A 288,358-nucleotide genomic window follows, 5' to 3' on the forward strand; every position below is an offset into this window, starting at 1 on the left:
TATGAGCTCCGGTAACCACTTAACAGCAAACGGGTCGTGAGCTCGTTCACCGGTTAAAGTATTTAATAAAGCGCAGGTGTGGTATTTTTTTTATGTATTGTTTTTCATTTTATGTATTTTTGTTCTAGTAACCTCGAGGGGTTGTATTAAATTCGCAGTACGGGTGATATAATCTTGTTTAACCACATTGTAATATAACTAGGTACAACGTGTATCGTCGGAATTTCAAAGTCGTAATTATATTGATACAAAAAATATACTAAAAAACTGGAACACACGAATACTCCGTGGCAGACTGGCTTCAAATACTTAACAAAAAATATTCATTTCGCCACCGAAAACGTAAAAAAACTCGACTCGTACGATAACAAAACATTAATATGCTGTCAAGCGTAACTTTTAAACAGACATCCTGAATGAGAATCAAATTGACATGACAACTAAAGACATCAAATGAATACGACATGAAGTGCAACCAATGCGTGTTAGTTTTATTTTTTTAACTTAATTTTATTTCTACCATTTTTATAACACAACCGGGCGTGTATAGTTTCACTTGCCCACTGAGTTTCTCGCCGGATCTTCTCAGTGGGTCAGCGGTAGATTCTGCGAAGCACTGCTCTTGCTAGGGCCAGTGTTAGCAACACTCCCGGTTTGAGCCCCGTGAGCTCACCTACTAGCTCGGTGAATCTAGAATAATCCCTCGAGGTTACAAGAATAGGTAGGGAAAAAAAAGTAAAATTTGGAATTCAGAAATCATTGAGCGCGTTGCATTTTCCCGGTACAGTGTTACTTGGGTCGCTCTCTGGTCAGTAGAGCTTCAGTCGATTTGTACAGCAGTTGATGCGTCAAACACAAACAAGCTATTTGTTGTATCTATTATCGCAAATATATCCGGCGTTGTCCGGGTCATGTCTTCTGCCATGATTAAATGTATCTTTTTTTTTTCCACACCCAATCGCTGGTAGCTACAGGGGATTATTCAAGCTTCACCGGGCTGGTAGGCGAACTTCCAACCCTCAGCCTCAAAGAACTTCGCTGAATCTACCGACAGATCAGAATCGCAACCCCTTGAGAAAACCCGGCAATATTTCAGTGGGTTGTGTCTGTGAGTTAAGTTGCACGTCGAATCCGTCGCATTCGATGAATTCAACAAGAATGATGATCGCTTCATGGTATGCCTAAAAGCACCGAGAATGGATCGGAAGGTTCCGACTAGACTTGTTTTTTAAGTATTTATATAGATATCGCCGGTATGATCCAATGACGGCAATTTTCGGAAAACAATACAATTAAATGGCAAGAGAACGTAAGTAAGAAATTAATTGTTAAAATTGTTTAATTTAAAAACTATTAAAAGTTTTGTAAAATAAAACACCAATCGAAACAAGTCAATAAACTTTATTATAGGATTTAATCAACCGTCACTTATAGTACTAATTCATCGCAAAGGTCAAAACATTTTGATAGAAGCATGTTTTTTTACAAAGTAATATTATTTAAGACTTGCTGTCCCGACAGACTTCGTAATGCCTCAATCGATAAATAAAAGACCTATATAAGCTTTTGTATAATATAAACTTAAAACAAAAAAAAAGAAATCCGTCCGACGGGGGACACATCAAAAGAAAAACAAAATTGTTATTTTTATTTAATTCCGAGCATTTTCATATTTATCTACTTTTTAAGCCTTCTCTGGACTTCCACAAATAATTCAAGACCAAAATTAATCAAATCGGTCCAGCCGTTCTCGAGTTTTAGCGGGACTAACGAACAGCAATTCATTTATATATATATATATTATCCGAATTATATTTCTTTAAAACTTCGGGGCATCGGTCAGAGAAGTCTGGCTTCTCCTCGTAGTTCATGTTCTCGCTTTAATAAGCTTAGAGGAGCCAATGAAGCTAAAGCTAACTACGCTTTTACTATCCCTTGATTACTTCTTATTTTCTTGTCAAAATTACTTACAATTATCCAAGCCCCAAGTGTCACGGCATGGTCCAGATCGAAACTTTAGATCGCGCGAGTAATGACGGTATGTTTACTAAACTATGACGTCACACTAGAATGTATACAGCGCTTGGCTGAGCCCCCGGCATTATTGATGTTCATGAGTCACTGTGATCACTTACCCCGTCAGGCAGGCTAACGCCTAAAGGCCAAAGAAAGCCAAACCTATTTGATTTACCTATAAGACAGTGTGGCGGGTAGTCATAATACAACGCAAGATATTTGACAGATACCTGAATCTCGCTTACGACATTTTCAAGAGAAGCTTGCTTAAACAAGTTCCGATCAGCAAAACTCGGACCGTCGGTCTACCGAGCATATCGCCCGCTCGGTGGAAGATCTTTCCCTTCATCGTTTAAACCTCCCACAACAGCTTTGTTGGAGATAAAAATTAAAATCATACTACTGGTAAACATAATTGATCCACACATTCACAATTTCAAACAGTATTTATATTTGAAGTATTATAAACAATTGTGCGATCACTTTTACAATAAGATTTCTCTAAAATAGTCTAATCTTCGAGCCCTAAAAATAAGTAACACCAAAAAAACTAAGTACTAATAGTATAAAAATTATTTTTACAAATAGATTCAGAGTTCGAGACATTAAGAAAAAAAAACGAAAATTACTAAAAAAATACTTTTGCAATTGAATAGATCCAGCCTTCAAGGATAGCAAGAAACGCTTATTACGATAATTCAGAGCGACTTCAGGACAAGCCAAGAGAACAGTGTACCTAAAACTGGATTTGGTGAAAAAATATATAAACCATAAATCAAATTAGTTACACATTGTCTCTTTGGCAATAACAGAACAATAATGTCTAAGGATTCGTAATTTATGTATGAACGAAGTCTACCAGTTTATTGTCCGAAGCACAGTTTTGACAGCTCGAATAGGGATGTGTGTGTATTGATGTTCAGACCACAGAATGGTTTTATTCAAGGTGATTATAGAAGATAAGAAAAATTATCGATTCTCATAATTAAATCGAGGGGTGAAAGGCAGTTAAACGAATTTTTTGCAATTTTACCGTAGAGCCGTGTTACCGTAGAAATTAAAAAAATTGTAAAATATATCTTAATAATTATAAAAAAATGACAATAATTATATTTTTTTATTTTTTTATTTCTTTGTTTCTATGTTTTTGTTTCTCTAATGTTTTAACTTGTTTATATTGGTGAGGACCTTTAATTGGCTTTTTGTTTCTATTATTTGTTACATTATTATACTATGTTGGCTGTTGGTTCTCCTTGTAGTAAATAAATAAATAAAAAGTTAGTTATATATTTCATATTATATGTAAACGGTATATATCTGTTTATTGTATATATATATTTTCTTTAATAATGTATTGTCTATAGCCGCAACATACCTGCTAAATTTTTAAATTTTCCAGAATTTCTGTAAATTAAACGGTTGTCTGGAAGAGATCGCTTTTAGCGATAAGACCGCCTATTGTATAAATTTATCTGCTTTTTGACTGTTTTTTAAATGTAAATATGTTTTGGTGTGCAATATAGTGTATTCTCTCTTTCTCTCTCTCTCTCTCTCGTAACAAAAATACTTCTTCAGCTATTTCAATGGAGTAAACTTAATTGAAGTTCAAATTAAAAACATCGTACTTTTTATGCTACGCACCTTTAATTACAAAGATGTCGCGTGTTAAGCAAAATGTCGCTTAAGCCAAATAGCACTTTCGCCCCTCGATATGGTATAAAAAAGAATGACTTCAATAAAATAAATGGGGAATATCATTAAATCAGTCTAAATCAATATTCCTTATTAAGGACAATTCAAAAACTAGTGGTCGGATATTGACCAATGGTACCAGACAAGAAACACCAGCTTTCAAATAAAAAATGACTCGTAAAAATAGGGATACCCAAAATAAATACACAAATATACTTCTTCTGTTTTTGAAGTCTGTTAGAAACTCGCAACATGATTTATAGGTTTTTATTTGGGCGCTCATTAAATGTAATGTGTCAGTTTCCCCGCTGATGTCTATATAGTGAGTAGTAGTACAGTACCTAAATTATATACTATAAGGTGATTTTCTTCTACGAGGCTAGAGCTAAGAAGACTTTTAAAACCTCAACTATAGCTTTAGTGTAAGCCGTTTCTCTTTATCTCCACTGTATTTTACAAAATTTCGGGAACGTTCATTTTTGAGCTCCGTGTTCAGATACTATCATATTTTTTTATTGCTTAGACACGTGGACGAGCTCACGGCTCACCCGGTGTTATATAGTTACCAGAGTCCATGGACATCAGTAAATTTCGCCACTCATCCTGTGACATGAGTTCGAAGTCCCAATTTTATAGTACCACAGCTACGCCACCCTTCAACCCGAATTGCATTACTACTTAACGGCAGAAATAGGCAGGGTGGTGGTACCTACCCGTGCGTGCTAACAAGACCTCCTACCACCAGTAAATTCACGTGAGTTCCATGTTAGAGATCGAAAAAAACATTATTACAATACATTCAACATTCGCGTTTCAACATGAGGCAATACTTACACTTAAATAATACGTATAATAATTAACCAGGGAATAGTCACACACGTCATTTCTGTTCCCAAACTAGGATTCTCTGTACTATTGGAACGGGAGACTGCCATACATACTTAGAGAATGTATCTAGTGTATACATACGAGTATATAGATATTTAACACCCGCACAAAGAGCAACAACATCTGTTCATCACACGAAGGTTTGCCCGATATGACTCACGACCTAGCAGTCATGAGTGGTAAGTACTGCCTATCTATAGGAACAACCAGGCAATAGGATGCATTAGCTTGTCCTCCTCCAATTCACTTAAAAATAACTTAAAACTACTTCCTAACTTTAAATCACTAGTCCTATATGAATACATCTGTCTTCTTTAAAATCGGTTCGACCTATTCAAACCGTAACCCTTTGAAGGCTTATGGGAACAACCAGGCAATAGGATGCATTAGCTTGTCCTCCTCCAATTCGCTTAAAAATAACTTTAAACTACTTCCTAACTTTCAATCACTAGTCCTACATTAATACATCTGTCTCCATTAAAATCGGTTCCATCTATTTAAACCGCGAAAGCCTTTGAAGGATTATGGGAACAACCAGGCAATAGGATGCAGGTAGCTTGTCCTCCTCCAATTTGCTTAAAAATAACCTTAAGCTATTTCCTAACTTTAAATCACTAGTCCTACATTAATACATCTGTCTTCTTTAAAATCGGTTCCATCTATTCAAACCGCGTAGCCCTTTGAAGGGTTCGTGTACAACTACGTCACCGCCTACATAGTGCCGTTACATGTATAAGCGGATCAGATGTACTGGGCGAACTGTAGCCAATACGTCGCGTTGAGCACTGAGAACAGTAGGGGGAAGAACACCCTTGAGAAGCGGTCGATGTTGATGGCTCGCATGCGGGCCTTAGCCGCCTCCGCCGCTTCCTACACCAGCGAGGAGTTATACAGGTTTTTGTAGGAGACAAAGTTTCGAAGCAACTCGTCAACGACCAGTTCACTGGTGGTAGGACCTCTTGTGGGTCCGCATGGGTAGGTACCACCCCCTGCCTATTTTTGCCGTGAAGCAGTAATGCGTTTCGGTTTGAAGGGTGGGGCAGCCGCTGTAACTATACTTGAGACCTTAGAACTCATATCTCAAGGTGGATGGTGGCATTTACGTTTTAGATGTCTATGGGCTCCGATTACCACTTAACACCAGGTTTGAGGTTTGAAGCTGTGAGCTCGTCCATCCATCTATGCAATAAAATAACCTACCCATGCGGAGTCACACGAGGTCCTATCTCCAGAAAGTACGTATTTCATAAGGAAAATTGGTACCCGCTTGCGGGATTCGAACACCGGTGCATCTATTAACACGAATGCACCGGGCGTGCTATCCTTTAGGGATAGGAATCAGGGAAGAGAACCTTGAACTCTGCATATTATACCAATAAGTCCTTAATTTGTGTGTATCTTTGTCATCTGCCCCTAAGGTCCGGTTCGATAGGTCAGTTAATATGCTATACGTATAATAATTTGATTTTATCTCCTACGGTGATCGGTGGTACCCTCATTGCGATGTTTCCGGTAACCACATTGGTACTAAAAATGACCCAGGGTTTGGTTGTTGGCGCTGGCATATGAGCATCATATAGTCGTGACGCCTTTCAATTGACATGAAGGACAGTTAATGGATGACCCAGCAGGCAGCCACGGATGCTGCGTTTGAAAGGCAATCCGAAGTCTGTAAGAGTTTGATCTAACAATAAAACAATTGATGCACAAACAGTCCGTACCTTGGGCTTACCAGCGCCGTCTCCCAGGACGATATTCACCAGACAGTACTCCATCAGAGCCATAAACACGAACCTGTTGGTGTTGGATAAACAAACAATTTGAAGTATATATATAGCTCACGGCAAGTGGTTACTGAAGCCCGTTGGCATCAACAACGTAAAGGACGCCACCCAACTTGAGCTATAAGCTTTTACAGCACAATGCCCCACCCTTCAAACCGAAACGCATTACTGCTTCACGGCAGATATAGGCGGGTAGTTATGTAAATCGCAATTTTTTGGGGTTTAGTTTTTATTACCTGGGTTAAATACCTACATGCTGGTGGTACTGGGTGATTCTGGTCCATTCAGACAGGTCGTTAGTCTGCATTTGAAGGCAATGATACCGGAATACTCACACAGTACAAACAGACATAAATGCATCGACCGCTTTCAGATAAGACACGGGAGGTAGTTGCGCTTGGGACTTGGCGTGTTGAGTGGACAGAGTCAGCAGCGAGGTCACTCCCAGCGTTACCCGAGCTGGAGCCGCGTCGGGTTTTATCCAGAACGAGACCCACTGTAAGGAAAATTTAAACGAATTACTCATTGAAAGACCTTTTTGAAATTAATAATGAAGGGATACGGTTCATAGGTAAGTTTGAGGTGTTCTCAACTAGGTCCTGACTGAAGACGCTGCCACACAGCTTTGTACACCATTGAAATATCAGTTGCTATGGAATAGCGGTTATCCTCCCATGAGACTGGGATGCAGTTTAAATTCATTGGGAAAAATATGTGTTTCTTTTTTTATTACTTAGATGGGTGGACGAACTCACGGCCCACCTGATTTTAAGTGGTTACCGAAGCCCATAGACATACAACGTAAATGCGCCACACACCTTGAGCTATAAGTTCTAAGGTCTCAAGTATAGTTACAACGGCAAATACAGACTTCAAACAGAAACACATTACTGCTTCACGGCATAAATAGGCAGGGTGGTGGTACCTACCGCAGACTCACAAGAGGCCCTACCACCAGTACGTTATTTCGACCATATCTACAATTTTCTAGAAAATTCCTGATGGAACGTTTGACCTATATCGATAATGTTGTTGGGACCGTTAGAACACAATAGCTGACAAATATCCGTTTTTACTTTTTGATTACATAATATATTATGGCGTTACTCATACCGGCATAACAATATTTAAAGTGACATAAAGACGAATTCTCCAAATGTTTTTGTTTTTTATTGTCAAGGGACCAAACCTCATGCAAGATTTCGTAATAGCGTAGGGGGCGCGCTGGGTATTTGGATCTGGACGGTCTGCAGAGGATCGGTCCTCGGGCCCAAGGATATTTTTAGGGTCCTACCCACCAAACGACTCCTCTTGCACTTTCTCATCCGATGTCAAATCTCCGTTATAGGTTTGATAACCTTTAGTTCAACGTCAGTAATTGTACTTATGTGTGTTTCTATTATATATTTTTTTATGAATGATGGATTACTGGTGGCCCAAAGGCTCAGCCAGGAGAGGATGGGGATTTGCTAACAGATGCCCGAGCGCCCCCGTAGGAGACTGTGTTTCTATTAACATAATAATATGTGCGAAATCCCATTTTCACACTGTGAATCTTATACCTTTAAACGAGCAATTCTTTATCGGAAACGGCTCCAACGATTTTCAGAAAATTTTGTTTTATTCGTGTTTTCTATAATCAATTTTTTCTTTAAATAACCCGTTCATATTTTTTATTATTCTGTTGGTAGGATCGAAAAATATTATTCATATTTTATCATTTTATCAATATGCAATTCGTATTTAAATATAATTTAAAAAAAACACAATTTATAAAAAAAAATGCTCGGTCATTATCTAATATCGAAGTCGTCGTGGCCTAATCGTATGAAGCGATGCACCGGTGTTCGATAGAAAAAATACGTACTCAACAAATGTTAACGATTGACTTCGACGGTGAAGGAATAACATCGTGTAATAAAAATGAAACCCGCAAAATTATAATTTGCGTAATTACTGGTGGTAGGACCTCTTGGGAGTCCACACGGGTAGGTACCACCACTCCGCCTATTTCCGCCGTGAAGCAACAATGCGTTTCGGTTCGAAGGGTGGGGTAGCCGTTGTAACTATACTGAGACCTTAGAACTTATATCTCGAGGTGGGTGGCGTATTTACGTTGTAGATGTCTATGGGTTCCAGTAACCACTTAACATCAGGTGGCCTGTGAGCTCGTCCATCCATCTAAGCAGCAAAAAACAAAAAAATAAAAAATAAAATATATATATATAGCTTAACTGCTTTTACTTTGAAGAAAACAGTGTAATATACGCGTGAGAAGCGCCTACGATACCGCTGAGCTAACTTTGAAACGTCCAAAAATTATTCTTAGCTAATTGGATTACGGCTTAATATTCAAGTATACTTTATTTTTATCATAAATCCTTCATGACCGGAATTACAGGATTATAACGATAAAAGTTTACATTGTGTAAACGATCAGATTAAAGTATAATTGAGACTCAAAACCATGTCTCAAGGTGAGTGGTTCTTATGATGGTTCAAGTTTTTACTGTTGGTAAGAATTTCTTGTGAGCGCGCTCGGGTAGGTACCACCACCCTGCCTATTTCTGCCGTGAAGCAGTAATGCGTTTTGGGTTTGAAGGGTGGAGCAGCTGTTGTAAATTTTGTTGTACGCAAAATAAGCAGTTGGAACGTTGCCCTTCGTTTGCCGCTAGGGGCGCTGTTCCAACTCCATACAAATTTGAGTTAACTTTTAGGCTATCGAGAGCGTTGAGAAGCTCGCACTAAGCACACAGCCCATTCTCCAGCGAATCCAACAGTCGCTTTTTAGGACACCTATCCAAGCAGTTGGGCGGAGAGTGCTATTGAGACCTTAGAACTCATATCTCAAGGTGGGTGGAAGCATTTACTTTGTAGATGTATATGGGCCACCACTTAACAACATGTGGGCCGTAAACTCATCCACCCATTTAAGCAATTAAAATAAAAGACAACCACAGAGCCAGTTTTACTTCCGCAACTCAATCAAAAATCATTTCTTGAATGTTCTAGAAATTCAATTGTATCTAGAGTAGGTATCTAACAGTCCCGACAATGTTCTCCCGTAATTCGTTCAGTTGTATGATGCTAAGTTCTCTAATGCTGACATATTTTGCTTGTCACTTGTAGCATTTTAAAATATTTATAAGGTGATTTAGTCCGATAATTATTATAGTCTTATAGTGTAAGTTGATGTACAAAATAATATGTGGGCATTGTGTTGCTTTTGTTTTTTTGTAACTTAAATTTCTAAATTTCTCTGTTCACTTTATACATATATGTGATTTTGATTGTGGATTGTGTGATATTTGGTTATTGTTTTAGCTAAATTTTTTTAAATATTATATGTTTGTGTTGTACTATTTGTTTCCCAAATAAATAAATTGGAAGCGCATTTAATTGCGTATTTAATTGACACGGAGAATCAAAAAGAGAAAACTAATGTATTTTTACCGCTATCTTGAACACCTTCGAGATACTCACCGACATGATAACGATGAGACAGGTCGGGATGTAAGTGTTGAAGAGGTGGTAGCCAAGTCGCCGCTTTAACTTGAAGATCACTTCCAAACAAGTGAAGTTACCTGAAATGTCAAAATGAATACCTTTGTTATTATTATTTTTATTACTTAGATGGGTGAACGAGCTCACGGCCCGCCTGGTGTTAAGTCGTTACCGGAACCCATAGATACCTACCACGTAAATGCGCCACCCACCTTGAGATATAAGTTCTAAAGTCTCAAGTATAGTTACAACGGCTGCCCCACCCTTCAAACCGAAACGCATTACTGCTTCACGGCAGAAATAGGCAGGGTGGTGGTACCCACCCGCGCGGACTCACAAGAGGTCCTACCACCAGTAAAATGGTCTTGTCTGGTTTGACTGGTCAATAAATCAACTTGTAGTTTGGGGATCAAAAGGTGACACAGTTCTTTGTCCCGGGAAAACGCAAAGTGTTTCTTTAATTTTGATTAACAAATTTAACGCGGTTAAAACCGCGCGGCATTTGTTATATAATCCTTACTTAAATTCTAAATGTGAAGTTGTTTTGTTTGTTTGTCCTTCCTTCACAATGAAAGTAAGCAACGGATTTGGCACGTTTTTTTTAGCACATTGACTTAAGCTAGCTTTTATCCAGAAAAAACATCTAATTCTATAATTATTCTAATTCTATCTAATTTACTGGTGGTAGGACCTCTTGTGAGTCCGCGCGGGTGGGTACCACCACCCTGCCTATTTCTGCCGTGAAGCAGTAATGCGTTTCGGCTTGAAGGGTGGGGCAGCCGTCGTTACTATACTTGAGACCTTAGAACTTGTATCTCAAGGTGGGTGGCGCATTTACGTTGTGGATGTCTATGGGCTTCAGTAACCACTTAACATCAGGTGGGCTGTGAGCTCGTCCACCCATCTAAGCAATAAAAAAAAAAAACCCACAGAAAACTGTATTATTACTATGTGGTATTATTACGTGGCATTTTTCGTTCACCGCGCGGATGAAGCCGCAGCAGTCATTAAAATATAATTGAGTCATCGACCTCATGTCTCAAGTTGGGTGAGGTCTGCATGATGTAATGTTCACGGGCTCTATGTTCACTGAACTCGTCGAGCAAGGTACGAAAACAATTCAACGGTGCTACGTTTCCCTTGAAGTATTTATCATAATCTATCACACACATTAAAGCAAATGAAAGGATCGCTAGATTGTAAAGTAGGACACAAATTCATCTGATCTCTTTATGAGTCGCAGATTAAACTAATCTACATCGGTTATTAATCTCTTATCTGTGCATTATACGATTTTATTAGCTAACTAGCTGTACCCGTCCGCTTCGCTGAGCATTTAAAATAAACATTTTTATTTCACACCTCACACCTCATAAAGATTCTCATCATTAACGCCCCCGCAACTGCTGTAGGGAGTCCAACACTCATATAAATATTTATATGAGTGTTGGACTATATTAGTCTATCCATTAAGTACATGTATTTTCTACATGGATACAAAGTTTCAAGTCAATCGGATGCATGGTTCAGTAGTTATAACGGAACATCCGTAAAAACCACTATACTATTATATATTAGTATAGACTATCTAGTCGCCGCGTCTTCGCCCGGTCTCTTAAGAATATTGTGAAAAGCTCCTAATTTAAAAACACTCAGATTCTAGCAAGTCAAGCCTACCCATACTTAAAACGACTTTTACAAATTACTTACAGTTTTCGTAATCACGATCGACTGATGTAGTGACGTAGTACCTCAATATATGTCTACGACTTATGAAACATACAAACCTACCTATCACGAATAGTATTTTTTTAACTGGTGGTAAGACGTCTTATGAGTTCGCACTGATAGGTACCACCACCCTGTCTATATCTGCCGCGAAGCAGTAATGCGTTTCAGTTTGAAAGGCTGTTGTACTACTGTAAAAGTTGCAACTTAGAATCCATGTTACAACATGGGCGGCGGCATTGACGTGGTTGATGTCTATGGTAATCCGATCTCCGGTATTAACTTAACACCAGCTGGGCCGTGAGCTCGTCCACCCAACTAAGCAATATTTAAAAAAATGTGCTTTTTTTCCTACCTAAACTGAGAGCTAGATCAGCGTAACCTTAACTAGTAGGTGAGCCACGGGGCTCAAACCCGACGATGTTGCTAACACGAACCCTAGCAAGAGCCGTGCTTCGCAGAATCTACCACCGGATCGGAAACGCGACCCACTGAGAAGATCCGGCGAGAAACTCTGTGGGCTGTGCCTGTGGGTTAATTTACTCGTCGAACCCTTCGTCGCGAGCGACGCGTTCGATGAGAGCGATGACCGGTGCTTGAGGTACCTAAAAGCACCGTTAGTGGATCGGGAGGATCCGAAATGACGTGTTTAGGGTGACGTCGACTGCTTTCCATTCTGTCTGCAGGATCGGGAATGTAGTTACCGGCGGCCACGATGAGAAGGTTCTCGTGTCGTACCGCTTTTCGAAGTGGCGCATCGACGCCGACTGAAGATACTTACTGATGGACTCTAGGTCCAGGTCGTCTTGGAGGTAAAAAAGTGCACATTTGGCTACTAAAATAAAATCAAAGCTGATTTACGTAAGAGTATTGTACAAAATAAAGAGCAGCTAAGGATGTTACCGGTGGAGTAGACTTGGGTGCAATCAGCGGTCCTGTTCTGCACGAGCTCCAGTTGAGGCAGCTCTATGTTCTCGTCGACCACGAGCGGCACCTCGGGGTCCCACTGGAAGACCAGGTCGTCGGTCGTGTGCGACACTGGACAGCAAACATTCGAATTATTTAAAAAAACACACAAACACTTGTACATAAAAGTTAATAAAAAAAATCGAATGAATGTGATCAGCGATTGAAATTTATGTTTTTTTTTATTGCCGTATAGGCAGACGAGCATACGGCGCACCTGATGGTGAGTGGTTACCGTCACTCATGGACGTCAGCAATACCAGGGGCAGAATCAAGCCGCTGCCTACCGCTTAATACTCTCCACAAGCCTCGTTTGAAGAAGGGCATGTCATAGCGCTCGGGAAACATCATAGCGGCTCATTTCAAAGCCGGATGGTACGTGGCAAAAAAGATCTCTGGAAACGCACTGTGGATGAAGTTACGTTTTCATATACGCATTTTATGTTTTAATATGTTTTTTTATTTCTTTTTATTGATACCAACAAGGTGATCAGGTGATGAAGGTTACCAATTCAGAACACAGGCGAATTGATAAGAAGTTACATAATAAATTTCACCTCACTTAAGCACAAACGACAATGTAATACTTATAACTATCTTGAAATTTATAATAATAATAACAAATTTTATGATCCATTAAATTAGCAAATTAGTTCTAAAAACTACAATAAACTAGATTTTTTTTTGATAAAACTTGATTCCATTTCATTAGATTAATTTTGATGAAGTTATTTAGCTGAGTTAGAATCCACACCAAATTTTTCTAATACTATATCAAAGGTCTAACATTTCTAATACTGCATCAATCAGGAAAAACATAAATTTCTTAAGTTATAATAATTATTAAATCAGCAAATATTCTCCATAAAGTCTTCTATAAAAAAACCCTTGCGAACTATACAATAAATTCAAATTATGCCGGCAGGAGGCTTGTGTGGACACAGACGGGTACAGCTAGGTATCACCTACCCATTTCGGCTGCAATGCAATCATGAGCTTCGCTTTTAAATTTGGGAAGTCGTTACAATTAAGGCTTAGGCCTCATGAAATGTGCTCCGCACTAAACACTTTGCTTTCCTCCTTTGCCTTTTCACGAGGAAAGGCCTATTATGGCCCGTCATACCGTATGACGTATACCAGCTTCGATAACCACATCTGTACATTACCCAAAAAGTAATATCTTAAAATAGATCTCTTGTGTGCTTCACCCACTTCTAATGTCTATCACTGAATAAAAAGTAACTAACTGTCTTAGAGCTCTATATCTCGATCCTCAAAGTACATTTACAAGCATTCATAAGATCACTCAGACGATTGTTTATAACGAACCTTACCCAAAAAGTACTATCTTAAAATAGATCTCTTGTCTGCTTCACCCACTTCTAATGTCTATCACTGAATCAAAAGTAACTAACTGTCTTAGAGCTCGGTCCTCAAAGTACATTTACAAGCATTCATAAGATCACTCAGACGATTGTTTATAACGAACCCTCAAAACGTTACCCGAGAATCCCCTTGGTGATAAAATCTCCCCGACTCGCAACGGTCGAGGACTCTTGGCCCACATTCCTGCCCTCAAAGGCATCAACTGTATCGCTGCGACCTTTACGTACGCTTTACTCTTGAGTATGTAACGTGCCTCTCAGGGGACTACGTATAACAACCTCTTTCAATGTTTTAAAGTAGAACGGGAAATGGAATAAATAGGATTGTCGTCGAAGAAAAATTTCGTCGTGGCTTTTGAAGATTCCGAATTCGTATGTGGTTTTCGATGTACAAATTCAAAGGTACGTGAAAGCCACTTAGAATTGTGGAGCTCAGAATGCAAAACCGATAATACACGTACTACGTTTTTCGTATGGAATTATCGCGTCGTTACGGATCCTCCCGATCCATTAACGGTGCATTTAGGTACCACAAGCACTGGTCACCGTCCTCATCGAACCCGTCGCTTGCTACGAAGGGCTCGATGGGCGAATTAACCCATAGACACAGCCCACTGAATTTTTCGCCGGATCTTCTCAGTGGATCGCGTTTCCAATGCGGTGGTAGATTCTGCGAAGCACTGCTCTTACTAGGGCCAGTGTTAGCAACACTCCGGTTTGAACCCGGTGAGCTCACCTACATGCTATGGCGAAGCTGAAATAAGGCTATCAGCATAAGTAGGAAACAAATTGAATTATGGAATTATCAAACAATATTAAAGTCAAAAGACTTGCAATTTAAATACGAACACAATCTACCAGTTAAATGATTTTGGTGGCACAGTTTGGTCTGTTTCTTAAACACACAGTGGTAAGATCAAGTGTCCTTAGTACGAGTTTTTTAACGCTCTCGATAGCGTAAAAGTTAACTCATTTTTGTATAGAGTTGGAACGTTTACCTACGTTTGCTGCTAAGGGCTCTGTTACAACAAACAAACAAACAATCAAATGTGTGCTGTATCCTCCGAGTAGTAAGAAATGTTTTCGAATTCAGTAGCGCTGTTATTGCCGCAGGCTCAGTTTAGGTCCTCCAGGCAGAAGACACCAAAAAATATCAAAACAACTTTTTTATCGATGAAAATCCTTGATCATAATTAGAAGTTGGAGTGTATGCGGTGTCGGCGCTACTCTAGTGCCACTCCGGGACACAAGGAGAGCGTAACGAGCGGCGTCGAGAACATTCTGATGACACTCGACACTGTGCATAGACACCGACATTATATCGGCGGAGATAAGAGCGAGATATTTTTGGAAAAAACTCCTTGTTTGCCGTGCTTCAGATATATTTGGAGACTAAGAGAGATGTTTCAGTGAGGAATATTACTTACGTGTCAGTCATGTGGCTATTAGATGGAAGTCACTTCTAGTCTTGGTGCAAGTACCTCTTTGTGTCAGGAGATTGGTTAATTCTTTTTTTTGAAGACCATCAACTCATAAAACATTAACAATTACCAATATTAAGATGAAATAAGATAAGTCATTGAGTTTGAACCAATTAGACATTTTTTTTGATTGCGTAAAAGGTAATGTTAAAACGGTGGCTTTTTCCCCTACCTGGTAGCCTAAGAGGCTATTCCAGACACCTACGCCTGGACGGTTAGGTGAGCTCTGTGATTTGTAGTTTTTGATTTCAACTATAAAATCATTTTAAACGATAGGAATGAGACGTTCTGGGACAGAATATTGGTACTACGATAATGTACAAGATATATTTAGAAACTTCATAAAATGCTCGCAATAAGCATTGTATGAATTAAATTGGTTACAGTGTGAATCATTTGTCGTTCGGAGTGTGTGGCGGTTTGACTATAACGTCGCTAGTATTGTTGATGCGAATTAGCGAAAGCGACCATATTATACCATGGGCTCCATGTTCAAGTGTCTTTGACGACAATAAACTCGTACAGACATCAAGAAAAATACCATAATGTCACTAGCTAAAGTTTTATTCATTAATCATTAAGATTCGATTCGACCTTTGGGTCTACTGTCGTTGTTCGAAAGCTACTCGCTAGCTTTCACCACCAACAACTTAATGCACAAGTTAGGCAAAGTCTTGGAAACTAACGACAAACAGCTAGCCTATCAGTTTCAATGAACAGACTATCGGTCGAACCGGTTTAGCGGACACATCGCCGCCAGTAGTATCACCACCCGTCTTAAAACTTCCTTTTTTTTTAAACCTATGCTAATGATAGCCTTGAGAGGTTATATCAGCTTCGCCCTAACGCGTAGTTGAGCACAAGGGGCTCAAGCCAGAGCGTTGCTAACACTGGACCTAACAAGAGCAGTGCTGTATCGGAAACGCGACTGAGAAGTTCCGGTGAGAAACTCAGTGTGTCTGTGGGTTGATTCGCTCGACGAGGACGGTGATCGGTAAAAAACTTCCTATTAAACGGAAAACGAATGAAAATGTTCGTTGATGCAAGCACTAACCATATAATAAATATATACATTAGACTTTACAAGCAGTTCTCTGTGCATATATTCCATTAAGGCAGACGAGACAACTTTTCATGGGTGCTTATGCTGCAGACACCAATACGAAGAGGCTAGCGGACTTTTCAATTCCAGTTAAAACATCAATTTGCAAAGAATTGGTGGATATGGCTTGAGAAGTCTAAAGTAGCACCTGTGGTGGGTAGCCATCATACAACGCAAGATAATTGATAGATGCCTGAATCTCGCTTACGACATTTTCAAGATAAAGCGCATATATACAAGTTCCGAACAACAACAATCGGACCGTCGGTCTACCGAGCAAATATCACCCGCTCGGTGGAAGATCTTCCCTTTGTCGTTTAAGCCACTCCCAAACACCTTCTAAGTACTTTCGGTTAAGAACCACCCTGCGTGTTTCTGCCGTGAAGCAGTAATGCGTTTTGGTTCGAAGGGTCAGATAGCCGTTGCACTTTGATAACTCAGACATTAGAACTCATATCCCTAGGTGTGTGGCGGTATTTACGTTGTATATGACTATGGGCTTCGGTAACCAGTTAGCACCAGATGGGCCGTGACCTTGTCCGCCCATTATCATTCTCCTGCCCTTCTCCCAGTCACCTGGGGTCGGCGGAACATGTTTTCTCCTTCCATAATCCTCTATCATATACCATTTTTTTTCGCTCACTCCCCTCTTACACATGTCGTCTTTCACGCAATCCATCCATTTCTTCTTAGGTCTACCTCTGCTTCTATAGCCTTCCACATTCATAGTTAACACTCTCTTACCATCCTCATTGTCATTTCGTCTCATCACATGTCCATACCATTCCAAACTTGTCCACCCATCTAAGCAATAAAAAAAACGAATTAGCTTATTACTTACGACTCTCCATCTGCAGTTTGCACTCCTGCGTATCGTGAGGGTAAATGAGGAAGTTCATAGCGCAAGACAGTCTCAACGTCAGCTTCACCATGTACAGTATGGTCTTGTCTTTGTACAGCCACACGTAGTGGTTCGGTATGGTCATCGTCTGAAACGTCACCGACTTGGCGTTCTTGAAAAACGAGTCTGGGCGCCACATGTGTTTCAGCCAGTCCACTTCTAGCAACCTAGAAGGTGGTAAATTAACATTTCATCCCGCTGCTAAGTTTTTTTTGACGCAAGCGCATTACTCATTAACGCCGTGTTGAATTGGGCGATGAAATGAATATTCCTTCAACAATTTTTATGGGTTATTTGAACTCAATTCCCAAAATGTATAATAAAATTTTCGATAAGTTGGACGCGGGTATAAATAACAAATAAGGCCTATAAGACCTTCGTTTTAAAATCAAATGTAATAAACACGATTTTTTTAATTTCCAAAAATTTTATATTAATGAGGGGTCATTACCGATATTCAGAAGTCATGTTCTCTGGCAAGCGTAGACGAAAATCTTTCCATGTCTGTGCGAAGAATATGTCCGCAGCGTAGGTCTGTTGTTAGAAATTAATACGTTTCTTCAAAATCACCTCTAACGAATAGAACTCATAGTTGTCATAATTTATTTAAGCTTAAACTGGCATAGCTCTCACGTATTTCCACTATATTCACGCTGTTATCATTGGCATTGGCCATGGACAATAGTAACCACTCTTTGTCTCTTTTCTTGCTGTGATTACAGGAATCTATAGACATATGTTGCATAACGGCTGTTCGAAATTTTTAAGCATTTGACGAGGGCCTTGCACCAGAAATAGGCAAGGCTTGAGTTTCTACGCGTCCGGGCTCACAATACGGTATACGAGAGCTTTTTTGTAGCTCTTTTCTGCTACGAAGCATTCGTGCAGTCTGATCTGAATGTTTGGGTCACCGTATGCTACAGAGACTTCCAGAGAGCTCCAATGAAACCATCAGTGGATTCCAGTGAAATCATATCATCCTATAAAGCCCAAGATTGTAAAAATATTCCTGAAATGACTTAAAAGACTAAAACATACATTAACAAACGAAAGCAGGAAAAGTTAGGTAATCCAGGCGTTTAGTAACAGAAATCGTCATAATTACTTCAGTGCGCTGCGTAGGGCACCGGTGACCTATATAACATTCAACGTCTTAAAGGAAGAAAAGTTACGTCATGAAACCCTATCTATGTCCATACTATTTTGTTAGTAATTCTTGAGCACTCATACCAATCGATTGCAAGTATTTCCAATTTAGTCATTAGTTTAATATTTCAAGTAACATCAATAACTGTATTAATCTATATATATAAAAAAATGTCCAGCAGTGGACTGCCGCAGGCTGATGATGATATATATAAAAATGAGTTGCTGTTCGTCTCACTAAAACTCGAGAACGGCTGGACCAATTTGGCTAATTTTGGTCTTGAATTATTTGTCGAAGTCCAGAGAAGGTTTGAAAGGTAAATAAATATGAAAATGCTCGGAATTAAGTAAAAATAACAGTTTTGTTTTTTCCTTTGATGTGTCCCCGTCGGACGGATTTCTTTTGTTTGTTTTAAGTTTATTTTATACAAAAGTTTAGGTCTTTTATTTATCGATTGAGGCACTACGAAGTCTGCCGGGTCAGCTAGTAAAAAATAAAAACTATTAATACCGACTTATTCGTTTAGAACGACTCACCATTGAGTTCTCGTCTATGGAGTCTAAGCCCATCACTGTGACGTGGAAGTTCACGGTGGTGGGCTGGTCGTTGATCTTAGGAGGGCGCATCTTGTCGTACAGTCGGGGGTCATCAGGAAGGAGGTCTTGGAAGGTCAGGAGTGTTGACCTATGGATAAATGAGCTTAACAATATATAGAGAAACATGATGAGAATTAAATTTTTCATCTAAGTTGAAACTAATTAAAAAAAAAAAGTTTTTGACATATAAATATTTTTAATAAGCAATGCTGCGTACGATGTTTGAGTAAGCTGATTTATAATCTCGACGAATTCATATACCTAATTGTTCAAATTATTTTTGAGGTTTTATTTCGCTATTTCGCGTGTTTTGAGAAAGTGTTTTTGCCATCATAAAGTCACACATCTAAGTGTCTTTTTTTTCTACCTATTCGCTGGTAGCCTAAGGGGCTAAACTACGCGCAGACGGATAATTGAGCTAACCAGGTCAACTTGAGAGAATTTGCTAAAACTAGCCCTGACAAGAGCACTCCTTCGGTGAGTCTACCGCTTCATCTCAATCGCGACAGAGATGAAAATGCGGTGAGAAAGTCAGTGGGTTGTGTCTGTAGAGAAGGTTGCGCCTTAAAGCATCCAGAGTGAATCTGAAGGATCCAATAAGACATGTTTTGGGCGACGGCGGTTTTGCGTTACCCTGTCGCTTGGGTCGGATATTTAATTAACAGCGGCCACGCTAAGAGGGTCGTCATGATACGCCGCGTTTTCAAAGAAACTTGCATCAGTGAGCAAAATTTTCAAATGGCTTCGAATAACACTTTAGTAGTCCGTGACCACGAAAACTGTATAGTATTAGAAACGTCGGAAATAATGTAATGACAATTATAAACTGCATCATACCTGCTAGAGTCGAGGAGGCTACATTAGACAAAATGCTAGATTCAACCGAAACAGTGGTTTTACTTATGTTTTGCGGGGAACGAAAATCGAACAAAATATGTTGAATTGAAAAATTAAGAAAATTGTGCCATTTTAACAAAAATACAGGCAGGCGCTGACCACTAGATGAGTCCACAGACGACACAATGAATTCCTAATTTTGTGTTATGTGTACATGTTACATAATATTCTTGATTTTATGAGATTTCTAACCGGCGTACAAGCATTACTGTGACATCAATAGATGTAATTACTACGATATAGTGATTAAAATTTTTCAATGAGTCTGGTTTAATGCCGGGAACGTGAGTAGATACAAAGAAAAGTTAATGTTTTGTTTTAACTAAATTTATCAAGCGCAATATTGCAACCTTCTTCGAATTCAGTTCCATAATTCCACTTCGAGGGTGAATTGAATTGAACCGTTTCCCTATTCTAAATTAAAGCCAAAAGGTATTCTATGGTACTCACTGCGCGTAACACAAGTCGGTAGCTCCCAACCAAAGTCGTAGCAAAGCCGTCGTAAGCCACAGCAGCTTTCCAGCCGCCATATTAGAAGATATTTAAAAAAAATCAACGGTTCTCAAAAACATAATCTTAAATTTATTTGTTTTTTATTATTCTCTAATTTCATAAAATTTAATGCATTATTCAAATTTATACCTATACACTTTACACAAATAATCAGATGTGAAATTTGTTTTTTTTCAAAAGTTTTCAGCAATATTCTTACTATGTAGCAACATTAACGTTTACCAAAACCGCGCGAATTTTGACAGTTGTCGGGAAAACCGCGGGACAAGTAATGACGGATACAGGAATAAAATTTTACTCATAACCGGTGTCTTTAAAATTGTGACATGCGCATTAATAATACGAAAGAAATTCGATGTTTTGTTTCTGTCGACATGTTATTAATAAAATTATTTGCTAATTGCTGTACTTGACGGCAGGAATGGTAGATTAACACCCGTTAAAATTCAATGGAGACTTGGACGTTACGTTTCAGAGTAGGTGGTCATTCCTCGACATTCGCCGGTGTTTATAGCGGGAAATACATGAGGACTCGAATTAATGATATCTGCAGTAATGAAAAACCGTATCTTTGTGTTTTGTATTTTGCTACAAAATTAACATGCAAAGGGTAAACTAAATTTAATTTTATATTTCTCTCATTTACAAGCTTATTATTTCTTCCGCTTAGTAAAGAGCTATATTCGCAGTACGTGCTCAAGGGCCGGTGAGCTGAAAGCCAATAATAGGCCAGAGCCTGAACCCGGCTGAGACCACTTGACCGATCTGACTCCGCTACGATTCTTGCGACGTGTCGCATTATTGATACTAACTTGTGCGTTAAATTGCATTCAGTATGCTTGACAATATTTTTTACAAGTAAGTATAGGGGTGCCTTTCGGTCATTGAATTAGTATACATCTAGACTAAATGCTAATATCGATCAGATAAATCAGTTCATAAAATACTTAGATATAACTATTGATATCATGCACCCCACGCTTTTTTTATACTTAGTTTGGCCATAAATCCTGTTACAATTAAAAATAAACAAAATATTACATTTGAATTTGGAATCTGTCATTTTTATATGATTGCTCATTGAGTTTTCTCATTTTGGCGCCAATACATTGTACAATATTTTGCGATATTAAAATGGAGTGGGGTGATAAAGAGAACCGAATCGCTGTGATTGCATTACACAAAGTAGGTATGGAGCCAAATGCAATTTTTAAAACTCTCCATACGCTTGGTATTAGTAAAATGTTTGTGTACCGGGCTATTAATAGGTGCAATGAGACCTCCTCTGTTTGTGACAGAAAAAGATCTGGCCGTCCACGTAGTGTTCGTACGAAAAAGGTGGTCAAAGCAGTAAGGGAAAGAATTCGAAGAAATCCTGTCCGAAAGCAAAAGATTTTATCTCGGGAGATGAAGATAGCACCTAGAACCATGTCGCGTATTTTAAAAGATGACTTAGGACTTGCAGCCTATAAGAGACGTACTGATCATTTCTTAACTGATAGTTTAAAAGAGAATAGGGTGGTAAAATCGAAACAACTACTGAAGCGGTACGCGAAGGGAGGTCATAGAAAAAAATTGTTTACGGATGAGAACATTTTTACAATTGAGCAACATTTTAACAAACAAAATGACGGTATTTATGCTCAAAGCTCTAAGGAAGCTTCCCAATTAGCCGACAGAGTGCAACGTGGGCACTATCCGACTTCAGTGATGGTTTGGTGGGATATTAGCAATGAAGGAGTGACTGAGCCATACTTTTGTGAAAAAGGTATCAAAACATCGGCACAAGTGTATCAACATACAATTCTTGAGAAGGTAGTGAAGCCCCTTAACAACACCATGTTCAATAATCAAGAATGGTCCTTCCAGCAAGACTCGACGCCAGGTCATAAAGCTCGGTCTACGCAGTCTTGGTTGGAAACGAACGTTTCGAACTTCATCAGAGCTGAAGACTGGACGTCGTCTAGTCCCGATCTTAATCCGCTGGATTATGATTTATGGTCAGTTTTAGAGAGTACGGCTTGCTCTAAGCGCCATGATAATTTGGAGTCCCTAAAACAATTCGTACGATTGGCAGTGAAAATTTTTCCCATGGAAAGAGTGCGTGCTTCTATTGATAGCTGGCCTCAACGTTTAAAGGACTGTATTGCAGCCAATGGAGACCACTTCGAATAAGCTTTTTATACTTTAAATTGTTTTATACTTATGTATTAAACTAACACACTGTAAAAGTATGTAATAAATGTTATTTGCAATAGATTTTTTTTTCCTTTGTCTCAGTATTTATGGCAAGAGTATAGTGCAGTCTCGTAGTGACGGCTTTTGGCTTGATGCCGCCCTAGGCCATGTTTATCGCGCCGCCCTTATACTTAGAATAAAATTTATTAATTTTGATCCAATATTTTTATTGTAAAGGACAATGCCCAAAAGTGGGCCAACTTCATGACAAAACTATTTGTACTTGAAAAACTATGCCTTATTTTTCATGTTGTTTAGTTTATGTATCAACATTTCCTTCACCCTGGCATTGTTTTACAAAAAAATAAATTACTTATTTGATATAATCCCAAAACTGAGTGCCATAGTTTTTAAATTCGCCAATAGACAAAGGGAAAATTAGCCCATACAGCCTTATAGTAAACTTATATGCTGACAAACGAAAGAGTTGTCTGTGACTTGAACAACAAATTAAAAAAATTGCTAATGGTTATAATTCACAGACTTTTTAGTTTATTGTTGTTCAATTCAATATTTATGTATTGTAATAATAATTATTACTTAAAACCATGAATTATTTAATATTTTTAGATATTAATGATTCCATTAGTAAAAATCTCAATGGCCTACCATTACTCTATTCTTATTATATATGATCAGAGAGTTTTGGCAGCAACCCGAGTGAAGCGTCACTTGAAGTTTTATTTTATGTTTTTTTAATAGCTTATTGTGATGTATAATATACAAATTGGGTGTTGTTTTGTGTATTAAATGTCAATAATCGTTGTTCACGATTATTGAGGCATTGGAATAAAACTGTGGCTAACATAGCAGTGACTGTTTTTTTTTTCAAGATAAAAGGTCTGCGGAAATTCACGCTCACTCAATGTGATATTCATCAAGTTGACGTCAAAACTCCCTAAAAGCAATAAAAAGAAATACACCGGATTTTTATTAACATAAAAAATATATAAAAAATATAACTATGACAGACTAGGCTGTATAGGCTATGCTCTTTGCCTGCTTGTTGGCGAATTTAAAAACAACAACAACAATATCGTTGCCGGCTTCCGGATTTCATTTCATTTTATTACTACTATGAGGATATAATAATAATAAAATGTACGTAAGGGCTTATTTCTAGCAACATTAACCACAATTAACTTATTTAATACTGTAAATAATGATGAGAGGGATTATTGATTTCGAAGAAAACAATTAACAACTACATTTTAGCTGCAGAAAAAAACAGATTTCTCTTAAACCTGGGTGAGAATATAAAAATCGTTTTCTGAATATGAAACGATATTTCTTTGTCTATCAAATTAAGTTAAAATCATCATCACCCGACAACTTTTTTTAGGGGCCCAAACGCCCATAGAAAATGGGCATTGTCCTTTAAAATAACTTTTTTTTTTTTTAAATTAATCTGAACTCGCTTTCAAATGAGACTGTCTGTCTAACGCTACGTCGTACAAGGTAGGGTGGACGGTACAAGACTGCACAAGAGGTTGTCAATGCGGTGAACCTACCAAATGAAAGACTTATTTAGGGGACCTCCCCCCTAAATAAGTGCTGTAGGATGGCCTCGAGCAAGGAGAGATGACGGGACATATTAAAACGCGTCAAGTGTGCCCCTTCCAACACTCTATCACCTTCACGACCACTGTGTCAAGAGTGACACGATTGACAAGAAAATAACAGAATTATTTTATAAACTCGACAATGGCAACAATAGCAGGCACGAATTACTGGTGGTAGGACCTCTTGTGAGTCCGCGCGGGTGGGTTCCACCACCCTGCCTATTTCTGCCGTGAAGCAGTAATGCGTTTTGGTTTGAAGGGTGGGGCAGCCGTTGTAACTATACTTGAGACCTTAGAACTTGTATCTTAAGGTGGGTGGCGCATTTACGTTGTGGATGTCTATGGGCTCCAGTAACCACTTAACACCAGGTGGGCTGTGAGCTCGTCCACCCATCTAAGCAATAAAAAAAAAGCTAATTGCCACACATAAAAATTAATAGGAAGAATACTCTTCACATAAAACAGATTCGAACGAAGTTTTACGTATGACAAATTTCTTAATTTTTTTCATTATCTCCCATCACTTATACATCTATCAAGTACTAAAACCAACGACATCGATATAAATCTAAACTAGCGAGAAGTGATACTAGTGAAAATCGGGACTAATGAATTCAACGTCTCAAATAACATTATTTAAAGGCTTTAAGGTGTGGTCTGGTGTGTAAAGTGGAGTCGGTATCTAAATTCCTACAGCTCCTATTGTTTTCTAATTAATTCCATTGTGGGATCCAAACCAAATCAACTTTACCTCGGATTACCAGAACCCCACCGTTTATTCTTTGTCGTGTGGTCGCTGCTGTGGATATCAACATCGGATTTTTTTATTATATATACTGGGTGTTCGGAGACCGCTTCCGAAAACAAAGACAGATGGGACGGAAAAAAAACTGATCCTGATTTAAAAAAAAAACATATTTATAAAACGTTTTATTAGCATTATTTACGCTCCATCATGTTAGTACAGACAAATGAAACGATAGTTTCATAAAAAATTATTACTTTACTTAAAAAACCAGCAATGAAACACAAAATAAAAAACAACTGATGCTCGGATCAACGAACGCCCGGGCGCGCGGGCGCGGCTTTTCTTTTACACGCATAAAGCGTTCCCCAAAATTTACAACTTTGTAGGTACAAAAATTCCTTTTTTGGAAGCAGTCTCCTAACAGCCAGAATATGTATTAAATGTGATACTTAACCACCGACCATAAGGTTACTTTTATTAAACAGGTAAAACTCATTTTGACTTCTGTGTGGCGTCAAGCGGCTAAATTATTTGTTGAAGAAAAGATATATCTTTTTTTATTGCTTTAGATGGGTAGACGAGAGCTCACGGCCAACTGCTGTTAAATGGATAGCAAAGCCCATACATATCAACAACGTAAATGCCGCAACCCATCTAGATACATGAGTTTTAAGTCTCAGATTTATAACACAACATTAGAGCCGCAATTTTAACTGAAACGCTCAACCAACGCAAATAATATTTTTTGCGGCTTTTATTTATATTACACCAAATTAATCCTTCATCGTGAAAGTTGTTCGTGAACATATTTTGTGAAATACGTATTTCATTAGAAAAATTGGTATTTACATGTGTTTTTTTTTTTCCCTACCTTTTCTGATGGCCTTGAGAGGCTATTTCAGCTTCGCCCTAACGTTTGTAGGTAAGCTCACGGGGCTCAAACCTGACGACGATGCTAACACGAACCCTAGCAAGAGCCGTGCTTCGCAGAATCTACAACCGGATCGGAAACGCAACCCACTGAGAAGATCCGGCGAGAAACTCAGTGGGCTGTGTCTGAGAGTTAATTTACTCGTCGAGCCCTTCGTCGCAAGCGACGGGTTCGACGAAAACGGTGACCGGTGCTTGAAGTGCCTAAAAGCACCGTTAGTGGATCGAGAGGATCCGAGATGACGTGTTTTGGGCGACGTCGACTGCTTTCCATTCTGTCCGCAGGATCGGGAATGTAGTTACCGGCGGCCACGATGAGAGGGTTCTCGTGTCGTGCTGCTTTATAGAAGTGGCGCATCGACGCCGACTGCAAATACTTACTGACGGACTCTAAGTCCAGGATCCGAACACCGGTACAGTCACATCGCCCAATACGCATGCACCAGGCGTTTTGTCCTTGTATAAGCCATAACGACTTCAAATAAAAGAAGCTGATCCAGGTTGTATAGGTATTGGACGAAGTAGCTTGAGTTGATCAGAACGAAGGCTGAAATAATTTCAGTCTTAATTTAAGGAAAAAATTTAAGAGTTGACAATAACTTATCTGATTTTTTTTATTTTCGTAGCTAGATGTCTAGTAGATAAGCTGTGCCTTGAAGTGAGCCAATATTGTATGGTGGGCTGAAAGAAAAAAGGAGAAATAGTATGCGGCTACTGAGTCTTAGATAGTAAAAGAAAATCATTCTATAAAAACATTCTGTGCTTGTCTGGGCATGAACAAAAATATTTATGTTTTGGTGGCTATGCGTCCACCAGCTGATTCACATAATATGGAGCGGTGAGTGAATCTGGCCATTGTCTTTAGTAAAAACAAAACTTTTAATTTTAATAATACAGTCGTCGTAATCATTGTTCTAGTTTCTAGTGCCTATATTGATTCTAATGTCCACTCAGAATACTGACGTTTAACATTAGAATTCTGTTGACGTTTAATTGTTTTTTGTACATAATAGTCAACCGAGAAAAAAAATTAAAATTTTCCTCGTAAAACTCGTCGTTAAACTTATATAAAATGTGTCATTATATAATATGTCCGTAATTTAACAGTAAGTATTTACTATATAATTTTACCAATCTGTTTATTTACTTTTATATTTATTTATAATCTTACAACTATTTTTACAGGCTTCACCAAATACAATAGTGTGGCAATCACAATAGCAATCAAATTTACTAATAATATTTAAAAAAACAAGTTATAATGACGTAAAACAAATACGAATATATTGACTTTCATTCACCAATGGTGAAAAAGTCAACTCGAAGGTATGCTATAACTCATGTCTTCGAAATAGTACCCTAACCCACAACAGAGTCTTATCTAAGAATAACAATATGACGGAATCTCAGCGGCCGAAAGAAAGAATTGAAATGATCACTCTACACAAGATACTATTTGTTTTTTGCTTTTTGTCTTTATCGCTAAACTATTATATATCGACAAAACCTATGCTAGAAATTGAAAACCCAACTTTTTCTCTGATTCAACCTAATGAAACGATCACTTCGAAATTTAGTGATAATTACGACCAATTGATTGATATAAAGAAATTCTCATTCAAAATCAATCCTAAACCATGTAAACGTTACCCAGAAGGTTTTCTACTTATGATAATAGTTTCCTCCAACCCCTTGAATTATGAAAACAGGCTTGTCATCAGAAAAACGTGGGGACAGACAGATGAGTCCACGAACATTGTATTTTTGGTTGGAGAGACAGATAATGTTACTGTATCACAGAAAATACAGGAAGAAAGTGTGACATATGGTGATATAGTGCAAGGTAACTTTAAAGATGCATACCATAACATGACTTATAAGCATGTTATGGGACTGAAATGGATTTCACATCATTGTATGAACTCAAAATATATTTTAAAGACTGATGATGATATAGTAGTGAATGCTGATGAGTTAAAGAGATTTTTAGTGAGAAGATTGTCTCCTTGGGGGGCTAAAGGTTTGATAATGTGTAAAGTTGCAAAACATGCCTTAGCACAGAGGAGACAGAGTTCAAAATGGATGGTTACACTTGAGGAATACCCTATGCCGTTTTATCCTGACTATTGTCCAGGTATTTGTGCTACTTAAATCTTGATAATAGAATAACATTTGAACTTCCACCAAATCTCGTATTAACTAAGTAATACTGTTTTTAAATCATTGATTCAACACATTGAATGCTATATGAAAAATCAAGTATTTTCATTCAGGCCACGGTGCTCACAGTGAGCCTTACCTTACTGAACCGTTCGGGCCATGAGGGTCACCTGTTTTCTGTTTAATGAATATTCACATCAAAAAATAATAAAATATAATCAAAAAATAATAAGATAGATAACTTGAGTCGTCTATTATCAAAGGTGGCAATCTGTGCATTTGGACAAAAAAATTTTATTGATATGTCAATACAGATTTATTTGAATATAATCGTCTCCTTCAAAGAATACGGTTCAAAACCTGCATTAAATAAAGGTTAATAGTTAACCTGTTATTTATCTAAGATGTAGTTCCGAAGAGTTTTGTGACTGCCAATGGAATACAAAGTCAATAATTCGTTTTTCTGATTTACCAATCATTGTCCAAAAGTCAGATTGCCGCCTTTGATAATAGTCGACTCACTTATCTGTTTGTGTAAAAATTATTTGATATTTAATTATCATAGTATAGTTTTATTATTTAATTTAATTCATGAAACCACATGTTCTGATATGTTTATCATATCTGGAAATGTTGCTTTTAGTTGTAGGACCTAAGGTTGTAAATGTAGTTTTTTTTGCTATTTCAGCTGCCTACACCAAAGAATCAATTTTCTATACTATACAAATGTTAATTAATATATAGGACATGAACCATTTTTAACAAGTAATTTCACTTAACCAATTCTTATAAATAATTTTCATTGCTGGTGACCACATTTACTCTACGTCTTGCTTAATTTTAACAGTTCAAGGGTGCCTCTTAACATGGCAATATAAATATTGCCACCCAACATGCATTCATATTCATAGGCTTACTTATGTTGTAAGAATCCATGCTTAAAATTATAATCCTACTTATAAATGGCCAGAATTGTATTTACCTAATCTCACAAGATGCACTAATAAAATTTATGAAATTATTTTCAGGCTGGGCAATTTTATACTCCAGAGATGTTGTACCTCGTTTATTGGAAGCAGCACAAAACACACCTTACTTCTGGATAGATGATGTGCATATAACTGGAATTTTAGCACAGAAGATTGGGGTACCGAGAACAAGTATAACTAATTATGTATTAACTGAAAAAAAAGCTGAATTGTTAGTGAAATCAGGAAGGCAGAATATAGGTCGATTCCTGTTTGGGCCACCCAATTTAAAAGTTCAAAGGATGTCTGCATTATGGCGCGCCATATCTCAATCTTGTCATATTTAGATCATCAATTTTTATTCAGTTTCCGCAAGTCATACACAATTAAAACTACTTTATCTCTCTATCGTGCGCACTGTTTAAGGACGACATCGGAAACAACATAAATATTATGTAATATATATAAAAGTATGAATGTGTGTAGGGGGTGAATGGATCTAACATCTTTCCAACCCAAAAGTCAATTTCACCTGCATGCATCAGTAGTTTTAGGGACCTCTGATGACAGTTCTGGAGACTGTCGTGGAGTTCCTTGCTAGACATCACACGAGGCTTTGACGACCGAGCTATAGCGGTATAAGCATACATCCCTCCAGGGGAAACTGATGGGAAGAGACCACAGCGTAATATAGCCAAAATGTCAAGTGCAAAGGGATAGAAACCACACCATTATATTCCTAAGGAAATCACAGGATATGATAAGCTGTAAAACGCCATATCAAACCATTAAAGTATTTTTAATTATATTTAACCATTACATTCGTAATTAACACTTGATTGCCTACTCGAGTGTGCTCATTCATTTATTCACCAGTTTTTATAACTATATTAAAATTCAATGTCATTTGTGACTTGAATCTTTAGTTTGTAAGGTATTAACAATGAAACTAGAAAAACTTATAAATTAAAAATAGTACCTAGTTTAATAAATGAAGTGTCATAGACGCTTCCGTTTTTGAGATGTTTCTGCAACAGACATGGTTATATAGTTAGAAGTGTTTAACACGACCATGACTTCCTGCTGCAATATTTCAAAATGTTTATGTGGATACATAAATGTGATTTTGGTGATGTGATTGATATAGGTAAAAGTACTTAAAGGTAATTAATCTCCTTTAATTTATTTGATTAAAATATAATTATCAGGAGACTGAACATCAGCCTTATAAATAATTTTAACAAGAATCCATATTTGTTAGACTTGTATGGTAATGTTTGGATGCTCTATCAAAATGTTGATTAGTTATATGAAATATAATTGCGATAAACAATCTGTTATGTTCAAAAAGTTTTTGAGAATGTTTTAACATTGAGTTTAGATGAATCCTCATCATTTAAGAAGTTTGTTAAAAATACGCGAGACTTTGTTTCGGTTCTAATATTTTTTTATTAATTTTGTCGATTTCAGTTATCACGATTATACTGATTTTAGAAATCACACGTTATGTTGAAGTTTAGTAGATAAATTGGAACAAATGCCTTTTAGAATGTGTGACTAGTTCGAATAGTATTATATAATTAGATAGATTATGACATTGATAAGTGAGATTGTAAATGTAAGTGCCTTGTACTAGACTAAAGTTAAAAAAAGTGGACCAGCTGATTATTTATGGTAATTCTGACATACAATAAGCCAATGAATGACCCCTAATACGGACACGCAAGTAACTTGCTCAGCAAGGTTGTACTTTTAGGATTCCACAGATAATTGCACGTGCATCTGGGACTATCATTCCGACCTCCTGAACGCGCTGTTAGCTCTCGATTTAAGGTTTTTTTTATTGCATAGATGTAGGCTCACAGCCCACCTGATGTTACGTGGTTACTGGAGCCCATAGAAATGTACAACGCAAATGCGCCACCCACCTTGAGATATAAGTTCTAAGGTCTCAGTATAGTTACAAGGTGGTGTATCACCCCAAGCAGCCAGGTTCGCTGCGTTCGAATATTTTGACAGTTTTCTTGGTTACTGACGAGTGACGACTAACTTTTTGGTTAGGTACCTATATAAAAATTACAATGCTTGATGTCATAATGTCAAGTTGCATTGAATAAACGATATGCCGCAAATTAGCTAACAGCTAGTACCTACCGGAACGAATTTATCGGAGAAGTGCAATAATGTTCATTGATCATTTGTGATATAATTATATTAATTCAATAATTGTAAATTGAATAATACTGCTCAAGCATTATATTTGGCGATTCGTTGCACGTACGTGTGGAATTTGTGGATAGCTCGTCGTTTTTATTAATAGTCTAGTCAAGTTCAAAAACGTGAAAAATAGAGATAAAGGTCCTAAAAATATGAGCGATTGCTCATTCGATTCGGAATCACCTCTAGAAAAATGTTTTTGAAGGATTTTGGTGCAGGTTAAAAATTGCAATTGTTATTAACAAAATAAGATGAAAAAAAAATGATATTTCGTTTTTTGTTAATAACTTGAAAAATATTAACATTGAAGCAATTTTGAAAAAAGCTCGTTAAAGAGGAGGAAATTTCCAATAGAAAAGTCCTAACTCCCGGAATTCTATCTCCATCTATACTAATATTATAAAGAGGAAAGATTTGTTTGTTTGTTTGTTTCGAATAGGCTCCGAAACTACTGGACCGATTTGAAAAATTCTTTTTCCATTAGAAGCCGACATTGTCCCTGATGAACATAGGCTACTTTTTTTTATTTATTTTTTATTTTATTTTATTTTTTTGGTTTCATGTGTGTTTTAATGTTTCCGAAGCGAAGCGAGGGCGGGTCGCTAGTTATTTATAATTTTAATTAGAGGGCTCCGCGCGGCTGTTACAGCATGCGCGCGCCGCCGCTAAAGAGAGTTCAGCAATAAAAATATTTTTTTTATAACATAAAATGTGATTTTAAAAATTTGAAAAAATTCTAGTATCTTCTTAACACTTGAAAGAATCGAGCCCTAAAAAAAAAAAGTTTAATCATCATTTTTCAAAAAGTTATTCAATTGTTAACTAACAAATTTTTTCCCAATCTCCATTGGCATAAACAATGGAATGAAAGGTATAAATAATTGGCCTATAAATTTTAAACTTCGTGGAGCCCTTCTGATATATGTACTTTATAAGATCCTGCGGTTAATTTTCATTAAAGTTAATTAATTTGTTAATTATGATTTTTTATAACAATTGCTGATTGCTGAACTCTCTTTAGCGGCGGCGCGCGCATGCTGTAACAGCCGCGCGGAGCCCTATTTTCAAAATTATAAATAATGGAGATAGAGTTCCGGGAGTTAGGACTTTTTTATTGGAAATTTCCTCCTCTTTAACGAGCTTTTTTCAAAATTGCTTCAATGTTAATATTTTTCAAGTTATTAACAAAAAACGAAATATCATTTTTTTTTCATCTTATTTTGTTAATAACAATTGCAATTTTTAACCTACACCAAAATCCTTCAAAAACATTTTTCTAGAGGTGATTCCGAATCGAATGAGCCATCGCTCATATTTTTAGGACCTTTATCTCTATTTTTCACGTTTTTGAACTTGTTGACTAGACTAGAAGTCATAGGTAATGAATTGAAAATTTGAAATTAGAATTCAGGCGAATTCAGTTAAGTCAGCGCCGCAGTTTTGAAAAAAAAATGAAAAGACTTTCTTGAAACTTTATAGTTTTTTATTCACAATTGTACATACACGTTATTTGTTTCACATTTTGAGCATAGCTTGTCTTATGTGTAGTTTACACAATGATTGACTCTCTTAACCATCGATATATCGATGCTCTTAACATCCGAATATAAGTAATAGCACTGAAATTTAATAGGAGTTTTCTTATTATTATTAGATTTTGTTATTTTATTAATCTAAAATTGCTTTTTTCTCTTAATAAAATAAATGAAATATTAACTGTAATTTTTTTGTAACAGAATGATGTATCTGAATGTTAAAATAAGTAAATATTGATCATACTTGAATATTATGCATGTTAAGTCTGAGTTGCTAATCTTCGCTAGCTACCAACATTGTATGTCCTAGTTTAGTTATAATATGCTTCTACCAAAAAAATGCTTAAAAAATATGGGCCATATTTACCCCACTATTTACTAAGTCAAGAATTCTTAATTCGCTGGAAATCCTATCACAGTTGTTTATGTGTTATAATAAAATAAAAACTTACGATACCAACACACTATCGGTTTTATTTATAAGCGTCATTTGTACTTCCGGGTCTGCGTTCTTTTTGCCTTTAAAACTGTCTTCGATGTCTTGAAGGGTCCTGTCTTTGGTTTCCGGTAGTAAAATATACATTATAATCAAGAAGAACGTTAAAATGGCCGAGTACACCAGGAACGCTCCCTCGACCCCCACAGAAGAATACAAATGTGGGGCCGTCTTCATGGAGATCACAAAAGACGGCGTCAAAAATGACGTTGACAAAGTAGATCCTAGACTTCGGTAAGCTAACGGGAATACTTCGCCACATATAACCCAGTTCAATGGAACGAGGCCAAGGCAAAACGAGACCGTGTAGAATATCATCAGGGACATCGGCATTAGCTCCAGCAGCCAAGTCGCCGTAAAGAGACCGGCTTTTCTCATGTAAATAAAACTAGATATAAAAGCGAGCGATAGAACCGTCGTGAGGCCACTCGTGAATAATATCGTTCTTCTTTTGCAGTATTTCAAAAGGAAGATGGCCAAGAACGCGCAGATCGTGCGGAGTAAGTCCATCACGGTCAGTTGCCACGCCACGTCTGTGGCGTTTTCTTTGTCCAAAACGGCTTGGAGGATCGTGTTGCCGTAGGCCGCGAACATGTGGGCTCCACCGAACTCGAAAACGACCAACATGCTAATCGCTATGACGGCTGGCTTATAAAACTCTTTCTTCTTGAATACTCTGAGGACGCTCTTTATCGAATTTATCGCCGTTTTGAAGATTCCATTCCTTTTTGATATCGGTTCGTTTTTTTCCGATGCAACTTCTTCCTTCTGCGCATTAACCATCGCTTCGAACTCCTCCATTTGTACGGGACCTCCGCCTCGAATCCACCTAAATGACTTCCTAGCCTCTTCGTACTTACCTTTGGAGACCAGCCAGCTTGGCGACTCCGGAGAAAAAGATATTATCGCCATGGCGATCAACGGGAACATGGAACAAACCACAGCAGTCATTTTCCACGTTAAATGCGCTCCCCAAAGATGTGACAAGAAGATCCCGAGACCTAGTGATATGGCGAATGTCCCCAAGAACGCTCCCCTGTACTTTGGGTCCGTATACTCTGCCACTAATATCGCTGCTAAAGGTGTTCTTAGCCCTAAAGCCAGACCGTGGAGTAGCCTCGCCAGAATGAATAGAGGGACAGAGTTTCCGAATACGAATATCAGCCAGCCGAGTAGAGCTGGTATAGTTGTGAGGAGATGAGCTTTTTGACGGCCATACTTCGTCATTAGAACCGGCGATATGAAGTTACCCACTATTCCCATAACGCCGACAACTGAAGCTGAAAAAAGGAATACATTTTGAAGGTTAAAAGGTTCCTAGTTCACGGTTTATGTAAAAAAAATGTTGGGTATTTTTTTCCCCTACCTATGCTGATAGCCTTGAGAGGCTATTTCAGCTTCTTGACGTGTAGGTGAGCTCACGGGGCTCAACCGGGAATGTTGCTAACACTGGCCCTAGCAAGAGCAGTGCTTCGCAGAATCTATCGCCGGATCAGAATTGCGACCCACTGAGAAGATCCGGCGAGAAACTGTGGGCTGTATCTATGGGTCTGGGTATTTTGGTTTACAGATTGCCTATTAAAAATCATAATTCTGAAGATATTCAACTCTAAGTGAAGAATCGTATACTTTATAGGGCATTTTGTGTATCTTGTGGATTTGTATACTTTATAAGCATGTTGTAGATGATCAGACTACTGTAACCCGCTTAGTATTACGTGGTTATCAAAGCCCATAAAGATCGTAATATAAGCATAGCCTTCAAACTACATGAGGTCGAAATCTCATTTTTAAAGAATAATGGCCGTTCCATACTTCAAATAGAACACAACATTGCTTCGTGGTACTACTATGCAAGCGGTACCACTCATGCGACCTCAATACGGGATACTAATAAACAAATTTCATGTTAATAGTTTGTAAGGACTTGTCTAGAACAAATGGTCGCTACTATTTAGGAATATATCCACAGGTTTTGAGGTCGTCGTGGCCTAAAGGATAAGACGTCCGGTGCATTCATGTTGAAGCGATACACCGGTGTTCGAATCCCAGGCGGGTACCAATTTTTCTAATGAAATACGTACTGAACAATTGTTCACGATTGACTTCCACGGTGAAGGAATAACATCGTGTAATAAAAATGAAACCCGCAAAATTATAATTTGCGTAATTATGTAGGACCACTTGTGATTCCGCGCGGGTAGGTACCACCACCCCGCCTATTTCTACCGTGAAGCAGTAATGCGTTTCGGTTTGAAGGTTGGGGTAGCCGTTGTAACTATACTGAGACCTTAGAACTTATATATCAAGGTGGGTGGCGCATTTACGTTGTAGATGTCTATGGGCTCCAGTAACCACTTAACACCAAGTGGGCTATGAGCTCGTCCATCCACCTAAGCAATAAAAAAAAAACATAATATCGAAAGGCTTAAGATTATGGATGGATAAAAGACATAAATCAATACTTAGATATTGTGGGGTATTGCAATTTTTAAAGTCGACTCATCATCATACTCACCAATCCATGATGTGTCGTGGTCGCTGAGTTTGAAGTCGCCTTTGCTGCTTTCGATTTGCGCAAAAAGAACAGCCGGGTAGCCGTGAGCACAGCCGTGTCCTGCTATGTTCAGTGCTGCGCCGCTCACGACGAAGGCCTGGAAGGATTCGACAGAACATTCACAATCGACATTGTATGTATAGTTCGAATCCTTTTTAGCAGTTTATTTTAGTAGTGGTCAATAATGATTCAGCGCGTTGTCGGAATTAAGATAATTAAATATCACAACTGGTTAATCGGAGCGTTTATTCGCGACTGAACTTAAAAAGTAAAAAGCAACGGAGCTTGCGGGCGCAGCCGCATGTTAAGACTACGAACAATTTTGTTTACATAACAAACTGTGTCCCTACACCTTTTTCGCGGTGATGAAGAATCATACCAGAAAACTAAGACAGGCCGATGATCAGAATCTATAGGTTGAAGTTTCTGTTGCATAATGGTTGTGCCATCTTTCAAACTAGAACCCAGGGCTACTTCACAACAAATATAAGCAGTAAAGCCCGCTTTTACTGGTGGTAGGACCTCTTGTGGGTCCGCGCGGGTAGGTACCACCACCCTGCCTATTTCTGCCGTGAAGCAGTAATGCGTTTCGGCTTGAAGGGTGGGGCAGCCGTTGTAACTATACTTGAGACCTTAGAACTTATATCTCAAAGTAGGTGTAGATTAATTTCAATTTATTCTCACTGTTCATTTCGGTGGAAGGAAAAGAAAAACATACCAACGGTGACATGGTGATGTTTTACCAGCTTAGGGTTCATAGAGAAGCAACCGTGAAAGAAGTCGTGCCGTAATCATAAACAGATGTACCCAGAATCCCATCTGTTTCTGCCACGAAGTAATCATATTTTCCAGGCTTAAAGAAGATGAGCCGTTAATCCAAGGCGATGTTCAATCTCGGTTGGCACCAGCTGTTATTATCAGGGGCCATTAAGAATATATCCATATTAGAAATGAGAACTTACCTGTTTTATAAAGGATTCCATGTTTTTGAGTCTTCATACAGGAATTAGTGACTCTGAAAAGGAAAAATATTTATTATCATCAGTTAAACATTTGTTTGGAGTTTCGAAATTATTCCCAATCTCAGCTAGTTACTTCTGATTTATCATGATACGTCATTTGTAGGTATATAATGTGCTTTCAACTTGACAAGCCTTGTAACCATCGGTCTTCACAGATTCAAGGACAACAGTGACTTTAATCTGATATTCCAAGTTTAGCTTTCATGTTGTAATGTGAAAAATATTTAAGTACACAAGTAAGTCACATTTTATAGTTTAAAACTTAGTGGGTTTTGGATCTTGCTTCCACTTATCTACTCCTATAGCCCAATGAAAGCTATAACCTACTTCTAAACCACATGAGTGCTAAGCCTTCAAGTCTGGCTTGCTCTTTCTGTTTTCATTGACGCACTTCTCGAGAGAAAATCTAGTTTTTTTTTTTTTTTTTTTATTGCTTAGATGGGTGGACGAGCTCACAGCCCACCTGATGTTAAGTGGTTACTGGAGCCCATAGACATCCACAACGTAAATGCGCCACCCACCTTGAGATACAAGTTCTAAGGTCTCAAGTATAGTAACAAGTATAGTGCTTTGAAATGACGCCTATTCAGAGTATTCCGTTCAGAAATAGGTAGCTTGCTTAGCTGGGCTCACAGCGCAGTGTTTAGACCTAAGTCTTTTCATATCAAAACTGTCTCCAAAAACATTGCCCATGACAGAAATGGGTTGATAAAGAAATAAACAACAATTAACCATAATAGCAATGGATATCGCTATTATGATTTTATATTCATGACACAGATCGCCGTTGAACAATGGAGGTTGCGAAATGAAGACATAATAATTGTACCTACTGCAGATTTACATCTTCACACTTCATGATCACTGGAGTGACTGTTTGTAAGAAGCTAAACGATAAACTGGAAACCATTTTTTTTTAAAGTTGGGTCCACCCGTTGTCATTACCGCAGGTCATGGACATCATGATGTAGGTGCAGCTATCCACCTTGAGACATGAAATCTAAGTCTCAATTGTATTGTATAATGGCTGTCCCACCTTCCAAGCCGGGTAGGGCCTGCCCCCCCCTTACGATGTAACAAAAACCTCACCTCACATGAAATTGCGTAAATTCGTATTTTTTTCTAGATCTTATTGTTACTATTCACTACAAAAAAAATACTAATTTAATACACTCATTCATACCACGCTCTTCTTAATTTCGGTAGAGCTTTCGGAACACTTATTAAATGCATAGTTATAATATTTTTTAATAAAAATCAATTTTATTGTTGTTACGTATTTTGAGAAATGAACATTTATATAAAGCAACACTAGAATCAAATTTTAATAGTACTTTCTCCGATTTTCGCGAGTTCTATAACTTATTAAATGTATAGTAATTTTTTAATGAAAATCAATTTTATTGCTGTTACGTATTTTGAGAAATGAACTATTATATAAAACAACACAAGTATCACATTTTAATAGTACTTTTTCCGATTTTCGCGAGTTCTATACTAAAAATTAACTACTTTTATGGCTTGATTTCGCGATGGATAACGAACGACGGATGACATCTTAGTCGTCTGACCTCGAAAACCGTAAAGCATTTGGAACATCGGAAATGATTAATTGAAAATAATAAATCCGAGATTAAGTTATTCGTGTAGTTTTAATCATAAATAATATAATTAAAGCCACTTTGACGGCTTTATATTGGGTCTGTTTTTATTTAATTACTTCCACGAATATAGAAAACATTATTAATATCAATAACCACTTCAAAGTAATCCGCATGTAGTTACGTTAAAAATTAAAAATATCGAAATCAAATATAATTTTCCGTTGGCGTTAGAATCCTCAACCAAACAAAATCCTTGCCTAAAGACCGTCAACTTTCCACAATTATTAGTCAGTTCGATTAGTGACACCCGCGAAATCACCAGGCACTATTACATGCAAGAAAGCAAAACGATAGGCCTTTTATCTCCTTTTATGGTTGTTGAAAACATCGACACGCTTGTGCAGCGGGGGACCACTGACAAGAGTGGGGAAGGGACAAGACACTAAAAACTTAATAGTGGTAGGGCATATTTCGAGCCCACACGAGTAGGTATCCCCGGCCAGCTTCTCAATAATGATACGTAGACGCTGCTCCCATTACTGGTTATTACCCATAATTTACTGGTGGTAGGACCTCTTGTGAGTCCGCACGGGTAGGTACCACCACCCTGCCTATTTCTGCCGTGAAGCAGTAATGCGTTTCGGTTTGAAGGGTGGGGCAGCCGTTGTAACTATACTGAAACCTTAGATCTTATGTCTGAAGGTGGGTGGCGCATTTACGTCGTAGATGTCTATGGGCTCCAGTAACCACTTAATACCAGGTGGGCTGTGAGCTCGTCCACCCATTTAAGCAATAAAAAATTAAAAACAAAATTTGAAGAGTGATACATTTGTTAAACATCACACTATTATCTTACGTCACAACATTGGTGGCGGTTGGCTTTCAAGGAAACCCTTCACTCCGGATGGAACATGAGCTCGCCCATTCACCCGGTGCAATAAAAAAGGCCTTGAAGCCTGATGTCCCATAGTTTTAAAGCTATAGCTACGAAATATGTCGTATTCTTCCGCGGCCAGTGATCTATATTGACTGTTTTACAAAAGCCATACGAAAACTAATATTAATCACAGATCCTTAGCATTTAAAAGTCCTATTGCATAATTGTTACTTTTAAATCTGCTAACTATAAAATATGCATGCGTAAATAGACACATTTTTTTGTTATTGAGACTCAGGGCCGGACTTAAACTTAATGCCGCTCCTGGGCACCAGAAAAAAATCCGCCCCAATACTGGAATTTTACCTAAACTTATAGTTAATATAATATTTTATTTTTTCAAATTTAAAATACCTAATTTATTGCGGAAACTTTCCAAAAACATAAATAAATATTTGTTTTTTTTTAACAATTATAAATTTTGATTATGTGTGTCTCATAATTATATTACAAAAAAAAAACTAGTTAAATTTCCTTAATTACAGAAAATAGAAAAATTGATTATTATTTTAAATCTCCAAGGAAATAAATTGATTAAATCATTTTGATCATTAATTTTTATCAAAAGTGCCAAAATTATAATTCACCAATAACGGATGGATTGAATTTCTTGAATTATTAATTAAAAAGAAAATTATTAATGAATTAATTATATTGAGCAATCTTGATAAGCCGCCTTGGGTACTTGCCCCGACTGCCCCTAGTGTAAATCCACCACTGTTGAGACTGTTAACAGGAAAATCTACAGGTATTTTTTGTCGCCTGTATAAGCAGTATTATATCTTTGCTAAGTGAATTAATAGTCATTGTAGATATAGATTGAATTGTATTTTATGAATTTTAGGGTTTCTTAGTCTAATAAAAGAACACTTCATTATTTAGTACATTCCGTCCGTTTATAACTGCCAATTTAGTCGCTCGCTGGGTAGAATGGAACGGATTGTTAGATGGATTAAAAAAAATCTGTAGGTTTGTTCATGATATATTTCTTTCGAACGTCGCCTATCCGATAGAAAGTTAGTATGTTTGTTAGTGTGAAAGTATTAATAACAATCCGAGCCCAGTGCTTATAGTTAAACTGCTAGTTGCGTGATTAATATTGTTTTCTGAGTTTTAACTCTCTTCAACTCCGCTACGGAACTCTTTACCGCATTTAGTCCGAGAAACACCAGACTGTTTTTTTTTTAAACTAAGTCGATTTTTATTCGCGAAGGCTGTTATTGTCTCAATAATCACAGACAGTTTTACTATAATTTATAATCTGTGAATACAGGCAAGCGAGCATAATCTGGTAAACTATTAGTTTTCTCTTCAGTCAGGAATCGAGGGTAAGAAAGAGAGTCAAATTGCAAGGATATCTTGATACAACACGAGTCAGGTGTGTAACAAAAATAACCGGTCTTTATTCTTAGCTGTTTTGTTTAAATTTTTAAGTATCACCAATATTTATAACAATATGGCTTCGAAGAAGAAGATCTGCACTACTTAATGGATTTTTCATAGATTTTCAGTGAAGTGCATCTGTTTTGATGCGAGTGATATTTATTATTGAAAATGATTTGAAATATTTCCTTTTTTGTATGTTCCGTCGCGACATGGTGTAATCGTACCCAACGATTTAACTATGCCGGTCTTTAAATACCAAATCGCGATCTCTATTAACGCCGGTGACCATTCAACGCTAGATGGGTTGAAACCTCTTTGATCGAAGTTGCGGGTAACAGCTGGTCTATCTGTAAAACTTCGAAACATGTCCCATTCAACACAATTTTTTTTCTCTTACCTATGCCGATAGCCTTGAGAGGCTATTGCAGCTTTACCCTAGCGTGTAGGTGAGCTCTCGGGGCTCAAACCGGAAGTGTTGCTAGCACTGGCCCTAGCAAGAGCCGTGCTTCGCAGAATCTACCACCGGATCGGAAACGCGACCCATTAAGAAGATCTGGCGAGAAGCTCAGTGGGCTGCGTCTATGGATTCATTTACTCGTCGAGCCCTTCGTCGCAAGCGACGGGTTCGGCGGAGACGATGACCGGTGCTTGAGGTACCTAAAAGCACCGTTAATGGATCGGAAGGATCCGTAATGACGTGTTCAACACATAATAATAATAATAAATACGCGGTTCTAGTGATAAGCTGAAAATACTACAAAAAATTCTTCCTTAAATAGCTTAATGTTCGTTAAGTTATTAGACTTTATATTATCATGTTAATAAACATCAAAGTTCTAAGGTGTCTCGAAATGGATGATTCGCGTTTTGGTATCAATGGGCTCCGATCCTTGGTTCTAAACAAAATTGTGACATCCACTTGTAATATTCATAAATAAAAAAGCAAATGCAACTTGCATGGCTTACGTTGAACCAAGTATTAAGATAATTAAGAAAATATACTTCGAAAATTAGCATTAATAAAGATTTATCTATTCATCTACACTTTGTTAATAGACTAGTTAAAGGGCAATTAAATTTATTAGTCACCTTTATTGTCTAAAGGAGACACGCAATGGAACAAACAACCTTGCATTGAAAAATGATGGTACAATAGAAATAAGACGCAGTCGTGGTCTACTGGGTTATAAGCCTAGTTATGGTTGAACCGATGGCGTTTTTTTTCCTACATACTTAATCTAGTAACCTCGAAGGGCTATTCTAGATTCACCGAACTAATGGGTGAGGTCACGGGGCTCAAACTGCTAACACTAACCCCAGCAAGAGCCGTGCTTTGCAGAATCTACCACCGGATCGGAAACGCGACCCCCTTAGAAGATCCGGCAAGAAACTTTTTTTTTTTATTGGTTAAATGGGTGGACGAGCTCACAGCCCACCTGGTGTTTAGTGGTTACCGAAGCTTATAGACACCTACGACGTAAATGCCGCCACCCACCATTGGTTATTACTAGTTGTTGGATATCTCTGCTAATGACCAGGGACGTCTTAAACTAGGATGGGGCCCTTGGGCACACAAAAATTTGAGGCCCTTTTGGAAAGTAAAAAAAGCTAATTATAATAACATTTTTTACTGAGTATGAGACCATTTATTATAGGTAATCAAATACAGTATGATATAATATGTCATTAATTATATTAGAATGCTGCTGGTTTTTGGTTACGATTTCGATAACGGCTTCTTTCGGGATTTATGTTGAGCAAAATATTCTATCATAGTCATAGTATAGCCTTTTAAATACCTTCTGATTACTGATTTGTGAAAAAATGTTTTGAGAATAAACGTGCGAGAGAAATTGTCGGTCTTTCGGGGGCCCCTGAGAATGGAGCCCTGGGCACGGGCCCCGTGTGCCCTTATGGTAAAGACGGTATTACTAATGACCCAGGAATATCATTAATTTAGACAAATCGGTACCTTTTCAAAGGTTTCGAAGCCTGCCTGATACGAGCACACGTCTGATCTTTTGGGCCACGGTCGTTTCCAAACATAAGGCCCCTATAGCAAATAACCGTCATTCGTTAATCATTAGATCAACTATTTAGAGGGTAATGAGATCTCAATTTACAGTCAATGACGACGATTAGCTGATTATAAACAGGTCGGAATGGTCAACATAGGAGTAATTAACAAATTTAATAAAGTTGAATATAACGGTAGCTTTTTTTAATTTATTTATTGCATACATGGTTGGACAAGCTCACAGGCCACCTGGTGTTAAGTGGTTACCGGAGCCCATAGACATCCACAACGTAAATGCCGGGAACAATTCTGTCACACATTATTTTAGCGAAACTTTAACCGTTTCTGCAGCGCACTCAGCGGAAGTTCTCAAAAGGTAAAAATAGCCGCGATTTTGAAACATTCTTTATTGGTGCTCCGCTTGTATTTATATGAGTGTTGGACTCCTTAATAATAATGACAATAAATAATAATGTTAATTTTAAATGCGCAGTGAAGCGGGCGAGTACGGCTAGTATATGACGCACAGGCCCGCCGCCGTCGAGCGGGGGTCAGGGAGGCGGATCTCGCCCAAGCCCTGGCCCTCTAAGTGTTACTGGTCTCCCTCACATGTCGGCCTGGGGACCGGCGAAGGGGGCCTAAGAAGACGACGTGCAAGCTGCTCTGCACGCGTTTTATGCATGAGCATCCGGGTGATGGAAGGCCGGCTATCCTCAACCCACGCTGGTTCTGACCCAGCGGGGTATTCCGTAGGATAGACCATTCTAACCGGCGCCATCTAGGCGGGCTTCGGATAGCCTGCCGACCGAGGGGGCTGGTGGTCGTGGCGCCGACGACCGCCAGTCCGGCGTCCCGACGGGGAGGGTGATGGGAGAGATGTGCTCAGCACTAAACGCTTCACTTTCCCCCCTTTGCCTTTTCATGAGTTTTGTCTCATGCGAGGTTCGGACGTTGGTTGTTGAGAGACAGGAGGTTTTAGTCGGTTCGACTCCGACATGCCCCGCCCTTCATCCCCAGTGAAGGGCGGAAGTCCGGCGATTTCCTCCTGACAAAAAAAAAAGAGTACGGCTAGTCTATATCTATATCTATACTAATATTATAAAGAGGAAAGATTTGTTTGTTTGTTTGTTTCGAATAGGCTCCGAAACTACTGGACCGATTTGAAAAATTATTTTTCCATTAGAAGCCGACATTGTCTCTGATGAACATAGGCTACTTTTTTTAATTTTTTTTTATTTTTTTTTTGGTTTCATGTGTGTTTTAATGTTTCCGAAGCGAAGCGAGGGCGGGTCGCTAGTATAAAATATACCTGTTTCCACCAGTGAAACACTGAGTATTCAAACACTAAACGATTTTAAATAACATTTAAACGTTTTATACCTACCTATTAAAATTATCACTTGTATTTAAAACAACATCAACAACAACCGATAATTGACTAAACTATTTACAATATAAGTTTCATTTTTATACCCGTGTTCGTATTTTATAAAAATATCCTTGACTTTGAAAGGAATCCAACGAACATAGACTTCTTTTGTCTCTTGTCCTTGTTAATATGAAACGATCTTTGAATATTTGTCTATTTAAAGGACTGTGAAGTACGATAAACTTTTTTATTATAGTTAATTATGAAAGTATAATATGTTTTAATTTTAATTATGGAAGTTCGAAGCATCTTGCGTGAAAATAGTCGGGTCTGATTAGGCACCTAATACTATTCTACCTATTTTTACCGCGAACCATGGGTACTAGTATGAAGTGTGGGCTTCTATTAATTACTATAAGTCTTAGCCTTAGATGGTAACATTCAAGTTTATAGGCTCCGGAAAACACTTAACACCCAATGTATACTGTTAGCGCATCTACGTAGGTATCTAGTACACCTGGCTGACACACATGTTATATACGTATGTAGAATAGGAATCGTGGCGCATAAAATAAAACTTTCACTGTTCCAAAATCTTCTGTTATAATCATCATCATCATCATCAACAGCCCACAGTCGTCCACTGCTGGACATAGGCCTCTCCCAATCTACACCACTGAGCCCGGTCTGCTGCTCTCCTCATCCACTTCTTGCCGGCCACCGTGCGGAGGTCATCGCACCATCTAGCCAGGGGGCGTCCCACGTTACGTCTTCCGCTGCGCGGTCTCCACTCGAGCACCCGTCTGCTCCAGCGATCGTCAGTCCTACGGCATATATGGCCAGCCCACTGCCACTTCAGCTTGCTGACTCTTTGAGCTATGTCGATGACTTTAGTTCTCTGTCGAATAATCTCATTCCGGATTTTATCCTTCAGAGAAACTCCGAGCATGGCTCTTTCCATGGCTCGCTGAGCGACTTTGAGCTGACGGACCAACCTTACTGTGAGTGTCCACGTTTCGGCTCCGTAAGTCATTACCGGCAGGACGCACTGGTTAAAAACTTTCGTTTTAAGGCACTGTGGTATGTGCGATGAAAAGACTCCACGCAGTTTGCCGAACGCCGCCCAGCCCAGTTGGATCCTTCTCTTGACTTGACTTTGTTATAATAATAATTAAAAATTAATTAACACTTTTATTACGCCTTGCTCATTTTTTAACAGTCTTCGCCATCTTCCTTTTCTCTTCTCTGTCTTTCTGTTTGTCATTCTCTTTTACATTTCTGTTTCCTCTCATCTACATATTAACGCTTCGTTCCACACTCTTTTCATACGTTCCGTACTTACCGATCCTACACGTATATAGATAATAAGCACCCAGCACAACACAAACAGCCAACAAAGCTGTTCATCACACGAATGTTTGCCCGATGTGGGAATCGAACCCAGGAACCTCGGCGCGACAGTCAGGGCTGCTAACTACTGCACCATCGAGCCAGTCTATCATCGATCATCGAGATATCAATCATCAAGTCTCTATTGTATGTTTCAAACTAATAATATTTACTCGTCGAACTCTGCAAAGAGTTCGACGTGCAACCTAACCTAAACATTAGCCCGCTAAGTTTCTCGCCGGATCTTCTCAGCGAGTCGCGATTCCGATCCGGTAGTAGATTCATTCGCGAAGCAACTGCCCTTGTGTTGTTAGGTCTCCTTTGAGGCGCTCGGGCAGCTGTTAGCAAATCCCACCCCTCCTGGCTGAGCCTCTGCTCGCCCACCTGTCCTGGTAAAACTGGAGAGGCCTGCGGGCCACCAGTAATACTTCATTCACAAAAAAATTATTATATAGCCTATAATCTATGGTAAATAAGGCGGGCAAATATATTCGTAGTTCATTTCACTGGCAACAAAACCTTAATTTTAGCTCATGTACAGATTGAAAAAAACGGAAGTAAGTTATTGAAGCCTTTTTTTTGTATTGTGCGCCAGCTATTAATATCAGCGTTTGCATGAACACTGAAAATGATAAAATTAAACCAAAAAATAAATTACATTATCGCACGTAGTTTGATATTCGGAAGTAATTACTATTATAATGGTGTTTTGAGGTTAGTTTACGTGATTGAAAAGTTTGAACATATTCAAACTATGCTTGTTTGCATCTAAACAATTTTAAGTTTAAATAATTATAATTCGCTTGGAGTTGATATGACAATTTTTGGTGTGATGTTGTAAGGAGTTTGTGGACTGGAAGAACCTAGGCGCAAACTAAATGATGTAATACTGGTAATAGCTGGTAATATACTGAAAAATAAAACAAATACAGCTGGAACGGGGCTTAAAATTAATTCTAAATCGACTCACCTAGAATGTAAGTTCTAAGGTAAAACACAAAAAAATACGCGAAGTGAGAACATCCTCCTTTGATAGGTCGTGAGAAATTCGACAGCATGTTTCGATTTTCGAATTTCAACTCTATTATCATACTTGTATTTATTTTTTAATTAAAAAAGAAATATCTTAAAAACATCATTCTGTAGCGGATAGCTGTATTTATTTTTTATTTCAAAAAAAGCGAATTACTTTAAAAACACTCTTTAGCGGCTTATGGAATATATTATAATGTTTTTAATCTATCTCGTTATATATGTCGGCGCAAATATGACTATTTACCTACTGATCATCAACTAATTACTCTGTGATAAGAAATTGATGTTAAACAGTTCCTTTTATTGTAATTTCAATACTTTAAAACGTGTTTGAAAAACGTGTAAACCCGCTCACGTGTTTGAAAAACGTGTAAACCCGCTCACGTGTTTGAAAAACGTGTAAACACGCTCACGTGTTTAAAACGTGTCAACACGCTCACGGGTACGAAGCCCCATAAATACGGCCGTGCTGTCTAGCACTGATTGATTCGTGTCCGAGCCGTTGTACTGTACGGATATCTCTGTAACGTTGTTATGCTTCTCGTGCAATATACGAAGTTTTCGTGAAGTTCTCGTGAAGTTTTGTTTCGGAAACCCAAACATGAGTCATTCGTCAAGAAAGTGGTGACCGCGACGTCAGCGGTGCTGACGTCACACTTTTTAAAAACATCACGGCGGTCCCTCATCCGTCATCAGAAGCGGGATCACACGCCGCCTCCGCTCAGCAACAACCTGGTGACCAGATAACCGTATCGGCGGATAATGACTACCCTCCAGCATCAGCCGATAAGCCTGTACCGTCTGCTTCACAAACCAGCATGGTCGAGCGACGGAATCAACAATCAACTGATCAATGAATACAAAAGATAAGTTTTTATTTTTGATTACTAAAATTTCACCACAAAATTCATCTGAAGACCATGATATCCTTACACAACGAACAACACCTTACACATTCTTATCCCACCTTCAATAAATCTACGAGAACCTCCGAGAAATGTACGAGAACCTCCGAGAAATCTACGAAAACCTCCGAGAACCCTACAATAAAATCGCATTAATAGTCTCAAACTTACATAGTTACAAGTAACGCAAGTATAACAGATGCGCTACTCAGAGAAACTTTTTATTCCTGCAGATCAATGGGAATCAAAGATAAACCTACGAGAATCAACGAGGCTGGTGCAGAGCGCGCACCGCCCAAGTGGGATCACATGCCGCCTCCGCTGAGCAACAACCTGGAGACCAGATAACCGTATCGGCGGAAGAAGACTACCCATCAGCATCAGCCGATGAACCTCTACCATCTACTTCACAAACCAGGATGGTCGAACAACAAAATCAACAATCGGCATAAGGATAAGTTTTTATTTTTGATTAATAAAATTACGCAACCACATGAGTACCACAGTGTACGCCACCACATGAGTACCACAGTGTACGCCACCACATGAGTACCACAGTGTACGCCACCACATGAGTACCACAGTGTACGCCCACTACATTAGTACCACAGTGTACGCCCACTACATAAGTACCACAGTGTACGTCCACTACATAAGTACGACAGTGTACATCCACTACATAGTACCACAGTGTACGTCACAATATAAAACTACACAAAATAAGTTACTTTCAAAGTAACATAAAAATGTACACAGATACCAATCTCAGAAACAGACATTCCATTGTTTCAGGTGGACTCCAAGAACTCTCTGGTGATACACCATACATGGGCGGCTGGTGCAGAGCGCGCACCGCCTGTCAGTATGGCCGTGTCGGCGCAAATATGACTATTTACCTACTGATCATCAACTAATTACTCTGTGATAAGAAATTGATGTTAAACAGTTCCTTTTATTGTAATTTCAATACTTTAAAACGTGTTTGAAAAACGTGTAAACCCGCTCACGTGTTTGAAAAACGTGTAAACCCGCTCACGTGTTTGAAAAACGTGTAAACCCGCTCACGTGTTTGAAAAACGTGTAAACCCGCTCACGTGTTTGAAAAACGTGTAAACACGCTCACGTGTTTAAAACGTGTCAACACGCTCACGGGTACGAAGCCCCATAAATACGGCCGTGCTGTCTAGCACTGATTGATTCGTGTCCGAGCCGTTGTACTGTACGGATATCTCTGTAACGTTGTTATGCTTCTCGTGCAATATACGAAGTTTTCGTGAAGTTCTCGTGAAGTTTTGTTTCGGAAACCCAAACATGAGTCATTCGTCAAGAAAGTGGTGACCGCGACGTCAGCGGTGCTGACGTCACACTTTTTAAAAACATCACGGCGCACAGTGGGTCGATACTGTGATTTTAGTGACTTAGGGACCAACTTTGTTTTTTTATAATTTTTTTTATGTAGATAGATAGAGCTCGTTAATCTCAATAATAATTGTTTTGGGCAAAAATTACAAAAACTTTATAGTTTGGTCAGAAAAATGTGTTTTGTGATTTTTTTGTATGGAGCGGGTCACATTAAATTAAATTCCTGCTAAGTACCGCGAGGTCCCGCTTTGAAACTTTATTTTCCTTATACCTTGTCTAGTCTACTATCATTTGATGCTATGAACACGTGCATAAAGTTGCAACTCTGCCAAATAAATGGATCGAAAAAATTTAATAAATACAAAGAATAAAAACCTTTATTTTTTTTTTCGTAAGTGTTTTTAAGTTAAATTTGATATGGATTAGTAAGTAAAAGCACGTAATGATACCCATAATTACATAATACCTAACAACAATACATTTAGTAGGTCTCTAATTAAGCAATCTCTCTAATTATTAGGATAGTTAACATTATTTAATGAGGATAATTAGTTAAGCAGCCATTACTGGGTAGTAGAAAATATAGTAAACATTTGTTTGTCTCTGGAAGTATAAAGTGACCATGTTTATTATATACTAACTAGTGTTCGTTTATTCGTACTACAACTAACATCTTGTGATTGTCGTTGTAATCTTGCTGTTTCCGTTATAATTGATAATTTTGTTAACAATTTAGAATTATGATTTTAAGAGAGCAACTACAGTCGCTGTCTGATAATAAAAAACTCTTTCAATTCCTACAAAATCAAATAAACGTGACCGAAGAGAAAAATGTTGAGCTCCAAAAATTCTGTACGCAATTTTGTTCAAATATAAGTGCAATATGGAAACGAAGTAGTCGCATGTTAGCACAGTTTATAAGAAAAAAATATGATTGGTTAGAATGTGCAATAAACTGGCCTGAAGGAATGATACCTGAAGCTATCAACACTGCACATGAAAGGCTCGAGATTTCTAATACTGAAGATGTTGAAAATGTACCACTCTCAAATGTACTACAGAAGCCTCGACATCTATTTTTGCACCTCGAAAACCTTTTGAAGAACTGGGATCCAGGCAAAAACGAAGACGCATTGAACAAATTTACCAATCGCTTTCGTTATCCCCGGATGAAATGAAAGCTACTACAATTGCTAGTTTGAGAAACACTAGAAATGAAGATGTAGGAGAAATTATGAACCACTTGTCAAATCACCCTGAAGATCTAGAAAAAGTTAAGGAGTATTTAATTACAAGTAAAGTGAAAAGTAGTCCATATTCTCCCGATGAGGCAATATTAGTTTCACTTAAATGAAGTGGCAGTATATAAACCTAAGAGAAGCAGCAAGTGAAAATGGGTCTGATTTATACCCTTCTTAATATAAAATTAAGCAAGAAAAGACCAAATGTTATCCAGGGAAAGACGAGGTAATTATTACTGAAGAAGGGAGCTGCTATTAAAATGCAAGCATTACTAAAATTGGCGCTATATAGGCTTTTAGATGTGATTACTTCAGATTTGGAGTCTGCAAGAGAGCTACTGCTTATAAGCAAATAGGCTTTAATAGAGCCCCAGGTCAAAGTAATTATAAACAAAAAACTGAAACAGAGTTTGATGATTCAACTATTTTCATGGTCAGTCTAGTTCCTATAAGGCTTCAGAAATTTGATGGAATAATTGTTTGGGAAAACGACCTACCCTCATCAACTTTTTATTGCCGTCCAATAATGTTTAAATTTACAAAAGAAACGCAGTCAACAGTGACAATTATAAAAGCTAGCATAACAGAAGAAATAGAAAGACTTCAGCCATCAAAAATCAAACAAGTTGAAGTTAAGCATCAATTGCACATGATGATGATAGACGGCAAAATAACCTCATATTTGTCAGAAACATTTTCTGCTGTCTGTGATATTTGCAAAGCAAAACCGTCAGTTTTTTGGAGTGACTTGCTTATCAAAGAGAAAACAATGAAGAAATATTCCAGTGTGGAATGCCATCTTTACATGCCTGGATAAGATGCATGGAGTGCTTACTTCATATCGGTAAATATAATTTTATTACTTCACAATTTTTTCATCGTATGTAGTTTCCTGTGAGAAAATTTTTTAAATGACACTTTTTTTGTTTACGTCTTATCGTTTGGACTTCAAGAAATGGAGTTGCAAGGGGCGATGACAAAGAAAAAATAACAACCAGAAAAAGTGCTATACAGCAAGCGTTTGAAAAGGAATGCGGTTTACTTATAGATGTTGTCAAGCAAGGAGTAAGAACAACCAATGATGGCAATACTGCCAGAAGATTTTTCAGGGATGCAGAAGAAACAGCCCGCATAAAGGAATACGTAAAGATTTAATAGAGGTTTCACGTGATTCTTCACTCTGTTGCATCTGGAGAGCGCGTTTCCAATTTTTCCGAATTTTTTAGATATACTGCAGTATTGTATGTTAATTTATATACCTGGTATTATATATCCCTTCCAGTATCCATAAATTGTTGGCACATGGCAGTGATATACAATAATGAAGAACTTTGGTGCCATTCGTATAGGTAAACTCTCGGAAGAGGCAGCGGAAGCTCGCAATAAAGATTTTCGGAAATATACAGAGAGTTGTTATTCAATAATGAGAAGTAGAACGTCGACTAATGAGGATATTTTACAAAATCTTCTTTTTCTGACCCAAAGATCGAAAGGTGAAACAAAATATATAATATTTAGAGATATTGCATAATTAGAGACCTACTAAATGTATTGTTGTTAGGTATTATGTAATTATGGGTATTATTACGTGCTCTTACTTACTAATCCATATCAAATTTAACCTAAAAGCACTTACGAAAAAAAATATAAAGGTTTTTATTCTATGTATTTATTAATTTTTTTCGATCCATTTATTTGGCAGAGTTGCAACTTTATGCACGTGTTCATAGCATCAAATGATAGTAGACTAGACAAGGTATAAGGAAAATAAAGTTTCAAAGCGGGACCTCGCGGTACTTAGCAGGAATTTAATTTAATGTGACCCGCTCCATACAAAAAAATCACAAAACACATTTTTCTGACCAAACTATAAAGTTTTTGTAATTTTTGCCCAAAACAATTAATATTGAGATTAACGAGCTCTATCTATGTACATAATTTTTTTTATAAAAAAACAAAGTTGGTCCCTAAGTCACTAAAATCATAGAATCGACCCACTGTGCGGCGGTCCCTCATCCGTCATATATGAGTCGTCTATTATCAAAGGTGGCAATCTGTGCATTTGGACAAAAAAATGTTATTGATATGTCAATACAGATTGATTTGAATATAATCGTCTCCTTCAAAGAATACGGTTCAAAACCTGCATTAAATAAAGATTAATACTTAACCTGTTATTTATCTAAGATGTCGTTCAGAAGAGTTTTGTGACTGCCAATGGAATACAAAGTCAATAATTCGTTTTTCTGATTTACCAATAATTGTCCAAAACTCACATTGCCGGCTTTGATAATAGTCGACTCATATATTTCATTAATACGATGTTATCGGTTTCTGAGACAAACGCACAGACCGACTTTATGGGTGCGGAACCCAATATTTTCGTAATTTGCCACGGAATTCTCAAATGCAGATCAAAAATCAATGAACTGACAAGCATTTATTGTTATTTTAGCACAGAGCTACGTGATTAATTATTATGGAACAAATAAATCAAAATAATAAAGTGTGTGATATAAGCCAATTTTTTTTTTATTGTTTAGATGGTTGGACGAGCTCACAGCCCACCTGGTGTTAAGTGGTTACTGGAGCCCATAGCCGTCTACAACGTAAATGCGCCATCCACCTTGAGATATAAGTTCTAAGTTCTCAGTATAGTTACAAAGGCTACCCCACCCTTCAAACCGAAACGCATTACTGCTTCACGGCAGAAATACGCAGGGTGGTATTTCTGCCGTGAAGGTACCTACCCGTGGGACTCACAAGAGGTCCTACCACCAGTAATTACGCAAATTATAACTTTGCGGGTTTGATTTTTATTACACGATGTAATAAAAATCATATGGATGGTAGCAGTTTTAACGAATGTATAAAAAACAATAATACTCACAAGAAAAAAAAATTAAAATTCCATAAAACGGGCGCGAAGGTCGTTGTCATTTACTACTCCAATCAACGTATAAAACATAATCAATTAATTTAATACCGTCATCATTACAAAATCACAATCTAAATTATTAATCACAGCTACAAAATATTGGTAACTTATTGGATGCTTTATTTAAATTTGGTTGCCTGTCATTTTTTTAACAATTCTCAACAAAAGCGCGCGAATATTTTTAGTGCGGGGAAAGCAGACGATCCGCTTGATTTCTCCGTAGTGTTTGCCTCGACTCAATCCATCGTCTGACTGTTACACAATCGAAAGGCTAGTGATGTTAATAACTTACTAGTTTTGCAAACGCTAAACTATTCGCATTCATTATTTTTATTCCTCTTAAGTAAAATTCATAAGCTTGTCAAAATAAATTGACACTCCTTTTTACTTTTACGTAAAACGATTATGTAATGTATGTTTTCTTTTTAAATTACATTACTCTTTATCTAATGTCGATATGCATGTAAATAGCAAGCACATCACTACGGAAAAAATGCAGAGGTGGTCCAAGTTTGTCGGTCTAGTCACGTAAACGATTGATTGTGCAAATAGCACGTAGTATTTTACACAATATACACACACATGTGACACATGCAAGAACCGTTATGACATAATGTGAGTGATGCTTTCTAAGATTCTTTAGGGTTGTCATTTCGTAGAGTCCGGTCAGGGTTGAACCGAAATTTTATATTAATAATACAGGTAATTACTTGTACCTGTCTAAGGCGTAAATTATTTCAAGTGCAAGCATCATATCATAATTTTTTTCTCCTCTTCGGCTAATGAAAGATCGGTAGTCGATTGGAAATTTAATTTGGCTCAAAGTTTTATTACTGATTGCGTGCTGTGTTCAACAACAACGGCCAATCTAAGGTTAGTGAGATGACTACGTTAGAAAATAATTACCTATAATAGGAGGACATTGAAACTACGGGCAAAGGATGAATAAGTCTGGGGTGACACAAATTTCTTTTGAATAAAAGCCGGATGCACAGTATTCTAGTAAGATTCATACCATAAACAATTACTTTGCTTTACGTTACTCGGATCCAGCCTTCAGCGCGCTGCGATTTAATACTCCATCGCCGCCGCACTGGCTACGTTGTTTAACATGAGTTACGCTGTGACTATAAAGACCTCTTTACACTCTCGCGCCTTTTACCCTCACAGAGTTGATGTTAAAGCGACCTCTATATCCCTGAACAAACACCGATGGCACCGCCTGGGCAGCATCACTAGCCATCTTTATTATTTTCCTACCTATGCTGATAGCCTTGAGAGGCTATTTCAGCTTCGGCCTAGCATGTAGGTGAGCTCACGGGCTCAAACCGGAGTGATGCTAACACTGACCCTAGCAAGAGTAGTGCTTCGCAGAATCAACCACCGGATCGGAAACGCGACCTACTGAAAGATAGCTCTATCGCTCAGTCGTCCTTGGATCTTAAATATTATGTTATTATTTTTGCCCTTTGGCGGTTGGACACAACTTAAAAAGAATATTACTTCATTAATGAGAATCGTTCGGGACATATTCCGTCAAACAAATTTAAGCGTGAATTGATTTCGTCTAGTTACCCCAAAATGCAAGCTCAAAGAGGATATACACTGCTCTAAAGCATTGTGTCTGAAACTAAAACTAAAACATGATTTCAAAGGCTTGATCAAGCTATAATTACCCTCATTTAATTTTCGTTATTCTAATGATAGAAATCATAATTCAAATGTATTATTGTATCTATATTAATGTATAATCTACAGTGGTTTTTACGGATGTTCCGTTATAACTACTGAACCATGCATCCGATTGACTTGAAACTTGGTATCCATGTAGAAAATACATGTACTTAATGGATTGGCTAATATTTATATGAGTGTTGGATTCCCTAATAATAATGACAGTAAATAATATTGTTAATTTTAAATGCCCAGCGACGCGGGCGAGTTCTCTAGTTTTTTTTTTTTTTGTTTGGATGGGTGAACTTGCTCAAAGCCCACCTGTATTATAATGTACGTCTCAAAAGGGAGGTGGAAGCAGTAAAAACTGTCAGCTTAAATCGACATTATCATATCGAAGGGTGAAGGGCTATTTGGCTTAAGCGATTTACAATTTAAAAAGTCTGACTTCATTCGCGTGGTCGTTTGTATTGATATTTTTGTAACAACAAACAAAATGATTAATAACAAAGTAGGATACCAATTAAAAACTAAGAAAACTTAAACGAAAAGTCAACCAAAGTGTGATATAGTAATAAATAAGCCTGTTAATTTTTGAATATTTTATGTTAAGTCTCAATCAAATCTTCTTTTTTTTTATTGCTTAGGCGTGTGGACGAGCTCACAGCCCACCTGGTGTTAAGTGGTTACTGGAGCCCATAGACATCTACAATGTAAATGCGCCACACACCTTGAGATATAGTTCTAAGGTCTCAGTACAGTCACAACGGCTGTCCCACCCTTCAAACCGAAACGCATTACTGCTTCACGGCAGAAATAGGCAGGGCGGTGGTACCTACCCGTGCGGACTCACAAGAGGTCCTACCACCAGTAATTACACAAATTATAATTTTGCGGGTTTGATTTTTATTGCACGATGTTATTCCTTCACCGTGGAAGTCAATCGTGAACATTTGTTAAGTACGTATTTCATTAGAAAAATTGGTACCCGCCTGCGGGATTCGAACACCGGTGCATCGCTCGATACGAATGCACCGGACGTCTTATCCTTTAGGCCACGACGACTTAAATCTAGAATTATGTAACTATAGTTACTAATATAGAAATGCGTATTACGTATTTTGTTGTTTCAATTAAACATAAAGTAAAAGTTGTTTTTAATTACATACCTTATGGGCAATTTTACGAAATTAAAATTTAAAAAAAATGCCCTTGTTCCAGCAGTGGATATAAAGTGGGACGTCAAATTCTTGAATTTTTTGTGATGTTGTGAAGGTTTTGTGATGTCTTTAATATTGTAATTTCTACTTGTTTGCACAGGGAACTCGTGTGTCTGTCCTTCTCAAAATAGAAAAGTAATCAAATATGTGATGTATTTAATTTAATTTTATTTATATATGTATTTTCATATATTCTTTAACTTTCCTAATCTTTCCCTTGCGAATCCGATCAACTTTTTTTTTATTACGTAGTTTCCCAAGCTTTGATTTTGCTCTGTGACAAATGCGCAAGCCGCGTGAGCCAAAATCAAACAGAAGAAGAAGAAAATATGTGATGCCCCAATATGAAAATAATTTTATCTACTTACACCAAATATCGCGGATCAAAATTGTTAAATCACGCACGGCAATATGTAGATAGATTTTTAAATTCAATAACAATGATATAGTTTCCTGCTTAATACAATAAAATGTAGTTGACACTTCTCGGCCGTGTCTGTAGGGTGGCAGTATGTTTTCTTTGCCTATCTACCTGCTAGTGGCCTCGAAGTGCTGTTCTGGCTTCGGCTTGGAGGACAAGCTAAAGAAGCTCTACCTGAGAGAATTTGCTAAGATCTGCTGTAGCAAGAGCTACTCTTGCTTCACTGAATCTACCACCGGATCGGAATCGCAGCCGGCGAATGGCTCAGTGGGTTTATACAATATATCGTCTTTTCGCATTAAAAGTGTACAAATTCCAAAAATATTCGAAATTGAGTTAACATGCGTAAACATTTGGTATCACCAGTATTTTTCTCATAAAATACTGTCAAAAGAGCGTAGTTTAGTTTGTTTTTTTTATTTTTTATTTACGTATGTTTTGACTACTATTAACAAAATTAATACATAATTTTATCTTACTTTAAAAGACAGATAATTTATATAACTGGTAAAAAATAAAAAATAAATGTTGCAAAGATGATTAATATAAAAAATATCACATGTTACACCTTTAAAACACTCTCCTGTAAAATTAGTAAGTTTTGAGATTATACAGTTTTAATGCGAGAAGACTATACACTAATAACAGCAGCAGCAAATACAACAATAGGTGTCAGCAAATCTCAAAATTAATTAAGCAATGCTTTCCACTCTGTCTCAAGAACAAATAACTTTTATTGTAGGTACTAGATGCGTTTACAAGTTTCGAGTTTTGATATTTCAAAAAAAAAATGCACCAAAAGATAAAACTTGAGTTATATACTAAACAAAAGGAAATCGATGGAAAATAGAGGGGAAAATGCAATTAAAACCTCTTATATCAATTAATTGTCAATATATACTTCCGAAAAAAATGCAGACAAAATGTAGGTACTTACGTTGTCTCCTTACAAATAAAAATGAGCGGGCCAAACGTACGCGCTATTACCGGAATTGCTGAACCAAAATAAAGAAAAATCAAACAACGAACAGAACGTTTCTAAAATAAGGAAATAATTACTTTATTTTAAAAACCTAGTCAAGGTTCAAGGAATCAAACGCAATAAGTGTTAATAAAATATTTTTTATCATTCTAATAAAATGGCGGATCAATCAGACAGGGTTGGTACTCGTTTTGAATCATTAGCATTTATAATTAGCCCTTAAGATTAGTTACATAATAGTAAATTATGTACAGGTTGGACACAGCAATATCTCCTTACATTAAACTACAAACTATGTACTTATGTATATGGTTGTAAATTTTTTTTTCATTATCTATTCGCTGGTAGCGTAAGAGGCTATTCCAGCTACGCCTGGACGGGTAGGTGAGCTCACGGGCTCAACCTGAGGGAGTTTGATAACACTAGCCCTAGCAAGAGTAGTGCTTCGCAGAATATACCGCCGGATCGGAAACGCGACCCACAGAGAAGATCGGGCGAGAAACTCGGTGGGCTGTATCTGTGTATTTAGTACCTATTAGTCTTTATGTTTTCAGATAGTTTTGTTTTTATATTCGCACACGGTATTACATTATTGCAAAATAATAAGAATATTAAATTATTATTTATTTATTATGTATTAATGCAGCAGTGCTACCAACCCTAAACCATAATAATTGTAATTGAAAATAAATGAAAAAAGTTAAACGCCAGTCATCAGCCATTGGCTGTATGTATTCTAATTTCATGGATTTTAAATTAAATCGTGATACTTACGTGTGTATCGTCTGATTTACATAAAAATACGGCGTTCTTTTATGTCTTAATATAAACCTATGAAAATATTTGTCTGATTCCGTTATGTTTTCAATATTTTTCCTTGATGCGAGCTAAGAGCGAGAGTGAGAAAGCAATGGAAGAATTTATTTAAAACCAAACGTTGAATTGTTTTTGAATGCGTGACGTTATGAAACGCTTCTTTCAATCATCAGTGTGCTTAGTGCGCGTTTTTTAACGTTCTAAATAGCGTAAAAGTTAACCCAATTTTGTATGCAGTTGGAACAGCGCCCCTGATGTTCAGTGGTTACTGGAGCCCATAGACATCTACAACGTAAACGCGCCACCCACCTTGAGATATAAGTTCTGAGGTCTCAGTATAGTTACAACGGCTACCCCACCCTTCGAAACGAAACGCATTACTGCTTCACGGCGGAAATAGGTGGGGCGGCGGTACCTACCCGTGCGGACTCCCAAGAGGTCCTACCAGCAGTGATTACGCAAATTATAATCTTGCGGGTTTGATTTTTATTACACGAACGATTTATTACATTTGAACCATATTTTTTATTTTTATTTTTTTATTGCCTTTGTAGGCAGACGGGCATACGGCCCACCTGATGGTGAGTGGTTACCGTCGCCCATGGACTTCAGCAATGCCAGGGGCAGAGCCAAGCCGCTGCCTACCGCTTAATACTCTCCATAAGCCTCGTTTGAAGAAGGACATGTCATAGCGCTCGGGAAACACCGTGGAGGGGAGCTCATTCCATAGCCGGATGGTACGTGGCAAAAAAGATCTCTGGAAACGCACTGTGGATGACCGCAGTGGCTCCAGGTAGTATGGATGAACTCTACTCCGGTGGCGGGCGGTGCGATGGTAAAAACGAGATGCTGGTATCATCTCGAACAATTCCTCAGAGCACTCCCCATGGAACATACGGTACAAAATACAGAGGGAACCGAAGTCCCTCCGCAGACCCAGAGGCTCCAAACGATCCGAGAGAATGGGATTATCGACAATCCGAACGGCCCTCCTCTGTATGGAGTCAAATGGAAGAAGCTGGTATTTGGGAGCCCCGGCCCAGAGATGGGAGCAGTACTCCACGCGAGGCCGGACTTGTGCTTTATAAAGCAAAAGTCTTAGCAAAAGCAAAAGTCCATATGTTAGACAGTGAGTACTCTGAGTTTTTTAAATGATAATCCATCCATTTCCTTTGTACCATTGCACCTCCCGGCGACGGAGCGGAATTCCTTCACACAATCTGGAACCGCTGCATTCATCGACAATGGATTTTCAGAAATCTTTTTGGCACCTCTGGTCAGGAATGAAATCCATGACGTTTCTTGAGTACTCTGACATGCCTTTTTAATGGTGGTAGGACCTCTTGTGAGTCCGCACGGGTAGGTACCACCACCCTGCCTATTTCTGCCGTGAAGCATTAATGAGTTTCGGTTTGAAGGGTGGGGCAGCCGTTGTAACTATACTGAGACCTTTGAACTCATATCTCAAGGCGGGTGGCGTATTTAAGTTACGTTGTAGATGTCTGTGAACTCCAGTAACCACTTAACACTAGGTGGGCTGTGAGCGCGTCCACCCAACTAAGCAATAAAAAAAGCTGGAACATGGGCAATTTTTTAGACTCAAGACTATTTTTCATTTAAGTTAACGTTATAAGTCAACGTATTGCATGTGGACTTGTTGTTGTTAATGTTGTTATTGTTGAAGTCCATGGCTAAGGTAATCTGAACTACTGAACATTACGTAGATGGGTCGCATGCTATTGCCTACGAAGACAGTCAAAAAAACTCTTTGGCGTCTATGAAGTCGTCGTGGCCTAAAGGATAAGACGTCCGATGCATTCGTGTTGAGCGATGCACCGGTATTCGAATCCCAGGCGGGTACCAATTTTTCTAATGAAATACGTACTCAACAAATGCTCACGATTGACTTCCACGGTGAAGGAATAACATCGTGTCATGAAAATGAAACCCGCAAAATTATAATTTGCGTAATTACTGGTGGTAGGACCTCTTGTGAGTCCACACGGGTAGGTACTACCGCCCTGCCTATTTCTGCCGTGAAGCAGTAATGCGTTTCGGTTTGAAGGGTAGGGCAGCCGTTATAACTATACTGAGATCTTAGAACTTATATCTCAAGGTGGGTGGCGCATTTACGTTGTAAATGTCTATGGGCTCCAGTGACCACTTAACACCAGATGGGCTGTGAGCTCGTCCACCCATATAAGCAATCCAGATGGGCTTTAAGTTACTTTGCCGATAAATAACAAAAACAAATTTAACGGTTTAATCTCGTGTTTTTTATTGCAATTAAATCATTTTCTAAGTTTCTAATAAGTACGTTAGAGTTTTCGTTGCCACGGACTAGTATTATGAAGGTGCTATCCGTCTCAAATGTCGTCTTATAACAGCTTAAACATCCGTGACCACGTAAGTAATTTTAATTATGTCTGCGACTGGCGAAAACTCAAGAAAATACTATACACAGCTATCGTCACGACCATCTAATAGATAAAACTAGAGGTCCCGCAGTAGTCGAAATTCGACTATAATTAATTGGAATTGTAAGTTTGTACACCATTAAGACTGTATTTTATACTACTATAATCACAAATTTCGCCAAGACTACACTATAATTTCTTTATTGATTTAATTTATCTTTTACTAGCGACCCGCCCTCGCTTCGCTTCGGAAACATTAAAACACACATGAAACCAAAAAAAAAATAAAAACAAAAATTAAAAACAGTAGTCTATGTTCATCAGGGACAATGTCGGCTTCTAATGGAAAAATAATTTTTCAAATCGGTCCAGTAGTTTCGGAGCCTATTCGAAACAAACAAACAAACAAATCTTTCCTCTTTATAATATTAGTATAGATGCCTTATTTAAAAAAAAAAATAGCATTGTGCACTTCTTCTCTATATTCTCTATAAGTGTGGAAAATTTCATACTCCTCCGTCCGCGCAATTTTCGTAAAAAGGGACACAAAGTTTTTGCTTCACGTATTAATTTAAAGTTAAGTGAAAGGTTTTGGTTTGTTATTTTTACGCTTTCGCTTCTCTAGTGCAGAATTACGGTTCGTTTAAAATTCGCCCATGTTTGTTTAGCCATCGACTAAACTGTTTACTGAACTTGTTTGTTATGGATCCTTTTCTTTAATGTGAAAGTGAATCTCATAGAAAAAACTGAACAAATCCTTTCTCGTTGTTCGTAAAATAACAAAGTAGTATTAATTTTAGGAAATCATACATTTGTACGATTGTTTGCGGTGAAAGGTGAATGCGTGAAGCAGTAATGCGTTTCGGTTTGAAGGGTAGCCATAGTGCTATAAAAACGGAGACTTTAGAACTCATATCTCAAGGTGAGTGGCGACATATTTACCTTGTTAATGTTTATATGTTCGAGTGATCACTTAACACTTGATGGACCGCAAGATGATCAGCCTGTGTAAGCAATAAAAAAATAATAATGCACAATCTAGACTTGATAAAATATTTTATCAACTAGGTACGTATAAAGTCATATATTTATGATTAGCTCGACTTAGAGGAAAATATAAAATTAATAATATTACTTGTTTGGTATGTTTGCGTCTATGCCCAATAGTCCAAGATCCCAGGGCCCCCAGACGTCACGTATTTTCTGACGAACGAAATGTGGCCGATTGCGTAGTGTTAGTATGTAGGTACTAAGAACGCATGCCTACCTGCTCCTTGCTTAGACGGCCAATTTTCAGGTATCAGATACTCAAGGTACATAAAATCATCACCTACTTCACGTATTTTCTGAAAGCTGATTTTTACGTATATTTTAGGCATTATCCTTAAAAATAAGTCGCCAATACTCCCAGATACTTTCCGTCGACCGAATTGCTTTGCAGACGCTTTATAGCTCCCAAAATAATGACCTAACTTCACGTAAGTTCTAAAAGCTGATTTTTATACATGTCCACCAGACAACCATTTTAAAAGCTCTTACAAAAAGACAGACCGATCCAAGGGGCCAATCATCCCCTAAATTCAATTCAATACCTCTGTGAGTAAGAGCGCGAGGGTATTATCCACGCGCATGAGAGTGAGTGAGACATATTATATTAGGATATATTGACTTCTCTGTCTCTCTGTCTCTCTATCTCTTACAGTTGACTCATATCAATTAATTATTAATATTAAAAGAAAATCAGTTATAAAATATGTGATGATTTTTATGTACCTTGAGTACCTGATACCTGAAAATTGGCCGTCTAAGCAAGGTAGCAGGTAGGCATGCGTTCTTAGTACATACTAACACTACGCAATCGGCCACATTTCGTTCGTCAGAAAATACGTGACGTCTGGGGGCCCTGGGATCTTACTCTACAATGGATTCGGTTTTTATGGCTTTTGACGGAAAGACGGAAGAAAGCCGGAAATAATAAACTCTCAAGTTTCTTCGGTCTGCATAATTTATTTAACCTGTTAAAAAAATAAAACTGATAAAACGCCTGTTTATTTTTCTTGTACTTGCTGTTGAAGTATGCTAGGCGTTTTGGAAATTAGTTTTGTACGGAGTTTATTTGTTACTAGCGACCCGCCCTCGCTTCGCTTCGGAAACATTAAAACACACATGAAACCAAAAAAATAAAAATAAAAAAAACATTAAAAAAAGTAGCATAAGTTCATCAGGGACAATGTCGGCTTCTAATGGAAAAAGAATTTTTCAAATCGGTCCAGTAGTTTCGGAGCCTATTCGAAACAAACAAACAAACAAACAAATCTTTCCTCTTTATAATATTAGTATAGATATAGATATAGAAAATCATTTAATCATTCTAACAATTGCGTGAATTTTAATTTTCTTTTTTCAATTATTTTCAAGTCAAAATCTCTATCCCATAAAATAGGCAGACCAATGTTATAGCTCAACAAAGATTATTTTTGATGTGTCGATTTCATAAAATTCTATTAAAATAACTTTTATTTTTATTTTGTAAAGTTTTTAACTGCGTGCACGTTTCTTTTGTGAATCTAATATTACTCGTTAGTCCACCTATCTTTTATTCATATATATTCGCTTGTCATTATCTACTGACCTAATAGTTGATCAGCCTGCAGAACTTAAGGAGCCTAAGTCGCTACAACTACAAATAACATCTTTGTTTTTTTTTTTTTTATTGCTTAGATGGGTGGTCGAGCTCACAGCCCACCGGATGTTAAGTGGTTACTGGAGCCCATGGACATCATGGACAACGTAAATGCGCCACCCACCTTGAGATATAAGTTCTAAGATCTCAGTACCTATAGTTACAACGGCTGCCCCACCCTTCATACCGAAACGCATTACTGCTTCACGGCAGAAATAGGCAGGACGGTGGTACCTACCCGCGCGGACTCACAAGAGGTCCTACCATCTGTAGTTACTGTTATCATAATTCACCTGCACGAAGTCAAGATGCGTAAATAATAATAATAAAAATATATATGGGTAGTTCATTTACGTTTGAGAACTTAATTAATCTCATTGTCTATTAATTCTTTAAGGCATTTCTTGTTGATTACGCTTGCTCACAAAATGCGACGTGGAAAAAAAGACCCGAATTGTCTATTCGCCACTAAAATGGCGTCGTCGAAGGAAACCTATTGCTTGTGCGGGCAGCCGTATAATGTTGGACAATTTATGATCGAATGTGATTGTTGTCGTGAATGGTTTCATGGCAGGTAATGTTGAAAATATATAAATAAAAGTGAGATTTTTTTTTTGTGTGTTAAAAAATGTGCAGTGAAGTTTGACAGCTCGTTGTTGCGGCCATCACTTTGGTGTCGAATGTTTTATTGAAATAATACATTTTTATTATTTTACGACATAAAATTGTGTCTGTTAGAATCGTCATAATAATTCTATTATGAGCACACATTCACATGGTTTTTATTTCACTAATTGTTTACACTGTTCGTCGCTATGGAAGTGAAAATGCGCCTTACCGCGGTTTATTCTTTGTGTTTATTTTTAATTTTTGATAATACGATAAGATCTTACAATCGTTTAAAACTTTCTAAATAATTTATATGTCACCGGTATAAATTAATACATAAATTTTCTGTAAGTACCAAGTCAGTTTTTCTTTTTAATTGTTAGCGCGTTTTTTGTAGCACTTCTTGCAGTCATATCTTACTCATTGTATAAGGATTGAGCAAAGTCTTAACTCAATCCATTAAAAAAACTGATGTCCGATTGAAACATAAGTAAATACTAAATATTTTTTATGAGAAATTTATAAAAACAAAACAACATTACATTGAAGAAAATTAGTAGAAAGTGCTTTTTTATTTATTTAACATACGAAACAATACTTCCAAAAATGATGTAAAGTGTAATATTAAAATTTAGGTAACGCTTCTAATGAGTCAACACAGACAAGACTGCCAAACAATTTTAAGAATTTCACTAATAACAATTGCATTGAAAGAGGTAGCATTGTCAAATTAGATTTCGACCACTACTCTTTTACCCCACAGTAGTGTCTCATGAAAATAAGCCTAGTGGTTGCAACTACATTCTGATGTCCTAAAAATACCATTTCATATTTCCATTAACTATTTTACTTAGCATTTTTATCCTTTTTAAAGTTGTACTCTAATGTTTTAAACTATGTGGTGTTACTTAAAAAAGTAGTTAAATAAACAAATAGAAAGCAACAGGATTCTTTTAATATAACTGACACAATATTCTGTAATTCTGTCAATTCAAAAACATGAACAGACTAATTATTTGAAAGATCAGATTAAGATATGACGACAATAAGCATACTATTAAATAGTCATTATTTCTTTAGTAATGCTTATGACTATTGAATACTTCAATATTCTGTGAATCTGACCATATTTTACCCATGAGGAGTATAAATACCAATTGTCCCAATAGTGGGAAAAATATGCTGACATCATTTGATACTGAATATAAAAAGGTATATATTTTCTAAGAAACTACATTATAGGTCTTTGTTTCTTTTTTTATTTATTGCTTATATGGTTTGACGGGCTACAGCCTAGCTGGTGTTAAGTGGTTACTGGACCCCATAGACATCTACAATGTAAATGCCGCCACCCACCTTGAGATATGAGTTCTAAGGTCTCAGTATAGTTACAACAGCTGCCCCACCCTTCAAAGCAAAACACATTATTGCTTCACGGCAGAAATAGGTGGGGTAGTGGTACGTACCTGTGTGGACTCACAAGAGGTCCTACCACCAGTAGAAAATGTGCTTATAAAATTTACTTATGCTGTTTTCTGTGACTTAAGCAACAAACAATATCAACATCAATCACAATTACAGTTGTCCTAGTCATTCCTTTCCAATATACACCACTTAACCTGGTCTTCTTGTGAAAGATTGTTGCTTCTATGGCATAAATGTCCACCCTGCTGCCACTTCAGCTTACGGAGTCTCAGTTATAACTTGCAAGTTCTTATTTAATTCTACCATTAATAATTAATTTCTACCTAGTTATGCAGATCCTGACCTCTTCAAGGAGTTGTAATATCATGTAGACAGTTGTAAAATTCTGCAATTACTAATTATTACATAGATTTATGTTATATTCACTCAGCTTTATGGACAAAAAGACGATACCCAAGACTAGGTTAATACTTTTGATTGTAATGAACAGTCATTACATTGAAAATGTAAGTTTTTAGTTAATAAGGTTTTATAATTGATAGCTCTTAATATGTTAGAGTCTTATTAATGGATTTAAATATCTTGTAATCTACTTTGTAATTAGTGATAACTAAAGAAATGTATTCAAAGAAATACTACTTTTTATTGTTTTTTTTTTCCTATATTACACACTGGGAGCAAAGCCAGACAACATTCCTAAACAATTTTATGCAATTTTAGTTGAGTTTTAGTATAGTATTAACACCATCTACACAAGATTGGGTGTTAGCAATAAGCAGAAGTATTTCAATCTTTCAGGTGCCTTAAAGATTAGAATTAAACACAAAGCAATTCGATCAAACAGTGCTGTACATATTTTTAATAAAACTGATATATACTATGTTATTGGGATCACACTGTGATTTACAATTTTCTAATTATTTGGACATTGCTGAAAAAACCGTAGTCTGCACTTGGATAATATTATGTATAAATAACATTATGTAATCTGCCATTGATCAAATGTAGATTGTGTTCACAAGTATTCACAGTGTTTTGTTAATTTCTAGCATAATATGCATATTTTATATGACTTTCTGTCAAAATCTGTTATAATAAAATATTATGTTCCCTTAGAGAATCAAATAAGAATAAATGTCTATCTCATTTCAGCTGTGTGGACGTCAAAATATATCAATCTGATGACATAGACAAGTACCACTGTCCAAAATGCGCCCAAACATACGGATCTTCAGTGTGTAAGTATTTGTGCCTTGTTTTTCTTTGCCGGATTTGTGTAAATTATTTCCCCAAGCCTAAGTCCATGCTGGCGTTGGTGATCTGAAGATATAAGGCCCAATTTTCAACTGTATTTTAATGTAATAATGTCCTACCATTCCTAAAGACGCGATTGTTTTAAATTTTACATGGTGGTATTTTATTTCTGAATTTTTCTAAAATTATTCTGTAGTACTATCAATTGGTATTTGTTTTTTAATGGAAAGATTCATTAATATGTGATAGTTAGTGATAACGTTTTTCTGATGAGGAAAATAACTAAAACTTGTATTTACGAAATAATTGAAATCGGCTTTAAAGGAATAAGTGTTTAAAGTTTCGGTTGGATGTATCACTCAAAATAGATTGTTCAGTTACGTGATAAGGCTCAGATTAGTTAGGCAAGAACATTGTATACACTATATTATAAAGGGTATAAGAAAACCTGCATTTGCAATAATTTCACTTTTATTAATAATAATATAACAGAAATTATCTTTGGCTCACACAAATCTGTCATTTAGAGAGACAGTTATTGCCTGAGTCGAAAATGGATTAATGTACATAACTCAGAAAACATCACTTGCTAAATCTTACCTTAATATTACGTTAGTGCATTCACATGTGCACTAGCAATATAACAATCTTAGAGCGTGAAGGGTGGGCCGTCGGTGATTTAGTGATTCAAATTCACCAGCAGATACGAAGTTTTCTAAAAAACCAAACCATAATATTTCTATGAAAAAGTTGTCCCAGGGGTGAAAGATCTCTGGGAGACTAACTTCTGAATTTAAATTGTAAAATTGAAATTTATAAGTCTATGCCATATTCAACATTTAACTTATTTAACAATTTTGTTTTACTACATGAAATAATTGTATTTCAGTAAAAATCCCAACAAACAATCACCGGGCCGACAGGTACGAGCTCGGGGCGGAATCAAGACCATCACAGGTTGGCACCCCAGCATGGGTCAGAGCGTTAGCCGCCAGGGCTCCACGACCTTCGGCTCAGGCGTTGCAGCAGATGCGGGCTGAACAATTCACAGAGGAGTTTGTTAGAGATAATGGTATGGCTTTCAAAATTAATACTTTTTTCTTTCTTGGTTGGGTAGACGACTTCACAGCCCACCTGGTGTTTAGTGGTTACTGGAACCCATAGACATCTACAACGTAAATGCGCCACCCACCTTGAGATATAAGTTCTAAGGTTTTAAGTATAGTTACAACGGCTGCCCCACCCTTCAAACCGAAACGCATTACTGCTTCACGGCAGAAATAGGCAAGGTGGTGGCACCTACCCACGTGGACTCACAAGAGGACCTACCACTAGTAATTACGCAAATTATAATATTCCGGGTTTGATTTTTATTACACGATGTTATTTCTTCACCATTGAAGTCGTGAACATTAGTATGTATTTAATTCGAAAAATTGGTACCTGCCTGGGATTCGAACACCGGTCCATCGTTCAACACGAATGCACCGGACTTCTTATCCTTTAGGCCATGACGACTTCAAAACTATCCATCTATCTTAAAGCACTTAGATGCCGAACACAGACACATTTATATTTATTCAGTGGTGTTCTTCTTCTTCAATTCTTGTGTACGATTTAATGACCAAAGCATTTGTTTTATTTCAGGTTTTACCAAACCGGTAATATTTCATTCACCGGAAGGTCTAGATATGAAGATGCCAAATCCTAGTACATTTACAGTAAGATCGGTCCTTAGGTTCTGTGGAGCACAATTAGAAGTGAGTAGTATTGTAGATTTAAATAAAAACTAGATTTTAACTGTAGCTTCCATGACTTATTTTTTTCAAGGTGGCTATGATAAACTACAAGAAGATTAAATACTAATGTGTGTTGTTAAGCTTCAATGCTGGCATAGTTATTTACAATACAATTTGGCGACTCCAACTTTATCCATTAAGTTGAGTGACAGAGTACTCATTGTGGGATTAAGGGGCTTCAGTCAAATTGATACCAGATGAACCCTCAGTTTTGTCCATGATGATTATTGACAATATAAGCAGCATGGTCGGTAATAACGTAGGTCCCCTCAAAAGCGATTTAATTGGTAAGCCAAACCACGTGAGATACAGGTGTAGACAGGTGTAGATAGACCGTAATGGCCAAGCGACAGGGTTTAATACCGAACGCGCCGAAAACATTACGCGTCCGCTGCTCCCGCGTTTTCTATCTATTACACATCAGGGGTGAGCAACCTTTTTCATTAATGGGACATATTAAATTTTTATTATTTCTGGCGGGCCACACATAGATTAGGTAACTCTTATTAATAATATACGCAACTATATTTATAATACATATTTGAATAAAAAATATAAAACTAGAAAAAAAGAGGGAAGATTTCATTTACAAATTTTAATGCAAGACAAAAGCAAACAAGACAAAAGAACAGAGAAACGAGTTAATGGGATAAAGTCGATAAAATAAATTTAATTTGACAAATGCTCATCCTTGATCTTGTTCATACATGTTATAAAGTGAGAAAGTTTGTTCATGTCGGAATCCACATGTTTGTTATTTTTTCAGGTGGAAGTCATAGACGTAAGGAAACAGTCGACGCAGAGGATGTCGTTGGCAGATTTCGTTGACTATTTCGAGACTCCGCCCGAGCACCGAGACGAGAAGGTCCTGAACGTACTGAGCCTAGAGTTTTCTGAAACAAAGTAAGGGCACATTTTAAAGCAATTTTAACTTGACCTCTTTTCTCATGATGTTACTTAAGCTCGACTGCACTGTGTCGAAATTAAGTAATATCAATTTCTTTTTGGTGCTGACATGGGTGGACGAGCTCACAGCCCACCTGGTGTTAAGTGGTTACTGGATCTACAACGTAAATGCGCCACCCACCTTGAGATATAAGTTCTAAAGTCTCAAGTATAGTTACAACGGGTGCCCCACCCTTAAAACCGAAACGCATTACTGCTTCACGGCAGAAATAGGTGGGGTGTTGGTACCTACCCGCGCGGATTCACAAGAGGTCCTACCACCAGTAATTACGCAAATTATAATTTTGCGGGTATGATTTTTATTATACGATGTTATTCCTTCACCGTGAAAGTCAATCGTGAACGTTTCTTGAGTACGTAATTCATTAGAAATATTGGTATCCACCTCGGATTCGAACACCGGTGCGTCGCTCAACATGAATGCCCCGGATGTCCTATCCCCAGGCCACGACCACTTCAAATGTAGTCTCAGTATAGTTACATATAATCTTGAAAAATAAAATTTCAGACTGTCAGGGCTGGTGAACCCGCCCCACATGATCACCCGGCTGGACTGGGCGAGCCGCGCCGTGCCGCCGCACGAGGTGCTGCGCCCCGCCGTGCAGAAGTACTGCCTGGTGTCCGCGGCCGGCTCCTACACGGACTTCCACGTGGACTTCGGCGGCACCACGGTCTGGTACCATGTGCTGCACGGACGGAAGGTTAACTACACACTTTATTTTGTAATGACACTTGAAATATCTCTCACTCTTTGTAGGCAGCGGCTTGGCTCTGCCCCTGCCATTGCTGAAGTCCATGGGCGACGGTAACCACTCACCATCAGGTGGGCCGTATGCTCGTCTGCCTACAAGGGCAATAAAAAATAAAAATAAAAACTTTGCACTCACCGCTGTTTCTTAAGTTTACATACAAGTTACACAAGTCCACGACATTTTTAATGACGGCAATAGGTCGATTTAATGAATCCGGAGAATCGTACTTTATTTTATTTTGTTGCGTATATGTGTGGACGAGCTCACAGACTAACTGGTGTTAAGTGGTTATCGGAGCCCATAGACATATACAACGTAAATGCCGCCACCCACATTGAGACACGAGTTCTAAGGTCTCAGTATAGTTACAACAGCCACCCCACCCTACAAACCGAACCGCATGACTGCTGAAACGTTCAGGTCCAATGGAAGTGCTTGTTTCAGATATTCTATTTGATACCACCGACCACCACGAACCTGGCGCTGTACCAACAGTGGTGCTCGTCGAACAATCACAACGAAAGGTTCTTCGGTGACATGGTGAGTTTTAGTACTCTCTTGACATAATATTTTATTTTTATTTTTTATTTATTGCCTTTGCAGGTAGACGAGCACACGGCTCACCCGACGATAAACGGTTACCGTCGCTCATGGATGTCAGCAAAGAACAGAGCCAAGCCGCTGCCTACCGTTTATACCATTTATATGTAGCTGGGATTTTATAGGGAAACTAGCTGTACCCGTCCGCTTCACTGGGCATTTAAAATTAACATTATTATTTCTCACCCCCACAAAGACTCTCATCATTAACGCCCCCGCAACTGGTGTAGCGAGTCCAACACCCACATAAACATTGGCCTATCCATTAAGCACATGTATTTTCTACATGGATACCAAGTTTCAAGTCAATCGGATCTACGGTTCAGTAGTTATAACGGAACATCCGTAAAAACCACTGTAGATTTATATATTAGTACAGATATACCCATTCACTTCAATATCTATTTGTACTGGGTCAGGTGGAATGGTACGGCACAGTGGAGGTGTCTGCGGGACAGACCCTGTTCATCCCGAGCGGCTGGGTGCACGCCGTGCTCACGCCCTGCGACTCCCTCGTCTTCGGCGGGAACCTGCTGCACTCCTACGCGATCGAGATGCAGCTGCAGTAAGATGATTCATAATAAATAATAATGCTCCATTCATTGGTTCTTAATGTAATTCTGATATAAGCAAATTTTTTCATGAACTTACTCTCTTTGTTTATTTGTCAAGGATTTATGAAATTGAAAAAAGAGTGGAAACTCCCACGTTGCTTCGTTATCCGCTGTTCGAGGCGATGCACTGGTACGCCGGTGCTCATCTACTCACCATGCTCAGGAGACACAACGAGGAGATTCAGGTGTGTGTAATCTCTGATCGTACAATGGTCCAATATACACACACTAGATTTTCTTTGTGCACGCAATGACGGTCGAAAAGATTTAGTGCTATTGTCGTCCGTAAAGACGGAAAGAAAAAATGATAAATTTGTCTCTGTTTTTCCTTCCTGCTACTTGTATTATTTCTACAGAAAATAGACATCTGGCATCTGTGTTTCTCTCAGTGGGTCAATCTGTGTATTCGTTTTTTATTTAATAGTTAAGTGAATCAACTCACGACCGACCACGTTAAATAGTGACTGCAGTACTGTATAACGGCTAGTCTCATTTTTTAAGTCAGAACACATTACTGCTGCACATTACAGAAATAGGCAGGTATGGTGGTGCCCGTACGAACTTTTATTCGAAGTTTATATGATTTTCAGCAAAGTATGTATAATATGGAGTCGTGTATCTTCAATCTATCTTTATATATATTATTATACTATGATATCCTCAAACTTAATACTACTATTGCATGTTGTTCCTATCACCAGGACGAAGACTTTATTATAAGCGAGAGCTGCGTCCAGAGCGCGCCGGCCCAGCTGCCGCCCCTGCTGCTGCGCGGCATCAAGATACTGGCCAACGCTTTGAAGGAATGGCACGCTCTTAAAAGTGTAAGTAAACGATATGGTTCATATTATTACTAGTAGTGGGTTAAATAAACAAGATTTCTTTGTTGTAAAAACAACATTGGATGCTAACGAGTCAGAAGCGCGTTTTTCACGCGGCCGGACTGTAGTTAAACGTAATTAGTCCGTGTCCGTGACATCACAGCGCTAATAGATCGCAAGCAATGTCGGTATTGAGGGGATTTTGATGTCCTCATATCACAAAATGAATTAGCAGTGTTCCATATACATACATGATTTCAAAGTTTCAGTTTGTATATTGTGTTTCCGGTCGAATTAAAGTAAAAAGCTCCAATCATTGTTATTATTATTAGTGAAATGCAGTTGTATGTGTACAGACGGACACCTCAAAACGTGACAACGTCCCAAAACGATTGAACTCTGGACAGCTAGTACGAGAACTGTGCAAGGAGCTGAGGACTCTGGAGAAGCGACTGTTGAGCAGCTCTAGTAAGGATAAGGTGAACGAATTATCTCTGCATGTATTAGATAGGTTATAATTAGTTAATTGAATGACAGTAACACGCATTGTCCGCTTTAGTCGGCAACCGTCCCCATTCTGTATATCTCTGTCACACAATGATCAGGAGTTTCGGTTATGAAGGTATATATACCGGTATTTTGCGGTAGGCACGGCTTGGCTCTGCCCCTAGCATTGCTGAAGTCCATGGGCGACGGTAACCACTCACCGTCAGGTGGGCCGTATGCACGGCTGCCTACAAGGGCAAAAAAAAATAATGCATCAGCATCGTATTTACACTTTCGTGACATTTTAAGTTTTTCTGGGCTTGTACAAAACACCTGATCGTTGTTTATGACTCGAGTGCCATCTAGTGGCACTGTGTAAACGTAAACTCCCCACTCTCTCATAGCGCGGTTTTTTCGAAAGTATTAAAGTTCATAAAAATTTACAAAAAAAATTGAAAAATTAGTGTTATTACTATAACTATCACAAAAGCAGACTTTATACAAAAAAAAGGTATTTTATTTTCGTTTTTGTGAATAATTAACCGGAAAAACCTAGTATAAACGTTAGGACAAAGAACGAAACATTTTTTGTAAAGTTGTGTTATAATTAGTTAATTAAACGACATTAATACGCATTGTCCGCTTTAGCCGGAAGCTGCCCCCCTTCTGTATATCTCTGTCGCATAATGAAGAGGTGTTTGGGTTATGAGGGATGGGGTAGCCACTCTATAATACAAGAGTCGAGGAAGGTGGCAGTAATGTGTTTAACCCTTTAAATGTCGTGTAGGTCACCGGTGCCCTACGTAGCGCACTGAAGTAACTTTATCGATTTCTCTTAGACTGGAAAAGATGAAACCGAAGATACTTAGAATGAATCGTATTTCTAGTAGAGCTAAAAGACTAAAACATACATTAATAAACAAAAGAAGGGAAAGTTAGGCAATCCAGGTGCTAAGTAATCGAAATTGACGTAATTACTTCAGTGCGTCGCGTAGGGCACCGGTGACCTACGTAGTAGTCAACAGGTTAAATCAAAGTACACAAACATGTCAATAGACCGTAAAAATGTTATAATACAATGATAATGAATGTCTTTTGTTGGTTATGGTATGATTTTCCCAAAGAAAAGTTTAATTATTTTTTACATTATCTAGTGTGAAAAATGTCTTCACCGTATCTTGCGTATTTTGTTGAAAAAATTCAAGGCAACGCTAAAATTCAAATAATTCTATTATTTTAGGATTTCAAAATCAAAAGTCAATCATCGCCCAACAAAACCCTAAAGAAGCACTCTAGTTCCACAAGAAAGCCCTTGAAGCTGACTTTGCCCAAACCAATAATGCATATGACTCCAAACGGCGATTTCATTGAAGAGAAAATCTATTCAGAAAAATTCTACATAGACAACAAAGATAGCGGCTACCAAGACAGGTATTTGCAGAACGTGGAGTACTCGAATGGGTTGCCAGATGTCAAATATTTAGTCGAAGGCAAAGAGATGGTGTTGCCAGAGAAATATGCATATCAGAATTATGAAGAGGTTCAGAATTACTCTGAGGCTAATGGTTACGTGGAGAGGAGCGATAAAAAAGTTTTGAAGATTAAAATGAAGTAAGTCTTTAAATCTATAAGAATCTGGTAAAACTTATACTCATGTTTTATATGTGAATATTATGTTTGGTAATTTGTTTGTCAATTATGCAACAAAGGCTTAATGAATAAATTAGTTTTTTCGCTAAGATATTTAATAATATAGGTATGACATAGGAACCTTTAAGACTTCGTCAAACAGAACGCGTACTCAGCGCTGCGTTTTAACGACGCGCTCTTTTCATATCACACAAATTGACTAGACGAGCCCAACGCTACTTGACGCAACGTAACATCCGCCAAATCATAGTGCCTTTCGATAGCTCTGTGAAAATTCAAAAGTATTAAGATGTCGAGTGATTCCGATGTGGCATTGTATAAGCATGGGTATTTTCTAACTAATTCTATCAATTTTTCGGGCATTACCCAGTATTTTAATACACATTCACTCGGGCGCTAAATGAAATTTGTAAAAAATTACAACGTCTGACGTCAAAGCATCCTAACACCGCGACAGAGCGTTGCGTACTACTAGCGCTGGCGCTCTGTTTGACAGTATATTACCATAGTAGTACAACACATCTCGGCGTCATAGCGCTCTAACGCGCGCTAAGTACGCGTTCTGTTTGACGAAGCCTTTAATCACTGTAAACACCACTCGGGCAACGTTGCATGCTCATGATACCGATGGACTGCTGGTTACGAGCTAGACAGCGACAGAAGCAATCAATTATACACTTTTACAATTATAATTTTTAGAGTTACCACCAGTGATTACGCAAATTATAATTTTGCGGGTTTGATTTTTATTACACGATATTATTCCTTCACCGTGGAAGTCAATCGTGAGCATTTGTCAAGTACGTATTTCATTAGAAAAATAACCGCCTGCATCGCTAGATACGAATGCACCGGACGTCTTATCCTTTAGGCCACGACGACTTCAATTATATTATAACATCTATTAATATTGATGCAGACGTAATTTGTGTCTGAACAGTTTTCTCTTTTTTCAGCAACTCGCCGTCGTCATCCCGAGACGAGGCTCCACCCCCCTACCCTCTTCCGGAACATTCCATTCTAAAGTCCCACCTTATCCGAGCAGAGCCGCCAGGCCTGAAGCCGATAAATCAGTGGACGATATCCAAGAAGGACATCGGGGACTACCACGAGGAGCAGATACTGTTCACCAACGAGAACGTGCAGGCCAACGTGCGCGTCGACCCGCAGGACGTCGGCTACGGCGCGGGTGAGTGGCGGGGGGTTGGGAGGGGGAGAACCTCGGTCAGTCAATGGTACCATAGTGGTGTGGTTTTTTTTTTCGTGTGGGCCTTAGGAAATCCTCATGGATACTCATTGGCCCGGGCCAATGGGCATGCCCGACTCCACTGAGAAAGTGTTATCTGTCCCTTTTTATTATGGAACAACCTTTATCCCTGTGTTAGTCATTAACCATTTTCAATTTGCATGCTTTTCATAGTAGTGTGTTAGTCCAATGTGCCTTAATGTTATATTTATGTAAGAAACCTTTGAAGATAATATTGAGGGGCGAATAGGTATTTGGTTTAAGCGGCACTTGTTTAATACGCGACATTTATCTTTGTATCATCTGTGTATCAACAATTCGGTATTTTTAATTAAACTTGATTTTATTATTATTTTTTTATTTTATTGATGCACAAAACAAATTACAATCATTACAGTACATATTAGCTAAATCTACAAGTAGTACCTAGATCTAATCTGGATTGCAATCTAAATAATATGTGCACTCAGCAAAACCATATTAATGTGTATAGCTTTGGCTATTGAAAACACAATTGAAATTACAAATATTAATAACTAGCCGTTGTTAAATAGGATATCCTTCACACATTTGAGAAATCCCCTGAGTCTAGGTTCAAAGATGTCAAGGCTACCGTGACATTTACCCAAATCATTATACTGTCTGACCATTCTTACCATAGTATGATATATTATTTTTATATTAAGTTTACCCCATTTGAATAGCTGAAGAAATTTTTTGTTATATTTTTTTTCAAATTTTAAACTTTAAATAGCTGTGATGTTGCAAAAATGTTGCATAAATTAAATAGCCTTTTAACACTCAATACGCTATGTGCCACTTTAGTTCAAGCAGTGATCGGTCAGTAATGTTCCTCTTGAATTTGTATGGTGTAATTTTTTTGTTTAACATTTGATTGGCAACAGAGGTAGATACCACTAAACAGCTCTTTGCTAATAGAAATAAATATTTTAATGTTTTTTTTTTTGTTGCTTAGATGGATGGACGAGTTCAGAGCCCACCTGGTATTAAGTGGTTACTGGAGCCCATAGACCTTTATGACGTAAATGCGCCACCCACCTTGAGATATAAGTTCTAAGGTCTTAGTATAGTTACAACAGCTGCCACCCTTCAAAACGCATTACTGCTTCACGGCAGAAATAGCCAGGGCGGTGGTACCTACCCGCGCGGACTCACAAGAGGTCCTACCACCAGTAATTACGTAAATTATAGTTTTGAGGGTTAGATTTTTATTACAAGATGTTATTCCTTCACCGTGGAAGTCAATCGTGAAAATTTTGTTAATTACGTATTTCATTAGAAAAATTGGTACTCGGTACGAATGCACCGAACGTCTTATCCTTTAGGCCACGACGCCTTCGCCTACCCGTGCGGACTCACAAGAGGTCCTAGCACCAGTAATAAGCTTTATCTCATCCCTCCATCGACATTTGTTCCAGGGATGTACTCAGCTGAGGACATGCAGCCGGAGTACCAGTACCCGGAGACGGCCAAGCCGGGCTCATTCCAGGACTACGCGTTCAGGCCGCAGCACGTGTCCTACTCTGTGCCGAACTACCAGCGTTTCGCGGACGGGCCCGCCACGCAGGTGGGGACCACGAACTGTTTATTGAAGACACGTGTGGATGAAGGGGATATGATACAATTTGATTGTTCGATTTTAAGGGTGGGGCAGCCGTTGTAACTATACTTGAGACCTTAGAACTGATATTTCAAGGTGGGCGGCGTATTTACGTGTCGTAGATGCCTATGGGCTCCAGTAACCACTTAACACCGGGTGGACTGTGTGCTCGTCCACCCATCTAAGCAATAAATAAATTTGTAGAGATAATGGGCCATAAACTTTTGTTACTTGCACGTTTTCTTCGTACATAACTCCAACACATGCAATTTCCAAAAAAATAGCCTGTGAACCCAGAGTTTTAAGGTCGAATATGGTATATAGGCACATAGCACCTTCATTCAATGTCAAAAATCAGAAATCCTAAAAATTGTACTTACCCCCTTCATCCACTCACGTCTTCAGTTGTATAGCCGCTGTCCGAGCTCACAATACGCCCTACCACCAGTAATGGTCACTTGGCGACCGCAGTGCGCTGATGTAACATACTGTTTCACATTCCCTGGTTAATTGTTTAATCATCCCCACGAACCTCACGAGTGCAGATGAGGATACCGACGCTACTATTGTATACTACACAAAGTAACTTAGGCAGCATTTTTCCCCTACCTATTCGCTGGTAGCCCAAGGGGCCATGCCCTTAATTTTTTTAAATTTTGTTAACACTAACCCTAGAAAGGGCAGCGCTTCGCTGAATTTACCATCGGATCTAAATCGGTGGCCTAAAAATACTGAAAGTGGATCCGGGGATCCGAAAAGACATGTTTCGGATGACAGCGGTTTTGCGTTGTCCCGTCGTCTCGGTAATAGAATAAAATAATGTACTACGACTTTGTAGAGCACATTATTATTTACAAAAAGTGTCGCGACAGCATATGTCTAACTATTATAGTTGTGCCGCAACAAGTTTTCTTTTATTTAAAAAAATAAAACAACGTCAAATATCGTTGTTAAAGACCCGAGCGGAGTCGGAGCGGGCCGCTGGTTTAGTATATGACTGGTATTTTTAGTATATTTTTTCCGAACACAGGATCAGAATTACAATGAAGTTACGGTGCAAGACACGCTGAACGGGTCGTACCAACAGAACCAGTTACCTTCATACGACGTGGCGATAGCGCAACAGTACGGGACCAGTAATTATGTGAGTTTCATTATTTATATCAAAATACAGGCGCTGTATAAATAAAATGCAGGCTTGTAAAATGAACACTCGCGTTTGTCCTAATCTATATCCATCTATACTAATATATAAATCTACAGTGGTTTTTACGGATGTTCCGTTATAACTACTGAACCGTGCATCCGATTGACTTGAAACTTGGTATCCGTGTAGAAAATACATGTACTTAATGGATAGCCTAATACTTCTATGAGTGTTGGACTCCCTAATAATAGTCTTGGTATCCATGTAGAAAATACATGTACTTAATAGATAGGCTAATACTTATATGAGTGTTGGACTCCCTAATAATAATCTTGGTATCCATGTAGAAAATACATGTACTTAATAGATAGGCTAATACTTATATGAGTGTTGGACTCCCTAATAATAATGACAGTAAATAAGAATGTTAATTTTAAATGCCCAGTGAAGCGGGTCAGTACGGCTAGTTTTATTATAATTTAAATACAACTTGCCATGCACGGGGCTAAAAGGCTGGAACGGAAGAGAGGGTTGCCAAGAGCAAATCTTAAAATTAGCTACTTAGTTAGGACTTAGGTGTTACCATTACAATATAACAATAAAATTCTAATGTTCGTTTTTTTATTAAATATAAGTCTATCTGATTTGTTACGCTGCAGAACTCAAGTACCGATGGGTTCTGCGTGAAGTAAGTTGTGGGGACATCCCCATATTTATTGAAGTGAAAACTTCTTTAGAATCGTTGTGATTTCAAACCGGATGCAACGGAAAAAACGACAGGTAAGAGACACAAATACAAAAATGTGTAGGATGAAGCCAGCAAAGAATGAGACAGAAATATACATACTATTTAATACAGCGCCATCTGTGAGATTTTTTAATACTAACGTGTGTATGAAAGCTCTTGTAGTGAATTTTAATTTAGGATTATACGTGAAATTAAAATATCAATTCACAGAGGGCGCTACCTTACAATTATTTACTAATGACAAAATTTTACATATACTTAAGACGTTTAGGATAATTGTATTTTAATTTTGGAAGGTTTCACTTCTACCACGTGTGAATTGCACATATGTATTTTTTTTTTCTGTCTCGAAGCAATGAGTCATTAGTTTTAATGTAAAGAATATATGTATATTTATTTAATATAAACAGGCAAACATGGAATGAATAAACAGCATTTTGTCGCCTCTATATAACTAATTTAAATTTGGAGATATGTGGTCAGGGTCGAGTTTCTATGGTTCTATCAAACACCTAGTATATGTACAGAAATAAAACTGTTTCAGTTCAATTTCGCATTTGTAACGTTCATTGTATTATTTCTGGCGTTTCGAACAATCAAGTAGTTTTAATTGTCTCTACGACTTGCGAACATCAAATAATTGATTAGCTTACCCCGATACTTTAGTTCTAAACAAAAAGGTTCACTCTACCGTCGCTAACTGTATCCAGGTGGTGGAAGAGCAGAAGGCGGCCGCGCCGGCGCCGGTGCGTCGCTCCGAGCGGCCGGTCCGGCGCCGCGTGTCCAACACGTACGACTACGAGGACTGCGACCTGTACATCGACGAGACGCCGGCCCCGCGCCGGAGGAAGCCCTCCGGCAAGAACAAGACGCACTACAAACAGAGCCCCGGTGAGAGAACTGGCCGAAACCTTGGGTCATGAATGAAAGTACGAGAGGAATAAATGTGAGAACTGGTATGATAAAGAGGCTCGGAATGAATGCGTGACCTAGCTTTAAAGCCCTTTATGGGCAGGAGTATAAACTATAATTAAAATTAAAACAAAAAAGTAAATTAAAAATCTCTGGTTTGTTGTGCTAGAAAAAGAAAAAAACCTTGGGTCATTTCAGAAGGAAATTTTTTTTAGGGGATTTTATGACCTGGTAACTAAGTCCTTTAAGTCATGTCTTATTTTAATTTACATTCGTATTTTTATAAAAAACGATAATATGAAATGAAATGAAGATGATTAATTTGAGACGTTAATCAACTGGGAACTTTTGTACTGGTGGTAGGACCTCTTGTGAGTCCGCACGGGTAGGTACCACCGCCCCGCCTATTTCTGCCGTGAAGCAGTAATGCGTTTCGGTTTGAAGGGTGGGGCAGACGTTGTAACTATACTTGAGACCTTAGAACTTATATCTCAAGGTGGGTAGTGCATTTACGCTGTAGATGTATAGACATCTAGGGGCTAGAAGCCCATATGGGCTAGAAGTCCATAGGGGCTTCAGTAACCACTTAACACCAGGTGGACAATGAGGTCGTCCAAGCATCTAAGCAAAAAAAAAAAATTTAAATTAAATGAGACGATATGGGATGAAATATATTCTCAATAAAATGGTGATCATTTACTGAGATTTTTTCAGTGCACTTTTTGGAAAATCCTGAGAAGTTACGTACAGCGGCTTTGTTTCATTTTCCCACATTTGTGCACTTTCACGGACAATAACTACAAACAAACAAACAGTTAAGAAATCACCGTTATCACACATTTAAACCTGAAGAAACACAAAAACAAATCACACAACTTCATTTCTCGTGTTCCCGCCAAAAAGTGAAGGAGAATAATAACGGCGTTCTGATTTGTTTCCAGCAGCAAGTGTCCCATCCAACAACAACTACAGGCAGGCCGCCATACCGGCGCCGGCCAACGGTATCGAGTCGCTGATACAAGCCTCGGTGCTGGCTGAAGAAGAGGAGCAACCGGTTGACGCTACGTGAGTAATGTTACATTCGTTGTTAGGTTCGATATGTTGTGCAACAGAGATATACCGTCTATAATTTATAGTCTAGACTAGAGGAAAACATAAATAAAATCATCAATCTATAGAAAAATATATTAGTAGTAAAATCCTGTCAAAAAAAAAAAACGTGTGCAATTCATACGTGGTAGAAGTGAAACCTGCAAGAATGAAAATACAATTATCCTAAGTGTCTTAAGTATATGTAAAATTTTGCCATTGGAAAATAATTTTTTATAGTATTAGGCAGCGTCCTCTGTGAATTGATATTTTAACTTCACGTATAATCCTAAATTAAAATTCACTACAAGAGGTTTCATACACACGTTAGTATTAAAAAATCTCATAGATGGCGCTGTATTAAAAAAACACTACACTGAGAACGTCTAATGTGTTCTATCTCATTCTCTCGCCGGCTGAATCCTATACATTTATGTGTTTGTGCCTCTATGGACTTATTTTTTTGTTTCATCGAGTTTGAAATCACAACGATTCTAAAGAAGTTTCACTTCAGACCTTGGCCTGTGCTAGTAATCATTACGTTGACAATCGTTTGATATGGGATCGAAGTTATACTTGTATTGGCGTTAACCGGTGCGGTTTCATAACTTGCTCTACGATTTTAGCTGCTATCCACTACTACTACTTATATATATTCTGACCGACAGGGAGGACGTGGCGGTGGCCGGCATGCTGAGTATAAGCGAACAGCGCTACACGGCTCCCCGGACCTTCGGACTGGCGGCGCACCGGGACCTCGCGCCCTCCACCTCGGCGCAGGACAGGTGCAGGACCCGACCCTACGTCGCGGGGCTCCACGTGCCCCCCGGGGACCCCTACGCAACTTTCATATATTGCTGTCATACGCATTTTGGCTAAACCAGTATTTCATCGGCTCGTTATTGTCATGTACTTGTGTCTGGAATGAGCTTTCCTCTTCGGTGTTACGTGAGCACTACAACGGCACGGACAATAACCACCCATCATTAGACGAATCGTGTTAAGAAGTTTACCTTTTAAGGGCAGTAATAAAAGAAAGTGGTGAGCAACTTGGTGCACGTGAAAGAAGGGAAACTTCTTTTGCGGTGTGTAGTATTGTGGTATTCTTCATTTTTCATCTTTAAATCAAATTTCTCTTGTAATAGGGAATGCTGTGTATAAGTGAAAACGATCTAGCTCGCTTTGTCCTTTCCTTCTCCATGGTCGAGTGGTTCGTGAAACGCTCTCTCTATTTTCTCACTCTCGCTCGTTCTAAATTTTATCTTTTCTCTTTAGCCGCAACGAATCCGTCGCGAGTTAAATTTTACTCCGACGTGCCGAAAAAGTTTCACTTCAAAATTATTTTTATTAAAATTATAGCAGTAGCAGTACACCGAGTGGCAGTAAAAGAACGCGGAAACCGGCTCCCAGCGCCGGCCATTCCGACGAGGACGTAGCCGAGGAACAGGACATCATCAAGGAGGTGCATCGAGACGAAGAGTACGGTGAGGCAGCACTGCACACTCGCCAGCCCCCCAACCCCCCTCGCGGCGGCCTTTACTCGCTAACTATGTGACGCGTCTGTCGGATCATATACACATGACGTTTCAAATGACATTATATCGACACCAGTGTGGATACTACAACATGCCTTTTTTTTCGGGCCGAGGCCTTACCTCCTACGAGGTCTTACGATCTGCAGGTGTTGGGAGCAGACCGCGCACCTAAGGAATTTTAGGGCCCACCCACTAAACGACTCCCCTGCATTCTTACACCCGACGTCTGATCTCCGTCTGGGGTCAGAATCCGGTCAGAATAGGGGACACTACAACATGCCTTGATGAGCTCTGAACTGTTCAATGTAAAATATATTAAATACATTACGGTGTTATTACAGTTAAACGGAGCTGCCTCGATACATGGGACTGTTTTTGTCTTAAATTTTTCGATAAAGAACTTGATCCACGAACTCACTTGGGGTCGAGTGGCTACCGGAGGTGGCCGACTGCATAACGAGGGGGTCGTCTTGAGACATGAGGTCCCGGTCTCAGATTGCTTGTAGAACGACTGTCCGCTTCATAGCTATTCGGTTGATTGAATGCTCTCTCCACCATAGATTAGGATCTAAAATTTTTCATCTCTATCCCAACTGTAATGACTCAAGTAGTTTTATATTAAAGCTATATCTCGACATAAAAAGCGTATCTTTAATTAGATATTATCCTTTTCCAGTATATCCATCGTTAGAAATGAGTTCGGATGAGGACGACGACTGGGCGCTGTCGCGGCGGCGGCGGACATCCAGGAAGGTCGATAAGACCAAGGGCGACAAGTAAGTTTAACCCGTTTAATATTTTTAGTAATCGTATTTTAGATAAAAATTTCATCATTTCCATTGGCATATTCAAATGAGAAGTAATTAAATGTTCCGCAATTATAAAATTTGGTGAGCCACAAAAAACAGCATTAAAATAATTTGGTCGGCATACAAAGATTTGCTTGCAATTAAAAAATCAGGTAGCAATCCTTGTTCCGCAAATAATTTTGATAACGGTCAAAAATTAGATCATAAATAGGCAGCGTACAAAAACATGAGTTTGCATAATAAAGATTTAGTCCGCCAAATAACTATTTGATCAGCAAGATTTCATGATTGTATTTCAATGTACGTTAAAAGTGCGCGGAGTAAAAGCAGGCGTGTGACACGAGAAGCCAATCGCTTATATTTATTTTCCTACCTATGCTGATAGCCTTGAGAGGCTATTTTAGCTTCGCCCTAAGATGATAGATGCGTTGACGAGATCACAGTCGACCTGCCATCTCTCGGGAATCACGACGCGTTTCGTTTAGCTACCAAAATTATGACCGTTTCCGACATATAGATAAAAAGCTGATTTATAAACTGTCTCTGGTGTTGCAGAGACGAGGCGTGGTCGCCGCGCGCCCGCCTGGGCCGGCTGGTGCCGCGGCTGCGCGGGCCCGCGCGCGCCGGCGTGCGCCGCGAGTGCGTGCGCGCCGCGCTGCACCACGCCGCCGCGCGGGACGACCTCGTGCAGGCAAGGGACTATCCATATATGTCGGCGCGTGTTTTTATAAACCATTAGTTCATGACTAATAAAGATGGGACGACAAACAACAGGTGCAAGCATTCATCGAAAACAACACGTGCAAGATAAGAGTCATAAACAACATCGTCCCACCACGATACCTTGCTATAAAAACGCTCCGTTGTTGTCTCTCGAGCTCAGAAGCGAGCGAGTCGCCGTATCAGACGGAACGCTCCTGCGTAATATACGCTCTGAGTTAACATTTCTGGTTTTATTGACTTACGAAGACCGCCCGCTTACCATGTCGCTACCCGAAAGTGGAAATACTCCAACATATATAGCTTTCGTTATTAAAGAACTTTTTTTTTTAATTTGGAAAACTAGTAACGCCATCTATTGAGTATTATTAGGAACATGCGTAGCGTGTTACACATACGTCGCTACGTCACATACTCGATCCTGTGGACCGAATGGTAAACAGTCGACGTCGCCCTAAACACGTCATTACGGATCCTCCCGGTCCATTAACGGTGCTTTTAGATACCTCAAGCACCGGTCACCGTCTACGTCGAACCCGTCGCTTGCGACGAACGGCTCGACAAGTAAATTAACTCATAGACACAGCCCACTGAGTTTCTCTCCGGATCTTCTCAGTGGGTCGCGTTTCCGATCCGGTGGTAGATTCTGCGAAGAACTGCTCTTGCTAGAGCCAGTGTTAGCAACACTCCTGGTTTGAATCCCGTGAGCTCACCTATACGCTAAGGTAACGCTGATATAGCCTCTTAAGGCCATCAGCATAGATAGGGTTTTTTTTTTTACTAAAGTCATCGTATTGTCGTTTCCCACAGAACGCGAAGCGCGCCGTGCTGGCGACCAAGAGCAGACGGCCGCCGCCGCCCGCGCACGCCGCGCCCAGCAACAAGAGTGAGTACGGAGCCGCCGCACTAGCCATTGAGACTCGACCTCATGTCTCAAGACGGCAAACGCCTTGTATACAGACGAACTTAGTGCCATAAAGGATTATAAACCTGTTGACACAGATGCATAGTAATTTTTTTTGACATATAAAATAAAGAAACAGACTTAATATTACTGGTGGTAGGACCTCTTGTGAGTCCGCACGGGTGGGTACCATCACCCCGCCTGTTTCTGCCGTGAACTAGTAATGCGTTTCGGTTTGAAGAGTGGGGCGGCCATTGTAACTAAACTGAGACCTTAGAATTGAGGTCTCAAGGTAGGTGACAGCATTTACGTTGTATATGTCTATGGGCTCCGGTAATCACTTAACATCAGGTGGGCTGTGAGTTCGTACATCAAATTTTTTTTTTTTTTTTAATTCCTTAGATTGGTGGGCCAGCAACATCGCAAGGGCAGTATTTGATATACTTATCAGGGATCATAAAGGAGTGGTCTGTCGTATTAATAATGCTTCCCTGTGTAGTTGTTCAGTATCCAATGAATAGACAAACTTCAAGTTCATATGTTTGATATACTTAGCGGGAATCATAATGTAGTGGTCTGTCATAATAATAATAAAACCCATTTCTTCCTTACAGATATAAGACTGAAAAAAGGCATGAAAACCGCCAAACAACGGTTAGGAAAAATCCTTAAAATACACAAGATGATATATTAATTATATTTTAATATTTAAACGATTTTTTTTATCAGATTACTGTTGGATTCATAGAACTAATAATGCAGTCATTACGTACGTAAAATACGTAATATTGATAACTGAAGATCTACAATGCCATTTATTAAATATTATGTAAGGTTCCAAAACGTAACAAGTCCTTAATACAGAGCAATGGAAAATGACATATAATTTCTGAAATAAATAAAAACGAGTACATAAGAGAAATGTAATATAAATTTTAGTGTAATAACGGTGCAAATTCGCGTAGATGCGAATTTGAGACTTGTTACCTTTTGGAATCGAGGTATTGTCGATTATCAGTCTCTATAGTCGCTGCGGCTACAGAGGATTCTAATTTCGAAATTGGATTATAATATTATTTAGCAAATGGAAGTATCTGTGTATCTCTGTCCCGCATTTATAAATTTTAACGTGTCAGAGCGGGATAGCAGATCCCTCAACGATCTGTGAATCAGAACGGTAATTTGATTTTTAAAAAAAATATAAAAAAAGAACATTAATGTGTGTGCGTGTTTAATTGTAAATTTTTTATAAATGTATGTATGTATGTATAGATGTTATTGCACGGACCAATGTGTGTGTTTAAAGCGATTTTTTATTTTTGAACGAACTGCGTCGGTGGAAATATTGTGGAGTTAGATCCTCTTTGGTGTCAGATAAGTAATCTGCGCAGATATTAGAGATTTAGTATTTGGTTATTGGTTTTTTAGTTGAAAAACAATTTAATTAGAAACAGTAAAAACTTATTTTGTTCTCTTCAATTACACAGCAAGAACACTGAATTACAATCGATATTATAAAGTGCTGCCACCTAGTGTCTATGTAGAGTTAAATTTTCCTTTCATATTTCGAATATGTACTTAGTTTCGTGCAGCAAAAGCTCCTTATACGCGCTTCCTTCATTCGCGTATTAAAATATGCGTTCCAATTCCTATTTTCGCGGCACGCATAGATTTCTTTATTCGCGGGTCTAATCGGTACATTACATACACACATTGACGAAAAGGATTCCAATATCCTTTGTAAATGCGCCTATCATTACTCACGGTTTTTGTATTCGCAACGTATACCCCGCGAATAAAGAGCTTTAACTGTATAATGACGTCACAGTTCACATTTTACATACAAAAATTACTAAAACTCGTATGCGGGAAAGGGACAGAGCATCCAACTTAAATGTCTTAGAATCTCTCACCCCTATTTGAATTAATTCTAAACAGAAGAGATCCTTTACAATATTTCCATCGCGCGCATTCAAAACCCGACCTTATTGCAAGCCTTATCAGTGTATAGACAAACCTTTAGATGTGTAGGTTATAAAAAGATGTATTTTGTAATATAGTCGAAACTTGTATGAAAGCAGTTAATTTTTTTTGTTTGTTTATAAAATCGATTTTGGAACATTTTGTAATGCATATTTTCTCTTGACATTGTTTTTTTTTTATAAGATTGATGATGTTGATTGTTTTTTTTTTTTTTTGTAAACTTGTAATGAATTGTTCCCGCAAGCAAAATATTGTATGATCTGATTCGTTCTATTATTATTTAGTGTTATAAGAAATCCGTTAGCGACCGGAGAGGGTTCTGCAGTATCACGTGACGTCATCAAAGACAGATCATTTTTTTTTGTAAAATTTGTTGAGCAAAGGGTTTTTATGGGGTGGTATATATATCGAGGGGTGAAAGGATATTTGATTTAGGGACATTTCCCTTAATACGCGACATTTATCTTTGTAATTCAGAGATGCTGAAGTAGGTTTTTTGTTATGATATTTTTTTCTAAATTTTATACTTTAAATGGCTTTCGTTTAAAGTTGCGAAATGTCGCTTAATAGTACATTGTACACCGCGGGAGGAAAGTTGGACATTGCCCTTGCCTTTGGCTTGGGTGGCAATTTTGCACGCGAGACAAACACGCGGGATGAGATGTCCTACTTTTTTCATGCGGTGCACATACTATTTTTTCTCCTACCAGGCCGAAAGTTCGTGGAGTACGGAGCTGGGGGCCAGGGGCGAAGCCCTGGCAGGGCGGAGCCCCCCCTTATTCATAAAAAACAATTTAACTGTTTTTTAATTTTTAAATGAGCTACTACTAATTGAATAAGAACTGTCTGATGAACTCATCTTTATTTAATACTTCACTATTAAATTTTATTGCCTTTTGTTTATTTCACTTTTACACTAAACACAATATTGAAAATTACCCGAGCACAGCAATGGCGAAGAATTTTAGGTGCGTGAGAGCAGACGTAGACATTAACGCGCATGCGCACTTGTCAGTACCCGGGGAGGAAAAATTAGGCTTTCTTCCCAGTATAGCGCGAGGAAAAGTTACACTTTCTGCGGGACGAATCGAACTTTTCGGCGTCGGTAGGAGAAAAACCAAATAGCATTTCACTACTCGTTATATGAGAGTTTAATAAACGGAAATCACTGCTCATATGTTCTACTCCTATAGATGTGAGGGAGTCCAAATAGAGTCCCTTCTTTATTTCGCGTGAAAATCGCGTTTTTGGATTACTCGTAATTAACACCACAATTGAAACAATATGAGTTTTATTGTTGCAGCGGCCTACACAGTTTTAATTTATACACTTATTATATATATTTTTTCATCTTATGCATTTTGGCTGTAAAAATCTCGTGTCACAGATTATCTTCTTTTGTCCACCACTCGTGCGTTCCGGCTTACGCAGCATAATAAAAGGTGCGTTCTTAAAGGCCACAGATGTTAATATAAGCGACTAGCTGTACCCGTCCGCTTCGCTGGGCATCCAAAATTAACATTATTATTTCTCACCCCCACAAAGATTCTCATCATTAACGCCCCCGCAACTGGTGTAGCGAGTCCAACACTCATATAAATATTAGCCTATCCATTAAGTACATGTATTTTCTACATGCATACCAAGTTTCAAGTCAATGCACAGTTCAATAGTTATAACGGAACATCGTAAAAACCACTGTAGATTTATATATTAGTATAGATAGTTACCTCAATTGCAACCCGAGAGGTGGTCGTCGCTTTTGTAACAGTTCATCTTTTTGAATCATCTTAATCATCATATTTGGCTTTGGATAAACAGGAGATCGATGGTTTTAGAGCAGCGGTCGGGGAACCGAGGTTAATTACCCCAAATGGGGTAAAACAAAATTTTTGGGGGGTAAAAATGAAACTTGTGAGTAAAAAGTATATATTGAAGTGAAACTTCTTTAGAATCGTTGTGATTTCAAACTCCATGAAACGAAATGCTATATAACGAAAAAATAATATATTTTTTTAAAATTATCATGGGCGGCTATAATATGAAAGATGCTAAAAAGAAGCGATTTCGTTTTTTTTTGTTCTTCGCCATGGGGTAAATATCAACTTACACAAAAATATTTTGGGGTAACAATTAAAGAAGTTCCCCGACCGCTGTTTTAGAGGTTTGTGCCGTCATGGGTATGAGCAACAGTTTTGGGTGTACTCTGCTGTGAAGTCGAGCTGGTGTCCTCGCGTCTCGAGGTTTGTAGTGGCGCTCGCTGATGTCCACGGGCTCGTGTAGCTGCCCCCGCCCCGCTGACCTCACCCCGTAGTGTGAAGTTAGCTCGGCGGCGTTTCACTGTCGAAAATAAAGTTTTCTTTTTGCAACGCTCATTGATCGTTGTTTTGAAAAAAAAAACAAAAGACATAATATTTTCACAAAAAGTAATTTGTTATTCGTGACCCACCTGTTGTGAGAAAATGTACGTATGAGAAAACTTGAAATCTGTTATAAAAGAAAGGTCTTTAACTAATTGCGGTGTATTTTGTTGTTGGTGTCGGGTTTTTTTGCCCTATTGTTGTCCCTGTCTCCCAAGCTTCGGGAGAAGCTTGTCCCGCTTTTTGAGATGCTGGGAGCTCAGTGTCACACAACATTGATTCTTTAGTGATAAGAAAGATGTGTGACGTTTTTTTTTTAATTGATTTGCGTGAGTGCTTGTATGCGTTACGTTCGCGCCTTTTCTTCGGAAAGATTCTAGACATTTCTAGAGAGAGAGAGAGTCTAAAGAAAACAAACTAGTGCTCGGGAATGGCAGTTGTCGTGTTACGTAATATGAATTGGTTTCGGGAATGTTCTCGGTTGACAGTCCATTAACAGTGTGGATGTTGTAGGCAGTGGAAGTCTTAAAGCAAGTCTGCTCAACCAAACACACTTCGAATGTGCCGCCCAAGGAAAAAAACAATAGAAACATACCAGTTTTTGCTTAGTGTGAGTTTTTTAACGTTCTCGATTGCGTAAAAGTTAACTCATTTTTTTTTTCTACCTACACTGAGAGCCTTGAGAGGCTATTTCAGCGTAACCTTTACTAGTAGGTGAGCTCACGGGGCTCAAACCTGACGACGTTGCTAACACGAACCCTAGCAAGAGCCGTGCTTCGCAGAATCTAGCCGACGAGAAACTCAGTGGGTTGTGTCTGTGGGTTAATCTACTCGTCGAGGCCTTCGTCGCATGCGATGGGTTCGACGGGAACGATGACCGGTGCTTGAGGTATCTAAAAGCACCGTTAGTGGATCGGGAGGATCAGAAATGACGTGTTTGAGGCGACGTCGACTGCTTTCCATTCTGTCCGCAGGATCGGGAATGTCAAATTTGTATGCAGTCGGAACAGCACCCCTAGCGGCAAACGTAGGCAAACGTTCCAATTCCATACGAATGCAACTTTTACGTTATCGAGAACTTTAACACAGAAGTCACTTTGATTGTAACAATTATATTATGCATTCGGTATTAATTAGATTTTTATTTGAAGATGCGTGTTATTTCGTTACCAAATCAATATGATTTATGTGGTGCAAGTAGCCAGCTCTATTATCGTTTTAATTATCAACATTACATTATATCGAATTTTAATAGTGCAATGTTTATTTCAATAGGTACCTACAGTCAGGGGCCCGCCAAAATGTCGTATGTCTTATTTCAAAAAGCCTTAAACATCACCCCAAAAAAATTTTATATTTTTGCGGGTATGTGATACGTGATAATACCGTTAGCCTAAACGTGTCAGTTGTGAGCGTATAAGAAAAATACTAAAGCTCTCGAACATAATTATATATGATTCAGCCATTTAAGAGATTCGTCGGAACAACTATCAAATGAAATATATTAAAAGTTCGGCATATATTTTCAATTGATCACTCGTAAATGTAATGCAGGAGAAAATTCATTATTTGAGGCCGTTGCACAGTTTTTTTTTCTTTCGTATAGTCGTTTCGTGATGATGCCTATACAAGCTTGGAGATTTTTTTTGCGTAGGATGGATAGCAAATTTGGAAGAAGTACGTCTTACTGTGTAATTATTTCAATGGTGTAAAATATAGGCCTCAGTTTTTTGGATAATCAAGCAGATATCTTTTAAATGATCACAATACACATTTCCTTCATGGCACTCTTAAAATTAGTCGTGAATATATGAAACGTGGAAAGATATAAAGATTTCTCACTTCACAGACACAGGGTGTGGTTTTTTAAACTGTAAATGTTTTCAATGTTAGTTTGAAATAGTTTGTTTCACAAAATAGATGTTAAGGTTTTTAATGTGGACGGATATGCCGGTGTATACTCTTTTTATATAGTTAAATTAATAACGATCCTTTGACTGCCATGTAGGTCACCGGTGCCCTACGCGGCGCACTGAAGTAATTATATTGACTAGTGGTCCCTTGGTAGTCGAAATTCGACTATAATTAAAATTATAACTTTGTACACTGATATGATTCTTTTGTCAAAGACTATTCTATACTAATACTTCTATAATCACAGATTTCGCCAAGACTACACTATATACAAATATTAATGAAAACAAACAATATTTAATCTATTCTCAATTTGACCACAGCCTTTAAGCAATAAGAAAAGTTTGTTAATAAACAAATAGTATACATGCGTGTGTGTGTCAAATACATGGTGGTGTATGTAATGTTTCTTTAATGATTTAAAGTATTTTTTAAGTAATTTAAAGTATTTCTCTATGTTCTCTATAAGTGTGGTAAATTTCATACTCCTACGTCCGCGCAACTTTCCTAAAAAGGCGTACAAAGTTTTTTCTTCACATATCAATAAATAGATTTCTCTCTTCGTTCTTACTAAGTCGAGTGAGAACGAATCTATCTCTACGAGATCTAAAAGACTAAAACATAAATCAAAAACAAAAGAAACAAATCAAAGTTAGGCAATCCATGCGGTTAGTAACACAAATCGATATAATTACTTCAGTGCGCCGCGTAGGTTAAAGTAGTTTCACAATGAAACTGTAGAATTATGTGAAAATATGTCATGATTTTCAATTTGCGATACTATTTTTACAAAACTTAATCTTCTATCGAATTAACATTTTAATTTGATCGTATTAAATATAACGAGTGAAGTGCGTCTTCAAAATGAGTTTCTCATTAAATATTTTTAAGCTATTGCATAGCTTTTATCGCGGGCTTTGAGCGCGGCGACCGAATCAAGAAATTCCGTAACGAAAATAAAACCTAACACCCCCCACTCCGCTTACCATGTAGATCGCGTTCAACACATTCACAAGTTGCGCTTGTGCAGTGTTTGTGAATAAACGCGCGGCGTGACGTCGCACTGCATGCGCATCATGAAAAATCTGCCTCTCTCTCTCTCTCGCGCGGTCTGGTTTGAAGTGTGAAGAGTGTGAAGGGGACAGTTAATGTTTTGCTTTTGTTAATGTTTATAAATATGGCGTGGTCTTATTGTATTATTGTGTTAATATTAAATTATTATTGTCTATATATAATTGCATAAGTTGATAAAAAAATGCTATGCAATAGCTTTACCGCGGCAGTCCTCGAGTGCCACACGTGTTTTTTTTAATTCTAAAACAAAATTCGCAATAATACGCATAATACTAATTTATATAATAATATAACAGAAATATAAATAAACAGTTGTAAGGAATTCGTCCAAAAATCATTTAAATTTAGCCTGGTAATGGTTATTTAGCGTGTTAGGATTATTTATTGTCTTTCATGTTTGTTTATGACCTTATCAAGTGAAATGCATATTTGTAGAAAACCAAAGGATATTTTAAACAATATGTTCTCTTAACAGATTTTGTAATTTTTAAGTTTCATAGCGTTCATGTCGGTTAAGGCCATAGGTTTCGGTTATGCTTCTGGCAATTTGCGATAAGTCCATGGTCCACGGAGCGCCCAAGGAATTTGTCGAACAGACTCGCGTACCTGATATATCCGCATTTGAAATTATTTCTAAATCAATATAATTATTACTATGTACCCGCATTTGTTGATTGATGAAATATTAGAATTTTAACATTATTTCTTTTCGTAGCTTCGAAATGGGATAGAGGCAAATGTCAACGCCAAAATCAGATGTGCGCGTTACGGCCGCCGCTAAATATTAGCCTTCGGGTTTCATTTAGGGCTGAACTTCTTTTCATATATTTTGCTAAAAGATTTTTTGAAAAAGAAAGAGTACCTTATTAATTAAGTGTGTACACAGAATCATAATTCAGTCAATGCTAAATTCAAAGCAAAATAGTTTTAAATGGTTATTTATAAATGTTATTAAATTATTAAAAACGTTATGCCTGAGCTCGCTAAGACACTTCTAATCGAACTGCGCAATAGTCTGTATTCCGACGCTCCGCACTTTATATGCAAAAATAAACAGTCGATCTATCGACGCTTTGTGCTCAAAGGATTAAAACTACTTCTTCAGTTTAATCTCGCGTTTATTGTTAATATATCATATAATATTATCTCCAACGTTCCGAATACTTTATATAATCCGTTGTCTAACAGACGACAAATGTGGTGTTTAGTTTTGGTTAATAATAATAACAATTCAATGGTAAGTTATTGGTCTTGATGCTATATTGTACTTTAAGACTATGAATATAGTACTATATGTTTGTAGCGTGCTTGTTGTTGCTCCACTTTAAGTTGAGAAACTTTTTCATAGAAGATTATCTTATAAACTAATACGGTATTCATTGAAGTTGATTTTGTCTGATTGCACGATCTTATATCAGTGTAGGCGTTGATGACGTTGCCAAACATTTATAATTAACGATATTTGACGTCACATTTTTATTTTAATGAACATATGAAATTTAATGAAGAGTATTTAACTAAGCTTCACGAAACTCCCTCGTTGATAGATATATGATATCGTGCTGTCTTATATTTTGTTGAAGAGAAATATATATATATACGTGGATGTACATATTTGAATTGTTTGTCAGTATAGAACACGAATGGAACTTGTGATTGACAGCGGGAGCGTTACGTCAGATATGTCAGTGTCAAAGATGACAGTTCATTGATTAATTGTCGTTTTGATAGTAGAATATAGGAGGATACTGACATGTATATAATTATATTTTTTTCAAAGGATTTTTTAATGGAAATCTCAGAGTATACAAATGGAAATGTTTTAATAATTACGATGTGTTATGAATAATTATGTATGTGTATGTAAATTCGTGATAAACGAATGAGTTTAAAAACACGTATCATGAATTTATCTGTTGTGTTTTATTCCCTATTAACTTTTTTTTTATTGCCTAGATGTGTGGACGAGCTCACAGCCCACCTGGTGTTAAGTGGTTACTGGAACCCATAGACATCTACAACGTAAATGCGCCACACACCTTGAGGTAGAAGTTCTAAGGTTTCAAGTATAGTTACAACGGCTACCCCACCCTTCAAATCGAAACGCATTACTGCTTCACGGCAGAAATAGGCGGGGCGGTGGTACCTACCCGTGCGGAACCACAAGAGGTCCTACCACCGGTAAAAAAGTTTAAGTAAGTATGAAGTCGTCGTGGCCTAAAGGATAAGACGTCCGGTGCATTCGTATGTAGCGATGCACCGGTGTTCGAATCCCGCAGGCGGGTACTGCAACCGTACAACTGTAGTTTCGATTTGAAGGGTGGGGCAGCTGTTGTAACTATACTTGAGACCTTAGAACTTATATCTCAAGGTGGGTGGCGCATTTACGTTGTAAATGTTTATGGGCTCCAGTAACCACTTAACACCAGGTGGGCTGTGAGCTCGTCTATCCATGTAAGCAATAAAAAAAACAGATTTGGCTCTCAATTTTTATCAAATCGTTTCAATTTGCATATTTGGCTCTTTGGCTAATAAGTTTGCCGACTTCTGGTATAGAGAGAGAACGCTCTCTCGCGCCTTGCTGCCTGATTCAGCAAAATGGTGTTCTAGCAAAAGTCGACCCTCGACATCGATCTGCTGCTACCAGATTGCTTTTAAGCTCTTCAATCGCCGTTCAACGTCGTCAGCCAATAAGGTATATAACCTTATTTATCTATTCTGTGACGTCAGCAATGGCACAGAATGGAGCAGTTTTTTTCCTACCTAAGCTGATAGCCCTAAGAGGCTATTTCGCGTAACCTTAATTAGTATGTGAGATCACGGGGCTCATGACGACAATGATAGCACTAACCCTAGCAAGAGCCGTGCTTCGTAGAATCTACCACCGGATCGGAAACGCGACCCACTCAGAAGATCCGGCGAGAAACTCAGTGGGCTGTGTCTGTGAGTAAATTTACTCGTCGTGCCCTTCGTCGCAAGCGACGGGTTCGACGAGAACGATGACTGGACAGGATGGGGCAGAGTCAAGCCGCTGCCTATAGTTAAGTATTCTATCTCGCAACTTACCTGCCTTTTCCACCACCGGTCATTTTTCGCGAAGCAGTTAAATAAGTTAATTGCATTTTGATTTAAAGACCTTACAACTTATGTCTCAAGGTGGGTGGCGGCATTTGCGTTGTCTATGGGCTTTGGTAACTACTTAACACCAGGTGGGCCGTGAGTTCGTCCATCCATCTTGGCAATAAATATAAAAAAAATGTATTAAACTGGAACATAAGGTAAGGGTGGGGGTGAGTAATAAAAGTCTATTAATAAATACAACAGTTTTTATAATTTAGATATTACGAAATTTAAAAAAGGCGTTCTTGGTTAATTAATTAAATAACTAAAATATTTTACCGTTACACATACATGAGCGATGAATAGTATTCATTTAAATTTACATTTTACGAATTCTTAACTCTACACTTACGTGATTTAAAAACATTTTTAAATCAGACGAGAAAACAGACAAAAAACAGACGAGCCCTGACGCTCGTCTTTTGAATTGTGGGCGTAATTAAATTGTAATTTAAAATACTTATCCCTAACCTACTGAACCTCAGGACAATCTGCTACCGCACGGGCGTGTAAGCCGTAAAATATGGTGTGTATTTAATATTGTCTCACATTTTGGGGGCTTAGTTTTCAATTCGAAATTATGCTTCAATATAAGCTTCGGCATTGACGTTTTTGTATATATGAAAATTAGTAATCGTTTATTATCAAGTGGCCGTGAATTGTAGTGCGTAAAGGCAGATTTATATTGAGTCAGTTACTAACGTCAGTGCTGGCGCCGAAAACTGATCCTTAAGATTTATACGCAGTCAGTATTTCGTCAGTCGTCGAGGATATTTCTTATGGTGTACACACGTTAGTAAAGTCAGTGTGGAAAAATGAATTCTCGAAAACAGCGAAAAATCAGAGTTAATAATTTGTTGAAAAAATGTACCTTTGTGATGATGCAAGAACTGGTATGTTAGAAGAAATATCTAAAAAGAAGCGAATTTGGGTAAGAGGATGGATAGGTGACAGCGATCGTAATGGAGGCTCAGCTCTGTTGTTAACCCAGTTGAGAATTGAAGATCCTGGGGAATACAAACTGGCTTAGACAATGACGCCAAAATACTTTGATGATTTGCTTATGAAGTTATCAAACTCTATTCAGCGTCAAGACACGCCTTTATGAGAGACGCCTTGCCAGCCAATATTTTGTAATGCTGTTGCGCGCATTTCTTTATTTCTATAATTTTGCGATTTATTATTCCACAAGCATTCATTATTGCGGTATAGTTGAAATAATCTTTAAGTTCGCCGTGTCGTTACTTTTCGCGTCACTTTGTGATGTGGTGCAACGCAGCGTGGTCACCATACAATAAAGCGGAAGCGACTGACCGGACTGACTTCGGCATTTACACGGCGTCAGTAGCGTGGGTGGCGGGGGGAGCGGACTGACGCCGAAAAATATGAAGCGGGAATATTGAAGTCAGTACTGACGCGACAGTACTGTACTGACTAGAAATCAATTTACACGATGGCGATGCTAGTCAGCACTGACTCGGTAGTGCACTGACGTTAGTTACTGACTCAATATAAATCTGCCTTTAGCCAACAAAATACGAACAGTAAAAAAAACTAAGAAGAAAAACTCTGTTACTCTAAACGGTCGAATTTATTTCCGTCTGTCAATTTTGGATAACATAGATATTTCTCATTATCCATTGTATAGTCTATATTTTGAAAGCAAATATTAATGCCAATGTTCACGATGCGTTCTTCTATGTTTTTCAGAGTTTTACCTCTAGTTTCGGGTAATATAAAATACAAAACCAACAAACAAAATGTAACAATGATTAGAGAAACAATTAAGACGACATACAATTTAACGTTTACAATTAGATGAGGGAATACATAAACACTAATTTTCGTAATCAAAAAACCAATGATATTTGATAAAAATAGACAGGTACCTTTGTATTTCATTGGTATTATTTCGGCCATTAGTATTGTAGGTAAATACGTGCACACGAAAAAAGCGGCCACAAAATAAATGAAAATCAGACATGGTATTAAATATTGGTCAAGTGATATAATTGTGTTTGCTTGTAAAAAGGAAAGAACGCTTACGATGCCTAATACACTGATAGCCGTAGGTCCCATGGTAAAAAGTAAGGAGCGAAAATTCCCGCCAAATGTAAGGTAAACCGACGAAATCAAAAACACAATTGAGAAGATTAAATCGCTGTAGTATACATAAGAAATATCGCTCATTTTGGTTTCAAAAAAATTCATATAGGACGATGTGCTGCGTCCACTTCCTTCTGACAATATAAAACTAAAAGTAATTATGATTATCGGCTTGATCAGGTAATTGTAAATTGTCGAAGTTCTCGAATACGATCGAAGCGATTTATTCGAACCGTTTTCATAATTGACCAACTTGTAATCTTCACTGTCGCACATGTCACCGATAGGTTTCAGGTCTTGCGTAAAACCTATGCATAGACTCGAAATACATTGCACAAATAGACAGAGCGACGCAATCGTGTCGAAATAAAAGAATTTATGTAAAATTACAGATAGCGCGTTACCAAAACGCAGCGCCGATATTTGTAGGAAAATACACCCCGCTCTGCAATTGGGATGAATGTATTCTCCTAATAAGCAAGCGGTGAGTACAACCATAGCCGCTTCATTCAGAGCGAAGTAATGTTTGATGTAAACGCTGACCTCTTTGGTCGATGTGTATAAAATAATTATCATAATAATCCCCTGAGAAACTGCTAAGATAGCGAATCCAAGTTTTCTTCCGGTTTTCATTAGCATCGTTCCCAAACAGTATCCTAATATCGCAGCGAAGTTCGTGTTTTGTTCTGAAATTCCAAAAAAAATATGTTTTATTATATTATAGCTTTATGTTGAGTTACTAAGAATGCGGCTATTCCGTATGGCTACTGTAGATAGCCCGACAAGGTCCCGGAGCAAGTTTTTTAAGTGGTTACCTAAACTCATAGAAATCATAACCCCAATACCGTTACCTATCTTGAGGCACGAGGTCCTAGTCTCAATTATTTATTTATTTATTACACTTCATGTAAAATTTACATTGGCGGACTTAATGCCTAAGGCCGGAGGCATTCTCTATCAGTCAACCAAAGGTAGTGCAGAGTAAATACTGGTAGGTGCAATGAAATTTATAATATACACAATCACAAATATACATATTATAGTTTATACAGTATTAAAAGGAATATATTAATAAATTCCCTTAACAAATAACTAAACAACAATTAAATAGATTACTCTAAAAATTATGCAACCATGATTTTGTTCCTCCAACGCGGAAGTCGCTCTGATAATACCAACTGTTTCTAGAGATATTAACGTCTGACGTCATTATTGATGTCTAATATTTCATTACTCATTGACGTACTTAATTGTATTAATAATTTATAATCTATTGTATTTTATTTGTACGATTACTGTTCATTACAACCATCTATACTAATATTATAAAGAGGAAAGATTTGTTTGTTTGTTTGTTTCGAATAGGCTCCGAAACTACTGGACCGATTTGAAAAATTCTTTTTCCATTAGAAGCCGACATTGTCCCTGATGAAGATAGGCTACTTTTTTAAAAAAAAAATTATTATTATTTTTTGGTTTCATGTGTGTTTTAATGTTTCCGAAGCGAAGCGAGGGCGGGTCGCTAGTTGTTTATAAAGACGCTCTGTACCCTTCAAGAGATCGTGAATACATGATAGGTACATATGGTAATAGATTAATGGTTAAATTGGGGGGGTCCGAAGTTGAATGAGATACCAATGGTGACCTCGATGGCGAAGGGTTTGAGTGGGTGCGGAGAGAAGAGAACTCTCTCTTACGCCCACTGCACTAGCAATCATGGCCGTCAGGTTTGAACCCCGTGAGTTCACCTACTAGTTAAGGTTACGCTGAAATAGCCTCTCAAGGCTCTCAGCTTAGGTAGGAATAAAAAAAAAAAGCAATCATGGCGCTCAATAAGTCAACAGACCATAAACAATGAAAAGTCAGCCATTATATCAAATAACCGCTATTCTTAGTTCTGCTAATAAAACTAGAACCCGTATTAGATATATCAAGTAATGATATTGCTACCGTAGGCATCCGTGATCCATATGGGTTTCAATATTTGCTCGTTTCTCTTGTCCAGCCACCAGATTAATCTTTGCCATATTCCGAATATTAAAGAGTGTAGTAACACGGAAAGCACCACGCGGAACTGAAATATGAATGAAAAGGTTAGCGTCCAGACTATAGCGACTACATAAACTTGTTAACACCCGGCCAATGGAGCCGTTTCCTAAGAGTTAATGTAGCATATTCAAACAATGACCCCGTTATTTTTCATGTGATCTAATATCGGGAGCACGGGCCATGAATAAATAAATCCAAACTCCGAACAAAACAAGCATTTTAACAAAGATAGTGATTGCGGGCTTGCTGTGTATCGTGTACTTACCAATGTAGTAGTAATGTTATGATATTTTAAAATCTAAACAATGTATTTCAATAAAACACAATGTTGGTTGTCGGTAAGTGAATGGTTCCAGTGTGCTTAGTGCGAGTTTTTCAACGTTCTCGAAAGTTTTTTTTTTCCTACCTAAGCTGATACCCTTGAGAGGCTATATCAGCGTCGCCTTAACTAGTAGGTGAGCTCACGGGGCTCAAACCTGATGACGTTGCTAACACGAACCTTAAGAAGAACCGTGCTTCGCAGAATCTACCACCGGATCGGAAACGCGACCCGCTGAGAAGATCCGGCGAGAAACTCAGTGGGCTGTCTGAGGGTAGATAGTGTAAAAGCTAGCTCATATTTTTATGGAATGGGATCGTTTGCGTACGTTTGCCGCTAGGAGCGCTGTTCCAACTGCATACAAAATTGGCTTAACTTTTACGCTATCGAGAACGTTAAGAAACTCGCACTAATCACACAGAACAACAACAACAACAACATGACATAAAACGAAAAGATTTTGGACGACAAGAAGTCCATTTCCTGGTCACAGTTCCGGTAGAACTCTTCGATTACGACGAGCGCACTAATCCATAGACACACTGGTGGTAGGACGTCTTATGAGTCCGCGCAGGTAGGTACCACCATCCTGCCTATTTCTGCCGTGAAGCAGTAATGCGTGTCGGTTCGAAGGGTGGGGTAGCCGTTGTGCTGTACTGAGACCTTGGAAATCATATCTCAAGGTGGATGGCGGCATTTACGTTGTAGATGTCTATGAGCTCAGGTGGGTCGTGAGCTCGTCCACATAAAAAAAAATAGCCCACTGAATTCCTCGACGGATTATCGCGGGATTGGGTCGCTATTCGATCCAGTGGTAGATTCAGCGAAGCAATGCTCTTTTTAGGGCCAGTGTTAGCAGTTTCTTTGAGGTTGAGTCCGTGAGCTCACCTACCCATCAGCGCGTAGTTGGAATAACCGCATGGGCTACCAGCGAATAGGTAGGAATAAAATGCGTTTCCAAATATCATCTTTGGCATGCACCGTCTTATTCTGCAATCCGTGTAATGACGAGGCTTAGTTATCATGCGGAGCCTTCGCTAACTGCTTAGAGATACGTGCAGTAAACTCGTTCATTTATCTACTCTATAAATAAATAAAAAGGTTATAATTTAAACGATTACCTAACGTAATGTAATGCGCTTATAAAAGAATAAAAACGCGTAATTATATTATCAGCTACGAAACAAAGTCACCGTGTTTGTCTTTCCGTTTCTTTTCAGAATAAGTAGCTCGTTTTTAGGACCGGTAATAGAATTGACATTGTTTTTAGCTGAATACAAGTTTGTTGAATACAAGTTTGTTTTAATTACTTTTTAGTTAGAAATAAAATGTTTTTAATTCGGTTTCCATGCGCGCTTCACTTATCGTTATAATTAAAGGAAACTATTCAAATTGGCGACAAAACAGTACCTAGAGGTTACATTGTAATCTTTTAAGGAATGTTTTTTTTTTATGCCTTGTAGGCAGACGGGCATACGGCCCACCTGGTGGTGAGTGGTTACCGTCGCCCATAGACTTCAGCAATGCCAGGGGCAGAGCCAAGCGGCTGCCTACCGAATGTTCATTTACTTCACAAGTTTTCTGTTTGCCTCCGAGAAATCTTTACGAGGTAAATTATGTTTGTATTGTACCCGATCCTTATTCGAAGTTCAGTGGAGGTAATTGAATTTTATCGGAATAGCTATATCTAAGTCGGGACATTATATCGTATGCCTTGTGAATCAAATCAAATACTTATGTATATTGGGGGTAAAGTGGACGTATAATTAGCTAGCTATAATCCACTATCCCGAATGTTTTTGGCGTGAAGCAGTCATGCGTTCTGATTTGTAGGGCGGGGCAATATTACCATACAAGACTTCGGATCCATACCACCAGATTCGTGGTGGCATTGACGTTTTTATATCGGGTTCGGTATCCACTCAACATCGAATATAAAATATCATCATCATCTTGGGCCCAAGGTGAGCCTTAGCTTGGTCCAGTACGTCTTTCCAGACTTCCCAATGAATGGTGTTCTTTTTCCAGTTCTTAACACTAATCCCTTTGAGAGCCTGTTCTACGCCATCTAACCATTCGAGTTTGGGTCTGCCACGACTTTGCAGCCATTCATTTTGCCGTAGATTAAGTAATTGTTTCGGAATGCTGGTCTCGTCCACTGATATGTGTGCAGTGAAATATTAAATAACCCAATATTAAACTAAACAGGCCCTAAATAATTCCGTTTATTGCGAAGAGGTATCTATCTACTCATAAATTTTATTGAAAACTTTTATTGAGTGGTGCGGGAAAGAAAAAAGTTTTGAACAGCAATGAAAATTGATATTTTGGTGCAATATGATTTCATGGGCGCTTAATTTTCTATTTAACTAATTTCGCTGATAATGTCGCTCTTTTGATAACAACTAAATGACTGATAAATGACATTGAAAATAATTTGTTATTTTTCTGTAATAATTTAGATTCTCTGTAACATTACGGTAACAATGATAACCAATACACAATGTTTTTCGAATTAGTAATACATACGTGTAGCTTGTAAGTCATCTTGACAATAATAATTATGTTTTATGCGTAAAAGGAAAAAAAAGTACGTGTAATATATTCATAAATTTTCTCCTTTATCAATCACACTGCATAATTAGGTATACCAATGGCATAAACTGTAACTGATATGACGCTCGGCTCATGCGATTGACAAACATTCTTATTAGACCCCAGCGGTTCCTTTTTTTCCTACCTATGCTGATAGCCTTGAGAGGCTGTTTCAGCTTCTTGACGTGTAGGTGAGCTCACGGGGCCCAAACCGGGAGTGTTGCTAACGCTGGCCCTATCAAGAGAAGTGCTTCGCAGAATCTACCACCGGAACGGAAACGCGACCCACTGAGAAGATCCGGCGAGAAACTCAGTGGGCTGTGTCTATGGGTTAATTCACTCCCCTTCGTCGCAAGCGACGGATTCGAGTTTGAGTCTGCCACAACCTATGCAGCCATCCGGTTTACCGTAGATTAAGTAATCGTTTCGGAATGTTGGTCTCGTCTTGTGTCAATATGTGTGCAGTGAAATATTAAATAACCCAATATTAAATTAAATAGACCGTAAATAATTGCGCAAAATAATAATATTAAATAAAATAGACCGTAAATAATTACGCAATCATAAATTACACAGTTCTATTACTTCACGATAATATTGTAATATGAATTTCAATGGTGCATTAAAAAGTTACACACCCAGATGCCTTCAGTGAGATTTATTTTATGACACTGCGCGGTATCTTGCCCTTCTTAGTTTGTTCAGATTTTAAACGTAATAGGTATGGTAAAAGAGTGATCGCAGTTTATTTCCTGTTTGGAAAGGATTGCTTCCAGAAATTTCCATCCGGCCTATGACAAAAATTATTGTACTTTTGCTTACCATAATTTTACCAGAATATTCCAGAACAGAGTAATGTTTTTGGAGTGGGTATTATATGTACATGTGTACAGTTCCTCCGAGCTTCTAGTGATGTATTTTAATGTATATCTGTCATTTTGAATGCCCCTACCTATCCAGCGACATGAGATCATTTCGCAATTTTTTTTTATTGCCCCTGTAGGCAGACGAGCATACGGCCCACCTGATGGTGAGTGGCTACCGTCGCCCATGTACTTCAGCAATGCCAAGGGCAGAGCCAAGCCACTGCCTACCGATTGTATAGTACAACGGCTGCCCCATCCTTCAAACCGAAACACATTACTGTTTCACGGCAGAAATTGGCAGGGTAGTACCTACCCGTGCGAGCCGACAATACGTCCTGCCATTCCTTCATTGTGGAAGTCATTCGCGAATATATGTTTATTATATGCGTCGTTTTTCGGCAAAATTGGTGCCTGTCTGTGAGATTTTATCACCGGCCCAGTCGTATCGCTCGATACGAGTACATTTTTTTCGGGATGATGATGATGTTGGGTTTGGGCGCTGATAGCCCGAAGGCCTTTTGAAGGCTAGGACAGGTGAGTGAGAACGAGCTCAGCCAAGAGGGGTGCGATTTACTAACAGCCTTCAAAGAAGAACCAGCTCAAGGGCAGTTGCTTCGCCAATGTATCTAATGCAAAGATCGGAATCTGCTGACAAGATCCGGCGAGAAACTCAGCGGGCTGATGTTATGGTCTAAGTTCACGTCGAACTCTTCGATACGATTCTCGGTGGGCCGTATGTTCGTCTGCCTACAAGGGCAATAAAAAAAAATGACGAGTGCGGTTATCAGGGTCCCTATGTCTGATCTTAGTGTCAGAACCGCTTCATACCCGATTCTGTAGACCGATAAGTAAACAGTCGACGTCGCCCTAAACACGTCATTACGGATCCTCCCGATCCATTAATGGTGCTTTTAGGCATCACAAGCACCGGTAACTGTCCTCGTCGAACCCGTCGCTTGCGACGAAGGGCTCGACGAGTAAATTAACCTTCAGACACAGCCCACTGAGTTTCTCGCCGGATCTTCTCAGTGGGTCGCGTTTCCGATCCGGTGGTAGATTCTGCGAAGCACGTCTCTTGCTAGGGTTCGTGTTAGCATCGTTATCAGGTTTGAACCCCGTGAGCTGAACTACTAGTTAAGGCGACGCTGATATAACCTCTCAAGGCTATCAGCTTAGTTAGAAAAAAAAACAGAAGGCGCTTAATTTTCTATTTAACTAATTTCGTTGATAATGTCGCTCTTTTGATGACAAATAAAGATATGATAAATGACATTGAAAAAAAAAAATTTTTCTGTAATAATTTAGATTCTCTGTAACATTACGGTAACAATGATAACCAATACACATACACATAATTATTATTATTATTATTAAATTATTTTATTTCACATAATGATGCATATAAATGTGGGTCTAAATGAAATCACTATTTCTTGGGTTTAACTATACCTTTTATTTAATTTCTTAAAGAGCACATTAAACACGTCTTACTCCTAATGGCGGCGTCGTGCGAGAGAGAGAGCTAGAGCCATATCCGTCCCTTTCACACAGCATGCGTTCAGAATCCTTTCAATCGTTCAGAAATGTTTTACAATAATTATAAATGTTAATAATAATTAAATCCTACATAAGTGTTAGTAACAGTCAATTCTAAAAATAAGTTGGACACAGTAATAAAAGAAAACAACAACACACATACTACATACGATTGCAATAGCGGCATTACGAGCAATTTTATTTATTTTTTATTGCCTAGATGGGTGGACGAGCTCACAGCACACCTGGTGTTAAGTGGTTACCGGAGCTACAAAGTAAATGCCGCCACCTACTTTGAGATATCAGTTCTAATGTCTCGGTATAGTTACAACGGCTGCCCCACCCTTCAAACCGAAGTTAGTTTTTTAAATAAATTTTCAAATTTCGACGAATTTGTAAGGCACTCCAAACGTTAGAAATGTTAATATGATAATATTATCCGCGCGATTAAAGAGTGAATATAGGTTTATTTATGTCTACTGTCTACGACTCGCGGGAAAGAAGATACTAGTCTACGGCCAGGAGTTAAGTGGTCATAAGAGAGCGTAGACTTTAACCGCGTTAATGACGACACCGTCCGGTCATCGTTCTCGTCAAACCTGTCGCTTGCAACGAAGGGCTCGGCCAGTAAATTAACCCACAGACACGGTCCACTGAGTTTCTCGCCGGATCTTCTCAGTGGGTCGCGTTTCCGATCCGGTGGTAGATTCTGCAAAGCACGGCTCTTGCTAGGGTTCACGTTAGCAACATCGTCAGGCTTGAGCCTCGTGACCTACCTACTAGCCCGGTGACACTAATATGGTCTCTCTAGATCCTCACCTTAGGTAGGGAAAAAAAAGCCGACACCGATCTTGAGATATGAATTTCTAAGTTTCAGTTTTTACAATACAATTGCCGCACCGCTTAAGATAAAACGCATTACTGATTCACGGTAGAAATAGGCAGGGTGGTGGTACCTTCAGACGCCTATTCGTGTGGGCTCATCAGACGCCCTGCCACCAGTAAATTGATTGTAAGCGATTTTCATTGCACATGAATATCAAAAGTCCAGGTCGAGGACGTCTACCGTTCGACACTATAACATTTAACTTTTCAGTAAACCACTTGGAGGAGGTAGGAGCTATCCATGTTTTGAAAAAATATATATTTTTTTATACAAATAAATTACTCACTTGTCCCAATGCTGATTTATGAAACTGGCTTAAAACAAGCATGTTTTAAATTACTCAACTTCAAGATAAAACTATTTATATGTACTTCTTAATTTCCTATTAACAATACTATAAGGTGTCCAGTACAAGACTATACTTCTTCTATTTCACTGTTGATCAAATGGTGCGAAAAATAGCTTGTATAATTGACTTGAATGGTGGCACCGAAATGCTTTAATAACTAAACGAAATTTTCTACAATAAAATAAAATAAAACACTAAAGATACGAGATAAGAAAACACGCGTACACGCCGATCCACTAGTCAAATACAGACAGGCAAATAAAGTTGTTTAAAAAGCACTACACTTGTATAATAAGCCCTTTGTGTCTTTGCACCCGACACTTGTTGAATATTGAGAACCGCTTTGATTGTAAGATAAAATTTAGACTCAAAACACGGACCAACAAAATCAAATTCACTTTTGGACTATAAGTTCGGAAGATTGCACCGAGCGAATAAGTTACAACCGAAGGTACTTTTAAAAATCTTTCAAATTGAAAACGTTTCAAATTATGTTATTAAAATACAACGCGTGTTTTCGGTACGGTGCTCATTTTGTTAATGACTGTCTCGAGTATAAGTCAATATTAATGTTGATGTAGTAAATAAAATAAAATAAAATAAAATACATTTATTCCTTCGATTACGTACCTTTAGTATCACTTGTATAAATAAACTGAATGTTATAACACATTTATTTGATATCGAATTCTAACACTTAGCAGTGAGATTAGTTTTGAAACTTGTTCATATATCTGAAGGCATGTCTTTATATTGCATGTCAAATTCAGAGTCTCCTCTGTGATATATAGTTGTATATTTCGTCACTGTCTTTTTTTTTTGCTTAGATAGATGGACGAGCTCACGTCCCACCTGCTGTTAAGTCGTCATCGGAGCACATAGCCGTCAACAACGTAAATGCTGTCACCCATTATGAGATATGAGTTTTATTTTATTTTAATTTTTATTGCCCCTGTAGGCAGACGAGCATACGGCCCACCTGATGGTGAGTAGTTACCGTCGCCCATGGACTTCAGCAATATCAGGGGCAGAGCCAAGCCGCTGCCTACCGCTTAATACTCTCCACAAGCCTCGTTTGAAGAAGGACATGTCATAGCGCTCGGGAAACACCGTGGAGGGGAGCTCATTCCATAGCCGGATGGTAGGTCTCAGTACAGCACAACGGCTGCCCCACCTTTCAAACCGAAACGCATCACTGCTTCACGGCAGAAATAGGCAAGGTAGTGGTACCTACCCGTGCGGACTCACAAAAGGTCCTATCACCAGTAAAAAGTCTCCTCTGTTAGGACTAGATGTACGTAAGCACTCTGATTTAAGCCCGATGCAAACTAAAAATACAGTAACCCAACTCATAATCTGATGGAGACACTTGGTGCTGGCCCGACCGGTTGCCGTACCGAGGCGGCCGACGTTTTAGAACCTTCGCCTCGAAGGCTCCGTCGGCCGGGCGTCCTTGGGGTGAGCTGCACCGTCTGGTTGTAGCGTTGACTGCGGTAATCCCCTTACTTCATCCGGGTTCTGACCTTGGAGGGGACCGAAAGCTTGGGCGAAGAGTGCAGGGGAGTCGTTTAATGAGTAGGGTCCTAAAATATCATTAGGCCCGCGGTTTCGCAGTCACCGATCATTCCCACATACCTCGCGTGCCCCCTAAGCGTGGACCTCGTAGGAGGTTCGGCCCTCGGCCCGAAAAAAAAGGATTTGGGCTGATGAAACTTGAGGTGTCCAGAGAGACCCTCCAGTGTTCTTAGTTCCCTTAACAAGGATGTAAAAATTAATGATTTTCTGATCTCTGTGTTTCTAAGCCGTTCATCCTATTGTGAGGAAACTTGGTACAGTTGCTATACATACTTCAGAAAACGTTTTTATTGTCATAAAAAGTACCATCTAAGTACGACACTGCTGGCCGAATGGCAAACTGTTGACGTCGCTCTAAACACGTCATTTCGGATCCTCCCGATCCACTAACGGTGTTTTTAGGTACCTCAAGCACCGGTCATCGTTCTCGTCGAACCCGTCGCTTGCGACGAAGGGCTCGGTGAGTAATTTAGCCCACAGACACAATCCATTGAGTTTCTCGCCGGATCTTCTCAGTGAATCGCGTTTCCGGTTCGGTGGTACATTCTGCGAAGCACTGTTCTTGCTAGGGCTAGTGTTAGCAACCTTCTTAGGTTAGAGCTCCGTGAGCTCACCTACTCATTCTATGAATCTAGTATAAGCCCTCGAGGTTGCTAGAATAGGTTTAATTTTTTTTATAAGAAATTTGTTTAAAACAAGAAAGGTGTTTTTCTTTACAATTGGCTATGGTTGTAGCGGAGTTCGATCAGGTTAGTTAATATTTAAAAAAAAAAACACAGCTAACGAAGTGTGACTAATTAAGTTTATCTTCAAGTGACGTCGTCTCAGGATATTGCCGAAAACAGATTAAAATCATTAGAAACAAAATTAAGCAAGAATTAATTGTATTTGAATTGTTAACTATACAAAAAATAATAATAATCTAATTATATCTAATAAATGAATAAAAATAATTATTATTTAGGTAAAGCTACTTATAAATAGAAAATCTGCGTTAGCTCACCGCCAGTTGGCAGCGTTCCCAGAAGGCTGGCAGCATTTCCACGCTGGATAGCGATGCTAATTCTTTGTGCAAAATACGTACCGGCCTTCTGGTCTCCCGAGGCCTCAAATAGTTTTTTTTTTAAGGTCCTTGACAAGAATACGCCTTTAATATGTATTTAAAATTGTAATTCGTAACAATCTTTCAGAGTAACTTTACGCCATAATAAAACTGAAATACGAGATACGTTTCAAGGTGATAGTGATTTAATGAGGTAAGACATTAATACGTTTGCCTGTGATAAGAAACGTGAGTTCAAAGAAACATAAGTCTGATAGTACAGCGCTGAAATATCCGGGAATTAAACAAATGTGGATATAATTTCAATTAGGGCGTATAACGTAAATAGCTGCGTAAGCTTAAAACGATTTGCGAGGAATATAAAGTTTTAATATTCGAGTTAATATGTTGGGAGCTCGCACGGCTAGTGAACGAATGACTATCGAGAATAGTAGAAGTCGTCGTGGCCTAAGCGATAAGACATCCGGTGCATTCGTGTTGAAACGATGCACCGGTGTTCGAATCTCAGGCGGGTACCAATTTTTCTAACGAAATACGTACTCAACAAATGTTCACGATTGACTTCCACGGTGAAGGAATAACATCGTGTAATAACAATCAAACCCGCAAAATTGTAATTTGCGTAATTACTGGTGGTAGGACCTCTTGTGAGTCCGCACGGATAGGTACCACCACCCTGCCTATTTCTGCCGTGAAGCAGTAATGCGTTTCGGTTGGAAGGGTGGGGCAGCCGTTGTAACTATACTGAGACCCTTAGAACTTATATCTCAAGGTGGGTGGCGCATTTACGTTGTAGATGTCTATGGGCTCCAGTAACCACTTAACACCAGGTGGGCTGTGAGCTCGTCCACCCATCTAAGCAATAAAAAAAAAAAAAAATAGTACATTGTGCACCAAGGGAGAAAAGTTGGACATTTCCTCCCGCGGTGCACATTTTATTTTTTCTCCTACCAGGCCGAAAGTTCGTGGAGTACCGAGCCGGGGTGCAAGGGCGAAGCCCTGGCCGGCGGTAGGCCTTACTCATAAAAAAACAATTTAACTGTTTTTTTATTTTTAAATAAACTACTAGTTAATTGGATAAGTACTTGAATAAGAACTGTCTGATGAACTCATCTTTGTTTAATACTTCACTATTAAATTTTATTGCCTATTGTTTATTTCACTTTTACACTAAACACAATATTGCAAATTACCCGAGAACAACAATGGGGGAGAATTTTAGGTGCGTGAGAGCAGACGTAGACACTAACGCGCATGCGCACTTGTACCCAGGGAGAAAAAGTTACACTTTCTTCCCTGTACAGCGGGACGAAAACCGAACTTTCGGCGTAGGTAGGAGAAAAAGTATTCGTATCGATATCGAGAAAAAAATGTATAGGATTTAAACAGCGCCCCTATCTTCCGTAAAAAGAATAAATTTCAGCAGCGCGAATGGTTTTACTTACTTTCGTCATCGTCACGTTTTCGAAACTCGAAACTTATACTCATAATCGAGAGCAATTTTGTTTCCTACCTAAGCTGATGGTTTTGACTCCTTGAAAGACCATTTCAGCGTAACCTTAACTAGTAGTTACGGGGCTCAAACATGACGTCGTTGCTAATACTAACCCTAGCAAGAGCAGTGCTTCGTAGAATCTGCCACGGAGCACATTCTCGTAGGACTTAACCGACCAAAGTCGATCTACACGGGAATCCTCTTCTTCGACGTCGCAAAAGTTTGATTTTCAAACTTTTCAACATGGGCGTACCGGACAGTCTCGTGCTCATCATACGGGACTTCATGTCTAAGCGCTCTTTTCGATATCATTTACATTACATTTACATTACGAATTCGATAATTTTCGTGTTTGACGTACTGATGCCGCAGCCCTAATTGTGGGGCGAGACAGTCAACACGGTTTGAAGGTTTGGTTTGAGCAATCGAACAACTTTTACGGAATACAATCGACATTTATGACGTCTATAGACTGATAAAGTGGAAGAACATGGTCGTACTCCTGAAGCCCGACGCACGAAGCCAATGGTCCGATTAAAACCGCAGCACCCTCGACTCGACCATCTGCGATGCTCTCCGAACCGCCGGATAGGATGGGACAGGCGTACGCTAATATACATCCGTGAGTTTTATCCTCGCGATACCACCTCGGCCTTGAGCGACAAGGAATACGACTACACTGTCGATACTGTAAGTGTATGCTTTCGGGGTGAGTCACTGAGTTCCAGTGTTAACACCAACAAAAGCACTAGTACGAGGGTAGATACATTTGTCTTCTTCTAACATCCTACCCGCAGTCTATCCATAATCAAAGAGCTTGCATCAAGAACTTAGGCTACCACAATCCCCTGCATTCTCGAAGATAAAAGCAAGTCATCGACAGTCGTCCCACAGTAAGCCAGCATCGCAGCCTTAACAGGACCATCGCAGCCGACTCACCGCGCTTCCTGGTCCTACGGCACGCAACTTCACTGCCTCATCACGCCGCTACAGTTCATCGCAGCCCACGACCGGATCATCAACGCTTGGGGTCACACATCTCCGGCGTGGCAGCTCTGCATCACATGGACTACGCACGACACGCATGCAACATTCAAGCTCAGTCTCGACTCACCGCAGACTTCGAGCAGCACTGGCGACAATCACGCAGCATTCAGCTCAGTTTCGACTCACTGCAAACTTCGAGCAGCACTGGCGACACGCACGCAGCATTCAAGCTCAGCCTCGACTCACCGCAGGCTTCGAGCAGCACTGGCTCTTGCAAGCTAATCTCAGCACGGACAACGCTAACTAAAAATGACACGACCTCCAGTCTCGGAGGGGAGTGATGTGGCGGGTAGCCTTCTACAACGCAAGATAATTGACAGATGCCTGAACCTCGCTTACGACATTTTCAAGATAAAGCGCATATATACAAGTTCCGAACAACAACATTCGGACCGTCGGTCTACCGATCAAATATCACCCGCTCGGTGGAAGATCTTCCCTTTGTCGTAAGCCCCAAAATCATCATCTCAGCCCGTCTACTGTCCACTTCTGAACATAGGCCTCTCCAATTGATGTCCGGTGCGGCCGGTCCGATCCTTTTGGATATGAAACACAATAATTTTATACTTGAAATTCCTAAAACACATTTAAAAATCTCTCATGGGGGTAAGATGTGAAATTTGTTGCTAACGTTCAATGAACTTGCTAAGTTCTGCGCAGGATCTTATTTAATAATGTCGAGGGGTGGTATAAGCGGCATTTTTGCAATGTTTCTTTGTACAAACAGAGCACTAAGTACATCTATACTTAATTTAATATTATAAAGCTGAAGAGTTTGTTTGTTTGAACGCGCTAATCTCAGGAACTACTGATCCGATTTGAAAAATTCTTTCAGTGTTAGATAGCCCATTTATTGAGGAAGTCTATAGACTATATAATATTACGCTAAAACCAATACAAGTCGAGCACCAATAAATAATGTTTCAAAATAGGGGTTTAAATAGCTCCATAACATTCTATAATTCAAAAATATCTTCACTTTCTACGTAAATGAAGTGGGGGATAAAATTTAGCGTTATGCCAAAGTAACTATTCCACGCGGACGGAGTCGCGGGCAAAAGCTAGTTACTGATATTGGATTTAAATGTTTCTATTTAGGCTCTGAACTCCGGTATACAGCTAGTTTCGACTCATAAATTTATTGATGCCGTCAATTATGAGCAGCCATGAGCACACTTTGCTAAGGGACTTTATAAATAAAAAGACACAATGCTCAGGAGTAAGTAACTATCTTTATTTAAAAAAAAAACTTCAAATATTCATATTATTAACATTAGATACATAGTTATTGTATAATTTTAAAGACAAGCCGTCCGCCATTTTGACATTTATTGTCAAATTGACCTTTATTGTCATTTATTGTCATAATTTCTTGTAATGGTGACGGTTTTTGTCCACATTTATTGTCATAATGGTAAAATTCGCAGTCGCAATTTTTAATCAGAGATATTTCATTTTAATTTTTAATTGATTTATATTAAATAGAGTTAACCAGAGATAGTTTTTTTAATTATTAATTGATTAATATTAAACAGATATGATATGCGATATGGTTGAAGCATTTCGCATTGATATGTAACTGCGAATCTACATAGTCGATATTCATATATTCATTAAACATCTATATATATTAAAAGTGCAATACGCATTACATTTTTCACTACACAATGTTTTACAAACTACCTAACTAATAATGATTTTAAAATTTTTCTTTTTTAAAATAAACTTGTAAAATTTCTAAGGAATATTGTTAGAAAATTATGATATATAAATGAATAAATAAATATATATATTAGTTATACCATATAATGGTAACGTGTAAGGAGGTTTAGTCCTATTTTATAGACGATCATAGAACATTGACCTGCTTAAAGCCATGTGTTAATATAATTTTTTTTAAAGCCAAATATAGTCTGTGAGTTTATGTAAGACATACAGAGTCTGTACTTACATATATTTTTAAATTGATTTCATAAATATAGTACACAAATAGGTAACAATAACCTTAAACGTACAGCCTTCGAAATCAGTGCGGGTGAAAAAAAAAAAATGCATTTTTGAAATTATCACGGAAAAATTGATAATGCATTATTTAGTCTATGACTAGAGAATGATATTACTCGAAGTGAGAGAAGTTGCGTACTTTACGCCATATTTTTTTTCTTCATTAAATTACAATTACGAACATGACATATTATATAAATGTTAGTTAAAGCATATATCCGTCGGGATTCGGTTACATTTTTTTTATGACTCGAAACACATTCATGAAGTGAGAATAAAAAAAAACAGGAAATAAAAATAGGAAAAATAAACACTAATAGAATAATAACAAGATAACGGATTATTTACAAAACGAAAAATAAAAAAAAACAAGCAACAGCGTGATAAAAGATAAGATAATTATTTCAATATTCAAATTCTCACGGTCCGTAACATAAGCACTTAATTTACATACACATATCTAAAAGTAAATTTAACTGTGATTGTAACGCGCATGAAACTTTAATTAACCGGTATTCATTGTTCTTATAATATCTAAAAAAAAACATGGCGAGTGTGTGAATTAACTTCTAAAATAAAATTAAGTATTAATAATTTTGCACTGAGCTTAAAGAAAAAAAAAAAACTTCAAGAACTGGCTTAAAAACAGAGTCGCTATGTACCTATTAAATTGTTCTTATAATATCTAAAAAATATTGGCGAGTGTGTGAATTAACTTCTAAAATAAAATTAAGTATTACGAATTTTGCACTGTGCTTAAAGAAAAAAAAAACTTCAAGAACTGGCTTAAAAACAGAGTCGCTATGTATTAAAAAAGTTATTTGTTACCGAAACCGACACAGCCGTCCCGTTGGCTTTTGGTAATAGACATAATTTTGAATATTTTATGTATATAATATATATATTTCTAATACATTTCCTTCTTAGATTCTAATCACAACAATTAATGAAATTTCATGTTGTAAATAGTTATATAGTTGATGCTATAATATATTTGTTATTGTTATTATATTCATGCCTAATTATGCAGGCTGCGCTTTTTAAGACAAATAATGAGATAAATGACTTTAATAAAATAATAATAATAAAAATTAATAAAATAAAAGCATATATAAAAAAAAAATAAGAAACATCAAACTAACCTAAAACTTTGTTTTTATGTTATCACACAAATGAAAATTTGCAAAAACAAATTCCTTTGCCCGAAACATTATCTATAACTAAACTAAGCCTGTGATGGCTACCAAGATCCAAAAAAGATTTATTATTCTTTAATAAAAGTCTATTTTAAAATACTTAATTAAATCCTACTAAACGTCAAATGTAAACGCACAAACATTATTGTCGAATTACGATATTATTATTGTCAAATTACAATATTATTGTCGAATTGTATTATTATTGTCGAAAATTCGCAATCATAATAAGTCAAATTGACATCGAAGTCAAATATAATTGCTCGTATTCATTTCTATACGTCTCATCATAATTAGGGAAGTATTATAGGTACCTACATACGTGTCGATGGCGACTTTCATAAAATCTTACATCTATCGAAAAATACGATTCAAAACGTCAAGTCCAAGCAGTGACGCGCGACATCGGTTGATGTGCGAAATTTTAATCGATAATCTTACAAATTGACACGTCGGAGCCGAGAATAGTTCGCGTCTTCGTATCTCTAACGATCTCTCACGCACACTAACTAGAAAATCACGCGGCACTGCCTTAACTATAACTGGAAACTACTATAAGAAAGTATTTATTATAAAAAATAGAACGCAGAGGAAGCTCGCGGAGTAAATCGAAGCAAGAGCCAAGATATGCCTTCGATATGGTAACTGTATTTATAAAGCTTCGAGAGTTTTCTGGAAAGCGTCGGTTGTCTGGGTGAGCGCTCAGTACACGTAGGGAATGTATTCGGGGGCCGTGTACTCGATGTAAGGGTGGTAGAAGGTGCGGCGGACCGGGGGCAGCAACACGTCCGAGTAGCGAGAGAACTGAGAGACTTGGCGGCTTCCGGATGGAGGTTTCCTGGAATTCATTGGGTGTGTAATAGGCTGATCGACAATAACAAAACTATTCCAATTACGAAGTCCCATGAGATAAATGTTTATGTTAAATTGTGTGTGTGCATTTTTTTGCTTAGACGGGTGGACTAGCTCACAGCCCACCTGGTGTTAAGCGGTTACTGGAGCCCATAGACATCTACAATGCGCCACCCGCCTTGAGATATAAGTTCTAAGGTCTCAGTATAGTTACAACGGCTGCCCCACCCTTCAAACCGAAACGCATTACTGCGTCACGGCAGAAATAGGCACAGTGGTGGTACCTACCCGCGCGGACTCACAAGAGATCCTACCACCAGTAATAATTTAGATTGATTGTGTATTTTTTAAATGATGTTTACGACCGTGAACAAAAAAATGATTATTATTTCAAACTATGCGAAACGTGAAGAGTTACGTTCTAAGGTCAAAAGAAGTGTCAAAAGGGACTTCTTAAATGGGATAGAGTATAGTGGCGGCATTTAACCAAGGCAGGTTGATGCCGAGTCTTGTGTACCTACTTGGAGTGCCTGGCGGAAGACTCTTCAGAGTATTCCGGGACCTGAAGCGGTTGCAGACCACGAGGTTCCTGTTCCCCGTATGCTCCATAGACGTAGTCATCGTTACTGAAATGTAACAAGAATCTTATTAAAATTCGAGTTCCAATGTCACGTCATTACGGCTCCTCCCGATCCATTAACGGTGCTTTTAGGTACCTCAAGCATCGGTCATCGTTCTCGTCGAACCCGTCGCTTGTAACGAAGGGCTCGACGAGTAAATTAACCTATAGACACAGCCCACTGAGTTTCTCGCCGGATTTTCTCAGTGGGTCCCGTTTCCGATCTGGCGGTAGATTCTGCAAAGCACTACTCTTGCTAGGGTCAGTGTTAGCAACACTCCCGGTTTGAGCCCCGTGAGCTCACCTACTCGCCCCGTTACGCTGACATAGCCTCTCAAGGCTATCATCAGCTTAGGTAGAAAAAAAGTAAAATATTTGATAATCAAAAGTAGTGATTCAAATTTACTCGGTGGTGGAGTAGTTAGCGCTCCTGACTGCTGGATCGAGGGTCGTGAATCCGATTCCCAGAATGGGCACACATTTTTATATGAATAGACTAGCTGGACCGGCAGACTTCGTAGTGCCTCAATCGATAAATAAAAGACCTAAACTTTTGTATAAAATAAACTTAAAACAAACAAAAGGAATCCGTCCGACGGGGGGCACATCAAAGGAAAAACAAAATTGTTATTTTTATTTAATTCCGAGTATTTTCATATTTATCTACCTTTTAAACCTTCTCTGGACTTCTACAAATCATTCAAGACCAAAATTAGCCAAATCGGTCCAACCGTTCTCGAGTTTTAGCGAGACTAACGAATAGAAATTCATTTGTATATATATAGGTAGATTTGTTTGCCTCTATCTGCGAGTTTAATATCTATATGCGTATATATATTATTGTTAAACTTATATAAGTTTGTATATCAGTCTTTGGTTTTTATAGTGCAAGGAATCTCAGCTTGGGCGCCTGTGAATTGTTCCCGGTTGTTATTATTACTACCCCTATTTATCCTGTTATTATCTCATCACATAAATAACCTGGTGATCGATGGCGTTGCTGATAATCTATCTTCTATCTATATATAATAGTTAGTCTGGCTAAAACTCGAGAACGGCTGGACCGATTTGGCTAATTTTGGTCTTGAATTACTTGTGGAAGTCCAGAGAAGGTTTAAAAGGTAGATAAATATGAAAATACTCGGAATTATATAAAAATAACAATTTTGCTTTTCCTTTGATGTGTCCCCCGTCGGACGGATTTCTTTTGTTTGTTTTAAGTTTATTTTATACCAAAGCTTAAGTATTTTATTTATCGATTGAGGCACTACGAAGTTTGCCGTGTCAGCTAGTACTATAATATAATTTGAGAAATTTTGTTGCTTTTTGAAGATGCCAAAGACGCGCTATTTCCTCCTTTGGGTCTGCATACTTTGATAAATCCTCGGCTAATGTATTTATTTTTCTTCGGAAGGACTATACCGATTATTATTAGAGATTAGTCTAGCTTGTAGATTATCGCTATACACATTAACGATTTATTGATGAGTGAATAATATCATAATGAGTCCTTGATAAGTCTACATACACATTTTCATGTTAATCAAACTTTTTCAAGTTTGTTAATATTAAATGACTAGCTGTACCCGACTGCTTCGCTGGGCATTTAAAATTAACTCTATTATTTCTCACCCCCCACAAAAATTCTTATCATTAACGCCCCCGCAACTGGTGGAGGGAGTCCAACACTCATATAAACATTAGCCTATCCCTTAAGTACATGTATCTTCTACATGGATACCAAGTTTCTAGTCAATCGGATACATGGTTCAGTATTTATAACGGAGCATCCGTAAAAACTACTGTAGATTTATAATAATAATATATTAGTATAGATTTTGTACAAAAGTCCGATAGAAGCGTTTTCAAAATCACTTTATTCTCGATTCGGGCTATTTATAATAAATAAAGGGAACTTTCACAAAAGAAGAAAGTTTATTGTTACGATTTTAAATCAAAGGCCGAAAACAGAAAGCTCGCTTGGAAAACTTTTTGAAAGCTGATAAAAGTTTCTAATGAGTTGTGTTCTATTTAACGAGTTCTATGTGTGTTTTATATAGTGTTTAGGTATATAGATACATTAAGATTCCGCACGCAGCAACTCTAATCTAGGATTTCCAGTATGTCAGAGATACACGTGCGTGATAAGAAAAAGTACATCCAAGCGCGAAAATTTATTCAACAAGGATACTGATTCTGATCGGAAATCTAACTGGGACACCGTGGTAAAGAGTAGTGTGAGCTCAGTATCACCATTCTACCTATTTTGGCCCTTATTTTCCTGAAGGGTGGGACAGTAGACAATTCTGGAAATAAATCTGAAGGTAGGTCTATCTTCGATATCTGCAGGCTCCGTGAACCACTTAACACTAGTTGGGTCATGGATTAGTTTACCTTAAGCAATAAGGACTACTTCACGCTGGTCGGCTATCAATGGTTTACAACTTTTTTATTTCTTACATGTATGGACGAGCTCACGGCCCACCTGTTGTTAAGTGGTCATGGGAGCACATAGCCGTTAGCAACGTAAATGCCGTCATCCATTATGAGACATGAATTCCAAGTCTCAGTTTTCAGTACAATGGCTGCCCCACCCTTCAAACCGAAACGCATTACTGCTTCTCGGCAAAAATAGGCAGGGTGGTGGTACCTACCCACGTGGGCTCACAAAAAGTCTTACCAGCAATAACGTGAATTAAAAAGGAAAGAAATCAAAGAAAACACACACAAAAGAATGAAACAAACATTAATCAACAAAGGCAATGTTCAATTGTTTTTTCTTTTGTGAAGACATCATTAGATTTCATGAGACGAAAGCGCGGGCTTTGAGATTAGGAATGTAAAAAAAACACATGCTGTAGCGGTCCTAGACAGAGCGAACAGCGGGACGCTATGAAATCCTTTCGAAAGAGATATATAAGAGAGACTATAGAGACAGAGAGAGACTACAACATATGGCCCCAAATTGACTTAAAGTAAACTATAACTATTTATTTGTAATGAATGACGAAGGAGGGAAAGATCTTCCACTGAGCGGGTGATACTCCTCGGTAGACCGACGGTCCGAATGTTGTTGTTCGGAATTTGTATATAATTATGCAACCTCCGGTGCATTCGTGTTAAGTGATGCACCGGTGTTCGAATCCCAGACGGGTACCAATTTTCTAATGAAATACGTACTCAACAAATGTTTACCGTGGAAGTCACGGTGAAGGAATAACACAAAACACACATGTAATAAAAATGAAACCCGCAAAATTATAATTTGCGTAATTACTGATGGTAGGACCTCTTGTGAGTCCGCGCGGGTAGGTACCACCACCCTACCTATTTCTGCAGTGAAACAGTAATGCGTTTCGGTTTAAAGGGTGGGGCAGCCGTTGTAACTATACTGAGACCTTAGAACTGATATCTTAAGGTGGGTGGCTCATTTACGTCGTAGATGTCTATGGGCTCCAGTAACCATTTAACACCAGGTGGGCTGTGAGCTAGTTCACCCATCTAAGCAATAAAAAAAACCTATGTAATTTAAAAAAATTGCGCCTTTTTTTATCTAGCGTCTAGTTTATAGCTTATAATAGAGCAGATACTTTAAGGAATGCGAAGTTTTTTTGATTTAACGAGACGTTATTTCCGTTCACTTTGAAAGGTGGAATCGTGTTTCGAACGCTAATATTTATCTTTTGTTCGTGCTAACAAGACATATTATTATAACATTTTTTTAATTTAACGACTTCTGTTACGGCTCGAAGATCTTATTATGTAGCCTCAGAGTTGCGATCACATAAAACCTTGTTGTATAGCTTGACTATTAACTTAACTTGTTTGAATAAATGGAATAGCGGTTCGTTCAGTGCTGAATTAGTTGAAGTTTCGGCGAGCGTTGGTTTCTTAACAAGAATGATCTCTATTGTTTTTTTGGCTATACGAAAATTTCCCGGATCCGTTCGTGGATAATGTTGCATATATTTTTTTACTTAAGCTATCAGGTTAAGCACTAAGCGCTAAGCACACTGGAGCCCATAGGCATTATAACGTGACTTTCACCAGGCACCTCGAGACATGAAGACGGACTCTTAATTTTGTTGGTCTAACTGCTATCCCTTGGAAAAGGGGGCCGGGGGGTGCCTTTAGTAACTGCTTTTAATACAGTTTTTTTCCCTACTAAGCTGATAGCCTTAAGAGGCTATTTCAGCGTAACCTTAACTAATAGGCGAGCTCATGGGGCTCAAGCCTGATGACGTTGCTAACACGAATCCTAGCAAGAGCCGTGCTTCGCAGAATCTACCACCGGATCGGAAACGCGACCCACTGAGAAGATCCGGTGAGAAACTCAGTGGGCTGTGTCTGTGGGTTAATTTACCCGCCGAGCCCTTCGTTACAAGCGACGGGTTCGACGAGAACGATGACCGATGCTTGAGGTACCTAAAAGCACCGTTAGTGGATCGAGAGGTTCCGAAATTACGTGTTTTCGGCGACGTCGACTGCTTTCCATTCTGTCCGCAGGATCGGGAATGTAGTTACCGGCGGCCACGATGCGAGGGTTTTCGTGTCGTGCCGCTTTGTCGAAATGGTCAATACGTCACATGCACAGCTACAGATATATTCCTATTACGCATGTCGGTGACGCGAACTCATAAGGAAGAAAATTATTCATTTGTTCCCGCGTTTTTGTTGACATTGACATATTGACGCGGAATTACTGTCATCGTGTTTATATCTGTCAGAGTGGCTCACGCAGTCGCATTTCAAGTTATTAAGACGCCACCTTTGTAGAGTCCGTTAGATGTCGACGAGTTCCCACCGCTGGCGGAGTAGTCCTAGTAGAGAGTAGCCTAGAAGTTCTTTGATGACCTTGGGCGACGGTGACTGGTAGGCCGTATGCTTGTATGCACACGGGGCACTAAAAAAGTGCTAACGGCTCTAGTCCCTTCGTATTGAAGGCTATATGTATGCCGTTAGCTTTGTATATGTATAATGAATGAATAAACAATAAAATATTTAATTGCGTTTTCTGTGATATAATAAGAAAGCAACATAACCAACATGTAAAGCCCTTAATCTGTTTTAAAATTTATATTTTAAACACTAATAATTAAATACTACAATATAAAATATATAACTCTCTTTTTAACCGACTTCAAAAAAGGAGGAGGTTCTCAATTCTCCTGTATGTTTTTTTTTTATGTTTGTTACTTCATAACTTTTGACTGGGTGTATAGATTTTGATGATTCTTTTTTTATTAGAAAGCTGATGCTTTCCGTGTGGTCCTATTTCAATATAGTCCAGTTCTGATAATGTTATCCATGAGAAAACCATATAAGTCTTAAATTTGCATTATGTACGTGCGCGACAAATAGATGAATAACTCAATAACTCAATATCGTGCCAACCGATTTCGATGATTATTATTTTTAGTGTATATTCATTTGTTTTGGAATATCTTATTTTTCTATTTGAAGTCGGTTTTTGTAAAAGCATGTCTATTTAAAATTATCATTGAATGATTGGTGAGTGATTCCGTCTAAGAAAATTCTTTTTTAAAACTAAAGAGTTTTAAAGGTTTTTAAATGATAAAATTTATTCTTTACATATTATGTATAATAATATGAGGTCCTGAGGTAAGGGGACGGCGCGCTCTCTGTCATACAATCAAGGAAATACTCACTTATGTGTAGTAGTCATGTCCTTCAGTTCTTGCTTCTGTTCAGTCTCGTATTTCCGATGAAGCTCACGCACGTGCTCTTGTCTTATGAGCTTCTTCAGGGCTTCGAATCTGTTGAGAAATGACAATAATTTAGATATTACAATAAAATGCGGACAGGCAATTGGCAGCGGCTTGGCTCTGCCCCTGGCATTGCTGAAGTCCATGGGCGACGGTAACCACTCACCATCAGGTGGGCCGTGTGTTCGTCTGCCTGCACGGGCAATAAAATAAAATAGTTAGGTCATGTTGTTCACTGGTGGTAGGACGTCTTGTGAGCACACTGGGTGCAGTCTAAGCAGTGATGTCTTACAGTTTGAAGGGTGGAGTAGTGCTTGCACTGTAAAAACTCAGACCTTAAAACTTGTCTCAAGGTAGGTGGCGACATTTACATTGTACCTATCTATGGTATTTAGTACCCACTTGACACCAGTTTGACCACTCGTCCTCTAATATAAGCAATAAAAAAAATATTATCGAGAACTTTTTTACGAGCTTAGAAAATTAGTTATCTCATTTTTTAATAAAATTCCCACGTAATTCTGAGAGCACGCTTGCCGATAAAGAATAATTGTCATTTCAAACGTCCTTTAGATATTTCGAAGTCTTTTTATATATTTTATCCAGCCTTTAATATCCATTGAGCACAAAGTACTCACTGAAACCAGTACGACAAAGACCCACAGCGTGTGCTTAAGTCTATTGAAGCGAAGTGTTCCTTGTATTTGAGGAAGAGACTAAGCTGAGAGTAGATTCTTCTAAGTCAATGAATTCTGTGACGTCATTGATAACAGTGCCTATTTCGGTTGTGGGTCTTAGAGAGTGCACATTTTGAAAAATAAAATCCATAGAGATTCAGTGTAGCGTGTTATTACACATTGGATGGCGCTAGGGTTGACCGAGCGACCTTCGCTACGATCGTTCGCATTCGTTCGAAATGTTTTCTTCGTAATAAAAGTCTTTAAAAAATAATTGTCCCTGATTTACTCTCCAGAATCTTATACCTTTAAACGAGCAATTCTGATCTATATAATTTGAATCTTGGAAACGGCTCCAACGATTTTCATAAAATTTAGTATACAGGGGATTTCGGGGGCGATAAATCGGTCTAGCTACGATTTATTTTCAGAAAATGTTGTTTTTTTCGTGTTTTCAATAATCAACTTTATGACTCTTCCAGACATCTATTGGCGAATAATAATACTATTTTTCCTAATTGAGAGAAACTAACTGCTTTAAAGAAACAACAAGAAGGCGCTACAAAAAAAACCGAGTAAAGCTCGGTCATCATCTAGTACTCATTAGTCCAGGGTAAATCGACAGTGTCGTTCTGAATGTAGACTCTTTGCATAAGTCGTCCGTAAATACTGGCTTCTCGTCGCTTACCATACATACATGTTTTTGATTCTAGATAATTCTAGAAACAGCGTTCGAACGATTCCAAAACATTCAAAAAAAGATCTTAAAATTAAAGTTCTTTCTCTACGTCTATGCCGAAAAATTATAATGGCGTTACTGTCTTTACAACGTCTAAATACACATTATCTATCATAGGTCATTTATTCCACGACGTATATTTTGATTTTCCATTCCATTTTGAATTTAACTGTATTTTTTCAGAACCTTGCTAGCTAGGTGAAATTGCGGTAATCTAGTTTTTATATTTATTCCTTTGTTTTATTACTGTCTTATTTTTATTTGAAGAAATTGTCAATTGTTACAATGTGACCTGTACGTGTAATTAAGGTGACCTTAATCATGTAACTTCTTGTCGATTCATTGATATTCTGATCACTTTGTTGGTACAACATAATATCTAGTTAATGTAGATTCTCTACAGCAAATACCCCCCAAATTCAATTTACTAATATCGTTCCTAAATAAGGGATTGCTACTAATTAAATAAACAAATTGGAGTTATCTCTCTTTTAAACATTAAATATTTATTTAATTTGAATACCTGTCGCGCTGTGGTGGCACCATGTATGTGGTTCCCCCACGGGGACGAGAAGGTCCGGGGTACCTCAGGATCTTTCCAGAAGTGTGCGGAACATTCAGCATTCCGAACATCTGCAAGTGAATGGAATAGATTTTGAAGCGATTTTGATTTCGATTTTGAACTCGACGTGGCCTTAAGGATAAAGACGTCCGGTGCATTCGTGTGGAACAATGCATCGGTGTTCGAATCTCAGGCGGGTACCAATTTTTCTAATGAAATACGTACTCAACAAATGTTGACGATTGACTTCCACGGTGAAGGAATAACATCGTGTAATAAAAATCAAACCCGCAAAATTATAATTTGCGTAATTACTGGTGGTAGGACCTCTTGTGAGTTTGCGCGGGTAGGTACCACCACCCTGCCTATTTCTGCCGTGAAGCAGTAATGCGCTTCGGTTTGAAGGGCGGGGCAGCCGCTGTAACTATACTTGAGACCTTAGAACTGATATCTCAAGGTGGGTGGCGTATTTACGTCGTAGATGTCTTTGGGCTCCAGTAACCACTTCACACCAGGTGGGCTGTGAGCTCGTCTACCCATCTACGCAATAAATAAATAAAAGATTTTGGGTGGCACGCATAGTCCTGTATCACTTTTGAAATGCGATTTTACAGCGGTAACCAATCAGCTAAAAACGTTGACTGCCGTGTATGTCACCGGTGACCTGAAGTAACCGTGTCAATTCTGTCTTTGACCTTCTTAGTAAGGCGGCAGAATATCTAGTAGACTCTGGGAAACTCGAATCCGAAGATACTGAGAATGAATCTTTTTTAAAAAGTCTTAAAAACCTGAAAAATACTATAAAAACAAAAGAAGGCAGAGTTAGGCAATCCAGGCAGGCGCCTTAGTAACAGTAATCGACATGATGATGATTTGCTGGTGGTAGGACCTCTTGTGAGTCCGCACGGGTAGGTACCACCGCCCTGCCTATTTACGTTCTAGCTCCAGTAACCACTTAACACCAGCTCGTCCGTCCACTTAAGCAATAAAAAAAATGTAATTTCAGTAGTTAGGGCACCGGTGAGTTACGCGGCGCTTAGCATGAAATTAGAAAAAAAAAAATTATGTAGAAAAAGTTCTGTTACGGAACCCAATGCAGAACTTCTAGGGAATCCAACGAAATGAAAATATAAGTCAAATTAAAATAACCACAACGTGACTCGATTGATGCACGAAATACTCGAAGTTTCATAAAGAATGTCGAACTTTTTTAATAAGTCTATACGAAAACCTTCGAAGGCTTATTTTTCTCGCAAACAGAATTTAGAAACAAAATTTTATATTGAACTAGCGACCCGCCCTCGCTTCGCTTCGGAAACTGTAATTTATTATTGATTTCTCCACTATTTAATGGATGTTATTATACATATAAACCTTCTTCTTCAATCACTTTATCTATTAAAAAAACCGCATCATAATCCGTTTCGTAGTTTTAAAAATTTAAGCATACATCGTGATATAGGAACAGAGAAAGCGACCTTGTTTTATACTTTGTAGTGATTTACCAGACTCAAAATGTTCAGAATAATAATGTAATTTTCGTATAATTTATCAGTGATTGTCATTATTGCCTGTGTCGGCAAACGAACGCACGAGGGTGAGTAACCACTCACCATCGTACGTCACTCATGGATGTCGGCAATGCCAGGAGCACAGCCAAGCCGCTGCCTACCGCTAAAAAATCGTGAGCCTTATTTACTAGGCTGCACTAAAAGTATCGGGAATGGAATATTTCCACTGTTCCTGTCATATTAAAGTCTTTTTAATTTAAAACTCCTTGGTTTTAAAAATCGAATACCATTTATTTATTTAAAAAAAGATTCACGGTCTTGTCACGAGGTTTTGTCAAACTTGTTTAGTCGTTGAGAAAATGGAATTAACTCGAGAAAATTCAAGAGTGATGATTTATTATGACTTTCGAAGTGGTTTAACACAAAAACAGTGTGTTGACCGGATGATTTCTGCATTTGGTGATGAAGCCCCATCCAAAACCACAATTTATCGCTGGTTTGCTGAGTTTCAACGTGGACGTGTCAAGCTCAGTGATGATCCCCGTCAAGGTCGTCCAAAAACTGCAGTCACCCAAGAAAACGTTGATGCTGTGCGTAAGCTGATTGAGGAAGATCGACATGTGACATACCGCGAAATTAAGGCAACTTTAGACATTGGCATGAGTCAAATACAAATAATCTTGCATGAACAATTAGGTGTAAAAAAGTTGTTTTCCCGATGGATACCGCATTCGCTCTGTGAAGAGCAAAAAGCGGCTCGCGTTACTTGGTGCGTCAGAACTCTCGAAAGATTCCACGCAGGATCCTCAAATGCTGTATACAACATTGTATCAGGTGACGAATCCTGGATATACGCGTACGAACCCGAAACAAAAAACCAGTCACGAGTTTGGGTGTTCGAAAATGAGTTAAAGCCAACAAAAATTGTTCGTTCACGGAGTGTTGCAAAAAAAATACTGGCCACGTTTGTCTCCAAAACCGGCCATGTTACGACTATTCCTCTTGAGAGACAAAGAACGGTTAATGCAGAATGGTATGCTAGTATTTGTTTGCCACAGGTCGTTTCTGAACTCCGTAAAGAGAACTGCAACCGCCGCATCATCCTCCATCACGACAATGCGAGTTCTCACACCGCGCACAGAACAAAAGAGTTTTTAGAGCAAGAAAACATAGAATTATTAGACCATCCGCCGTACAGCCCCGACCTAAGCTCTAATGATTTCTATACTTTCCCTAAAATAAAGAATAAATTGCGTGGACAGAGATTTTCATCACCTGAAGAAGCTGTGGACGCCTACAAAACGGCCATTTTGGAGACCCCAACTTCCGAATGGAATGGTTGCTTCAATGATTGGTTCCATCGTATGGAAAAATGTGTCAAATTTCGCGGAGAATACTTCGAAAAGCAATAAATACATTTTTAAATAGTAATGTTGTGTCACTTCGTTAATTCCCGAAATTTTCAGTGCTGCCCTCGTATGTCACAGCTAAAAATAGCAGGTACACTACACCGAACTTAGCGGTGCCTAAACAAAGCTGAAACCCAACAACTAAAGCTGGCCATCAAAAAAACAAGTGAGGCCGTACAAAAACGAGAAATTTCTAAATAACCGATCGACGTAAATTCGTGATAACAAAAAAAAAAACGATTTTGAAACAACTCCAACGTAATTTCGAGAATTGCCGGAGAATTTTTGAGAGTCGTCAAACAAGAAGTCTTAGAACTTTGATCCGTGACTTGTTAATCTAAAAAAATGTCTGTTGCCTAACGTTTACCTTCCAAATACAGGTAAAGAATATTCATTTGGATTTCATATTTTTTTGGCATAGCTACTCGCATGTGCGTAAGAGGACAGTGCACCTAAAAGGCCCTGGCCAGAACTGGAACACGATAGTGTTGATGAAACACGAGGAAAAATGGGGCAAAACAGTTATAAATCAAAGGTATCGGTGAGATACAAGCTCAAGTTTGGACACGACGTGGATGAAAGGATGAAATTAAATTGACAAACTGCATGATCTGAAGCAGAGAAAATTGGGACCGAGCGCTTTGGAAGGTCTTCGTAGAGACCACTGTTTAAAGGAACAGAGGTAGCACAATGATGAATCATTTGTCGGGGTCACCAGTTTGGAGGCTTAAACGACGGAGGGGATATACGACAAAGGGAAGATCTTCCACCGAGCGGGTGATATTTGCTCGGTAGACCGACGGTCCGAATGTTGTTGTTCGGAACTTGTATATATGCGCTTTATCTTGAAAATGTCGTAAGCGAGTTTCAGGCATCTGTCAATTATCTTGCGTTGTATGATGGCTACCCGCCACAAATCATATTTTTTATAAAATAATTGTTCCCATGGTTGTGTCATTGCAGTGCAGAGTTCGATAGCAAAAAGCATCTATCAATAACTAAAGCAGCTATCACTATCCTACTGGGGTATCCAATCGGTTGATCAACTGAATCGTAAAGGCTATACGTCCGGTCTTCGGAGACTGGGTGAAATGCAACCAAGGTGGGGCAAAGGTACCCAAAGCAATGTACGAGTTGCAAGCAATATCGAAATTGTATTATTGGGCGATTGAACTTACCTCATCGTAATCCGGGGTGCGAACGACGTTGGGGGGAGCTTTCGTAACAACTCTGCCGTAAGCTTCGCGAGGCATCGTCGGGTACTGGTAGCGGAACCTACCAATCAAACAGCATAACATTTCTTGAAGCTAGTGCCATTTTTTTTTTAACAATCACGCCACTTTAACTGGTCCCGTGATAAGTTCGTAAAGAACTTGTGTTACAGGTACCAGATAACGGATATAAATGTAAGATTTTTATTATACACATACATTTATTTAATATACATCCATAACCCTGGAAAAGACATTTATATTTATCATACAAATATCTTTCCTTGGCGGGATTCAAACCCGCGACCCCCTTGTGTAGTGACCATGTCACTTACCACTACACCAGACGGCCGTTCATTCCATTAGATCGGAGATAAACTTTCCACTTTTCAAATTTAATTTTGTACCTTGTTCCAATTGTATTATGTATGTAGTATTATTAATCTTGCTTTGAAATGGATATTGGAGTTCACATACATCACAACATGGATGTAGATACATACAAGGTCCAAGTCTCCAAGATGCAGACTTACAATATGGCCTACCTAGTACCAGTTAAAGTTGAAGGCCCTAGCGATTTTTGCAAAAAGTAGATCGGATTATCTGATATCGGGATTTCAACTTGACACATGATATTGTATCCATCTAGCGCGAGTTGTTTAATCTATTGGAATAACTTCTATTATGTCCTCAAAATTCGAACTATTGCTTCTCAACCGAAACAATGGTACTCCCTCGGGATTACAATATGCTCGACAACGTAATACTGGTGGTAGGACCTCTTGTGAGTCCGCGCGGGTAGCTACCACCACCCTGCTTATTTCTACCGTGAAGCAGTAATGCGTTTCGGTTTGAAGGGTGGGGCAGCCGTTGTAACTATACTTGAGACCTTAGAACTTATATCTCAAGATGGATGGCGCATTTACGCTGTGGATGTCTATGGACTCCAGTAACCGCTTAGCACCAGGTGGGCTATGAGCTTGTCCACCCATCTAAGCAATAAAAAAAACCTCTTTAACCGAATTTTCCAGTGACATGTGTTACGCTTGTCCAACATAGATTTGGCCGTAAGTTGACGAATGGCTCCATTATAATAGGTTGCTCCGTGACAATTTGCGCAAGTGACGCGATAAAACTGTTTATCTTAACTTTGGCAGAAATATGAAAATACCTTGGGGCGGCTCTGGGCACAGCTGTGTAGACAGGCCATTCATTGTACATCAATGGGTCTCTGTAGGAGCTTACTTCGTTCATGATCTCGGGAGCACGGGCTTGTCGCTTCGAGAATCTGTTCGCAAAGAAACCTTCGTATGAGGATACAAATAAATGGATTTAGTTTGGTACGCGCACATAGCGCATGGTAAATCAGCAGGTAGGTAATGTTTCCCGGCTTTTTAATGTGGAACTTAAAGGTAAAGAAAGGAAATGGACATTAGAAAATGAATTTCATGATGGATTACAAAACAAGACGTTTAGTACCAGACGTTGTGCTAGGACCAGAGACTTCTGCAAGTTATTGAGCCTACATTATCGCACAAAAGTCATATTATCAGTTCAAAATACGGCAAATAAAATTCTATACGTTCTCCACGAGCTGTTTTCGTAAGTACTGCCATTGAGAAGGATATCGGCTCGTCTGAACTGCAAATGTAATAAAGACTACGAGATGGGTATTCAAATTCGTTGAATGGAACATTTCGAGGAATCTATTGATAATACGGCTACTGCTGTAATATCACTAGAATTTTTAATCAGTCTTGGCCATATTAGACAGTAAATATGCTGTAAGTACTGATGGTAGGAGGTCATGTGGTAGGTACCACTACCCTGCCGGTTTCTCGTAAAGCAGTAGTTTGTCTCAGCTTGGATGACGGGAGAGTAAGCAATTTGTTTACATATTGCCTTTGTTTCAGACGAGCATACGATCCACGGTGAGTGCTTACCGTCGCCCATAGACATCAGCAATGCCATGGGTTGAACTAAGCCGCTGCCTACCGTACCAGCAGTAAAAAGGTAATATAATGTCGAAATTGAGCTTTCGGACTTCATGAATCACAACTCTTGAAAGCTCAAGGATTTGATGATGAAATTATAATAAAGAGGATATATTTAACACTCTACGCACCTCCACATCGCCTTGAGCTGATCGCAAGTAGGTTCATCCTTGTTGATGTCCCGGTCACGAACCCGGGCCGGCCTGGGCGACAACAACGCTTCCTGGTCAATGCGCTGTGCCATGACCGCACATGCGCACATGGCCAATGTCCACGCACGCCAGAGGAACATCCTGAGAAGGAAACGACCCGGTTAGTTCGATCCGTTGAGAAAGCATGGTCCTCGTTGTTGCATCTGTTTCTTAGAGGTATCTTGAGGTGGCCAAGAAAATGAATAAATGCGTTTAACTTCTTCAAATACTCATTATATTATTTTTAATTATTTTACAAAATAGAATTGACATGCGGATCCATCTTTTTTCTTCGTGTTATAATTTTTAAAATTTTGTCAATTGGTGCCACTATTGCGTTTCCTGATTTGTGATTGGTTCGTGCGATATGACGTCATCGTTGGCCAATCACAGCCATCAATGTATGACTCGACGTTGATTCGTTAAATTTAATTAATTATTAATAATTTAGTTACATAATTCGCTAAATTTGTAATAAACAGAAACTGACAGAATTGACACATCGCCTCGCCGCCGTTCTGATTGTTAGTGACGTATTGTATAATACACTTCAGGTCTTGAGTTCACTTCACCGTCTGACTCAGTGCCTTCGTTAAAGATAATTGTAATTTAAGGAGGGAATTACAGCTTAGGGCTGCTAGATACACAAATTTTGACATAAAAGTGATACATGCAAAAAATAAATGCATCTGTATTTTTTTTTAATGCACTGGTTGCGCAGATGAGGCTATGGCCAGCCAAGTGGCTGCCCACTTCTGATGTTTCTCCACAAAAGTCTTTTAAAGAAGATCATCACAGCAGTCGGCAACATTTTTTGTACTTAGACGGGTGAAGCTCTTAGTCCACTTGGTGTTCAGTGATTCCCGGAGATTACGTAGGAGATTCGGCTCCTGATCCAAAAAGGCTGTATATCTATAACGCCATATTTATTTTTTTAAGTCATAACTTCTTATGCGAGGGTACCCCGTAAACGAGGGTAACGCTTCCTTACGTAACGCGTTACGGTGCCAGTCTGTCTGGCTTCTCTCTCTCTCATGCATACGGCATGTAACTCCTAACTATTTATATATCTATTTCAATTTATGTTATAATTTTCCTTACATTATCATATTAAACATAAAATTTTCATATTAAAATAGTTCAACTTAGATCACTTCTGTCGAGCGTCCCGTGACGCACACATTTTTTTTACCCTACCCTATCACTGGCAGCCTGAGGGGCTAATCCAATATATTTTTATGATTGAAGGTTTACTAATTTTTTTTATTGCTTAGATGGATGGACGAGCTCTTTCCAGTTTCACCAGGACAGGTGGATGAGCAAAGGCTCAGCCAGGAGGGGTGGGATTAGCTAACAGCTTCCCGAGCGCGTCCGGAGGAGACATAAAAACTCGACAGCAGCTGCTTCGTGGATAAATCTACTACCGGATCAGAATCACGACCCCCTGAGAAGATCTGGCGAAAAACTCAGCGGGCTGATGCAGGGGTTAAGTTGCACATCGACCTCTTTGTCGAGTTTGACGAGTACGGTTACCGGGGTCCCTTAGCCGGCTCCCAGTATTAGAGCTGAAGGCGTCTAATGCAAAGGTCATTGGATCTGATGAATCCGTAAGGACGTGAAGGTTAATCCACGCTGTATCGAAATGAGCGATGCTTTGCCCACAAATAGATAAATTTTAACCTTCTTAATATCCAAGCGTTACTCGATAAGTAAATTGACACATAATTGACTGAACATATTCTTAGTAATAATTTGTCAAAAAACAGTTTTTGGCGCTAACTATTGCACGACAGGCAAATCAACAAATGGTTAAATTTATTTCATTTAGATAATGTTTACAGTCGGAATTCAATAATAAAATGTGGCTATAAATGTTTATATGTTATAAATGTTATTAATAATGTGGAACACACTGTATATGAATGTTGACATACGCGGAAAGTTTTCTCATCCGCTTCGAATATGAGGGAAATTATATTCAATAGATGTTGCAGAACTTTGTCTGAGTTCATTAGAAACTATCAATGTATTAATGTACTCCTATCTCAACTGCACGGACGACAACGTGTTTGTTTTTCTTTTTAATACGCTTTTATTAGCTTCATACGTACCTATGTTATTAGTATGTATGTTAGTATGTAACGGAATCTTTGAACATGATTTTGACCGCCTCCAAAACGTCGGATTAACTCGAAATTTGGCTTACTTATTAAGGACCGATGACTATTCAATATATTAAACAGTTTGATCCGTTATCCTTACTAGGATTATCAGGATTAGCGATTTTTTGTTTTCCTGAGACCCGGAGTATCTGCGTCAAGACCAAGAAGAGAAACTACCAGGCGCGTCGATCACCTACTTCTGGAAAAGTTACCAGCTGATTCAGATGAAGTTATTGAAAAATAAAAACTGAAAAACTTAAAATTCAACTAAAAAATGAAAAATAAATAATGGTTTATAAAAACGAATAAAATGCGCTTTTATAGAAAATCCCACTAACAAATAGTTATAAATATTTTATGAACAGAAATAGTAGAAGGGTTATATTCATTCGCGAAGCAATTGCTATTGAGTTGTTATATCTCTTTCGGAGGCGCTCGGGCAGTTGTTGGCAAATCCCACCCCTCCTGGCTGAGACTTTGCTCGCCCACCTGTTCTGGTGAAACTGGAAAGGCCTCCGGGCCACCAGTAATCTTACAATCATAAAAAAAGAAGCGTTATTTTGGTAACATCCTGAAAAGCGCCCAATTCAAATTTATGAAAATTTATTTTCTATTTTGTTAGTTGGATTTTTTGTAAAAGCGTATTTTTTTTGTTTTTTTTTAAACTATTATTTATTTACATTATAAGTTAGATCGGTTTTCGTTATCGTGTAGTTTTGTCGTATAGTTGTAAGTACCATTATGGTAGGACTGGTGGTAGGACCTCTTGGGAGTCCGCACGGGTAGGTACTACGACCCCGGCTATTTCCGCCGTGACGCAGTAATGCGTTTCGGTTCGAAGGGTGGGGTAGCCGTTGTAACTATACTGAGACCTTAGAACTTATATCTCAAGGTGGGTGGCGCATTCACGTTGGAGATGTCTATGGGCTCCAGTAACCATTTAACGTCAGGTGGGCTGTGAGCTCGTCCATCCATCTAAGCAATAAAAAAAATTAAAAAAATTTACAAACTCAGTACATTTGTTTTGCTTAGTCGTGCGCACGTGGCTTATGTTGCAACCCGGAATTGTTTGAGATGATTCCATCGTCTCGTTTTTACTATCGCACCGCCCGCCACCGGAGTAGAGTTCATCCATACTACCTGGAGCCACTGCGTTCATCCACAGTGCGTTTCCAGAGATCTTTTTTGCCACGTACCATCCGGCTTTGGAATGAGCTCCCCTCCACGGTGGAGCGCTATGACATGTCCTTCTTTAAAAGGGGCTTGTGGAGAGTATTAAGCGGTAGGCAGCGGCTTGGCTCTGGCCCTGGCATTGCTGAAGTCCATGGGCGACGGTAACCAGTCACCATCAGGTGGGCCGTATGCTCGTCTGCCTACAAGGGCAACAAAAAACAAAACAAAAAATATATACCAAAAAATTATCGCAACGTGCCGCGGTCGCCGTGAGATACGATAGATAGATTCCGCCGGGTCATGATTTCTCACAGAAATAAGCAGTAATCACGTTATCAAAAACTACTATTTATTTTCCATCCTTAATTTGTTAGCCTAAATGTATCAATCAATGTGTATCATCAAAATGCCTCATAAAATTCATAACAATAATAAATTTGCGTCCCTCCGTAATCACATTTCCGATATACAACCGTCGGAAGCAATCAAAAGCATCTCTGAATGTCGGATATTTCTACAGATCGATACAAATAAAATTTATTTCTGTTTCTTGAGTTTCGTCAATGCTAAATATCAGATTTGGGACCTTTAAAATGAACCAAAACAAACCGTACAGCATTAACAGATGAGAATTTAATTAAAACGATAGTTTTTTCAGTGTATTTATTTTAAATTGATACATACATAAATTTTTAAATCACTAAATTTTATTCAACACTAGCTGACCCGGCAGACTTCGTAGTGCCTCAATCGATAAATAAAAGACCTAAGCTTTTGTATAAAGTAAACTTAAAACAAACAAAAGGAATCCGTTCGACGGGGGACACATCAAAGGAAAAACAAAATTGTTACTTTTATTTAATTCCGAGCATTTTCATCCATTTATCTACCTTTTAAACCTTCTCTGGACTTTCACAAATAATTCAAGACCAAAATTAGCCAAAACGGTCCAACCGCTCTCGAGTTTTAGCGAGACTAACGAACAGCAATTCATTTATATATATGTATATAGATTATTCACAGCACACATTAACTTCTTCTTCTGAGTCGGTCTCTTCGTTGCTGAAGGTGGTATCTAGTTTGAAATGTGGACCACTCAGGTTGTCACGGGGTTCGGGGCGAACCCCACTGTCCGGGCATGGGCTCCCTGCTATTGTATTGAGGCAGTATATTGGGTGACGGTATTCACGTTACAGATGTCTATGGGCTACGATAACTAATTGAAGCCAGGCTGGCTGTGAGCTCGTCCATCAATTTAAGCAATAAAAATAAAATAAAATAAACGTGGAACTCTGGTCAGTTATGCGATGTCATGAGCATCATTCCGTACCTTAGGTGAAATTCGGTATGAATTCACGAATATCGTCTTAAAACCGAAAAAGTCGGAGAAATTCAAGATAAATAAAACTAAATAAAAACATCATATTCGAATTACGTCCTAACCTTACGAAGCCTTATGATTTCGATTCAATAGATACATATTATATTACGTTTTCTCTTCAATATTGAGTAGGTAATAAGTTTCCTTAAAAAGCTCGTCCGTAGCTAGTAACAAAACGAAAATCAATTCACCGAATAGAAGAGAAAAATGAACTGAACTGTTTTGTTTTATCTATATTATATATATATATTATACGTATATATATATATAGTATATATTATACGTTCGTGGGCGTCGGTGACCATTCACCATCAGGGTCGTATGATCATCTCCATTCTTCTTCCTTCTTGCATCGTGTTCCTCATTGAGGGTCGTGATCTTTATGCAGAGTTTTTGTTCGGACAATATTCACCCACTCCATTAAAAGCCATTAAAAATAAGTCAATTCAATTCACTTCAGCTTGAACCACCTCTCGCCTAGCGATCAAGGATGAACGTCCTAAAATAATTTCTTCACATTACACTTGTCGTGGCGTGCAACCTCTTTGACAGAACACAAGACCTATAATGACTAGACATAGACAGACTGAGACAGATATTTGAAAATAATTCGAAAAGAAATGGAACGAGGGCGTACGTGACCTTTTTTTTTTTCCTACCTAAGCTGATAGCCTTAGGGGCTATTTCAGCGTAACCCTAACGTTTGTAGGTGAGCTCACGGGGCTCAAACCTGATGACGTTGCTAACACGAACCCTAGCAAGAGCCGTGCTTCGCAGAATTTACCACCGGATCGGAAATGCGACCCACTGAGAAGATCCGGCGAGAAACTCAGTGGGCTGTGTCTGAGAGTTAATTTACTCGTCGAGCCCTTCGTCGCAACGGTGACCGGTGCTTGAGGTATCTAAAAGCACCGTTAGTGGATCGGGAGGATCCGAGATGACGTGTTTTGGGCGACGTCGACTGCTTTCCATTCTGTCCGCAGGATCGGGAATGTAGTTACCGGCGATAAGAGGGTTCTCGTGTCGTGCCGCTTTATCGAAGTGGATGTACGTGACCAGCGGTACGGCAGTACATTTTTTGACTTCTGAAAAGACGGACATACAAAAAGACGAAAAAGAACGAATTGACCGTTCTCATATAAGACAACAATAGTACAAACGACCGTTCAAGTGACCATCGACCGTTCAAGTAGCCATACGACCGTTCAACACTTTTGAAGTCGTGGCCTAAAGGATAAGACGTCCGGTGCATTCGTGTTGAGCGATGTACCGGTGTTCGAATCTCGCAGGCTGGTACCAATTTTTCTAATGAAATATGTACATTTGTTAAGTATTGTATTGTATTGTAAGTTCACGATTGACTTCCACGGTGAAGGAATAACATCGTGTAATAAAAATGAAACCCGCAAAATTATAATTTGCGTGATTACTGGTGGTAGGACCTCTTGTGAGTCCGCGCGGGTAGGTACCATCGCCCTGCTTATTTTTGCCGTGAAGCAGTAATGCGTTTCGGTTTGAAGGGTGGGGCAGCCGTTGTAACTATACTTGAGACCTTAGAACTGATATCTCAAGGTGGGTGGCGCATTTACGTTGTAGATGTCTATGGGCTCCAGTAACCACTTAACACCAGGTGGGCTGTGAGCTCGTCCACCCATCTAAGCAATAAAAAAAATCACTTAATTACATTACCTATTAATTGACAGAGATTAAAGTTTGTTCCCGCATTAACGTTTAAGCCTATCTATATATTAATACGTGAAGCAAAAACTTTGTATCCCTTTTTACGAAAATTGCGCGGACGGAGGAGTATGAAATTTTCCACACCTATAGAGAATATAGAGAAGAAGTGCACAACGCTAATATTTTTTTTAAATAATGCATAGAAGATACATTAAATCAATAAATAAAACATTACACACACTACATACCATGTATTTGACGCACACACGCATGCATACTATTTATTGTTAAACTTTTGTTCTTGGCGTCTGTTGTCAAATTGAGATTTGAGAATAGATTAAATATTGTTTGTCTTTGTTAATATTTTTTATAGTGTAGTCTTCGGGAAATTTGTGATTATAGAAGTATAAAATACAATCATAATAGTGTACAAATTTACAATTCCAATTAATTATAGTCGAATTTCGACTACTGCGGGACCTCTAGTTTAATCAAATGAGCCGCGAACAACCATCTCAAACGCAACTCGTTAAGATAACCGCTTGAATGTCGCCGCTAACATTGACAAATAGAATCGAAGTTTCATTAGCACAACGGCCCTTAAGCCAATATATTGCTTTAACATCAGGACGACATACATTTCCATTCACTCGAGAATCGGGTTCTCAGTTCCATTCACCTCGCGCTACGGAAACAAAAGAAATTCATCAAGAAGTGCCAACCCTATCCGCACAATAGCTGTCGGTACATTTGCGTTCTATTTCGAGCACAAAGACAGGCTAATCGAGTTGGCTGATTGATAATGCGTACGTTATAGACAATTAGTCCGGATTATGATTTATAAATAGCGTTTATCGGTGTAGTTAATTGAGAAAATAATTGGTTAATTACGGAACGATTTTAGCGTGATAAGATAAAATGAAATGTCCAATCCACAAGTGTTAATAAACGTGGTATTTTAGTGCGTGCGTAGATAAATATAAGACAAAATCTTTTTTTTTTTATTGCCTTTGTAGGCAGACTAGCATACGGCCCACCTGATTGTGAGTGGTTACCGTCGCCCATGGACTTCAGCAATGCCAGGGGCAGAGCCAAGCCGCTGCCTACCGCAAAAGATATATAGATCATTATAATGCTTTCCTAAGAGTTTTTTTGTTAAAAAAAGATAGCGGCTACAACACATGCTTCTATGCTGACTGAAGTCTTAGCTGGATTTACAATCCAAAGTGTCTTTGTTAAATATATCTGGTGTCAAGACGAATGGGTTTTGGATACACTCAGACAGGATTGCTTAGGTTGACATCTCTGAATAGTGAGAATATTATTATTGCCACGTACCATCCGGCTATGGAATGAGCTCCCCTCCACGGTGTTTCCCGAGCGCTATGACATGTCTTTCTTTAAACGAGGTTTGTGAAGAGTATTAAGCGGTAGGCAGCGGCTTGGCTCTGCCTCTGACATTGCTGAAGTCCATGGGCAACGGTAACCACTCACCATCAGGTGGGCCGTATGCACGTCTGCCTACAAGGGCAATATTTTTTTTTTAACTAATGCAACGTCCTTTTTTATATTAGATGACCATAAGAGCTCACGATGGTGTAGAATTAGTGGAGTCCACAGACATCATGCCCACCCAGAGAATCGAAGTCTCAATTGTATTGTATAATGATAGTATTACCTTTCAAATCGGAAGGCATGATTGCTTCGTGGCCATACACAGACAGGACCGTGGTACCTACTCGTGTGGCCTTACAAAGCACCCTACCAAAACTCTTAACAACAAAACTAAATTTAGTTCAAATACATTATTACAAAATCAGATCTATATTGTGTTAGGTTTATTTAAAGTTTCTATTCTAAAGTTGTAATAACAGACAAAAGGTATTTTAAGTAAACCAATCTAATGGGTTTCAATTGTCAAACAATGAAATTATTGTAACAATAGTTCGTGACGTCAAAGCCACGCGTAAAGTGGGCTGTGACGCGTTTGGGCGGCTGCACAAGGCCGGTTAAAGAGACCCACAACTGGTTTGATAAAAGCGCTTGGCTTAGAAATGATTATCTGTACATAGTAACAGAAGCTCTTAAAACGCACACATTTTGAAGGATGAGTTATATTAGTCCCTGCACATTTAGCAGGAAATTTTTGAGCATCAACAATCTCAAATACAATTTCAAAGGACATGCTTATTGTAGTTTACTTGTACTCAAACGTGTTCTCGATAATTATTGTTTAGCGTTGGTTCAATTAACTTATGCCTGGTTGAGTCCGCGCGGGTAGCTACCACAACTCTGCCTATTTCTGCCGTGAAGCAGTAATGAGTTTCGGTTTGAAGGGTGGGGCAGCCGTTGTAACTATACTTGAGACCTTAGAACTTATATCTCAAGGTGGGTGGCGCATTTACGTTGTAGATGTCTATGGGCTCCACTAACCAGTTAACACCAGGTGGGCTCTGAGATCGCCCACCCATCTAAGCAATAAAAAATGACGTCGATGAGGAGTTTTATAGAGGAATAATTATGGAATTACGGTAGGCAGCGGCTTGGCTCTGCCCCTGGCATTGCTGAAGTCCATGGGCGACGGTAACCACTTAGCATCAAGTGAGCCGCATGCTCGTCTGCCTACAAGGGCAATAATAAATAAAATACAATCCGTATAGTAAACGATATAAAAACAAGCGAGACTTAGAAAAAAAAAAAAAAACTATAGCGTGAAAACCCTAATGAATGTGAAGTCGTTACACTTGGTCGTACTATAAATTTAGTCTTGAATGTTAAAAGTAATGTTTAGGGCTGTAAATCGTTCGAAAAATATATATTAAACCGCCGATAAAATTCAATGAAGGTCCTCCCACAATGGATTTGGACCCTTTATAATAACGTTATTAAACTCGTTACGCATAACCGGTTTGGGCAAAGTATCAAACTGACCGGATAAATATTGACCGTCATTTTTGCGTAATCGGAAGAAAGAAGACAAATAATCATGTTTTTTTTTTCTTATACATGTAAAGAAAAAACTTTTTTTATGTAAAACCTTTTTAGTTAAAAAAAAAAGGATTTTTCTTATATGGATTGACCAAACTCTCTCTGTCTTTGAGAAAAAATACGAATTCAGTTTTATTTACTTCAAGAATACTGTGTAAAAGAATTTGTGGAAAATAAAGTTTTTAACTGTTGTTTTCTTAATATTATACAGAATCTGTTAGCAGAATGTATTTACTGGTGGTAGGTCCTCTTGTGAGTCTGCACGAGTAGGTACCACCACCCCGCCTATTTCTGCCATGAAGCAGTAATCCGTTTCGGCTTGAAGGTTGGGGCAGCCGTTGTAACTATACTGAGCACTTAAAACTTATACCTCAAGGTGGGTGGCGCATTTACTTTGTAGATGTCTATGGGCTCCAGTAACCACTTAACACCAGGTGGGCTGTGAGCTTGTCCACCGATCTAAGTTATAAAACAAAAGCTACCAGCGAATAGGTAGGAAAAAAGGGTTGGGCAGCAGTTACTGTTGCACCAAATCAATTGTTATTTCAATGTCAAGGTAACACTGTTCGTATTAGCTAATTTAAAAAAAAAAAAAACCTTAATACTCCAAAATTAATGTTATGTCCGATTCTCAAATTCAGGACATTTTGTGAATAATCTTATTATTTTTGGTTTGCTGGAGTTACAAAGTTACGTGCGGACTCACAAGAGGTCCCACTACCAGTAAATACATTCTGTTAACATATTCTGTACAATATGTTATGTTATATTGTAATGTGAAACGGGAAAATAAATTATTCGCAAACGGAATTCTGCCCGCCCACGTATTTATCGCAGGAGCGTTTTTAAAAAAAATGTTCTTTTATTTTTTTCTCAGAAATTTAATAATACGCCTATTCGTCTTCCCACGCTGGTGGGCATTTTTCCTATAGGAGACGATAGAACTCCGAATTGTGTTGCTAATTTTAGGATATTCTGAAATAGAAGAGGAAAATATTTTGAAAAAAGCGGGTGCGTACTATTACAGAAACTAGAGGTCCCGCAGTTGTCGAAATTCGACTATAATTAATTGGAATTGTAAGTTTGTACACTATTATGATTGTATTTTATACTTATATAATCACAAATTTCGCCAAGGCTACTCTATAAAAAATATTAAAAAAAAACTATTATATTATTCTCAATTTGACCACAGACGTCAAGAACAAAAGTTTGACAACAAATAGTATGCATGCGTGTGTGCGTCAAATACATGGTATGTAGTGTGTGTAATGTTTTCTTTATTGATTTAATATATCTTTTATGCATTAATTTAAATAAATATTAGAATTGTGCACTTCTTCTCTATATTCTCTATAAGTGCGGAAAATTTCATAATCCTCCGTCCGCGCAATTTTCGTAAAAAGGGATACAAAGTTTTTCCTTCACGTATTAATATATAGATACTATTTGAGTGTCTATTTGAAGTCTTCTTCGTCGAATGTAAAAGCGATAATTTGGGATATGTTGTGTCAAGCTGTATTAAAAATGTACTAGATGATGATCGAGCTTTGCTCGGCTTTTTTTTTTATAACGCCATCTTGTTGTGTCTATAAAGCAGTAAAAATAGTATTATTATTCGCCAATAGATGTCGAGAAGAGTCATAAAGCTGATTATCAATATAGTTGGTTATTGAAAACACGAATAAAACAACATTTTCTGAAAAGAAATCGTAGCTAGATCGATTTATCGCCCCCGAAATCCCCTGTATACTAAATATTATGAAAATCGTTGGAGCCATTTCCGAGATTCAGATTATATATATACAAGAATTGCTCGTTTAAAGGTATAAGATTTACTTATAATTTATGTGTACTCTTTCTTAATAGAAACTCCTCGATTGGAATTCCGATCGAGGAGTTGCAGTTTCAATTAACAAAAGTTCAATATCGATTAGTTTATCTTTGAAGCAGGAAGCTTGTTTCATAGCTGAAACATGTAATTGCATCTTTAATGGCACGTAAAGTGGATCTTTTTGCTCCATTTTGAAATTTTCATAGTGTGTTATTATTATGATGTAGTACTTTTTTTCCATAATGGCGTTATCACAGAGTATTTTTATAAATCAGGACCTAATGAAACTTAATTTATGATTGAGATTAATAGCCTCGTAATTTTTGTTTAGGCCATTATACAAATCACGGCGAAATAGCGACCAATTTACAAATTACTTAGAAAAATTCTACAGTCGCTTAACTAAGGGAGGTGAAATGTCTCGTTTCTCTTTCAGATTTAGTATTGTTACGCCGGTAAGAGTAACGCCATCTATTGCTGAATAGTCGAACGAATATCGAAGGATCTAGTAGTACCTAGAACGCTCGAGAAGTACAACGCCATCTATTGTAAGATAGCGGAAACACAATACTAGAAATGTGTGGAATATTTTCGATAATTCTAGGGATGTGGTATCGGCTATAAAAGCGTTGCAGAGATGGCACGCAGTCAGTAATCGGAACTACTCGAAGCGAAACAGCGAACGGATCACCTGAAGCGAAGCGGAAGAAGCGAATTGAGAATTTTAAAGTGTTTGTGAAGTGTTGAATACAATTTTAAGTTGTAAGTACTTTGGTGGAATTTTGTTTATCCGGAAACTCAGCGCGTAACGGTATATATAACTTGGCCTGTCGTTCGATACCAGATTCTCGTTGAATTTTCGGACACACTTTGAAGTACTTTTGCACAAGCCTACTACAAGCCGTTTATAATCTAAGTATACCACGTTACCGCTGCATTAATATGCTCGAGATGGGTGAAGGGGTATTTGCAAACGAGCCACTGATTGGTTACCGAAGCCCGTCACGCCATAACGTGAATACTGCCAATCAATTAGCTTGTTTAAAACCTGCGAACCATTCAATCACAGTTTAAAACAAATTTGAAAGGTATTTTGATTAAGGGAAATCAAAAAATTCTTGCGACTTTTACGGTAGGAATTTAATTATCATATACATATATGCCTTTTTAACGAATTTTATTGGCTGGTTTTTCTATCTTTGTACAGGAATTATTTAATGTAATTTTTAGCAACTTCAAAACGAGTTAACTTAAAAATCGTGCTACACACACGTAACAAGAACTGATGCTAATTTAATAATTGTGTTACTCTAATATAATATCCTGACCGCTGGATGCTACTGGCAGTAAGAAGTAAAGAGCAGATTATCTTATTTGTCGAGCTTGCTGAAGAGTCTTACACGAGCTTTATTCCATAGAATCAGTCCGCTGAGTTTCTCGCCGGATCTTCTCTGATCTAGTTACACTCGCGAAGCTGCTGTGCTTGAGCTGTTAGGACTCTTTGCTCGGGAAGGTTTTAGTCTATACGGCCTGGCTTAGTGGCAAGGTCCCTCGACAAACCACGACCTCTTCACCCCACAAAAAAGCTAAGATTTATAAATCTAATTTAAATTTAAATCATTAATCCGTCCGAAACTATACAAAGTAATTTAAAATACCAGACTAGAAACATTTAAGTATTTCACAATTAAGAGCATCGTTAACTACTGTGAATAAATTTAGAATTCAATTTCACCGTGTACGAAATATTCGAGCTGGCAATACTAAAAACGAGGGTGGAGTAATTTATAACTTGCAACACTGACAGTTCATATTGTTTTCGGAACGTGTCACGAATGTAAACCGGTGTGAAGGGAGATTTATTTTGTTATTTTTTCTAAGACCTTTAATTCCCTTGGAATGATTGATTAAAATATCTGATTACCCGAATTTTCGATCGTAGTTTCCAGAGCAAAGCCACGATTGATAAAACAAACACAAGAAGAAATACCGCTACTCTTTCATTCGTTTTGCTGCTTTGGTCGAGTCGAGGGGCTTGGCTTGGCATGGCTTGCCTGGCGTCGTCTCGAGTCTTGAGTCCTACCCTTGTCGTCTCGAGTCTTGAGTCCTACTCTCCTGCTTGCATCGTGTTTCTCAGTGTCTGTGGGTCGTGGCCTTTACGGATCACTTTTTTTTATGGCTTAGATGGGTGGACGAGCTCACAGCCCACCTGATGTTAAGTGGTTATTGGAGCCCATAGACATCTACAACGTAAATGCGCCACCCACCTTGAGATATAAGTTTTAAAGTCTCTAGTATAGTTACAACGGCTACCCCACCCTTCAAACCGAAACGCATTACAGTGTCACGACAGAAATAGGCTTCACTTTTGTTCGGACTATGTTCCTCCATTCATTCCTGCCCTAATAGCCAGATCTAATAGCGATATTACATTACCACGTGTTGTGATAAGTTTGCTTGTTTTTATCAAACAATTCGCACTTATCAAATACCTACCCACTTTCATATGTTTTTTAAGCTTTTTATATTTTACGCGGCAATGTGAGGAGGGGGATCTTGGGTGAACTGTGTCGGTATATGCGAGAGAAGAGTGTGTGTGCGGAGATGACGTACGATAGACCTAAATATAATAGAAAAAGAGGCTATGCCGACCCCTTATAGAGGGATAAGGACAGAAGAAGTCTTTATACCGACTCATGTATATCTTAAACTTAAGATAATCGTTACATAAGTTATTCGTAACACCATTCAAAATAATTCGTAAGCTTTTTTTTATTGCTCTTGTAAGCAGACGAGCATACGGCCCACCTGATGGTGAGTGGTTACCGTCGCCCATGGACTTCAGCAATGCCAGGGGCAGAGCCAAGCCGCTACCTGCCTAAGTGAATAATAATCAATTTCGGGTGATTTTATTTTAATTAAACCTACGCCTAAGTGCGTTGGGTCGTTGTCAATAATGTCCAAAAACCCGTTTAGTTTATTCTGACACTGTCAATTTCAGTTTATGAACAAGCACGATGTTTTTATACGCACATAAAGTTTACCCGTTGTAAGACAAAATATGATAGCGATACATTCTCATTTTGTGTGTCCAGCGATTGAGGGTTTTCGGAGCTTAAAAGCTTTACACGAACCGAGCGTACGGTTCATGATTATCCGCACGTGGCCTGCTAAGCTCCTATGAGCTTGGTAATTAACACGCTACAAAAAGCTATTACGGATTGCGGATTTTCGAAGATCTAAAATTGTTAAAATTACATATGGTTGAGCTTTTAGTTAAAGGTCGTGTTGATAAGTATTTAATTTCACTAGTTAATGGATGGTCACAAGTTTAAAAGTCAGGGGTCAAAGGTCACAAAACGATTTTTTTTTACGCTTTTTAAAGCATAACCCATGACTGATTCGCTCACAAACCACGCAGTAATTAAGCAAATTCATAAAAAAATTACATCCTTCATTCATAGAACATGATTGTGGCAGGTTTTATCTTATTTAAAAAATCGTATGTATATGTTTTCGATTACGCTAATAAAATCGATCACTAATGTAATATCAGTTTTTTTTTTAAAACATTCAAAGGTTTGTTCTAATTAAAAAATTCACGGCACGCAATACGTATCTTAACGTCCGTCTGGTGTAGTGGTAAGTGACATGGTCACTACACGAGGGGGTCGCGGGTTCGAATCCCGCCAAGGGAAGATATTTGTATGATAAATATAAATGTATTTTCCAGGGTTATGGATGTATATTAAATATATGTATGTGTATAATAAAAATCTTATATTTATTTCCGTTATCTGGTACCTGTAACACAAGTTCTTTACGAACTTATAACGGGACCAGTTAACGTGGCGTGATTGTTAGTAAATATTTATTTATTTATTTATTATTGTGATAAGCTACGTATGCATATTTTGGGATGAGCCCAGTTGTTGTAAATGAAAGTCATTATTAACTCACACGCTTGTATATTTACGGAAAATACAGTTTTATTATAGCTATGTTAGTGGAACTGTGTTCGCTGTATGACCGTTACAACTGGACTGTCGTCCCAATATCCTTTTCCCACAAGCGTGGAATGGTGAAGATGACACCTTGCGTTACGTAGCCGTACGTGTATGTGTGTGACCCTACACATATGCCGCCGTACCGCGGAGACCGGCTATCTTGGTCGTTGACGATCGCTTCGACGACCTGTCGGTCGGGTGTCCTTGGGGTGACCCTGCGAGCCCGGTTGTAGTACTGACCACGAGAGACCCCTACTCGGCCTGTTCTGACCCTGGTCGGAGATCGGACGTTGGGTGAAAGAGTGCAAGGAGAGTCGTTTTGGGGGTAGTACCCTAAAAACAACTTGGGGCCGCGGTCTGCTCTTAGCATCTGGAGATCGTCAAGTCCCACATACCTTATGCGCCTCCTAAGCGTGGACACCTCGTATGAGGTTCGGCCCCCTGCCCCAAATAAAACGCATTTTCATGTTGCGATGCTATAAATACGGTAGGCAGCGGCTTGGCTCTGCCCCTGGCGTTGCTGAAGTCCGTGGGCGACGGTAACCACTCACCATATGTAGTGAGTGACCCGTAGTGGTGGGCCGTATGCTCGTCTGCCTACAAGGGCAATAAAAAAAACCCCAGCAAAGCTGTCTAATCTCATAAATCAGAAACGAAAGAAACAAAAATGGGAATCGTCAACAAAAATATTCGAATCTTGCATTGAACAACCTTGGTATAAACGATAAATTCTTCTTAAATGATACCTTACAGATCAGCCTGCGGTATCTTCGATTTATAACATACAAAGACCCGAATTCCCACCGTCTATCGGTCTACACCCATGCGTGAGCATCGTATTCTGCTTAATATGCTATTTTAGATATTTTTTGACATCTACACAATGTATCGTATCGTATCTCTCCATTTACGTAGGACACGTTACCATCAAGATCATAACCTGATGGTGGGTGGTACTATTATCGTTATACTGCTCTATTTTTAACTATTGCTCACACAAAATATGATAATTATATTTTTGTACACTGACTCCTACCGTGCGATCCCTTTGAGTTTTGTGAAGATTCTATTCGAAGTAGAATTTCATTAATAAGTAATTGTTTCCTCAAAATAGCTTATTAATAAGTCATTTTATTGTTTTCTCAAAATAACATATTTTAATTGCTCCAGATGAGCAGACAAAAACATAGCCTATCTCGTCTTAATCTTGGGGCAAAATTTCATCTAAAGCAATTCGCAAATAAAATTTTCGTTTTATGAATAAATAAATATATTTCTATACAAATACATTGGGCTTTATCGAACATGGCGGCGTACGAAGCGTGAACTTGTAACAAAGTCCTAGTTAATGGAGTGTTAAATGTAGGGGTGAACCCCTACACTTAGAACTCAGGGACAACTAGGCGTATGAAAAAAAACCTCTATTTGAATATACTTTGAATAAAATATCCGGAGCTGAAGCTAAAACAAAAATAAAACATGATGTATACAGATAACAGTAGTTTATTATGCCCGGATTAGGAAGGGAGGTTGAATATCCGGTGCAAGCTCCTTTCTTTTCAGGTAGGAACCTCCTACGAGATATCCGCGTCTGGGGGCACGCGGGTTATGTGGAACTTGGATTTTCTATAAAAGCATATTTTGTTAGTTTTTTTAGACTATTATTTATTTTTCATTTTTTAGTTGAATTTCAATTTTTTCACTTTTCTTTTTTTAATTTTTTTTTAATACTAAATTGTCATCGGTCCTTAATAAGTATACCAAATTTCGAGTTAATCCGACGTTTTGAAGGCAGTCAAAATCATGTTCAAAGATTCCGTTACGTCCGTCCTTTAAAAACACAATACTTATTAAGTCCCAAATTAGCGGACCCGTTATCTAGAATGAAGGTATCAGCCTGTCGATTCTAATTGATTTACACTGTGTGCTGTATCAAAACATTTTTTTCATATATAGAAGAGGTGTAGTGTAGGGGAATGATACCCCGCCCCGTTTAGCCGCTTAGTATGCAGTTATAGTAATGAGCAGCATACGTTAGTCAGTCAGTGGTTAACGTACATCGATCCACCGCGGTTGCCGACGCGAATAAACATGTAATCATACTCAATGTTTTATTGACCACTCTGATGAGGTTTCCGTAGGAGAGCGCACATTAAACCCTCAACACCACGAAACCTCACATTAGTAAAGTATAATTTGTTATCGTGAAATCAGCACGACTGATTGCCTCATCCTCGTGAGCTGTTTGTCTGAGTTGCGTAATTAACGCAATTGTGTCGCCGAACAATCGCCGCCCATAACGACATTCAAAAGAGAAAAAAAAAAAAAAAACAGAAGCGCTCTGTGATAAACTACAAGAATGTATTGAATGAAACACCCACGCGGCCTCGAAAACACCAAGATCGCACAACAAAAGGCCCTGATAACGGATACTACAAGCCCGCGTTCAGAGTAAGCGCGATGAAGCAATAGATGTTACGGACGCCCACGTCGCGTAGTCCCGAACGTAATGGAAATTTAGCTTACACATCAGTTTCGTTCCGTGTATTTGGGACAGAAATTTTCATAATCGAATGTCATCATCGGCACATCAGAACGATAGGCTCTGATGTTGTTTTTTAATTAATAGTGGTCCTTTAAAACGGTAAAAAGAGCTCACGGACCTTGCATTAAGTGGGTCCTGGTCAACGGCGTGGAGTGAACTAAATTACGATCCACCTGATGTTAAATAGTTACCGGAGTCCATAGATAAACAAACATGTTTTGTATATATAGAGTTTAAACAAACATTTAATGTTTCTTAATATATTTATAAATGTTTATGAATATAAACAAACATTTCAGGTTTGTTTAAATTCTTTATATACAAAAAAAAGCGTTTTTCCGCCACAATACCTCTATAATAATACGTAACCGTCTGGTTTGAAAAAGATGATTTATGTTTATGATAATAAATAATTAATGAGTAATAAATATATATTTATATTTTTATTTATTTATTTTAAAAAGTAATTTATAGAATCATAACTTTGGTTGTATAATTTATTCGGTAGAAGAGACATTAATAGAAGTAATTAATAGAAGTTTATAAATGTGGGTTTAGATTATAGATAAATGCAAATACAATTTTCTTTAATAGCAAACTGGGAGGTTTGATGAAAGTTCTGATTGGTGATGTCCGTGAGCCAATCACTGCTCTCTACTAGCGACGGCACTTCTCGTCAATTGAGCCGTATGCTCGTCTGCCTATAACGGTAAAAAACGGTGAATTAGAACAAAACCAAATTATATCATGTTGTAGTCAATGCTATTGTATAAAAATATTTTATTGTGATTGATCTTTGTACACCTCGAACTACTTCTTTGAACCAGCCTCCGGGCGACGTAACGCCGCCGTCACACTAAATATCGGATCTTCACGATCCACTTTCAACTTCAACGCACTCCAAGCACCGGTCACCGTTCTCGTCGGATACCTACGTCGAACAGTTCGACATGCAACCTAGCCCATAGACACAGTCTATTGAGTTTCTCACCAGATTGTCTCAGCGTTTCTTTGTATTTTCAGCGTGGCTCCTAATATAAGGAATACTTTGTAATTACGTGTCAAGAACTTCCCGTTATGATGTCTTTAGGCTCCGGTCTAGAGCTAGCCAAGATGTGGATAATCCAATTTGGATTAGAATGTAGTTAACAAAATCTGAAGACTCTGGTCTGATCTGAAGATTTCTGAAGAGAGGCTTTACCGTGAGATCATTAAAGCAATATTCAAAGCCATGAACGCTTACAGCACGAAAACAAATATAGATTAAGCCTTGAAATTAATTTTGAATTAAAACTATGAGCACCCGTTGAGTGTCGGACCGTTCTTAGCACGATGCATTATTCATAAAATCCCGTCCCGTATATTTTTCGGCTCAGTGACCAAGCGTAACTGGAAGTGGCCCTCGTATGCGCAGACAAGCATATCGTAATGGTTAAGGATAATTTCGTTTGTAAATATTCACCGTTCGTCCGCCCACAGATGAAAACTAAACTTAATGTTTGTTGATTCTAGAAATAAATATGTATCAACGTCTGAGTTATAAAATACAACGATATGTGTTTGTTTTATAATAGGTTAATTTACAACCTGTATGCAGCGTCTCCTCAAGTACTTCGGACACGTGGCCCGACAAAATCCTGAGAACTTGGAAAAATTAATAGTTGTAGGTCACGTGGAAGGAAAGAGAGGTCGAGGAAGATTGCCAATCAGGTGGACGGACATTATCAAGGAGGCCACAAACACCAGCGTCCCGGGCGCCATTAAGCAGGCCGAATGCAGGCAACATTGGAGGAAGCTGGTGCAAAAAGTGGACCAAGGTGGTCACGACCCTCAGTAATGAGGAAACGACAAAGAAGAAGAAGAAGAAGAATTTACACATAGGCCATGAAGCTGTCCAAACTTTGTAAACAGTAGAAGTCTTTTGTCGAAAGGTCGGGTGAGTTTGACGGATGACGTAAAACTCCCAAACTTTACTCTTGAAGCTTAGAGACCATCTGTTGGGTCGTATGAAGTCACTTATTGTAGTGTAGGAGCAGCAAGAACTAGCGATAAATTAAAATTGGTCGGAGATTCGCGAGTTTCGCCATCATTGTGTCCAGTCCCTCACAGTACATATTCGCAATAATGCTCGTGCCATTTGGTAAGAAGCTGTGTTGAATTATACCAACAGGAGAACACCAAACAGAGACCAAGACTTTTTAGGAGTAAGTTTTCATTTAGGGGATTGCCTAGGTCCTGAATAATGCTCAAACCAACATGACGACCGGTTCTAATTATCCCAAGAATCAATTATTTATCGCAAGGGCCAAAATCTCTTATGCTTCTGTATCAGTTAAGCAACGCAAGTTTTTTACCTTGTAAATTTGACGCAAATTGACCAGCTAGTTTTGTTTCTAGCTTTGAAAGCTACGTCTAGCTCAGCGATAGGTTGAATATCGTCAGCTTCCCTTAGTGCCTTTAATTCGTCGTTGGCAGCTTTAGTTTTCGGGTGACCATGGGGTTAATTTTTTAGATCACTATTTCCATGTCGGAATCGTCAAACTAATATCAAGTCGTGCGTTCGTCTATAGTGTTCACTCCGTACACTTCATTAATTGTGTGAGCCGTTTGTGGGGCATTGTTACTAGGGAGGAATTTGTATTCCATAATTATTCGTATTTCTATTGTGTCCATATTGTGCCGTTGTAACTACACTGAGACCTTAGAACTGATATCTCAAGGTGGATGGCGCATTTACGTCGTAGATGTCTATGGGCTCCAGTAACCACTTAACACCAGGTGGGCTGTGAGCTCGTCAAACCATCTAAGCAACAAAAAAAAAAATTATGAAAAATATGTAAATGCAGTGAAAATAAAACGCTAATCGAAACGAACTGAATTCGGAAATATAATTCCAAATATTCTTAATAAAATTTGTTAGATTTATAATTTATTGCCAGCCATACAGGAATTCCGTTTCTGATGGCTAGTACCGTAAAACAGAAACTTCATAGTTATAGACCTATTGCAAATGGCGCTGTGGAAACGCTAGCGGTCTCCGCTCTTTGAATGCTGTTAAAAAACTTTTCCTATTCACAAAGTGAAATCGTTGGATGCAAACCGACCCTAGTTTTATAAACTTTCACCTAGACGCTGGCTTATAATTAATAAGCTCTAGGCTAAAGTTCGGTCGTGCGGTCGAAGTTAGCCTACAACCGTACGATTGAAGTTTGCTGAAATTTACTTAATTCCTTTTAAGCTTTGAGGCTCGAACCGTTTTCGGGCTAGTTAAAATAAAATATCAAAATATTCTGTTTTAATTTATAATGGATCTTCTAAATATAGACACAGCTAAGTGAAGAGGTGTTGAAAAATATATTTTCGTGTTTAATATTATTTTATTTTCGATCACTGAAATAACAATAATAGAAATACAAATTTTTTAGTATAAAAAACATTAAAATAGAATGAAATAGATGGTATCTGCAGTCTCGCTCTCACAAAATGGCATCAGATAAGTAATCATTAACTTTATATTATGTTTGCTGCATCATTTTTAACTTGAACAGATTCCAATTAAACATCTTGTTGGACCTTATTAAATAGTATACACTTCGTTAGAAGACGTACTTACTTTCGAAGCGTAATATTCAGGAAAATAAATAAATATTTACTAACAATCACGCCACGTTAACTGGTCCCATACTAAGTTCGTAAAGAACTTGCTTTTTTTATGATTGAAATATTACTGGTGGCCCGGAGGCCTTTCCAGCTTCACCAGGACAGGTGGGCGAGCAAAGGCTCAGCCAGGAGGGGTGGGATTTGCTAACAACTGCCCGAGCGCCTCCGAAGGAGACCTAACAACTCAAGAGCAATTGCTTCGCGAATGAATCTACTACCGGGTCGGAATCGCGACTCACTGAGAAGATAAGAACTTGTGTTACAGGTACCAGATAACGGAAATAAATGTAAGATTTTTATTATAGACATACAGCTATATTTAATATACATCCATAACCCTGGAAAAGACATTTTATATTTATCAAACAAATATCTTCCCTTGGCGTGATTCGAACCCGCGACCCCCTTGTTGTCACTTACCACTACACTAGACGGTCGTTAAAAATCAGATATAAAGTAAATGTGTTTTGTCCTGAGACGATTCCCAATTTGAGATTTAAAAAATCCCCATCCATTCGCTGGTAGCTTAGGGGGCTAATCAGCTACGAATTGACCGATAGATAAGCTTACGGGGTTCAACCTGAGAAAGTTGTTGAAACTGGCCCTAGCAAGGGCAGTGCTTCGCTGAATCTAACACCGGATCGAAGACGCAAGAAGATCCGGCGAGAACTCAGTGGATTGGGCCCCCAATTCGAGACCGCCTTCCTGACGTATAAAAACTGCCATTGGGATAGACCAGCTAACAATCCACTTGGTATCACTACATTTTTTAAGCTATTGCATAGCCTTTATCGCGGGCTTTGAGCGTGGCGACCGAATCAAGAAATTCCGTAACGAAAATAAAACCTAGCACCCCCACTCCGCTTACCATGTAGCTCGCATTCAACGCATTCACACGTTGCACTTGTGTAGTGCTTGTGAATAAACGTGTGGCGTGACGTCACACTGCATGTTCATCATGAAAAGTCTGCCCGTCTCTCCCATCGTCTGCCCAGAGCGCGGTCTAGCTTATGAGTGTGAAGGGGACAGTTAATGCTTTGCTTTTGTTAATGTTTATACATATAGCGTGGTCTTATTTTATTATTGTTTTAATATTAAATTATTATTGTCTAATTAGAATTGCATAAATTGATAAAAAATGCTATGCAATAGCTTTACCGCGGCCACACGTGTTTTTTTAAATATGTTACGACATTGATATTTCGATTAGATTATATCTGCTATCTTATAGATCTGGTCTTCAAAACCGGAACGCACGACTATTTTGCAGCAAGACTAAATTGAATTTGATAGTAGCAAATGGACATTGAATTAGGCACAAACGTGCATTTAAAAGAAAACGAACCATACCTTTTTTTGTTTTTCTTAGAAGAAACTCTTTTAGAAAGTTAAAGTGATGTCGTTCGAACAAAAATTAAACTCGTTAGAACTTTACTCGTTAGGTAAAATAATTAATAAATCTCACTGAAATTAAGCCATAAGATTTATTAAAAGTAGAGTGAGCGAAATTCGACACTTTAAGATTAAATACCTTTTATATTTTAAAGTTACTCATCGGTTTTTTTTTGATAACTTGAGCGAAAAAATGTCCTATGTATTAGTTAGTTTTATTTTAGTTATCAAAAAAAAAGAAAATCCGCCGACAAACTGACAAGATCGGTCCTTAACTCTTAAGAACAAAAATTATTATCTTAATTTATTTATAATTGACAGTTCGTTATTACAGCAGTATATACAGCAGAACTAAAAAAAAAAAAAAAAAAAACAAAAGAAAACTCACGAAAAACAAGTAGAAAACGGTACTTTTTTGCCTATATACAAATTCTTTTTTTTTAAGGGATTTTCTGACCTGGTAACTAAGACCTTTAGGTCAAGTCTTATTTTAATTTTAATGAAAGCTTTTTTGTATGAAAAATGACATTATAAAATGAAATGAAGTTGATTAATATAAAACATGGCATGAAATGAAATGAAATGAGATGAGTTTATATGGGATGAAATATAATCTCAGTAAAATTGTGGTTATTTACTGAGACTTTTTCAGTGGACTTTTTGGAGATTCCCGAGAAGTTATGTTCAGCGGCTTTGTTCCATTTTCCCATATTTGTGCACTTTCACAGATACTAAACAGTTAATAAGCCACCGGTATTACGCATTTATACCTGAAGAAACACTAAATAGACAAAATAAAACAAATCACACAACTTCACTCCTAAAGTCCCACATACAAATTCTCTTAGACATATTTTCGGGTTGTTTGAAGTCCATTGCGTAGTTATTAATAGCGATATCATATTGTGAGCCTACACGGGTGAGTCCTACATATCAAACGTCTCCTTGAAAAGTGCTACGTTATACAATGAAGCAAACGAACAAATATTTTTCATATTTTTTTTCCATAGGCTGAAAAAATGATCTTAAACATCATAATATCAATGTCACCGCCCAAATTAAGTATCGATTTTGTAGTACGTCTGCCCTACGGTTTTGTGTACGATTACGATAGTGACGTCTGCCCTACAATTTAAAGCTAAAAGCATTATTGTTTCGCGGCAAAAACAGGCAGGGTGGTGGTTTTTAACCGTGCGGGGTCTTATTACGCTTATCACTAGCAAAAAAATATACATGTCGAGGGGCTTAAGCGGCGTTTTTGCAACCTTACAGAAGAGCCATTTAAAGGGAAAAACACTTAAACAAAAAAAAAACTTCATCAGTTATTTCAATGGAGTAAACATAATTGAAGTTCAATTAAAAACATCGAACTTTTGATGCCAAGTAAAACACACCTTTGATTACAACGATAACTAGTATCTACAGTCGGCATCATTGCGCCACTTCGAGAAGGCGGCACAACATGAAAACCCTCTTATCATATTATTATTATTATTTATTTATCTTATCGGAAATTACATACCCGATCCTGTGGACCGAATGGTAAACAGTCGACGTCGCCCTAAACACGTCATTACGGATCCTCCCGATCTATTAACGGTGCTTTTAGGTACCACAAGCACCGGTCACCGTACTCGTCGAACCCGCTGCTTGCAACGAAGGGCTCGACGAGTGAATTAACTCATAGACACAGTCCACTGACTTTCTCAGCGGATCTTCTTAGTGGGTCGTGTTTCCGATCCGGTGGTAGATTCTGCGAATCACTTCTCTTGCTAGGCTAGTGTATGTCAAATACATGGTAGTGTGTGTAATGTTTGTTTTTTTTTTGATTTTATGTATTTTTTAAGCATAATATTTAAAAAAAAATAGCATTCTGCACTGCATTCTGCATTCTCCATATTCTCTATAAGTGTGGCAAATTTCAAACTCCTCCGTCCGCGCAATTTTCATAAAAAAGGGTACCTACAAGTTTCTTGCTTCACGTAAAATAGTAATTAATAATTCAGTTTTTTGTATACTAGTAATGAATTTGTCTACATCCAAGACATTCATCTTAGAGCTGTGTTAACCGCAAAAATGGCGTATATTTCAACCGCTCTTGCAAAATAATTTCCGAGCGCTCTACCAACTCTGTGAAATTGAACAACAAAACTTTACCACTCTTAAGAAGCGAAGCTTTGAACCGCTGTTTTAGGATTCAATTGAAGCTCGATCGCAGAGAAGTTTACAAAGCTGATTAGATTAGACTTTTTTCATTTGAATTTAATTTTGTGGGGTCAATGAAGCATTATAATTCTTATTATTGCAGTTATATTTTGGACAGTGAGATGCACAAGCAAATACCTACTTTCAGATGAGTCGTATGATCGTGTATTTAAAAAAACTAATCCACAATGGGTTTTCGCAGTAAAAAAAAACTGACGATATTTTTGTATCATTCGTATTGAAACAGTCTGGAAAACAATCCTAAAAATCTCTATTGCTTAAAACTATTATAATAACCAATCACAACATAACTATACTGAGACCTTAGAACTCATATGTAAGGTAGGTTTAGGCATTTACTTTGTTACGTTGAAAAAGTGATTTTATTGTAAAAAGAGCATGGAGTGAATGGTAGGTATCAATAGCTATAAATATTTTATAAAGAGATATGAGTAGAAGGGCTATTTCGATAATATCCTGGAAAGCACCCCACGCTTTTTTTTTTACAACAAAATCATTTTTTCTTACACTATTTTTAATTCAAATTCTTTAAAATGTATTTTCTATTTTTTAGTTGGATTTTCTATAAAAGCGTATTTTTTTTGTTTTTTTAAACTATTATTTATTTAAATAGCGCTCCATATATAGGTAAAGGAAACACGAAGAGTCTGTTTTAGTGTACCTATTGTCACCATATTTGGCACAACAATGATACTTAGCGAGAAATTCCTAAAACGTACTAACCACAACATAAACAGACATTCCTTAATTTCTGTTGATTATACATGTTCAGCTTTAATTGTCCGTTCACGATCAGTTAAAACATGAAGTCAGCGTCGGAACGGTACTTCGATAAGGCTATGCGTCATCATTATCGCCTTATCGTTGCCGTCGTTGACTACTCCCCGAATCCTGATCACGCAGGAGCCAGTCACCGTCGACGCCCTAGACACGTCCTTACATCTTTCCATCATCCAGCAGTGGAGAGATACAGGCTGATGATGAAAACAATAATGAAAAAATGATCACTTAATTACTGTAGACGTATGGTAAACATATTATTGAGTGTGTGAAAATCGGTTGTAAAGCCGTCACTCTCCGTATGTGTTCTCGAACATTCTCGAGAGCTCGGGAATGTGCGTGGGAAGGGTAAACCCGAACATACGATAAGGATTCCGATCCTGAGATTTCAGATACTCAACGTACATATTTCACTATCGAGCCGCATGATAGTGTAGGGAACATATTTGCAGAATAATACAATGCTCCAAGGGTTTTACATCAAAGAGTATATTGTCTTTTATATCGTGTACGAGAAACTCCGGTCTGATATGCGGTGTCATGAGCTGTAGTCACGCGATCATTCCGTAGCAAAATCTTGGGTGAAATTTGGTATGAGTTCATAAATAATGTTTTAAAACCGCAAAAAGTCCGATTAATTTTTGCAAAATTACCGTTGTGCGAAATGGCTGTCTTTTTCGTCGAGTGTCAAGTTAGGTTGCAAAGTTGAAGTGACAGTGAGCAAATCTCGTAAAGCAGATGTCTGGGATCTAAAAGATCGATCACCCGCAGAAGGTCTTGGGAATCTGCTAGAGGTGAGCAGTGCAGGATCGGTCACTGTCTGTGGCGAGGCTTGGGGAGGATCGTATAGCAGTGGATATTAATTTTTGTTTGTTTGCTGAGATAGGTAGACTAGCTCACAGCCTACCTGGTGTTCAGTGATCACCGGAGCCCATAGACTTCACCACGTCAATGCCGTCATCCATCTTGAGACATGGCTTCAATTCTCGGATTTTACAGTTCCACGGCTGCCCCACCCTTCAAACCGAAACGAATTACTGCTTCGTGGCAGAAATAGGCAGGGTGGTGGTACGTACCCGTGCGGACTCACAAGACGTCATACTACTAGTAATGTTCGGCTGCGAAGCAGGAATGCAATTCTTTTCATATCTCTTCGTTCTTATGAGAACGTCTCATATGTCAGAGATATGTTCTTACGAGATATGCCTCAAGATGGGCACGGGCTTTCTCGTAAATCTCGCTAACAAACAAACAAACAGACTAAAAGTAATTCTAAGGATAGCTGGTTAATGTTCCATTACTCTTCTTTGGTTACTTCTTATATATGTTTATTACTTATCTTCAATCCGCACCAGATTCTTGTTTTATTATGTTGTGTCTTGATTGGTGATGATAATAAATATGAAATGATAGTAAATATTTATATACTTCGCTACTACTTTTTCTACCACATCTGTCTTAACCGAGAAAGTATTTTAATTAAAGAGATTTGTATCATAATTTTCCTATATTCGCTCTATAAAAGTCTCTTCTACAAACTATTCTGTTATCAGAGTACCGTTTTATGGCCCACTCACCCACCCACGCTCGATAGGGGCGCCCTTGTAATACCTACTCCAAATGTTTTGATTCCTTATTGGATCGGTAAGTTGCTGTCTAATATATATATATTTTTTCTCATCGTTTTTATTTTCAGAAAACCTATCTTTGGTCTAATAATAGCAGGGTACTAAATTATATTTTTAGGGATATTGCGTGAGTATCGTCGCCGGTATTTTAGTTGGATGAAACTGGAATAGTAGTTTCGCATATCAAAAGGTTAGGACCGTGATGGATTTGTGTGTTAATAGAGTATTTCACATGCGAATTTGATCTCTAATCTGTAGTTTGTAAGGGCGCTATCGAGAACGTTAAGAAACTCGCACTAAGCACACTGATCACAGTAATAGGAACGCTCCAGGCTACCCGAAGGGCGACTCTATTTCCTCTCCACCCACGAGGTTAGCAAACTATCGGTTTATTGTAAAAAAAAGGATTGTGTGTTTTTATGAAACCACGGTAAAAATGAAACTTTTTTTCACATTATAGACATTTAGCTCTGACAAACAACATTTACATTAGATACTGACAAAAACAAACAAAATAGCGTGGAGCACTGGCACAAATGAGTAATAGTCTATACACTACACGGTCAGCTGCTACGAACTATAGGCGCCGCTATATTGGCCTTGGCTGCTCTGATGAGCGCCTTTCACTTTATCCCTACTTCGCGGCCGACCGTCACGCGACATGCAACACACAGACGAAAATGTTTGAGACGATGTAATTAAAGTTAATAATTCTGTAGCAGCACAGAATTCGTTCAGTGTGTATATATTCTCTTATTATTTGCACTCGTAAAATACGTTTCATAGCTTTGTGATGATAAGCATGAAATCGTTAAATAAAAATATGTTCAATGAGCGAGAAACGTTCCTTCAGACGGTCGAGATATTGCGGGCGATATGAGTGACGTTGATTTCGTACCCTTTGGAATCCAAGTGGCGTATACTAACGAAGAATCCTCTTTCAGTCTTGCAAAAAAATATTCTTATGCCGGAAGGTAAGTTCTTTCTCGGGTCGCAAAACCAAATAGTGAGTCGATTGGGTAGTTTTATTTATTTCTATTATATAAAAAAAAAATGAAAATTTGCGGTTATTTATTTATTTGTTACAATTTTTTTTTATATAACAGCATTTTAGTGCTAATGTTTCAAAAGCAAAAATTTCAATCAATGGTTTGTATGCAAAATTATACGGAAATTGTTAATCTTTCAAATCTTTATTCCCTACGTAGGTTTCCTGAGAATGGCATTGGACAAATTAGTGATTTAACAATAAAAGATTCCCCTGTAATCGAACCACATTTCAAAAATAATTACTTCAATTGCCAACGGAAAACAGATTAAATCGCATTCTGTACGGACAAGGAGTAATTGATTTTATCGGTAATCCAATAAAGTCTACAGTCGATTGATTTCTCCATGAAAGCGACTGCGGGATTCTGACCCAATTTGTCAAGAATCCTATGCTAGTATCGACAGCTATGTTAAGAGAGGTTGGTATTGAGATCAAGCGTTAATTAATACTCAATTTATTGAACAAGAAAGTTAAGATTTCAAACAAACACCTTAGATATTAGTTTTATGGAACTTGCAATTATTTTAACCTAATTCTTGAGTGAGATTTTTTTAATTTTGCCGCAACAAAACCGATCTTCAATTAGTATTCTTATATGAGCTATGGCGTACCTACCGTCAATAGAGATTTGAAAATATCGTTAGTATTCGCAGAACCTCGGTGGAAATTTTGGTTTTGCTTTGTAATGTGCATTGAAATAGACCAAAAAAGACTGAATAATACTAATCTTCAAATGAGAAAGGAATTTGAAACTGGCTTATCGTATATATATATATACATCTTATATTATGTTATTATTCTTATTACATCTATATATTAATACGTGAAGCAAAAACTTTGTATCCCTTTTTACGAAAATTGCGCGGACGGAGGAGTATGACATTTTCCACACCTATAGAGAATATAGAGAAGAAGTGCACAATGCAAATTTTTTTATTAAATTATGCATAAAATATACATTAAATCAATAAAGAAAATATTACACACACTACATACCATGTATTTGACGCACACACGCATGCATACTATTTATTGTGATTTATTGTCAAACTTTTGTTCTTGACGTCTGTTGTCAAATTGAGAATAGATTAAATACTGTTTGTCTTTGTTAATATTTTTTATAGTGTAGTCTTGGCTAAATTTGTGATTATAGAAGTATAAAATACAATCATAATAGTGTACAAACTTACAATTCCAATTAATTATAGTCGAATTTCGACTATTGCGGGACCTCTAGTATATATAAAAGCCCAAAGTGGTGCTGTCAAGAGATACAAAGATACCGGAGCTTAAAATTTGGAAGAGGTACAAATATTTCTATGTACCCCAGATATTAGCAAAAAAGAACATGCTATAATTAAAATTGGACGCCCGAAGTTTATTTGACACTCGCGTGGGTGGCTCCGGATTGCGGGCCCGCACGGACCGATCCCGCCACGCTGCCCATGGACCGCTATTGTACAATACAATTGAGACCTAATGCTTCGATGTGGGCAGAGCATTTCTCCATCAAAATCATCATCAGTGACTTGTGCCATCGATACCTGAATGATGATATGAAATGATGATGATCTGCAATCTGTGACTTGTAGGAAGCGTTTACGTTGGAACCCTCACGCGGCTCTCGGGTGACACTCATGGCCCGAAAGGTTCAGTAAGATATCATATATCACCGTGACCTGAATGAAAATACTCGATTTTTTATATGGCGTTCATCGTGTTAAGACAGTACCGCTTACAGGTAAGCGGTAGTAAGACAGGACCGGAGTGGATCCCGGCGATCGTATGCAGGGTGGACTGGGGGCCCTTCCATGCCCTGCGTCAGCTTCTCGCGCAACCCCGGATCGAATGTTCATTGTGCCCTGCGCTTTATTCAGGTATTGCCTTGATCTCACCTCTAGCATCCTACCTCTCCAAATCCTTACTCTCCAACTAAAATTATGAAAGTCGACAAAAGAAAAAGAGTTTTTTCGGCGGATCCCCATTCCACGTTTAATGTGGAATTCAGCAATGTCAGGGGCCTACACAGTAACCTTGACGCCGTACATCACCACCTTGAGACGGCGCAGCCTGCCCTCTTTTTCCTGACTGAGACGCAGATATCTGCCCCGGACGATACATCGTACCTCGGATACCCCGGCTACGCATTGGAGCACACCTTCCTGCGTAAAGCTGGGGTGTGCGTGTTTATCCGGGAGGATGTCAGCTGTCGTCGGCTTCGGGGCCTCGAGCAACGGGACCTGTCCCTCTTGTGGCTACGCGTGGACTATGGGGGCTGTATCCGAGTCTACGCTTGCCTGTACAGGTCTCACAGCAGTGATGCGGGGTCAGCTCTGTTTGAGCACGTACAAGAGGGGACTGACCGCGTGCTTGAGCAGTACCCATCTGCGGAGGTGGTGGTCCTTGGTGACTTTAACGCTCATCACCAGGAGTGGTTGGGGTCCAGAACCACTGACCTCCCGGGTCGGGCTGCCTACGATTTCGCCTTGTCCTACGGCCTCTCACAACTGGTGACACAGCCCACCCGTGTCCCAGACATTGAGGGGCACGAGCTTTCTTTGTTGGACCTTCTGCTGACCACTCACCCAGCTGGATACAGTGTGGTGGTCGACGCTCCACTTGGATCGTCTGATCACTGCCTTATCCGTGCTGCCATACCACTCTCTCGTCCTAGTCGTCGAACGACGACCGGGTTTCGAAGAGTTTGGCGGTACAGGTCAGCAGACTGGGATGGAATGCGTGAATTTTACGCATCCTACCCATGGGGGCGGCTCTGCTTTTCCTCCGATGATCCTGACGTCTGTGCGGACCGACTTAAAGACGTGGTGCTTCAGGGAATGGAATTATTCATTCCTTCTTCTGAGGTGCCCGTTGGGGGTCGCAGCAAACCCTGGTATAATAAAGCCAGTAGGGATGCTGCACGCCTCAAGCGGTCTGCATACGTGGCATTTAATGTTGCTAGGAGATGCCGGAATCCTGATATCTGGGAGAAAAGGCGGAAATTTAACGCCGCCTCTAGGTCCTATAAGAGGGCTATTGCCAAGGCGAAGTCGGAGCACGTTGCCAGAATTGGCGAGCGACTGAATAGCTATCCCACTGGGAGCCGTGCTTTCTGGTCGCTGGCTAAGGCTGCAGAAGGTAACTTCTGCAGGTCTAGCCTTCCACCACTGCGTAAGTCCAATGACAGTCTGGCTCATAGTGCGAAGGAGAAGGCTGACCTTCTGGTCAAGCTCTTTGCCTCATACTCGACTTTGGATGACGGAGGAGCCACGCCGCCCAACATCTCCCGGTGTGACAGCTCCATGCCTGAGATTCGCATCACACAGCGTGCGGTCAGACAGGAGCTTCGGCTTCTTGATGTCCATAAGTCGAGTGGACCAGATTGCATCCCCGCAGTGGTTCTAAAAACATGCGCCCCTGAATTGACACCCGCGCTAACGCGTTTATATCGCCTCTCGTACAATACCAACAGGGTTCCGTCTTCATGGAAGACTGCTCATGTCCACCCTATCCCCAAGAAGGGTGACCGGTCGGACCCCTCGAATTACAGACCTATCGCGATAACTTCCTTGCTTTCCAAGGTGATGGAGCGAATCATAAACATCCAACTTCATAAGTATCTTGAGGATCGCCAGCTGATCAGTGACCGGCAGTACGGTTTCCGTCATGGTCGCTCAGCTGGCGATCTTCTTGTATACCTCACACATAAATGGGCTGAAGCCTTGGAAAGCAAGGGCGAGGCTCTCGCTGTGAGCCTTGACATCGCGAAGGCCTTCGACAGGGTCTGGCATAGGGCACTTCTATCGAAGCTTCCAGCATACGGGATCCCTGAAGGACTCTGCAAGTGGATCGCTAGCTTTTTGGATGGACGGAGCATCTCAGTTGTCGTCGACGGCTGCTGCTCCGATACCATGACCATCAACGCTGGTGTTCCACAAGGTTCGGTGCTCTCCCCCACGCTTTTCATACTGCATATCAATGACATGCTATCTATTGATGGCATGCATTGCTATGCAGATGACAGCACGAGGGTGCGCGATATATCGGCCATCAGAGTCTCTCTCGAAACGTTGTACACGAGAGGCGATTAAAACTTGTGTCTGAAGTGGAGAACTCTCTGGGGCGGGTCCCCAAGTGGGGTGAACTGAATTCAGTTCAGTTCAACCCATTGAGGACACAGGTTTGCGCGTTCACTGCGAAGAAGGACCCTTTTGTCATGGCGCCGGAATTTCAAGGAGTATCCCTGCAGCTTTCCGCGAGTATCGGGATTCTGGGGGTCGATATTTCGAGCGATGTCCAGTTTCGGAGTCATTTGGAAGGTAAAGCCAAATTGGCCTCTAAAATGTTGAGAGTTCTCAACAGAGCGAAGCGGTATTTCACGCCTGGACAGAGACTTGCGCTTTATAAAGCGCAGGTCCGACCTCGCGTGGAGTACTGCTCTCACCTCTGGGCCGGGGCTCCCAAATACCAGCTACTTCCATTTGACTCCATACAGAAACGGGCTGTTCGGATGGTCGATAGTCCTGCTCTCGCGGATCGCTTGGAACCTCTGGGTCTACGGAGGGACTTCGGTTCTCTCTGTGTTTTATACCGCATGGTCCATGGGGAATGCTCTGAGGAATTATTCGAGATGATTCCCTCATCTCCTTTTTATCCGACGGTGACCACTTACCATCAGGTGAGCCGTATGCTCGTCTGCCTACAAAGGCAATAAAAAAAAATATTAGAGTATTGAAATTTAACAAATGACTCAGAATGAGAAAAATTTAAATACATTTTATTGTCTTTTAGCATTGTCTTTAACCATCACAACATGGATACCGCACACACTGAGATATAAACTGTGAGATGGTTTACCCATAAGCGCAATAAAAAGGGTAACTCTCTGGTAGAGTTACGTTTTCTTTTACCAAAAATAAGTTATATCATAATATAGCTCTCTGGGAAAAAGGTGCAAAACAAACTTAGCAAGCTTAACTCTTTGTTTTCATAATCCTATTCTTCCAAAGGCCGCTTAATACATTTATAACAGCACAATAATTATAGTCATGATAGATAGAAATGTCCCGAAAATAAACATTTATTTTGGAATACGCTTTGACTGATTTTTTATTGCCGTTATAGACAGACGAGCATACAGCTCAACTGGTGGTGAGTGGTTACCGTCGTCCATGGGCGTCAGCAATGCCAGGGGCACAGCCAAGCCGCTGCCTACCGCTTAAACCGGTTTTGAGATAGAACTTTAATTAATGTACGTCTTTCAGTAAAGTTGCAGACACACCTCACTCGAGAAACAATTTATGTAATCGAGCGATGAACGATTATGAAGTTTCTTTAAAAAAATATCTCGAAAAAATCTTTTTCTCTGATTCCCGTTCGTGCAAACTCGGACTGGGCCTTAAAACGTTATCCGGCTTATTTACTACTTATTAAACTTTCTTATTTTCTCATCTAGATCGGATCAGGTTGCTTCCTTCTGCTTCGAGAATATTCTGAAATTTTCCAGATTATATTCTCGCGAAATTCGTTTTATTGAGTTCTGGAGGGTTGTACAATTCTGAGGACGGGCCACAAAGGTTTTTAAGTTGAAGATATCTACTCCGAAAATTTTGTTGGTCAATTTAATGAAACTGATGTTCGCCCAATAATGGAAATTCGACAATTAACTGTTATCTCAAAACTTACAAACATGTATTAGATTTTCTCTTTTGTTTTACATACAAATTTTGAAAACAAATTTATCTTTGTTTCCAAATAGTGAGACTAAAATATTTTGTAGAAATTAAGGTTTGTCAAAATAGCAAATAAAAAAAAAAGATTTGAAACTAAAAACTTTTAGCCTTATCATGGTAGTAATGATGATAAAAATCAAATTAATCTACCATTATTGGTCGTAGAATTTCGAGTTAAACGAACCTTTTGATTTTGATGCAAATCGTGCTGAAAGATTTCATTACATCAAATCAAAAGAACCAGGATAAAAAAAAACATTAATCAAAGTGACTGTTTATCACTACATAGTATAAAACAAAGTCGCTTTCTCTGTCCCTATATCTGTCTGTCCCTATGTATGCTTAAATCTTTAAAACTATGGAACGGATTTTGATGAGATTTTTTTAAATAGAAAGAGTGATTGAAGAGGAAGGTTTATATGTATAATAAAATCCATTAAATACTGGAGAAATCAATAATAAATTACAGTTTCCGAAGCGATGCGAGGGCGGGTCGCTAGTGTTTAATACATCAAAAATATTTCTATTAAATTAGACGATGACATTTTGAAGCAACCCTGGCCTAGACCTTTAGGGCACACGTATCTAATGATCCGAGTGTGGTTGTAAAGTCACCCGTGAAGTATTAATGCTGCCTTAAGGAAGCTCTTGACCGCTTTACAGAAGAAACGGGCAGAATAGTGGGCGCTACACTATTTAATTTCTTCTTCGTGGCACACTTTTGTGGGATCGGCGCAGTCGGCATGTCCTGTTTTTCCACTTGGGCCTATCATACCTCTGCATTCATACCCTTCTCTCGCATAACCTCTTTCACTTGGTCCATTTAACTATTTTTAGAAGGTCCCTTCCTCACATGACCGTCTACTTTCATACCCTTAAAAAGCTCCATTTAATACGTTACATTATTTAACTACGAGTATATTTTCGGTTCAGTGAAAAACCGATGAGATTCAAAGCCTTGGTATGTTGAAAGACATAGCATAAGTTGGCTTGAAACTATTTTTGGAACGATCCAATTCCAACATAAGTATTTTAGATTCAGAAAACTACCGACGAAACTCGAAGCCGTCTCGGGAACTTCAAAACTTACGTTTTCGGGAGCTTTTCGAAAGTTCAATTGTCGAAAGTTTTATTACGTTTCTTGTCATAATTTTAGGGCAAAGTTTTAATTAAATTTTAATCAAATATCTTTGTACTGATTGGCCTGTCGTCAAATGTTATGCTTTCATAAGTTCTGACGGCGGACTGTTTACTCACTAGTTCAAATTAAAATTTATTAAAAACATAATTAGATTTATGCTTTACCAAGGAAACTTTGAGAAGAGTCTTTGTTGCCAATAAGGTGTCACTCTTTTTTTTATTTTTATTGCCTAGATGTGTGGACAAGCTCACAGCCCACCTGGTGTTAAGTGGTTACTGGAATCCATAGACATCTACAACGTAAATGCGCCACACGCCTTGAGATATAAGTTCTAAGGTCTCAATATAGTTACAACGGCTGCCTCACCCTTCAAACCGAAACGCATTACTGCTTCACGGCAGAAATAGGCGGGGCGGTGGTACCTACCCGTGCGGACTTACAAGAAGTCCTACCACCAGTAATTATAAATAAGCAAATTATAATTTTACGGGTTTGATTTTTATTACACGATGTTATTCCTTCACCGTGGAACTCAATTGTGAACATTTGTTGAGTACGTATTGCATTAGAAAAATTTGTACCCGTCTGCAGGACTCGAACACCGGTGCGTCGCTCAACACGAATGCACCGGACGGACGTCTTATCTTTTAGGCCACGACGACACTCACCATCAAATAGATTTTGCGGCAAATGTCTGCGAGGGTAATTAAAAGTATTCACTTCAAGGTAAGCGCGTAGGCAACAAGAGCGCTATGCCTCTGTGCAATAAGTTTTTGACAAATAAGAATAGGATTTTCACGCACTTTGTGTAGGATTGATCGAATCTCATAGAATAGCTATTTATTATTATTTGACTTTGTGCATAATTTTGACGAAGGAAAAAACAGTTCCGTGGAAAAAGAAGAGTGGAGTGCACATTAGGAACATCTCGCTATCTCTTTCGCACGCCCGAAATCAACATGTTATCTATATAAAATTAGGTATAAGATATTACCGTCATTAAATATATCGTCAAATACTACCCCATCATATATAAGCAATTTATTGAATGAAGCATAAAGATTAAGAATTTGCAAACTTAGATACCAAAGATTTATAATTTGTTCTCTTGATTTTGACAGAAAGCACATAGTTATAATATTTTGTAATACCGCTTAAATTCATTATGGCTTAGAATTTCAAAGATTCCTAAAAATTAAACACAAAGATGTTATTAAATCTTCTTCTAAGATCTTAAATCTTTGAGCCGGTGCCGAGAACTTTCCGATGTAATTAAGATTCGGTATTTAGTGTCCAATTACGGAATTGTCGGAGCGTGCAATACTTTTTTTTTATTGTATTAGTTCTCCCGTTTGTAAATGTAGCGAATATTTTCATCAAAATTACGGTAAGTTTCGTACAAAGTGTTCTTACATAACCTGTAGATCCTGTAGAAGGATGGGGCAGCCGTTGTAACTATACTTGATACCTTAGAACTTATATCTCAAGGTTGGTGGCGCATTTACATTGTAGACGTCTATGGGCTCCAGTAACCACTTAACATCAGGTGGGCTGTGAGCTCGTCCACCCATCTAAGCAAAAAAATAATAATTTTAAACTGTTATACAATTAAAGTATCAAACTGACTCGCTTGGCGTTCCAACGTTGTGCTCGCAACACGTTGGGCGCCATTATAGTTATGAATAATTCATGAAGACCAAATCAACCAATGGAGGCCAAATAATCTTGATATTTTATGATATTATTCGTATTCGAGTCTTGTTTTATGCTAATTAACTTAGAATACGTCATTTTAAATTTTCTGATATAAATGGAGACTTCAAGAACGTTTCGAAGGTAGTATTAACATTTTGATTTGTGGTACAGGGTGGCCCATAAGTCCTTTGATATGAAAAAAAGGTATTAAAATAAAACTAATTACATTATGAATTAAATTTTTATTTACATAAAAAGCTTAAAAAACGGGAATTATTTTTTGAAAATAACATCTCCTAAATGTAATCCGTTGCGATCACGGCACTCTTGCAAACGACGTCTAAAATTGTCGATGACTGCGCGGCACGTCACTGCTGAAATGCTTGTCATTTCTCTGCGGATGTTTTCTTTTAGGGCCTCAATTGACCGCGGGTTTGTGTCGTACACTTCAGCCTTAAGGTAGCCCCACAAAAAAAAATCCATCGGGGTCAGATCTGGACTACGTGGAGGCCAGGAAATGTCTCCTCTCTTAGAGATAACTTTGTCAGGAAAAAGTTGACGGATAACGGGCATAGCAGTGTTAGAGGTGTGAGAAGTGGCCCCATCCTGTTGAAACCACGTCCTGGCATTAAAGCCTGAAAAGTTTTGCAATTCTGGTATGAAAAACTCTTCGATCATAGCCACATATCGCTCCGACGTAACAGTAACTGCGCGCCCTCTGCCATCCTCAAAGAAGTAAGGCCCTAGGATACCATGGGCTGACATAGCGGCCCAAACAGTCACTTTCGGACTATGTAAGGGCTTCTGATGCTTAAGTTTTGGATTGATGGGGCTCCAATAGCGGCAATTTTGTTTACTAACATGCCCGTTAAGATGGAAATGAGCCTCGTCAGAGAACATTATGTTATTGAAGGAAGTAAACCGATTCAACATTTCATTCGCATAATTTTGTCTTTGAATACCGTCAGTTTCCTTTAATTCTTGAACCAACTGAATTTTGTAAGGGTGCATATGTAAATCTTTCTTCAAAATCCGTTGTAACGATGTCCTGGATACGTTTAATGCTCTGGCGCGCTTACGAGTTGACTGTGTCGGATTTTCGCGAATAGACTGTGTCACTGTGTCTATGTTTTGTTCCGTACGTGACGTCCTTGGGCGACCCAACCGCGGTTTATCTAACGTCGAACCGGTCTCCTCGAACTTAGCAACCCAGTTCTTAATCGTTTGAAGAGTTGGAGTGTCGTCAAAGTTGTGTAAACCTTTGTGTTCTCGAAATTTACGCCGCGCAACGGTTGCCGAATTGTCGTTTTTATAAAACTCGCGCACACAAAACGCACGGTCCGCTCCGGTAAAACGCTCCATCGCGACTAAATTCCCAGAAACCGAAGTTACTCCCCCCGCTTCCCCTGCACCGCTCACGCGCGCCCTGTTCGTTTTATTAAAATTTTACTTTTCAAAGGACTTATGGGCCACCCTGTACAATAGAAAATTAATGAATAATTTATCTTATGTTTTTATTAGCTCTTCTGGCACATAAACAATCGTTGCCAAAGGCAATCAATAATTTTTTTGTGTCACGCCATAGATCAGATAAGTTATAAGTCAATCGTTAATGTGTAACCTATAGTTAGTTAATGCGGAGTTTACTTGTCATTTGAGGCTAAATGAACCTAAGCTAATCATATGTCGTGACGTTATAGTTACTGTTAATTCTTTCTTCTTCTTCTCAGTCGTACACTCCTGGCAGAGTGGTCGTGCTTAGGTCAAGGTCTTATTGCTTGGTTGCGGCTATTGCGAGACTCCTTCATCACTCTCTATTTGTGGCGGTGCGTGTACATGTTCCGGTAATTCAATTTCCTTCAAAATGAATAGAGATGTCCGATTTGTGTATTAATCTCGATTTAATTTGGCGATTTTCGCGACCACGCAATCAAATACAGTAGAAGAGATTGGGACCCCACATGGATCGGTACCACAGTCGTGCCTGTTTCCAGCGCGAGCCATTCACGCGTCCGGAACGTGGGAAGGGTCGGATATCGTAATTCCAATGCAAATGAGATTTCGGCCTAATGTCTCGTAATAAGCCTTGAAAGAGCACGGTGCTATATGTCATAGTGCCTTGATACAACCACGTAATGTGACATAATAATCATTGTATTCCGCCTGTGACTATAATTCTAATACGGACCGTGCTTAATACTGGAGTTCACCTTACATTCAATTCCTTTTATTTAGATTGCAATGGTGACATTTTTTTTTTTACTAACAATCACGTCACGTTGACTTGTCCCGAGCTAAGCTCGTAAAGAACTTGTGTTACAGGTACCAGATAACGGAAATAAATGTAAGGTTTTTTATTATTATACACGTACATATATTTAATATACATCCATAACCCTGGAAAGGACATTTAATTTTTATATTTATCATACAAATATTTTCCCTTGGCGGAATTCAAATCCGTGACCCCCTTGTGTAGTGACCATGTCACTTACCACTACACCAGACGGCCGTTAATTATGCTTTATGTTAAGTTTCCTTCACATCAGAATAACTGTGTGTTAGCATGTTTGGCAACAGAATGAGACAAATTGGCCAATTTGTGACCCAGGATAGGTGCCTCATGGAGTGGAACCATAAGAGCAAAAATAATGGGGCGTAACAATACTCTTTAGTAAGAGACAGATACGTTTTCTTCTTCTCGTCATATTAGCAATTTAGGAGAATATTATATACTATATTTAGGGTAATTAATAGGTTAATAAATATGTTTCAAGTGAATCTCATTATTCTATCTTAATATTTATATATTGAACGATTTTCTTGTGTTCTTCTGTAGTTCTTGTGTATTTGATGTAGAATATAAATAAACATTATCATTTATTGGCATAGACAAGAGAAACTTCTCATTAAACCTACACATATATCTTAGGCATCTGGGAAAATGGTTTTCTGCGCTTTGAAAATACCAAACTCCAAATTCCGTTCATTAGAAGCACAGTAAGTTTGGACGCCCAAAATTTAATTAAAACTATCGCCACATCAAAATATGTTTACAGGTTGGTATGTATTTAAAGAACCGCAGAAGCGAGGCCCTAGAGAATACCGACCGGCATTTTCACTTAAATTAAAGGACTTCAGAATTGTTCCCGTTGGGATTGGCAGGGAATCGAATTAAACACGGTTAAAGGAATGCTTCGCTGCGAAACGATTTTAATAAGGTCCTCTCTGAGTGATGAGATGTTCGTAACCATACCACATTTATAAATTTGCGTATTTGCTGGTTCGTTGGAGAGTGCAATGCTTGCATAAATAAGTACCATTTTTATTCGGGTTCAATTTTGTTACAGAGCTCATGATGTGTTTGTTCTTGCAGACAGAAAAGCTCTTACTTCCAACGTGCGCAATCGTTAGGAATGTCAATATACTGATGCTATCCATTATCACCCCTGAATACATCTAATACCGTCGTACCTTCAGTCGTGCTCTTCATGCTAATATTGCTACTACTGTAGGTTTTATTTCAAAAATCGAAAACACTATGTTAGTCTTTATGCAATAGGTTAGGGTAGAACTTGTTGTGTTCACGAAACGCCAGCTATTGAGCAGAATGGAAGAAAATCGAGAAAACCACACGTTGACTATGTGTTCTACTGAAAACACACGTGACTTTCAAAGCAATCAAGAAAAGTATTATCCGATGTACTAACTACTAAATTAATTTGTGGCAGCAGGTAAAATTAATTGTATTTCAAATAAATAGCACCGGCTTAGCGACTCCTCCATAGATGTTGTGAAAACAGAACAGTCGGATGGAAGCCTGTTTCTCATTTTGTTTACCGTAAGCCAATATCCGTTAGGAGTGGTCGGCTTTTCAAACAAACGCGCAATTTGTTCCCTTCTACATGCCAAGTTGAGCTTTAAATCAAACAAAACCTTAGCCACAATACCTTCGCTACCTATTAGATGTGTTTGAGTATGGATCCAAAATTTTATTTACGATAAACTGTACTAAAGCCACTTTGTTACATGAAATTACAGCTTTGCTAATTAATTAGATAAACTAAGGGTCCTTCCAAATGCATCGGGCGGGTCAAATGTTTTTTAGCCTGAGACATAGAATGTATTATACTGGCAAAAAGGCAAGGACGGCACCAATAAGATGAATGGCTTATGGAGATACCACACTATGCTATACTGTCAAAGCGGTGCCTCCAAAGAAAACCACACATTCGAACCCATACCAAAAGCAGAAAGACGTTTAGTAGGTCGTTTAAATCATCACATTCCATCTTCGGTGATCCCGCTGCTAAGAGAAGCAAAGAGATATCGAACATTCCGCTTCCAGTCCAAATAAATGGTGCCTTCGAGGAGATATTTCGAATTAGGAGGACTGCATTCGCAAACAATACAGCAAGGTTGACAATTTTAATTAAATACACTTACCGCGTTAAGTAAAACAAAAGACCGGCAAAGAAAAGGACCACCTTTAGTTTATAGTAGGGCTTAACAAACCTTTGGGTGTTTTTAAATTGGTCCCGCCCCCGATGGCAGAAAGATGGGTCTTCAAAAGATTTGGATTCTAGACGTGGATTCTAGAAATGAAAAAAAAAATCCTTATTTGTATAAATACTTTTTCAAAAAATATCATTTGTCAGAACGTTTGTCAGACACTTGTGAAGTCGCAAATTTCCTCTGACTAAGAACAAAACTCGTCGTAACTTTAAGCTCACCTGAATCGCGAAATTATTTTAGATCCGCCGTCAGAAGCGACTTCAGCAGTTTTGACTGCCAAATTATGACGTCATTTGGGACTCGTAAGAATTAAGAGAAGATTAAGCGCCACATTTAGTTGTGTAGCGGTTTTGGTGCGAGCTGTAGCTTAATCATTTGAGGTTCGGGAAGTGTACATGTTGAAGATTCGTTTCTTTTGATAGAAAAACGAATTAATGGTTAAACCCGGAGCCTATATATATCACGACGTGAATCCAATTGCTCAAGGAAAGAAGGTAGAAGGTAGAGTAGCTACTCTTTTGAGGAGTATCTATATAACCGGTGCTTAGAGCAGCGCACCACGACCTGCATAACCTAGACACGACTGACCCCTTCACTGAGCTTATACTTAAATTTCTTAAGTTAAAAAAATATACCTCTATTCTGATAGACTTTTAGTTCCAGTAATTTATTGATATGCTTCCTTTGGGTGTTTATTTTAGTGGTAGGTCAAACTTTGAGACGGCTACACGGGCAAAGCGTTCGAAAAATGGTATCTTATTTCTGGCCATCAAAAGTATGTGCCGATTTGAAGGATATGACAAACCCAATCTAGACTTTGGTTTCGTGTCTCAATGTGACTTTTACCGCGTGAGGTCTATGGGCACCAGTACCCACTGCAGGTCAAATATAGGTGTACAGTTAAATCGACATTGGAAATTTTGCCTTGATTAAAATATCAGAAATCATCATAATCTGTGGAAGATTATCGAGCATAAGTAGAAAATGACTTCTTTCTTTCTCCTGAAGGATCAAATATGTTAAGCCGAACCTTTTTACCCTTCGGTTATTCAGAATTACTTTCTGAAAACGAAAAAAAAACCCAAATGCGGATTTGCGATGTCCCTTTGAGCGCTTTAATAGATATTCAATGTGGCTTTTTATTTTGTTGAAGAAACACGTTTCTCTTAGAAGACCAATATTTTTGATTCATTCAGAATTTCTATTAAATTCCTGTTCCACGCTAAAGACCTCGCGGCCTCGTAAATTATTAAAAAATTACCTGTATATTGCCTAAGAAAATGTCGTTTAGCATTCATAAAATCCCACAGACACAGTCCGCTGCGTTTCTCGGGTCTTCGCGGGTTTGGGTCGCTATTCGATCCGGGGCTAGATTCTACGAAGCACTGCTCTTGGTAATGCTAGTGTAAGAAAATTCTTTCAGGTTGCGCCCGTGAGCTCACCGACCCGTCCGGGCGTAGCTTGAATAGCTTCTAAGGGAATAAATAGGTTGGGGGAAAAAAATACAGAAAGTTAAATATATTTTGTATTAATATTTATTTTTATAAAAATCATTTATTTATTTATTTATTTATGTACACACAGAAAACAAGACACAGTACAGAGTAATAGGAAAATTATGTACAAAGGCACTGCTTATTTCTTTGAGAAATCTCTTCCAGCAGACCTGCGAGAGGATAATGAGAATAATAATAAAAAGTGATAAGTGTGTGTAGAACAAATAACACATAACTAAAATAACAAATACAACATGAGAATTATAGCACATACACATAGCAAATATTATAAGTAACACAGTAACACTCGTATATACGAAGAGTATAGAACCATGATCATTCGGTTGATGAGAGATAAAATTGTTTGACCTTGTATTTAAAAACAGTAACAGACTTGCAAACTCGGATGTCAGCCGGCAACGAATTCCACAGTCTGACCGCGTGCACAGTAAAGGAGTGAGAATAGAAATTGGTTTTGTGGGAAGGGAATAACAAAACAGAACGTTGGTTGGACCTGCAGGGAGCATCAGGAGAACGAATGAAAGAGAATCGCTCACGTAAATATAAGTGAGAAGTGGGCTTATGTAGGATATTGAATAGGAGACATAATATTCGAGTATTCCTACGAAGGCGTATAGGGAGCCATTTAAGTTCTTTGCGAAAATGAGAAACATGATCGAATTTTCTGAGATTGTATATAAAACGGATACATAGATTTTGCATCCTCTCAAGCTTGTTTGAGAGCTCCTCAGTGGCATCCAAGTAGCAGGCATCGGTGTAATCAATTATGGGTAGAATGAGAGCTTGGACGAGAGATATTTTTGTATGCTGAGGTAAGAAGCCCTGCAGACATCTCAACGAGTGCAATTGTCAGAGAGTCATTTGATTTATGGTTTTATTTCCAGCCATACACAAATTACATTTCCTGTAATGTATTTCAAAATGCCAGCACTGTAAAACGGCAACTTCATAGGTAAAGTGTAGGGAAATGTGGGCTGGTAGGGAGCGGCTTTTCGGTAGGCAGCGACTTGGCTCTGCCCCTGGCATTGCTGAAGTCCATGGGCGACGGTAACCACTCACCATCAGGTGGGCCGTATGATCGTCTACCTACACGGGCAATAAAAAAAATGTTGCAGCAAATCTTAATTTTTTCCCGAAAAGTATGAACCTAAGAAAAAATGAATGGATTGCGTGAAAGACGATATGTGTAAGAGGGGAGTGAGCAGAGAGATGGTATATAATAGAGGAGTATGGAAAGAGCAAACTTTTTCCATTGACTCCAGGTGACTGGGAGAAGGGCAGGAGAATGGTGATGATGAGTGGGGTCGGATATATACCTATGCTCCTATTATATGGTCTTTCGGGAGTGAACAGGCTTTTTACCTTGAGACATGAGTTCTGTACTGCTTCACGACGTAAATAGGTGGGGTAGCTATATTTTTCCCCCCCTACCCATTCGCTGGTAGCCGAAGAGGCTATTTCAGCTACGCCCGGACGGGTATGTGAGCTCACGGGCTCAACCTGAGAGAATTTGCTAACATAAGCCCTAGCAAGAGCAGTGTTAAATTCACCACCAGATGGGAATCGCGACCCACTGAGAATATCCGGCGAGAAACTCAGTAGGCTGTCCCTGTGGGATACCTACCATTACGAGATCACAGGACGCCTTGCCAGCACTGAATATAAACAAGCGGTCGTTACAAAAGGCAGTCACGGTCTAGTCTTCAATCTTAAAGTTATTCGTAATGCGAATTGAACCGGTCAAGTCTGTTATTGCGCTTAAACAGAGCCGGCTAATTTTTAGTTGCTTATAGTATTACAAGGATTATCTGCGGGCGGTGTCAGATGCTAGACCACCCACGCTATTCGATATCGATTTTTCGGTTCAATGATGGCGGTCAAGAGTATTAAGTAAGGAGTTTATCTTTTATATTTTTATTGCTTAGATTGGTGGACGATTTCACAGGCCACCTGGTGTTAAGTCTTTACTGGAGCCCATAGACATCTACAACGTAAATGCGCCACCCACCTTGAAATATAAGTTCTAAAGTAGGTATAGTTACAGCGGCTGCCCCACCCTTCAAACCGAAACGCATTACTTATTCACGGCAGAAATAGGCATGGTGGTGGTACCTACCCGTGCGGACTCCCAAGAGGTCCTACCATCAGTAAAAAGGTAATGTTGTGGATTGACTTGAACGTTGCTATGAAAGGTGGTAGTTCCGAAATACAGTGGCCACGAGCAACAGTAACTGTGTAAAGAGAATCTTTAAGCGCTGAATACGGATTCCGTTGTGAGATTATTGTAAACATACAATATACTGGTCGTCTAGTGGTCGAAATTCGACCATAATCAAATTTAAATTATAAGTTTGAACATTCTTAAGGTACTATTGTCAAAGACTATTAATAGATTTATTTAATCACAGATTCGCCAAGGCTACACTATAGACAAATAATATTAAAGACAAACAATATAATCAGTTTTTAATTTAACCACAGACCACACAGACAGAAAAGAGTATATATATGCGTGTGTGTGTCAAATACATGGTACTGTGTGTAATATTTTTTTTTATTGATTTAATTATTTTTTATGCATAATTCAAAAAAATATGCATATTATATAAAATTAGCATTTTGCACTCCTTCTTTATATTCTCTATAAGTGTATGAAATTTCGTAGTCTTCAATCCGCGCAATTTTCATAAAAAGGGGTGCAAAGTTTTTGCTTCACGTACCTATTAATCTATAGGTTACAAACGGTTGCTGACGGATTTGTTTTTTTCGGAAATGGAATAAATAATACGAAAAATATCAGAACTCAGTTCAAAACCCTGCGTATAGCCCACGTATTCTATCTAGACAACTCAAGCTTAATTCTCCCCGTTCTTGTCTATTATCTGTCTGTTCCAACTGTAATTTCTCAGAGTGTTACACAGAGAAGCTTAGCTCAACTAGTCGAGAAAAGTACAAATGCAACGAGCGTTTCGATTTAAGCGGATTTATACTTCGTGTTGCCTCTGAGATACTTGAGATGAGGTTTCGTTGCAGCGAGAATTATGCCTAACTAGATGATGGTTTTTTTTTTGATAACGCCATCTTGTTGTGTCTTTAAAGCGGTTAGTTGCCCTCAATTAAGAAAAATAGTATTATTATTCGCCAACAGATGTCGGGAAGAGTTGATTATTGAAAACACGAATAAAACAACATTTTCTGAAAATAAATCGTAGCTAGATCGATTTATCGCCCCCAAAATCCCCTGTACACTAAAATATATAAAAATCGTAGGAGCCGTTTCCGAGATTCAGATTATATAATATATATATTAATATACAGGAATTGCTCGTTTAAAGGTATAAGATTATTTTCTTTCGTGATATTTTTATTCGTAGTATTTTTGGGCAATAGTCGTGATATGTCAGAGGGTAGGGCTATGTGCCTGTTTCAGTTGAGAAGCAGTCATACTTTTCGATACGAATTTGTGACTGATTTAATGATAAAAGTAACTGAATACCTCTGAAGATCACCATCTTTGGTACCGTATATCTATGGGCTGCAAGATGAGCTGTCCTCTCTTCTCCATTTAATACAAATAATGGGACAATTGAAACTTGTGAATTTCAGGGTAAAATCGATGAGCTTACCGACTTTCCGATAGTAAATGGAGATCTGGAACGCTTCGGAATACCGCCAAGTAAATTAGCTAGGAGCCCGCGGTTTCTATTTCCTACCAAACAACTGTTTAAGAAGCACATAATACCAAAGCACTGGCTAATAGAAAGTTCATCACAGATTCAGATGGCACGTAGATCTATGAAAACACATGTCAGAACACATGTGGTATTAGCAGAATTTCAGGGGGAGGGTGATGGGAAAGATGTACTCCGCACTAAACGCTTCACTTTCCCCCCTTTGCCTTTTCATGAGTTCTGTCTCATGCGAGGTTTGGACGTTGGCTGTTGAGCGACAGGAGGTTTTAGTTAGTTCGACTCTGACATAGCCCGCCCGCCATCCCCAGTGAAGGACGGAAGTCCGGCAATTTCCTCCTGACCAAAAAAAAAAGGCTTGAACCAGCTCAGTATTTGAGAGTAAACCTCAAGCCCACCTGAAGAAGATACGATCTTAACAATAGAGACCATAATAAAGAAATAACTTCTCATATTATACAGCTACATAAGCTTAAAAGCAATCATTCCAAATCAAAACGAGGACACTCCGTGTTTATCCATAAAGAGTCTCCAAGGCCCTGATTTTGAAAGATTGGCACAACCTATAATCTGTATGATATCATAAAAAGCACGTATATTTAATCTGCTGTCAAGTCAGGAAATTCGGGGTCATTGTATTTAGTAGCCGAGTAAAGACAACAAGCACTCACCTTGAGTCACCAGATAGAAGTTTTATCCGTCACATCCAAATGAATGCTTCGCGGCCGATATGAGGGAATTGGTAGTATCACTGAAGACTTATTGTGTTCTATTCTATCAGCCCATAGATGTCCATTGCTGAACATAGGTCTCCCTAAGTATCACCACAAAGATCGGTTCTGCGCTGTTTGCGTCCAGTGGATCCCCGCGAACCTCAATAGGTCGTCCGTCCATCTTGTGGGAGGCCTATATTCATATAGTATTTTAAAAGTCGTTGTGGTCACAAGAATAAGACTTCCGATGCATTCGTATCTAGCGACTCTCCAGTGTTCGAATCCCGCAGGCAGGTACTAATTTTTCTAATAAAATACTTAATTCCTAATAATAACATCGTGGGGCAGCCGTTACACTATAAAAAACTGAGACCTTAGAACTCATATCTCAAGGTAGGTGGCGACATTTACGTTGTAGATGGCTATGGGCTCTGGTAATCACTTAACACCAGGTTGGCCATGAGCTCGTCCACACACAGAAGCATTAAAAAATAAGTATATTACCAGTAAAATAAAAGGGGTTACCAGCTTTTGACGTAGCCTATATTTTCTGACCCTTGACAATGTGCAAGCAAAATTTTATGACATGCGATTTAGTCTTTGAGATCTGAAAGGGTTATGAAAATGCTCATTTTCGCAAAAGAGAGAGGGGGGGCGGGGCGTAGGAAGAATACAAGAAGGGCTTACTGCTTCGACTAGGGAATATAATATATAAGTTACTGCTATTGTATGGTATAGTGGTAGGAACAGTTAGAGCTCATGTCTCAAAGGTAGCGGCATTTACGTTATGCATGTCTATAGGATTCTGTAAGTGTTTAAATCCCAACGATTGGATGGATAGGATAGGACCCTGGGCTCGATTGCCGGTCTGAGCAATAAGAAATAAATGGTGGTACAGGAAGCCGTACACTGTATCATCAGTGTAAGATTCTCCAATCTCAAAACTGCCATATTTCATAAAGCTTGTATACGTGTATTAAATTCATTTCATACAATAATGGGAGGATATGAAATTTTATAGAACACTATAAAAGCTCCGGTTTGAAAGCTTACGTTTACTAACGTGAAGCATATTTATTAGAAATGTTTTATGATCCGATCCCGTCCGTTCGTTTCCACCCAGTCATGATCCATATTTCTATGAATAGTTTATTGGCGACAACTCGACGCATATGTGACGTGCTGGATGTAGAAGATTTGTATTATGTAACCTTTAGGATTCGGTTATACAATAACCTATTAGAAAAATGTGTAATTCTGTTAGAAGAATGGCACTTTCTGCTATTCTGATTGTACTTTGTATTTGTACTTTTGCCAATTGTACTTTTGTATTTATTTTTTGCTTTTTTTTATTTGGTGTAAAATAAAGTTTATTATCTCTCTCTTTCTATCTCACCCTCTCTCTCCCCCCCCCTTTTTTATTGCTTATATGGGTGGACGAGCTCACAGCCCACCTGTAGTTAAATGGTCACTGGAGCCCTTAGACATCTACAAGGTAAATGCGCCACCCACCTTGAAATATAGTTCTAAGGTCTCAGTATAGTTACAACGGCTGTCCCGCCCTTCAAACCGAAACGCTCTCCCTCTCTCTCCCCCTCTCTCTCTCCCTCTCTGTCTCTTCCTTTCTCTCTCCCTCTCTCTTTCCCTCTCTCTCTCTCTTCCTTTCTCTATCCCTCTCTCTCACCTTCAATACCAAGATTTCAGAACGAATATTCCTAATAGGCCTTGGCGAACGGTTACGACGATGAAGACATAATATTATCGTCTAATGAAAACCAAACTCGGAAAGTGTATCAATTTGCGTGATTACCAGAAGGTCTTAATAAGTCTGGAAGGGTCTTGCCTACTTCCGCAAGGAAAAAGCTTTGCGTTACGGGGGATACTAATGCCTAACAATGGCGTTCACACTTCACCCTAATGTCACATGTTAGACAGCACTATACCTTGTCCATAGGCCCAAACAATTCCTTCAAACTTGCCCACTGCTTCATAACCCGTTCAACAAAGCAAGTTCGTACCCATGCTGTTGTTTGATTCGGTTATGGTTTACGAGTAGCCGCCATCTGATGTCGAACCTCTATAAGATAGTAGGTTTGGGACTATCAAATTACAAGGGAAGTTAATGGGATCTTAAACGAATTACATTAAGTAAGACGTCATTAAACAGAGGCGTGCGAGGGAGATAGTGATATCTATACTAATATTATAAAGAGGAAAGATTTGTTTGTTTGTTTGTTTCGAATAGGCTCCGAAACTACTGGACCGATTTGAAAAAATCTTTTTCCATTAGAAGCCGACATTGTCCCTGATGAACATAGGCTACTTTTTTTTATTTTTTTTTTATTTTATTTTTTTGGTTTCATGTGTGTTTTAATGTTTCCGAAGCGAAGCGTGGGCGGGTCGCTAGTTCTTTATAAAGCCGTAATTCTTTTTTTTTGTTGCTTAGATGGGTGGACGAGCTTACAGCCCACCTGGTTTTAAGTGGTTACTGGAGCCCATAGACATCTACAACGTAAATGCGCCACCCACCTTCAGATATGAGTTCTAAGGTCTCAGTATAGTTACAACGGCTGCCCCAGCCTTCAAACCGAAACGCATTACTGCTTCACGGCAGAAATAGGCAGGATGGTGATACCTACCTGTGCGGACTCACAAGAGGTCCTACCACCAGTGATTACGTAAATTATAGTTTTGCGGGTTTGATTTTTGTGACACGATGTTATTCCTTCACCGTGGAAGTCAATCGTGAGCATTTATTGAGTACGTATTTCATTAGAAAAAATGGTACCCGCCTGAGATTCAAACACCGGGTACATCGCTCAACACGTATGCACCGGACGTCTTATTCTCTAGGCCACGACGCTTCAAATTTTTGATTCATTTCAAAATTAAACCTTAAACTATTTACATTCGATGGTGTTGAGTGTTGAGAAATTTAGGAAACAGCGCTATGATTTCTGATACGCTGTCTCGAAGCCCCGTCCCGCACAGCTGAACTTCCCCAATGATGAAACGTGTGAAATCACACGATACCAGAATTTACTGTAATTATGTAAGGCGCCTGAAAGGCAAACTTAAAAGTTTCGTTCGGTAGAGCTTAGGAAATGTAAGTAGGGTTTTAAGGTTACCCTGTTAAATTTGTGAAAATTAATTTGGTGGTGGGACTTCTTGTGAGTCCGTACGTGTAGGTACCACCACCCCGCCTATTTCTGCCGTGAAGCAGTAATGCGTTTCGGCTTGAAGGGTGGGGCAGCCGTTGTAACTATACTGAGATCTTAGAACTTATATCTCAAGCTGGGTGACACATTTACGTTGTAGATGTCTATGGGCTCCAGTAACCACTTAACACCAGGTGGGCTGTGAGCTCGTCCAACCATCTAAGCAATAAAATAAAAATACAAAAAATTCAAATACAAATCATTTATTGCAACTGAAATATCCTCCAAGTATTTTGGATGTGCCAAGCTGGTTGAATGTCAAAAGGTGCTCACGAGCTCAACCTGAAAGAATTTGCTAACACTGGCCCTAGCAAGAGCAGTACTTCGCTCTACCAAGTGATCGGAAGAACGAACCACTGAGAAGATCTGGCGAGACACTCAGTGGGCTGTGTCTATGGGCTAGTTCACTCGTCTACTCTTGGACGTAATCGACGAATTCGACGGAGACTGTGACTGAAATGTAATTGAGTTTAAATCGTGCTCAACTGCACAAAGGTTCCTTGTTTGCTGTTAACGAATCAACGGCGCTTCATACATTAATGGCTGTGATTGGCCAACGATGACGTCATATCGCACGAACCAATCACAAGTCAGGAAGCGCATTAGGGGCACCAATTGTCAAAATTTAATTTTTTTTACACGAACAAAAAAGATGGACGCGCATGTCAATTCTGTATTTGTAAAGTAATTAAAAATAATATAATGAGTATTTGAAGAAGTAAACGCATTTATTCATTTTCTTGGCCACCTCAAGACACCTCTAAGAAATAGACATAACATTTGCTTTATCAAACCAGGATTTTAAGCAGGAGTAAACGTTCTCCAGCTTAGAAGGATCGGAAGAAAGGATTAAGTTACATAAACTCCAAATTCGTTACGAAATTTTTAAAAGCGTGTATTTATGTTGAAAACACCTCAAAGTGCTTTTATTACAACAAGCCAAAACGAAAATAACTTTTCAAAAGCCTAATTCGTTAAGCTTTTTCACCTTTACAACGAAAGCCCTCAAACAGCCACGAAAATAAACAAGTAGAATTTTGAAAAACACATCTAAATGCGCGAGACGGGCTGAACAAGAACTATAGACTGTACTTCGTAGACTTTTAAAATGGGGGGTAAAATCTTCGAAGACTTAATTTGATTTTTAAAATGGGGGGTGTTATATCTTCGAAGACTTAACTTCCCAAACTTATTGTCCCAAATTCCAAAATGACTGGCATGACTGTTTAAAAGTAGATACTGGCATGCTGATGATACCTTTCTGTATGAGCTCAGAATACGTCCTATCACAAAGCATATTACAAATAGGAAAATCGATTTTCTTTGTGGAAGTCATTCAAGAACGCTCATCTCTTATCAAATCTGTTTCTATTTGAATCCAGCGTGGCCTCAAAGCACAGTAAGAATAACACCGAAATTAAGTTTAATCATACACGATTGACACGAAATAACTAAATAACGCACTATGGATCTGGCACTAAGACGGACAATTACAGAGATAACGCCATTTAAACATAACAATAGCACACACTGAACCGAATTATACAATCTGTTCTTATGGCGCTGTGGCAAAGTAGCTCGGATTATGTTTTTTTTATTATAATCTTTACTGGTCGGTGTATTTGTTAAACATTTGTAAAAACAGACCTCTTTAGGTTTAAAAAATTTTTTTTTTATTGCTTAGATGTGTGGACGAGCTCACAGCCCACCTGGTGTTAAGTGTTTACTGGAGCCCATAGACATCTATAACGTAAATGCGTCAACCACCTTGATATAAGTTCTAAGGTCTCAAGTATAGTTAAAACGGCTGCCCCACCCTTCGAACCGAAACGCATTACCGCTTCACGGCAGAAATAGGCAGGGTGGTGGTACCTACCCGTGCGGACTCACAAGAGGTCCTCAAAAGCAGCTGCTTCGCGAATGAATCTACTACCGGATCGGAATTACGACCCGCTGAGAAGACCGGGTTAAGTTGCACATCGAATCCGTTCGGTGTTAAGCACATTGTATTAGAACAAAAAACAATTTTGTTGAATTTTTGTTTTTTATTGATCATTATACGGTTTTAAGGGAACACGAAAAGTTGCCCTGAAATTCAGAAAACAATGGGAATTTCACTAGGCTTGTCGCGTTTTCTGTTCAAAATTTATTCAATAGGATCAACGGAGCAGACATAAACTCTATGTGTTTGCACAGTATTCTCCACAATGACTGAATTCATTTGGGTGCTCGACTGTGGTCAGTCGTGTGGCGAGATAAGCTTCGCCAATAGGCAACGTCAACGTTTGATGTTGTTTTAATCCAAATCAATTAACGGATGAAAACCTATTTGACTAACGTACGTCATAACTGGGGTCACCTTCGGTCGGTCAGTCTATTATCAGTATCCGTCAGCAACAGAACCATTTATTACCAGGTGAAGGACCGTACACTTATCTACCGTCGATGGATAAAAACCAAATGGCTTGCATTCCATTTTAAACCCTGGTCAAGAAGTACAGAAGGCTTATAAACGAAACAGAGTCATTAGAAAATTTCATTACACCAGGAAAACTTAAATGTAGCTTAAAGCTTCTTCTGCAGCAGCTACGGAGTTTTTGTACTTAATGAGTGCCATTCGTCTTGCGTGAGCCGAGTCGTTTTTTTTTGCAAGCGCTAATGCTAGTTAATGTGAACTTATATACGCCTTCTTTTCGGAATCTTCTATACTTGTAGTCACTTGAAGCCGCCGCCCATCTCAAGACATGAAGTGTAAGCCACAATTTAAGCTTCAATATAATAGCTGTCATACCGAACAAACCGTATCGCCAAGCTGCTTCGTAGCAGTAATGCGCAGGCTAGTGGCAGCCTACCTGTGCGGACTAAGAATACGCCCTAGGACTCATAACTCCTAATCACCTCGGTACAATTCTGAGGTTTGGAAGTTTGTTTTACTAACGAAGCCTCCTGCATTGAACACACGTAGTTCCAAATCGATTAGTATAATAGCAATCAATCACTTTGTTATTATAATATATTTGTTATCGAAATGTGACGAATTGAGTGAAAGGAATTATTAATGCGTAGTGATTTTCTAATTTACCTGTAAAATATATAAATATAACTGGGTGTGGTTTTTGACTGGTGATAGGACGTCTTGTGAGTCCGCGCTGGTAGATACCACCACCCTGCTTATTTCTGCCGTGAAGCAGTAATGTGTTTCGGTTTAAAGGGTGGGGCAGCCGTTGTAATTATATTGAGACCTTAGAACTTATATCTTAAGGTGGGTGGCGCATTTGCGTTGTTGATGTCTATGGGCTCCAGTAACCGCTTAACTCCAGGTGAGCTCGTCCACACATCTAAGCAATAAAAAATAAAAAAAACGGTTCGTTATAGAAATTTATTTATTTATAAAGCTCCTCTCCGCTGTGCTACTTGAGCTTTAGCCTTTTTTTATCAAACACGGCTTCAAAGTATTTAGCATTGAGTATTGCAAGTGTGCTCCTCACTTGAAATGTGGCGTGTACTGACCATCTGTGCTCATAAAACAAAAATCTTGAGCAATAAGTTTCTGGAGAGTTCTCAATAGTAGGCAGCGGCTTTGCCTAAAGGCAGTGCTGACGTCCGTGAACGATGGCAACTAGTCAGATCAGATAGGTCTTAGGCACTTTCAAGCTACTACTTAATCTAGAAGCTTTTTTTTATCGCTTAGATGGGTGGACGAGCTCACAGTCCACCTGGTGTTAAGTGGTTACTGGAGCCCATAGACATCTACAACATAAATGCGCCACCCACCCTGAGATATAAGTTCTAAGGTCTCAGTATAGTTACAACGGCTACCCCACCCTTCAAACCGAAACGCATTACTGCTTCACGGCAGAAATAGGCTTTTATGGCCTTAAGATTTAGGATCATAAGTACTCGGTTTCTTGTAAAACTAAGCAATGGATTGAAAAATGATAAAAAATTATATTTATTTTAATGCAGATTGCGTAGTTTTACCGAAAAGCTCATGAGCGAATCCAGAGGCTTTATTGTGAGCTTTAGCGTATTTTTAATGAATTTAGGGTTATAAACTTATACCTATTTGGTAATTTAGTTTATTATTTGGTAGTTCTATTGATGTTTTTTATTTATTGAATTTACTCAATTTACAGGGTTGTATTAAATAAATAAATAATAGATATTTACTAACAATCACGCCACGTTAACTGGTCCCGTGATAAGTTCGTAAAGAACTTGTGTTACAGGTACCAGATAACGGATATAAATGTAAGATTTTTATTATACACATACATATATTTAATATACATCCATAGCCCTGGAAAAAACATTTATATTTATCATACAAATATCTTCCCTTAGCGGGATTCGAACCCGCGACCCCCTTGTGTAGTGACCATGTCACTTACCACTACACCAGACGGCCGTTAGGAAGTATCCCCTGGTTTCTTTGCAATTCTTATAGGTTTTTATTGATTGCGTACATGAGTTAACTCATCTTCAAATTAGTGTAACGTGTAGTTGGCTACCCGGGCCCATGGACATCAAAACGACATTGCCCGCACCGTCTGTCCTACCCTTTAAACCGGAATATGCAAATCACCGAGCTATGACAGAAATAGGCAAGATTGTGCTACCTATGTGGCTGTAGCAATCCTAAAACCGAAGATATTTGATAGACCCCTGAATCTCGCTACTGAAATTTTCAAATTAAGCTTGCATATACAAAAGCTCTTAACAACAACATTCGGACCATCGGTCTACCGAGGAATATCACCCGCTCGGTGGAAGTTCCTCCCTTTGTCGTCAACTTCGAAAGCTACCCTTGCGGGCTTTTAATACGCCATATGCAGACCCATAATGAGCTTTTTGAGCTTTCAAAACGGAACGCATTCAAGCCAGCTTCTGTCTTCTCCATCGCATTACCCACTACTGGAACAGAATTATTCCCTACCACCTTTCCAAATGGAGTCTCTTAATCCCTAATTTTTCCCGAGAACTACATTCTCGAAGGTATCTTGAAGTTGGCTGCAGCTTGGCTACTGTTGACGATTTTTTTTTATTGCTTAGATGGGTGGACGAGCTCACGGCTCACCTGGTGTTAAGTGGTTACTGGAGCCCATAGACATCCATAACGTAAATGCGCCACCCACCTTGAGAATAAGTTCTAAGGTCTCAAGTATAGTTACAACGGCTGCCCCACCCTTCAAACCGAAACGCATTACTGCTTCACGGCAGAAATAGGCAGAGTGGTGGTACCCACCCGCGCGGACTCACAAAAGGTCCTACCACCAGTAAATGTCGTTGGGCGACGGTAACCTTTTACGATCAGGTTGAGAATAGAATCGTGACAAGATATTGCTAACGTCGTATACCCGTATAGAAGTAGACCCGTCTTCTAGAAGAATGGAAAATATAAGGGTACCACGTGAAGGCTATCGAGTTGGAAGACGTATTTTTGCATTGCAGAAGAGATATTAGGGCTTAAGTTTTTACGTAGTTCAAAATTAAACGCTTTTTTAATTTCATTGTATGTAGTTCAGAAATTCTATAATGTTTAAGGAAATTAAAGAAACTCACAATGTATTATGTTTATTTAAGTTTAAACAGATACCCATTTTTTTTATTGCTAATTTTGGACGAGTACACAGCCCATCTTAAGTGGTCATCGGAGCCCGTGGACAACAATGTTAATGCCGCTACCCACCTTGAGACATAAGTTCTAAGTCTCAGTTTTTACAAGACAACGACTGCCCCACCCTACAAACCGAAATGCGTGCGGGTTCACAAGACGCGCTACCACCAGCAAATACGCAAATTATAATTTTTCCGGTTTGGATTTTTACTATACGGCGCTATTCCTTCACCTTGGAAATCATTCATGAACATTTTTTTTTAAATACGTATTTATTTCATTAGGAAAAATAGTCGATAGCACGAATGCAATCTTAGTTGTAGTAAATACAGAAGTTTAAGGAATTTTATAACAATATATTAATTTGACGAATTTATGCTACGTAATATCTGGAAAGAAACCTTAGATTATAAATTACGTAGATTTTTAATTAATTAGTTTTAACAACACAACAAACAACAGCCTCGTACGCATTCTAGAAAACTTTGAGAATATTCGCGAAAAATATACGATATACGATCTAAAATATTAAAAAAATCGGTTTTATATATACATAAGCAAAGACTCACCTGTTGTCCGGTAATAGAGCCCGGCGTCCGCGAAATTCGATTACTCCACTGACAAATTAAACGGAGAAAAAAATTAACTAACAAAAATATCTATTACCCGACGTGTATGTAATTTTACGACTTTTGTTTTGCGTACCCCAGAACGTGCATTCCGCTTTGCAGATTTGCGAACGAATTTAATTCAATAAGAGAGATTGTCTGTTGATTTATTGAGATCGAGTTTGAGGGAGACGCGCGCGGCGTTTCGCGACCGGGGTACGACTGAAAACAGGGGTTGAAACGCTAGAGTCCAGTGGGTGTTTTCGCTGATTCTCTTTCGCTTGAAGACCCATAAAAGCTGTTGGTGCGAAAGGGACAGCCGAATAGACTAGAGGGGACCCCGAACGATTCTAGATATCTGAAATTTTGTAGGCGTTATAATTTTAACATTTCATTAGGGTTTACGAATTGATGAAGACATTTTTTTTTTCGACTGCCGCGTCTATTAATAGGTTACCTATTCTTTTGAGCCCTTTTTTATATTTTATGAATGCATATAATTTTATTATTTGTGACTAGCTTTTGCCCCCGACTCCGTCCGCGTGAAATAGTTACTTTGGCATAACGATAAATTTTATCCCCACTTCATTTACCTAGAAAGTGAAAATATTTAGAAACATTCTTTACCGGTGATCCACTTGTATTGGTCTTACCGTGATGGTATATAGCCTATAGCCTTCCTCAATAAATGGGCTATCTAACAGTGAAGGATTTTTTTGAATCGGTTCCTGAGATTAGCGCGTTCAAACAAACAAACTCTTCAGCTTTATAATATTAGTATAGATATACACAATACCTTTGTATTTGGCGTACATAGTTGATTCTTAAACAGATAATATTCATAGGTTAAACATTGTAATGTAGATGGGAGCTTAATATGCATACCTTTTATCTTAATTTGGTACTTTACAATGGCAAACCGAGTAAGTGTTTTGCTGGATGGAAATTCAATTCCATCCAGCAAAACAGTCAATTTCGCGAACATGTTTTCCCAGTTAGTATTTACTCATAGATGCTCACCTAGAGACATGCGTTCACAATTTATTGTGAGTCTAATTAAATAAGGACTGCCATCCGCCTATTACAACAATAAAAAAGTCATAAATTAATATTAGAACTGTGAAAAAGAGAAGTACATTGCCAAATATGGTTTTCTATGAGCTTAGACGAAACCGATGAGCTTAACTTTCAGCTTTTAATCTAAAGCTTACACCCGCATTGAGGCAGTAAGGGGGAAGAACGAAAATGAATCTTCAACTAACATGTACTTTCTAAAGCTTACCACAATATGTCCTTGGATGAAACTAAGCACACATTTACCAACGAGTTGAGACGTGAAATCACCTCGTGTGGCAGCTTAAAAGGGCTTAATCTTGGAAAGTGCAGCACTTCTTGAGACGATGTTGAAATTTTAATGGAAAAAGCTTTGCGCTTGTTTACTTTTATTCGATGGAAAATCTAATTGTTTCGGAGAGCTTTTGAGCTTGGAGTGTATTTTTTAAGAAAATCTAAGTTTCTAACGTTTTTTTATGCTCTCAAATTTATAATTGGTCTAGCCATTAGCTTTTTTTATTGCTTATATGGGTGGATGAGCTCACGGCCCACCTGGTGTTAAGTGTTTACCGAAGCCCATAGACATCTACAACGTAAATGGCACCATCCATCTTGAGATATGAGTTGTAAGGTGTCAGTTTTTACAATACAATGGCTTCCCCCTACAAACCGAAACGCATAACTGCTTCACGGCAGAAATAGGCAGGGTGGTGGTACCTACCCGTGCAGACTCACAAAGCGTCCTACCACCAGTAATGATGCAAATTATAACTTTGTGTGTTTGATTTTTATTGATGTTATTAATAAAAGACCGTAGAAGTCAATCGTGAACATTTGTTAAGTACGTATTTCATTAGAACAATTGATACCCGCCTGGGATTCGAACACCGGTGCATCGCTTGATACGAATGCACCGGACGTCTTATCCTTTAGGCCACGACGACTTAGCTCTGTGTGCGCACGTTTTCCACCCCAACCCTTCAAACCGAACCGCATGACCATACGTAAGGGCGTGGACACATGTCTACGGTGCGGCACCGACTACTGTATACGGTGCACCGCGCTGACATACGACGCACTGCTACTGCTCCACAAAATATTAGTAAAATTTGTCAATACCACATATTTTCAGCGCTTCCTATTTCCTCTTAAAATAACCTCCATCATGGTTCATTATAGAAAGGTATGGATTCACCGAATTTTTTACTGGTGGTAGGACCACTTGTGAGTCCGCCCGGGTAGGTACCACCGCCCTGCCTATTTACTGCCGTGAAGCAGTGATGCGTTTGCGGTTTGAAGGGTGGGGTAGCCATTGTAACTATACTTGAGACCCTAGAACTTATATCTCAAGGTAGGTGGCGCATTTCCGTCGTAGATGTCTATGGGCTCCAGTAACCACTTAACATCAGGTGGGATGTGAGCTCGTCCAACCAGCTAAGCAATAAAAAATAAAAATAAAATATTTTCTTTGATTCTGTTTTTTCTTCATTCGTCATATTAATTAGCAAAAGGAGCAGAATAATACGTTTTTTGCAGTCCATGTTAAGACAGAAACTGTATTGTAAACGATGGTCAAACTGCCATATGCCGGTGCGGTGAACCGTACACGGCACCACGCCGCGGCACGACGTCGCGCCGTCTCAACGGTAGCGGCGCCGCACCGTAGACATGTGTCCACGCCCTAACAGAAATAGATAGTGTGGGTAGTAAGTAATATCGACTCATGAGAGCTCGCGATACGTCCTATCTTCTCTCACCATAAATTTATTACACTCAGTTATGTCTACATAACTTTTATTCCGCGATTCTATTCCTTCATCATGGAAGTTCATGGACTTGGTTTATTATTTTTCATTGCTTTGAGAACGCCGTCGCCCACCTTGAGACATGAGGTCGAATGTGTCAATGGTGATAGCTGATTAGGTAAATCTTAAACATAAAATTTTATATGATCGATTTTAAATGTGGGAATACACTAAGAAGCATGGCAACACAGTTGTAGTTGCATAAAAAACTCTGGGCATACTGCACGTGTTGTACATCAAAAAATAAAAATCCTTCGCCCTGAATCTAGTTTTTATTGAAGCTAGCACAAAAATACAGTCCACGTCAACAATAACATTACTATGGACTAATTAAGTGTCCTATTATCATATAAAATAATTAATTTGGTATCATAACCACATAGACTACGAAAACTGTGGAGAAGCTTATATTAAAAGTTTTTATGACATAACTATTATAGAAAAAAAGCCATTGAAACGTAAAACTATGAATTAATTTTTAAAATTTGTAGATAGCATTACACTCACTATTATTTAATATTTAATTAAATATTTAATATGTTTATAATATAATATTACTTTCATTTTATGACCATGCTTATGATTATATTATGAACATGGCTTTACCTCGTGCAAAACGAACCAATACCTTACAAGTTACCGCCACTGAACCACAGATGCACAATTTCTAAGCTTCAACAAATTGTCACACATTCAACAAAAATCCCGTTTGAAGTTGAAAGCTTAAAGCTTATTTTATTGGTACTTATCACGGAGCTTTACACATCGTAAAGCCTTTATCTAAGATCAACACAGTTTGCTATATGGGATTTGGTTAAAGGATTTGTGGTAAATCAAAAGAGTAGAAATTAGTTGAGTTCAAAAGCAACGGAAAGGTTTACTGTATCGATGAAGATCGTGCAACAAAGAGAGCGCATCCTTGGTCTCGGTTAGTTGACTCAGACGATGCAGTGGAAACTACAAGACAGGCACGGGTAGGTACCACCACCTATTTCTGCCATGAAGCAGTAATGTGTTTCGGTTTAAAGGGTGGGGCAGCCGTTGTAACTATACTGAGACCTTAGAACTTATATCTTAAGGTGGGTGGCCTATTTACGTTGTAGGTGTCTATGGGCTCCAGTAACCAGTAAACACCAGGTGGCTGTGAGCTCGTCCACCCATCTAAGCAATAAAAAAAACGCAACGATTCAGCTTGAAATCATGGAAATTATAATTTAGCTAAATCAATCAATCACAATCGAGGAGTTCCATGACTATGACTAACACAAAATAACGTCGTCAAATACGATTTTACTGAATATAATTTCCCTTGTTTCAATTTTATTAGCGACACGAGATTTGGCCTTCGAATTGTTAGTTCCTATAGCGCAAATAGAATTATTTTCTCTCTACTTATGCTGATAGCCTTGAGAGGCTATTTCAGCTTCGCCCTAACATGTGGGTGAATTCACGGGGCTCAAACCGTGACTGTTGCTAACACTGGCCCTAGCAAGAGCAGTGCTTCGCAGAATCTACCACCGGATCGGAAACGCGACTCACTGAGAAGAGCCGGCGAGAAACTCAGTGGGCTGTGTCTATGGGTTAATTCGCTCGTCGAGCCCTTCGTCGCAAGCGACGGGTTCGACGAGGAGAGTGACCGGTGCTTGTGGTATCTAAAAGCACCGTTAATGGATTAGGACGCAAATCAACGGTTGTGATGAGGAAGCCGATATTACTGCAGTTCAACCAATACAAATGCAATCACAGACAAAACTCATAGCTCGACAGAGAATATTATTGATTTACAATGACTAGTGGTCCCGAAGGACTCGAAATTCAACTATAATTAATTGAAATTATAAGTTTGAACATTATTATGATTCTATTGTCAAATTATATAACACAGATTTCCCCAAGACTACACTTTAAACAAATATTAATAAAGACAAACAATATTTAATTTATTCTCAATTTGACCACAGACTATAAACAATAAGAAAAGTTTGACAATAAACATATAGTATACATGCGTGTATGTGTCAAATACATGGTAGTGTGTGTAATGTTTTTTTATGGATTTATTGTATTTTTTATGTAGAATTTTAAAAAAATATGAGCATTCTGCACTTCTTCTCTATGTTCTCTATAAGTGTGGGAAATTTCATACTCCTCCGTCCGCGCAATTTTCGTAAAAAGGGGTACAAAGTTTTTGCTTCACTTATTAATATAAAAATTGCTTAAAAAGGAACAAACAATGTTCACATACTGTTGTTTAAATATAAAAAAGTTTTTGTAGCACCTTCCTTATTTAATAATGTTTTCTTTTTATATATTACCACTATAATTAGATGACCATACGGCCCACCTAATTGTAAGTCACCGTCGCTAATGGGCAACAGCAATGCGAAAGGTACCGCCAAACCGTTGGCCACTGAAAATAATAAATTAGTACAGTAATATTGTAATTCATAATTTCTAACTAAGCTGACGTAAATAAATAAAAAAAAAACTGTTTAAATTGAAGTATTTGTTGGAAATGTGGGGGCGCGTTTCTAGAAAATACTTTAGTTTATTCTGAGCATCGACGTTTCAACAAGTTTCCGGCTGTAAATACTTCAATGTTGCCAGGCCGCGTGGAAAATTTTCCTATAATTAACGAGATTTTCATCAACAACATAAAAATAATTTCAGGAAGAAATCGGAAAAGGCGTTTCTCTAAAAATACATTTCTCCTGAGTGTTTTTCATTTGGTTTTGTGTGTTTTTAATACGCTTTCATTAGCTTCAGACGTATGTGTTAGTATGTAACGGAATTTTTTAACATGAGTTTGACCCCCTTCAAAACTTCAGATTAACTGGAAATTTGGCATATTTAATAAGGACCGATGACAATTCAATATTTCAAACAGTTTGATTTCGTAATCCTTACTAGGATCGTCAGGATTAGCGATTTTTTTATTTTCCTGAGACCCGAAGTGGCTGCGTCAAGACCAAGAAGGGTAACTACCAGGCGCGCCGATCACCTATTTCTCGGATAAGTTACCGCATGATTCAGATGAAATTTTTGAAAAAAAAAATATATATTATAAAAATAGAAAATAAAAAATATAAAATAAATATATAAGTATTTAATATAAATAAAAATTATAATATATAAAATAAAATAAAATAAAATAAAAAAATTAATAAAAAATAGTATAAGAAAAAATGATTTTATTGTAAAAAAAGCGTGGATGGGTGGGTCCACAGTATCAATAGTTAACAATATTTTGATAATATCCTGAAAAGCACCCCACGCTTTTTAATCGTGGTAGGACATCTTGTGAGTCCGCACGGATAGGTACCACCACTCTACCTATTTCTGCCGTGAAGCCGTATGCGTTTCGGTTAGAAGCGTGGAGCAGCCGTTGTGCTGCTAAAAGTGAGACCGTACAACTCGTGTCTCAAGGTGGATGGCGGCATTTACGTTGTAGATATCTACGGGCTCTGGTAACCACTTAACATCAGGTGGGCCGTGAGCTCGTCCACCCATCTAAGCAATAAATATATTAAAATAAAAATTGTTTTCAAAAGAACACAATTCTGTTATCGAATAAAGAGTTTTGCGAAACAAAATGAGCGTCTAGCCAATAATTGAATCTGTTCGATCCTTTGAGGGTGTATTTTTGATGCTTTCTCGTAATCAGAACCAAAATGTTGTATTTCTTTTGTGTTAACACTTTTAATTGATTCGTGAGCTTGAGAAAAAATATCTCATGATATAATTATCACCTATGTAATATAATTCCTTAGGACCAAAACAAATCAGTTCCGATTTTATATTTCGTTCACTCTTGTCCACTGCTATATAATCTCTGCCAAGTACTGTTAACAGCAGCGTTCAATACTCCACCTGAAAAATTGGATGTACTATCTCTGACTAATGATAAAGTAGTTATAATATCGATTACAGTGAAGATCCACATTCCATCCTGGATCCTGGAGCAGATGGTGGTGATCCTGTGGAAGCGGAATTGTATCTTTTGTAGGGGGTGTATTTGTGTGTCTCTCACGGTGTGAATGGCGTTGTGAAATGTGGAATCAAGAGGGGTACGAATCTTGTTGGACTAAATTATTGGGCAGCGCCTCCAAGTCCTTTTTCCATCCACTTAATCATGCGAGAGAAAGTCATACAGCAGAGTGATCACGACCCTCAGGATTGAGGAATACGATGCAAGGAGGAGTATTTGTGTGTAGTTCACGAGGCCAAACTCGGTTCGTTTACAACAGGTTGTACTCAGGTTTTATTAAGTGCCAACTTATTACGAAGGTATTTGGCTTGCAGACCGCGGGATGAAGTTTGCCAAGCATAAGCGCGAGACGAAGTTGCAAACGCCATTTGATGTAGTTCAAATCCTCCTCCCTGAGTCGCATTCCTCATGTCTGAGGGTCGTTACCATCTCCTCCCATTATCCCTTCAAATATTTTTATAAGGAATTTCTACTTAAGCAACAAAGTGCGGAGGCAGAGATTTTGTAGATTATGCCACATATTTAAATTTAGATATTATTAGATTATTTTTTATAGATTAGTTTATATTATTTTAGTTTTAGTAGTTTAGTTTATCATTTTATAGATTAGATTAGTTTATAGATTAAAATTACAGGCAGCGGCAGAATAGCAGCGATAGTTTCAGCTATCACAAAGCTGAGCCGCGGCATTTTTATCCCCAATGTCAGTATAATTAATATATTGTAATGTTGTTTAGATAGAATTAGAAATTTAGGTCATATTAAATGAAAAGTTATTTGTATTGTGGAGTAAATAAATGTAATTATTATTATTACATTTAAGTTTTTACGTTAAGTTTACAGCGTTTGCGGTAAAAAAAATACGAAAGTATACTAATGAAGATACGGCACGCCTGGTTTATTTTAGTTATTTTCATAGTGTTATGTCCTATGGCATTTTGCTATGGGGCAATGCTGCCGATGTCGAAACGATTTTCATCCTGCAGAAGAGGGCTATTCGTGCTATTTATAATATGCACCCGAGGGAATCCTTGAGGGACAAGTTTAAGGAAATCAAAATTCTAACTTTAGCGTCCCAATAAATTTTTGATAATTTATTGTACGTGCGTAAAAACATTGAAGAATTCCCCAGAGTCTGCGATTTGCACAATGTGAACACTAGGAACAAACATAGGCTTGCGTTGCCGGCGGCTCGAATTAAGAAAATAAGCAACTCTTTTAGGGGGCTGGGTGTACATCTTTTCAACAAGATCCCACTAAACGTTCAATTACTACCTGTTCATAGATTTAAGAAAACTGTTAAGGAACGTTTGTGCAACAAGGCATATTATAAAGTTAAGGATTATTTACTAGATGGCACTACGTGGGAATGAGGCGCTCGCTCCTGGCCTTTTAATTTTTCATTCATTTTTCATTATTATTATATATTTTTTAATTTTATTTTTTGACTGGTTTTTTCCTTTATTGTAAATATTTTTATTAATTTAAAAAAAAGAAAATATTTGAGAAAAAACAAAAAAAAAAGCCCGCTGAGTTTGTTTCGCCGGTTTTTCTCAGGACTGTGGCTTTTTTTTGGAACCGGTGGTAGAGATAACGTTGTTATTTGTATTTTGACATTCAACAAGTGTGTCATACTGACATCTAAGTTGAAATAAATGATTTTGAATTTGAATTTGAATTTGAATTTGAATTATTATTATTATTATCCTTCTCTGGATGATGTTTCGCCATCTTCCTCTGTTCTCCGCGGTGTGTATGGAATCGTAGATTGTGGTATCCAGAGTGGTGCGGATTTGGACGGACCAGCGCATTGGATTGCGGCCACGAGAACTTTTGATTTTCGTTCAAATATTTCTCGTCAAATAAGCGCGCATAATACAAACTCTCGATCTAAATTGCAGGTTTGTGGAATGTCAGATTGCTGGGCGGGGCATCGCGGGGAATACGTCATGTCGAATTGCAAGCATGGAAGCTATGAACCCTCACCGGTTTAATATATAATTTGATTTGTTACCAGGAATCGCGGCATTTTGAACTCGAGAGGCTTCTGGTAAATTGGGTTGGTTGAAATATTGTATATTCAAATTAAACTAATATGTAATTAGTCTGGACATAAAATATTACTGGTACATAAAAACATTTCTTTTTTCAATTTTTTAATTATTTTGAATTTGGAACACGTATATTATTTAAAAAACTTCTTTCGATTTTACCAGATTTTACATATTTTGTCGTGTTCATTGTCAAATTACAATATGGAATGGGGTGTTAAAGAAAATAGGATTGCAGTGATCGCCTTACGCAAAGTGGGTATAGAGCCGGCGGACATATTCCAGACACTTCAAAAGATTGGTATCAGCCGTGTGTTCGCATATCGTACTATCAACAGATACAACAAATTAGGAAACCAAAAATCTTATCGCGAGAAACGAAGATTCCCGCTAGGACTCTGCCATGTATTATATAACAAGACCTTGAGTCTGGTGCTTATCTTCGATATACAGGATATACCCTAAATCAATCTTTACAATTAAAGAGAGTGGATCGATCAAAACGCCTTCTGTCGCGATACGCATGTGAAAGGCACAGAATTATCCTCTTTACCGATGAAAAATTTTGCACGATTGAAGAATACTACATTAAGCAAAATGATAAAGTGTACGCTCACAGTGCTAAATAAGCTGCTTAAGTGGTCGGAAAGGGACAACGTGGTCATCATCCTGCGTCAGTGATGGTTTGGTGGGGCGTGTCTTATCAAGGTGTCACATAACTATGTTTTTATGAAAAAGGAGTGAAAACTTCAGCCAAAGTGTATCAAGATACAGTGTTGGATCATGTTGTGAAAGCTTTCAGCGATACACTTTTTAAAATATGCCGTGGACTTTCCAGCAGGACTCTGCACCTGGTCACAAGGCACGAACTACCCAAGCCTGGCTTGAAACTAACTCAGACTCACAAAGCCCTACCACCAGTAAAAACCAATATTAAAGAAGCTTGAAATATTTAGTATTTAGAGCGATATTCAAAGCTCATTACAGATCATGATTTCTTAAAAAAAATTGTATTTCAACTACAGCAATAGTTCAGACTTTTGGATTTTACAGAAAGAATTTTAAATGACAATCCCACAAACGAATGAACAGTAGACGTAATTGATGGAGCTAAATCTTTTTCACGCAAAGGTCAGCATGTTGGTTCCGAGGATGATGACGTAGCGGAAACGCGAACGCTGTGACGTCACAATGGCATTCTAAGCGGTGACGAAAACGGTGACCAATACAGATATGACGTTTTTTTTCTGTCCACATTGTTTGTTTTAAGGATCAGAGTTTTTGGTCCGGAAAAATTATCCTTGTCAAGTTAAGCAATGAATGATTCGACTGACTAAGATGACGTGGTCGTGTGGTTTGCAAATAAGATTTGAGATTACGTATTACAGAATCTAAATAGCTATGCGATTAATTTTTCACTGCGGGGTTCATGTTACTGGTGGTAGGACCTCTTGTGAGTCCGCGTGGGTAGGTACCTCCACCTATTTCTGCCGTGAAGCAGTAATGCGTTTTGGCTTAAAGGATGGGGCAGCCATTGTAACTATACTTGAGACCTTAGAACTTATATCTCAAGGTGGGTGGCGCATTTACGTCGTAGATGTCTATGGGCTCCAGTAACCACTTAACACAAGGTGGATTGTAAGCAATACATAAAAAAAAATGTTAGCTCAAAATTGCGATTCAGTAGTAGATGCCTTCGCGAGGATCTTAATATTGAGATGTTAGACTACGGAGGCGCTGGGGCAATCAGTAAACCCCTCTTGCTAAAGCTTCAGCTTGTCTATCCCTTCTAGTGAATCTGGAAGAGCTCCAGACTATCAATACTTTGATCTGAAAAATATTTTGAGCCTCAATCTTCAGAGTCATTTCGGTCTGTAGCCGTGAATACCGCCCACCCTGGGGGTATAGTGGTAGGCAAATAAGAGTAGACAAATTCGACCTTATATTCTAACGTGGGTGACAGCATTTGTGATGTATGTATGTACTAATGATGCTATGTGCATCCTATGTGCTTTGTGTAGATAGATGAGCCATATGAGGTCGTTCTCCAATAAATGAGAAGAACAGTTACAAATATTCAGGGCTAACAGTAACCGGGACATGGGATAACAGTGCAAATCTACTGTGCGTTACATGACACCCTCGGTAATTAGGTAATAATAGGTCATAAGTCTATCGTCCTTCTAAACAAAAATACATAATTATATACGAATTCTGTTGTTTTTGAAAGCTATGCTTAAGTGGTTATAGCAGGTGACAGATTAGCAGCCTGCTAATATTGATCTTCTTTATAGTAGAAAATATCCGTCTGTTATTACCCTTGTTCATTGTTGGCCATATAAAAATATACCCAAGAATATCTATCTCTGCTCCCAGTTTTTTATGATCAGAGGACGAAGAAATTCCAAGAAGCACCCATATTCTGTGGGTGTGCTCAGAGTTTGCGACACCCACAGCTCAACCTACGGGACATTTCAAAAAATACTACATAGTTCTCGGAATTAACAATACGCGATATTGAAGCCGTTAAATTTAGATATTCTCGGTAACCAGTTGGGAGTGATATGATTCCATCAACGTATTGCCGCTGTAGCATAAGCCTCTTGAATATAAATAGCTATAAAAACTGGAATAGACGTCCTCGTTCAGTATTTGCGGAATTTTCAGTTTGACACAGTCTCATTTTATTTACAACCATTGGACGAGAATGTGGTTTGGCTGGGGGAAAATTTACACCGTCCAAAACTGACATTAGCAAACCGACAACGAATGGAAAGTGGCTGCACTTCGTAGGGTTGCCGGGGTTCGTATCAATTAGGTATCCCGATACATTTTTATCAAACAAAAGCCTTAATTTTTGTATGGCGTGTAAGTAGCTCCGGTAGGCAGCGGCTTGGCTCTGCCCATGGCATTGCTGAAGTCCATGGGCGACGGTAACCACTCACCATCAGGTGGGCCGTATGCCCGTCTACCTACAAAGGTGATAAAAAAAAGCTACATTTAATACATTTACTGCGTGGGGTTAAAAAATGTTTCATAATTATGCGATGCGGTGCGCAGGCGGCATAGAATATTTTAGCGGCACGGTGATGATGGAAAAACAGTGCCTGAATCAGAGAATACAAAACTCGTGACTCGCCTGATCCAAGTCCAAGTCCTGGTCCTTTCCAACGGTAGGGTTCCTAAATAATTTCTCAGTAGAGATCGGGAGGCAATCGCTTGACAATATACTCGTAAAAAAAGGTCTGGTGATGATGCGATAGCGGTGGTAAAAAGCGGGTTTAATTTTAAATTAATTTTAGCGTTAGTTCGTGCGTGAGTTCTTAATTATAAATTACATTATTTGGTGATCTATTTGGCGCGAAGCGGCCACTTTTTATTACCACATTATTATCACATTATACCTACGCTGATAGCCTTGAGAGGCTATTTTTCAGCTTAACCCTAACATGTAGGTGAGCTCACGGGGCTCTAACTGAAAGTGTTGCTAACACTGGCCCTAGCAAGAACAGTGATTCGCAGAATCTACCACCGGATTGGAAACGCGACGCACTGAGAAGATCCGACGCGAAACTCAGTGGGCTATCGGCCACGCATTCCCTTTTGAAATATGGGAAAGCTATACAAAACTGCTACTTCGTTCTCTTATCTTAAAGTGGGCGATCACACTCAATAGTCTCAGTTGATACTGTTACGCCGGTAATAGTAACGCCACCTATCGCGAGAATAGTCGAACGAATATCAAAGGATCTAGTAGCACCTCGGACGCTCGAGAAGTACAACGCCATCTATTTTCAGATAGCGGAAACACAATACTCGAAATGTGTGGAATGTTCTCGATAATTCTAGGGATGTGGTATCGGCTATAAAAACGTTGCAGAGATGGCACGCAGTTAGTTATTAATCGGAACTACTCGAAGTCGAAGTCGAAGTCGAAGTCGAAGTCGTTGTGGCCTAACGGATAAGACGTCCGGTGCATTCGTGTTGAAGCGATGCACCGGTGTTCGAATCCCGCAGGCGGGTACCAATTTTTCTAATGAAATACGTACTCAACAAATGTTCACGATTGACTTCCACGGTGAAGGAATAACATCGTGCAATAAAAATCAAACCCGCAAAATTATAATTTGCGTAATCACTGGTGGTAGGACCTCTTGGGAGTCCGCACGGGTAGGTACCACCACCCCGCTTATTTCCGCCGTGAAGCAGTAATGCGTTTCGGTTCGAAGGGTGCGGTAGCCGTTGTAACTATACCTGAGATCTTAGAACTTATATCTCGAGGTGGGTGGCGCATTTACGTTGTAGATGTCTATGGGCTCCAGTAACCACTTAACACCAGGTGGGCTGTGAGCTCGTCCATCCATCTAAGCAATAAAAAAAAAAAAAAAAAAGCGAAACAGCGAACGGATCACCTGAAGCGAAGCGGAAGAAGTGAATGGAGAATTTTAAATTGTTCTGTAAGTGTTCTAAGTGTTGGATACAGTTTTTAATTGTACTTTGGTGGAACATTTTATTTATCCCAAACTCCAGCGCGCAACAATACCAAAGGTGTGCCTAGATGGGTCCCTCATCTAAAGCTGTGTGCGAAATTAAAGTCCAACTCTACAGATGGTATTACAGGATTTGGCATTCTCGAATTTAATTCACTTCGGTATGAATGAAAAGAAAGAGTGTATATATCGAGAGAGGGGGGTGTCAAAAAGCGAGCTCTTGTCAACACTTCTGTCACAGCGTTCAGATTAAATACGTGACATTTAGAATGTTATATTAAGGAAATTCTCGAGGAGTTTTCCCGTGAGGCATGTGTCACACGAAGCCCTTGAACACGTACGGCGCTGATGTCTCATACTTTGCGAAAGCGTAATTCACGTTACGAAAGCCTTTAGGACGCTTTTCGAGGAATTATCATCGTTTTATGAGATCTTTACACGTATATGTGACCGATCCATTTGTTGGGAAAGTTGTTTGGCTCACTCGAACACTTTAAGTCGTCGTGGCCTATGTGAGATATCAAACCAATACCTAAACGCATTCGATACCTGTAATTCTAAAATGTAGCTATCTCGCTCTTTACTCAACTTCCGTCTTGTCTTTTTCCTAAGTGTTCGGTTAAGTGTGCGCTCCTATATTAAATAATACTTATTAATTAAGTGTTTTAATCCATATATGAAAGCCTAAAGGATAAGATATTGCTTAGATGGGTGGACGAGCTCACAGCCAACCTGGTGTTAAGTGGTTACTGGAGCCCATAGACATGTACAACGTAAATGCGCAACCCACCTTGAGATATAAGTTCTATAGTCTCGAGTATAGTTACAACGGCTGCCCCGCTCTTCGAATCGAAATGCATTACTGCTTCACGGCAGAAATAGGCAGGGTGGTGATACCTACTCGTGATTATCCGGTTGTCGGCGGGCAGTGTGACCGAAGTAGCTGAGGATTATGCGTTGTGAATTATGGGTATATATATGGCGTTATGCCCCAGGGGATGTTTAAAAGAGAGCGCAGTAGCTATTTGGCTATAAGACTGGAATGAACAATTCGAATTAATTATTTTAAAATTCGCAATCGTTCGATTGGTACTATTGCAAAGAAAAATCAGTCATCTATATATTAATACGTGAAGGAAAAGCTTTGTATCCATTTTTACGAAAATTGCGCAGACGGAGGAGTATGAAATTTCCCACAATTATAGAGAATATAGAGGAGTGCAGAATGTTAATATTTTTTTTTAATTATGCCTAAAATATACATGAAATCAATAAAAAAAAAACATTACACACACTACAATAGTCTTTGAAAATAGAATCATAATAGTGTACAAACTTACAATTTCAATTAATTATAGTCTAATTTCGACTACTGCGGGACCACTAGTTTTAATTATTATAGAAAATGTCAACTATGTTCCGTTTCGTGAAAGGTCTCTTAAATGTATTTTCGTACGCACCTGTACATACGAAGACACACATGAGCTACAGTATTGTGGTAGTACAGTTGCTTAAAATAAGTTTATTTCACTCTGAGGCTCAGATATAATATTCATATTCCAGTTGTACATCTTTGTGTATACGCCAAAGAACCTTTTTAATCATTTTGTGTTTCAACGTAATACTTATGTTTGAAAACACGTTACTAAGCAAAATTGTTTGGCCTTTATCATTCATTTATCATCCATTGCTGGTGCCAGCTAATGTGCGGAGCATCAACAAAGTAGTGTTTCATCTGGAACCACTTACTTATTCGAAGCTAAGCTAAGCGAAACTTTTTTACTGGTGGTAGGACCTCTTCTGAGTCCGCGCGGATAGGTGCCACCGCCCTGTCCTATTTCTGCCGTGAAGCAGTAATGCGTTTCGGTCTGAAGAGTAGGGCAGCCGTTGTAACTATACTGAGATCTTGAAACTTATATCTCAAGGTGGGTGGCGCATTTACGTTGTAGATGTCTATGGGCTCCAGTAACTATTTAACACCAGGTGGGCTGTAAGCTCTTCCACCCATCTAAGCAATAAAAAAAAACTATCCCATCCTAAATATATTATAATAACTCTAATATACTATAGTTCATTCATTTCGTTAAAAAATCTATAATTTTCAGAATATACAAAAGACCTATATCAAGGCAGTTTTGAAGTGATAACTTCTTAAGCGATGTTAAACCGCTTCGTATCGTAACGCGTTACGATGCGAGTCTATCTGGCTTCATGATTGAAACTTTACTGGTGGCCCGAAGGCCTTTCCAGTTTCACCAGGACAGGTGGGCGAGCAAAGGCTCAGCCAAGAGGGGTGGGATTTGCTAACAACTCCGAAGGAGACCTAACAACTCAAGAGCAATTGTTTCGCGAATGAATCTACTACCGGATCGGAATCGCGACCCGCTGAGAAGATCCGGCGAGAAACTCAGCGGGCTGATGCATGGGTTAGGTTGCACGTCGACCTCTTTGTCGAGTTCGACGAGTACGGTTACCGGGGTCCCTAAGCCTGCCCCTAGTATTAGAGCTGAAGGCATCTAATGCAAAGGTTATTGGATCTGATGGATCCGTAAGGACGTGTCTAGGGCGTCGACGGTGACTGGCTCCTGCATGATCAGGATTCGGGGAGTAGTCAGCGGCGGCAACGATAAGGCGATTATCATGACGCATAGCCTTATCGAAGTATCGTTCCGACGCTGACTTCATGTATTTCCGAATTGATTCGAGGCCCAGGTCGTCGTGTAGGTCAACGTTCCTCACGAACCACGGAGCCCCGACAGCTAACCTGCAAAAGCGGGATTGTAGGGATTGGAGGGTGTCTATGTGTGTGCGGGCCGCGTGAGCGAACACCACACTCGCGTAAGTCATGACGGGCCTTATGCAAGTTTTGTAAAGTGTCACCTTGTTCCGAAGGGACATTTTACTCCGCTTACAGATCATGGGGTAGAGTCTACCGAGAATAAACGCGGCACGGTCACGGACTGATTTTATATGCGGGCGGAATGTCATCGATGCATCCAGGGTAACGCCCAGGTACTTGACCTTCCTGGCCCAGGGTATGGGTTGTCTAAAGAGAGTAATCGGGGGTGTGAGATTCCTCCTCCTAATCCGGGAGGAAATCCGTGTGGAGCTTCCCCTCTGAAATAGCACCGCAGTACTTTTCGCTGGGTTGATGTCTATGCGCCATTTTCGGAACCACTGTCCTAGGGCTAGGGCTGCGCTCTGAAGCTTCTTCGCGATTAGGGACTTATTTCTACTAGAATAGTAAACAGTCGTGTCGTCGGCGAATAAAGCTAAATGGGTCGGCGGCGACCGGGGAATATCGTTGACGAATAAGCTAAATAGGAGGGGTGAGAGGACAGAGCCTTGCGGGACTCCAGCTGTGAGAGGTCGTGGGGAGGAGCGGGTTCCCTCGACTCGATATCGAAAAGAGCGGTTCGACAAGAAGTCCCGTATAATGAGCACGAGACTATCCGGCACGCCCATGTTGAATAGTTTGAAAATCAAACCATTGTGCCAGACTTTGTCGAACGCTTTTGCGACGTCGAAGAAGAGAGCTCCCGTGTATAACGGTTTTGGTCGATTAAGCCCCACAAGAATGTGCTCCGTGAGGCGGTGCACCTGTTGAACGCATGAGTGATTTGTACGGAATCCGAATTGTTCATCGATGAGAATGCCCTTGGATGAGACGAAGTCTCTGAGGCGTTTGTAGTGCAGACGCTCATACAGTTTTCCTAGAGACATGAGGAGGCTAATCGGGCGGTAGCTCGTCGGATGATTTTTTGGTTTACCGGGTTTATGTATGCCGATAACGTCCGCTTCTTTCCACACCGCGGGAAAGATACAGTTCGCCATAGCGGCATTGAAAATAGATGCCAACATCACGATGAGTTGGACGGGTAGAAGTTTAATAACGCGGTTAGATATACCGTCGGAACCGGGAGCCTTGCGAGGACGTAGGTCTTTGATCAAGTCTTTAACTTCTATCGGGGTGACGGGTGGTAACGCATCCGATGGTGGCAAGGAGGCTCTGCGTTCTACCTCACTGTCTACTAATTCTACATGAACAGGGTCCACGGATTGAGTGCTGGGCGTGCACTGGGTTTGCAATGTATCGGCCAGCAGCTCTGCTTTTTCGTCATCATCGAACGCCGCGAGTCGGCCTGAGGGGCCTACGAGGGGGGGCATAGTTACTACCGTATCCGATTTGAGAGTACGAGCTAAGCGGTAGTAAGACCTTTGGGAGGGCGCGAGTCCTTCTAAGAAATCAGACCATCTGGCATCTCGGACTTCGGCGATGCGAGACTTTACGTCGCGTTGTAGGGCACGCATTCGAATACGATTTTCCGCGGTAGGATACCTGTCGTAGGCGCGTATCGAGGCGTTCTTAGCTCTAAGGAGTTCCCTAATATCGTCGGACAATTTGAAGCGGTGAAGGAAGTCCTCCGCTACAACTTGTTTCGATGACCTATCTAATATCGAGGTGATGTGTGACGTTAAGATGTCTATGGCTTCAGCGGTATCCTGAGGAGACGGGATAGAGTCCGGGTTAAACGGGAGCGATGGTGGATCAGATTCAGCCAGGCTGATGCCCAGCGTGTGCCAATCCACCACAGTCCTCGTGACCGGAATGGAATCGGGAGCGCGACCGAGCTTCATAACGACGGGACGGTGGTCTGAATCTAACTCTGAAACTACTTCGATCGAGTGTAAGCGCAGAGTTACGTTTTTTAATAACGCTATGTCGAGTATATCCGGGCGATGCGCGATGTTTAGCGGGTAGTGAGTCGGGGTTAGCGGAGCGACGATATCGAAGGCGAGATCATCGACTAACGCGTCAAGCCGCCTGCCATTCGGGGTTGTGGTGTGTGAGTTCCACCTGATGTGTTTACAATTTAGGTCGCCCGCCAGAATGACAGAGCTCCCCATACCGAGCAGCGCCACGATATCACTGCTTAGAACGATCTTATCCGGTGGAAGATAAACGGACGCGATAACGATCGGCGCGTGTCCCGTCAGTGAGATTCGGCACACTGATGCTTCGATATTAGCGAGCGCGGGAGGATCGAGCGGGACGCAATGCAGGGCTCTTCTATAGTAAATGACGGTACCACCACCACGGGCAGAGAGCCTGTCGTTCCTGACCATGTTATAGTTCGCGATTTTAGGGTCACGGCGCGCGGGCTTAAGTAGGGTCTCCTGCACTAAAAAGATATCAATTTGATGGTCACGCAAAAAGTCAGAAACCTGATCGCGTTGATTTGCGAGACCGTAAGCGTTAAAAAATCCTATCGTCACGGATAGGGGCTTTATTCTACTTATATACGCCATTGATTACCGGCGGAGTGAGGGGAGGACGTACGTATTTAATGACGCGTATACGTCGGCGTATTCCTGCACAACGGCGATAAAGTGTTGTGCAGTGGAGGCAGCGCGAATGGCGTCGCCCAAAGCGTTAACGCGCTCAAAGTTGATCGACTGAAAGAAGTCGATCGCTAAAGCGAGATTTTCGGACGCGGTCGGAGGGCAAGTCGCGGGAGAGGGACGAGTCGCGGGGGCGGGACGAATCGCGGAGGAGGGAGTTGTAGCCGTGTTCGTGTACGGCAGTGGTTTTGCCCAGGCCGAGACACTGGGCACCGCCGCCGGAACGAACGCTGGCTTAGCCTGCGACGCAGAGGGTGCCGAGGCTTTGATGTCTGGGCCGAAAGCTCGGAGGCGGTTTTGGCGGGCGACGCGGCGATTTATTTTAGGGGCTCGGGGGCAACCACGGTAATTCGCGGGGTGACCCTGTGTTCGACACAGGACGCAGCTAGGCGGTTCCGTCGCGGTTTTTTGGTCGCGTGCGCAGAGGGCCGTGGCGTGATCGCCCAAACACTTAACACATCGGGGGCGCGCGTGACAGTTACGGGAAGAGTGCCCGTACAATTGACAGTTATGGCACTGGCTAGGAGTGCCTTTTTTATGGGGGGCTTCGATGGCGATACCGGAGAGCCTACATACGGTCTGTGTGTTGAAGATTTTCTTACCCTCGGGGGTAGGCTGGAGGGTGACTAGAACCATATTATATGGCTCCCTACCGCGACCGGTGTGCATACGGTGCACAGAATTCACTGGAAAGCCCTGTTCTAACAGATCGGCCTTGACGAGCTCTACATCTAACTCTTTAGGGATTCCGCGTATTACAACGCGGAGTTCGCGCTCCTCCTGGAGCGTATAAGTATGGAAACTTATACGTTCCTTACGGAGGTAAGAAGAGAGGGCCCTATGGTCGTCAGGTGTTTGAACCTTAATTTGAATGCCGTTCGCGAGGTTACGGGCATTCGTGAAATTTATATTTTTGGCCTTAAGGGCCAGGCAAACTCGATCCCAAGCTGCCTTCTCCTGAAGGATAACCGGGGGAGGGGTCTGGGTTTTATTTTGTGCCACCGGACGCGGCGACGGAGTGGCACGGGCTGGGGGCGCAACGGGAGTCTGAGGGCGGGGGCGCGACGCGTTCACGGCTTTGCTAATTTTAGCGGCCGCGGGAGCTCGAGACTCCGCGGCACGCTTCTTACCCTTCTGTACCAGGGTGAATACATCCGTCGATGAGGCGGGGGCGAGGTCGACCTCCATGTCCGAGTCAGAGTCGGAGCACGAGGAGGCGGGTGCAGGCGACCTACGAGCAAGTGTAGGTGTTTTAGAGGGCGCGACGGAGGCCGCGGATGATCGCTCAGCTGAAACGATGGTCACGGCGGACGACGCAGCAGCTTTTCTCGCCAGTATAGGCGACACGGGAGCGGCAGGCACGACAGAGGCTGCGGTGCTCAATGCAGAAGCTCTGCTCGCAGGTACAGGCGACGCAGGAGCAGCGAGCGCGGCGGAGTCCTCGAGAGGGCTCGCAGTGTGATTGGCCTTGAAGGCCAGAAACTCTGAGGCGAGCTGTGGGTGGCGAAGTCGGAGGAATTCCGCGAATACAGCGTCCATGATCGCTGAGTACCCAGGTGGGGCGGCCCCGGGTCTTGAAACACTCGCCTTGCGGCGAGGCCCCAACTTCTCGGACCTGAGCGGTTCTATTGAACACAGGTGGCAATGCGGCGCGATTACTACAGGACAAAGAAAAAGCACAACAAAACAGAAATTACAAAAAGAAACAAAACAAATAAATACTTGCAGGAAAACACTTTGTCGGCAAATGTTCCACGAACACAAAAATAACTAAAACAAAACAAATAAAAGCTTCCAGGAAACACACTTGGTCGGCAGATGTATCACGAACACAGGCCGCGCGAACAATGGCCGGGCTAACAAAAGCCGGGCGAACAAAGACCGGGCGATCGAGTGGACGATGAGCACGTCCGCACGTGACGGGTGCCTCTATCGGAATGTTTCCCTTTCTTTCACGCATACGGTAGCGGTACTGCGAACGTATCTAACTTCTAACTATTTATATATCTTTTTCAATTTATTCTACAATTATTATTTCCCATACATTATTATATTAATTTACATAAAATTTATGTAATAAACTAAGCTTTTGTTAAGTTAAACAATTTCATCATCAATCTATCAAGTCATGATATTGTATATCATACAACTCGACATGTGAATCAAGAAATTCAATAACTAATAGAATTCACAAGTTTTTTGAATTTTACTCTTTAATAAATTAAAAGAAGGAAAATTCAAGGCTTCCATTTATTAATTAATTTTTTTTACCGACTACACGAGAAAATTCTTCAATCGAAATTTTTTTTGTCTATATCTCCGCCGTGGCTAATCCGGCTGCGTTGATTCTTGTCCAATTAAGTCAAAATTTCCTTAAGATTAATTAAGACGAATCCTTCATTAAGCTCATTTTCAAAATTGACTTACCGTTAACATTTTGACTGTGTCAATAAAATTTTCACGTGCATTATTTCCATTAAGAGTCCATTAACGATATATTAATTGGATTAAATCTGATTACGGGTGTCACGTATAGAATTAGTAAGATGAAATCACGTAAAGTTAATTGCTTTTTTCAAGTGCTATTAGTGGAATAAGCACATCTAATATCAAAAGCTTACTAGAGTACATAGGTATCTTTGGAAATAACACGTGAAGCAAAAACTTTGTATCCCTGTTTACGAAAATTGCGTGGACGGAGGAGTATGAAATTTTCCACACTTATAGAGAATATAGAGAAGAAGTGCACAATGCTAATATTTTTTTAAAATAATGCGTAAACGATACTTTAAATCAATAAAGAAAACATTACACACACTACATACCATGTATTTGACGCACATACGCATGCATAATATTTATTGTCAAACTTTTGTTCTTGACGTCTGTGGTCAAATTGAGAATAGCTTAAATATTGTTTGTCTTTGTTAATCTTTTTTATAGTGTAGTCTTGGCGAAATTTGTGATTATAGAAGTATAAAATACAATCATCATAGTGTACAAACTTACGATTCCAATTAATTATAGTCGAATTTCGACTACTGCGGGACCTCTAGTCTTTGGAAATACAGTACCATGTCAATTAAAAGACCTTGATGCGAAAATATTCTTTGAAATCGGTAAACAAACTATCAATAAAAGCACTTTCTTCTACGGTTTTTTTTCTATGAAGATCACAACCAAATCGAAAGGTAATTTTTGTGATACCACAGTAGAAATTATGAACTATTTGATACGAATCATTTAATTTTGTTTTGATGACATCACTTTAATGGAATACTTGGTTATTGCTCACGCTAATTACTCGTCCACATTACAGTTTACTGGTGACATTACGAAATACCCTCGATTGTTAGGTAAGTTTTTGTTCAATTACACCTGAGAGTATGGTGTTAAGGTGCTATTTCCATTAACAGTCATGAGTCATGCTGTTGAGTTTTCGGCGCCCCAACGTGGTTAAGATATACACGTTGAGTTTTACTGGGGTGGTGGGTGTTTTTTATTTTAGTTGCCTTTGTAGGCAGACGAGCATAACGCCCAACTATACTCTATTCCAATTACGAAGTCCCTTTTGACACTTCGTAGAACGCAACTCTTCACGTTTCGTATAATTTGAAGTTATAATCATTTTTTGTTCCTGGTCGTAAATGATCATTTAGAAATACAATCTAAATCTGTCTTTGTATGTTAAAAATCAATCTAAATCATTATACAATTAATTCACACACACAATAACATAATAATAACATCTGTCAAATGGGACTTCGTAATTGGAATAGAGTATAATGATGTAACAAATGTGTCAAGTCTCTCGGAGCTAAACGTCAAGACCCGATTATCTACGATCTGTATGCAGCGTCTCCTCAAGTACTTCAGACACGTGGCCCGACGAAATCCTGACAACTTGGTAAACTAATAGTTGTAGGTCACGTGGAAGGAAAGAGAAGTCGAGGAAGATTGCCAACCTTGACATTGTCAAGGAGGAGACAAACACCAGTGTCCCGGGCGCCATTAAGCACTCGGCCGAGTGCAGGCAACATTGGAGGAAGCTGGTGCAAAAACTAGACCAAGGTGGTCACGACCCTCAGTAATGAGGAAGCGACGAAGAAGAAGAAATGATGAGTGGTTGACGTCGCTCATCGATGTCAGCAATGCCACGAGCATAGCCAAGTCGCTGCCTCTCATTAAGTACTATATGGAAGCCTCGTTTGAAGAAGGACATTTTATAGTGCTCGGAAAACCCCGTGGCGGGGAGTTCACTCCAGAACCGAATGGTACATGACAAACAAGATCTCTAGAAACGCAACCCTGTTTCTTGGAGAGGGAAAAAAAAACATCATTATTTTAACCATGGTATTCACTTTACGATGGATTGTGGACTTCAGTAGATGGATTTTTACTGGTGGTAAGACCTCTTGTGAGTCCGCGCGTGTAGATACCATCGCCCTACCTATTTCTGCCGTGAAGCAGTAATGCGTTTCGGTTTGAAGGGTGGGGCAGCCGTTGTAACTATACCTGGGACCTTAGAACCTTGTAGATGTCTCTGTCAGATTCCAGTAACCACTTAACACCAGGTGGGCTGTGAGCTCGTCCACCCATCGAAGCAATAAAATAAAAAAAGCTTGAGATCTTAGAATTTATATCTCAAGGTGGGTGGCGCATTTACGTTGTAGATATCTATGGACTCCAGTAACCACTTAACACCAGGTGGGCTGTGAGCTCGTCCACCCATCTAAGCAATAAAAAAAGTGGATCAATGGTAAAAATAATAAAATTACTGTATAGGCATTATCGGTCCTGATGTTGTCCGATTTATTTCATCGAGCCACTTGCCATTTTGGTACCACAGAACTGTCTGGCCCCAGTGACCATTTGGTCTATGAGCCCACTCCTGCTGTAACACACTGACCAAAGCTACATCAATACCTCTTCACATCTTTCCATTGGTATAAAATAATGGTAAAACCCTGACAAATCACAATACATCATACAACGTACACTCACGACTTTATGAAACAAAAGCTCTCACAGAGCTTTCAACGAAAGGAGCATATCTATAAAGAAAACAAACGCCCTACTTTTATCTTATACTCGCGTAATATAGGAATATGACGAGATATGAAAGTCCCGAATATATTTTTGTAAATATCCCCATTTTTTTGGCCAAAGGTCATGGGTCATTCGGTAAAAGTAATACTGAAACAGATAAACGTCTTTTCTGGGCTTTTAAAGAAGACAAGTAGACAAGCCGCCTAATGGAATGACTTTGTGGAGGAAGATAAGTGGTAAAATGAATTACAGACATGCAATGTGAAAGACCGCAATCCACTTTTATGACTTCGACGTAATATCCAACGGTAGGTTGCGATTTTTGCATTGTAATGCTTGTGGAGTTCGATGAGTACTTAATGATAGACAAGCTGTCAATTCACCTGGTGAAGGAATGACACGTCATGTTCGCAATGTAACTATACTTGAGACCTTAGAACTTATATCACAAGATGGGTGGCGCATTTACGTTCTAGGTGTCTATGGGCTCCAGTAACCACTCAACACCAGGTGGGCTGTGAGCTCGTCCACCCATCTAGGCAATAAAAAAGATCTGCAGAAGAAGCATCTCTGATGAAAGAAGCATCTCTGATGGCGATGCTAACAAAGCCGTAACTCTGTTTGGTTTTAGATAAAATATCGCGCTGAAACTCAATATAGAGAAGAGCTAGCAACCCGCCCTCGCTTCGCTTCGGAAACATTAAATTTTATTATTGATAGGCGAAGCCCGCCATGTTGCGCGCGGTACTACAATAACTGCGGGTGACGCCGCGGGGCGAAGCTAGTCTAAAAAAAGTAGCCTAAGTTACTTCTTATATCATTAGCTACCTATTAGTGAAAGTCTCATGAAAATCGGTCTAGCCGTTTCAGAGATTAGCCGGAACAAACAGATAGATAGACAAACAGACAAAATTTGTAAAAAATGTTATTTTGGTGCATGTACCGTATGAATGTAGTAAAAAGTGGTTATTTCAATACTACAAACAGACACTCTAATTTTATTTATATCTATAGATTATATCAGTAATTCATAATAGCGCTACAGGTCGACCTTCTGCAACTTATTCGGCTGTACGATCTTGAATCCAATAAATTACAGATTATTATTTTATTTTTTTGTTAACGGTACGTTTAGAACAAGCGATTCATTGTGAGCAGTCATCGTGAGCGAAAATAGTACCGTTCACAGTACAAGTCATTTAATTTGCCGTTTTCATTATAGATGTATCGGAATTATTGAATTTGGTACATACACCAAATTAACATTTTTTACAATTTTTGTATGTCTGTCTGTCTGTTTGTTTGTTCCTGCTGATCTCTGGAATGGATGGACCGATTTTGACAAGAATTTCACTGATAGTGAAGCAATAATGCGTTTCGGTTTGAAAGGTGGGGCAGCCGTTGTAACTATACTGAAAGACCTTAGAACTTATGTCTCAAAGTTGGTGGCGCATTTACGTTGTCTATGGGCTCCAGTAACCACTTAACACCAGCTGGGCTGTGAGCTCGTCCACCCATCTAAGCACTAAAATAATAATAAAATATATATTTAGAGAATATTTCGCTCTAAAACCTGCTTTATGGCACAAAACGATCTGTGATAGTTTCCTTTAATATTCTCATAGCTGAATTGGTAGCACCCGACGCGACACAGGATAAAGACGTCCCACAATTTTTAAATCGTGTCGTGTAGTGTAAACACAGGCTTCAGCTCGAGAACGAATTGAATTTCGCTCATTCGTGCAGATGACATAATCATTTGAAACGTAGCGACCTAAGAATTTAATCTATATATTAATACGTGAAGCAAAAACTTTGTATCCTTTTTTACGAAAATTGCGCGGACGGAGGAGTATGAAATTTTCCACACTTATAGAGATTAAAGAGAAGTGCACAATGCTAATTTTTTTTTTAAATAATGCATAAAACATACATTAAATCCATAAAGAAAACATTACACACACTGCATACCATTTATTTGACGCACACACGCATGCATACTATTTATTGTCAAACTTTTGTTCTTGACGTCTGTTGTCAAATTGAGAATAGATTAAATATTGTTTGTCTTTGTTAAATTTTTTTATAGTGTAGCCTTGGCGAAATTTGTGATTATAGAAGTAAATAATACAATCACAATAGTGTATATAGTAGATAGTCGAATTTCGACTACTGCGGGACCTCTAGTAAAAAATAATATTGTGAAAGTTATCCGCCGATAGTATTTAATTTTAAATATTGAAGGGCGATTGAGTTTTATGTAGCACTCATGATTGTTTTATCTTGAACTATTTCGTACTCAATTGAGCAAGATTATTTAAATTATGCACTAATTAATTCTTGTGTTTTTTGCTAATGTTCTTTGAACACTTATTTTTTTCTAGCTTTTGCCCGCGACTTCGTCGACGTGGAATAGTTCACAAATAATGCTTTATTTTAGAACACATTTGGTTAGCATAAAAAGCGTTATAGTGAGCCAACCTTAGACATATGCCGTCGTGGACTTTTTTTAGACCTTTTAAAGGGGAACAATTCTGTCATACATTATTTTAGCGAAACTTTAAACGTTTCAGCAGCGCACGCGGCGGAAGCTCTCAATAGGGAAAAACCCCGATTTTGAAACATTCTTTATGGGTGCCCCGCTTGTATTGGTCTTAACTTGATATTATATAGCCTTCCTTGATAAATGGGTTATCTAACACTGAAAGAATTTTTCAAATCGGACCAGTAGTTCCTGAGATTAGCGCGTTCAAACAAACAAACTCTTCAGTTTTATGATATTAAGTATAGATAAGTATAGATTTTTTATTTCTTAGATGGTTGGACGAGGTCACAGCCCACCTGATGTTAAGTGGTTACTGGCGCCCATAGACATTTATAACGTAAATGCGCCACCCATTTTGAGATATGAGTTCTAAAGTCCCAGTATAGTTACAACGGCTGCCTCACCCTTCAAACCGAAACGCATTACTACTTCACGGCAGAAACAGGCGGGGTGGTGGTACCTACCCGTGCGGAGTCACAAGACGTCCTACCACCAGTAAAACTTCCTCGAGTCAACGCAATTAAATGAAAACCGTGTTCTTAGTTGAAGAAAATATACGTAAGTGAAAATATGAGTCATGTAATCATCACATTGTGAATGCCGCTACCAAACTTGAGCCGTGAAGTAGATTTTCAAACCCGAGCATAACGCTGTTTCGCCTCAGAAATAGGCATTTTATCGGTATCAACCGTGCGTGCTCTGATTTACTTAATTATGTTCTCTGAAAACTTCTTGGACTCAACGAAATTGCTGCCCCTGGCATTGCTGAAGTCCATAGGCAACGGTAACCGCTTACCATCAGGTGGGCCGTATGCTCGTCTGCCCACACGGGTAATGAAATATAATAATTAAATCGATGTTCTTATTTGAAACAAAATATATGCGTAAATAAAAACCTGAGTCTATAATCATCACATTATAATCAATGCCACTATCAGACTTGAGTCGTGAAGTAGATATTCAAACCCGAGCCAACGCTGTTTCGCCTCAGAAATAGGCATTTTATCGGTATCAACCGTGCGTGCTCACAATACGTCAACAAGTGAAAATAATAAATTAATCTTCTTCATAAAACCAATTTAATTCAGTTTTCGTTTATTCTCGACAAAGAATATTAATCATGTTGTGCTAACATTAAAAAAAAGAAAGCGCTCATTACCTTTCAGAGCTGATTAATTGACTTCAAGATGATCGTTTGGCGTTAGAGTTTCTTAGTGGCTTGGAGAGAAATATTTTTGTATTCTGTGTAACATTGATAGGGCTATTGAATCGTAAATTAGCCATGCACTGGTGTGGTAGGGTATATCGAGGAATTGTTGAGGAATTGGTTTTGGTAGGCAGAGGCTTGGCTCTGCCCCTGGCATTGCTGTAGTTGATGGGTGACGGTAACCACTCACCATCAGGTGCGCCGTATGCCTGTCTGCTTACAATGACAATAAAAAAAATGTTTGAGACGATCCCATCACCCCTTTTTTACCATCGCACTGCCCATCACCGGAGTAGAGTTCATCCATACGACCTGGAGCCACTGCGGTCATCCACAGTGCGTTTCCAGGGATATTTTTTGCCAGGTACCATCCGGCTTTGGAATGAGCTCCCATCCACGGTGTTTTCCGAGCGCTATGACATGTCCTTCTTCAGACGAGGCTTGTGGAGAGTATTCTGTAGGCAGCGACTTGACTCTGCCCCTGGAAATGCTGACGTCCATGAGCGACGGTAACCACTTACCGGCAGTTGGGCCGTATGCTCGTCTGCCTATACGGGCAATAAAACAATAATGTCGTAAGACCGCACGGGTAGATACCATCTACCTGCTTGGTGTGAAGCAGACATGCGTTCCAATTTGAGGGATCCGAAAGTCCTTATCCAGTACAATTAACTGTTGGCTTGGTCACAGCCCACATCTTCAGTTTTATTCAAAGCGAGAACCACGAAAAATTAAGATTCATTACCGATAGTTGTACAGGCTTTCATTGAAATATTTGTGTACAATATAACTTTCTTCTCCAAGGAGCACTCTGTTTAAAGGATACGATATTAATTCTTCTCCTTCTCTTTCTTGCCTTTGTCTCACGTTATGTGGGGTTGGCACAGCATGGCTTCTTTGCCTCTTTTGGCATGAGACTTACGACTGGCCCTACCTGACATCAAACCCCCTTGGGTTATATCTCCACATATTTATCGCAACATACCATAGGTAGGGACATTTTTCGATTCGATTTTCATTCAATAAATTTAATTGAGATGGTCTTACGGCCCTGGACTTAGATGACTACAAAAGTCCTGGGACATAAGAACCACTGCTCACCACAAGAAAATATAGATTATAAAATATATATATTATAGTATATCAAGAAAATTTTTATTTGAATCTTCAGCAAACACGCCACTTAATTATGAATTCGTCGAACTGAACTTAAGTGGAACTCAGCGGAAAACTTAGAACCAAAAACGCAATTTATCACACCCCGGCAAATTGGACAACGTGTTGACGCGGCCTCTAATTAATTCAAAGCCTTTTTAAATAGCGCTCTGAAGATATTTCCTGTCTCTCGTAAAGGGCACGATGGCTTTTATTCCGTCTGTTACTTCAAAGTAATCGAAAAATTTACTTATTTCGTGGCAGATAGCACTTTTCGGGCATCGGTCCGCGTTAACAACCAAGATAAACTTTTCAGACTACGAACTTCAATTTCCAATTTATAGTACGTTTTAGATATGTGGAACTTGATTCCAAAGCGAGAGACGAGGCTATGTCCCATCATGTGTATTGTAGGTCCCAATCTAACGAGTTCAAATCAAATGATTTTAAATAATTGATCTCCTTTAAATTCAATACAGCCGCGAAATACTAATTGTATGGATCAGCTTGTTGGACCACTAAAGTGGCGGATGAAAGGCGATTGCATGCAGCAGAGATGCGAATGTTGCGATGGATGTGTGGAGTAACGAGAATGGATAGAATACGGAATGAATATGTTAGAGGAAGTTTGAAAGTGGCACCTGTGACAGAGAAGCTGAGAAGTGCGCATTTGGGATGGTATGGACATGTGATGAGACGAAATGAAAATGAGGTTAGTAAGAAAATGTAACTATGAATGTGGAAGGATATAAAGGAAGAGGTAGACCAAAGAAAAAAGGGATGGATTGCGTGAAAGACGATATGGGTAAGAGGGGAGTGTGCGAAGAAATGGTATATGATAGAAGAGTATGGAAGGAAAAAACATGTTGCGCTGACCCCAGGTAACTGGGAGAAGGGCAGGGTAATGATGAATGACAGCCGCGAAATATTACAATTAATGTTAAAATGTGTGTCGTTATAAAAAAAATATATATATATAGGGACCAGTATTTGGTAGAAGCTGTATATTTTAAACTTTCATTGTGTAACCAATACGGTTTTTACGTGCGGTTGCTCACTAAATTAGCAACAAGAGCCGACCTGTGTTTTTTAGAATATTTGACTGCGCAAATGTGTTTATCGGAACCTAGTGATTGTTAATCATGATTAATTTAAAGAGTTATCTTCTATCTAGCTATATAAGATAACACTTAACAATGAAGAGTAGAGAAACCCAGGAGAAGGTACAAGAAGAGAAGATGGCGAAACAGATACAACAGGTAATGACTGGATATTGAAAATGATATGACCCGTAGAGAGGCACTTGTCCCAAAAAGCATACAGCACCGCCTCTACCAGACAGTATTTCTATTGAATAATTATTTATAGGCAAGAGATTCGTTTCATGCGTGCGAAACAAACTAGCTTCTGAAGAAGCAGCTAACGTTTATATTTTTTTAATGAAATGCCCCAATTATAATATAATGTGTCTTTTAAAAATGATTTACAGAATAAAGATTTTTTGATATATTTTATTTTTTCAAATACTCGTGTTTTTTAAATCGCTCTCTGTTCAGAATGAGCTTTACGTTTGCATTCATATAAGTCTTGAAATATTCGTATCGTTTTCCGCATATTTCACCGGCGGTAGGACCTCTTGTGAGTCCGCATGGGTAGGTACCACTGCTCTGCCTATTTCTGCCGTGAAGCAGTAATGCGTTTCGGTTTGAAGGATGGTGCAGCCGTTGTAGCTATACTTGAGACCTTAGAACTTATATCTCAAGGTGGGTGGCGCATTTACGTTGTGGATGTCTATGGGCTCCAGTAACCACATAACACCATTAAAGAAATAATTGCATAACTCACTTTCCCCTAGTTTGGCCTAGTTCAATCGTTTCACTCTTCTCTGCACCACATAAGTCTAATGGTGTATCCGATACAGCAAAAAATAACTTAATTCTACGCATTGCTTACCGTAAAACAGTACAAATGTCTCTTAAAATTATCAATATATTTTCCCTTATAATGTACAGCAATATATCAAATTACACATAATTTTTTTCGATCACAAATATAAATAAAACCATCCATCACGGTTGGATGATTGGAAACGGTCTTTTGCGCTCTGCGCTCTAATAAAATACAGTCCTGAGTAAATACGTTGAGGTGCCATGTGTAAGACCCAATAATTTACGATACATCCAACGTTCACTTAATATGTATATAGATCATCCGTTATTTTTTTTCCTAAGTAGCAGGTGCTTTCAACAGTTCTAATCGAAAAGAAGACATATCCATTACTTCTATTAGAAGTGGCCAATTTTTGCTCTGGTACACCTAAAACCATGTGTTTTTAACCTTTATATGTAAACGGACCGTAGACTAATTTAAATTACTTCTAGTAAAATTCCTTATCAGAGTTATTTTCTCGGACAAGTACGGACTAACACACTTGACATTTATGAGCATTTCGAAGCTTTTATCTCAAACGAAACTTAAGTGGAGTATTTCACGAAAGTCGCCATCGCGATAGCGTCTCTGGAACTATTAATGTCATTAACAGTTTTCCACTATTGCCTGTTGAGACAATAAAACAATTTCTCAACCAGTTCCCAACATATTCGGGCCACAATCTATTCTTTTAGTATCCTCGTTTACGTAGTACACTAACCAATAATGCAATATCTTACAATAGCCTACGAGCTCACAAAATAATGGAAAAAGATATATAAGCCAGTAAAATCAGAGCAGGAGTGTTTGCAAAGCACCTTATTCTAAATCTCCGCATAGAATCCCAAACATGTCAATATGCGTTCGCCCGAATGATAAAAATACGTTTTCCATAATATACGAGTATGGCAACCCAGTTTAGGATATGGAACGCCGGGACCCTCACGCCTACGTTACCATATATACCCGCCAGAGTATAGTTGATTCATACTGAAATCACCGGTTGCTCAATGAATGGCTCATTCAATACTGCGCTGGGTTGTACGCATGCGCTGAATCGATCTGACCGCGCGGCGTGGGGAGCGACACGGCACTTCTCCAATTGAAATGATGTGTCGAATAATTTCTGAGGAAAAAACTTAAAGACACTTGACGATGATGCACAGAATCAAGAAAACGGTCCTCCTGCTTGGTCTAAAGTAAAGCAAAAAACGGATCAAGTGTGTGGTCAACAAACAATGAAGATGAATTTATATTCACAGCTTATGAACACGATGAAGCTAATTAAACAACTTGCTAGTAATAGTAGATTAAAGATAATAAATAAAATAGAAGGCTGCTGCTTATTCTCCAGTGACTCCCTTAATCGCTTTTTACGACACACACATAGAGACGTGGTGGTTTTATTGCCATCTTTTTACTCATTCAAGAGCCAACTCTTTCCTTATTCAAGAGGTTCAGCTCTTCTTTCCAAATTCATGTGGTTCAGTTCTGGTATTAACAGCTTGACGTGTGAAGCAGCATTCTAGCTTGTATCTTGGATCATCTCAAAATAACTTAGCAATAATTTTAATATTATTGTATGTTTCAGTTTCTTGTTGAGCTTTCGTTGCGTTAGCTTTGTTTTTAAATGGGTTTCTAAATCTATCACTTTTACTAAATCTCTCTCTTACTCTCTTTACGCTTTTTGTTTCTTAATTACAAGGTTGGCTAAAATATGACGCTTTTAATATTTAGCTAAAATCATGTTTTTATCTACTTATTAATTCTGGAAGTTATCCGTATGATAAACTTAGCTTTCTTGCTTTTTTCGTGAAAAAACCTTTTTTTTCTTGCTACTGCGACCGCCACTCACTCTGAGATATGAGCTGAGTTCTAATTCCCAGTTTTTACAGTACAACGGCTTCCGCATTCCTTCTTCACGACAGAAATGGGCAGGGCGGTGGTACCTACCCATGTGGGCTCACAAGACGCCCTACCACCAGAAGTTACGCAAATAATAATTTTTGCCGGTTTGATTTTTCTGCACGACGGACTAAGTGACCGTGGAAGTCATGATGAATTGTATTATACATATCAACGCTTGAAAGGCAAACGTGACTAAGCGACAATGCGTAGACTAATTTAAAATTGAAATACCTGAAAAAAAAATATTTTAACGAATCTAGCTGTAGGATTGAAATGATTTTAATAGATCTAGAAATTTTTTTTTTTTGCGCATCGAATATGGTTATTGCCTATCATTTATGTACAAAGCAGTTATTGTCGCTTAGTCACGTTTGCTATTCAAGCGTCGATATATTAATGATAATGTTCTGGACAAAGAATGATCGGCACTTACTTCAAACGACGAAGAATGAGAAATTAATGATATTCAGCTTCCATAAACAAAAAAAAGCCAAACTAAAAATCAAACGACACATATGTTATGGATAAACTCCCCTATCCGGCATGTTACGTTCCTGGCAAATCGTATACATAGTATGAAACATATAAAACTTACACCTGCATTATCATTGAAAAACCTTGAAAAAGATGAATGGTTTTTATTTTGGTAGAACTAGATAACGACGGGTAGCATTTTATGCTTACCCGGGTATTGTAAATACCACCATTCTGGTTATTACCGATGCGGTTTGAGTATGCAGACAGCCTTTGTACGATACACTTGAGACTTTCACCTCATGTCTCAAGGTGGAAGGTGGCTTTTGCGTTGTCTTTGGGCTCCTGTTACCACTTAACGCAGTGGGCTTTGAGTTCCATAACCAATCCATTGTATGATTCTTAAATGTATTTTGAGCAAGCAATATGACTCGAACTTCTACTGGCAACAGTGGTATATTAATAAATGTATTTTGACAGAGAGAGAGAGCGAGAAAGAGAGTAGTCTTTATTGTACACCAAAAGAAATAAAATATGCGAAACAAAAAAGGAAAATTGGCGGTCTTATCGCTAAGAGCGATCTCTTCCAGACAACGAGCATGTGGGTAAGAATAATTTGGAAACGAATTACACCCAGTGTGCCTATCGATTGAAATATATTTTAAGTAAGCAATGTATCTCCAACGTCTGCTCGTATCTCGTGAACACGCCAAACAAGCCCGCTCTAGGCTAATTATAAGATCAACATATTATTAATTAGCCTAGTGATTTGAATAAAACAAATGCTAGACATACCTAATTTAATCTTATTTTAATCGTTTTTCTGTATATCTCAGGTACACAATAGCTCAATGAGGTAAGGTGTGATTTTAGCCATTAGTGAGCTTAAAATTAAACTACAAAAAGATACTATCGATTCCCAAGCTGGAGAAGAGCCATAATAAAAAAAGACTCACACTTTCAAGCAAAGCTTTTTTGACTTGCAATCTAAAAATACTCGCAACTTCAAATCTGGGGAAGTTTTTCTGATCTAAAATCCTAAAAGACTTAGTTTCAAGACTGGGGAAGAACTACTACGCTACCTCATGGCCACAGAGCTGTGTTTACGAGAAACTATCCTTCCATTTAAGTGTGAACATTGTTTTTGGCATTAGAATCTTTTAAGCTATTTCGTCTGCCATTTAAATCTTTTAGTTTCTAAGTATGTCCAAATAAAAAAAAAGTGAACTGTCTTATACTTTTCATTGGTAGATATTTTATTAATTATCTCTTCGACCTCTCGTTCTATTACGTAACAAAAGCACTCACAGCTTCGACAAGAAAATCTATACTAATATTATAAAGCTGAAGAGTTTGTTTGTTTGTTTGAACGCGCCAATCTCAGGAACTACTGGTCCGATTGGAAAAATTATTTCAGTGTTAGATAGCCCATTTATTGAGAAAGGCTATAAGCTATCTAACATCACGCTAAGACGCTAAGACCAATGGAGGACCAAGGACCAAAGTTATAGGACCAAGCGGAGCGAGCACCAATAAAGAATGTTTCAAAATCGGGGTACTTTTCCATTTTGAGAGCTTACGCTATATGTAGATATACGCCAAAGTATTCCACGCGGACGAAGTCATGGGCAAAAGCTAGTTTAAGATAATATTTTTTAAATGAATCCAAAATCACTCTCGGGGATTAAGGATAGTAATTCTTGTTATCAAGAAACAGATAATACCCGTGCATGCTACTCAATTCGAGACTTTCAAATGAAACACTATAACCTAATGTATCAAATTAGCAGAAACGCTTCGGTGTATTCACGTATAATAGACATGCGGGACCGTTTTTATGTCTGTAGATGGAAAACGTTGGAGCCCTAAATACCATCTCTTCTTCAACCCATGTCCAGCCAATGCTGAGGGTAGGTATCTTCGAATGCACCCCATTTTCTTCGGTCTCTTGTCTTTCGGATCCAGTCCCTACACAACCGCTTTGACCAGGTCATTAGTCCACCTCGTTGGTTGTGTGCCCACATTACAACGTCCAGTACGAGGTCTCCACTACTTTTGTGCCCCACCGATTGGCAGTGCGACGGCGTATGTGGCCTAAATACTATAAAAATCGCAAATGGTACAAGATCGAAAGTAGAGATCGTCGAAGTATGCCGAGTATAAGGCATGTCTGCTTCAAAGCAGAAAAAGATCAGAGCACGGTTCCTATATGCGGGCTCATACGCTTGTTTTTCTGGCCTGGACTTATCCTCCTTCGAGGTTCTCGCGGCTAAGGGGGGCGCGAAATATGTGGTGGCTGAAGATGGTAAAGACCAGGGCCGAATATGATTGGACCAGTTACTGAGCGACTCCCTTGCACTCTTGTCCGAAGTCGGATTCCGGTCAGAGACCTGGGCCAGGTGGAAAGATTACTACGGTCTCTACAATCACACTCTCATAGTACACCCTGTTGGCATATGAGTCGAGAGATCTCAAGGCTGTATAGTAAGGTACTTATTTATGCATTAATACGAAATTGTGGTGGTAGCCATCATAGAGCACAAGATATTTGGCAGATGCCTGAATTTCGCTTACGACATTTTCAAGATAAGCTTGCTTAAATACAAGTTCCGAACAACAACATTTGGTACCGTCGGTCTACCGAGCAATATCACCGGCTCGAGGGAAAATCCTCCTTTCATCTTAAGCCCCCACAAAATCATATTAATTAAGTATAATATTGATAAACAAACACGAGACTGTACCTATTCGTAAATACATTTACTAACGCATCAAAAGTTTTATTTTATTTATTGCATAAGTAGATAGATGGACGAGCTCACAGCCGACCCGATGTTGAGTAGTTATCGAAGCCCATAGACATCTACAACGTAAACGCCACCACCCACCTTGAGATATGAGTTCTATGGTCTCAGTGTAGTTACAACGGCTGCCCCACCCTTCAAACCGAAACACATTACTGCAGAAATAGGCAGGGTACTTACCCGTGCGGACTCACAAGAGGTCTTACCACCGGTAATTACGCAAATTAAAATTTAAAATAAGTAAAGTAGGAACAGACTTCGAATAAATGAACATAAATTAATTCTCACAAGCCGTATCGAAGCAATATCATCTGATCTGTCAAGATAAACTCCGATCAGGCAATAAAAACTCTTAACTCCATTAACACATGTTTCATATTGGCAGCACACTAAACTTTCGTACGCTATATCTGAAATTTAGGGTTTTATTATTATTATTGTTCACGTTAACTCTTTTTAGTATTGTAAGTACGAGTGTACGGTCCCTCTCGTGTTAAGTGGCCATTAAAGATATGACAACGTGAAAATCGCCATCAACCGTAAGTCTCAAGTTGAACTTTCAATTGTATGGGCATAACGGCTACCCCAAGCAATATCCCTTACTAAAAGCTTACAAATATCGTGAAAAATATTACACATTACCACAGTCTATGCTTATTAGAAGTTTATTTCTGTCGCCTTTTTTCTACGACGAACTAGAAATAAAGACAACACGTGTCCAAGAAATTTAACAATTTTAATGAGCTGTTTAAATTTAAATACATTTGTAAATCGAGTTGTTCTATCACAGCATTCTTCTCAATATTATTATTTTACTAGTTATGAATTACTCCTACTTTTTAAACTGGATTAAAAATGTTTTGTAGTGGATCCTTTGTGGCCAATTATTGAATTAGTTTTTCACGCGAGCTCACTCGAGTTAATGTAGAAAAAAAAACATCCCCCGGGAATATCTTTATGGAGGAAATTTCCTGTGCTCTTTTCTGACATCGTAATAGATAAATTCGCAATTGCATTTCTGATATTGGTATGCATGGATCGAGCTGTCGCCTTCAATTAAGGCTTTAGGTTTGATAAAATGGCAACCACCCAGTCACTTGCCGCGTATTCATTGTTATAACTACAGACTTTTTCGGTTTGTACTAGCGTGTGTCATTTTAACTATATATAGTTTACGAATTTAGAATTTTATACCGTTTTCGTAATAGCGGACGACTATAGTGTTATTTGTCGATTTTTGAATATTAGTAATTTTATTAATAACTAGACCTACTCGCCATTTACAATTAACATTATTATTTACTAGCTGACCCGGCAGACTTCGTTGTGCCTCAATCGATAAATAAGAGACCTAAACTTTTGTATAAAATAAACTTAACAAACAAACAACAGGAATCCGTCTGACGGGGGACACAACAAAGGGAAAACAATTCATTTTTATATATACTTATATAGATAGACTGTCATTCTTATTAGGGAATCCAACACTCAGATAAATATTGTGCCTATCCAATAAGTACATGTATTTTCTAAATAGATACCAAGCTTCAAGTCAATCGGATGCACGGTTCAGCAGTTATAACGGAACATCCGTAAAAAACACTGTAGATTTATATATTAGTATAGATTGCTAATAAATATTCCGTATCTTCGCAAATGAAAATAACTATTGCAGCTTGAGGTCTGACAGTTCATTTGACTTGGGTTTTCATCTTGACGATGAAATCTAAAGAGTTACATAAGCACAGAAATAAAGTGTAAAACTAGTTATACTAATTAAGTTATTATTAGTAGTGTTATTATTTAATTATGTCCGAGATACACGAATGCTGTTGTCCGTGGGATCAAGAAATGAAACTTAGAACATTTTGATAGCAAAAGGGGACTTTTGAAAAACTTTTTGCACGCAAAACCGCGCATGTTACAAGCCCATTGAGTTTCTCGCCGGATCTTCTCAGTGGGTCGCGTTTCCGATCCGGCGGTAGATTCTGTGAAGTACTACTCTTGGTATGGCCAGTGTTAGCAACACCCCCGGTTTTAGCCCTGCGAGCTCACCTACATGTCAAGGAGAAACTGAAATAGCCTCACAACGCTATAAGCATAGGTAGGAAAAAAAAAGAAAAAAAAACCGCGCATGTATAGAGTGACAAGGGGCCGCATCCGACAAAAAAATCGTGTTTTTCAATTGAACCAAAACTAGAAAATACATAATATATATCGTTGGCCATTAGTAAAAGTCGATTCGTATATTATGTATGTTAATAATAGATGTCTTCGTCTTCAACAAGTCTACGAATGTCTCTTGAGATATACAAACTTACAAGGTCAAAAAGGAATTTTAAATATTCTGAATTTAATTTTATTGAAGCTATCAGTAATTCCGGAATCAATATTTAAAGGCGTATCGGCTCAGTGTGTCTCCGTATTCCTTCTGATCAACTAGTAAATGTGTCGAGGAAAGGAAAATGATTTCACCTGTGTTTTTATTGTATTATTGTACGTTAAGTGTCGCAGCTCAGATATACCACTTGAATGGTGAGATATGCCTTCGGATTTGCGTATTTACTGGTGGTAGGACGGGTGGGTACCACCACGCTACCTATTTGTGAAGTGAAACAGTTTCGATTTGAGACTTAGAAGTCATGTCCCAAGGTTTTTTTTCATATTGCCCTTGTAGGCAGACAAGCATACGGCCCACCTGATGGTGAGTGGTTACCGTCGCCCATGGACTTCAGCAATGCCAGGGGCAGAGCCAAGCCGCTGCCTATCGTTTAATACTCTTAAGATTCGTCATGGGTTACCGCCCAATTAATACCAGCTGACCAGTGATTTTGTCAACTCATCTCAGTAATATACTTCCTAATATTATAAAAATGAATGATTTGTTTGTTTGTATTGAATAGGCTCCGAAACTACTGAACCGATTTGAAAAATTATTTCACTGTTTGGAAGCTACACTATCCCCGAGTGACATGGGCTATATTCTCTTTTTTAAAAAATAGCGATCCTTCCTGAAAGTCCAATAATTTATTTATTTGTAACCCAGGCTGTAAAAAAATTATTAGGTGTAAAAACAAATATTATTTAAATGAAAATAAATGTTCATTAAAATAATAATATTCAAACTATCTTTATAATTGTCTATATTTAGAAACCTGATGCAAATATAAAGGTTAATGTGTGTGTATTATAATTTTTTGTTTTGAAATTTTTATTAAAGACCCGAGCAAAGTCAGAGCGGGCCGCTAGTAATAAATAAAAAGAAGCAATCATGCGTTCTGGTTTAAATGGGGGGCACAGAGTAGTAGACCAGGGTCATAGTCATAATAGAGTTAAGACTTCGATTTCATATCCAAATGGCCCATTAACAGATGACGCATCTAGTGCAATAAAAAAGTTAATAAAACAAAATAAAATTGTGTAATAAAAAATTAAACCCGCAAAATTATAATTTGCGTAATTACTGGTGGTAGGACCTTTTGTGAGTCCGCACGGGTAGGTACCACCGCCCTGCCTATTTCTGCCGTGAAACAGTAATGCGTTTCGGTTTGAAGGGGCAGCCGTTGTAACTATACTAAGACCTTAGAACTTATATCTCAAGATGGGTGACGCATTTACGTTGTGGATGTCTATGGGCTCCAGTAACCACTTAACACCAGGTGGGCTGTGAGCTCGTCCACCCATCTAAGAAATAAAAAAATAAAAAATTAAAATCCGACATATACGAAAAACAGTACCGAAATTTCAGAATCAACGTACGAACGTATGCCACCTCTCTTCGATTTGGACGAATATGAATTTTGTTTAAATGGGGATAGAGGTATTTATTGCTTGGTCCGAATGGATCTAGTTGGACCTGACGACAGTGATTTGATTCAACTTATAAGGGTAAGTTAATAATTCTCATTTTTTATGATTATCTATATATTAATACGTGAAGCAAAAACTTTGTATCCCTTTTTACGAAAATCGCGCGGATGGAGGAGTATGAAATTTCCCACACTTATAGAGAATATAGAGAAGGAGTGCAGAATGCTAATTTTTTTTTTTATTAGGCATAAAATATACATTAAATCAATAAAAAAATATAACACACCCTACCATGTATTTGACACAACACATACATATTCTACTATTTGTTTATTGTCAAACCTTTGTTATTGTTTAAAGTCTTTTTTTTTATTGCTTAGGTTGGTGTACGAGCTCACAGCCCACCTGGTGTTAAGTGGTTACTGGAGCCCATAGACATTTACGACGTAAATGCGCCATCCACCTTGAGATATCAGTTCTAAGTTCTCAAGTATAGTTACAACGCCTGCCCCGCCCTTCAAGCCGAAACGCATTACTGCTTCACGGCAGAAATAGATAGGGTGGTGGTACCTACCCGCGCGGACTCAGAAGAGGTTCTACCACCAGTAAAAAAAGTCGGTGGTCCAATTGAGAATAGATTATTATTGTTTGTCTTTAATATTATTTATCTATGCGTGTAATTTTGGCGAACTCTGTGGTTATATTATAAAAGTATAAATAGTCTTTGACAACAGAACCATAATAATGTTTAAACTTATAATTTCAATTAATTATAGTCGAATTTCGACTACTGCGGGACCACTAGTAATAATAATAATAATATAATAGTAGCCGAGAACAAGTCGCGTAGGGTCAACTGGCCCCAAATTCGGATTACCTGTACTATGGGAACGAGAAACTGATATATACATATATTTATATAGGCTATCTACATATTAAATAGATAATAAACACCCACATAAAAGAGCATACATAATGTATTCATCACACAAATATTTGCCCGATGTGGGAATCTAACCCACGAGCCTCGGCACAATTGTCGGGGGCGCTTTGATTGATATGGGAGTGAACCTTCGTTCTTAGTTTCGCAATTCGCTAAACATAAGAATTGCGATACAATGGTATATACAGTTTTAATAACTAGAGGACCCCTTAAAAATATATAACTTATTTATTTTATTTTTATTTTTATTTTATTTTATTTATACTTATTGTACACAAAAAGAAAATACAATAAAAACAGATTTAAAGAATGTCTAAATACTATGTACAAAGGCGAGCTTAACTCATTCATCTTACAACTAAATACTTAAACATTGATGATGGGTCGCGTACTGAGCCCGCGCGGAACGTCACTACTGTCCTATTTCTGCAGCGCACTATTGAATATATGGTTCCCTCTGTATTTTGTGCATCCACAGTGCGTTTTTCAGAGATCTTTTTTTGTCACGTACCATCCGACTACGGAATGAGCTTTTCTAATGAAATACGTACTTAACAAATGTTCACGATTGACTTCCACGATGAAGGAATAACATCGTGTAATAAAAATCAAACCCGCACAATTATAATATGCGTAATTACTGGTGGTAGGACCTCTTGTGAGTCCGCGCGGGTAGGTACCACAACTGGCTTTGGAATGAGCTCCCCTCCACGGTGTATCCCGAGTGCTATGACATGACCTTCTTCAATCGAGGTTTGTTGAGAGTACTTAACGGTAGGCAGCGACTTGGCTCTGCCCCTGGCATTGCTGAAGTCCATGGGCGACGGTAACCACTCACCATCAGGTGGGTCGAATGCTCGTCTGCCTACAAGAGCAATATAAAAAAAAGTATTTCGGCCTGAATGATAGAAGACAGCTACCTGGATACAACATAGCGATTTCCACTTAAATTCATTAGGTGAGCGACGATCATGGCTTTGTACAGTCCAAGCTCTACGGTCATCATTAGAACACTTGGTGCTTGGCTACTATACTGGTGGTAGGATCTCTTGTGAGTCCGCGCGGGTAGGTACCACCCTGCCTATTTCTGCCGCGAAGCTGTAATACATTTCGGTTTGAAGGGTGGGGCAGCCGTTGTAACTATACTTGAGACCTTAGAACTTATATCACAAGGTGGGTGACGCATTTACGTCGTATATGTCTATGGGCTCCATTAACTACTTAACACCAGGTGGTCTGTGAGCTCGTCCACCCATATAAGCAATAAAAAAAAAATTAAAGAACTTGAGCTATTTTTCTCGTGTATTCATAAAAAATAATCTTCACCGTCCCGTATAAAGGCTGCTTCAAAATTTGCATTCTAGGACTATTCAGCGGTTACGACGAAACATTACAACCACAGCTATTTGGAGAGAGGCATCTGTGTCACTAGAACGTGCAGGAAATACTTCGAATACGAACAAAACGTTTCAGACTTCGATGCAAATCTGGAGGCTTGTCTTAACGAAACTATCTACAAAGATCACGAACTGAAAATAAATTTAACCAAAATCTATTATTGCAAGAAACACGAAGACGGCATTCAAATTGACTCGTACGATTGGATTGTGTTTGGAATATTTGGATTCTTTGTCGCCATCAATGCGATCGGAACTGTGTACCACCATTTTGTTTATAGGCGTGAAGAAGAAAAGAACATTGGTCAGGCCCATTGATACTTACAGACATACTTAAGTATATACACTTTAAATAGTTTAGGAAACAAACAAACGATTTTTATTCTCTGAACTACACGTAAATATTTATACTTTTAGATTCATTATGTTGTGAAAAAGACTTTTAAAGAGAAACTACCCGCAGACATTTCTATTCGAGCCATATGATTTCTTTCATCTGGTCTCACCACATTCTTTAGAACGAAATATCAATGCAAGGTTTTTCTTGCACCATTTTATGACGATTTTGATTGTTTATTTATTACTTAGATGGGTGGAAGAGCTCACGGCCCACCTGGTGTTAAGTGGTTACCGGAGCCCATAGAAATCTACAACGAAAATGCCGCCACCTACCTTGAGATATAAGTTCTAAGATATCAGTATAGTTAAAACAGTTTTAACAGTACAACGGCTGCCCCGCCCTTCAAACCGAAACACATTACTTTTTCACGGCAGAAGTAGGCAGGGTACCTACCCGTGCTGACTTACAAGACGTCCTTCCAACAGTAATTACGCAAATTATAACTCGGTGGGTTTGATTTTTATTATACGATGTTATTCCTTCAACATTGGAGTGATGACCACAATTAGGTCGATGATCGAATAGTGGTTAATTTTATAAATTACTTCATAGGCAGACGAGCCGTTGCATCAGTTGGTGAGTGATTAACCACACATAGACTTTGGAAGGCACTATCGATGTTGAATGTCCCGTGAATCCGCTGGATCCAAACAGCGCAAGGCCGATCGTTTGGCGAACTTAGACAGGCCTATGTCCAGTAGTGGACGTCTGTGGACTAAAAGAGATAGAGAGGGAAAGAGAGATATATAAGTTGTTTAACTAATATGAATTTTAAAGATTCAGGTAACAAATACCTTCTATGTTTTTCAATCAAACGTAACTGGGGTTGGTTGATTCAGTCTGAACCCAAAGATCCTAGGATAAGGAGACTCAAAGGCTTTTATGGTGTCAGGTAAATAAACTTAATATTTTTGTAGACAAGTTCTTGTACCATGTGGCTTTGGAATGAGCTCCCCTCTACGGTGTTTCCGAGCGCTATGACATGTCCTTCTTGAAACGAGGCTTATGAAGAGTACTTAAGGGTAGGCAGTGGCTTGGTTCTGCCCCTAGCATTGCTGATGTCCATGGGCGACGGTAACCACTCACCATCAGTTGGGCAGTATGCTCGTCTTTCTGCGTAAAAAAAAACAACAACGTACTCGGTATGGACGTTGTAATATTTATTGGCACTGGTTCATTCTCCTGCCCTTTTCCCAGTAACCTGGGGTCAGCGCAACATGTTTTCTCCTTACATACTCCTCTATCATATTATACCATTTCTTTTCTCACTCCCCTCTTACACATTTATCATCTTTCACGCAATCCATCCGTTTCTTCTTAGGTCTGTGTCTATATCCTTCCACATTCATAGTTAACTATCTTACCAACCTCATTTTCATTTCGTCTCATCACATGGCCATATCGTCCCAAGCGCGCACTTCTCAGCTTCTCTGTCACAGGTGCCACTTTCAGACTTCCTCTAACATGTTCATTCCGTATTCTATCCATTCTCGTTACTCCACACATCCATCGCAACATTCGCATCTTTGCTGCATGTAATCGCATCGCAATCGATGCAGTGCATCTATTGGCACTGATTATTGAATAAAAATACCCTTTTGATCCTTTGATCTTATAATGGAAAGTTTCGTGTACCGAAATATCAACAGACACAATTGGATTTATTTTCAGAACAGTAACGAATGTTTTAATAATATTCGCCCACATCATCACTATATTGGGAAACGGGTTCGTTGCAAATCCGCGCGACTTCGAAGAGGTAAGGACCATAGCACACGGCGTATTTTAAACGCGCAGTTGACGCGCCCATGCGCGCTTCTAACGAGATTCGAACGAACCGTAACCTAAGCACACGCGGTGATCGTGAAGTGCGCGTCTACTGAACGTATATGCGCAGATATAGCGATACAGATGCGTTGTAGTCGCTCGTAGCTTCTACGTTTTGATTAGATCAGTTCAGTTGCGTGTGTTTCAGTTGCTTTACTGATGGTAGGAACTCTTGTGAGTCCGCGCGGGTAGGTACCACCACCCTGCCTATTTCTGAAGTGAAGCAGTTAGGCGTTTCGGTTTGAAGGGTGGGGCAGTCGCTGGAACTATATTTGAGACCTTAGAACTTATATCTCAAGGTGGGTGGCGCATTTACTTCGTAGATCTCTATGGGCTCCAGTAACCACTTAACACCAGGTGGGCTGTGAGCTCGTCTACCCATCTAAGCAATAAAAAATGAATAAATAAAAAGTTGTACAATCGCGTCGGTTGAGACTACACTGGCTTTAGCACTACTTTTAAAAAGAAAGAAAAAGAAAAAAATAAGCGAATTTATTGGGTAGACCCATTTACGAATGAACAAAGATTGTGTGGTCATTACAACACGACATTTACAAAGTTGATAAAACATAGAACATAACGACGGAGTGAGAGCGCGCCCCTTCTCTACCCCTCCTTCGCTCCTTCGTACTGTTATGCGGGGTCTCCCGATTAGTTTTTTAAAAAAGAAATTTGAAAGGAGATTTCACTTTTATTAATTCAATTGCACGAACAATTAAATTATAGAAATTGGCAGAAAGGAGATATTGTCTAAGACCGCTCCCGATAGGCGACTAAATACGACTGAGTGACTCTCGGTCTGTAACTATAACCAAGACATTTCTCTCAATGCTTACTCAGCACCAGTGGTGATTGAAAGAGATGTATTATTACTTTTACTAACATGGGGAGTCTGTAACAGTACGCACTTCAAATGTGATTAAAAAGCGCTTAAGGCGTGCGTTCCTGAAACACGCGTCGTCCGCGCGTTTTAAATACGCCGTGTACTAGGGGCCTAACTTTTTATTTATATACTTAAACATTTCAGAACATTGGCTATGCTAATGAAATCAAATGGCAATTAATTTAATACTTGTGTTTCTGGTCTCGTTTTTATAAAACTAATAAGAATGAATAATTAATACGAATGCAACAAAAATATTTGTCTTTCTTTAAGGCACTTAGGTTAGATCATGGCCCACCTGACGTATAGAGTTGACGAGAGTTCATAAACATCAGAACTTTAACGCTTTCACACATAATATTCTCATGTGTCTCAACTGTCTCGACTGTCTCGACCGTCTATAAGCCCGAGCGCAACTTTGTACCGCAGAACTTAAAAGATAAACCATATTTCATACGAAGAAATTCTCAAAATTAATTTTAGCATTAAATTGGCGCATTTCGAGAGAATTATTCATTAATAATTTATTCAGCTCAAATCCGGACTCTTCAGTCTTCGAGACTTGTTACTACTCTAATATTGAACAAGCTCACGGAATAAGCAACTGGTGTTGAGTATTCCTCCTCCTCCTCGAGTTGTGCTCCTCATGTCTGAGGGTCGTGACCACCAACTGAAACGCAATCACATGACAAGGTGAGCACACCTCGGTAGGCAGCGGCTTGGTACTGCCCCAGGCGTTGCTGAGGTCCATGGACGCCGGTAACCACTCACCATCAGGTGGGTCGTGTGCTCGTCTGCCTACACAGGCAATAAAAAAAAAAACACCTTAAGAAAAGTCGAAGTTCCTGCATAGAATACGTGACAACTTGTAGAAGTTTTTTTTTTTTACTGCTTCATGGCAGAAATAGGCTACCCGTGCGGACTCACAAGAGGTCCTACCACCAGTAATTACGCAAATTATACTTTTGCAGGTTTGATTTTTATTACACGATGTTATTCCTTATCGTGGAAGTCAGTCGTGAACATTTGTTGAGTACGTATTTCATTAGAAAAATTGGTACCCGCCTAAGATTCGAACACAGATGCATCGCTCGATACGAATGCACACGAATGTCCTTTAGGCTACGACGAAATTTAATGGAATAAAATTTTCTTTATTAAAAATCACTATCATGAATAATGCATACATTCTTTGTGTTGTGACGTGCGTCTGCAGTGAGACGTCTTACCTTCTCACCGCATCCAACTATTATTAGGACGGCAAGAAAAAAAAAAGTTGTTTTAATTCCGATTTCTCAAAACATTCCAGGCATACGATCATTTGCTCTACCAGATGATCTTCAACGGTGTTATGGTGGTTCACGTCTTCTTCTGCATATCAGGCTTCCTACTGGTATACAACTTCTTAATCCGCGTCGAGAAACTACCGGCAACTTGGGCATCTATACCATTTGTCATGTTCCTGAGGTGGTGGAGGTATGTGTGAATTTGGCCTTACTTTGAAAATCCATTGTGGTTTTCACAATATGGTCGTGACGTATTGATATTTGGGGAATTACCACGGCTTTTTTTTATTGCTTAGATGGGTGGACGAGCTCACAGCCCACCTAGTGTTAAGTGGTTACTGGAGCCCATAGACATCTACAACGTACATGCGCCACCCATCTTAAGATATAAGTTTTAAGATCTTAATATAGCTACAACGGCTGCCCCACCCTTCAAACGGAAACGCATTACTGCTTCACGGCAGAAATAGGCAGGGTGGTGGTACCTAACCGTGCGGACTCACAAGAGGTCCTACCACCAGTAACAATGCTAGGCTGTTAGGGTACCTCAATAGCTCGGAGCCGATATGAAAGGATTAGTGAAACAAGATCCTAAGAATTGCATTGAAATTACGCATAGCATACGATCCCGGTCCGATGATTTCACGAGAGAAATAGGGATGATGCAGGACCGGCCTATAGTCCAGAGTTCATTATCTCAGAAGTTAGCTGACAGATTAAAAAAAAATACACTCTCTATGGTACTTTATAGTCTGTGTAAATGAACTTTAACGCTTAGGTCAGCTCACTGCTGATCTCATGGTAAGCAGTCACAAGAACCATAAACAACAGAGCGTGAATCCCGCTTTTAAATCAAATCAATCATTAATGGGATCAAACTCTCAATTATATCTTATCTTATCTTATACCTTTAAACGAGCAATTTTTGTATATTAATATATATAATCTGAGTCTCGGAAACGGCTCCAACGATTTTCATAAAATTTAGTATACAGAGGATTTCGGGGGCGATGAATCGATCTAGCTACGATTTATTTTCAGAAAATGTTGCTTAATTCGTGTTTTCAATAATCAAATTTATCGATAATCAACTTGATGACTCTTCCCGACATCTATTGGCGAATAATAATACTATTTTTCTTAATTGAGGGCAACTAACCGCTTTAAAGGCACAACAAGATGGCGTTATCAAAAAAATCTAGTAGTATCTAATCATCAACTAGTAGTATCTAAAGATCCACTCGTGACCACATATTCATGATTACCCTTACTATTATGAAGCACATAGTAGTTGACATGACAAAATATTTGTATTTGAATCCTGTGTGCGTGCCTAAACGACTGATTCGATTTTGACGGAACTTGGCACAGCTGTTCCTCGTTATTTAAGGAAGCTTTTATTGTTAACGAATAATAGGCTGTACGCATGTGGTATCGACAGGATGTTTTTGACAATGTTAAGTATTTAACTCTTGTTTTCAAGTTATTTTCAATTATTTTTTTGTCGTATTGTTAACATTTAAATTTAGCCTGTAGCATTTTCCGCTGTTTGTAAAATTGCTGTAACATGTCATAGTGTGTTATAAGAGATTGCTGTACATGCCTGTAACTGGCTTACATACCAGTACTTAATTTTATATATGTTAATTTTAAGCTTGAATGTTTTGCGTGTATTGCTGTTGGTGTGTCTAAATATATAAATAAATAAATAAATAGATTTAGCGGACGACGGACCGTGGTCGGGTTTCACGCGCCATTTCATAATTGTATCTTCCCCAATAACCAGGTTGACGCCAGTTTACGCATTAATCATAGCATTCAATTCAACTTGGATGCGGCATTTAAGCTCCGGCCCGCTTTGGGACCACTACGTGACCAACAGCTTCGTGAGAGATTGCCGAAGATATTGGTGGCAGCATCTAATCTACATCAACAACTATATGACGGAGAATAAATTCTGCGCATTGCACACTTGGTGGGTAAGAGGACATATTCAAACATGCTACACGTATAATCTTTGTTTTTTTTTCTACCTATGCTGATAGCCTTGAGAGGCCACTTCAGCGTAACCCTAACAAGTAGGTGAGCTCGCGGGGCTCAAATCTGACGACGTTGCTAACACTAACCCTGGCAAGACTAGTGCTTCGCAGAATCTACCATCGGATCCGAAACGCGACCCACTGAGAAGATCCGGCCAGAAACTCAATGGGCTGTGTCTGTCTGTGGGTTAATTTACTCGTCGAGCCCTTCGTCGCAAGCGACGGGTTTGACGAGAACGATGACCGGTGCTTGAGGTACCTAAAAGCACCATTAATGGATCGGGAGGATCCGGAATGGAGTCTTTGTTTATAAGTTAACAAAAATGACCTTATACTCCTGATTTATAATTAGATTTAGATTGATGATCGTTTAATAAGAAATTATATACCAACCAGGCACGTAGCATCAGACACACAGCTTTTCTTTATTGGACTGGTTGCATATGTGCTAACGATGAAACGAGGAAGGAAGATCGTGATGATCTTACTACTGATCACATCTCTCATACTACCGTCCCTGCATGTATGGTTCCAGGATTTGGATGGCATTATGATCTTGATGCCAGAGTACGTAATATTTTTATTAGAACTTTTTAGAGAAAGAGATATTTATTTATTATTATTGGAATCGTGTGAATTTCCACCATTGTTATTTTTATTGCTCTTTTAAGCAGACGAGCATACGACCTCATAGGGATTGGTTACCGTCGTCCATAGACGACAGCAATACCAGGAGCAGAGCCAAGCCACTGTCTATTGAAGCCACAAGCCTTGTTTGAATAAAGATATGTCACAGCACTCGGGAAAAACCGTAGAGGGGGAGTTCATTCCAAAGCCTTATGGTACGTGGAAAAAATATCTTTGGAAGCGCACTGTAGATGAACGGAGTGGTTCTTCTAGGTGGTATGAATGAATTCCACTTCGGTAAAATCCGATTAACTCTTTTGGGATCCATTTTTCTGACTAAATACGCTCTATTTCATAACTCTTCAAATCTTATTACTATCGTAATGTAATAACAACATGTAGAAAAATAAAAATCGCAAACATTACAGTCGGACTGGGTAACTTTGACCCATAATTCATGGTTTTTGCTTATAAAAACCAAACTACTCTATGAATTTTTATGTTTTGTTTGTTTTTGTTGGCATCCAAAGTTACTTTTTAAATTAATACACTCATTTTTAATAAAAGAGAATAAAAATATAGAAATATTGGTCTAAATGTCGAGGGCTAAAGTTACTTGAATAGTGGGGTAGGTTTGGCTATAGCTAAATCTACAGAAGAAATTGTAAAGTTTTTCGACGAATGAAGTCTAAGTCTAACTTAAGGTTCATATTTTCACATTAAACACCTGTCAGATTACCCAATGGCATCAGTCACGCTAATCAAATCGCTCAATCACCTTTATTTTTGAGTTGCAAGGTAAATAAAAAAAAATTGGCAGATGTTAAGTCTTTACTAAATTTCTTTGGTGTTGTTCACTTACATTAGGTATTATTAATTAGAAACATTAAAAATAATAATAAACTATTAATAACAAACAATAATTATGAGATCTTTGAAACATAATGCTTAAAAATACATGAGTTTAGTCGCCCCATTCCATGAAGAGTAACTGATCATCTACCATGTAATAGTCCTTTACTTTATAATTTTCTGGTCATCTAGGAAGCTGACTATGTTTTTCTGTTGCCAAGTAATAAGGTCCCGCTTTAGTGGCCACTTCCAGCCATCTTGTGACTTTTGCATGACGGATATTTTTGCAGTATCTCCTTCCCTGCAAATGATACGCCCCGGAAATAAAATGTCTTCGTATTTTACAACACAATAATCCTGTTTTCTGTTGTCTTTTCCCCAACCAACTTTACTAGCTAAAGCTAGCTTTTACTAGCTTTTACTACAAATTTAATTTGAGTCTTCAAGCTCGCCTGCGAAGCATTGTCATAATTATGTTTAACTGGACGGGATTAAATTATACAATAAAATTGAGATATCACATTATCTTTATTTGCTGACATTTACATTGTAAGGCTTATTGGCTCTTACTTACCCGAATCCGCCATGAGCATCTTCAACTCTAAAGCAACTATATCTATAGCAGTATTCTGATTAATACTGTGGTAGACATTGAAACCATAATTCGAAGAGAACGAATATCAAATCACTTCCAAGTCAAATAATAGGCTAATATAATAGAATCTATGACTAGCTCCTGTTATGATCACTCGTATACTTGGTATTACATATTGTATGTATTACATACCTGACTATTATTAAATATTTTTTAAATCGAGCCCAATCTACGTGAGTAGAATCTACATAATACAATAAAATATATTAACATCGATTAAGCATCAGGAAACTTTATGTAAGTGTTTCCAACTCCACAAAACTTGGGAATGTATAAGGCCCTTTACCTCCGAACAGGTTTTTCAGAACTTTAAACAACGATAGCTTTTATTTGATGTGTAAATTGGGACATAACAATTTGGTCAGCTATACGGTCGGAATGGCGAGTGGGAATCTGGTCTATAACTGGCAGAAGAGAGGTGTGGATATTTCAAAAAATAAGGTACAAATAATTTTCTTGTTATTATGACTTATTCTCTAAATATTTGGAAATATTATGGTAACAATATAATGTTCGCGGAAAGATATGAAATATAATTAGAGGTTTCTTGGAGTTTGGACTATTGCAATGACCTTTTTAATCTAACAACAATATAATACAAATCCCGACTAATTTATTTACTTTTAGGTATTTGGTAAGTTCCTATGGTTAGTAATTCCAGCCATCGCATTAATTATGTACTCCGGGCAGATGTTCTACGTTGAGGGTCCAAGAGCCTCTGTGTTCTTGCGAATGGCATATGCGTCTTTGCACCGATTAATTATCGCATTAATCATTGCTGGTGGATTAATTGGAATGGTCATGAAGAGCCCCAGTAAGTATTCCCAAAAAAAAACTTCATTACCTTAAATATCGCACCTTTAAAATTGAAATGGTTTAACAAAAATTTTAAGAAAATGAGTTTTTTACTTTGAACGGCATATAGAAATGTATTCCATCCGTTTATAAAATTAAACAGTCCTTTTATAGTTAAGAAAAGGACATAGTACTCCCTTCGTCTCTATACCTAGAAGTATAAAAATCGAAAAAGTAAATCAAAATTACAATTCTTCAATTACGTTTTTGGCGTTTACCAGAAAGAAAACAAGAATTTTGGATTAGTTAAACCTCATGAATTCTAAAGGTGCGATATATTTTCGGGTATTTGCTTATTATAACTCATGTGTAACTAATTACCAGTGACCACACAAAACACATTTAACGGTAGACCGAGAAAATACTGATTTTTCTTGGATCCCACAATGAACTCAATAGGAATAATTAAGGGTTATGAAAATTAGAGCTCCAAACGAACCAATAAAATTCGAAGGAATCATAATAATATTTTTACAGCCAAACCGAATTATTGAGAAATCATCTAATAGCGCAATCCAATATGAATTACAGGCACGAAATCAAAGCCTTAAGAATTTTTTTAGAACGATGATTTAGGAGGAGATTATTTAATCTAGATTATTTGGGCAGGTTCTAATAGATTTTAAGGTATGGAGCAGTTGTTAGCTGGAATGGACAAGAAAGACAAGACATTAAGTTTCGATTATGAGCAATAACTAAGGTCGAAATAAAAGTGCCAAAAAAATTTATGGTCTGTAATCCTAGTGATAATAATTTTGCATCTGCGTTCTATGAGCCAGCCACGTGCTTTTTTATTATTGGTAAAAATTAGGAACGTTCTGGAACTATTTCAACACAGTATGGCCATGATTCAGACAGTAATGAATAGCTTTCTGAAACGGTTCTAATAGGAGACATCTATATGTTGGGAATTTATCATCAAACAACTACTCACAACTATAAAACTGCTTGTACCAGCTCAAATCTATTACCATTTTTTTACTGGTGGTAGGACCTCTTGCGAGTCCGCGCGGATAGGTACCACCACCTTGCCTATTTCTGCCGTGAAGCAGTAATGCGTTTCGGTTTGAAGGGTGGGGCAGCCGTTGTAACTATACTTGAGACCTTAGAACTTATATCTCAAGGTGGGTGGCGCATTTACGTCGTAGATGTCTATGGACTTGAGTAACCACATAACACCAGGTGGGCTGTGAGCTCGTCCACCCATCTAAGCAATAAAAATAAAATAAAAAAAATAGCAAAGATATTGATTTTGCTTATTTTGTTCCAGTTATATTAAGGAACATCCTGGAGTGGAAGGGATGGGTTTTGCCCGGCAGACTGACCTACTGCGTGTATTTGATTCATTTTAACTTTATCCATATAATTTCTGGAATTAAGATCACCTTGAATCAAGCCGCAATGTTTAATATGGTAATTATTTGGGATATTATTTATAATTTTTCTGTAAACTATACATACAATATAGATAAGGATCAGGTGGTTAGAACCTCTTGGGACTGGTGGTAGGACCTCTTGTGAGTCCGCAGGGGTAGGTACCACCACCCTGGCTATTTCTGCCGTGAAGCAGTAATGCGTTTCGGTTTGAAAGATGGGGCAGCCGTTGTTACTATACTGAGACCTTATAACTCATATTTCGAGCTGAGTGGCAGCATTTACGTTGTAGATGTCTTTGGGCTCCGGTAACCACTTAACACCAGGTTGGCTGTGCTCGTTCAGCCACCTATGCAATAAATAGGAAATGTATATGTATTATGTGCCAGTTTGTCCTCTGTTTGTCTTTTCTGCATTTTTTTTAATAGCCATCATCGATCGTGTTGTTGTTGTTGTTGTCCTAGGTACTCAGCTGGTATGTACATCCTCCTTCTCCTTCAGTCGATCGCTCATTGCTGAGCATCGTGATGCGCCCGCCTGTGACCCCTTTTTGTAATTTTTAGCCACTTATGTCGGTCAGTGGCACAGTGAGGTGCGTGACTCAGTCTCATGTCCAGACACTCAGACACTTGGTCACTCCATCTTTTTCTTTTTATGTACATAAGGCCCTCATAAATAGTCTCCACTTCAAATCAATATCGAACGTAAATTATATTAATCTAGTTTTTTTGTTGTTGGAAATAATCAGTTTAGTATTTTCTTCGATGTTGGCAAGTCATACACACAATGAAAACTATAATAATTTATACTTATTGTACACAAAAAGAAAATACAATAAAAACAGCAGTAGGCAGCGGCTTGGCTCTGCCCCTGGCATTGCTGAAGTCCATGGGCGACGGTAACCACTCGCCATCAGGTGGGCCGTATGCCCGTCTGCCAAAAAATGCAATAAAAAAAAACAGATTTAAAGAATGTCTAAATACTATGTACAAAGGCGAGCTTAACTCATTCATGAGTTTTCTTTCAGCAAACCATTAGCAGAGAGAAATACGATGTATAAACTACGATGTAAAACTACTTATTTTTACGATTTAAATAACGCGTTTATTGTTGTCATTGTTTCCAATACTTTTCAGTTTACGTTTCAAAATGGCGGAAATAATTTAATGGCAATAATAAATGCAGATTAAAATATAATAGTTCAAAAAAAGACAACAGCTAGACCTTAGAACTTATATCTCAGAGTGTGTGACGTATTTGCGTTGTAAACGTCTATGGGCTCGAGTCACCATTTAACCCCAGGTGGGCTGTGAGCTTGTCCACCCATCTAAACAATAAAAATAAAAAAAAAAAGTTAAGTTAAGTATAATTTTGCTTCCTGCCATGCCATCGAGTCTTACTATATTTTTATTGTTTTTTATTTCAGTTCATCACCACTGCAGGTGTCACTTGTCTATCCTACATCCTTGCTTTACTACTGTTCCTGCTAGTGGAAGGACCACTGAACAACTTAATGAAGACTTGGACTGATTCTGTGAAGAAAGAATGAGTTAAATTTACACATAAAAGAAATTAAAGTTTTAAACTATATTTTATTTGTGAGGTTTTTTTTTTTGTACAGACGCGTAGATGAGTCGTGGATCTGGTAAGTGATTCAATGAACATGGACATCACCATGAAAATGCCGTGATACCGGAGACAGGAGGGTGAAGAATCAGTTGTGTTCCATAACATACTCTAAGCGGAACATGGTTCCCCTTAAAGCGAAACGCATAGCTGCTTTGTGCCAAATACACGTACGATGATGATATCTACCCACTTAAATTCAAGTGCATTTCTTCAACCAGCCCAATAAATATATATTAGTACTAGTGGCCCGCTCCGGCTCCGCTCGGGTCTATAACAAAAATTTCAACGATATTTGACGTTGTTTTATTTTTTTAAATAAAAGAACACTTATTGCGGCCTAACTATAATAACTATAATAGTTAGACATATACTGTCGCGACACTTTTTGTAAATAATAATGTGTTCTACAAAGTCTAGTCCATTATTTTATTCTATCATGAATAGTTTTCGCAGGGCACGCGATGTAAAGAATATTTTAGGTAATTTTTTTACACCTTGGGTTACATTTTAGTAAGGATCCCTAATTTTTTTCAAAAAATATTATAATAGCCTATGTCACTGGGGAATAGCGTAGCTTCCAAACAGTGAAAGAATTTTTCAAATCGATTCACTAGTTTCGGAGCCTATTCAATACAAACAAACAAACAAACAAATCTTTCCTCTTTATAATATTAGTATAGACAAATACTGTACCGATTTCGTCGTCATCTACTCGAATGAGCTCGGAACATCTTCAAACACACAAGAAAAACACAGAGACACAATATTTTTCATAATTATTATAATATAATATAATTTGAGAAAAAACAAAAAAAAAGCCCGCTGAGTTTGTTTCGCCGGTTCTTCTCAGGACTGTGGCTTTTTTTTGGAACCGGTGGTAGAGTTAACATTGTTATTTGTATTTTGACATTCAACAAGTGTGTCATACTGACATCTAAGTTGAAATAAATGATTTTGAATTTGAATTGAATTTGAATTGTAACAGATATATTAAAATTACAATTCTACATAGGTTGCCATGTTGGCGACGCCACATCGGTTTAAGCCTCTTCGTATTCTGAAAAAAAAATATAGATATTTAATTTTGTCACTATAAGTAATAACACGTAATGTAACACAATCAATCAGCTGACGCGTAGGGTCAACGCCCTTGTGGCTTCATGTGATGTAAGGAGCTGCTTTGACTTTCGACTACAGGTCAATTAACTTTACGAAAAAATATAATCAACTATTAAAAATAAAAGTTTAAATAAAGAAGTTTTCGTATTGGCAACCAAAGTTCAGCTACCTAACACTAATACAATTGCTTGAGACCAATAGAAAAATTACGCTCACGGCTTGTTTAATAATATATTAAATAAGCCCGCAAAATTATAATTTGCGTTATTACTGGTGGTAGGACCTTTTGTGAGTCCGCACGGGTAGGTACCACCGCCCTGCCTATTTCTGCCGTGAAGCAGTAATGCGTTTCGGTTTGAAGGGTGGGGCAGCCGTTATAACTATACTGATACCTTAGAGCTTATATCTCAAGGTGGGTGGCGCATTTACGTTGTAGATGTCTATGGGCTCCAGTAACCACTTAACAATATGTGGGCTGTGAGCTCTTCCACTCATCATCATCATCATCAGCCTTTATCTCTCCACTGCTGGATGTAGGCCTCTCTCATAGTCCGCCACAATGAACGATCCTCCGCCATCCGCATCCAATCTCTCCCAGCATACCGCCATCCACTCATTTAAATAATAAATATATATAAACTGGTTAGCGAGATCACGTAGACGTCACACCAAGCATTTCACCGCCCACTTGAGACAGGAAATCAAAGCTTCAATCTTATTAAATTACACTTCTGAATTCCACATCCAAACATACGATCGCTTCATTGCAGAAATAGCTAGGAACGGTGTGCGTTTATACCATAGTACCCATTAATAGCAGTCAAGCACTTAAAGAACTGGTGGTAGGGTTCTGTGTAGAAGCCCGCCCGGGTTGGTACCACCGTCCTGTCTATTTCTGCCGCAAAACAGTAATACTGTGTTCCGGTCTGAAGGACAGGATAGCCGGTGTAACATACATAAGGCTGCCCATCCAGGCCAGGATAGGCAGCGCATCTGAGTCACTGATGTAGTTTGGATGTCTATGGGCGACGGTTATCATTTCCCATCAGATGAGCCGTAAGCTCGTCTGCCTATGGAAAGCAATAAAAAAAAAAAAAAAGATAACTGAAATATTACAATTTGCATATTATATAAACCTCATGTATCCATCTTCACCCCAATTTCTGCCCCACCAGTTGAGCAGTATCCAATAATCCTGAGTATACCCGACCAATAACATAGCATGATTCAAATGCCACGAAACGCAAAAGGGGTCATCATAAACGCCGCTTCTGAAAAACGTGTTATTATCTATACATATAAATAAAATTGGAGTGTCTGTATGTAATATTAAAATAACCGCTTTTTAATACATGCAGATGAATAACATACTCGTATATATGCGTGCGTACACCAAAATAACATTTTTTACAATTTTTGTCTGTCTGTCTGTCTGTTCTGGCTAAACTCTGCAACGGCTGAATCGATTTTGACGAGACTTTCACTAGTAGGTAGCTGATGATATAAGGAGTAGCTTAGGCTACTTCTTTTAGACTAGCTTCGTCCCGCGGCGTCACCCGCGGTACGACAATAACCGCGGGCAACATCGCGGGACTCAGCTATCAATAATAAAATTTAATGTTTCCGAAGCGAAGCGAGGGCGGGTCGCGACCTGATTTATACATGATTAAAAAAAATGAGACGTGTAATGTGGTAAGCCTGTCGGTTGCGATTAGACCTCAGCGAGTCCATGCTCGTGGACTGCCTCGCGTGGCTGGAGCAGCGTCGTGGTCAGGGATAGAAAGAATTAACTTTCCTCCGATGGCGAATGATGCAATGGTATAATAATGAAAAGATTATGGGAACATTTCAAAGCTATTCCACAGTAAAGACCCCATGAAACACGAAAAGAGCGAACCCAAGATCGAACGTGTTCCCAGAGATTTAAGTAGATGTTGGGTAGATGTCAGGTACCTTACTGATAAAAACATAGTGTACTCTATTTAAATTTTCAAAATATCTTTAGGATGTATTCAGTCAAATTTGAGAGTCAAACTAGTATTAGAACATTTCTACAGTCATAGTCATACCTGTAAAGCTGAAAAGTGAATGGGGCAGCGTTAACGGCGACAGCTAGAGGACCGACAGTGGCTAAGGCCTTCTCCATTGCTTCTTCATCGCCTGACGGGAGCGTGGCCCAACGTCGCGGTCTAGCGCGCACCAAATTGCTATCGTATCTGCAGTATCCTTTCTAGAAGAATATTACAAGTGATTACTAGAATTTTCCATTAGTTAATAATATAAGGCGTCGGGCGTAGTTGTGACTAGTGCTCGTATGGCTGGACAAAAAATAACCGACATTTTTTACAATGGAAATCTTTAATGTTGTTCTTGATTGTGTTTTGCAGACTGTATTTCCTTTGTGATTTTTCTTAGGTGGTTTGTGAAGTCTGCTGTTAAATTACGAATACTAGTGAATTTTCTTTGATTTTAATTTGAAAGTAATATTGTGAAAGTATGTAATAATATTGCTCGTCTTTTAGCTGTTGAGTCCCGTTCAGAAGTGAAGGTGGTTGTGTGTTTTGTCGCGTCGCGGAGCTCCCCATTCCGCCGGTTTGCCGCCCCCTCCCTCGCCGCGCTGCCTGCTTCTTTCCCGACTTTGCGAAAGAGGAGTTGATGCGCAAACAAATGTCATTTCCAAACCGCTTCCATATCTTTTGTAGCAGTATTTGGAAAGAAGAATCCTTAAGCATTTTCATTTTAAGCGTATAAATATCCTGTTTGTTCGTTCCTATGCTTACTGGGTCATCACAATCACAGAGAATATGATTAAAGAAGTTGAGAACCTCTGTCTAGAAGATTTGGAAAACTACCTCGGTCAGTCGGGTATGGTGTACCTAATCAACAAAGTAAATGTGAAAGGTGTATAAGTATAACCTTGAAACTGCTTGTGTGTTTTAATCCTATCATATTCTCTATTCCAGGTAGGGAGGGATATTTGGTTCTAGGTTATACCTTCAGAGCATTTTGGGTAGTGATGTGATCACGACAGTGTTCAAATCCTCTATAAGGTATATTCTTTCCTAAAGCAAATGCGAAAAATGTAATTTGCATAAATTTGATAGTAAGGTATATTTCGTCTTGAGATTGATTGACATTTGACAAATTCCAAGCTGGCTGGCATTCACGTTATCATGTCTATAAACTCCGGTAAGCGCTTTTTTATCAGCCCACTCAATTACACTGCTGAACATAAGCCTCCCGCAATGTTCGACACAATAATCGATCTCGCGCATACATCCAGCGGGTTCTTCTTTTTATTGCTTAGATGGGTGGACGAGCTCACAGCCCACCTGGTGTTAAGTGGTTACTGGAGCCCATAGACATCTACAACGTAAATGCGCCACCCACCTTGAGATATAAGTTCTAAGGTCTCAAGTATAGTTACAACGGCTGCCCCACCCTTCAAACCGAAACACATTACTGCTTCATGGCAGAAATAGGCAGGGTGGTGGTACCTACCCGTGCGGACGCACAAGAGGTCCTACCACCAGTAATTACGGTTCCCGCGACTTTTAGCAGATCGTCGGTAAAGACTTAACCGACGATTAATCATAAGATACAGGCATGCGAGCCCAAGTACCGACATGGGATTGGAGTCTCATTAAAGTTGTATTGTATCAGAGAATGGTGAAAAAATGAAGAATACGACCAATAGCAACACCTTACCTTTCCAACATACGGATAATGGGACTCCATAACCAGGCCCTCTCTGGCTGCATAACGTAGGGCCCCCCTCAGGGATCCTCCGTCGCAACCCATATTGCCGTCTTTAATACTGCAGTCCACGATTTGTTGAGGACTAATAAAAATAAAAGTTTATCGAGAAACTTGTTGTTCAGGGTAGGGCCAATGGTAAAAGATCTTGTGGACGAAGCCCCATGCACTGGACTGATCAAGCGAAAGACCTTACCTCTTTTTTTTTTCCTACCTATGCTGATAGCCTTGAGAGGCTATTTTAGCTTCGCCCTAACGTTTCTAGGTGAGCTTACGGTGCTCAACCGGAGAGTTGCTAACACTGACCCTAGCAAGAGCAGTGCTTCGCAGAATCTAGATGAGAAGATCCGGCGAGAAACTCAGTGGTTAGACCTTACCAAAACCCTACTTAACGAGTGCGTGCGCCAAGCCTCAATTCGCGAACTATGGAGAACGGCTGTCAAGGCTTTAATAAACAAGGACTCCACACGACCACGGCTGCTCCACCAAGAGCAACCGACTATGATGATGATGAATAAAAATAAAACCAAGTGTTTGTTTTTCTAAACGTCTTAAATTTTATGAACGTTTTATAACGTTAAGCACTTTGTAATGTTATTAACAAAGACTGTATTCCAGATACCTATCTCATACAATAACTATATCAATTATTTTATTTTATCTTTTATCATAGTCATATTCAGGTTTCCACTCCATCTCTTTCCGTTGGTATCGTATTTGTCACAATTGATACTTCGTTCTTTTGTCTCCTGATGGGGAGATGCATTGACGATGTTATGTCTATGGGCTACAATAACTACTGAATATTAACCTTCTTGTTCTTCGTGCCCACATTCCATATTATCTATGATCGATACAGCACGTGCTCTTATCATGCTGCATAGAGATTCGGCATAAATTTCACGACCTGTCTGACTTCAACCGTATTGATTTACTTGATCCGGTGCTCTCTGAAATTCTCAAACCGGTACAACAACAGATTGAAGTGAAAAACAGTGTCGACTAAGATACGCTATGTGCATACTGATGATACCACTGATTGTAGGCAGCGGCTTGGCTCTGCCCCTGGCATTGCTGAAGTCCATGAGCGACGGTAACCACTCAACATCAGGTGGGCCGTATGCTCGTCTGCCTAAAAGGGCAATAAAAAATAAATAAAAAAAACCACGACTGATCTGACCACCGCGCATTTCGAAAAAAGAGAAGATACCTGAGCTCATTCCACTCCCCGTGCCTCTTGTATAGCTGAGCCTGCAAAGCATGAGTTACGGCAAAGGCATAACAAGCACCACATTGCCATTGCTCCTCTCGTCTCGGCTTGAAACCTTGATCCCGCCAATCTATCTGCAACCAAAGCAGGTTGATGTTTTTGGAGAGGCAAACAAGAAAAGGAAAGATCTTCTATCGAGTCGGTGAAATTGCACAGTAGACCGAAGATCCGCATGTCATTGTTCGGATGTTCTTTATAGTTAAAGTTAAAGTTAATAGTTAAAGCTAATAAAGTTAATAAAGTTTTCTCGATGTCATTAGCAAGATTCAGACAGTAGTGAAGCAGTAATGCGTTTCGGTTTGAAGGGTGGGGCAGCCGTTGTGACTATACTGAGACGTTAGAACTTATATCTCAAGGTGGGTGGCGCATTTACGTTGTAGATGTCTGTGGGCTCCAGTAACCACTTAACACCAGGTGGGCTGTGAGCTCGTCCACCCATCTAAGCAATAAAAAAGAAAAAAAAAGGAAAACTATTTTTACAGTTTAATCTAGCGTTTTTGAATTGACGTTACATTTCAAATGCTATAAAGTTTTCGTGGAGACGAATATAGTCCCCGGCACGTAACTTGGCAAGAATCGCTAGATGCGCAGAAGTCGTTTTTTAGGTCTCTTTGGTTGTCAAACGGGACGCGGGGAAAGACGTAGCACCGTTCCGAGCGCGCGATTGGTGAGTCAGTCGACCCTCCCCTCCCGCACCGCGTCCACGTTACGTTCGCTCCTGATTACACATGCGCCTACTAAATTGTAGGAACCCTTTGTTTATATTGAGTTTTTGTTACGAGTTGCTATTATTGTTTTAAATTTAGTTTTTGTTACGAGTGTTATTCTTTTAAATTTGTTTGCAATGCCAGGACCAAATACCAATGACCATATAGTCGATTCAGTCACTGAGCGTTTTATTATTTACGCCAGTGACGACAGCGACTCTTCGTTATGTCAACGATGAGGAGCCAACTCCTTCCACCAGCTCAAGTGCTACCATTCAAGGGGCAGAAAACTATTAGAAAATTACACTATTAGAAAATGATAGTGACCACGGCGACACATAATTTTTAATATTAAGTATATTTTTTTAAATAAACTTCTTAACTTTTAATTGTATTTTATTTATAGCACCTAATACACTTCACGAATTCCTCTCTTTTCTTTAACTTTCTTCTAAACACGCAGGCTTAAAAACAAATTATGGCAAATAAAAAATAAAATTTAATTATATGCGGGCAATAAAAGTGACCATTTTTTTGTTGCAATGTGCACTATGCGCGACATTACCCCCACTACACCAAAACCTTGCCAACTTACGTGCCGCTTACTATAACTAAGGTGTATTTGATCGGCATTTAGGCATAATAATGCTAACTGAGTGAGTATTTGTCGGTGCGTCGTTTGTCGTCCTATTTCTTGTACGCATGTGAATTGTCGGTTCTTAAATGTTAATGTTACGCGCTGGGGTTCGGGATAAATAAAAACTTCTACCGAATTACAAGTTAACACTATAATCAACACTTAAAAGACTTCAAAAACACTTTAAAATTTCCAATTCGCTTCTTCCGCTTCGCTTCAGGTGATCCGTTCGCTGTTTCGCTTCGAGTAGTTCCAATAATTGACTGCCTGCGTGCCATCTCTGCAACGCTTTTATAATCGAGACGAAATCCCTAGAATCGTCGTGAATATTCCACAAGTCACACAAACACACACGCATCGAAAGTACAATGTGTGTATCCGCTATCTGACAACAGATGGCGTTGTACTTCTCGAGCGTTCTAGATGCTACTAGATCCTTCGATATTCGTTCGACTATTCGGCGGTAGATGGCGTTACTCTTACCGGCGTAACATTAAGCATATCATTATCTAAGCGTCGGTTCGTTCTTTGTCGTCTGGTTCGCGTTCGTCTTTTAAGAAGGCATTGAAGATACTGCCTGCCGCCAGCCACGTCCGCCCTCGTTCCATTTCTTTTCTTTTGTTTCTTTTTGAATCCCTGTCAAGTCCCTGTCCTAGTCTATGTCTAGTCGTTGCAGGTCATATGTCCTCTTAAAGAGGTTGCACGCCACGACAATGCGAGAAAATAAGACATTAAACGTATCAAGCACCTAATTCTGGTTTATGACCGTAGTTGAGTATAATACAATTTGAAAATATTTTAATAATTAATAAAACAAATAGTAAACGCAAACAAATAAGAAATAGGACGTATTCCAAGCTCGTAGAGACGGGTAACACCATTTCGCCTGAATCCGTAACGCGGTTCTTTTGGGAGGGCGGGACAGCTGTTATAGAGTTGAGGCTTCGACCTCGTACCTCAATGCGGACTGCGACGATGTCTACGGGCTCTTATAGCTACTTATTGGTGTTCTGCTACAGGTGTACCAGGTGAGCTCATTTATACAAAAAAAAAAGTTAAAACTGCCTGCATCTTAAAAGCTTAGCTCCAATTGAGAGAGAGAGAGAGAGAGAGTATTCTTTATTGTACACCAAAAAAACAAATAAACAGTGCGATACATTAAAAACAAAAAAGTTTGAGTTTATTTGTTTTAATTAACTTTATGTACGAGAATCCAATGGCGGACTTAATGCCTAGGGATTTTCAAACAAAGGTGCATGCAGCGCTGGAGTAAGATTAGTAATTATAATGCTTAATTGAAAAACATATTGTATATTTTATGTTAAATACACGCGGCATTCCCAAAACCCAGCCTCTTACATATTATAGCATCATTAAAATTACATACAATTTACGCATACACATTCTACTTAAACATATAAATTCTGCCACCATCTACCTTAATTCATTAATTTAAGTCTCCGTTTATCGTACAACAGCTGCCCCACCCTTCAAACCTAAACGCATTATTGCTTTACGGCAGAAATAGGCAGGGCGGTGGTCCTATCCGTGCGGAAGCACAAGACGTCCCACCGCCAGTACATACGAAAATTATAATTTTGCGGCTATAATTTTTATGATACGATGTTATTCCTTCACCGTGGAAGTTAATCGTGAACATTTGCTGAGTACGTATTTCATTAGAAAAATTGATACCCGCCTGCGGGATTCGAACACCGGCACATTCGTATCGCTCAATACGAATGCACCGCACGTCTTATCTTTTAGGCCATGACGACTAGGCCAATTTAATTCAGAATTAGTTGACTTAATAACTAACTTTACTAACCCGTTTCGGCACTTTGCAACGTCTGTTATGCCTATACGCGGTCTTGTGGTGGTCTTCAGCTGGATCGAAGAGCGGGAATGCTTTGATCAGCTTCAAAACTTTCCCGAAGTACTCTGTGACGTGCTGAATGAAAACGGAAATATTCAAATGATTATTTATTTATTTGTCGGAGAAGCCACAATTATTAACACCATCGTCAGACATCGTAGGGGCGAATAGGGGTGATCGAGCTGTATTTATGTAGATCGTCGCTTGATTTGGCCCCGAATGACGTAATACGTGGTGAACTTATCTCTGTTCAATCCTTAGTGTTCATGTTTTAAGGCTCATAATATAATTTTAGGGATTAGATGACTTGTGCTTTTCGTATAGTCGGGCCGGAGTTTAGACGCGGGGGTCATGACCCTATGTGGTTGAAGGATGGGTATATGGGTGTATAACTAAACTTCTTTGCTTTTCCACAAGTGTCTGATCTCCGCCCAGGCAGTACGACAGTAAATAACCACTTAACAACAGATAGGAAGTCGTAGAAAGCGAGCTTCCCTTACATAAGAGAAATAAATTGAAAATATTTAAGATAATTTCTCAAGGCTATATAATATAATACATAATAGTCACGTATTTAATAAAATCTCGCTGAAACCAAAGCCTTTCACCCTCCATATGAGATCGCCTGGTATGTAAGCCTACTTGAACGAAAACCCCTTTAATTTCACAAGCTAATACTTTAATATAAGTAGTATTAAATAAAAAAAATTAAATTAAAAAGCGGACGGATAGCGTGGTATGGACATGTGATGTGAAGAGAGAAGATGTATTTGACTAGAAGATGTATGGAAATGGTAGTGCAAGGTAGAGGGGGAAGAGGTCGACTGAAGAAGACATGGATGAACTGTGAGTGACGATATGAGAGAGAGAAGAGTGAGTGTTGAGCTGACGGCTGATAGAAGAAAATGGAAGAGAAAAATCAGTTGTGCCGACCCCACCTATTGGGATAAGTTGGAAAAAGAAGAAGTATTAATAACTCGATGGTCGATTAAAATATTTCATACTTACCATATCTCCAAAATGATTCAAATGTAATGAGTACGACTGTATTCCCGCTAAGTACTCCCTGTTGTGTCTCGCAACCCGTCTCAAGTTCTGCCGCCATTTAATTAGCGCTGCCATCTCGTGGTGCGTAGATGAATACAATTTATTGTGAATTGCCTGAAAAAAATAGTTGATATATTTTATTACAGATGGCGTTGTTCTCAAAATGTAAACAGGGTTTTAGATTTTTCCGCTCGTTGGACTGCAGAAATTTTTGGTTTTCTGGAACTTTCTAAATTTTTTTTCCATCTCACCGTTCGTCTGAAAAGTATCTCAGACATCTCTAGTAGACAAACTCTTTCTTCCAATTGCAATCAATATTGTGAAGTAACAGTTTCGAACTTGATATTTGTAAGGAGTTTGAAACGAAATTCGTTAAAGTCGTGCTCCTTCACCAATAGACAGTGTCCACTTCGATAAAGCGGCACGACACGAAAATCCTCTCATCGTGGCCGCCGGAAACTGCATAGCCGATCCTGCGGACCAAATGGTAAACAGCCGACGTCGCCCAAAAATCCTATTTTAGGTAGGACCTCTTGTGACTCCGCACGGGTAGGTACCACCACCCCGCCTATTTCTGCCGTGAAGCAGTAATGCGCTTAGGTTTGAAGGGTGGGGCAGCCGTTGTAACTATACTTGAGACCTTAGACTTATATCTCAAAGTGGGTGGCGCATTTACGTTGTAGATGTCTATGGGCTCCAGTGACCACTTAACACCAGGTGGGCTGTGAGCTCGTCCACCCATCTAATCAAAAAAAAAAAGAATGCAGTTTTCTATTAATGTGTTGTTAAAAAATATACATATATCACCAAATAAAACTCTCTAAATGCTGATAAAATTGATTGAATACAAACATCACATGCCCAATAACCGTATTAAAACAAAGAGGTTATGTCCGTTACATCTTTAGAATTGAAGTGGCATAACTAAAAATTTTAATAAATAAGTTTTGTACTTCGAACGACTTATAAGCATGTTTTATATCATCATCAAATAAATAAAAATAAAGTGTCTGTTTGTAATATTAAAATAACCGCTTTTTATTAAATGGGTATGAATGTATATACGATACATATACCAAAATAACAATTTTTCCAATTTTTGCATGTCTGTCTGTCTGTTTGTTTGTTCCGGCTAATCTCTGGAACGGCTGGACTGATTTTGACCGGACTGTCACTGGCAGATGATGTAATAAGGAGTAACGAAGGTTACTTCTATTTTAGAAAAAATCTAAAATTGTTATCAAATAAAGTAATGTTTTGTTAAATATCACGCGAAGTCGCGGGCACAGCTAGTCAGCTTATAAAATTAAACAGTCTCTTTTCAGCCCACTGAGTTTCTCGCCGGATCTTCTCAGTGGGTCGCGTTTCCGATCCGGTGGTAGATTCTGCGAAGCACTGCTCTTGCTAGGGTCAGTGTTAGCAACACTCCCGGTTAGAGCCCCGTGAGCTCACCTACACGTCAAGAAGAAGCTGAAATAGCCTCCCAAGGCGACCAGCATAGGTAGGAAAAAATAAATAAATAAAAAGCACACGCTACTCCGTCACGCATTATCACGCATACGTTACGTGATCTTCTCTTTCCCGTTTCCTGTAGCAACTCACACGCTAACGCTCTACATATCCTTAAAGCGTAACGACCCTGCCAAACTTGGAACCTTCATAAACCTTCAACCTTCCTTACCAGCAGAAGATTCGTTGTCGTTATTTTATCAATTACTTTCTCTTCCGGTTTGAACCCCGTGAGCTCACCTACACACGTTATCGCGAAGCTGAAATAGCTATCAGCATCGGTAGGAAAAAAAAGTCTCGCTTAGTCCAGAAAAGGACAAATGAGTCGTCTATTATCAAAGGTGGCAATCTGTGCATTTGGACAAAAAAATGTTATTGATATGTCAATACAGATTGATTTGAATATAATCGTCTCCTTCAAAGAATACGGTTCAAAACCTGCATTAAATAAAGGTTAATACTTAACCTGCTATTTATCTAAGATGTCGTTCAGAAGAGTTTTGTGACTGCCAATGGAATACAAAGTCAATAATTCGTTTTTCTGATTTACCAATAATTGTCCAAAAGTCACATTGCCGGCTTTGATAATAGTCGACTCAAATGTGCTATTTCCATCCCTTTTAAATTAAGAGCATACCTTAAAGTATTAAAATCGAAAACCAAAAAAATTACAATTCTTCAATTACATTTTTGGAGTTTACCAAAAAACAAGAATTATGGCTTATGCCACTTCAATTCCGAAGGCGCGATGTAACAACACAAGCAAAATAAAAACCCACATCGATATGTTAAGATACTGTGATACGCAATGGCCCTCTAACATCTTTTGATAATATTCTTATGATAAATAATAGATAGATATAGAGATAGATAATAGGGCAATGTCTTCTAATTTCTAATGTTTGCACGTGATTATATTTTCATATCGTTTACTGGCTGATTTATTAATGATATAGTTCATTAAAAACGCTAGGTAAATATTTATCCTTTTGGTGGATTTCAATGATCGCAAGCATTGATTTGGTTGGCAGAGAAATGATCATGTGACAAAAGATGTTTATGATATTTTCGCCAAAATCTTTCTACCGATATTACTCCTTTCAACTTTTTTTTTTATTGCTTAGATGTGTTGACGTGCTCACAGCCCATCTGGTATTAAGTAGTACTGGAGCCCATAGACGTTAACAATGTAAATGCGCCACCCACCTTGAGATAATAATATGAGTTCTAAGGTCTCAGTATAGTTACAACGGCTACCCCACCCTTCAAACCGAAACGCATAACTGCTTTACGGCAAAAATAGGCGGGGTGGTGGTACCACACAATACACATCACAAGCTAAAAAGATACATAAAAAAACACAAGTAAAAAAAACAATATCTGGCTTGCAACAAAAGCTATGTGCGCACGACAAAACAAGACAAAGTGCTGAATTTGTACACAACGTTCCTTACAATTAGACGATTAATTAATATAAAAATATAACAAATGTATTGCACGAGAAACTGGCCTAAGCCTGACCAAACACTGGTAGTAGTATGTGCCTCTGATACGGACCATATATACAGGGACGTCTTAAATTAGGCTGGGGCCCTTGGGCACACAAGAATTTGGGGCCCTTTTGGAAAGTTAAAAAAGCGAATTATAATAACATTTTTTTTACTGAGTAGGACCATTTATTATAGGTACCTAATCAAATACAGTATGATATAATATGTCATTCATGATATTAGAATGCTGCTGGTTTTTTGGTTTGAGTCGATGGTGTACTTAGTAAATTAGGTAGGATGCGTTCGGAAATATTATTAATTAGTACAGTAGGAATAGGCGCAGTCATCGACATAATGGCGTAGTATATGCCTTGTAAATACCTTACTTTACCTTACCTTCTGATAAGATTACTGATTTGTGAAAAAAGTGTAATGTGTGAGAGAAATTGTCGGTCCTTCGGGGCCCCCTGAGAATGGGGGCCCTGGGCACGGGCCCCGTGTGCCCATAAGGTAAAGACGGTATTGCATATATACAATGAATGCGTTCCGATTTGAAGAGCATGACACTTTATACCATAACATTGGGGCTTAGAGTCTCTCGTCGGCTGGCAGAGTTCACTTTGTTATCTCTATATTCCAATTAAGCTCAAGCGCGAAAAAATCATGAAATGCTTCCTCACCTTATACTCGTGCCAGTGCCTTCGCGGCAAATGCTCGTGAATGAGCAGACCTTTCAAAACATGCTTCTCCATCAACCCTTCATCTCCAACGCACTCACTATAATTATACACATTTAATACATCCTTAAACCTTTCAGTTCTGTCGAAGAACATTAGGGCATCTTGCACAAACCCATCCAAGGATGTCATAGGACTTCTGTGAACGCGATTATTCTTATATTTCATTATCAAAGATTTAATTCTTAACGTGTTTTCGGTGATATTGACGCAGTTAACCAGTGAAATTTGTAGTAATAAAACAATCAACATCATTTTCGTGTTGCTTGTGCGATCGTGAATTATAAATGAATTTATTTATATGAATACATCGATTGTAATTCGATATGTTTGATCAGCGTTGTAATTGTATACGTTATGAGGTTTTGTAACAATGCAATTATGTTTTCCTGATATTTTTAGTGCAAGCTAAGCAGCTCAGAAGCGCTTATGCCGCAATTGAGTCACACGTGATGTTATATCGCAGTTATTTCGTGAGATCGAAGACGTAATTAATTAATACACAATTTCTTGTATAACACTGCTCTGAGGAATTGTTCTTTTTTTTTTATTGCTTATATGGATGGACGAGCTCACAGCCCACTTGGTGTTAAGTGGTTACTGGAGCCCATAGACATCTACAACGTAAATGCGCCACCCATCTTGAGATATAAGCTCTAAGATCTCAGTATAGTTACAACGGCTGCCCTACCCTTCAGACCGAAACGCATTACTGCTTCACGGCAGAAATAGGCAGGGCGGTGGTACCTACCCGCGCGGACTCACAAGAGGTCCTATCACCAGTAAAAGACGTAATTAATTAATACACAATTTCTTGTATAACGCTGCTTTGAGGAATTGTTCGAGATGATATGATGATCGATCTTGTTTTTACCATCGCACCTCCCGCCACCGGAGTAGAGCTCATCCATACTACCTGGAGCCACTGCGGTCATCCACAGTGCGTTTCCACAGGTCTTATTTTGCCACGTACCATCCGGCTACGGAATGAGATTTTCTAATGAAATACGTACTTAACAAATGTTCACGATTGACTTCCACGGTGAAGGAATAACATCGTGTAATAAAAATCAAACCCGAAAAATTATAATATACGTAATTACTGGTGGTAGGACCTCTTGTGAGTCCGGGTAAGTACCACAACCCTGCCTATTTCTGCTGTGAAGCGGTAATGCGTTTCGGTTTTAAAGGGCGGGGCAGCCATAGTTAAAAGTAAGATATTTAGAACTCATGTCTCAAGGTGAGTGGCGGCACTTACGTTGTTGATGTTTATGGGCTCCGGTAACCACTCAACATCAGGTGGGCCGTGAGCTCGTCCACCCATCTAAGCAATTAAAAAAAAAGAACATCAATCATCAAAGGCCTCACTGGAAACTTATCTGTTTATTCCAAGATGCGAAATCCGAATTTTCCTACACATGAACCGTAATAAAATGTAAGCCTGCCGATAATAAAGTTTGTGTTGTGAGTTTTTACACTATCTTTATATGGATATGGCAGAGCTCAAGCTAGACATGGTGGGAAATGAAGTGACGGTATCCGCGTGGAGCAAACTCTCCTGGCCATCCTCATGAGAGGCCATCCTCATGAGAGGCCATCCTTTAGCGGTAGGCAGCGGCTTGGCTCTGCCCCTGGCATTGCTGAAGTCCATGGGCGACGGTAACCACTCACCATCAGGTGGGCCGTATGCTCGTCTGCCTATAAAGGCAATAAAAAAATAAAAATAAAAGACACCGGGGTTCTGTCGTTAGTGCAAGGTGTCTCGCTCTTAACCTCCCCTACAGAACATTGAGTCTGCGGCATTATCGCCCCGATTCTGCACGTGTAGACCATTGAATGTCACTCAAATGTCAAATCTCTCACTGTCAAGACTTTGTTTTCAGTTCTGTCAGTCTGTCGCCGGACCGGTTCAAAGATAAAAGTATATTTACGCAAGATAACCAACGAAAATGCTCTATACATGCCATGAAAGAATCATTGAAATATGTAAGTTATGTCATCTGAAACAAGCAAAGTCATGGTCGTTTCTAGATAAATAAATTATTACAAAATGATTTGTAACTATGTGCCGTTATTCTATTATATCCTAGTTATCCTATATTTAAATATATATACACGCACTTGAAGAAATGCGCAGAAAAACTTGCGCCAATGCTTTGGTTAATGCACCCGCACTTCGCTTAGAGTAATTGTATTAAAAGTCGTTTCAATGATTGCTGAAATTAGTTAAAAGTTGGCACTTAAAGACGAAGAACAGGGAGTTAAGGGCAAGGTTCCACGTATTCACTTCAATAAAGCGGCAGAACATGAGAACTCCAATTGGAACACAAACGAGGCCTGAGTTAAAGAATGGTCAGCCAGATGCATCTTACCTGAACTGTTCGAGCTGAATCCACACTCCCGCCCACCTGGTTTCAAAGAAAAACGCCCAATATGGTGCATGCTTAACCACCTCAGAACGAGAGTTGGTCACTGCACCCAACTGCGGAAGAAATGGGGCTGGACGGAAAACGAAAGCTGTGAATACGGATGCCCAGAGCAAACTGTACGCCACATTGTCATGGAATGCCCACTAACGAAATTCGCAGGCCAAGTGGTAGATCTCAAAAATGTAACAAAAGCAGCTATCGATTATTTCACAAACTGTAAATTTAAATTATAACCACGCAGTGTAAACGAATGCCATACGATAAATAATAAAATAAAATAAATAACATGAGAATCCTCTCATCGTGGACGCCGATCCCGCCGACCAAATGGTAAACAGTCGACGTCGCCCAAAACACGTCATTTTGGATCCTCCCGATCCATTAACGGTGCTTTTAGGTATCCCAAGCACCGATCATCGTTCTCTTCGAACCCGTCGCTTGCAATGAAGGTCTCGGCGAGTAAATTAACCCACAGACACAGCCCATTGAGTTTCTCGCCGGATCTTCTCAGTGGGGTCGCATTTTCGATCCGGTGGTAGATGCTGCGAAACACGGCTCTTGTTGCTTGTTGTTAGCAACATTAGGTTAGGTTTAAGCACCGTGAGCTCACCTATTGGTTAAGGTTACGCTGATATAGTCTCTCTAGCTAGACCATCAGTCTAGGTAGAAAAAAAAAGTACCAAATAATGTCGATGTCAATGCTTATGTTGAAAATTTCGTTGGAGAGATTCGGGCTTCTGTCCAATATCTTGTGTTTTGACGTTCTGAGATGGCAACCGCCATAAACCTTTTAAATTAATACCCTTCCTCTGGTCAAAGTTTACTGGTGGTAGGACCTCTTGTGAGTCCGCGCGGGTAGGTACCACCGCCCTGCCTGTTTCTGCCGTGAAGCAGTAATGCGTTTCGGTTTGAAGGGTGGGGCAGCCGTTATAACTATACTGAGATTTTAGAACTTAAATTTCAAGGTGGGTGGCGCATTTACGTTGTAGATGTCTATGGGCTCCAGTAACCACTTAACACCAGGTGGGCTGTGAGCTCGTCCACGCATGTAAGCAATAACAAAAAAAGTGCCACAACAGAGCACGCAGCTGCACACATATATTCATAACGAATTGAAAGACAGTCAAATCTAGGCAGATATTTCCTAGTGCGACGTAAGATTCACACGTGATACGAAGATAAGACGAATTTCGCTATTTTGAACGCAAACAAAACTAATACTCAGATAAGCTTTATGATTCTGCCCGTAATAATTAATTAATTGCGCTACGTAATTTTTGCTGTAAACATGGAATGCAATGATGATAAAGCGTTACCTGAACACGAGAATGGTGCGTTCGTTTTTACTTGACATTCGAGAAGGGGCTGACGTCGTATCTACCTCTGTGTATGCAGCATACCGCTATGTATTTATGTATGCAGCATACAGACTTTCTGGTGGTAGGACCTCTTGTGAGTCCGCGCGGGTAGGTACCACCACCCTGCCTATTTCAGCCGTGAAGCAGTAATGCGTTTCGGTTTGAAGGGTGGGGCAGCCGTTGTAACTATACTGAGACCTTAGAACTTGTCTCAAGGTGGGTGGCGCATTTACGTTGTAGATGTCTATGGGCTCCAGTAACCACTTAACACCAGGTGGGCTGTGAGCTCGTCCACACATCTAAGCAATAAATAAAAAATAAAAATGTCCCTGCATATGTTATATGCAGTATATGTATGTATTCTTTTTTTTTCGATATAACTCTTGACAGAGTGTTAATATATATCACTATTATATTATTAGCCCGCAATTAAGTATCCTAATCTTTTCCTAATCCTAATTCTAAGGTTTATAAATTTTAAACATAATAGTGGTTATCTCTATCTATTTAGTACAGTGGCTCAACGATAAAAAGAATCTAAGCTTTGATCGAATTGATTGAATGATTTGAAATCTTCGTTGGCTCTCCGCATACATAACAAATGTTGAACACAAAAATGGTAGTCTATATAATTGGACCCCCCAATATGAACATAAGGTTATGTTAGTAAATAAACCGATTTGAGAAACATCAATTAAATGCGCTAAAAAACAAATGTTGCTTATTTCATGGACAAAAATATTTCCCATTTTTTTTTGGTTAAAACCAATTCCGAACCTAAAACTGAAAATTATCAAATTATTAAATTCTTTATTTCAGATAATAATCCATAAAAATGACTAAAGCTGAATCCTGAACCTCCTTTTTGAAATCGGACAAAATCAATGGTTTTTTTTTCTATCTATTCGTTGGCAGCCTAAGAGGCTATTCCAACTATGCGTACGGGTAGGTGAGCTCACGGACAATATTTGAGAGAATTTGTTAACACTAGCCCTTACAGGAGCAGTGCTTCGAAGCATCTACCGCAGAATCAATGTATAACATTAGCACGATGCGAGATCTTGACTGAAATAATACGATTGTCTAATTAGAATTTTTGGATCCTGTCCTCCCTTGTGGTGGGCCGTATGCTCGTGTCACGGTAGGAAGCGGCTTGGCTCTGCCCTTGGCATTGCTGAAGTCCATGAGCGACGGTAACCACTCATAATCAGGTGAGCCGTATGCTGGTCTGCCTACAGGGGCAATAAAAAAAAGCTGCCAGGCCGATGCGCTATACGCGAAACTCTTCACCTCACCCCATTAACCCCTATAATTCATTTATAGCAGGTGTCTTTCGGAACATATAAATATTAATTCAAAATACAACTTTGATCCATTTTGTCCATATGTACCTAGTCAGGTCATAAATTCTGTCACATGTTTAATGTAAAATAATTGAAACAAGTTTATTCATTATGTAACCATTCATATACCAAAATGAACTTAACAAAACATAGATTCTTATGACACTAAAGTTTATTCAAAATGACCTCCGTGATTTTGAATACAGGCCTTCAATCTGCGCGGTCAGTCGTCTATCGCAGCACGAACGAGGTCCATGTCAATATCGGCGGCTGCCTTAATCAAGGATGCCTTGAGTGACTCCAAATTGGGATGAGGCTTTGAGCACGCCTTTTCCTCCAAGTGTTGCCATATCTTGTAATCTAACGGATTCAAATCTGGACTGGAGGAGGGCCAGTCTTCGTGCCGGATGAAGTCGATTTCACGCGCCGCCAGCCAGTCTTGTGTGCTCTTCGCTCTATGAGCTGGCGCCGAATCTTGTTGGATTACCCAGTGCCTGTTATTGAACATGGTATGAGAAACAGGTTCCACAAGGTTCGTCAGGACTGTATTTTGATACACAACTGCATTCGTTTTTACACCTTTCTCACAAAAATGTACCTCTGTTAAGCCCCAATAAGAAACTCCCAACCATACCATGAGCGAGGATGGAAAATGACCTCGTTGGACACGCGGAATACGGTTGCTCGCTTCTTCACCACTGTGTGCGTACACCTTATCATTTTGTTTGTTGTAGCTCTCTTCTACGGTAAAAAATTTTTCTTCCGAAAAAAGAATTTCCCGATATTTTTTTCCCGCGTACCGCTTCAACAAAGCGCGGCATCTCTTCAGTCTCAGGTCCATTAGAGGAGCATTCAAACGATGTCCTGTTTTTCTTCGATATGCCCGAAGCCCTAAGTCTTCATTTAACACCCTTTTCACCGTGGTTCTGCTTAACCCCATCTGAAGGGCCAACAGTTTCTGCTTACGTTTGGGATTTCTTTGAATTCGCGCCTTCACAGCTTTTATCACTGCTGGATTCCTAACAGACCGAGGGCGACCACTTCTTGACCTGTCATCTATACTAGAGTCTTCATTGTATCGTTTGATGGTACGATAAACGAATCTTTTGGTTATATTCAAATTTTTCAGTATGTTCAAAATTTTAATTGGCGCGTAACCGCAACGATGCAACGCAATAACTACAACACGGTCTTCTTTAAGCGTCCACTCCATATTTAAAAATGAGTAAAATTCTAAAAGTATACATTTTTTTTTTCATGAACAATTCGAAATTCGAATTCAATAACCTTTTTTGTGGCCAGCATTCTAAAAGAAAAGTTTTACTGTGTGACAATACTTATGACCTGACTAGTTATAATAGCTGGGAGCTGGGAGCTGAAAAAAAAAGACACAGTCATCCGCCCCCAATTTATGATTGTGTTATGTGTATCAGAGACTGACAAACATACGTTTTCATTTAAATGTAAACATATATAGATAAGAATCACCCAGACAAACAAACCTGTTAACCACACAATGTTTTTTATTTTATTTTTTTATGATCGAATGATTACTGGTGGCTCTGAGGCCTTTTCAGTTTCAATAGGACAGGCGGGCGAGCTCAGCCAGGAGGGCTGGGATTTGCTAACAGCTGCCCGAGCGCTTTTTTTTTATTGTCCTTGTAGGCAGACGAGCATACGGCCCACCTGATGGTGAGTGGTTACCGTCGCCCATGGACTTCAGCAATGCCAGGGGCAGACCCAAGCCGCTGCCTACCGCTTAATACTCTCCACAAGCCACGTTTGAAGAAGAACATGTCATAGCGCTGAGGAAACACCGTGGAGGAGACCTTATTCCATAGCCGGATGGTACGTGGCAAAAAAGACCTCTGGAAACGCACTGTGACCGCAGTGGCTCCAGGTAGTATGGATGAACTCTAGTTCGGTGGCGGGCGGTGCGATGGTAAAAACGAGATGCCGGTATCATCTCGAACAATTCCTCAGAGCAGAGTAGAGCTTTCGAAGGGGACCTAACAACTCAAGAGCAGTTGCTTCGCGAATGAATCTACTACCGGATCGGAATCGCGACCTGCTGAAAAGATCCGGCGAGAAACTCAGCGGACTGATGTATGGGTAGCCACACAATGTTTGCCTGATGAAGGGGTCGAACCCACAACCCTCGGCTCAACACTTAGGACGCTAACCACTGCACCGCCGAATCAGTCTCTAATCCGTCAGTCATATAAGTAATGTTTGTTGTGCTTAATTTTAATGGCGCTATAATGAATAATCCGCCTTTTGTGCGTTTAATTTTATTTCTATCAGCCCACGGACGTCCACTGCTGGACATAGGCCTCCCCCAAGCCTCGCCACAAAGATCGGTCCTGCGCTGCTTGCATCCAGCAAATCCCGGCGAACCCTTGTAGGTCGTTAGTCCATTTTGTGGGAAGCTTACCCACGTTAAGTCTTTCGGTACGCGGTCAAGAACTTTGCGGCCCCAACTACCATCCGTTTTACGAGCAATTTGCCCTACCCTAGGCCATTTCAACGTCGCAATCCTTTGGGCTATGTCGGTTACCATGGTTTTCCTGCGAATCTCCTTACTTATGATTTGATCTCGTAAGAAAACTTCGAGCGTAGCTCTCTCCATTGCTCTTTGGGTGACCTTGAGTCTTCTGATAAGGCACAATGTGAGTGACCACATCTCAGTGCCAGATGTCATCACTAGCATCACACACTTTTTTTTTCTGGCAATGATGATAGCCTTGAGAGGCTATTTCAGCTTCACTCTAACGTGTAGGTGAGCTCACGGGGCTCAAACCGGAGTGTTGCTAACACTGGCCCTAGCAAAAGCAGTGCTTCGCAGAATCTACCACCGGATCGGAAACGCGACTCACTGAGAAGATCCGGCGAGAAACTCAGTGGGTTGTGTCTATGGGTTAATTCGGTTGTCGAGCCCTTCGTCGCAAGCAACGGGTTCAACGAGGACAGTGACCGGAAGACACACTGGTTAAAGACTTAACTCATAGATAAACAAAACCCACTGAGTTACTCGCTGGATCTTCTCAGTGGATCGCGATTCCAATCCGGTTGTAGATTCTGCGACACTGCTCCTACTATGTTAGATGTTAGTAAATTCGCGAGTGAGTGAGCTCACACGCCAATCAGAGTAAAGCCAGAATAGCCTCTAGAGCTGACAGATGGGTAAGCAAAAAACATCGTGTAATGAAATTGTGCCATAAAAAAGTATCAATATGCGTTATTATTCTGGGTATCGATAGCACGGGTTTTTTTTTTCCACAGGAGAAAATCGCCGGATCCCGCCGTGCGGGTGGAGTATGTGGGAGTTGAACCTCACTAAAAACTCCTGCCGCTCACAGCCGGCGCCCTACCCCGGACCGGGTGGGAACCCAGTCGGAGCTATTGAGACGGCGGGACAGGGTTTATGCAGAGCATATTACATCCATCCCGCCGTCCCCCAGACGCCGGACCGGCGGCCGCCTGCGACACGACCGCCGGTTCCCTCGGTCGACGGGCCAAGAGCCCGCATTGATGGCGCCGCGCTACACCTTCCCCCGGAGCGGTCGGGGGAACGCGGCTTACCACGCCTCCCCACGCCTAGGCTCCTTTCCGCACAAAACGGGTGGAGCCCGAAGCTCTTAGGGGGCCGGGTTACGGACGAGACCCCGGTCCCGACCCCCTGCTTGGCGGCGGCGGATTTCTGCGTAGTGAGGAGAGCTTTGCCTCACTCGCCCCGCCGCCTCATTCTGCGAGATGGTGCACTCGCAGAAGTCGAGCATAGCCTTCCAGGACTCGTCACCGCCAAGCATCGACGCCACGACGCCAGGCAGCGACAAGTCCGGTCCTATCTTTGCAACCAGGACACGGCGCTGCACCTCCCAAGCGGGGCAGACAGCGAGCGTATGCTTCGCCGTGTCTAGGTCGTGTCCACAATGGTGGCACCTCGTCGTCGGCTCAGCTCCTATCCGGTGCAGATACTTCCCGAAGGATCCGTGCCCAGTCAGCACCTGCACCAGACGGAAGGTGAGGCGTCCTCGGCCACGATTCACCCAGTCATCAAAGACTGGGTAAACCGCCTCGACGGTCCGTAGACCCCACGTGGGGTTGGCCAACCGCCTCGACCACGATTCGAGCACGGACCGCCGAGAATGGGCCTTCCGTGCCCGCAGCTCACTTTTGGAGGGACGCACCACGCCCAGAGTACGAAGCTCGCTACGCCACCGATAGTTGGAAGCGAGCGACTCCGCCTCCAGCTCCCATGGGGGCGTCCCCGCCAACACACACGCCGCCTCGAAGGAGACGGTGCGATATCCACGGATGACCCTGATAGCAACGGTGCGCTGCGGCCGGCGCAGGAACCGAGCCATAGCGGCCCGGTTGCGTGGCTCAGCCCATACAGGCGCACCGTACAGGGCCATCGATCGCACCACCCCCGCGTAGAGGCGGCGCACAGCCTGATCCGGCCCCCCCGATATTCGGGAGCAGTCGGCTCAAAGAACCGGCTGTCCTCATCAATCGGGGGACCAGCTCCGCAAAGTGAGCACGAAAAGCCCACCGGTTGTCCAACACGAGGCCGAGGTACCTCAACTGCACCCCGACCCCTATTCGGACGCCTCCAACCACGATGTGGGCGTCGACAGATGGCGCTCTCCGTGGCCCGTGAAAAAACAAGGCCTCGGATTTACTGAGCGCCATTTCGAGGCCCAGTCTCCTTATCCTCCCGACAACGAGGGCCACTCCCGCTGTGGCGAGACGGGCAGACTCTCTATAATCATCCCCCCGGGCCACGACCAACATGTCATCCGCGTAACAAATAACGCGGAGGCCCGAGAGGAGGGCACCCCTCAGCACCCAGTCGTACCCGATGTTCCACAAGAAGGGTCCGAGAACCGACCCCTGCGGAACACCCTGCACGACCGGAAAACGGTGAAGGGTCCCACCGTACCCGGTACATTCGACCAACCTGGCCTCCAAATAGGAGCCAACCAGCCGGCGGAGGTAGAGGGGCACTCCATGCCTCTCCAGTGCCCCCCCCTATCACGGACCAGGGCAGGGTGTTAAATGCGTTGGCGATGTCAAGAGACACCGCCAGTGCCACCCCACCCCGTGAGACAGCTTCCTCCGAGAGGGCCCGCACGCGAAGTATTGCATCCACGGTCGAACGGCCCTCCCGGAAGCCGAACTGCTCCGCCGACAGGTCAGGTCCAACCCCGACCAGGTGCTGAACGATGCGGGCAGCCAGAATACGCTCGAGCAACTTTCCCACCTCGTCCAGCAGTACGATAGGACGATACCCGGCGGCTGTATCCACCGGGCGCCCCTCCTTCCGCAACAACACAAGTCTGCCCGTCCGCCAGAGCAACGGGAACCGTCCCGACTCCAGGCAACCATTAAATAGCTCCAGGACATTTATTACCTTTACAGTGTGTTAGTTTAATACATAAATATAAAACACTTTTAAGTATAAAAAGCTTATTCGAAGTGGTCTCCATTGGCTGCAATACAGTCCTTTAAACGTTGAGGCCAGTTATCAATAGAAGCACGCATTCTTTCCATGGGAAAATTTTTCACTGCCAATCGTACGGATTGTTTTAGGGACTCCAAATTATCATGGCGTTTAGAGCAAGCCGTACTCTCTAAAACTGACCTTAAATCATAATCCAGCGGATTAAGATCGGGATTAGACGACGGCCAGTCTTCAGCTCTGATGAAGTCCGAAACGTTCGTTTCCAACCAAGACTGGGTAGACCGAGTCTTGCTGGAAGGACCATTCTTGATTATTGAACATGTTGTTGTTGAGGGGCTTCACTACCTTCGCAAGAATGGTATCTTGATACACTTGTGCCGATGTTTTGATACCTTTTTCACAAAAGTATGGCTCAGTCACTCCTTCATAGCTAATACCCCACCAAACCATCACTGAAGTCGGGTAGTGCCCACGTTGCACTCTGTCGACTAATTGGGAAGGTCCTTAGAGCTTTGAGCATAAATACGGTCATTTTGTTTGTTAAAATGTTGCTCAATTGTAAAAGTTTTCTCATCCGTAAACAAAAAATTTCTATGACCGCCCTTTGCGTACCGTTTCAGTAGTTGTTTCGATTTTACCACCCTATTCTCTTTTAAATTATCAGTTAAGAAATGACCAGTACGTCTCTTATAGGCTACAAGTCCTAAGTCATCTTTTAAAATACGCGACATGGGTCTAGGTGCTCTTCATCTCCCGAGATAAAATCTTTTGCTTTCGGACAAGATTTCTTCGAATTCTTTCCCTTACTGCTTTGAACCCCTTTTTCGTACGAACACTACGTGGACGGCCAGATCTTTTTCTGTCACAAACAGAGGAGGTCTCATTTCACCTATTAATAGCCCGGTACACAAACATTTTACTAATACCAAGCGTATGGAGAGTTTTAAAAATTGCATTTGGCAAACCTACTTTGTGTAATGCAATAACAGCGATTCGGTTCTCTTTATCACCCCACTCCATTTTAATATCGTAAAATATTGTACAATGTATTGGCGCCAAAATGAGAAAACTCAATGAGCAGTTATATAAAAATTACAGATTCCAAATTCAAATGTAATATTTTGTTTATTTTTAATTGTAACCGTATTTATGGCCAGACTAAGTATATAACTAGTCAGGTCATAAGTATTGTCACACAGTAAAAACTTTTCTTTTAGAATGCTGGCCACAAAAAAGTTTATTGAATTCGAATTTCGAATTGTTCATGGAAATAAAAATGTATACTTTTAGAATTTTACTCATTTTTAAATATGGAGTGGACGCTTAAAGAAGACCGTGTTGCAGTTATTGCGTTGCATCGTTGCGGTTACGCGCCAATTCAAATTTTTAACATACTGAAAAATTTGAATATAACCAAAATATTCGTTTATCGTACCATCAAACGATACAATGAAGACTCTAGTGTAGATGACAGGTCAAGAAGTGGTCGCCCTCGGTCTGTTAGGACTCCAGCAGTGATAAAAGCCGTGAAGGCGCGAATTCAAAGAAATCCCAAACGTAAGCAGAAACTGTTGGCCCTTCAGATGGGGTTAAGCAGAACCACGGAGAAAAGGGTGTTAAATGAAGACTTAGGGCTTCGAGCATATCGAAGAAAAACAGGACATCGTTTGAATGCTCGTCTAATGGACCTGAGACTGAAGAGATGCCGCGCTTTGTTGAAGCGGTACGCGGGAAAAAAATATCGGGAAATTCTTTTTTCGGATGAAAAAATTTTTACCGTAGAAGAGAGCTACAACAAACAAAATGATAAGGTGTACGGACACAGTAGTGAAGAAGCGAGCAACCGTATTCCGCGTGTCCAACGAGGTCATTTTCCACCCTCGCTCATGGTATGGTTGGGAGTTTCTTATTGGGGCTTAACAGAGGTACATTTTTGTGAGAAAGGTGTAAAAACTAATGCAGTTGTGTATCAAAATACAGTCCTGATGAACCTTGTGGAACCTGTTTCTCATACCATGTTCAATAACAGGCACTGGGTATTCCAACATGATTCGGCGCCAGCTCATAGAGCGAAGAGCACACAAGACTGGCTGGCGGCGCGTGAAATCGACTTCATCCGGCACGAAGACTGGCCCTCCTCCAGTCCAGATTTGAATCCGTTACATTACAAGATATGGCAACACTTGGAGGAAAAGGCGTGCTCAAAGCCTCATCCCAATTTGGAGTCACTCAAGACATCCTTGATTAAGGCAGCCGCCGATATTGACATGGACCTCGTTCGTGCTGCGATAGACGACTGGCTGCGCAGATTGAAGGCCTGTATTCAAATCACGGAGGTCATTTTGAATAAACTTTAGTGTCATAAGAATCTATGTTTTGTTAAGTTCATTTTGGTATATGAATGGTTACATAATGAATAAACTTGTTTCAATTATTTTACATTAAACATGTGACAGAATTTATGACCTGACTAGGTATATGTTGTCCTTAGTTCGCATTGTGTGGAACTCAATAATAAAGTATATAGGTAGTATAATAATATAGTGTCATTGAGTCATATTGTCTTTATTTCAAAACATTATTTGAGAATAAAATATATTTAGTCTTAGATGTATAAACTATGTCATTCATTATATATTATGATGGCTTCTATAGAATCAAAGGTACACAGTTGTTATAAATACTACTATGCCCTTTTCTATTCTGCTGTATACACTTTAAATCTGTTTCGAAATTCAGTGCAAGGCTGTATATTATTACAAAATCGTATAATATAATACAATTTCTGTTGCTTTCCAGAATTCATTAGCCTTCTCGCAAATAATTGGTTAGAATTATCTGATAAAAATTATGTGTTTAACAATTTTCATTACTACAATGCGACATAAGCGCGACGAGACACTATCTCCCGTAGATAGGTACGGCTGCTGTGCGATAACAAAACAAGGATCCACATAATACGAACAAACACAGCCACAAATATTAGTGGTAGGGATTGCGAGACCACACGGATACTGGCCCCCAATTCTTACGCGAGGCAGTAATACGCTCAAATCTAAAGTGATCAGAATGGGTGTGAGTTTGAGATTCACGGGTGAAAGGGCGTTTTGTGAGCCCGCACCGGTAGGTACCACCACCCCTATTTGCGTCGCGAAGCAGTAATGCGTTACGGGAAGAAGGATGGAGGACCTTTTGTACTATAGAACTATGGACTTAGAACTCATGTCTCAAATGGGTAGCGGCATTTACTTTGTTGATGTCTATGAGCTCTAACATCTCTATACCTGGTGGACCGTGAGGTTGTTCACTTCTCTAAAGAATAGTCCTTAGACATTACAAGGTGAATGCCAACATCCACCTTGTCACGTGAGCTCTAAGTCTCCATTGCATTGTCCAATGGTGATCCCAGTTCTTAAACGGCCCCACGTTATAAGCCACATGACGGGTTCGCGGCAGAAATAAGAAATGCTTGTAAACTCACAAATTCTCGGCTTCAAATTTATACATAATATTTGTGTATTTCAATTTTCTTCCAGCAAAAATCTTTGACTTGGCGCGTGTTATTAGTTGTTCGGAATTTTAATAATCGATCTATATATTCATCAGCCCACAGATGCTGGCTGCTGGTCATGGGCCTCGTCACAATGACTGGCTCTGCTCTGTCTACATCCAGCGGATTCCGCAGACCTTCAACAGGCCGTTGACCCACCTTGTGGGAGACAAGCAATGCCGCAAGTCCCATCCTCCTGGTTCCAGCGAGCTATCATGGCAGTAACATGCGGCGCAGCCTTGACCTCGGCCATCCTGGGAGGATACTACCTTCTCACAGGGGCCGGAGCTGGACGAACGCCCTCCTCCGATGAGAGGCTTGGCACCGGCGGCACAGCACCTCGAAGAAAAAAGAGCGCTTCCTCTACCGTTCCGCCGCCTAGTCCCAAACCTGCATTATTACATGATGGATGTCGTTCACAAACATGAGCATACAATATGTGTCGCTTCCTTGCCGCAGATTTAACCGCGGTACAGTGAAGTCTCTCACCCACCAGTAAGTTCTCCAATCGTCATAAGCTATAGTTTACTTGGAGTTTTGATGAGTCCTCTGCAATACCTAGTTGACTTCAGTAGCCCTGAGTGACTGTGTCCACTCAATACCAGACCTGACTACTACGCGACAACGCACGAATGAAATTTCGGATAAAGAAAGTTTATAATCTGGGATTAATTCACAAAGAAAGTATTTTTTTATCTTTACAATTGCGATGCGATCATAGTCGAGTCTGTACCCGACCCGTCTGTGCCCGACCCGTCTGTACCCGTGGAGCAGGGTGGCTATGAGTTTGGATCGAAATTGAAGAAAGAAAGTCCTGGTAGAACACGAAAGTGTATTTATCATTTACAAACATTAATTATCATCCGAGCTATGATTACGTTGGCGGGTGCAATAAAACATTAATCTATATTCGTGGTGTGCTCGTTTTTTCGCCATAACGAGTCTTCAGTGAGCCGGAGACAGTTGAATAATGAAACCGTTTCTAAAACAGGTGAGGAAAAAACAAAAAAAAAATAAAAAAATGTTATTCTCGTACCAATATTTAAAATACTAGCGCATCTAATGAAGATCATTTTCTGTTTTTTTTTTCTAAATTAATATGCACACGCTTTGTTCTTTGTGTTTGATCTTTTGTACCGTTACCAGATTTAAATGTTATTTTCTTTTTTATCCTTCATGGAAACTTCATGTTTTTTTCCAAAACATAAATTAAATTTTTAATTAATCGAGATCTAATTTATGTAAACGAATTAACTATACGTTTTCTTATACTGTTTCTCTACACGATTATAATAATTTATTTATTCTCGACTTTTTATTTGGTTTTATAATTCATATGAAAACGCTTCTTGCTTACCCCAGTTCGGAGGAATAAATTCAATTAACGCGAATCCAAAAGGAAACAACGAAAGGAATAATAATAAACGCAATATGTAACCGCTCAAGTTATTTTGATTGTGAATAAAGGCAATTTATTTAAAACTAGGTTCGAGTTAGGTTCATGATTTTTTTTTTTATTGCCCTTGTAGGCAGACGAGTACACGGCCCACCTGATGGTGTGTGGTTACCGTCGCCCATGGACTTCAGCAATGCCAGGGGCAGAGCCAAGCCGCTGCCTACCGCTATCATGAAATTGACAAAAAAATAAATTGGAAAAAATAGCTCCTTGTGTAAATGGCCCTCCTTGTCTAAAGCTGCAGAGTCTACCGAGAAACTTATTGTTCAGGGTAGGGTCAATAGTAAAAGATCACATGGACAAAGCCCCATGCGCAGAACTGATCAGATGAAAATCCTTACCAAACCAAAATCCTTACCAAAGCGAAAGACCTTACTAAAACCCCACTTAACGAGTGCGTGCGCCAAGCCTCCGCTCGCGAACTATGGAGAACGGCTGTCAAGGCTTTAAAAAACAAGGATCCCACATGACCACGACTGCTCTACCACGAGTAACCGACTATGATGGTGATCTCTAAAGTTGTTACCGGAGCATATGGGCCACTTAGCTATTCGCGACTTTCCTTTTCTGTTCATCTATTCTGGTGTAGACATCTTCGGCTGTTGCCAAGCCTAGAGTAGGTTACATTCTGCAGCCTACCCTGAAATAGTATCTGGTATTAACGCGGGGAATCTCGGAAAGAAGAGTGTGATTAGTTTGCCACGAACGCTCGATAAAAGAAGACAATGCAAATCCACAGGCTTCGTTTTGAGTGAGCTGATCTAAGTTATGAAGGTAGCTTGGTCAGTGATCCCGGAACTCCTATCATATCTGGACAACTCGGAGACTACATTACTAACTTAGATTCTACCTAGCCCTAGGGTGGTGAAAGAATGCATCATTCGCAAATTTTCGTCGCGTACAAAATCCTCATTTTAGCAGAGCATTCATGTTTTTCCATTTCAGATTGAAAATTATTATCTGGTTCAACATTTTCTTGCTGTGGACCAATTCTGTGGTCTCTAGTAACGCATTTAACATCAGGCGAACAATGATCTGTCAAGTAGACAAGAGATTTAGCGAAATGAAAAATATCCTTATACGCCATCTCCACAGAGTTCTAAATTTACTTATTTCGTGATTAGTGGTCGATTAGCTGGACACAGAATTCGTTTAACTATTTTCCCTTCGTTCATGATGGGATCACATCACAAGTTAAATCCCGCCGTTTTGAGATAGTTGGTTGAAGTATCTGCGCTTTGTAGCGGATGAAGTACCCTTCGAATCGGAAAGATTATACCTACCCGTGCTGTATACAACATCTCAGACGAGAATCATAGTGTTTTATTCTGAAAATATTTAGAGTAAGAGAATCGACAACTTCACAAAACCCTTGCTTACATCAGAAAAAAAGTTACCAGTTTTTTAGTTTTGTATATTAACTTTTGGTATACAAATTGCTTTTTTTTTTCAATTAATTGAACAGTCAATTTAAAATAAAATTTAGTAACGGCATTTATCTTTGAGTTATGCATAGCATGTGTGATAGCGTCACAGTGTGCTGGCATTGGAGAAAACAACTCAGAAATGTGAGGTCGGCCGTGACCTCATCCGTCTGCGGAATAAAATAATATCAAAGTGGAATTCTTTGTAAACAAAAGTTAATCATGTGACATTCTGTTCGACAAATCTTAAATTACGATGCTCCTTGAGTGCTAAGGTTTATTTGCTAAGGTGTATTTGCGCGCTTCGCTCAGAGCGCGTCGCCTCGTCTTGTGGCCTTAACTGCCTTTAATCTCGTCCGATACTCGGTTGTATGATGAAGATCCACATGAGCTTTAGTCTGTCTAAGCCCGACAGGGGCCGCCTACCATCCTCAACGCCTCCAACGATTTGGAACAAAAAAATACCTCTAAATGGTAAATAGTGACTTGGCATGTAGACGCGTACTTCGGTAGCAAAAAAGCACTTCACTTATCCAAGATATTCTTCATTTAAAACCAGAACTGGAGAATAACGTGTTTCCATTTAATCTTCCAGACATGGGCGGTATCTGCAGTTCTTATAAACATGGTCGGGCAGGGTATACTGCTGAGCTACACCACAAGTCTCCTGCCAGCTCTACAAGCGCCTGACTCTCCCATACCAACCGATTTGGATACGGCTTCATGGCTATGTGAGTGTCCTTGATTTTGTTAAAGAAGTTATTTGTAGTGGTTGTGAGGTTTGAAAGGTTAAAATAGTGATAAACAGCTTAACTACCGTTGCGACGCCAGATTCGATGTAACGGAAGAGCGACACTGAAAAAAGACAAACATATACAACAATGCGACGATTTAGCCTGCGAGAGAATGAGATAGAATGCTTCAAAAGTTCTTACTTCTATCCCTTGCAAGCGGGATAGGTGCTTTGTACCGTGAAATTTATAATATTACCCAATATAGGACCTAGGTTTGTCTTCATTTATTACTTCAACGAACAAATACATTTCTGATACAGCTTTATAAAAGTACGTTCAAACAGGCTATTTATGTTTACGTCAATAATTAACGGCCGTCTGGTGTAGTGGTAAGTGACATGGACAAGGGGGTCGCGGGTTCGAATCCCGCCAAGGGAAGATATTTGTATGATAAATATAAAATATCTTTTCCAGGATTATGGATGTATATTTAATATATGTATGTGTATAATAAAAATCTTATATTTATTTCCGTTATCTGCTACCTGTAACACAATTACCATTGTGGTTGCGACTTGGACACGGCGGAGCACACGCTCGTTGCCTGCCCCGCATGGGAGGGGTGGCGCCGTGTCCTCGTCGCAAAAATAGTAAACGACTTGTCGTTGCCGAGTGTTGTGGCATCGATGCTCGGCGATGACGAGTCGTGGAAGGTGATGCTCGACTTCTGCGAGATGGTGCACCATCTCGCAGAAGGAGGCGGCGGGGCGCGTGAGAGACGCACAAGCCCGCCGCCGTCGAGCGGGGGCCAGGGAGGCGGATCTCACCCAAGCCCTGGCCCTCTAAGTGTTTCAGGTCCCCCTCATATGTCGATCTGGGGCCCGGCGAAGGGGGCCTAAGAAGACGACGTGCAAGCTGCTCTGCACGCGTTTTACGCAAGAGCATCCGTGTGATGGAAGGCCGGCTATCCTCGACCCACGCTGGTTCTGACCCAGCGGGGTATTTCGTAGGATGACCCATTCAAACCGGCGCCATCTAGGCGGGCTTCGGACAGCCTGCCGACCGAGAGGGCTGGTGGTCGTGGCGCCGACGATCGCTGGCCCGGCGTCCCGAGGGGGAGGGTGATGGGAGAGATGTGCTCCGCACTAAACGCTTCACTTTCCTCCCTTTGCCTCTTCATGAGTTCTGTCTCATGCGAGGTTTGGACGTTGGTTGTTGAGCGACAGGAGGTTTTAGTCGATTCGACTCCGACATGCCCCACCCTCCATCCCTAGTGGAGGGTGGGAGGCCGGCGATTTCCTCCTGACCAAAAATAAAATAAAAACCTGTAACACAAGTTGTTTACGAACTTAGCACGGGACCAGTGAACGTGGCGTGATCGTTAAAAAAGATAATAATAACAATAATAATTGGCAATGAAACTTCAAGTTTTGCACGGGATTTCTGATTAAGTCACGCAATGATTCCGTGAGTCGTATCGCGTTTGTAATGGTAAAATTTTTTTTTTAAACATTGAAATTACCTTATCTTGGTCTGAGGACAAGGTATAGTGCACACTCATATTAAGCGATGCGACCATAAGAAAGTCTTTGCCACTGAGACTTCTATCTAATGTGCAATGGTGGGAGACAGTTTCACCAGATGGAAAAAAAACAGTAATAAATTGCGCCTTGATATAGCGTACATTTTTTTTATTGCTTAAATGGGTAGACGTGCTCACGTCCCATCTGGTGTTAAGTGGTTACTGGAACCCATAGACATCTACAACGTAAATGCGCCACCCACCTTGAGATATAAGTTCTAAGGTCGCAGTATAGTTACAACGGTTGCTCCACCCTTCAAACCGAAACGCGTTTCTGCTTCACGGCAAAATTAGGCAGGGCAGTGGTACCTGCCCGTGCGGGCTCATAAGAGGTCCTACCACTAGTAAAATACAAGTACATTCATTATTGCGAACCCAGATTCTTCACCTTCGTGGTTCTTGGTGATTTTTTAAAACATCCCAAAGAATATCTAGAAGGATAATGGGAGGAGATGGTCACGACCCTCAGACATGAGGAATGCTACTCAAGAAGGAGGAAAGAATATCTCAGATATGATTTATTAATATCTACGAATCGCTACAATTTCATAACATTATTAATAGCTTGACCTAGTTCTAGGAATCCAACCTAGATTGCATAGAGATTTGCAAGGTTTTCTAACCATTGTTTTATTGGGAAATTTTGTCTAGCTTTACCAGTTTAATCTTAAGGTACTTCCATAGTGACCACGCTTACAAACTAGATTGATCTTACGTTTTATGTTTTCACACTGCGAATAACTACATATTGATTGTGGCCACCAGTTTGTTTATAATAGTAATTGGGAACAAATCACGTTCGGTCATCCGGGCCCAAATTAGGATCCCCTGTGTTATACCAGATACATGACTGACATACTGACATACATACATACATACAGACTTATTTACGTTTATGTAAATAAGACTTATTTAAGAAGAAAAGAAGATGTATGTAACCTCTATATGATTTATGACATATATTTTTTTCCTACCTATACTGATAGCCTTGAGCAGTGGCGTAGCTATCCAGGGGCTAGGCGGGGCAGTGCCCCGGGGCCCTCAAGCTCAGGCGGCCCTCGAATCCTTACCAGAAATCTCGATCGAACTGAAGTTTTGGAAATTTCTCCTATTTTATCCTCCTCCTATAAAAATGACAGGCTGCAAACCCCACTTTAATCATGACAACTCAAATGAGAGAAATTCAAATGTTATGCTTAGGGAATTCCCCTAAATTCTTACTGTAGGTTGGCAGTGTTGTCAATTTGACGAATAGTGATATGTGCGTTTTATTATTCATCGAGGTGCGTTTTATTGTGAATTCGAGTTAAGATTTTTTTTTTCGAGAACGGTTAAAAAATTAATACTGTATCAGGAGTAAGTAAGCTCGTAGAGGCCGCGCGACGCGCTACCAGCAGTGTTAGCGCGCCTATTAAGGAGTGGGATGCTCGAAGTGGTGTTCGGAAGGCGACCCCTTTTGAAGAGCACCGCTGTGCTTTTCGTGGGGTTGATTTATGACAAAGTCTTAAAAGAGGTTATAATATGATATACAGGTGACATGAATGGTATTTTGAATATTGAAGCATTAGAAGAAGAAACATTAGAAATATTAAAACAATTTTGAATCTTGAAATATAAAAAACATAAAAACTGGTGAAGCAATAGCTTTAAATGCTGTTTCTCTTTATAGAGCAACTCCGTTTGTGCTATAGTTTTACTGGGCTAAACTTTATTTTGGTGTGAATAAAATAATACATTATACTTATACAGATACTATACACACAGACAAAGACCAAACAAACTCAGCACAGGAATACCTGTTCGACTTCAGACATAAGTTTTAATCGCCTCTCGTGTACAACGCTTGGAGAGAGACTCTGATAGCCGATATATCGCGCATCCCCCTTGCTATCATCCGCATAGCAATGCATGCCATCAATAGATACTTAGCATGTTATTGATATGCAGTATGAAAAGCGTGGGGGAGAGCACCGAACCTTGTTGAACACCAGCGTTGATGGTCATGGTATGCAATTAATGTTGCTAAAATGCAATCCAAAAGGTTTTAAGATATTCCCTTCATCGTTCAGGCCATTCGTTTGTGAAATGCACTCCCAATACGTATTTATTATGCATAAATACGCATTATATCAATAAAAAAAGCATTACACACACTACCATGTATTTGACACAACACATACATAAAAACATACTCTTTGTTTACTGTCAATTGGGAAACTTTTGTTATTGTTTAAGGCTGTGGTCGAATTGAGAATAGATTAATATTGTTTGTCTTTAATATTATTGATCTATATTGCAGCTTTGGCGAATACTGTGATTATATTATCGAATTATAATAGTTTTTGACAAAAGAACCATAACAATGTTTAAACTTATAATTATTATTATTTTATTGCTTATATGGGTGGAAGAGCTCACAGCCCACCTGGTGTTAAGTGGTTACTGGAGCCCATAGACATCACAACGTAGATGCGCCACCCACCTTGAGATACAAGTTCTAAAGTCTCAGTATAGTTACAACGGCTGCCCCACCCTTCAAGCTGAAACGTATTACTGCTTCACGGCAGAAATAGGCAGGGCGGTGGTACCTATCCGCGCGGACTCACAAGTGGTTCTATCACCAGTAATTACGCAAATTATAATTTTGCGGGTTTGTTTTTTATTACACGATGTTATTCATTCATCGTGAAGTCAATCGTGAACATTTGTTAAGTACGTATTTCATTAGAAAAATTGGTACCCGCCTGCGGGATTCGAACACCGGTGCATCGCTCAACACGAATGCAACGGACGTCTTATCCTTTAGGCCACGACGACTGCAATTTCAATTAATTAAAGTCGAATTTCGACTACTGCGGGACCACTAGTCTTAACAATTAGTTGTCAGCTTAATTAAATTATGTCAGGGTAAATTGTTCGATTAGTGTATGCAAATTATTGCATGCATGATAGGAATTTTTTTTAAATTGTATTTTTATTTTTATTTTTAAAATGTATAACATTTTCATTATATTATTGTATTTGTATATTTTAAATAAGTGGGTACGCCTTCATTCATTTATCTCAGTAGATGCTTTCTGTTAACGTGGTCGTCTGGAAGAGATCGCTTTTAGCGATACGACCGCCCATTGTACATTTTGTATTTGATGTTAGGCATTTAGGTCTTGATTTGGCATTTGTGTAGAATTTTTTTTACTGGTGGTAGGAACTCTTGTGGGTCCGCACGGGTAGATACCACAGCCCTGCCGTGAAGCAGTAATGCGTTTGAAGGGTGGGGCAGCCGTTCTAACTATATTGAGACCTTACAACTTATATGTCAAGGTGGGTGGCGCATTTACGTTGTAGATGTCTATGGGCTCCGGCCGGTAACCGCTTAACACCAGCTGGGCTGTGAGCTCGACCACCCATCTAAGCAATAAAAAAAACTCCATTAACTTAGTAAATCAAAACTAATTTTTAAATATTTCTTTTCAGCGTCATCGGTTGGCATTTCTGGAATACCTGGTTTCTTCATGTCCTCGACTCTTATGGAAGCATACGGACGAAAAGTTGCCCATTTTATCATCATGATGCCCGGACTGATAGGCTGGTTATTGATATACTTCGGTAACAACATCCCCGTGCTAATGATAGGGAGGATTCTGGGTGGAATGAGCGCTGGCGGTACAGTCGCGTTAGGAGCCATTGTCATCGGAGAATACAGTAGTCCAAAATATCGAGGAATGTATTTAAATATGAAAACAGCTTCGGTATGCTTAGGGGGGATGCTCGTCCATATCTTAGGACACTTTTACAATTGGAGAACGGTCGCTTTGCAAGCAACTATTCCATATATTATTTCAATGGCGATCATAAGCACGTGGCCCGAGAGCCCTGCGTGGTTAATATCGAAGCAACAATACGAGCAAAGCGAAAAAAACTTCTATTTTTTGCGTGGAAAGACTGAAGAATCGTACAGAGAACTGGAAAACATGATGCAATCGCAAACCAACAGAGCTGCGACGAAGACGAAAGAATTAACATTTACGGATAAGCTAGTTGATTTCTTAAAGAAATTCACGAAGAAGAATTTCTTGAAGCCGCTCTTTATATTACTGAATGGAACTATCCTGTTAGAAACGTGCGGCCGACACATATTCCCCGCTTACGCATTGCAGATTATAGCCGAAATTACTGGGAGCAAATCGCAATCATTTTACTACACAATGTGCATAGATGTGATTATAACTGTTAGTGCGGTTTGCTCTTCCATATTAGTCAAAGTGATGAAAAGACGTACCTTACTTTTTTCTACTGGATTTGCTGCGTTTTTTGTGTTAATTATTGTTTGTGCTTATCTATTTTTAGTGGCTCAGGGAGTGATACCTGATAAATACCACTGGGTTCCTATAGCTTTATTTGTGGTTTATTTTATTCTTGCTAATTTAGGTTGCACCCCGATACCTTTGGCGTTTTTGGGAGAACTATTCCCGATGGAGCATAGGGGAGCGGGTTCGGCTGTAACAGGGATATTCATGTCCGTTATACTCATGCTTGGATTACTCTTAACACCACATTTATTAGCCAAGATCGCTGTGCACGGTACGTTCGCTGTTTTCGGTATTATTATGGGTATTTCTTTGGCAATATTATATGTCACACTACCTGAAACTAAAGATAAGACGCTTCAAGAAATCGAGGATTACTTTAATTATGGTAAATTTAAGGACTTCAAAAATGTTGAAGAGCCAGACGTTAAAACTAAAATGCTTAAGTGAAGTGAAGTTTGTATTTTGGAAGCAGAAGAGAGAGAGGAAGCAGAGGAACCGTAAGAAATGGCAGAAAGTATTTAATTGCACGTTTACCGACCGTTTCTAAAAAGCCTGCCGCTTTGAAACTAGTCGATAGATAAGATATATTATAAGACCGTAAAATAGGGAATTGAATCTGTATTTGTAAGCAAGCAAGACCGTATGTCTCATCTGGTTATTAGCAATTACTATAAGTTCAGGTACTTCCAAATGAAAAAGACACCGTAACCTCAGGAGCTAAAAAAGGGTTTGAACTATCTTTTTAAATCTCAATTGAATAGAAGTCATAGCGTTTGGTAATTGAAACGAAATTTCTTGTAGAGCCGAATGAAATGTGATAAAAAACGCCTTGAAACGTGGAGAAATGTAGATAGTAGAGAAATGGAGATTGTAGATAGTTTCTGAGATAGGGATGAAAAGGGATAGGGAAGGAAGTCTCTGTGCGATGGTAAATTAGATGTAACGGAATAATTTCAAATAATTCCAAAAGCCACGTTGTAACATGTAATTAAGTGAATAGTCTTCAAACCGTCGCAAATAATATAAGGACATTAAAAAACGCGTGGAAAACTAGTTTTAATTATGGTATACGAACCGTGAAAACCGAAGTAAGTACACGAAATACCAGGACTCTGGACCGCAATCACCCTATAATTTTTTTTTATTGCACTTGTAGGCAGACGAGCATACTGCCCACCTGATGGTGAATTATTATCGTCACCCATGGATTTCAGTAATCCCAGGAGCTGAGCAAAGCCACTGCCTACCAACTTTTGACTTCCTTGACTCCTTTTGACTTCAACACAGAAGGTAACTGTTCGGTTTTTTAGTAGGTCTTGTCTACGAAACTAGTTTGGCGCAACCCAGACATTAAATGGAAGGCTCGATTGTATAATACAACGGCTGTCCCACCCTTAAAACCGGAATGCCTGATTGGTTCGCGGTAGGAACACGTAGACCTGTATAATTTACCTGTGTGGACCAACAAAGACCAGTATCTGAAAACACTTCTGTCCTTTGTCCAGTGAGTCGGGTCCTTTACCCTTCTTTATATACGGGAAAAGATGGAGTTGTCCTAAGTCTACAGCACACAGACTATTCCAGATGATCTAGTCATCTGCTGTAACCATTGCACAACCGTCCACTTGAGCAGAGTTCGTCATTATCTGGTACCTCGCCGTTCTCCTACAAAGAATTTACCTATAAAATTTCATATACCTCCGGCTCCTGAATTTACTTCCCTTCTGAAGGTATAGATCAGCATATTTCTGAAGAGAAAATCATTAAGAGCTGGATCAAAGAGTTTTTATGATCCGGCGTGCCTGATGCTCACCTACAAACAATAAAAAATAATCAATGTTCCTGACGAAAGAGTTGGGGCAATATTAATTTAATGTATTTTCAAGTTTTAAATGTTAAACTTTCCAATAAAACTGGATCTGTCTCCACTGTAACTAATGGTAATCCAAGAAATATCCTTTTGAAAGATGCCGCGTGACTTTCTTACGTTTATTATTAAGACAGAAACCTTGTAACTGCCAAAATTGCATCGAGATTCATCCCAATGGGATGACTAATGCAAGAACGCGTTCAGGACAAACACACAATGAAACTGTCGGGTTTTTTTTAAGATATTGTAATTAATAAGTTAAAACATATTTTTTTCTATTTTATAACGAATGTAAATATTAGGTACTTTATGATTTGTGTATTAATGTAAATGATAATTTCTTAAATATACTATTTAATTAATATTACATATAACTTTTATTTCGGTGGTTATCCTTCCGGACATCATTGAAGATTCGACGAAAACCAGTTTTTTTTATTGCCTATAAGTGTGGACGAGCTCATAGCCCACATGGTGTTAAGTGGTTACCTACCTGTGCGGACTCACAAGAGGTCCTACCACCAGTAATTACGCAAATTATAATTTTGCGGGTTTGATTTTTATTACACGATGTTATTCCTTCACCGTGGAAGTGAATCGTGAACAATTCTTAAGTTACGTATTTCATTAGAAAAATTGGTACCCGCCTGCGGGATTCGAACACCGTTGCATCGCTATATACGAATGCACCGGACGTCTTACCCTCTAGGCCACGACGACTTCAAGTGCTTTCTTGAGACTCCAAGGACTAAATAGACATACCTATATATTTTAAAAGCCATTCCGCTGTCCGCTTGCATTGGATACTTAGATCCTATAAATTGCCGAAAATTCTCCCGATCATCCACTCTGGTCTAAAGCTCGTATATCGATAGATAAACTGGTCAGACCGGTACTAAGAGAGAATACACACCCGGGATTAATTAAAAACGTGGTTTTCATTACAGTCTAAAAATAATGATCCTCGGGTAAGTCGATGTCCAGCTGTATTTGGGTTAACAAAGATGAAATAAGCACTAAGTATAAGTACCACCATCCTGCCTACTTCTGGGGTGAAGCTGCCATGTGTTCTCCCACATGGTGAATGCCCACTCTCCATAGTATGCTGGGCCCAAAAATTTACAGCAAATATTACTTTAAAAATGGAGTGCTTTAAATTCTTAAATGTATTGGATATCTAAAAAATATGATATATTGAAATTGACGCCACTATTATAAAAATAAAATAAAAATAAAAAATCGCTTTGAGGTTAATCTAATAAAATTCTCGTGTCACGGTGTGCGTGATTGAACTTCTCCGAAACGGCTCGACCGATTTTCGTGGATCTTAGCGTACATATCGGCCAGGGTGGAGAATCGGACAACATCTATTTTTCATCCCCCTAAATGTTAAGGGTGGTCCACTCCTACATTTTTTTTTAATTTTAATGACAATTTTTTTTTGTTTTTATTTTTTTATGATACAGCAAACAAAAATACATACAACCCTAAATTTTCACCCCCCTAAGATCTACCCTTATTCTTTATTTGTTAATTAAAAACTTAAATTTTTTTGCTAGAATTTTGTTTTTATTTTTTCATGACAAAATAAAAAAAATCATATTACTCAGAATTTTTCACCCCTCTACGATCAACCCCTATTTTTTATTTGTTAATTATAAACTTTAATTTTTTTGACAAGATTTTCATTTTTATTTTTATTTTGTTATTAATTAAAATAAAAAATCTGATGTTACTCTAAATTTTTCATCCCTCTATGATCAACCCCTATTTTTTATTTGTTAATTATAAACTTAATTTTTTTTGGCAAGAATTTTTTTCATTTTGTTATCGCTTAAAATAAAAAAAATTATATTACTCTCAATTTTCACTCTTATACGATTAACCCCTATTTTTCCATCCCGATTTTTATTTTTTTTATTCTATGGACAGATCCGCAATAAGGTTGCAAGATGGCAATCAAATATTATAATTGTAGTACGATAAATTCTTATTCAGAGCTTATAATTTCAAGTTCCTTTAATTATGTTTTTTATTTAAATTCAATTTGATCTCCCGCCCTCGCCGGTTGACTACTGATCAACTATCAAGCGATCACCAGGTGTCACCACTCACCCAGCAAACATCACGTAGTAGTGATGAGGACGAAGCCGGACTCCTGTGTTACTCACTATACATTTTTCAGCCATGTTTTTTTTGTTTTATTTGTGTATCAATCGTAGCTTGCCAGCCATGTCTTTTTTGTTTTATTTGAGTATCAATGGTATGTTCAGTAGGTCTGCGAATCGGCTGCTTTCTATTTTTCATACCCCTAAGTGATAAGGGTTGTCCACCGCAAACATTTATTTTTTGGATATTTTTTTTTGGTTATAATGAGGTATTATGTGGTTGAATGAGGTTTTTTTTTCTACACTAGAATTTCTCTAGAAATTTTATTTAAGGCTACACAACGTTTGCCGGGTCAGCTAGTTTTCTATATAAATAGGTGAAACGTTATTGATCGGTATCCTTAACTCCTGAACCAAAGTCGTCATTGAAGAGAGGATAAAATCCATAAAACAAAGCCAGCAAAATAAGGCGCAGGCGGGCACCAATTATTCTAATGAAATACGTTCTCAACAAATGTTCACGATTGACTTCCACGCTGAAGGAATAACGTCGTGTAATAAAAAACCAAACCCGCAAAATTATAATTTGCGTAATTATTGGTGGTAGGAACTCTTGTGAGTCCGTGCGGGTAGGTACCACCACCCCGCCTATTTCTGCCGTGAAGTAGTAATGCGTTTCGGTTTGAAGGGTGGGGCAGCCGTTGTGACTATACTGAGACCTTAGAACTTATATCTCAAGGTGTGTGGCGCATTTACGTCGTATATGTCTACACGAAACACGAAATTTAAATTATATCAGACGGATTTATAGATCTAGTCATGAGTACACGGTATTATTATATATATGTAATATATGTACAACAGATATTTCGTCTTCACGTCTCAAACTGGCTGGTAAGCTGTGAATTTATTCATCAATCTAGACAAGAAACAAAAAAAGCTTCAAAAGACGCTTACAAACTTCGCTCTTTGAAATTTCAATAGTACTGTGAAATAACCTTCTCAAAACAAAACTTGAAAAGTTTTCCTGGTTTTAACTATGTTCATGATTGACCCTGGCTTTAGGATCAGGCCGGCCAAAACTTTCACCTGCCAAGGCAATTAAAATCAACCTGGAAGCGCCACTCAACCTCCTACGTCTTTCGCCTGTCGTCAATCTTACATGCCTATCAATATATATAATATCGGGAAATAACACTGAAGTATGAAACCTAAATTACGATCAGAATCAGAAACATTACAAGGATTTTTATTGCAATAGACATTTGGAGGCTACTTCGTTTGATAATTGATTCTAGCCATGAGGATCTGTGTGTTGTTCTTAAAGTAAACAATAGCTTTTAGATAAAACAGTTAAAGTAATGTTTGATATTCAAGCTTCTGTCACTCATCCGAAGATTAGTTTTCATTGGAATTACGAAGTATTTCAATACAACTCTTATTAGATTTCTTTATAAACACGATGTAATATATTTTCTCACAAGTAACATTTTTTAAGGGATTTTATGAACTGGTAACTAAGACCCTTAGATCAAGTTTTATTTTAATTTATATTTTTATTGCTATGAAAAATTATAATATAAAGTGATATGAAATTAAATTAAATGAGATAAAATGAGATGATATCGTATGAAATATAATCTCAGTAAAATGGTGGTCATTTACTGAGACTTTTTCAGTGGACTTTTTGGAGGATCCCGAGAAGTTACGTTCAGCGGCTTTGTTTTATTTTCCCACATTTTTGTGCACTTTCATAGATATTAAACAGCTTATAAACAGTTATTACACATTTAAACCTGAAGAAACACTAAATAGACAAAATAAAACAAATCACACAACTTCACTCCTCGCGTTCCCGCCAAAAAGTCTCACAAGTAACATTAGTCTATATTCGCATAGATAATACATACAAAATAACACATAAAATAAAAGCAGCACGCAACAAAACGTTAACAAAGACACCTATGAACTACTCTTTATTAAGTAATTTATTCAACAATCGCCTTTCCGCAAAGTGTATAATTTCCAAAAATATTCGAAATTAAGTTAATATGCGGAAACCTTTGATATCACCAGTATTTTTTTCATAAATACTGTCAAAAGAGCGTAGTTTAGTTTTAGTTTTTTTAGGTTACCTTTGTTTTGAGTACTATTAAGAAAATTAATTCATAATTTTATCTTACTTTAAAAGACAGATAATGTTGCTAGTAAAAAATAAATGTTGCAATGATGATTAATATTAAAAACATTACGTGTTAAACCTTTAAAACACTCTCCTGTAAAATTAGTAAGTTCTGAGATTATACAGTTTTAATGCGAGAAGACGCAATGTTGTTTCGCTGCAACAGAAACCGATATTCTAGAATGCATCGCGAGTCAAACAGTAGAGAAAGAATATTGTTTTTGCAAAAATACCTTGCCTTCATTTGTGAATTTTCATTTTCACCAATGTCTGGCCCTGTGGCGCAATGGATAACGCGTCTGACTACGGATCAGAAGATTCCAGGTTCGAATCCTGGCAGGGTCGAGTGACTTTATAGAATAGTTTTTGAATACTTCTTTTGATTTTGTGTTATCTGGTTTTGAATCTTTTAAAAAATGCCGTCAACCTATTAGAACAGTATTAGTTTATTCACAGCGCACATTTAAAGCCATTTCTCTTCCAGATTTTCTCTTGTGAAAATTGAGGTTTGGAGTAGTTCGTTTCTAGCTATAAGACCGCCCATTGTACCGTGATTAAAGTTGTTTTGTAGTCGTCGTGGCCTAAAGGATAAGACGTCCGGTGCATATGTACTGAGCAATGCAACAGTGTTCGAATCCTGCAGGCGGATACCGATTTATCTAATGAAATACGTACTTAACAAATGTTCACGAGTGACTTCCACGGTGAAGGAATAGCACCGTGTAATAAAAACCAAACCCGCAAAATTATAATTTGTGTAATTACCGGTGGTAGGACCTCTTGTGAGTCCGCGCGGGTAGGTACCACCACCCTGCCTATTTCTGCCGTAATACGTTTCGGATTGAAGGGTGGGGCAGCCGTTGTAACTATACTGAGACCTTAGAACTCACATCTCAAGGTGGGTGGCGGCATTTACGATTTAGATGTTTATAGGCTCCGGTAACGAATTAAAACCAGGTGGTCTGTGAGCTCGTCTACCCATCTAAGCAATAAATTTAAAAAAAAGCAGAGCCACGAATGTAATTATTAAAATAGTACAATTCCGCAGCGACATCTCATGTAAATACGTTTATCTTTTATCAAACCGACAAGCTATCTTCATTTATCTTTCGAATATTGTATAACCGTATTACAGGTTATTCGATGCTTAAGATAAATAAATATTCACTAGGGTTATTTTGAATAATACAATTTATTTTACAATTATTTGAAAGTCATTTAAAGTATATAAAAAAAAATCCGTATGCTTAGAGCTTACGTTTGAATATGTTTTTTGTTTCTCTAGACGGATGGAATTGGGTAGTGAGTCTGGTATTAAATGGCTACCAGGGCCTATATACGTCACAACTTGAATGCCACACACCTTGGGACATGAGGTTGAGTAGTCAGTTTCATTGCCCAACGGCTGTTGTGATTGCTTCACAGTGGAAATGAAGAAGATTTACGGTAGGCAGCGGCTCGGCTCTGCCCCTGGCATTGCTGAAGTCCATGGGCGACGGTAACCACTCACCATCAGGTGGGCCGTATGCTCATCTGCCTATAAGGGCAATAAAAAAATAATTACGATGCTTATTTCTTCCGACAAACTCTCGCTCTGATGAGTTATATTCTAAATTATGTCTTAAAGTATCATCTGATAAAATCTTCTTCTAATATTATAATCCTTTAAATATTTTTTCTCCTACCTATTCCCTGGTCTAGGACGCTGTTTCAGCTACGCCCAGACGGGTAGGTGAGCTCACGGGCTCAACCTGAGAGAATTTGCTAACACTAGCCCTAGAACCACCAGTTCGAAATCGTGATCCACTGAGAAGATTCAGTGAGAAACTCATTGAGCTATGTCTTTGGGTATAATCCTGTTTTATTTGAGATTATATTACAGTTAATACGCAGAAGTTTCTTGTATCGACTGTCACAGATCCTTACAGGTTCTACAATAGAACATGGTATTTGGCAGTAAGCCGCGTTAATGAGTACAAGTATATATAACCAGCCCAGCTACACCTATTTTATGATACAGACAATAACAATGTCTCCTGAAATTTATTGATTTTTATTTATTTCTTTCTTTCACTTCATGTAAAGTTTACATTGGCGGACTTAATGCCTAAGGCATTCTCTGCAAGTCGATACATAAACGTAAACATATACACATATTTACACATATACATACATTCATATAATAGCTTATACAGTACAAAGGAATATATTAATAAATTCACATAACAAATAGCTTCAACTTTTATGAAGTTCCTGACGATTTTGCTAACTTTTTCTATAATATTCGCTGGACCCTTAACTTGAACGCGCATCGGTTAGTAATAGTCCTGATCTCGATAGGGAGCGCATTCCAAAGCAGAACAGACTGCACGACGAAAGAGTTAGGAACATGACTAGAACTATATGTGGGACAACAAATTAATAGTTACCACAAATTAATAGGCAGGCGGGTACCAATTTTTCTAATCAAATACGTACTTAACAAATGTTCACGATTGACTTCCACGGTGAAGGAATAACATCGTGCAATAAAAATCAAACCCGCAAAATTATAATTTGGGTAATTACTGGTAGTAGCACGGAATAGATAAATAACCTTATTTAACCTTAAACCTTATTTATCTATTCCGTGGGTAGTAGGACCTCTTGTGAGTCCGAGCGGGTAGGTACCACCACCCTGCCTGTTTCTGCCATGAAGCAGAATGCGTTTCGGTTTGAAGGGTGGGGCAGCCGTTGTAAGTAAGACCTTCGAACTCATATCTCAAGGTGGGAGGCGGCATTTACGTTATAGATATCAATATGTCGAACACTATCTTTATCTATATATTGTAGCTGTCCAATAT

General features: G+C 39.2%; 9 protein-coding genes, 1 long non-coding RNA gene and 1 other non-coding gene across 17 annotated transcripts; 6 read left to right on the forward strand and 5 right to left on the reverse strand.

The window, feature by feature from the left end:
- Window positions 1–4,937: 4,937 nt before the first annotated feature.
- Window positions 4,938–20,801, reverse strand: LOC114253485 (glycine receptor subunit alpha-2). The gene is made up of 9 exons (XM_028188374.2): window positions 20,538–20,801; window positions 19,131–19,278; window positions 17,899–17,981; window positions 17,388–17,614; window positions 12,516–12,650; window positions 9,864–9,964; window positions 6,716–6,876; window positions 6,318–6,390; window positions 4,938–5,466 (listed from the first exon to the last, which is right to left on the reverse strand). Exons 1-9 carry the CDS (start codon window positions 20,615–20,617, stop codon window positions 5,338–5,340), a joined length of 1,137 nt encoding a protein of 378 aa, XP_028044175.1. The 5' UTR covers window positions 20,618–20,801; the 3' UTR covers window positions 4,938–5,337.
- Window positions 20,802–27,051: 6,250 nt separating this feature from the next.
- Window positions 27,052–31,361, forward strand: _Bre2 (glycosyltransferase). Its single transcript, XM_028188453.2, has 3 exons — window positions 27,052–27,184; window positions 27,264–28,212; window positions 29,267–31,361. Exons 2-3 carry the CDS (start codon window positions 27,474–27,476, stop codon window positions 29,551–29,553), a joined length of 1,026 nt encoding a protein of 341 aa, XP_028044254.2. The 5' UTR covers window positions 27,052–27,184; window positions 27,264–27,473; the 3' UTR covers window positions 29,554–31,361.
- A 1,523-nt stretch (window positions 31,362–32,884) lies between these two features.
- On the reverse strand, window positions 32,885–54,139 carry LOC114253463 (facilitated trehalose transporter Tret1). Of its 4 annotated transcripts, none has more exons than XM_089739798.1 (4): window positions 54,123–54,139; window positions 36,974–37,026; window positions 35,973–36,108; window positions 32,885–34,734 (listed from the first exon to the last, which is right to left on the reverse strand). In XM_089739798.1, the coding sequence occupies exons 2-4, from the start codon at window positions 36,992–36,994 to the stop codon at window positions 33,407–33,409; spliced, it is 1,485 nt and encodes a 494-aa protein (XP_089595924.1). In that variant the 5' UTR covers window positions 36,995–37,026; window positions 54,123–54,139; the 3' UTR covers window positions 32,885–33,406. The 4 variants fall into 4 exon arrangements, with proteins under 4 accessions (XP_089595924.1, XP_028044140.2, XP_028044141.2 ...); XM_028188339.2 differs by lacking the exon at window positions 54,123–54,139 and adding an exon at window positions 53,169–53,450; XM_028188340.2 differs by lacking the exon at window positions 54,123–54,139 and adding an exon at window positions 44,362–44,404.
- LOC149499506 (uncharacterized) lies at window positions 49,680–51,679 on the forward strand. Its single transcript, XR_016325705.1, has 2 exons — window positions 49,680–51,122; window positions 51,232–51,679. It is a non-coding gene; the product is annotated as an uncharacterized LOC149499506 (long non-coding RNA).
- A 9,718-nt stretch (window positions 54,140–63,857) lies between the features above and the next one.
- On the forward strand, window positions 63,858–94,379 carry LOC114253592 (uncharacterized). Of its 2 annotated transcripts, none has more exons than XM_089739779.1 (23): window positions 63,858–64,003; window positions 66,616–66,701; window positions 67,607–67,789; window positions 68,365–68,477; window positions 69,283–69,419; window positions 69,991–70,183; window positions 70,679–70,774; window positions 71,254–71,399; window positions 71,507–71,633; window positions 72,150–72,272; window positions 72,626–72,748; window positions 73,996–74,366; window positions 75,362–75,594; window positions 77,091–77,239; window positions 78,303–78,416; window positions 79,878–80,058; window positions 81,024–81,144; window positions 81,837–81,953; window positions 82,528–82,652; window positions 83,380–83,479; window positions 84,068–84,203; window positions 85,043–85,118; window positions 85,751–94,379. In XM_089739779.1, exons 1-23 carry the CDS (start codon window positions 63,858–63,860, stop codon window positions 85,828–85,830), a joined length of 3,276 nt encoding a protein of 1,091 aa, XP_089595905.1. In that variant the 3' UTR covers window positions 85,831–94,379. The 2 variants fall into 2 exon arrangements, with proteins under 2 accessions (XP_089595905.1, XP_089595906.1); XM_089739780.1 differs by having other exon boundaries at window positions 63,874–64,003; window positions 81,021–81,144.
- Window positions 94,380–95,779: 1,400 nt separating this feature from the next.
- On the reverse strand, window positions 95,780–106,844 carry LOC114253524 (uncharacterized). The gene is made up of 3 exons (XM_028188435.2): window positions 106,231–106,844; window positions 99,644–99,767; window positions 95,780–98,379 (listed from the first exon to the last, which is right to left on the reverse strand). Exons 1-3 carry the CDS (start codon window positions 106,270–106,272, stop codon window positions 97,160–97,162), a joined length of 1,386 nt encoding a protein of 461 aa, XP_028044236.2. The 5' UTR covers window positions 106,273–106,844; the 3' UTR covers window positions 95,780–97,159.
- A 5,841-nt stretch (window positions 106,845–112,685) lies between these two features.
- LOC114253475 (uncharacterized) lies at window positions 112,686–187,315 on the reverse strand. Of its 2 annotated transcripts, none has more exons than XM_028188361.2 (8): window positions 187,078–187,315; window positions 130,105–130,266; window positions 129,151–129,267; window positions 127,947–128,043; window positions 123,810–123,919; window positions 121,814–121,921; window positions 116,047–116,151; window positions 112,686–115,511 (listed from the first exon to the last, which is right to left on the reverse strand). In XM_028188361.2, exons 2-8 carry the CDS (start codon window positions 130,263–130,265, stop codon window positions 115,376–115,378), a joined length of 834 nt encoding a protein of 277 aa, XP_028044162.2. In that variant the 5' UTR covers window position 130,266; window positions 187,078–187,315; the 3' UTR covers window positions 112,686–115,375. The 2 variants fall into 2 exon arrangements, with proteins under 2 accessions (XP_028044162.2, XP_028044161.2); XM_028188360.2 differs by lacking the exon at window positions 187,078–187,315 and adding an exon at window positions 130,655–130,741.
- Window positions 187,316–222,339: 35,024 nt separating this feature from the next.
- Window positions 222,340–241,497, forward strand: LOC114253422 (nose resistant to fluoxetine protein 6). The gene is made up of 12 exons (XM_089739769.1): window positions 222,340–222,478; window positions 226,726–226,865; window positions 229,095–229,431; window positions 230,305–230,419; window positions 231,199–231,286; window positions 233,547–233,713; window positions 235,310–235,498; window positions 235,959–236,129; window positions 237,993–238,137; window positions 238,324–238,510; window positions 239,822–239,964; window positions 241,352–241,497. The coding sequence occupies exons 1-12, from the start codon at window positions 222,340–222,342 to the stop codon at window positions 241,472–241,474; spliced, it is 1,944 nt and encodes a 647-aa protein (XP_089595895.1). The 3' UTR covers window positions 241,475–241,497.
- A 1,032-nt stretch (window positions 241,498–242,529) lies between these two features.
- On the reverse strand, window positions 242,530–263,515 carry LOC114253569 (cathepsin S). Of its 2 annotated transcripts, XM_028188496.2 has the most exons (10): window positions 263,499–263,515; window positions 259,682–259,699; window positions 255,646–255,967; window positions 251,928–252,080; window positions 250,872–250,994; window positions 247,640–247,773; window positions 246,382–246,514; window positions 244,743–244,903; window positions 243,810–243,944; window positions 242,530–242,611 (listed from the first exon to the last, which is right to left on the reverse strand). In XM_028188496.2, the coding sequence occupies exons 1-10, from the start codon at window positions 263,513–263,515 to the stop codon at window positions 242,551–242,553; spliced, it is 1,257 nt and encodes a 418-aa protein (XP_028044297.2). In that variant the 3' UTR covers window positions 242,530–242,550. The 2 variants fall into 2 exon arrangements, with proteins under 2 accessions (XP_028044297.2, XP_089595774.1); XM_089739648.1 differs by lacking the exons at window positions 259,682–259,699; window positions 263,499–263,515 and having other exon boundaries at window positions 243,810–243,941; window positions 255,646–255,957.
- Window positions 263,516–270,682: 7,167 nt separating this feature from the next.
- LOC114253574 (trehalose transporter 1-like protein) lies at window positions 270,683–281,532 on the forward strand. The gene is made up of 3 exons (XM_028188501.2): window positions 270,683–270,840; window positions 273,325–273,460; window positions 278,520–281,532. The coding sequence occupies exons 1-3, from the start codon at window positions 270,820–270,822 to the stop codon at window positions 279,800–279,802; spliced, it is 1,440 nt and encodes a 479-aa protein (XP_028044302.2). The 5' UTR covers window positions 270,683–270,819; the 3' UTR covers window positions 279,803–281,532.
- A 4,255-nt stretch (window positions 281,533–285,787) lies between these two features.
- TRNAR-ACG (transfer RNA arginine (anticodon ACG)) lies at window positions 285,788–285,860 on the forward strand. The gene has a single exon. It is a non-coding gene; the product is annotated as a tRNA-Arg (tRNA).
- The last annotated feature ends 2,498 nt before the right edge of the window (window positions 285,861–288,358 follow it).

The sequence above is a fragment of the Bombyx mandarina genome, chromosome A1, assembly GCF_030267445.1.
Source record: "Bombyx mandarina strain Sakado chromosome A1, ASM3026744v2".
In the NCBI taxonomy this organism is placed as follows: Eukaryota; Metazoa; Arthropoda; class Insecta; order Lepidoptera; family Bombycidae; genus Bombyx; species Bombyx mandarina.

Coding starts and splice junctions, on each gene's coding strand:
- LOC114253524 (XM_028188435.2), bottom strand. CDS start 106,272: ATGCTTGTTTTAAGCCAGTTTCATAAATCAGCATTGGGACAA. Junction 99,768..106,230: donor ATAAATCAGCATTGGGACAA/GTGAGTAATTTA, acceptor TTCATATTTCAG/TTCCGCGTGGTGCTTTCCGT. Junction 98,380..99,643: donor ATGGATCACGGATGCCTACG/GTAGCAATATCA, acceptor TTGGAATTTCAG/AACAAAACACGAACTTCGCT.
- LOC114253463 (XM_089739798.1), bottom strand. CDS start 36,994: ATGGAATCCTTTATAAAACAG. Junction 36,109..36,973: donor TGGAATCCTTTATAAAACAG/GTAAGTTCTCAT, acceptor GAATCCTTCCAG/GCCTTCGTCGTGAGCGGCGC. Junction 34,735..35,972: donor CCACGACACATCATGGATTG/GTGAGTATGATG, acceptor TCCTTTTTTCAG/CTTCAGTTGTCGGCGTTATG.
- LOC114253475 (XM_028188361.2), bottom strand. CDS start 130,265: ATGTTCCTCTGGCGTGCGTGGACATTGGCCATGTGCGCATGTGCGGTC. Junction 128,044..129,150: donor GTGCCCAGAGCCGCCCCAAG/GTATTTTCATAT, acceptor TTTGATTGGTAG/GTTCCGCTACCAGTACCCGA. Junction 115,512..116,046: donor TCTTCCGCCAGGCACTCCAA/GTAGGTACACAA, acceptor AATGAATTCCAG/GAAACCTCCATCCGGAAGCC.
- LOC114253485 (XM_028188374.2), bottom strand. CDS start 20,617: ATGGCGGCTGGAAAGCTGCTGTGGCTTACGACGGCTTTGCTACGACTT. Junction 17,615..17,898: donor AACATGACTTCTGAATATCG/GTAATGACCCCT, acceptor ACCACCTTCTAG/GTTGCTAGAAGTGGACTGGC. Junction 6,877..9,863: donor GTCTCATCGTTATCATGTCG/GTGAGTATCTCG, acceptor TTTTCCTTACAG/TGGGTCTCGTTCTGGATAAA.
- LOC114253569 (XM_028188496.2), bottom strand. Junction 246,515..247,639: donor GGGGAGTGGAATGAGCTCAG/GTATCTTCTCTT, acceptor TATTTTTATTAG/TCCTCAACAAATCGTGGACT. Junction 243,945..244,742: donor TTCACTTTTCAGCTTTACAG/GTATGACTATGA, acceptor CACGTTTTTCAG/AAGCGGCGTTTATGATGACC.
- LOC114253422 (XM_089739769.1), top strand. CDS start 222,340: ATGTCTGCTTCAAAGCAGAAAAAGATCAGAGCACGGTTCCTATATGCG. Junction 233,714..235,309: donor ATGTTCCTGAGGTGGTGGAG/GTATGTGTGAAT, acceptor CCCAATAACCAG/GTTGACGCCAGTTTACGCAT. Junction 236,130..237,992: donor ATTATGATCTTGATGCCAGA/GTACGTAATATT, acceptor ACCTCCGAACAG/GTTTTTCAGAACTTTAAACA.
- LOC114253592 (XM_089739779.1), top strand. CDS start 63,858: ATGCGACGTGGAAAAAAAGACCCGAATTGTCTATTCGCCACTAAAATG. Junction 70,184..70,678: donor ATGTGCTGCACGGACGGAAG/GTTAACTACACA, acceptor TGCTTGTTTCAG/ATATTCTATTTGATACCACC. Junction 71,634..72,149: donor GACACAACGAGGAGATTCAG/GTGTGTGTAATC, acceptor TCCTATCACCAG/GACGAAGACTTTATTATAAG.
- LOC114253574 (XM_028188501.2), top strand. CDS start 270,820: ATGAAACCGTTTCTAAAACAG. Junction 270,841..273,324: donor TGAAACCGTTTCTAAAACAG/GTGAGGAAAAAA, acceptor TTAATCTTCCAG/ACATGGGCGGTATCTGCAGT. Junction 273,461..278,519: donor GGATACGGCTTCATGGCTAT/GTGAGTGTCCTT, acceptor ATTTCTTTTCAG/CGTCATCGGTTGGCATTTCT.
- _Bre2 (XM_028188453.2), top strand. CDS start 27,474: ATGACGGAATCTCAGCGGCCGAAAGAAAGAATTGAAATGATCACTCTA. Junction 28,213..29,266: donor TTATCCTGACTATTGTCCAG/GTATTTGTGCTA, acceptor AATTATTTTCAG/GCTGGGCAATTTTATACTCC.